Here is a 273,367-nt window from a genome sequence, read left to right as displayed (position 1 = left end):
ATAGTGTTTCCTACCATCTAGGCATGAGCATAACACTCTGTAGCGCAAAGGGGAATTGCATGCTTACTTCCAAGACATCCTGTATGTCCTGGGATTCTCCCAGATCTGGACAGGGCATGATTTCATAATGGAGCTTCCTACCCAGCACCCCCTGCCCAGGTCCTCACTTGCACTGATGGAGCACTTCTGGCACCTACTTACAGCCTCTCTGTAAACCCTGTGCATTTCTTTGAAGAAGCTGCTGGATGCTTCAGACAGCTCGCTTGGTGCCTCTGGGGAGGGAGATGCAAACACACCATGCCTTACAGATACATCTGTCAGCCCACATGTCCTCCTACCCCCACTCTGCTCTCCTGCTCCTGCAGGAGCGCTCCTTCTGGCTGGCCTGGGAGGGTAGGCAGGGAGCCCATGAGGTGAGGAACATGGTGAGGCTGCATCATCTTTCCATGCACAAAACAAGGGAGTTTTGCTTTGACTGGCAAAGACTGCGGTATCCCCAGGGCTGTTGGTGGCGGTGGTGTTGTGGGAGATGTTATACCCTGCTTTTGTCCCTGATGGCACAGCACGAACAGAAGAGGCCAGGGAGCCAGTGGCCTCCTACAAGATGTGGCTAAGAGAGACTCCAGACCTACCCGGTTTGCAGCCCTGCAGCCTCTCCTGCCAAAGCGGATTGGCCCCTCACCTATTACAGGGGCTTGTTAATCAGGAGGAGGGTTGTTCTGATGTGTGGTAGGGCACAGCCTGGACTTAAGGTTTCAGCATCAGGTGTTTCTTAGGGTCATGGTGGCAACTGGGTTCCTGATGCAGGTTGAAAAGGGAGGTCACACTGGGCAGAAGAGTGGTGTATCTTCAAGCAACTTCACCCTAGCAATGAAGCTAGTGCCGAAAAGACCTGCCCAGCTGGGGCAAGAAATGGGATACCAGCTAACTGCCATTCATCCCATCCTGGTTCACTGTGATGTTGGTTCTTCTGCTGTTGCTAATGCAGTTTCCCTTCCCCGCCCAAGGGAACAGTGCTTTCTCCATTATTTACGTCCCTGATAAACTCTATTTTCTACTCCAGCAGTAGGCTTGCTGCTATAGCAATAATCACCATGCTCTCTTGCCAGGAGAGCCAGTCAGCAGCAGGGGCTGGGGAGAGCTTGGTCCAGGTCAGTGGCTTAGAAAATTGTGTCTGGTGTTGTGACTGAGCGTTCTGTGGTAGACAAATGTTTTGAGGCCAGCGGTGGAGGCCTGGGAGTGACACAGCAAGGTGATAAAATGCTGTGTGGGAAGGGAGGGGGAGAGAGGCTCAGAGCCCCTCTGCAGCCATGATGCTGTGTAGGGATCCCCATAGCCTTGTGATGGAGGGCAGGTGGTTGCTGCTGAGCCTTGGGGTGCTGGCTATGCAGTAGGAGAGATGTGAGCTCCTCAGCTCACTGGCACTCAGATACAGCAGTGTGAATTCCTGCGGGTCTCTTTTGTGCCACTGTTCTGATGGAAAGGGCAAGTGTGAGCATTCAAGGCTGTGCAGAGGATGTGGCCCAAAGCCAAAGGAGAGTGGATAGTCAATGCTGTGGTAGTTGGTGACATTTTGGATCCAGGCTTTCTTTTCTGGTGACTCCACTGAGTTATTTTGGGCTCTTGCCTGGGCAAACACAATGAGCGCCTCCCAGTTATGTTGTTTGGGGGGTGGCAGGGGGTGAGAAATGAGTCATAGAGTCATAGAATTGCTCAGGTTAGAAAAGACCTCAAAGATTATCAAGTCCAACCACAACGTAACTGTACTACCCTAACTAACAACCCTCCGCTAAATGATGTCCCTGAGCACCACATCCAAATGGTTTTTAAACACATCCAGGGATGGTGCCTCAACCACCTCCCTTGGGAGCCCATTGCAGTGCTTAACTACCCTTTTAGTAAAGAAGTTTTTCCTGATATCCAACCTAAACTTACCTTGGTGCAACTTGAGGCCATTTCCCCTTGTCCTGTCATCTGTCACCAGTACGAAGAGGCCAATCCTGCTCTCACTGTAAGCACCTTTCAGATACTGGAAGAGAGCAATAAGGTCTCCTCTCAGCCTCCTCTTCCCCAGACTAAACAGCCCCAGTTCCTACAGTCACTATGAACTGTTGTCCTGGTCTCCCACCTTGGGATGGGCAGGTGACCCCTCCCCTTGGCTTCATACCATGAAAAACACAGGAGCCAAAGTAATTGACCGAGTAACTCTGGGCTGATGCAGACACAGCCCAGCTGAAGGGAGTGGAGGAAGAGCTGCTGTTCCTTTCTCCTCCAAGGAGACAGAAACCCAAAGCTGCAGCTCTCCAAAACCACCCAGCCTGCTGCCAGCTGTGAGTGCTTACAGTTGGCTCCTTGCTTTGTGGCCCTCCAGGTGCAATCTGTGCTCTCACATTGTGCAGCCAGCCGTTTTGAACACCCTACCTCTCTGCTGGCCAGTGCATGTTACATCCTGCTGGGAGAGGATGGCTGGGCTTTTCCCTTTACGCTTCTTTCCAGGAAATGGGATCACCATGCATCTATCTCCTGCTGCACAGTTCAACGAAGCATCTAAAGCTTAATCAGCTCCAGCCATCCCTGGCTGGCCTCTCACTCAGTCAAACTTCCCCTGTGCTTGTTGCTCACATTTTTAAGGCACAGTTGATGCCAAAAGCAATGTGAAAAAGCTTTGTCTCCTCGCAGTGCATTTCAGACCAAGCCAACACTGAGTGCTAGGTCAGCTCGATTCAGAGACGAGCTCTTTCAGGATGACTTTCACAGCTCTGGTTAAGCACTGCAGGGCGCTGCTTAGATATGGAAGCTTTGAAATAATGTGCTTTGAATAAAGTCAGGCTGCACCATTACAATCTGTTGCACTTGTTACTAAATTTTCCTAAGTTCCAGTTGCATTCTGTTAAGGGTAAAGGAAGAGGAGTGGGACCAGTGTGAATTGCCCTCTGTTCTGGGGTCTTCTAGGGTTTCATTCCCTTCATTCCCTCCTGTAGGTGGAGGCCATGGGTCAGCCATTCGTGGCTGTTCTAGGCTGGGCTGATCTTTCATACCTCATTTTGTGAGGAAATGAGTTACTTAATCTCAAAATATATTCAACCCTTCCTTTGAAGGGCCTGCATTTCTGAGACAGAAGGAGCAGCAGTGAAGCTTCCTGGTAAAAGCAGCCCTGGCATCTGTCCTATTACCCATAGCAGTCACTTTGGTTTCTGTACTTTTAATGCAAGGCCAGCTTTGCTAAAGACCTCTTAATGGGCAGGGGCAATGATATAAGTGACGCCTTTGTCAGCCCTTTTACAATCCATTATGCTGTAATTGCAGGCCAGTCCACTTCACATCTGCTTCTTCCTCAACCTGAGCATCACCTCTGAGGACTGATGTTGAAGAATGCCAACAATAAATACTGCAGTGTGCAAGATAAACCTTGTTGGCAAAGCACATCGTTGTTTCTATAGCCAGTGCTTCTGCTCTCAGCTGCTGCACTGCCCAACGTGTTTCTGTGCTCCCTAGAGGAAAGGTTTCCTTAAATGAAGAAAATCGTTGATTTACTGAAAGAAGTTTTAGCAAAGACTTATGGTGAACCCCCCCTGCAGCTTTCTGGGGCATTCATTGGAGGCCCCAGAGGTCGAGTTTCTAGGTGTTGGGTAATGCAGCTCTGATAGCATAGCAGCCTAATTGCTGAGAGATGTACTGAATGGCACCACAGGCAAAGAGGATTTATGGGGCCAGAATGACTCTGATACTCAGTTCCCATTGCTTGTAAAGTTCTGCATGTAGCCATGTCCTGAGGTACATGGTTACTGGGCATGGTGGTGATGGGTTGGCTTGGTGGTCTTTTCCAAATTCAGTGATTCTTAGTGATGGTAAGATCTTAGACTGCAGGTAACAAGGGCTGAGCTTGGTTGGAAACCAGCACTGAGGTTGGTGAGGCCCAAGGCAATAGCTACTGTGCTTCTCTCCATCCAGTCTGGCTGTAAAGGAATCTGCTGGGACATCTTCTGGAAGCTCCTTGTGGTCGTGTATGAGCAGTGGCTCGACGGGCAGCAGATGAAACAAACCTGCTCATCCGTTTAGAAGTGAAGTGCAGCTTTTCCACTGAGATCAGTGGATTCTCTGCATGGCTGCTGAAGTGAAGTCAGCCCAGCTGGAAGTCCTGTGACTGAGGGCCAGAACCATTTCCCAGCACAGGAGCATGTTTCAGGGTTGCAGCGTCTGTGCCTTCATGGGAACTGGCAGGAAATATTTTACACTGTGGCAGCAACTCCTTCCCACATAGTGTGGGATTTTGTTCAGTTAGGAGACTCTAGAATAGCCTGATGGTCACTTTGAGGATGTGTTACCTGCAATGGGTGGGCAGGCAGGAGTGTCCCCATCTCATGTGTCATCATGCATCTCTGGTTTAATTGGCTGTACTATATGAGCTGTGATGTGGTTGTGCTACACCTGCAGCTGCTTCAACCCTGCTTACTTCAAGCACTTCTGCGTGCAAAGTCTCTGGAGGTGATTTCAGGGCCTCAGTGTTAGGGAAGTGGTGTGAGCTTCACCTGCCAGTTTTTTTCCCCTATATAAAGCCATGCTGAGATGCAGTGAACTGGTCATGCCTCATCGTAGCCATAAGGTGACAGATCAGCCAGCATAAAAAAAATAACTATCTGTCACTTCTCATGCTGGCTAGGTAGTCTGAGCTGAGGTGCTTTGGTTTGGTGGTGTTGGCCTTGCTTTTTGCCCGTAATGGTAGGAACATAAGAAGTAAGACCCTAGGGAGTAAGCAATGTGTCTGAGGGTGAGTGAACCTGCAAGGACCTCTGGTCACTCCAGGGAGGAAGGGTTGTGCATAAGGGAGAGGAAGCATTTTGTTTCAGAAACAGAAATACAAGAAAAGGAGCAGTTTTATTCTCCGTCTACGCCTCTCCTGTCAGAGATCCTCTGCTTGTGAGAGGACTGTTCCCTGGATGATATGTGCAGATCAGCATTTTCCTGCAGCATGGGACCTTGGAGCTCATTAGCAAAGGTTGTGCTCTGCAGTACTACTGTGCATATTCATATGTGGATAGCTGAGCCTTGTGCAAGCAGAGCTGTCCCTACAAGGTTCCCTTCTACTTAAGAATGAATGATAGACTCTAATGGAGATGAGAATGCCTGAATCCGTACTTTCAAGGGCTATTCCTGGTGACTCCTCTAAAAGCCTCCTCTTAAGCCCAGGGTGCAGTAAAGCAGTTGGGGCAAGTGGCTGCTGCTGTCTCTCCCCAGCTCAGTGGCATTTCCACGTCCCCTGTGCTTTGAGGTTCATCCAAACACACCTGTCACCCTGTTCACTAGCACCCCTGCCAGGGGACAGCACATAACTCTGGGAACTGATGGGGGAATGTGGCATGAGCAGCACTACCAGGAGGCTGGGAGGAATGAGATAACCTTTGTACATCCAACAGGGGTGAATGTGGAGGGCCCCTTGACTGTCTGAGGACCAGTGGCACCTGAATAGAGGCTGGTGTGTTGTGACGGGACAAGGGGAAATGGTTTCAAGCTAAAAGAGGGGAGATTTAGGTTGGATATAAGGAAGAAGTATTTTACAGTAAGGGTGGTGAGGCACTGGAGCATGTTGCCCATAGAGGTGGTGGATGCCCCATCCCTAGAAACACTCAAGATCAGGCTGGATGGGGCTCTAAGCACCTGATCTACCTGTGGGCGACCCTGTTCACTGCAGGGGAATTGGACCAGATGGCTTTTAGGGATCCTGCCCAATTCAAACAGCCCTTCCCACTCTGAAGGAAAAGCAGAAGACTACTCAAGCTGACATATTCCTGGATGGATGCTTCTCCCCTCCAGTTGGGAGAAGTAACCCAGAGCACTGCATATCACTTCTACCCTAATAAAACTCCCTTTGAGTGGTAGCCAGCTCCAGAATCAAGCTGCAGTTGTGCTCCTGTAACAGCACACAGGATTAATGGGGGTTATCTCCTAATCAAACACAACTTTGATCACACGTGGGAAGAGGTGTGCAGCAGTTGTAGTGACTTATCACAGGTGCCTTTAATAGCTGGGCACAGGTCTGGGGGCTCACTGCAAGCCACTTGAATTTTTCTGTACAGATGATTACAGTGCTAATGCAAGTTATTAAGGAGATGGTGTTATTTCTGTCGCAGCCATCAAAGTCGAGATATTAAATAATACCCAACCCATTATGGCTTTGCTAGGGCCCCGTAATGGTTACTCTTTCAAAAGGTTTCTGTCTACAGCTGAGTACCGGCCAGGTAATTGGGTAAAATAACTGCAAGGAGTAGGAGCTGTGTGGCTACAAAGTGACTGCTTTCTCCTGTGAGAAGCAAAGTTATTGGCATCCGTGTGGATCAAATGCCCATAGGAGATGAAAGACAGAAAGTTATAAAAACTGCGCTGAAAAATAAGCTTGGAACAGCCACGTCAGCTCTTAGCAGGCTGAGTGAACGCAGGCCTGCTGTATTGGCAAGCCAAATCCTGAAATGCTGGGGATTTTTAAGTAGGACTTTAGGGAAGAAATTGTGTGCGACTTTTAGAGACTTCTCTCAACTTTATCAAGCACTTCTGGTTTGACAGGACCGTAGTGCATAGCCTGTGCCTGCATTGGAATACCCTGTACAATGCTTTTCTCTCCCTAGCTGCTGTTCAAAGCCCCCTTCTTGTGCTGGAGATGTGCAGTCCCCAGGGCACACAGGGACCAGCTACCCTGACAACAGGTATCTGCATGAGCAACCAACTGCTGCCTTTCCCCTGGGCACCCTCCAAAGTGTTTCCCAGGGTTCAGAAGCACCGACTGCTGTTGTCAGTGTCCAGATTACAGCAGCAATGTGGATTCCCCTGTGCTTGCTGGGCACTGGGTAATGTGAATCCTCTCCATAAGGAAAGGATGACACAAAGTCTATTTGTAACGCAGCTTGTGTCTGAGCTGTGCTCACAAAATGGCTGTGGCTGGCTTGAGATCTGTTTGTGCCCTTTGTGGCTCAGCCATGTCCGTGTCAGCTTGCACAAAGAAGCTTTCAGCTCTTGCAAGAGGCACAGATAAGTGGGCTGGCAGTGTCAGTAGCACAGCATTAAGCTATTGCTGCTGTAAAGGAAGAACTGGTCCCCACCTAGTGCTGGGCAAATTCACAGCACTCCTCTGCACTTCTCAAACAATAAAGAGTGTAGTTGGAGATACCAGCTGTTGGCTTCTGTATTTGCTTACAGGAAAGTAATTACTGAAGGTTTCCAGCCCAAGATGGGACAGCTCATGTCTAAGCTCAGCCATTCAGATTCATGCCTTTGCTACTGTTTGCTTCTAGCCCGTGCATGTGGAATATAACAGTACCGGAGGAGAAAATGATCCTGATCTACTTCATCAAAGTAGATGTAGAGTTGGGGCTGAAGGACATAGAATCGAAGAATCACCAAGGTTGGAAAAGATCTCCAAGATCATCCAGCCCAACTGCCCACCTATCACCAATATTTGCTCACTAGACCATATCCCTTAGCACAACATCTAAACATTTCTTGTACACCTCCAGGATCAATGACTCCACCACCTCCCTGGGCAGTTCACATTTGTCCTTGCATCTAGGGTAGTGTGGTGGCCTGAAGTGTCTCAACAGTGTTTTTCAACTGTATATAATTAACCATGCCCAGCATTCCTTGTCTCTCCCACACCTGTTTTATTCCTACAGACTGTGGATAGCAGAGTAAGCTTATCCTTGCTTAACTGGTGCACATCCCGGTGACTTTATGATGTGTTAAGCATTGCCAGAAGGCATGTTGGAGAAGCAGCTCAGAAAGGATGGTTATTGGTTCCAAACTGTTTACATGGCTCAGGAAATGTACAGATTGCAGCGTAACTGCAGAGGTAAGACCAAAAGAAGCGGCCTCTTGTCTCTCTATAAGGTGCTCTTAATATTGAACTGATAGAGAATAAGTATTTCAAGTAAGCACTGATGACGTCTCTCCTCTCAGTATTAGTGGCAATGTGCTGTAATAACCTACCACAATTCATCCTCTAGGAACACTCAGTTCTTTATATGGTTGTTTTGAACAAAGTTCCTTCTCCAGTTTTTCTCTACAGCCTCTAAATATTTTATAGGTAGAGAAAGCTGAACAGTGTCTCCATTCAGCGTGGGCTGACAGCTTCACAGAGGGATCTACCTTAATGAATCACTGTGATATTTGCCTGAATAAATGTGTGCTATGACCACCTATGCCACCAAATCCTTGTCTCTCTCAAATGAGGTCTGTGGGGATGTTCCCAGACCTTTGCTGACAGTCAGACAGGGGCATCATTAGGTTTGTTTCTGGTGGCAGTGATGCTGGCTTTGGGTTCAAGCTCACTGTCATGGCCATTCATAAGGACTCTGAACATACCTACACTGTAGAATTTCCTACCCTTTCCTTTCTGAGCCTCTTAAAATAAATAACAAGAAAAGCCCTAACTTTAATGTTGATGTGGACTTATTAAAAAGCTCTGTGTAATGCCAGTCATTCCATTGTCTCTGTTCTCTCTTTCTGTACTGTAGGTTTGGGCTGTGGGAGTGTTGCAATACTGGTGGAAAAGAGAAAGATTGATACTGCTAATTACCCTGGCTTGTATCCCAGGAACACGAAGTGCCACTGGCTCATTGAGGCTCCAGCAGAGTATGCTGTAAAGGTAATAAAGGAGAAACTGCACTTAAACCTCTGCACTGAGAACCATTCAGGGGAGTGATCCAATAAAATCCTGCCAGAAACATCTGTGACACGCAAGAACATAAATTGTAAGGTTTCTAGGTCACTGACTCTTTTCAGGGCGTATTTTGTCAATTAAACATCACCTCTGAACCAGTGCGTGGAGCTGCTGTGACTGTTCTAAGTGCTTTAAGTCTGTTGGCACCAATCTCATCCCTACATAGCTTTATCTTGAAATCCAGAGCATTTGAAGATAAAGAAGAGGTAGAGATCATGCAGTGAACAGCCAGCTATTCCACTGTGGCAGTGTTAATATCCCCAGGCTGTTTCTTAGCCCCATACCAAGATGTTTATTCTTGTGTGTGGGCAGCGATGGTTCCCACACATAGTACCAGCATATCTCTTTAGTTTTACTGCACATCTCTGTTAGAGCACAGCAAGCATCCAACTGATGTTCTGTCTTGTCATCTTATGTTGTTTGGAACATCTTTCCTCCCCTGCTGCCTTGGTGAAGGGGTGGATAAACAGTGTTAAATCTAGGGATGCCCAAGGGTATGAAAACCTACTTTTGGTTACCGTTGCTCTGTTGGTGTTAGATCATTTGGTCTGGATTAAAACCAAACCAAACAAAGGAAGAGATCTTGAAAGAACATCCCAGTGGGAATATCCTTCTAAAATATAAGGCATGGAGTGTCCCAGAAGAGATAGAAGGAGATATCCCTTAAGGCAAGACTTAGGCTGGATCCATCCTCTGCAGCTGTCTACAGCCTCACATAGAGGAACAGCCTGCACTATTAGGCCAAGACTGCCCACAGACTGTTCTAATGCAAAATGTGACTTGCTTGCCAAGGAACGCCATGCTCACTTTCCTAAATGTGACTTTTCTCTAGCCTATGGTTAAGAAGGTTAAGTGTTTCAGTTACTACCCTGCTCTTGATGATTCCCTCTTGCTTATTCTCTTTACAACTGGAGTTTGAAGACTCTGCAGTTGAACTTAACCCAGGCTGCATTTACAGTTCAGTTGCCATTTACAGTGATGAAGAAGATGAAAGTCAGCTGGGTTAGTATTAATACTTGCAAAGTAGAAATCCCTGTGGAATCAGGTGCCACATCACCAGAATATGTTCTGTTCATATGGTATCTTGCCTAACAAGGCCAAGTGTACCATTGGCATAGGAGATCCCACGTCCTAGTTGAGGCCCTGTTTTTCCATGTTGCTGGATGGTGTTGAGGGACTTTGTACAGGACCATGCTCATGTTCTACTGCAGAGCACACTACTGCTCTGCATCCCTATCAAAGGAGAGAGCAAGAGCAACGTTGCTCTGAGTTTCATTAAGAAGACAAATGTTTAAAGTAAGGCAGAGCAAAAGCACGGTTGCCAATTGGTGTCTAATTCCACTGCAATGGACATGAATTCTTTATGAATTCAGCTAATTTGGTTGGGATTTCATTAATGAAAAAAATTGCTAACCTGAGGCATCTCTTTGCAATGCTTTGAGAAGGAAATATTTTCTTAATTCTTCACTTTATACCCACTTCAGTTTTATCAACGTAACAATCTTTAGCGAAATAAATGTTCTTAATTTTCTTGAGTATGTATTTCCAGATGTTCCTCCTGCTTAGACTGAAGGAAAGCATACTGTTACACCACAGCTTCTTTCAAAAGCAGTTTCCAGGCACAAGACTCACTTTAGCAGAGCTCGATATCTATTTTTAAGGTGAAAAGCAATCTGGCACTCAGAAGTGAAGTGAAGACTGAGTTGAATTCTGGCTACATCTTCACAAGCCTATATGTGAACCAAAAAAATAGAGTAGAGTGATGAGATGTCCATTTCTTCATACCAAAAAAGCTGCATAAGAGGCCCAAACTGTCCTGTATTTACCAATGACAAATGATCTTTGGCAAATTGCTTCTATTTTCTCCCCATCTGTTTTGTAGTGGTAATTTAGTTGCATTTGTTTACCAAGTGCTGAATGACTATTAACATTACAACTCCCTTGAAAAGAAATCTGGTTTCCATTGGAAATGAGTGTGTACTTACACGGGAGGGGAGAATGCTGGCAAAATCAAACTTATAATCTTCTAGGGGAGAATTTCAGCATCCCAAAGCGTTTCACTTGATGCTTTCCAGTTCACTTTTGCTGTAGAAAATTCACATTCTCACAGGAAAGCTGCTTGGGAATAGCATACAAGCTTCCTGTCCAGCTGCAGCGATGGGAATTCCAGATGCTGTGCAAATGGTGTGCTCTCCTAAGGAAGAAGAATCATCCAGTAGATGTGCTGTAGGCCCTCAGCTTTACAAGTAGACCATTCAGCAGAAATTCTTCTGGTACCATCATGATGGTGGCAAATAGTCCTCAAGAAGAGGTTCTTAGTGCAGTGGAATGCATTCACACTATCTGTTGTAGTTCCACTATTAGCTGGTATTATTTTAGCATGCCTGTAGTATGATAGCAGGAGATAAATTCTGTCTGCTATTACTTGCTGATGTCGCTGACTACCATCGCCATGCAAGCTTTTCTTCTCAACAAAATGAGAACTTTTTCAAAAAGAGACCATGTCCAAAAGTTTTATGTGTTTTTTAGAAACCTAGATTAGCTATAGACATGAGTGCTTAAGGGATATCAATTCTCATCTTAAAAATACATCTTGTTGCTTCCTGCAGCTAATCTCTGTGGATTCTCAGCTCCCAAACCAGTGCTGAGTCCAGGAAATACTATGCTGGTGCATTTTGGAAGTGATGGGGAGAACAGCTTCAGAGGATTCAGAGCCCAGCTCACTTTTATTCATTCTGGTTAGTAGAGAGATACCTGCTGTGTCTGAGAATGTCTGCACCATTTGCATCTATTCTTAGACAGCCAGGCCTATTTTTTAATCTAATCCTGCTGCATTATGTCAAGATAATTTTAAAACAGAGTAGCTGCTCATGGCAGAGCTGTCAGCCCTGAATAAAGGAGAAGACTTAAGGTTGTTTTTTTCTTATGTCTCTCAGGGAACTGAGATGACTAAGTAACTTCTAATACCCAAAACAAACAGCCTTGTTAATGTTGTTATTCTGATAACCCTCACTATCAGCACAAGCTGGGGGATGTATATATGGAGTACAGCCCTGCCAAAAAGAACCTGGGTGTACTGGTGGATGGCAAGCTGGGCGTGAGCTAGCAATGTACACTCACAGCCCAGAAAGCCAACCATATCCTGGGCTGCATCAAAAGAAGTGTGACAAGCAGGTGAGGGAGGTGATTCTGCCCCTCTGTTCTGCAGTGGTGAGACCTGAAAGGGAGTACTGCATCCAGATGTGGAGTCCTCAGTACAGGAGAGATGTGGACCTGTTGGAGTACATCCAGAGGATGGCCACCAAAATGGTGGCAAATGTGGTGTCTTCTGCATCTCTGACCTACCTATAGCCACTGTGTAAGGTTATCTAGAAAAACAAGAAACTTGCCTGCAAAAGTGCAGCCATTTTTCTGTATCTGTGGCCTTCCCCCAGTGACGTTACTAGGGCTGAGTAGGCCTTTCCTCACAGCTGGCCACAGCATGCTGCTCTGAACCTCCTTGGAGACTACCAGTGTGATGGGGTTATCATCAGCCCCACACGGAACCTGACAGATGCCCGCTGTGTGCCATCATGAGTTTGTCCAACTGTTGTCTCTGCTCCTTTCCTCATGCTGCGTATTCCTCTGGGCTGGAGAGAAAGCAGCCAGAGAGCTACAGATTGTATTCACACCTCTGAAAATTCCCTTCTGCCCTTCCTCCTGTGAATGGTGATTTGGGAGATAGCAACGACTTTGTCTTGCCTCTGAGATCTGTTAAAGTTAATTGGACTACCTGCAATCAGAGCTGTAACAGTGTCAAAACTGATGCAGTGCATTAGTTGTGGTATGAAGCACTTGCTCGGCAGTCCTGGGAATTATTAGAGAAGAGCCAGAAGGGATGTCTGACTGCTGAATAAGGAAGGTGAACAATTGACTATAAGTAGCTCCAATACGTTTGCTCTCGTTATACAGATCCAATAAACCCTGACTCTGGACAGTGACAGTAGACCATGATAGAACCCTGAGAGATTCAACGGAACAGGTGAAAAACAAGCAAGAACATGAGAGTTGTCTGTGATACATTTGTTTGTCTGTGATACATTTGTCCTTACTATATTTCTCGAACCAGATCTGTGTACACAAAGAAAACTGTATCGGCAGCACTGCAAAATGTCTGGTGTACAGCACAGATCCAGGAATGAGAATGGAAGTCCAGTAACTTGGTCTCCTTGAGGTACTTACAGCTTATGAAAGTATATTTTATACCTGGTTCTTATTACTTGTGGTAAAGACTTAATGTGGCAGATGACTGAGCGTCCTCGATATTTTACTCTCTTGGTGCTGAGCAATATATCTGTCTATAAAAAGGCTGCTGACTCTTCTAATGGGGAGGAGGAAGAAATACACGTGGAAAAGAGGTGACACACTAGAAAAAATATATTGGTTTGTAATTCCACAGTTTATTAGCTTGTGTTTGCACAGTGCTACAGTCAACCATTTCTATAGGCTCAAGAGATTTAAAAGTGCCCTGGCAATATTCTCAGTTGAAAAGTGGGGATTTTCATTTGAAGTCCTTGCACCTTATTTGTTTTTCTTTAATGAGCTTGCTCATTCTTTGAAGTTTTGCCCTCCTCCGTTATAGCTATTTTATCAGGATGAACTTACAGGGCAACTTGTCCCTTCTTTGCCCTGACTCCTCTAGTGTGGTCACAGGCGAGACAGGTTAAAACCACTGTGCTGCCCCTCCATTTGACATGGTGAGCCATGACTCTGACATTGCCCTGGTGCAGGTGGGTGTCGCACAGGAGTACAGCACTGCTGTGATACCTCTGCTTCTGCCCAACAGCCCTGAGATGTCATCTTCCTCTTGCCTCTGCACTGTGTCTGGATGGAAGATCACTGAAGAAGGTAGGTCTTCACCACATTTAATCTGACGCCATTCAAGAGACTTCAAAGAGCCATCAGATAGCTTCAAGTTCCTTCCTACCTCCTCTCCCCCTTGTTAAATAAACAGGTTTGTCATTCTGGAGATATGTTTCACTTTGGCCTTTGGATCAAGGTAGCTGCACTGGGAAACTGCTGATGCAAAACGTTTGTCTTTCAAGGCTCTGTCTCTCCTGTCTCCCTGTCTATGCACACATACAGCCAAGAATGTAATTCTCCATTTGGAGAATGGTTGGGATTGTCCCATAACTTTTCTTGGGAGAGATCGAATCCTGGACAGTTTTCACATTTCTATCCTCCTTGTGTTTTATTACATTACACAAAATGGAAGACTTAACAATAATGCTTTTTTTCCCCCTTTTCCTTTTCTTTCTTTTTTTTTTTTTTCCCCTGTAGCGTGCTGTAGTTATGAACAGGAAATTAAAGTCTATGTTAAAGAAAAGTGTGGATAATGCTCCGCTCTTGGGTCAGATGAGCAGTTGGACTCCTGCTCTGTGCTGCAGCTGCCTGTCTCTCTCCCTCATGGCGCCATTCATAGTCCCATGTAGACCTATGAGCAATGTTAGTACAGGTGCTGACTATGGGAGAACTCTCTTCTGATTTAAAACCAGTCACCAAAACAAGTTATCACATAAGTGGTAGCCAGACCATTCCCAGAGGTAAGCTGGGAACCGGCTGGAGAGCTTCCATCCCCTGGGATTTGACACAACTGACTGCTGACCCTGGTGCTCCATAGACTGTAATGACTTTTGTGGATTTACTTGAGGTCAGCCAGTTCATACAGGGGACTGTTCAGCTCCCGAGCTGTAAATCTTGGAGATAGATGCTTTAGCATTGAGTACAGCTGTTGCATATGGTTTTGTACAAAATGTTCAGAGCCCCGAGGGCTCTTTGAGCTGGATACTGATCACTGTCTCCTTTTTCTGACATTCATACAAGCATATTCGCCTCTCAGTGTGAGAAGTGCGTGGCCATGATAACAGTCACTGTACATTAAACTGAGTACCCTGTGCCCTTCCTCAGATGCTGTAGAGCTTGCCATGGGGAAGCAGCACTGCCCCTGGGACCTTGACACTTTTTAAGTACAGCAAACAGCCTTGTCCTTCTGATGCCCCCTCCCACCAATGAAACATTTAATTTCCTCTGCATCTGATGCTGTGACAGTGCTGGAGGGAAGGCTCAAGGCACCCTCAAGTTACTGGGTGCCAATGGCTCTGGCAATGAATCAGAGAGTGCTATTGCTCACAGCTTCAAAAAGCAGTATGTTCTGGAGGGGAGGTGCTACCAGCTCTGTTTGAGGACCTGTGTTATAGCCAGGGTGTTGGCATGCAGTGTGTGCTTTGCTTTTCTTATTGGCATCCTTGCTGGTGCTGCAAAACATCACACCACTGAGATAAAAATAGGCTCCCCTAAGTGAAAAGCAGCAGGAAGTACAACTGCTTTCCTTGCATCAGCCCAGCGGCTCCAGTTCTGGCTAGTGAAATTCACATGAGGTTCCTGTCTGCCCTGAAACAGGCTTCTCTCAAATGCACTGCTCATCGCTGGGTGAGCTCAAAGTCATGGCAGGTCCACAGTGCTGCCATGACCTGAATGTGGGGATAATTCTGAATGCAAAACAATTTTAAAATTAACTTAGAGACAAGTTCCTATGGATCACCCCCATAGCCTTTACATTCCTGCATGCATGCTTGTGCTGCCATTGCTTGCTGGAATCACAGGGACTGTGTCCTCCAGCAGTGCTGCTTACAGACAGGAGCCCTTGTCTTGCTCTTGTGCAGCACTGTATGATTAATTCATCAGTTTTCAACCTGAGGTGCTCAGTCTTTTGCTTTCCCTCTCCCCCTCGGTGCTGTTAAGTATCCCATGCAGGTACACAGAGACACAGTGTGGTGTATGCATCTCCTCTGAGCAGAAAGCTCGTAAATGTTCGTGTAGGAGAAATCACACTTAAACAGAATTAAAGCTGCTCTATAGAGGGCATGACTTCAAAAACTGCTGCCTTGGGAGGTGAACAACCCTATTCTGCTTGCACTAAAGGGACACAGCATTCTCATTAGTGATCTTGTTTTCTCTCATCCTGCTCTATTATAACTACTGAGATGCTTCCAAATATTTCCCTGTTGAGTTGGTCTCTTATTTAACAAGTGTTGAGCCTAACTGCGCTCTGTGTGTGTGTGTGTGTGTGTGTAGCTACAGACTAATCCTGATCTCCTACTGTGTTTCTGGAAAATCAGAGAACTCACAGACCAAAACGTAAGATTTCGTAACTCTTATCAAAGGTTGGTAGCGAGGTTAAGGTTAATTAGATTATGCTTCTTCCTCAGCACTGAGTAAACACAGAGTTGGGTTAGTGTGGGCACTTGACCAACCTCTACCTGAAAACAGATAACAGATTTATAACGCAGCTCAACACTAATTTTTCAAGCAAGTCAGCTTTTCTCTATGACCTGGTGTCTCAACCCTTTGTTGCCCACCTTGTTTCTGCTGCCTGAGTCTCTGAGGCTAGAGCAACAGGACTACATCATGACTCTCATGACATAACGATCAAATTATATAGATAGGCTCATTATTTTTGTATACACACTGGCCAAAGTGAATGGGTCTGCTTAATCCTATGCTTTTTATTTGTGTGTGCCTTTCCCATGTCTGTAGTAGCTGTGCTTTTGCCCATGATATTGGGCTTATTGGAAATTTGAATATTATGATAATACCTGTGGAGGTAGAGAGGGAAGGAACTCATTTCCAAGTCTATGTGTGCATTCACGTTTACACTGAAAAACCATTTTCTACTACATTTATTGACCTGCTCAACTATTTTCAATCATACGTAGAAGTGGCAGGTTTTGTATAAAGCTCTGACTGTTTCTTCTTGATGAAGTGTGCGTTTATCCACTGAATGTGTGTCAGAAGTGAAGCTAGAAGTGCCTCAGGAGGTTCTCTCTGTTTCTTCCTCGTCAGGGTATGTGAGAAGCACAGAGTGCTTAGTTACGTGGAGCATCCCTGAAGAATATGGTGAAGATTATAGTAAAACATCTGTCAATAACAACACTGAACTGCCAAAAGCTATTTCTTGGGATTTATGAAGGGAGCTGAAGAGGAAGAAAAGTGCTAGCTAACAACAAATGATACTGCTGAGGACACTCAGTCTGAGAAATTTCTCAGTTTCACTTGGGTCAATTTCAGAGTGAGTTTTCACCTCCGATTGCGTGACTCAGATGTGCGGTACAGGCTTTAGCTCTAGAGGCTGAGTTATAAACTTGGCTGCAGCCCTTAAACAATGTGTGTGTGCTGCACTGACCTTGTAGGAGAGCTGCCTATCATTCCACTAAGGAATAATAAACTGTATAGCAATGAGTTGTGGCGTTTGGGCAAGCTGTAGTGAAAGAAACTTGTGATGCTGTGGTAGTGACAGCTCCCGATCCAAAGTTAATCCCCTTTTCTTCACACGCTGCAAAATCTGTGAGATAACGAAGGGAAATGTCACGGCAGTAGCATAGAATCCTAGAATGGGTTGGGTTGGAAGGAACCTCAGAAATCATCAAGTCTTAACCCTGTGCTATGGGCAGGGCTGCCGCCCAGATCAGGCTGCCCAGGGCCCCATCCACCCTGGCCCTGAGCACCTCCAGGGATGGGGTACCCATACCCATAGAATGCACTATAAGGAGAGGCAATGAATGGTACTGAAGCTTTAGGGTCTGGGGAGAAGGACTGAAATGATCTAGAGGTACAGGGGAGCATGATGGTTATCCAGGCGTAGGTCTGGCACTCTACAGGGAGAGACCATAGGGAGAGACTTAGCAGGGAGGAAGAGTTAATGGCGGAGAAATGCAATGGCTTTATGAGCTACCAGAAAGGGCACAGAAAAGTTGCGAAGGAATGTTTAGCTACTAATTTTTGCATAATAAGGAATAGGGATATCAAAAGGAAGTATCACAAATCAACTTGAAAGCAAAAGAATTTAGTTGAAAGCTGTTGATACAAAATGTAGATGGGGAGGGGGAAGTAATGGGAAAGGAACGGGAGGAAACCTCATGAAGGCTAGAACTTGCAGAGGTTATTTTGGGTGTGCTGATTTGAGATGATGTCCCTTCTCCCAGCTCTTTAATGAGTTTTTCTTCCCCTTTCATAGTTTCATAGTTTCATAGTTTCGTGTGGGTTGGAAGGGACCTTAGAGATCATCGAGTCCAGCCCCCGGGATTCGAGGCTGTGTAGCAGAGCGGCACTTCTACCACTTGCGCCACAGGGGGGCGCAACCTTCTCCCCAACCCCTCCCCTTAATTTATTCTGCCTTATATAAGTTAAACTTTTATTGTGATTACAGAAGTTAAGTTAGAAATGAATTATACAGAAGGATCCACACAGACATCCAGATGAAGGGTGGTGGAGAAATCCACCATCAGCCTTTAGGAACTCTTTGGGTGAATTCCAATGTATGGAACTTTCACTCTCCAAATATTTTCAGGATTAAGTAATGCCTCTGGAGAAAGTCTTTAGATAATAGCTATTCTATGTAGACCCTTGTCACCTTACATCACACCCGTGATAAGAAAAGAAGTTCTAAATGTAGCGTGTCAGGGAACTCTGAGGTGGAAGGGAAAGGACAGATAAGGGAGAGGATGTGTTAAGGAGTACTTAGCGCACTCCACAGCTATCTTCCTCTGAGAGCTCATTTATAAAAGCACACAAAAAACCTCTAAAATTATGTCTATTACAGCTGAGAATAGCAGTTTAAGTATTACAACTATTTATATGCAGGACAGAGGAAAATACCATCAGAAATGGGGCCATCAGTCAAACTTTTCCCTTAACAGGAGTCTAATAGATGTCTCCCTAGAGCATCCTCCAGCACACAGGCTCACTGCTATGTAATAGCATTTGTTATGGCTGGCAGTTTTTCAAGGCTGGGTAAATTAAACTAGATTCCTATGTCTATTTATATGCCAGCATACTGAAACAGCATCTTTTCTTTCTTTTTTTCTCTCCACTCCTCCAGAACCAGTGAGCAACAGAAATCAGTGGGTGCCTGTCTCTAAACCAAATCGTTTTTAGTGAGAAATCTATAACATTGATTTGGTCTTTCATGCTGACACGTCAAATTTTAGGATGATGGTATGATGGGGGAGAAAGAGGTTAGAAAATTCAGAGAGCAAAAAGAAAAAATCCCAAAGTATTTTAGTTTCCTTTACAACTGGAAGTACCTAACAGTGGAGGTGAAATAATGACAATTCTCTGTCCCGTCTCAGTTTCAATTTATCAGTTTTTACGTAGCTCAACAATTTTTCACATATGTCTATAGACATATGGGCAGCCTGTTCCATTGTATTATCATTCTTTCTGAAAAGAAATGTTTCCTTATATCCAACCTGACTCTCCTCTGGTGCAACTCAAAGTCATTTTCTCTAATAGTATAGCTATTACCTGGGAGAAGTAGCCAACTCCCACCTCACTACAATCTTCTTTCAAGTCATTGAAGAGAACTATAAAGTCTCTCCAGAGCCTTCTCCAAAAAAAGCGATAGACTAAACTTGATACCCAAAGTCCAAGGTATAGTCAAGACGTGCACTGCTTCCCTCTAAAGAAGATTAACTGAGCTGTTTGATTTTGATTGAAGCTTCAAGAATGTCCTCATTTACAAGATATCTTTATGGACATTCTGGAGGCTTTCCATATAGATGTTCTCCAAACATATGTAAAAGCAGAACTGTCTTAAGCCCCAGTTTGGGTAAAACTGACTGATGTGCTATTTGCTGAAGCTTGAAATGAGGCTGAAATGAAACTGAGTTTTATGAGATTATGATGAACAAGACCTGGTCTAGTGGAACAGGAATGTAGTGGCTTTCACAATTGGCTCATCCTCTAGTTGAACATGTCATGTGAGAATTGTCCTAGTCCATTGTGAAATCCCCTTTAGAACCTACTATTAGAGATGAATTTCGTACTTTGCTTTTTTATTCTGCTATGACTTGAAAAATCCCAATGAGATGAGTTCAGAGCTGTTGCAATGCAAGGATGCCACCCTCACAAACTGGGAAGGAAAGATAGGATATCCTGGTGATGGGATGAGATGCAGAAACACCACCAGGTGAGTACCCAAGTTCTTCTGACTCTTGGAACCCTGGCATTAAAATCTGCAAATATCTGAGATGTCTTTGAATGAATCTATAGGTATTATAGTGCACTTTAAAAAAAACAATCTGGTTGAGTTCCTCAAAAACTGTCAGGAAAACTGGGGTTACCAGACAAGTCTGATGTCTCTGGGCAAAGCTATCATCATACAACCTGTTAGACCCCTGAATGTGGCACAACTGAGGGGTTAAAAATGGCAGTGTTTAACTGCGCTACTGAAAATCTTTTGGCACTTTTATCTATTTCCTTTTCTACCTCCTTTATTAGGCTTAGTTAGGAGAAGAGATAATTTTCTATTCACTGGTCAATAGCACAGACTTTTGAACTTTTGAAAGCTTAACTTCAGAAGTAACGAATAATATGCCTGAAATAGATTCAGACCGGTATCCCATCTTTGACTTTTTCTCTTTAATGGGCATTACAATCCCATTTTCCCTTGGCTCACATTTTGATAGCTATCCCTAGGAAATAAAAGCCAATTGTAAAATGTGCCAGCATTGTGACTTTGTTCTTTGCTTTCTGCAGCAGCTGCCACTGGAGAATTATAATCCCATTAAATCCACTGTTTGGGTTAAAGTCCTGGACTTACGAACTGAAAGAAATCTGTCTAATTGTCATGGCCAATTGATGGCGTATGAAGGATTTGGACTAACCAAAGAGTGAAGAAGTGAGAGAGTACTTACCTTGTTGATGGGGTGGGTGAAACAGTGGAACTGTTCTAAGTCTCTTTGCAGACAGATGGGGGTTTCTATGTGGCACACTTCCATGCTCCAGGAGGGATTTCTGATAATACTTGGAGCTACCAGCTCAGTATCTTCCCCTTCCATTTGATTGCTGTTGCAATCAAATGTATTGGATGTGAGATCTTAATCGTGGCAGGTCTGTGCCTGGGAACAATGGAAGCCTGTCTAGGCTGCTTTTCCCAGGCCCGAATGTACAGCGAGGCAACTATCTTCTAGACTTGTGCTGTAGTCCAGTGCATGAATTCAAACCTGAATTGCACCAAGAGTTTGATGCTGAAATGCTTTTAGAAAGGGAAATATTTTCTAACACCACATTTTTGGATGTTCTGCTTTACAGGACTTGAGGAAAGGGAGAAAGGCTTATATTCCAGCCTGGCCTATTTTGCAGGCAGCCCCTTGTCATGGTTTAATAATTTTGTAATTTTTGCTATCAGTATTCCACATCATAACATCATATAAAGCATGAATAATTTTACTGAATCTGCAACTTATCAGAAGAAGACTACATCTCCCAGGGAACAACACGATAGGTCACGGGACCTGGACTCTATATTAACTCTGTCGCAGAACAGACTGACGTCTTTCGAGTTCTGGCGTTCAGGGGAGTGTGTGGGAGCCTTCAGCCGTTCGCCTAGATTCACAGTAGGCCTCTCGGTTACGGGACTCATTCTCTCTCCTATTTTGCTTGATTCGTTAGCTCAATTTTCAATTTTCAATTATATTGTATTATATTGTGTTATCCTGTATTTCGATATAGTATTTAGTAAATAAGTGTGCCTCCTTAGATCGTTGCCGCTGTTTTCTTTTCCTAATTAACTTTTTCCTTTCGGCCTAGGGCCCCTCCGGGGCCCACGGCCCCCTGTCACGGACGCAGGTGGATTTTTAGTTCAAACCGTGACAGATTTTGGTGGAGAATGCGGGCAAATTGAGTTGCTGTTTTTCTGTGTTTTCTTCTGTTGCTCTTTTAGCTTTTAACAGAGCTACGAGTTTTTTTCCCTGTTAAGGAGCTATCTCGTGTTTGCGATTCTGCACCTGCGAGCTTGACCTTGAAAGTCCAGGCGGACTGCCAATACTCCGGTATATTTTATAAACACTGCTGAGCTTTGTTTTCTTTTACTTTTTTCTCTCTATTGGAGGAAAAAAAAAATGTTTTCTCTACTAAATTTGTTTTACCAGGGACTGTGTGCCATTGGTTCCTTTTTTGAGACGCTCCGAACATATTGGGCCATGTTTAAGCTAGCCACTTTTTCTTATGGAGCTATACAATTGTATAATGGATTGAAAGCATGGTTAGCAATGCTCACTTCGTATCTGTATACAGCTCCAGAGGGAGCAACTAATGCAACTAATTATACAGAAATGGTGATTTTTAAGCGTGCTCCTCTTTCTTTCTATGAATCCTTTATGCAGTTTTTGAATGATCAGTGGGCCACACTCTTAATCTCCCTGATCTTACTGTTGATTATTGTAATAATCTCACTCAGTATCTGGGTTTATAACATCCGGAGGAAGTCTTCCCTAGAACCAGAGAATACTGAGTGGCAGGGAATTGAAGAGATTCTCAAAGGACAGACATCTTCAGTGTTATGGAGCTTCACTCCTGAACACTTGAAGAATCCTGAGAGTTTGATTGCATATTTGAGGCAGGAATGTTGTGGCTCAGGCAGATCTCAGGAGGCACAAATGATTTTGGGCCTAGCTAATGCTTATTGGGCCTTAGTCAATACCATTCCTGAGAGGGAAGTTTTTGAAGCTGAGAGAGAGAGTCTCAGGGCCGAGAAGGAGAGTCTTAGAGCTGAGGCAGAAAAACTTTGGGCTGAGAAGGTAGAGAGAGAAAAAGCTTTTGAAGCTGAGAGAAAAGATCTCCTGTACCAACGAGACTCAATCTGGTACGAGAAAGAGAGTCTTAGAGCTGACGCAGAAAAACTTTGGGATGAGAAGGTAGAGAGAGAAAAAGTTTTTGAAGCTGAGAGAAAAGATCTCCTGTACCAACGAGACTCAATCTGGTACGAGAAAGAGAATCTTAGAGCTGACGCAGGAAAACTTTGGGATGAGAAAAGGTCCCTGCAATCCCAACTCAACACTCTCCAGTCCGAGCACAGCGCCCTCCGGTCCGAGCACGACACTCTCCAGTCCGAGCACAGCGCCCTCCGGTCCGAGCTCGACACTCTCCAGTCCGAGCACAGCGCCCTCCGGTCCGAGCACGACACTCTCCAGTCCGAGCACGGTGCCCTCCGGTCCGAGTACAACACTCTCCAGACTGAGCGCGATGCCCTCCGGACCGAGCACAATGCCCTCCAGACCGAGCACAACACTCTCCAGTCCAAGTATGACGCCGTCCAGTCTGAGTGCGGCACCCTTCAGGCCAAGCATGATGCCTTCCAATCCAACTGTGATGCCCTCCAGTCCGAGCACAACACTCTTCAGTCTGTGCATAATGCCCTCCGGTCCGAGCATAACGCTCTTCAGACTGAGCACAATGCCCTTCGGACCGAGCACAACACTCTTCAGTCCGAGCATAACACTCTTCAGACCGAGCATAATGCCCTCCAGACCAAGCTCAACACTCTCCAGACTGAGCGCGATGCCCTCCGGTCCGAGCATGACACTCTCCAGACTGAGCGCGATGCCCTCCGGTCCGAGCACGACACTCTCCAGTCTGAACACAAAGACCTCCAGTCCAGGTACGACAATCTCCGGGCAGCGCGCAGCGCCCTCCTGTGTAAGCACAACGCTCTCCAGTCTGAGCACGACGCCCTCCAGTCTAGTTATAACGTCCTCAGGGCAGAATGCGACACCCTCAAGTCTGAACCGTATGTACTCCAACTTAACCAACCACCGGGGGCACCAGATACAATGTTGGTTGCCCCTGTAAGAGGGCGAAAAACAAAACGAGTTTCAACTCAGATAGAGAAAATGCAGAAGGAGTTAGAAGAGCGGAGGGAGTTAGGAGAGCAGGACTCAGGAGAGCAGGGGGACTCAGGAGAGCAGGGGGACTCAGGAGGTCAGGGGGACTCAGGAGAGCAGGAGGAGTCAGAAGACCAGAGGAAGTCGGCGGAGCAGAGGTTGTTAGAGCAGTATAAGAAGATGTTAGAGGAGGAGAAGAAGTCAGAGGAGCAGAGAAAGTTAGGAGAGAGAAAGTTAGGAGAGAGGAAAAAGGAGGAAGGTCGCCTGGAGGAAATAACACAAGCGTCAGAGTCAGGGTCAGAGTCAGACGAGGAGCCAAAAGCTAGATTTTCTTTACGAGAATTTCTCGAGTCCAAACTTATAGATGGGGCAGCCTCATCAACACAGCTGCCAACATCAACACCTGGGACTCTTGATAGAGCAAAAGGTGAGCAAAGTATTACGACCATTATTGATCGATCTTTTAAACTGAGTGAAATTCGAGATCTGAGAAAGGATTTCACACGTCAGCCAAAAGAAAATATGGTCACTTGGTTACTTCGCTGCTGGGACAATGGTGCCAACAGTGCGTGGCTCGATGGCAGTGAAGCTCGCCAACTGGGTAGCATTTCCAGGGACTCACGTGTGGACAGAGGTATAGGCACATGCCAAAATCGGTCCTACACCCTCTGGAAGCGGATGTTGATAGCGGTAAGAGATAGATTCCCCTTTAAACGGGACTTGGAGCCTGAGAAAAAGAAATGGACTGATATGGAGAAAGGTATCCAATTTTTGAGAGAAAGGGCTCTGGTGGAAATGCTCTACAGCCCCCAGTTCAATCGTAACAATCCAAACCAATTACATGATCCTGAAGCAGTCCACGTTCCACGACAAATGTGGCGTGACTTTACAAAGGCAGCTCCAGAAAAGCATGCCAGTGCACTTGCATTGGTATATGGCAAAGGGGAAAGAAAGCCCCCTGTAAATGAGCTAATTAGCAGACTTCAGGAGCTTGAATTATTTATAAGCGCTACAGAAGTTAAGCTTTATACTTCAGCCATTGTCCAAATGGGAAAAAAAATAGTGGAAAGGTTAGACAAAGTGGAGGAAACACAAAGTGATATTATTGACAAATTGGCTAATGTGCCTGATGTAGATGAATCCACGGTGGTACCAGATGATGGAAACCAGGATTTCCACGATCGCCTATTGAGAGAGCTAAACAACATGAGTTCCTCTCGACCTGTATCATCGAAAATCTCAACCATAAAAAAGAGACGTCCTCGTATTCAAGCAAATGACAACGATAAGACACCTCGTATTCAAGCAAACGACAATGATAAGACCATACGTTTTGCTTTGTTGTATTTCTTGAGTAATCATGGGGAGGATATAAAGAAGTGGTATAACTCATCCACTTCTGCACTTCAGGCACGAGTGAAAGAATTACAATCCAAAACAACCACCAAGGTGAACTCTTCCAAACGGGGGAAAGTTCCAGTTGCTGCAAGCCGCCGAGGTAAACAATAGAGGGGCCCTGCCCCCAGCCAGGGGGGGGAAAGGGACAATAGAGTATACTGGACTGTGTGGATTAAGTGGCCTGGCACATCTCGACCACAGAAATATAAAGCCTTGGTGGACACTGGTGCACAATGCACCCTAATGCCCTCAAGTCACCAAGGGACACAACCAATATATATCCATGGAGTGACTGGGGGTTCCCAAGAATTGACTATGTTGGAGGCCGAAATAAGCCTCACTGGTAAAAACTGGCAGAGACACCCTATTGTGACTGGTCCAGAGGCTCCATGTATACTGGGAATCGATTACCTTAGGATGGGATATTTCAAGGATCCCAAGGGGTATCGATGGGCCTTTGGGATAGCTGCTGTAAACACAAATGGTGTTAAGCAGCTGTCAACTTTACCTGGTCTGTCAGATGATCCTTCTGTTGTGGGGTTGCTCCAGGTAAAAGACCAAGAGGTACCAATTGCCACCAAAGTGGTTCACAGACGGCAGTACCGCACCAATAGGGACTCATTGCTCCCCATTCACAAGCTAATTCGCCAATTAGAAAATCAGGGAGTGATTAGCAAAACGCACTCGCCTTTTAACAGCCCCATATGGCCAGTGCGTAAAACCAGTGGGGAATGGAGGCTGACGGTAGATTACCGTGGCCTGAATGAAGTTACACCTCCATTAAGTGCTGCTGTACCAGACATGCTAGAACTCCAGTATGAACTGGAGTCAAAAGAAGCTAGGTGGTATGCCACCATTGATATTGCTAATGCCTTCTTTTCCATCCCATTGGCTGCAAAATGTAGGCCACAGTTTGCTTTTACCTGGAGAGGTATTCAGTATACCTGGAACCGTTTACCCCAGGGGTGGAAGCACAGCCCAACAATTTGCCATGGATTGATCCAAGCTGTTTTGGAACAGGGTAATGCTCCTGAGCACTTGCAGTATATTGATGACATTGTGGTGTGGGGCCATACAGCAGCAGAGGTTTTCAAGAAAGGGAAACAGATAATCCAAATTCTTTTGAAAGCTGGTTTTGCCATTAAGAGCAGCAAGGTGAAGGGGCCTGCCCAGGAAATCCAGTTCTTAGGCATAAAATGGCAAGATGGACGTCGTCACATCCCAGCAGATGTGATTGACAAAATCACTGCTATGTCTCCGCCCACAAATAAAACAGAGACCCAATCTTTTCTGGGAGTAGTGGGCTTTTGGAGAATGCATGTCCCAAACTACAGCCACATAGTGAGCCCTCTCTATCAGGTAACACGGAAGAAGAATAATTTCTCATGGGGTCCTGAGCAGCAGCAGGCTTTTGAGCAGATAAAACAAGAAATAGCCCGTGCCGTGGCCTTGGGGCCAGTACGGACGGGACAGGATGTGAAGAACATCCTCTACACTGCTGCTGGAGAGAAAGGTCCCACCTGGAGTTTGTGGCAAAGAGCCTCAGGAGAGACCCGAGGCCGACCCCTAGGATTTTGGAGTCGAGCATATAAAGGGTCTGAGGAGCGCTACACTCCAACTGAGAAGGAGATCTTAGCCGTGTATGAGGGGGTTCGGGCTGCTTCTGAAGTAGTTGGGACAGAGGTTCAGCTTCTTCTAGCACCTCGCTTGCCAGTAATAAACTGGATGTTTAAAGGACAGGTTCCCTCCACCCATCATGCTACTGATGCCACTTGGAGTAAGTGGATTTCATTAATTACTCAACGAGCTCGAATGGGAAAACTCAGCCGTCCTGGAATTCTAGAAGTGATCATGGACTGGCCTGAGAGTAAAAAAATTGAAACACCACCTACAGAAGAGGTATCACGTGCTAAAGAGGCACCACCATACAATGAGCTACCAGAAAACGAAAAGAAATTTGCCCTGTTCACAGACGGATCATGTCGTATTGTAGGGAAGCATCGCAGATGGAAAGCTGCTGTATGGAGCCCCACACGACAAGTTGCAGAAGCCACCGAAGGTAAAGGAGAATCAAGTCAATTCGCAGAGGTAAAGGCTGTTCAGCTGGCTTTAGATGTGGCTGAACGGGAGAGGTGGCCAATGCTTCATCTTTATACTGATTCATGGATGGTGGCAAATGCCTTATGGGGGTGGTTGCAACAGTGGGAAAATGATAATTGGCAACGAAAGGGTAAACCTGTTTGGGCTGCTGAACTGTGGAAAGACATTGCTGCCCGAATAAGGAACATTGTTGTAAAGGTGCGCCATGTAGATGCTCATGTGCCTAAAAGTAAGGCTACTGAAGAACATAAAAATAACCATCAGGTTGATCGAGCTGCCAAAATTGAGGTGGCTCAAATAGACTTGGACTGGCAGAACAAGGGTGAATTATTCCTAGCTCGGTGGGCCCATGAGAATTCAGGTCATCAAGGAAGGGATGCAACATATAAGTGGGCCAGAGACCGAGGGGTGGACTTAACTATGGACGCTATTGCTCAAGTTATTCATGATTGTGAAACATGCGCCATAATTAAACAAGCCAAGAGGATGAAACCTATTTGGGGGGAAGGGCGATGGCAAAAGTATAAATATGGAGAGGCATGGCAGGTTGATTATATCACCTTGCCACGATCTCGCAATGGTAAGCGTTATGTACTCACCATGGTGGAGGCAACCACTGGGTGGCTCGAAACATACGCAGTACCCCATGCTACCGCCCGAAACACCATATTAGGGTTGGAAAAGCAAATCCTGTGGCGGCATGGCACTCCGGAAAGAATTGAATCAGATAATGGGACCCATTTTAAAAATTCCCTTGTAACCACTTGGGCCAAAAATCATGGCATTGAGTGGATATACCATATTCCCTATCATGCACCAGCTTCTGGTAAGATTGAACGATTCAATGGGTTATTGAAAACTATGTTGAAAGCAATGGGTGGCGGAACGTATAAAAATTGGGAGAACCATTTAGCAGAAGCCACCTGGTTGGTCAACACTCGAGGATCTAGTAATCGTAATGGTCCTAACCAATCCAGCTCCCTACGTACCGTGGAGGGAGATAAGGTTCCTGTAGTACACATAAAGAGTGTGTTGGGAAAAACAGTTTGGGTCCTTCCAGCGTCTGGAAAGGGCAAACCTCTCCGGGGTACTGTCTTTGCCCAGGGACCTGGGTGCACATGGTGGGTGATGGACAAAAATGGGAATGTTCAATGTGTACCACAAGGGAATTTGATGTTGGGGGAGTGCAGCCAATGATTTTCCTGTAGATATATAGGTAGAGTCTCAGAAAATATTTCAATTGGTTACAGAATAGTTCAATTAGGTATAGGACTTAAGATAGAGTGGATCAATGTTAAGGAAACACTTTTCTCTATATACCTTAATTAGGCATTCTGTAAGCAAGTTTTCCATCTGGACTCTATATCCTGCACTGGCCATGCATGTGTAGAGCACACATGGAAAGAAGTATAAGTCAAAAGGAAATCTGCTGTGGTGGCTGGGAAAGGATGAGTGCACCTTGATGTGGGGGACGCCCTACCAGCGCTGCCTTTCCCCTCTACCGCTGACATGTTTTCCTTTTTCTGGCAGTTTTGCCATTTTCTCAAAATTAATAAATAGTAAATTAGGTTATAGAGTTTTGTTCTCAACTTAGGGATTTGTATGGAATAAATATAGATTGTTGAGAAAAAATAAGGTTGCTGATTATTCACAATTATACATATGAGTGTGTATGTATGTATAAATATAATGTAATGATGTAGAATAAGGGGTGGAATGTCATGGTTTAATAATTTTGTAATTTTTGCTATCAGTATTCCACATCATAACATCATATAAAGCATGAATAATTTTACTGAATCTGCAACTTATCAGAAGAAGACTACATCTCCCAGGGAACAACACGATAGGTCACGGGACCTGGACTCTATATTAACTCTGTCGCAGAACAGACTGACGTCTTTCGAGTTCTGGCGTTCAGGGGAGTGTGTGGGAGCCTTCAGCCGTTCGCCTAGATTCACAGTAGGCCTCTCGGTTACGGGACTCATTCTCTCTCCTATTTTGCTTGATTCGTTAGCTCAATTTTCAATTTTCAATTATATTGTATTATATTGTGTTATCCTGTATTTCGATATAGTATTTAGTAAATAAGTGTGCCTCCTTAGATCGTTGCCGCTGTTTTCTTTTCCTAATTAACTTTTTCCTTTCGGCCTAGGGCCCCTCCGGGGCCCACGGCCCCCTGTCACGGACGCAGGTGGATTTTTAGTTCAAACCGTGACACCCCTCTTCCATGCTATATTTTTTTCCACTTGAAGTGATGTATTTATTAAGTATTTAGTGTGTCAGAGCTACCTGCTTTTGAGAGAAATGATCATTAAGAATAAAAGGTCTAGTAGTATTTTTTTATTAAATGCATAAGTAGTGACTGAAATCCTGTGCTCATTTCCCACTACAAACTTGTAGAAAGGAGGTATTAGCTTAGGTTATGACTTATACATCCCATTCCATTCTGCTCTAGCAAACCAATGCTCTCACAGTCTGAACTCTTCAGAGTTCAAGTTGTTTCTCAAGTCTGTAGCCCTTTTTCTGATTGATCACATCTATGTAAACTCCATGTAGAACTTGTGCTTAGAAGCCAAGCAAACTCCATTTCAACCAACAGAACTTAAAACTAGCATTACCGTCTTGGATTTCTCCAGTATCAACAGGCCTGCTTAGGGAAAATCATGCAGAAAAAAAGTTTAGGCAAGTGATATGATTGTTTTATTTTGTATTTTGTCTCGACAGTGCCCAGGACATAAAGACTGTAACTAAGGATGCAAAGATTTGCATTTGGAATTGTTTACTGTGGACCACATCTCTCTTTGATGCAAGAGTCAAGTGGCAGCAAGAGACACTGAAAGAAGGTTTGTCATCAAGGATCTTTTTAGATGGAATTGACCTGGACTTGGTCCATCCTGACTTCCATCATCATGGATATGTGGGAGGATACTTACATCAGTTCATTTTTTACACCCTTTGTTTCTTGCTACTCATCTCACTGTCTGAAATGCAGTCTGAGCAGGTACTGCTGTGATTACCAGAGCTGCTTTGTACCACAAAGACATGGGGATCTTTGATTACTGAAGTATTTACTGAAACAGCTTTTCTGGTTCTCCCACTGCCTCCATCCTTTCTTCTCCCACATGCATAGACATTTAGAGAGCTGTCAAAGTCATCTCACTGAAGTATGAGATACACATTCATATAGATCATGGGAGCAATTTGGCCATTGCAGTAGGCTTCACTTCTACATCTTAGGCAGCAAGCAGTGTTGCACAGGCCACTGAAGACATACCTCTTGAAAGACCTCAGAGCCATCTTGGCATCACTAGCATCTTTAAGTATCAAATGTTTTGGATTAAAAATAGAAACTAGAAATAATAAGTATAGGTGCTGAAGGCCTAATTGTACACGGCAATGACTACAACAACAGTATTTTATTTTCACCAAAATTATGTGGCCAGAAAAAAATCTTTTAGCATGTTCTCTAGTAGCAGCTTTCTCACCCTCCATTTCAAAACTGATAAATCTGTGGGATAATGAGGCTTCAGAATCCTTCTTGAGGAGCTGTATCAGCAGCCAATGCAAAGTGAGATGGAAGGCAGCAGCCAATGTAGGTAATGATCTGGATCTTTCCCTTTCTCCTTTGCAAAGTCCTGTTGCTAAAGTAGTATTGAAGATTTCAGGCAGGTAAATTTGTAATTTTTTTCTGCTTTTCCCCTAAAGCTGTTGCCCTAAGATGGTGTCAGGATAGTCTTCTGTGTTCTCATGTATCTAAAACTGTAGCAAGTTAATTCAGTGCTCACTCCAGGCGCTTCTCATTAGGCGGTAGTGCTCATATCTCTGCAGTTCTCACCATCACTAAGCCAAATATAGAAACATTCCTGAGGGATGACTGTTTCCCTAAGCAAAAGACTAACCAAAAAACTAGTTTCAAACGGGTGTATATTGGATAGAGCAATTGGTCTTACCAGGTGACTGACCTCTGATTAATTAGTAACTATTCTCTGGAACTGGACCCTTAAAAAACCAGAAGCAGAAAGCCAAAACTTCAGTCCATTTGTGCTAACATTTGCTTGAGAGCTTGGCTCCTCTTACTAGAGGGATCGTGCATTTTCCTGGGGCACAGGAAAGGGATAAAAGGAACCTGTTATAAAAAGTTTAGCTCTCATCACATGATCCAGAAGCCCTACTGTGAATGAAAGGGAATAGTGGATGTGTTGTACATCAGCCCTTAAAGTTCTCTATAGGTTTCTCCCAGCCAGCTCTGCCATTGCAAGTATTTCATGGACTTCTTTTGTTAAGCATTTTTTGTCTTGCCTAGACTCATCTGCTGTATTACTGACATCTGAGGGAAGTAAATGCTGCTCACTTGCAGTTTTCTTTCCTTTCTCATGCTAACACTTCTTGTGATCAGTGAAAGCTGATGATGGTGGGATTGCAGTTATTTATGCCCTGTGTAATTTGCTGCTACTGGAGCTGGCTGAGAACATAGAAAAAACTAATTTTGGAAAATGGAAACTTAGTACAAAGAAATCGCTTCAAAAATAGCAGCTTTGACTTAAAATTAATAAATAAATCAAGGAATGCTTCTTACCTGAGAAATGCCATTTCCTGAAAGACATGTAGGAGAACCACTTATACACAACATAATGGTCAGCCTCTACACATCCAGATGTCAAGGTTCATGTCCTTTGTAAATTGGTATTAGCTCACGTCTTTGTTTTTTAGCACAGAATATATGGGTATCTTCTGTTCTTTTGAAGAGAAAAATGCTTCCAACTCTCCAGCATAGACATGTCAGTCCCACCAGAGGGTTGTTTTGGAACCGTTGGGCATATCTATTGAGAATAATTTGGTTATTAGTTTAGTGTTAAAGCTGCAGTACAAAGGTCAGCAGTTCTGTGGAGGCTTTCTGACTGATGGAAAAATGAGCTCAGACACACTGCAGCATCAGGTGGGTAATGTCCTCTCACCCCGGAATGCTGAAGGCTTGTTAGCCTGAAGAACTGGAACTGGTTTCATCTAAGCTATCACACAGCCCAAATCTGTAGCTTTGCTATAAGTTCAGTCCATGCTGGGATTTGATTCCTGAGAAAATGGGCAACTGACCCACCTCCGGGCTCTGTGTTAATCATAACAGCAACAAAGCTTTGGAAATTTAAGTCCAGGTTCTGTCAGCACAGCATAGAAAGCAGTGGTACCCCAACTGGAACTCCACAAACTGTCCCCGTAATGTAAGGTTTTAGGTCTTGGAACATGAACAGTGCTGGCAGCAAATGTTACTTGTAAGCTTTGGGTTCCCCTGTGGAACTATGGGGTACTTTAGACTGAAAATGATTTTCCTTACTCAGTGTTCAGATGAACAGGGTAGGCCTGGGAGAAACGTTTATTGACAAACGCGAAGGGCATCTACCGCATGCTTATGAAAGCTTTGCACATGTACTATGTCTTATGTGGGTTTCCTTCCAGAAACAATCTGGCACTCCTAGAGATGCAAAAACTTATCATTTACCAGGTAATTGAGCAGCCAGCCTTTGAGGCAGTTTGCTTGCTATCTAACTAAAATGCAGCATAAGGATTAGGAATGCTTCTGCTATCCTACATAGGTTTTGAAGCAAGCTCTTCCAAGCAGACTTTCCTGTGACTTTAGGGTATAAGCGTAGGCTGGATATGGTCCGGAGAAAAGCAGTGGTGACCTATTCTGTGTGTCTCATTTGTACTATGACCATTCAAATTACTGAGATAAAATTAAGCAGACATGTCCCAAGGAAGCACTTCTTCAGCCCAACATGCATCTCTGCACTGGTAGCAAAGTAATGTACTTGAGGCAGCAGGGGCTGAGATTTGAAGGAAAAAATTTCTATCTTCCCTAAAATGCCCAGATTCTTGTAAAAAGGAATATCTTGTTGTGGTATACAAGTTAGGTTTTATAGAACTAAATGCAATGCTTGGATAGAGCTGAGAGAAGTTATGTTTCTGGCTAATACACATAGCTCGGGGCAGGACTTGGGGGAAAGGAAAGGGAAGAGCAATAAGCAGTGGAGGAAGGAGATCTAGACAGAGAAGGGGCATGAAAACAGAGCATTGAATAATGAAGATAAATGAGTGTGTGGATCCCACTATACCATGGTAAGAGCATCCACAAAGAAAGAAAAATCTTAATCTTCCTAAGAACTGCTTAACTACATGAATGAGTAACGGGATTTCTGCCCTCAAGGAGAGAGATCCTGGGTCAAACCAGCCCGAGGAAAGCAGCTGCCCCATTCCCCTGGCTCCCTGAGTCTTTGCAGGGTTCCCCTCTTTCCTTCCCATAAACTGCCTTTAGAAGATGTTCAGTTTGAGTGCGCTGTGGCCTCAGACAGCAGTACTGATAAAAAGACGGTCTCGACTCATTAAAACAGTGCTCTCAGGCATTCAGCATGTACAGTGAGTGAACGCATGCATTATTAAAGCCCTGTCTCATCTGCTTTGCAGTTACGGGATACTGGAGGGAAGGGGGGATGAAGCAGTGAGTTAAGAGGCAAGAAAAGAAGGGGGCTGACTGAGGTAAGAGTTAGGAAACTGCTCTTGGTGCTGACAAGAACTTGCTTTTCAGCACAGTGGCTCGCTAATGGGCAGTGAGAGGGAAGCACGCACTGATGCACGGTGCTGAGCAATCGGACAGTGAAATTGGAGCTGGCAGTACGTGTGCCTTGCTCTGACATGGGAGAGTGCTTACGGCCTGTCATGGTCCGTGACAGTTCAGTCTGGGGGCAACACCAGAGAAGGTCCCCCACATCACCTCCCCAGGTGTTGCCTACAGCATGTGAAACATTTTTCTAGGTAGGAGCTGGGCTTCTTTGTCAGAGAGCAGCAGCTTCCAGAAAGTGGAATGGGATGAATAGAAATGGCCTCAAGTTGTGCCAGGGGAGGTTCAGATTAGATATTAAGAAAAAATTCTCTGAAAGAGCTATCAGGTACTGGAATGGGTTGCCCAGGGAGGTGGTTGAGTCACTGTCCACGGAGGTGTTCAAGAGACACTTACATGTTGTACTGAGGGACATGGTTTGTGAGGAAATATTGGTGGTAGGTGGATGGTTGGACTGGATGACCTGGGAGGTCTTCACCAACCTTGACCTTAAACAACTGGTACTCATCTGTCAGAATAAAATCGGTAACTCCAGTTCATCTCAGCTGATCTGATTTTACCAGAGGTAAGTTGCTTTTTAAATGCCACTGCCATGGCATCAATAGCAAAGATGAAGTTCTTTAGCAACAATGGTACCTTGCTTCCTTTTTAGCAACCTGGAATTTGGCATGATAGCTCATCCATTGTAAATATGCCTTCAAGTGTTGGAGAGATTTATCTATGATGAGCTGTTAGCCTTGTCTCATATTAGAAAGGCCACGCTGACACAATTGTTTGCCAGGAGTTTGGGAGCCATTATTATTATTATTTAATGGAAGGCTCCAAGTATTCTTTTGAATAGACACAAAATACTTGAGGAAGGAAAAGTGGTGTCTGATTTAGCTAGCAGTTCCTAAGAAGCTTTAGATAAAAACTAGACTTGGAAGTGAGTGTGTTTGTGAATGCCTGTACAAGCAAATACGTGCATACACAAGCCAAGAAACATCTACTGCCTGCTCTCTTCCAATCTGTTGTATGTTGCAGTCTACTCAAATATAGGAATACGAACATAAGAGTGCTTGTGATGAGGAAACCTCATGGCTGTTGTCTGGCCAAGAGACCCTGGCTACCATCTGCTGCCAAAGTGGATTAAAAGTGCTAAAGCCTACCTTTATGCCGTCTGCCATTCAGGTATAATAGTTTAATAAATTAGGAGTTACACGTGACCTTTTGACTTGCCAAATGCTAGTCTTTCTGTTGCTTAAATAAACCCTTCTATTCTCAGCTGCTGTCCCATGCTACTTCTGGAAGAAAACCTCAAATATGCTAGCACAGGTCAGAAAATATCAGCCAGTCCTTATGAAAGCAGTAGTTCCCCTGAACTAGTGGAGCTATAATTTGCAGTATTTATCAAGCTGATGTTACTGATGACTGACTTGTCATGTTATAGCTAACTTTAAAACATTGCTCTTCCACCATGACAGCAACCATGGTGTGGGTTTTGGCTCAAAGATATGATTTCCTCAGTGCATATTTAGCTGTGAAAAGCTGAAGAGAAACAATAAACATTAATCTGAACATTTTTTTCTTTACTAATGTGTAAATGGGCAGCCCAGGTACTAAGGGGGGTTAACTATTTGCCTTGTGAGGAAGCTGCCATTCTATAAAATAATTTGGAATTCTGGCTCAGGGTTATAATTAAAATGAACATGTAACGCATCTGCTGTTTACACTGTCCTCCAAGATCTGCTGTGTGCTCTCCTTCTGGACCATCTGTTTGAAACAGGGATGCCTGGTAAGAGAAGAGAGAGACTCCAGTCCAACATGAAGTGCAGTACTTCCTACAGATGAAGCCTTCCAGGCTGCAAACACACACTGCTTGCTCTTGTCTGGCTTTTTGTCCATCAAGACCCCTGAGTCCTTCTCCACGGGGATACTCTCAAAGAGTTCTTTTCCAAGTCTGTACATACATCTGGAATTGCCTTGACCCCAGTGCAACACATTGCTTTTGACCTTGTTGAACTTCATTAGATTCTCGTGTACCCCACTTTTCAAGCCTGTTGAGGTCCCTCTGGATGGCATCCCTTCCTCCTATTGTATCAACTGCACCACTCAGCCTGGTGTCATCAGCAAACTTGCTGAGAGTACACTCAATCCCACTGCCTATGTTGTTGATAAAGGTGTTGAAGAGCACTGGTCTCAAGGTGGAAACCTGAAGGACACCATCTGGACACAGAGCCATTGAACACAACACTCTGGCTGCAACCATCTGGCCAATTCCACTGAACAATTCCCCCTTCAAATCTGTATCTTTTCAATTTAGAGATAAGAACATGCCATGGACCATGTGAAAGGCCTTGCAGAAGATCAGGTAGATGACATCAGTCACTTGCTTTGTCTACCAGTGCCATCACTCTGCTGTAGAAGGCTACCTTCTTCATCTGTAGAAGGTCAGATGTGATCTGCTCTTGGTGAAGCTGTGTCGTCTTGGACCACTTCCTCATCCTGTACATGACTTAACATTGCTTCTGGAAATATCTGCATGATCTTCCCAGGCACAAAGGTGAGGATGACTGGTCTGTAGTTCTCCAGGTCTTCCTTTCTTTCCTCTTTAAAAATGGGAGTGATGTTTCCTTTTTTCCAGTACTCATAGAGGGAAAGAGAATGTCAGAACCAAGAATTGTTTGCACTTCTTGAAAGAAGAGATCGAGATACTGAATAGAGGAGATGGGTGGCTGGGGAAGGGTGGAATTACATAATTAGAGTGGAAAGTATTTCCCGAAAGCATAGAACCTAGCAAGCTCTTTTCTTCAGTTCTAAACTTGTTTGATACAAGAGAAAATTATAAATTAATCCATATATCATCATTTTTTGGGTATATCTTTGCTGTCCATGACTGTGGCTTTACCACGCTGCAGATGTCATTCCTGACTCAGCCCATTAGAAACACATCTTTGTGCACAAATCCCACAGTATGGATGTTTTTCCACTTAAAGAGGGCAAGATAAGTATACTGAACCAGCTGTAACTTTTGTATGTGCTTTGTCTATGCTGACAGCTGAGATGTTCAAAATCAGAAGGCAAGATCTCCTGGCCACCAACTCTTCCACAGGCCCAAAGGTACGACTGAAGTTAACTTGGCTTTCTTATTTTGTGATGTCTGGAGTTTGTATCTTAAAGTGTAGAGAGAGTGGGAGGGCTCTTGTTCAGCATTATCTGGATGTGCTTGAGTGCTCACTCTGTGCAATATTCTTTGTGGTACAGGAAATGAGAATATGAAATCCCAAATAGGCTTCAGTAGGCAGGAACACGATGTGTCCTGATGCTTCTAGAATGCCCTACCATTAGCAGTTATTGCACGAAGTTCATTCTCCTATCACAGAGGCATGTTCTGCTTAATTGCAGTGGAGATGTTATCCTGTTTCACGCTTCTTGCTTTGTAGATTTTCTTTCTCTTTACTTAAAAGTAGTTCAGCATGAAATCACTACAAGATGCCAATTGAATAAACATTTTCTTTTCATATTAGCAAGTGCTAGTTTAAGATGATTGGCATGACGTTTCTTTAAATGGAAGAAAAGAAAAAACTACAGAGAAAATCCAGAGTTTTAATTACATTTCTCCCAGAATATCTTGTCCTTAATGTTGGGGCTCAGGTTTCTCCCTTTTAATACTCTAAGTTGCATACTTGTATATATACTGAAAGGCCTCTGAGAAGAATCCAAAACATTTGACATTGCTAAAGCGTACAAGCTCAAAAGCAGAAAGCAGATCAGCATGTACTTGAAGCAAAGTAGATGAGATGCCACTTTTCCCTCCCCCGAACTGGCTGGAAGCTGCTTTAGGATCTACATTTCCTTGCAAGAGCAAGCTAGCTCTTTGTTTTTGTTTTCTAAGTTTTCTTTGGATACAGAATGAATGCACCCACATGCAAATAAGAATCAGTTGCTCTTTTTCTTCTCAAGATGCATACAGAATTTAATCTATGCTCACTGTACTCCTTGCTCTCCTTCCACTTAGTGGCACCATTTATATAATTGCTGCCTTTAATTAAAGTGCTGAGTACAAACTGCAAGTTTGATATAAGACAGCCAACACTTTTTAATTGCCTTTGGTTCAACTCTGGCTGTGGTGTATCCCTATGAATGCCGCTGACTTGCAAGAAAGTCTGGGAAAGAACTGATGCACTTTTTATTTATGCTTTTTTCTCTGGCAAAATTGCTCTGTGAATTTTTATCGCCTAATGGTTTCTCTGACACATTTTAGAACTGTTTATCTCTCACCGAGAGACTTTTTTATATGAGACTTGGGCCTGTATAGCATTTCTCTGACCTGGGGTGTGCTATCCTTCCTTCACAGAGCAATCCATTTTGAAATTAGCTGGGCCTGGCTGCTCAGGAAGAACTTACTTACAGTTGCTTGGCTGCTATTCCTGAATGGAACTATGAAATGCCCTATTTCAGTAAAAAGCTGCAAAAAGCTATTGCTGACTAGCAGGTGCTGAAATTCATGTGTATCAAGGGTAGAATAAATAGTCTATGTGTTTGATACTTGTGTGAATAGTGGTCTCTAGCTTAGTAAATACTAACTTCTACCTGGTCTATTAAGAACATGGTTATATAAGCTGGAAATAAGTTGTAACTTCAGTAGAGCTTATAGGAACTGGCTTCTCCTGTATTCAAAATGCCTTTCGAAAGTGCATAGTGATATGATTAAATAACTTGTTCTGTGTTAAGCTGTAGCCATCTTTTGTGTCCTTCTCCCATGTGGTTATAGAGCATGACCTAAGCCCCAAGGTCCTGCTTTCCTTGTCCAAAGTATTTGGTAGAAGTGCTGTCACCCTGTGTTACCCCCAGTAATGTACAAGGGAGGCACAGTCTATGGTAACAGGGGGACAGGGTATCACAGGGTATAGTGAATAACCCCAGAGAAGATAACTGAGGAGTGTGGGCCATGAGCTGAGAAGGGTAAGTGCATTGTGTGTATGTCAAGAGCACAACGTGCTTTAAAATCAATCAGGCTCCCTGGGAAATATGTGCAGAGGTGACCTGACTGGAATTGCCTCCACTGTCCTGCTGGAGAGGAGTCTGGGTACTGTCAGGTTCCTCATTTCGCCATTGGAGCCTTCCATGGGTATGGGAATGAAGAAGGGTACACCCACCTGCCTTTCCAGAGGCAACAATGACCATAAGAGATGCAACAGACTCAATTAAACCAAGTATTTCTGAGGGTAGAAAACCTCAATTTAGTTGCTTGAAGGTTTTCCTTGTCTGCCTCTGCTTTTATTAAGCTCGTTTTTCTTTATCTTTGATCTGTGACAGCTGAATCAGTCTTCCCAGAATAGAGAAGATGTGTATGCAAGCACGTGGCAGGGGGCTAGGGAATACCTCTAGGCCAGCTTGTTGTGTGAAGAATGCCACACAGTTGGGGTTCAATGTGATCACCCAAGTGACAAAGCATCACTGAGCTGCTGCATGGACATCTGTCTTCTGCCTGGATTTGGGTAGCTGCAGGCAGATGCTCAGTGTACAGTTCCTGGGAGGGTCATACCTAGTAGTGAAGATGCATACAGCAGTGCACGTTTAACTAAGGAATACTGCAGCTCAGGTCACTAACTTTTATCTTCAGGCTTCCTCTGGATGATTTCTCACTTTCCTCCTCTGCTGCCACCACGTGGACATGCCACCGTGTTCCCATAGGGCTGCAGATGAAGCTTAGAGAAAGATGTGTTCCATCTTTGATTGTATCGCTGCTTTTAACTGTGCAACACATGTTTCTTCATTTGCTGTCAAATATAGCTGGGAGGAACTTCTGACACGTTTAAATAACAAAGCAAGGAGAGAGGCTCTTCATCATCTTTTTTCTTTGCCATTTTTCTGTTGAAAGATTTCCAACGGCTATGCATTTTTCAATGCTCTGGAAAAGGTTATGTAGAGTGACTGAGTTTGCATAGCAAGTTACAAATCTCAGGCAGAAGTTTTGCAGACATCTCAATCAAGAGCCAGGCTGAAGCCTGAGCAAAAATTTTTCCAAAGGGCCATTTATGAGGCAATTATGTGCAGAAGAAACAGTGTCCGCTGAAGGTTGATTGACTGACTGGCTTCTACATGCCATACGTTCAGTTCTGAACATCACACCGGGGACTCTATGCCATTCATGTGCTCCTGGAGATACTCTTTCATGAGCTGAACTCTATTAAAACTGCCTGCATGGGCTTCTGGAGGAGGAGAGGGACTAATGAAGATGTCTGGTGCAACTCATAGATATGTTTCAGAAGAGAACTGGTGCAGAAGTGCAGCCTGTGTCCTGTTGACCTTGGGGCCAAAGCTAATAACAGCATTTGGAATTGGACATAGGAGTGATCGAATTTTAGCTCAAACTATAGCTTCTTTTCTTTCTGTTCATTTCTTTGTTTTTCAACCTATAATTCATCATTAAATGTGTCATTTATTACCTCTTGCTACATAGGCATGGTAAAATAACAACAACACAGTATATAATGCAGCTGTTAGCATTGGTGGGGATGAGTCCTGCAGCTTTTATTTCTGTGAGGCTAAAATTAGTTGGTTTAGCATTACACATGAACAAAATGCTTAGCGAGTCCTTATTTTGCCTAGCAATTGTGGAGCATGAGAGGAAAGAACAGCAGCCCTTCCCTCAGCAGTAAGGGACTGAAAGCAACAGGCAGGTTGGGGCATCCTGTCTCCCACCCTCCCATTCATTTCTGAGTGCAGTTCAGGGATACCTGTTGGAAGAAAACACCCAAGAGTGCTCTTTCCTCGCTTTCTGTCAGACAACACCCTTGTGAATGGCCAAAGGGGTCTCATTTGTTCGCTTTACAGCCTTGCTAGGGAACAAAAAATAAATGAGACAGACTTTAAGACATCAAATGTGACTTTAGGTGTATGAAAACCTGTGCTGAGTCCAGTTGTCTGTAGTGATGTGTCAGCTGCTAGCAAAGATTACAGCTGGATTCACTTCTTGATATTAGCTGCGTAGCAGGATGCCCAGTGTGTTTGAGTACCTGAAGAATAATTAAATCTCATGTGGCTTTATCCATTATCACAGCTCTGACAAGCAAGAGTTTGGCCCTGAGGCAGTGAAGTCCTGGTGCTGATATGAAAGAGAATTGCTATTCAGCCTCAGAAAGTCACGAATGACTTTCTTTCCATTTTCTCTCTCTTTCCTCCCTCTGCTGGCCAACAGAATAAAATCACAAAGTGCTTAGATTTTAATTTGGGTCTTCAGAGACCTAATCTAGAATTCAGCCAAACTTCCAACTCTGACTCATCTGGAGTGTAGAGTGAAGATAATCACAAATAGGTTCACTGACAAACTAGCAGAGGTTTACTTGCTGTTCCAGTACTAAACAGAATAAACCACAGAAATGCTCTAACATGGTCTATTATGCCATGCCCTAGGTAGAAATTGCTCTAGAATGGGTTGCCAAGGGCTGTGTCTAGTCAGGTTTTGGGTATCTCCAAGGATGTAGACTCTACAGCTCCCCTGGGCAGCCTGTACCAGTGTCTGACCACCGTCACAATAACGTGTATATATATATATATATAGCTCTTATGTTTAACTGGAATTTCTCATACTTCAGTTTGTGCTCACTGTTTCTGTTTTGGAAGCTGTGTGTTGTCCTGTATAGCACTCAGATCAAGGGAAAGAAAATGAGTTTGTTGTTGGTTTCCAGGTGTGAGATGAAGTGCTTTTCTGGCCTGTGTGATAGAGATGGGGCCTGCTGAGTGACAAACAGCTACATCGCTTCCCATCTGGGAGGAAACTCAGGCCAAAGGATAAAGCTTCCAACTCAGCTAGTGTGGGAGATGCTGACGAGCTCTTTCACTAGCTGCTTTCCTCAGATTCTGAGATCTCATTATGCAGTGCATTCATGATAACACTGCTGGTTCTCTTGGAAACACACAGCAGCCTGTACTAGAAGAGTCACCGTTCAGAGGAATATAACCTGCATCACTCTGTTCCTTCTGGAAGCTTCTGAGGATGCTAACTGCAAACCTTGCAAATATGCAGTATTGGAATTGAATGCTTTTACACCCCAGAGTTTTAGATTAAGGGCTGACTTTCCTTCTATATTGCCTACTGCTTTATATTTTCTAAAAAGCAATTTCTGGGTATAAAATGAGATGATACAGCAACAAACACTTTTTAAATATACTCCTGCTGAAAAAAAAAAATGAACTGGCCCAGCCATGTTTGAAGAAATATGGCCCTCTTAAAACTGCTCATCCCATCTAACAGAAGAAAGCCGTATTCTGCTCTGCCTTAGACAATTTAGTAGCAGCTATTTCAAAAGCAGCTCTCAGCATCTTAAAAGGAAACATGCTTTTGTCAAAGCCCCTAAAAAAATAAAGGACCTTCATAAAAAGCCTTTGTAATAAAAGATATTCTCTAAAAAACAGCCAGTGACATAATGGGGAGGTATACTGGGCTAAAGTTAAATTTTGCTATCTTTTTGGACCTCTACACACAGTTTTTCTCTCTCTCTGCTGCCCTGTATGGGAATTATTTGGAGCAGGGCTGGTTTAGATTTAGTACACTCTTTAGACCTACATTGAGACAACCCATCTTTAACCATCTCTTTTACCCTCAGGAGACATCTTCATTTTTATACATGGCTCTCTCTAAGTTTTTCATCTGTGGCAGATAGATGTTTCATAGCTTGTCTTCTGAGATGCTTAGAAATGGCCAGCGTGTGGGAACGTGTTTCATACAAGACTTCTTCAAATCCTCTGTATATTGAGTTCACTTCCTCGTTGAAAATGAGGTAACATCCTTGGGAATGTTTTTTAAGGTTGTTTTAATCTAGCATTTAGCGGTCTCCACCCTTTCCTTCCCAAGTGCAATCATTCAAAAAACATCTCTGTCTCAACAGATGAGAAGGAATCCCATACTTCAAGGAGAAATATTCCCTCCAGACCAATCAATTTTGGGGGATCTCCACAATTTTCACCCTTGCAATACTTCCTGGCCCGAGTATTGGTCTGAGTCACAAGCAGCAGTAACAAACATGTTGGCTTTTTTCTCCTTGGTAAGTCGCCGATGCAGCAGCAGCAAAAATGGCCACTCAAACACTGGTATTCTGTAGGATTTGCTTATGGCAACAAAAAGTTGCATGCCTTGGAAATGCCTGCAGAAAGAGGAATAAAAAGGAGTTTGCAGTGTACTGACGTTCACTGGATAACATGGTAAAAAATACTTGAACGCTGTCCAAAACGTTGGGGTTAGTTTCCGTCCAAGCACATCATCCATCAGAGCTAGCTCAGAACTTCTAGGCTGCCATGTTAGAATGTGTAGCAATAACGCCCAGGGGACCAAAGGAAAGCACAGTGTGTCCATTTCTTAACCAAATAAGAAATTTTGAGAAATAGTGTTTTCCAGCCATTGGGCTGGTGTGTTTCCATTACCTTTGCTTTCTAAGTGACCCAAGGGTATAACTAGCTGCATTGGAACAGGAGATTTGGTCTTCTGTTGAAATATCCAGGTGCTCTGCTGGGAAGAGTGATAGAAACCTCTTGTTACATATTCCTTCTGGAAAGCATCACATCCAAATGTGCAGACATGGGAACCATCCTCCCATGTGTGGGAGTAAAGAAACTATCCTCATCCCCATCAATTCAGCAGCAATCACTTTCTTCTTTCTTCTCTGTTTTTTGAGGTGCAGCTCTTTCATCAAACATCAAACATACAGTTCGGACAATTGCTCTGCGATTCTCCAGGGGAAAAATAATGAAAAATCACCCTTCCCTTGTAGTCTTTTCTTTGATAAGTGATTCTCTGTGACAGGTTAATGATTTCAGTCACTGTGAAAATGTCATCAGTGAACAACCATCCATAAAATTACTTTATAGCTCCTTGGATTATAGATGATTTTAGAGGGTCCCTTTTTAAGAAAAACTTCCTATAAATAGATTTGCAAGCCCTCTGTCAGTATAAGGTAGTCACAGCCTCAGCGCCTCTTCTTCTCTATTCACAATTCTTATTCTATTCGCTATTCTTATTCTCTATTCTTCTCTATTCTTCTTTTTCTATTCACTTCTGTGAGAGATGCATTGGTGTACCAAGTGTGGTGGGTTGTAAAATACCTCTGCATTTTAGATTTTAAAGCACTCTTAAATTGCTTTACAACATCAGCATTGACTTCATTACTGGTAGCAGAGTGGTGAAGAATGTGTTTGAGGACTTCTTTAGTTGTGAGGTTTTTTTTTTTGTCCTATTGGAGCCATTAATTTACAGACATGCCAAAAATGAGGCCTGCCTAAATAGTGGCAGCTTAGTCTTCCAGTGTCTCATTCAGCTAAATACCTCATCTCAGGCACACTCAGACAGAGTTGCCAGCAATTCCATGTTCTGAGAACAGCCCAGCCCAGCTGGTTGCATCAGAAACAGTGATTCTGTTTTCCTTCAGATTTAATTCTGCTGTCTAGGAACAGAGCACGTACATCTTGCTGTGAGAGCTCTGTTCCTGCCTGCCATTTTTCAAGACCTTATCTTGTTTTTGGTTTCATGGAAAAGAGCACTTGCCCTTCCAGCAGTAGCAGGTTTGTAATACATTTTCTTCAGTAGTGGCACATTTAACCTTTCTGAGAACCATTCCATTATAAATGTACGGCCCTTTTCAAATATACAGTAAAAATCACCCTATAAAAAGTGATTTATTAACCACGGGTAGAAGCCCAATATTTTACAGATCTTTTACTCTATACTTAGTCAGAACGTTTCTCATCTCAGCAAGAATGGCACTAGGTTGCATACAACACTTTTAGGGATGTATATTTACTAACATATATTATGAAAGACTCCAATGACATCTCACTGCTGAGATCTAAGTGATTTGTAAGGGACATTTTCTTTGGCTTTGGCTTTTCTGTATCCGTTAACCAGACAGGAGCAGACACCACTTGTAGCACAATCAAGGAAACAGCACTGACCACATGCTTTGTCCAAGAGCCAGTCACTTCATCCCAGAGCAGTCATATTGGTTAGATATGGTCAGGTACTGGTAAGTCAGCTAATCACCTGAAGGAAATGACTGTATCCATCATGTGCTGGGATCTGCTTCGTAACCCCCCCACAATAGGAAACTAATCTATCTGTCCCTGGATCCCCCTTCCTGCCCTTCTAGAAGGTAAGTGGGACACTTGACTTTTTCCAGTCAACAGGAACCTCCCTGAGCTCCAAGATGTGATAATTACAGAGTGGCTTCATGAGGATAGTGGCCACTTCCCTTCTTGCCATGAGAAGCTGATCCTCCTTTTCTGCTTTTTTGCCTGTATGCTGCCTCCAATTTTAGCCTTCTTCTGTTCCCAGGCTGAATGGATTACGGGTTTTCTTGAGGCTGGCTGCTATCAGGCTAAGTTTTAGGGATCCACTCAAAACTGCAGTATTCTTGTCACATTATCCCCCACCCAAACTAAGGTAGTGTGATCTCTGAGGCACATTAAGGACCAATAAGCTTTTGAGCTTCTTTCGTTCTCTTGCCCAAATGGTGCTTAGATGAAAAGTCAGGATTAAGTCTTTTCTCACTGTTAAAACAGTTCACTTTGCTATCTCAGGACACAGACATCTTTACGGCTGGCCAGGAAAAACAACAGGGAATGTTAACATATCTATACTTTTAAGTCTGGACACTTTGGTAGAAGTCATCTCCTTGGAAAGCACATGGCTCCATAATGTCAGAGTAGACCCTAAGGCAATAATACTGCATGAAAGGATTGCTCCCCACCTTTCATTGGTCCCCTGCAAAGGCAGAGTAGGAATGATTTAATTTTGGTCATAGTAAGACACTGGAAAAGCACTTGGGGATGGGCTTATCATGTTGTGTGTGAATGCAAATTTGGGCTGCTTGAAACATAGAACTGAGCCCCAGAGTTGTTTGGGATCTCTGTGCAGATGTAGCAATTGTGAACCGAATCACAGATGGCGACAAAATGCCTTGGCCAGGCTCTCTGACAAGCTGAATGTATGTGTGTGTGTGTGTGTGTGTGTTTAGGACCAATGTAAATATGGCACAGGCTCTAAAAGTGGGATTCCAGGAATGAATTTCAAGTGTCTATCCACACATAGCCAGGATGACTGAGGCTAAAGTGAAATTGATTTTGGTTTAAAAGGGCTATGAAGAAAGATAGGAGTAAATATAGAGAAAAATAATCTAAAATTGATTAGAAAGGAACCATTACCCAGCAGGCAGTAAACCACTGTAGATAGTCCATTGTATAACTATGACAAGGAAATGAGGATACTCTGGTATATACAAATAAGAATCAGAACATTGCACTCCTGCCACGGTATTTTTTGCTTCAGCCTGTGTGTCATTTTTTGTGGTTTAAGATTATAAACTGCTATGAAAGACTATAAATGCTCCTTATAACTTTGAAAAAACTCTTGAGTTTTACATTCCAGACAATCAAGTAATGCTTCAAGCAATGAAATACTCGGTAAAGGAATGACAGAGCTATGCGCTCGGAGAACACTTCATGTGTGGAGGAAAAAAACATTTTGTATTATGCATGTGAAATAATCTGCAGTGCTCCCAGCAATGCCTGTGTGGGAGATGTGGAGGACCTTATTAGAGCTCCTGTAAAACCCAATAGTAAAATAACTGCAATGACTGAATGAATAGTAATGTAAGCCTCCTGTGACTGCATGGTCCCAGCAGAAACCTTAATTCCTCTATTACATTTGAAAAGATCTATAGTAAAAGTAGAGAAAATCACCATACTAACAGTAAGATCTAGCTCAGTAAAATTGGAGTAAACCATACCAGAAGTCTTAACAAGACAGTTTCTCACTATTGTAGGGAAAGACTTTGTTCTGGTAAGGAATCCTACCAGCATTGCCTTTAAACAGCACAGAGTTAGCTTGTGTCCCAGCTCAGAGAAAAAGCTGTAGTGGGCTCCCTAAGGAAGCAATAGGTTTTGCTTTACATAACCCCTGAGTAGCACAGTCACAACCTGGGATCCATCTGGTCCCTAGCAGGGCTCTGACATCCAGCTGTATCTCATTCTGCAAAAGCAATCATTTGGATTGTGATTGGAAACTGTCAGAAGAATTCATACCAAGGCTCACTTTAGAAACCCAGCAGAGGGGGTGCATGCAAACGTGATGCATGACATGATGTCACCAAACTGAAAGCAAAAAGATGGATTTCACACTTGATGTTGACATGGAAAAGGAAAATCTGGTCTTATGCTTGCACTCTAAGGACCGTGAAACCACAGCAGTCTTTAGTTACTTAGGTGGGACTTACTGAACCTATCAGTTTGGAGGCTGTTGAGAGACAACCAGGCATCGAATTCCTGGGTAAACCATACAACATATTTACAACCATACAATGGCCTTTGTACCTCTACTTGTGTGTTCGGGGTAGTTCTCGTTCCTGCCTAAGTATCCATTCAGCCTGGTTTTGATGGATGAACAGCAACTTGTTGATAGGCACAGCTACCATGTTAGTGAGAAAATAAATGATTCATTCCACGTTGCACTTGAGAATTCACAGGGGCTGTATTACAAAACATATCTGCAAACTGCTTAGACACGTGGATTAGTTCCAAGTGAGTGAAATAATTAATGTCACCAAGCTATACAAGAGACTGAATTAAGCATTCTAGGAGCAAGAGCCTAACTGCTGGTTTAACCACCCAACTGGATAAAAGTTCACATTTAGAACATCATGTCAAACCTTTAAAAACCCACAGAATTCCTGATGGAAAGTGCTTCGAGGATGGTCCTCTTCATAAGCAGGACACAAGGTTTAATCACTCTCCCAGCCACAATAACACCTATGTTTCAAATCATTGTGTTGATAACAACAGCTGCTTATGCAAGTTACATAACAAACCTGCAAAGCCACTTAGAAGGTGTTGTAGAGAAAATGACTTTGCCCCCTTGGAGGAGCAGTGAGAGCAAGTCAGGCACAGATGTATATTTGCCCTGCTCTTATATTCTTTGTTATATATCTAGTTTGTTATAGCTGCTGGGGGAAAAAAAAAAGAGCCAGTATTAGGTTTGAAAACATGACTTACACAAAATAAAGAAACCCAGAAATATAACGCATATAAATATGAGAAAAGGGAATTGCTTGCTTTCAGAAATATGGAATAAATTTGCAGAGGCACAGTAAAAGATGAGAGATTGTAAAAAGGCATTAAGGCTGTCACTGTAAAGTAGTCAGGGAATTACACAGCAAGCTCGCATTACCAATTCACACTGGAGTTTGCTGTGAAGAATGGCCTGGTCTTTGGAGGGAACAGAATGGCTAAGCAAAGTGCATTGCAATCTGATATTCTTTGGAGAATTCAGCAGGCTCATGTGGGCATAGAGCAATGCAAATGAAAAGCATAGGGTTTGTAGGCACAGCAGCCTCCTAAAAGATTCAAATATTAGAAAAATAATCTAAGAATGAGCTGTTTGTTCAAAATATCAACCTAGAAAACAATAGAATCCGTGCTCCTAGATCAGGGTGAATAACTGCAGTGGTTTGATACATTTACACATTGTTTTTCTGGCAGAGATTATACTGCAGCATCGCGTCATTATTTGCATTTCCCCTTGACAGTACTATAGAGAATGTAGTGTTAGCACATCTACTGAGCCAGGCAGCAGCACAGACTGAGCAAGGAGCTGCAGCTCAGGCCAGGATTTCCAACCATTTGCAAGGGCTGAGGAGGAGGATTCCAGCCTCTGACTTCTAATCCCACCTATCCCATACTGAAAGGTCTACTGAAAAATGGAATTAAGATACTTGAGATTTCTGTAAGAAGCTACTGGGTCTGAAAGAGATCCTTCTGTTGCTGAGCTTAAGAGATTGCCCTTAAAACACAGTCAATCTCCCTTTATTTCAAGAGGTGGCTGAGAAGCAGACTTTCCAGGATAGGACTCATCTTGGTGCCTATAAATACAGATGAAGTTATGCAAGAGTCACACTTTCATGGGGAACAAGGAACCATGGCAGCAAAAGAACATTAAAAAAAGAAAGGAGGTGTAAAACATGCTGTTATTACGATGATTAAGGTGAGAATTGGCCCGAGAGGATCAGAATAAAGAAGAACTGGGGTAGAGTGACCCTTTTCTTCTTCTCTGGCCTCAGTAGCCCAAGCCAGCTCACTGGAGAAGAGGCCCTGCTGAGGCTGATGAAGCCAGAGGCACAGGGGTTATCCATGGGCAGCCTCGGGCTTGGCTATGAGCCATTCGAAGTCACTGGAACATCACCTCTTCGAAGAAAGGAAGAGGTGGTACAAGTCGGGGAAGAGAGTTGGATGCTCTCTTCCTGACTTTCTTCCAGTCCTAAAACCATTGCACTAGGAGCAGAGTAAGGCCTCTGAGAAACTTTTTACTGAGTCTTTCAGAAGATTTCAGTGCTCTGTTTCCTTTGTAAGTTACCTGCAAAGAAAACAGAACTCCTTGTTGATACATCTACACGTCTCTTAGTTTTCTGACAATCTGTAAAGCAACATACCTGTAAACTACAAAGTCAGGTGTTGTCTGTTTTGAAAGATTATTGCTAATGGGCAAAGAAGTAATTAAGATTTCCAGCCATCTGTAGCCAACTTGAGACACAAAAACATTCATTTCAGAAGGAGCTGGAATAATTGGCTCCATTTTAGAGAGCTTTGAGAAACTCAAGAAATAGTTGCAAAATACTGGCATAAAATGCTAATTAACTTGGATTCACTGAATTGCTGATTCTGTTTTCATGTTTGGATTTTCTATAGTCAGGAAGAAGCACAGTAAGGTTTATCAGCCTTTTCCCTCAGTTCTAGTTTATATTTAAATTGTAATGTTTAATGTGCCCTTTTCTCCCCCATACCACATAGTCTGATGTAGCTGCTGTTGCTATTGACCTTCAGGCAGAGGGAAAATCAGTGGCAGCTGATGTGTGACACTGTTCTCTGGAATTAATAGCCCTTGCCCTCAATTTCAGACAAAGTATTGTAAGACTTGATTTGTGATGAAGGTAGGAGGAAGGAGAGGTAATATGGCTTGGAAAAGCCATTTGTTGTTGTCTGACGCCAAACTGTGCTGGTTTTGTCCACAGGTGTCACAGTAGTGAGAAAGGAGTTACAGAAAGCAGAGATGCATAAACCTCTGCAAAAGCTTAATGTTCCGTAAATGGCACTTTGAGAAAGTGCAATGACAGCTGTTGCTGAATTCATAGAGAATGGAAACTCTACTTGCTGCACGCAGCTGCTAGCAGCAAGGGAACCGGGCAGCACTGCTGTGTGATGGTGTGAGAACTGCCTGCTTGGGCCATGGTGCCGTCCCAGGGGGTTGGACCAGATGGCCTTTAAGGGCCCCTTCCAACTCTATGATTCTATAATAGCGGGGTTTTCTGAGTAGCGTTTATACTGATGGAGGGCACTTAACTAACACTCAGGTACCACTTTGGAAATCCCACTGACATCTCAGCTAGGCTGCAAGTGGTGAGACACAAGGTGCTCACTGAGGTGCATTCCGGGGAGGCAGAGGACAAAGTGCTAGGGAAGGGTGTGCAAGGGAGAGGTGCCTTCTACACACCAGGCTGGTGGGGCCAGGGCAGGGCTCACAGGAATGTGCTGTCTGTGCAAAGTCCTCCGTTGACAGAAGGGCGGCTGCTCTGGGCTTTGCTCAGGCTTCTTGTCTTCCTCTGGGGTAAGTTACCACTAATTGACTAATAAGAAGATGGAGATTTTGATAGGATGTTAGGCAGAAATTCTTTACTTAAAGAGGGCAGTGAGGCCCTGGCATGGGCTTCCCATGAAGCTGTGGGTGCTCCATCCCTGGAGGCATTCAGGGCCAGGCTGGATGGGGCCCTGGGCAGCTTGAGCTTCTGGGTGGCAGCCCTGCCCACGGCAGAGGTTGGGGCTGGGAGGGCTTTAAGATCCCTTCTAACCCAAGCCATTGTGTGATGCTACGAAACAAAGTAATACCGTCCGGTCACCGAGAGGACAGAAAGCAGTCGAGCTTTACCAGGGCTGTGAGGAACGCGGAGAACGGGAACCCAACAAGCTGCATCCTCGGTGCCTCCTCCCGCTATCGCCACAGGTACACGGAGGGGCTCCGCTCCCCCATCCCCGGCGCACACAGGGGTTAACGGCAACGCCGCACCGCCCCTCGCCCGGCGCCGACACAACAGCGGGCGGTGCCGAGGCGGAGGAGGCGCGGGCGGCACCGGGGGGACGCAACGGGGCAATGCCGGGTGAGCGGCGGGAGCGGCGCTTGGTGCCGGCCGCGGGCATAGGGGGCGGCCCCGCGGCTGTCTGTGACCCGGTCAGAGCCGGCGGAGGAGGGAATTAGCGCTGGGATCGCTAAATCCGGAACGGAAAGGCGTGACGGCCCACGCGTGGGCTGCTGGCAGCAGCGGGGGGAGGTGAGCGCAGCCGTGGTGCTGGGGCCGGGGGGCTGTCGTGCCGTAGCCACGGTGCATCGGAAACAACGAGCGCTGAGCGGTACCGCCTGTGACCTGCGTGGGCCTTGGAAAAGGTTCCTTTTTTCCGTGGCCAGCGGAGGGTGTGAGAGGAAGGAGCTCTCCTAAGGGCTTCCTCCAGGGTACGGATGTTCTGTGCGTTACCCAGCCGTGTCTGTGTTAATCATGCAGTGTGAAGGGAATCCGGCCATCCCCACCCTGAAGGGACAGCGTACCCGGTGTGGTTCGTCCCTGTTCCTCGTTCCTCACAGAGGAAGAGGTTACATAAGGCCTGTGTGGCATAAGGTGCACAGGGGTTCTTGTTCAGCGGTGCTCTCTTGAGAGCTGAAGCTGATGCTCGAGCTCTGAGCGGTTTCAAGGCAGCTCTGAACGCAGAGTGAGTGGAGGTGCAGAAAACCTCTGCTCGTCCCCAGGGCGCTTCCACCCTGCTGTTAGCACGGGCAGCTTTGTATGGTCTTGCACATATAGCTGGTGTTTGCAAAAGGAGCAGCACCACAGCCAGAGTGCCTGTGAATGAGACTCTGCTACTTACTTTTTGAGAGACCAGAGGAGTTCCTTAATATGATGTTAGAAATAGATGGCACAGCATCTGTTTCAGAAAGAACCACTAACTGTGCATACACCAGTGCAATAGAATGCTGGACCAGCAGTTCCTCTGCAGGGGAACAGGCCTTCTGCAGGTAGAGCCCTCCTTGCATCTCTGTGTGTGCTTATTCACTCACAGATATCTAAAGGAGATTAGTCCCTTCATGCGTCTGAGCAGAAACACCTGTCCTTGGTGAGGAAAGGCCAGCATTCTGTTGTGCAGTCACTGGATAACAAACTCCAGCTCTCTGCAGAGGAGAGCTAATGATGGCAGTGGTACAACCCCACCTAGGAAAAGTGTTACTTCTTGCCCTGTCTGAGGATGGAGATGGTCAGACCAAGCAGTAGTGGATGTGTGGATGTGCAGGAAAGAACGGTGCATGCTTGAGGCGATTCTTTTTGAGAAGATAACATCTTTATCTCTGAATCCTGGGGCTGGGTTTTCCCTTGCCCTCAGGAGAGTCCTTCTCTCCCTAGTTCTCACCCATGGGCAGAGGAAGTGCTGCAACTCTGATGGTGCCTCAGGCCTGGGGAAGGAGGAATCTACTTTCTCCATTCCCAGGCATCCCCTCTAAGCTGCAGTGGCTCATTTTGCTGATCACTTCTATCTTCCATGCTCTGTGTCAGTGCTGTTTGCCCCCTGAGACACACTTGCATTGTTCAGGGCCACCAGAAGCCTCTGGGCAGCAGCCTGCAGCTCTTCCTCCATCACTGCCTTTCCCATGGTCAGCAGCTGTTGCATTGTGTGCAGCAAGCTCTGCACTTGCCTATCCTGCAGCCTCAGGAACAGATCCTCAATGTCTGTGGCAGGCAGATGTCCCTGCTGCTGGCAGCTGACTGTCTGTGTGGGATGTGAGGTGGAAGGCTTCATGTTCCCCAGCGGTGGCATGCCATCAGGTGAGAGGCTGGAGATCTCAGTTCCTTCCTTGTTAGGCCTGGAGCTGGATGGCTGGTTGGTTGCAGAAGAGGTGGGAAAAACAGGCTGAGGACTGAAGATAGCAGACAACGCTGCATCGCTGCTCGGGGCCGCGTTGTTGAAAGTTTGTGTACTGCTCAGGTTGGCCCTGTGCTCTCCCGGGCACATAGTCCGCTGTGGAGGAGAAAAACATTCCTCTTGAGGTGCCCCTGACAAGTGAGCTGCCCACAGCTCTCCTCTGCCTTCCCTGTCTGTAGCTTCTTATTCACACTTCCTCATTTCACATTCGCTGCATCAGTGACCAGAGCACAATGCAGCAGGTTATCAGGAAATAGCTAAATAACTCACCTTAATGAAGTACCTTTTTGTAGTGCAGCGATAAAAAGCAAATGCACAGAAGCTGGGGAAGACGGGAGTTTCTATCAATTCAGAGCATATGGGTCCTAGAAAAAGGCAAATAAAGACATGGACTTGGTGGTAAACTCCATTGTAGAGGTCCCACCAACCTTCAGTAGTAACTTCCCTGTCAGAGATTAGAAAAGCTCATGTGCTCGGGAGAAACTCCACTGCCTCCTGGTCATCTCTGCCACTGACGCCCTGAGAAGAGGCTGGTGCTATGTACGTGTGGCTGCCACACGTAAGTGTAAGACAAGGTGTTCAGAAACGGATGCCTTCTCCTCACCTGGGATTACTGCCTGTCCTCTCCCTTACCAAGTGTCAGTCCCCTCCCAGCACAGAGGTGCAGTGCCGGCACTGCAGGACCCCTATCTATCCACCTTCCCATGGCAGTTGTGGTTGCTTTTACCTTTTGGGATGACTCCGTGGTTTTCGTACTCATCCAGTCTTTGGACCACAGGGTTCTGGCAACCATACAGTGCGCGGAGATGGCAGGCAATGCTGGCACGGTGAGCGAGCCGAAGGGACCTGAAGAACTGGCGGTACTCGTCATTGGAGAGTGGTGTGCCCAGTTGCTGTGCCTTTCCAACCCCAGGGCCAGCATTGCAGCCCCAACGTGACAGCACTGGTGAGACATGAAATGCAGGGGCTTAGGAGGAGGTAGTGCTAACTGTGGCGTGCTTAGGAGAGCTGTCAGGGTGAGCCCAGACCAGGCTGGAACTGAGAATGCAGCTTTGCTATCGGACTTGGAGGTGGATGTAGCATGTGCTACAGTAGCATCTACTCTGAGAAGACAGGGCTGGAGCATCTCAAACTAAGATTCTGAAAGTAGTGGGTATTTTTAACTTTAATCCTTCTCTGCCCTCATTTTGCTATTCGCAAAGTCGCTATAAACGAATTAACAGCTGTGAAGCACTAGAATGTAGAGTGTATAGAAAGTTCGCAGGGAAGGGAATCATTTGAATGGGATCTGCACATAAATCAAGCACAGAACAGTAAGAGTGTCAGCTTATTGAACAGCTGCTCATTGCAAAGGCGTTGTCCATCCCAGGACTGAAACAGCCATAATCCATGTGAAAAGAAGGTAAGCGAGAACTGTGTTGCTGTGTGCACAGAAGGAACAAATCAAGGGTTGCAAAATGAATGCAATTTAGGGCTGATGTAAGCATTCCCTTTGACTTTGCAACCTCTGGAGTAGTCTGTTTATGTCTTTTTTTCTGTAAAGGCAAACTTAAACATTTCTACATGGCCTCTATCTTGTTAACATCTCTGCTGTCTTATTAACGTCTGTGCGCCTGTAGATGCAGCATGATCAAATAAAAGTATCTAACTCCCTCTTGAATTGACCACAGAGGTTATCGAGCCCTCTGTGAAACAGTATTAGATGAGAATGAGACACAGCCAAGTGACTAGAAATCTACAGAAAGTGGGAGAATGAGGAAACCAGGAAATATGGGGCTCCTCCACAGCCTCTCACTAGGATGCAGGCTGGTAGGCCATGTCTTTCTGTCCATTTCTTCCAACTCTATCACCTTCTGTTCGCCTTTAACCAAGGTCCTCTCTCACATCTCCCTCTTCCCCCCCTGCCTCCTCATCTGGCCAGTTCTTCCCTTCTTTGTTGGTGGTTCAACCCCAAGTCTCTGCTCTCATTTCTGGTCTCTGTGCCAAGCTGTGTCATATCTCCAGACTCCACCTTTGCTCCAGCCTCTGTCCAGCTCCAAATCCTCCTCCCTCAGCTCAACAGTCCCTCCCTGTCTCTCCTTGATGAATAACATCCCAGCTCCAGTGTATAAAGACTGACAAAACTGTAAGCATCTGAGATCTGTATATTGATGGTTTTTAGCGGTGTCCTTTTCTCTTTGTCTCACCTCCAGTGTGCTCCCACTGGAGTACACCAGGGTGAGGAGGCAGATAACAGCCAGGTCAACCATGTTTCCTCACTCCCTGACCTGAAGGGGAGACATTTTCTACTCACCAGACAAAACCAGAAGAGCCTGTATGGCTGACATGATGCTGTACATGCTGCCTGAGCCAGCCTATCGCCTGCCCGTGTCTTCCCTCCTGTACCAGGGCTGCTTGGACAGGCAGTGGGGAGCACAGCGCGCTTCCCTTGTTTCCGATGATGTTGTGTGGTGTCACAGACACCTTCATTCTTTGCTCTGTTGTTCCTTGCTTCCGTTGTCCCCCACTTCCTCCTGCCCACAGTTCTTCTCCCTCCCTGTGTACCCAACAGCAGCTGTTAGCTGGGTTTGTGTCAGACATATATTCTCCCTATTTCTGCTTCACCAAGGGTTGGGGTCTCGGTGGCTCCCTGTGTCAGCTGTGTCCTTCATGGGGTTGTCCCTTCAGGCCTCTGCCCATCATGTCAGGAGCTCAGTGCAGCTCTTCTCCCTCCTCCCTTGTCTAACTGATGTCTCATCAGCCATGATGTTGCCTGAGGACTTGGCACTGTCCAACCATGGCTGCTCTGGAGACCAGCACCTTGTCCCCGCCTTGTACTTGGTAGCGTTGCAGGCTTCCCACCTTTTCTATGGCAGTCATCAAGCAGTGTGTTTCTCTGCCTCCTTCTCAGCTCAGCACAAAATAAGCTCTCTTCTGTATCTGCTTTTTATTTCTGCAGGTGCTTATCATTTTGGGATGCATATTGACCACATGTACACCGTACTTCTGCTCTGTAAAGAATTCCTCATATGTTGGCACTCAGAACTGCCCAAACCAAATGATGTCAGTGTTCCCTCACTGATGTGTGTAGCTGCATTTTTCAGCTCATTTCCAGCCCCGTGTTCCTCATTCCTCTGTCAGGAATGAGGCAGCCACAGTGTCATTTTATTGAACAAGATGGGAAATTCTGCCTTTGGTCTGCTATTGCTGCTGCTGATGTGTGAATGGATTGAAATCCCTCTCTCAGCCCTGTGCGTGCCTGGCTGAGCCACCAAACAAATGCACCTCCATGAAGATTCCAGGCAGATGCAGAAGGCAGCACGTGTGTGCAGGCAGCATTTTCCCTCTTCCTCAGCAGGACTGTACTGTGTTCATATTTAACTCACCGGGAGGAAATTTGACAGGGAGAAAATGGCTTCAGGCATCTCTGTTTTCTGTACAGAACTCAGCAAGCTGACAGGCAGCTCTCTGTAGTGTGTGCAGCCAACCCTGTCTTTGATTTGTGAGAGTCCCTGGCTAGCAAACCTCACCAGCAGTGTCACAGTGTGTGTGACAGAACATCAGTGACCCCAACTTGTGTTTCTGAGCATTATTTTACCCTGGCCTAGGATGCTTTCATTTCCTAAATCTCAGCCTCAACACTGCTACTAGAACTGATGGTATTTGTTACATCTGTTTTCTCTCTCTAATCAGGAGCTGCTGTCCCTGACTTTTCTTTAACCTCGTGGATAGAGTGAAGAGAAACAGCGCTGTGTCCAGGAGGAGCTGAATGCTGAAACAGTGGAGGTGCTGCTCACAAGGTGAGAAATTGAATAGCAAATAGAAATAAAAGAGTGAATGCTGAAAATCAGGTTATGTTGTGCTGCATGCTTCACGCTCATCCTACATCTCAGCTCCTGTACTACATAGACTTTGTTCTCAGGAAGATTTTCAGGCAGGGTATGCAAAAGCGAAACACAGTCCTGGGGAATCCAGGACCTTTTGAAGAGAAGTGTGTCTGAAACTAAATCAAATACTGTGTCTTCTTCAGCAATGATCTGTACTTGGAGCGTTAGGAGGCATAAATAACCTCAGTGTGGCTTTTTCTTCCTTTGACAGTATTTTCAACGTGTTGTTGGTCAGTCAGCCATCCTGGGATCTGTGCTGGGGGCCAGTGCTGTTATTTTATTTGTACTGTGAATGCTTTTCAGCCCTGAGTGTTATAAGCAGAACTTCAGGCATTAGTATAACCACTGTGTTGTTGTCTTCCCAAATAAACATATCAGCCACTTCAAAAGCTGAGGGGCTTATCCTGCTGCATTCTGCTCCGCTTCTGACCTCCCACACATAAGATGATGATGTTGGCTCTGTAAGCAGTGCCCTCCAGCCAATCTGCTGGGATTCATTTCCCACTTGTGTTCTCCACACTAATGCAAAACCAAGAGCCTCAAAATGTTTCAGTGTAAATGTAAATTTCCATGCTTGATTAATAAAGCAGTTTATCATTCCGTTCAGTTGCCTATCTGTTCTGTAGACAAAATCTAGATACAATTTGCTGCAGAACATGTCTGGTTTTCTTTGTAAGGATAAGGTTTATGACTGCAAAGAAGAAAAGTACTCTGCTTAGCAGGGGACAGTGTTTCTGTGATGCTGTCTGCTTCCTTCCTTGATTAAGCCTGGGAATGCTGGAGGACAGCAGTAATTCACAGAGAACAAGAAGAGAAACAGTGGGATATATGAACAATAAGCATTCATCACTAGTTCCTCTGTTCACTCCAGCAGGTGGCCAGACCATGGGTGACATACAGAAGGCTCAACCTCATCTGGAAAGGCCTACGAGAGGTGACTTGCCATTTACCTCCAGAAGGCCCAGTGCAGATACCCTCTGTGACTCTGATGAAAGACCAGACTGCAAGCAGGAGCTGGAGATGGAAAATGAGGTGAAGCTGTCTTTTGGAAAGAGGCAGGGAAAGGGAGCTCCCCCTGTGATGGCAGAGTGGGAGTGCGAGGATGGTGGCAGTGCTCCCATTGCTGAGGTAGTCCTTGCTGGGGACAGGCCAGACCCTCCCACGTGTGGGAATGGCACCATTTGGATTCAGCAGGTGGGGGAGAAAGCCTATGAGTGTCCTGAATGTGGGAAGAGCTTCAGCCGGAACTCGTATCTCAGCCAGCACCAGAGGATCCATCTGGCAGAGAAACCCTTCAGCTGCTCTGAATGTGGGAAGAGTTTCACCCGCAACTCAGACCTGATCAAACACCAGAGGATCCACACAGGTGAGAAGCCCTACCAGTGCAACGAGTGTGAAAAGACCTTCAGCCAGAGGTCCAATGTGATCAGGCACCAGCGGACCCACACGGGGGAGAGACACTACCAGTGCAATGAATGCGGGAAGAGCTTCAGCCAGAACTCACATCTCATTGTCCATCAGAGAAGCCACAAAGGTGAGAAACCATTTCATTGCCTCCGGTGTGAGAAAAGCTTCAGCGACCGCTCCTCCCTGATCATACACCGGAGGGTCCACACCGGAGAGAAGCCCCACAAGTGCCAGGTATGTGGGAAACGCTTCCGGGACAGCTCAGCCATCATTCGGCATCAGAGGATCCACACAGGAGAGAAACCCTATGAGTGCACTGAATGTGGGAAAACCTTCCGCCAGAGCTCCTCGCTGGTGACCCACATGAGGACGCATACAGGTGAGAAACCCTACAAATGCTCTGTGTGTGGGAAGAGCTTCAGCCAGAGCTCGGCACTCACCACACATCGCCGCATCCACGGGGGAAAAGTGTTGCCCCTGTACCGTGGCAGCCTCTTGCCCAGCCCCTACCAGTGTGCTGAGTGTGGCAGGAGGTGCAGTGACCACCCCGCTCTCATCAAGCACCAGACCACGCACGCGGAGGAGCGGCCCTACATCTGCGTGGAGTGTGGGGACAGCTTCCGTCGGAGCTCAGCACTCAACATCCACTTGAGGATCCACCGGGGGGAGAGACCCTATAAATGTGAGGAATGTGAGAAAACCTTCCGGCATAGCTCAGCTTTGGGCGCACACTTGAGGATCCATGCAGGATCTAAGCCCTATGAGTGTGGTGAGTGTGGGAAAAGCTTCCGGAAAAGTTCCACGCTTAAAGTGCATTTGAGAATCCATGTGGCCAAGAAACCTTATAAATGTACTGTGGGTAGGAGGACTCTCGCTTCCTGCTCTCTCCTCCCGTAGGGTTGGTTGGGGGCAGGAAACAGGAGCAGAATTCCATTGTGTCTGAGGGCATGTGAAAAACATGGGTGCTGAGAATTGCAGTGGCAAAAGGGTAAGGAGACGCTGTAGCAGCTCTACTGCCGGGGCTGGGTGCTTAACCCTGATGGTACGTTAAATTATGAGGTCAAGGAGCTTATCCTAGGAGTTGTGTGTTGGCGGTTTAGAAAGAGTACTGAGAGCTGAGGGGAAACAAAGTTCTGTGCAACTTGGGGACTGTGAGCATGCGGTAGAATACGAGCAGAAGAATTGGGCTTTCTAAAGAACTTTTTCAACTAAGTGAAAGATCAAATTTGAAAGGTCCAAGCTGGCTCTCATTCAAAATTCTGGCTCATTAGGCACTGTAGTAGATGTAGAAACTCATATTTTCCATGAACATGGTGAGTTGACCCCACGTTTGAGCAGCACTTCCAACTCCTTCAGTCCAAAACTCAGAAGCTGAACCTCAACCCATTCTGTTTTTCAATCCTCTGTTCCAAATCCTACATGGGACAATGAATTCCTACATCCATACACAGCATCTGGGTGACAAAATGGCTGAGTAAAGCAAAACTGACGGAGCTGTTCCCACAAGACTTGGATGTGCAGACGTAGACAGTTGGAACACTGCCTGTTAGCGGTGTTGGGCAGCTTTGTCCTCCTGGGTTTTTAACACGTTCCTGTTAGGGACATCAATAAAACATGGGCAAAACTGTGGCCTTACTTTGTTTAACCAAAAAGAGTGGTTCCCCCTAGACGTGTGTGTGTATGATGGTAGTCAGGAGACTGTGATTTTGTAGTCCTTTTTGTGAGAGAACTCATCTTTAACTCCCTATTACTTGTGCTTTTGTAATGTGTAAAGCTCGCTGTTATTCCTATATTGACATGTAGTACTGTGGTAATGACTGCATTACAGAAACCTCCTCTATATTGCTGTGTTTTGTTACGAAGGATGCGTTTCTATCCTAAATAAACCTTTTTTCTCTTTATGATGCTGTTTTGTGTCACTGTGTATGGAGAAGGCCCCGGGGAGACCTCACTGGGGCTTTCTAGTGGTTGTGGGGAGCTTACATATAGGAAGAGGCCGGCTTTATACACAGCTGTGTGGTGATGGACAAGGGGGGCAGGCTTTAAACGAACATAGGGGAGGTTTATGTTAGATGTTAGGGGCAGTCCTTCACTCGGGGTCAGCCCAGCCTCTGGGCCCGCCCCGCCGGGCACCTTCCGCCGCGCTCGGCCGTCCCCTCACGTCACGGGAAGCGGGCGGGGCTCCCGCGGCGCCCTGTTCGAAGCGGGGAGGCCGGGATGGATGGAGGGACGGCAGAGGTGGGCGGCGGGCTGTGGAAAAGAGCTGGCAGGGAGCGGGCTGTGGGTGGGAGCGGGCGGGTGCTGCCTGGTGCCCGCTCACGGCTGTGTGTGTGCCCGCAGGCGGTGAGCGGCTCGGGCCGGAGCAGCTTCCCGTTCCCCTACACGCCGTACCGCATCCAGGAGCAGTTCATGGCAGCGCTGTACGCTGCGCTGGAAGCCGGGCGGGTCGGGATCTTCGAGAGCCCCACCGGCACGGTGAGCAGCGGGGAGGTGGAAGGGGGGGTGACGACGTGATAGGGCTCCTTGCAGTGCGGTGCTCAGGGTGGTGAATGGGGAGGGAGAGCAGGGCAGGCCGGGCTCATTCCCTGCACAAGGACAGAGAAAACAGAAAGCTGCCACTTGCAGGGTCATAAAGTGTGACATGGGTATCTCTCTGTGCATGGCCTTGGCCAGGTCCCACTCAGCTGGAACCACTGCCAGGTGCCTCTCCTCTGTGGAGGGGTGGGTGACAGCAGTGACACCGTGTGTGGCTTGTCCTCTTTGTTTCCAATACCAGGGGAAGTCACTAAGCCTCATCTGCGGGGCCCTCTCCTGGCTCCGAGACTTTGAGGAGAAGAAGCAGCAGGAGGAAGCACGGCTTCTGGCTCCAGAGGGCAGCGGGCAGGAGGAGAAGCAGACCCTGGCTTCTGGTGGGCCGGCATGTCCGAACAGCAGGGATACATCTGGGGAACCGGACTGGATCACAGCGTTTGTGCAGAAGAAAGAAGAGCAGGATTTGGTGCACAGACTGAAGGTTGAGAAATACTCGTGTGTAGGGAAGGGGGAATATAGCAAGGTGTGAGGAGCAGAGTGGGTGACGTGACGGGTGGTGACTTGGTGGTCATCACCTTTGACAGTACTCCATGTCACTTAAGAGGGATGAGGAACTCCTGTGTAAGTTCCATAAGGTATAGGATGGTTGCTGTCAACATAGCAACATTCATAGGCGTGCAAGAGTTGGATTATTTTTATTTTATTTTCTTTTTTATTCTCGGATAATAGCAAAGTAACTATGCGTGTCCTGTAGGACTAAATTGACTTCATCCTTCCATCATTCTCCCTTCGTTTCAGGAAGAGCAGATCAGGAGGAAGAAGCGAGAAGAACGTCTTGAGAAAATCTGTCATAACGTGCAGTTAAAATACGCAGCAAAGAGGAAGGTGAGCTGGCCTGTAGAGGTTAGAATCATGGTATCGTAGAATGGCTTGGGTTGGAAGGGACCTCAAAGGCCATTCAGTTCCAACCTCTTGCCATGGGCAGGGCTGCCACCCAGCAGGTCAGCTGCCCAGGGCCCCATCCAACCTGGTCCTGAGCATCTTCAGAGGTGAGGCACCCACAGCTTCTCTGGGCAGCCCATAGCAGTGCCTACCACCTTCTCAGTGTAAAACTTCTCCCTGACATCTAATCTAACTCTCTCCTCCTATACTTTAAAACCATTTACTTTAAAACCCTCTTCTGTTTAAAACCTCCAGTTTAACCTCCTCTCTTTTAATTTAAAACCTTTAGTTTTAAATCATTTTCCTTTGTCTTTATAATCTCAAGTGTTGGTCATGCTTGCTTGTACCTGTGATTTGTCTCTCTGTTGTCCAGCCCCTGTATTTGGGGAGCTCTTTGTACTGGATTGCTGAATTGGCTCTCTGAAAGTTTCGATTACATTATCTTTTTAAAGTACAGATGTGAAAAGCAACTTGTGCTTAGAGAATTTTCTGTGGCAACATATCTGGACAGGCTGGATCGCTGGGCTGAGGCCAATTGCTTGGGCTTCAGTAAGGCCAGGTTGCAGGTCTTGCACTTTAGTCACAACAACTCCATGGGATGTTGTTCAACAAGGCCAAGTGCCAGGTCCTGCACTTTGGCCGCAATAACCCCATGAATCGCTATAGACTTGGGGCTGAGTGGCTGGAGGACTGTGAAGAGGAAAGGGACCTGGGGGTGTTGGTTGATGCTCAGCTGAACATGAGCCAACAGTGTGCCCAGGTGGCCAAGACGACCAGCAGCAACCTGGCCTGCATTAGAAGTAGTGTGACCAGCAGGAACAGAGAGGTAATCATCCCCCTGTACTCAGCACTGGTAAGGCTGCACCTTGAGTATTGTGTTCAGTTTTGGGTCCCTCACTACAAGAAAGACATTGAGGCCCTGGAATGTGCCCAGAGAAGGGCAATGAAGATGTGAAGGATCTGGAGCACGAGTCTTATGAGGAGCGGCTCAGGGAGCTGGGATTGTTCAGTCTGGAGAAGAGGCTCAGGGGAGACCTCATCCGTCCCTACAATGACCTGAAAGGAGGCTGTGGTGAGGTGGGGGTTGGCCTCTTCTTCCAGGTAACAGTGATAGGTTAAGAGGGAATAGTCTCAAGTTGCACTGGGGGAGGCTAAGGTTGAGTTTTAAGAAACATTTCTTCTTAGAAAGAGTGGTGCTGCACCGCACAGGCTGCCCAGGGAGGTGGGGGAGTCACTGTGCTTGGAGGTGTTCAGGAACCATGTGGATGTGGCACTGAGGGAGCAGGCATGGTGCTTTTGGGTTGGGGTTGGATTGGATGACCTTAGAGATCTTTTCCAACCTTAGTGATTCTGTAATTCTGTGTAAATATGATTGCATTATCCAGAAGTGTCTCTTTTCTACACACAGAAAGTTGACACATATTTTTCTGCCATTTAATTGAGTGAACTGGCTTCAATAACCTTAACTTGAAGAGCTTTTTGATGGTATGATTTAATCTTCCCACAAACACCCTCTTGAAGTCCCTAAGCAGGCACTTATAAGGCAGCCAGGCTGTTTGTGTACTCCATCTCGAGTGCTGTGTCAACTCCTGACAAAAGGATGTAGCATAAATATCAAAGGTTGAGAGGTGAATGGTGAATCAAAACCAAGTAGAGCAAAGAACTTCTTTCTCTTAAAGGAGAATGAAAAGCATGGGAAATGGGAAACACGATAAAAAGGACAAAGGCAAGTTTCAGAAACCTACAGAGATTTGGAAAAGCAGCTTTTTCAGGTACCCTGTAGTACCTGTAAGCTGCCTTTCTTTATCATGCCACAGTGATGGGATGCTCACTGAAGTCAGAACATACCGTCTTCAGGCTGAAGAAGGAAGTTTTCTTTGTCAGAAGAGAAAACTAATTAAAAGCTGTTCTTCAACAACTTAATAGAATTTGAAAACATGCTCTGTATTCTAAAACAGGTATTGAGTTTATTGTAGCCTTAGGTTAACTGTGGATTATTTGATTACATCCTTATATGTTTGCTTGGTTGTTGTTTTTCTTTTTTTTGTTTACAGTTTCTTTCTGAGGGAGTCGTTTTTATGGGCTAATTTGAGCAACTAATCCTGGATTATAGGGATATGGTCACTTCAGGAGTTGGGTGTTTAGAGGGTCCTGCTGGGGATACACACAGCAATCCCTTCTCTGTGCTGTGGGGAAGGGTCTGAGCTTTCCTCTGAACTGCTGGTGGCATAAAGTGATGCAAGTGCTGCTTCCGTGTATGAGAAATAATGAGATGGTGTGCTCCTTTCAGCGATCGGAGGAGGATGAGACAAAGCACCTTCTTCAGCTCAGCAAGGAGATTCTGTCAGAAGGAGCTGGAGAAGCTGTCCCAGAGCAGCTGGATCACAACGAGGAGGAGCTGATTCTTGCTGAATATGAGAGTGATGAAGAAAAGAAAGTGACATCTGGGTAAGGACAAGGGTTGAGGGGTCTCTCTGTCAAAGAAATGTCTTATTTATCTTTTTTGGCTTGCATTAATTGAAGGGATTTCAGCTGCTCAGCAGTGATTGCTCTCTCGAGCATCTTACTCTGTTGGATATATAGGTGGCTCTGTGTTGTGCATGTGTGGAGTTTGTCCCCCATTGAAGCTGGGGTTGTGGTTGGTTGGTAGGTTGTTTTTTCATTAGGATTCTCTTTTTTTTTTTTTTGTTTTTTTTTTGGTTTTGGTTGTTGTTACTTTTTTTTTTCCCTATTCACTGAAGTCAGCCTCAAGTGTCTTCTGAGAAAGCACATCTTTCTTTAAATGCACCACAACCTCCTGCCTTTTTCCAGGTCTATTTCCCAGAGAGTGCCTCTGGATGCCAGGTGAATGCCTTGAGATGAACTTCTTTGCATTAGAAAAGCAAAGTGCTCCTTAGGGCATCAGAGGAAGCTATCAGTTCTGCAGATTTAGCAGTGGCATCTTTGATATTCTGAAGGGAGAGAAGGTCACATTCCTGAAGACTGAGCTACAGCATCAAAACCAAGTGCACACTTTTCTGTATCATACAGTTGTTTCTTCGGTGTTATGCAGAAAGCCAGGAGCCAGAATTCAGCGTGAAAAGTCCAATACGTCTTAAATACAAATCTACTAATTAGTATCTAGGCAGATCCTCCTGCCTTCAAATCGCAAAGCGTTTAAGCTACATATAAATGAAGCAGTTACTAAGCATTAAACTGCTGTTGCCTTTGAGGAATTGTACGGCAGTTAAATATCTTCCTGAAACTTTTTCTTCTTCATGCAACAGCTCGAGGGTGGTAAATCATCTCTAAGGGAAATGCTTTATAAAAATAAATAAATAAGCACACCAAAGGATAGTATAGCTTTGATTAGCTTATGCCCGGGGCTTAGAAAACACTAGATTATTTATTTATTTATTTAGTTGTAAGATGCTTCTTGAAGCTGCTAAAGACACAACCCTGCAGATGTTTTTCTTCTAAAGAGCAAAGCTGACATGATTGTGCCCACCCACCCCATAGTATTCCTAGAAATTCATGATTTTTCTGTTATGACACAAACACCTCCCTTGAGATTGTTGCCTTGTGGTAGAGCATCCTTTGTTTCTAACTCCCAGTGACTGTCTGCTGAAAGGAAACTCTTTGGGCTTTGTCTTTTCTTAGGCTGGAGGAAGATGATGACGATGATTTGGAAGAAGAACATGTGACGAAGGTGAGATGAGGAGGGTAGATTGTGCCACCTGGTAGAACAGTGTGAAAGAATTACGGCTTCCTTGCACCCTTCCCAGGGTAATGCAGTATGGAGGGATTTAGGAAGTGGTGTCCAAGGACTGCCAAGTTTGTTGATAACAGCAACCAGTTCTGCTGCTCTCATCTCCTTCTGGGCTATACTGGCTGCCTAAGCAGTTTGCTCTGCTAACATCACTGACATTTTTCTGCAGCTTGCTGCAAGAAGCACATATTCATCACTCTATGGTGAGTCCGGTTATTATAAGGCCATGGAAAATTCAATGGAAATAAAGGACAAATGCACAGCAGAAAGTAAAGATAAGGCTGCTGGCCTTGGCAGTTGTACGGTGACATTCTAGCATAAACCTTCCATTGTGTTTTGAAGGCTTGAGCAAGATTAATGTTGCTGAGGTGCTTGGCTGCCTCCCTGCAGGATCGACTGTAGAATAGGAGATTGGCTTCCATATTCTTCTCATCTTTCTTTGGTCTTCTTCATTGTAGATTTACTACTGCAGCCGCACTCACTCCCAGCTGTCTCAGTTTGTGCATGAAGTGCAAAAAAGTCCTTTTGGCAAAGACACGCGTCTGGTCTCCTTGGGATCCAGGCAGGTATGTGGTACAGTCACAAAGGACCCAGAGTGTGTGTTCATTCAGTGTGAAGGAATTTGCTAGGAGTTGTGGGGATGTGACACATCAGGAGGCATCTCAGAGACTGAGCTGAGTCTTCCATTGGAAAAACTATTTATGTGTCGTGATATAGATCCGTGTGATGTACCTTTTTCTCTGAGCTGTTTGGCTATTTGCCCTTTGATATAAATGCAAAAGTCTGTTTTCCCTCTTCTGCTGTGGAGCCATCTGAGGACACCTTGTCTCCTTACCGATTTCTTTTGGGGTTTTGAGCGTGTTTGTAGCAGCAAATACACAAGGTGCCTGACTTCTGGTTTGGAGTCTGGCCTGGGATTGCTTTAAAGAAGTCTGTTTTATAGGGAAGGGTGCACACTTTGACCTGCTGCCCCCTCTCTTTGCATGTCTAAGAACCTGTGTGTGAATGAGGAGGTACGCCGCTTGGGGGCTCTGCAGCTCATCAATGATCGCTGCACGGAGATGCAAAAGAACAAACATGGTATGAACACTTCAGCGCCGGGAAGCAATGGCTGATAAAGCTGGGGGTGAGAGGCTGCAGGCAGCGCTCTCTGCCAGTTGGTTCAAGGAGGAGAGCATTAGGAGCCTAAAAAGGGCAAGCTGGGGGAGCAGAGCTAGAGATCCTTAGTGCTTTTACCTTCTGTACTACAGGTTAGCACACCAGGATCTGTATATATTTGCTAAATGTCTTCATTGGTCAGGACTTGTGCAATGGAAGGGTGCTTGTCTTTGTAACTTACTGCTAGAAACGTGGAGGGATGTCCCATGACTAAATCTAACCAGCCAGAGCAGTGTCCACGGTGAGGGTGAAAATGTCACTCCCTCAATAGATGATGGGTCCAATACTCAGGACAAATCCTGCTTTGAAGTTTAGAAGGTACCACTGCAAGGGTGTGGAGTATTGAGTTGAGATATTTCAGTGGTATTTGCAGCTTACTTTTGATATCTACTGTCAGAAAAGAAGAGTGATGCAGAGGTCGAAGGGAAGAAGAGACGTGTGAGTCGCGCTGTGTGCCCATTTTATTCCTATGAGCAAATGCAATTTCTCCGTGATGAAGTTCTAGTGGAAGTGAAGGATATTGAGCAGCTGGTGACTTTGGGAAAGGAGACCAAAGCCTGCCCCTATTATGGGAGTCGATATGCCATTCCTGCTGCTCAGGTAAGGTGGGGACACTGCTTAGGGAATGTAGGCCCATTATGAGCTGCTGGTGAGAGCTCTGAGTCCATCAGGATGAGAACTGGAATCAGGGCAGTGTGTGCTTCCCCTGTAGCTGGTGGTGCTGCCCTACCAGATGCTCTTGCATGAGGCCACCAGGAGCGCTGCAGGGATCATCCTGAAGGACCAGGTTGTAATCATCGATGAGGCCCACAACCTCATAGACACCATAACCTGTATCCATAGCGTGGAGGTCAGTGGCTCTCAGGTGAGTCATGGCCTGGCCTGTTAACTGTGGATGAGCACCCTTTCTCAACTCCTCTATAATACCAGCTCTGCTTTTTGTTCTTGTAGCTGTGCTGTGCCCACTCCCAGCTGCTGCAGTATATGGAGCGATACAGGTGAGGATCTCAGAGAAGAGTGTAATAGCAGCAGGCAGCGTGGATGCTGTGGTTTGTGTCACGTCTGCAGGGCCTTTCTTGCTTTTTCCCAGAGGAAGGTTATTTGCATTAATACTTCTGCAGATGAAAAGCCGCTTGCATCATTATCTCTGTCTAGAACCCATCTAATTCAGACTCCTGGGGCTGGTATTAAGCTGTAAGAAAGGGAATACCCTGAGGATTCTGGCTTCTCCTTACACTCTGTTTCTTTCCCAATCTCTCTCTAATCATTCCTGCTTTGTGATGCAGAGTTATGAAAGCTCCAGTCTTTCATCTCTTGGATCTTAACCTTTTGTGCACCGACTGGCATTATAGCAGAGGCAGGAAGCTCTGAGGAGGAGGAAGCTCTGTGTTTTTTGACCGTGACCAAATCTCACATCTTGTCGTACCTGCAATGGCTGATTATTGTGCTTGATGCTAATAACTAAATTTGCACAATGTTATGGCAGAGGCTTGGGGCATTGATGCCACTGTAATTTCTGCGTGAGGATAACGGTGTCTGTAGGAACAGCCAAGTACTTGGGCTGCATGGGTGAGTGCTTGGGGGTGGCGTGTTGAACACAGCAGGGTGTTCAGAGCCCTGTCACAAACAGGGAGTATGAGCAAATGTCTTATGTAGGGCACAGCTGATGGCTTGTTCAAGGTTGTCAGGAAGCCTGTGTGAAGCCTAGAAGTAGGGCCAAGTAGCAGAACCTGCTTCCTAGCTGCTACTTTATGGTTCCCCAGTGTATAGATCTCTTCTGCTACTGTCTGGTTCTTTTTCTGCCTCAAATTAAGGGGAGTTCAGTTACTTATCTCTGTAGCTTAGGGAGATGTGTGTTAGTCCTTGAAGATGTTTTAGTGCCTAACACCTCTTTTTTTCCCATAGGAAACGTTTGAAGGCAAAGAACTTGATGTACATTAAGCAGATCCTGTATTTGCTGGAGCGGTTTGTAGTCATGCTGGGAGGTAAGCAAGCCGTTTCTCTCTCTGTTGATGCTTAGAAACTCAGAGGCATTTGGTGTTCCTTCAGAGCACTGTCCCTCCTGCTCCTGCACAGGCTGCAAGGAGTTGCTGCTCATGTTTGGTGCCAGTACTGTCATTTCTCAGCCTGTTTTATAACATAAGGACATGTCGTCTGCCTGAACCCCTCTCTTTTTTCATTAGCTGATGCTGTAAGTTGGTAGAAGCAGTTCCCCTTTTCCTGTGTGATTTTTCAGATCTGATTTGAATGGGGGGGTGGTGTGGTCCAAAGTGAGGAATACAGCAGGTGTGACAGTAATCAGCACTGCACAAAAGCTGCACAGAATAATCTTTCTGTGTCATCTGACAGCAAGACCTCTGCCTGTGGCAGGCAAGCCTTTGCAAAGTGATTTTGTATTTTTTCTTCTTTTCTTGAGAGGTGCCTTTCCTTTCTGTGATCTTTAAATCTACTGGCATTTGCATGGCTCCTCTCCTGTAACACATTGTCCTTTGTACATCAGTGTGCCTTAAAGAGAGCCTGCCATAAGCTCACAAAGAAGTTCCTCTTACACAGGGAAGAAGCAGCTCTTTGGTGCAGGAGTATGTTGGCACTCTGTGCCCTTCTCTTCCCTTCCCCTACTGGGCTTGGTGCTCTCATTAGCCTGCAGCCTGAGTACAGCTTCATGATTGAGGCTGCAAAGTGAATTGTGAGGTGGGTGTTAAACGCTGGCACATAAAGCACAGCGAATGGCAGCAATTAATACTGTTCTGTCTGTCAGGGTCTGAGTGTGGAACTCGGGTTTTCCCCTCTTCCCAATCATCTGTCAGCCCGTGCACCTCCCAGCTCCTGGTGCTGCATTGAGGAGGGGTGAGGGATGCACTGCAGTCCCTGTCCCTTCATCTTTGCAACACAATAACTGTGCGAGCATTTGTATGCACCCACCCTACCTGCTGCTTTTTGCTACAGAACGAATGTAGGTGGCATTTCTTAAGATGCAGCAGCACACTTGTCCTACAGCGTGGGGCTATCCTGCAAGGGAAAGAAAAACTGAGTGGGAGATGTCATTTTCTCTGCGTAGCTGCTTCTTCCAGATGTGAAACTGATTCTTGATTCTTTGGAGGGTTTGTTTTTTGGTACTTATGCTGTGCTTTCAGCTCAGTTGTTTACTTAAGTTCCCTGTTCAGCATTGACAGGCTCATAGTAAGCCTTCCTTTAATTGTTTTCATATTTTACAGGAAATGTGAACCAAAATCCGAGCTGCCAGGCAGTTTCCCAAACAGGTAAGACTGTAGCAAACACCTGGGGCAGCACCATTGGGCAGTGACACGGATGTGAGCAGTAAGAGGCTGCAGGCCAAGCAGCTGATGAGTTGTTTTTTTGTTGTTTTTTTTTTTTTTCCTTTTCTTTTAGGGACAGAGCTGAAATCCATCAACGACTTCCTGTTTCAGAGCCAGATTGACAATATCAACCTCTTCAAGGTAGCACAAGTGTCTTCTATAGGTACAGCTGATGGCTTATTCAAGGTTATCAGGAAGCCTGTGTGAGAGCTGGAAGTAGGATCAAGTACCACATTTCTAGCAGCTTGCTCATGCTTCAGTGTTGTAGAGAACTCTTCTGCTACTGTCTGGTTAGCAGTGCATTAAAGCTGGATGGGTGATCTTGGGGCAGAGGAAAACAAGCAATTAAACGTTTATGAGCACAGATGCTGTCTGTAGGCAAAGCCGAACTGTAAGGTTGAGGGTAAAGAAACATTACTACTCCAGTAACCTAACCCATCCCTCACATCTCCTAATGCAGTGCTTTAACCAAAGAGATTCCCTCTCTATAAGCAGTGACTTTGAAATAAATTGTCTCACAAAGAACTGTCCACTGCTCTGCAAGAGAACAGCAAGCACAGCAAGCAATAGCCCTTTTGGGCACAGACTGAGGGCAGCAGGATGGGGGTGGGATGCTGAGCACCAGTTATTTTTGCTGTCTTTTTTTTTCCAACAGGTGCAGCGTTTCTGTGAGAAGAGCCTCATCAGTAGGAAGGTAGTGCTCCTGCAGCTTTGTGGTCATTGCAGCATTGGATTAATGACTTGTTTGGGTTTGATTTGATGGGTGAGAAAAATGATGGGATTTTGCTGATAGATTCTGATTGGGCAGGTTTGTGAACACCTGCCAAGGAACGTTATCTGTACCAGGCCAGAAAACCTGTTTTTATCTTATCTGTTTCCTGCTATTGGTAGTCTTAGCCTTTCTGGCTTTTGCTTGGCAGCTTTTTGGATTTGTGGAGCGATACGGCAATCCTGCCCCAGCTGTGAAGACCAACAAGGAGAACCAGAAGCTGGCTGGTTTGCAGAACTTCCTTATGACTCTCCAACAAGGATCTTATAAGGAGGGTGAGTTCAGGCATCCTTCACTTGTGCATTTATGAACAAAGTGAGGATGTAGAACGTGCATCTGCATGAGGGAAAGAGAGGGCAGAACCAAAGAGTGAGAGACTGCAGGAGGTGTACTGCAGAGGTGTTTTTAATATATCTGACTAGATGACTTTGGCAATTATACACTTGATTAGATCTCCTGAGGTCCCTACCAAGTGGAGTGACGTGATTGTGTTTATACTGAATGTACTTAAGCTCTGCACTGCTGTGACCTGCTGGCTCTGCAACCTGAGCTATCATCGGTAACTGTTTAGTGGTGCCAGCTACAAAACCAGATCTTTTTTCTTTATGTTGTTGTTAGTAGTGACGTAGAACTTAGATATCATGTTCCATCTTTATTTAGCACTTGGAACTGTCTTTAGAAGTATAGCCTGCACTGCCTGCCTCTCTCTTTTTCTTCTGGTCATCAGGTCCTCTCCAGAGCCCTCCCGTGGAGGCTGACAATGACCAGCTCCAAGCTGCCTCTCCCCTGATGCACATCGAGGGATTTCTCTCAGCCCTCACGAATGCAAATGAAGATGGTCGTGTCATTCTCAATAGGCAAGGTACTGGAATAGGAGAGCTGGTGAGAGGAGACATGACTTAGAAACAGGCCATTTCACCAGCAGGAGGGAGGCGACTGTGAGCCTGAAGTCCTACCAGAACATACCTATGCAACCTTGATTGAGGCTGGCAGGCTCAGGCTGTGTGAGGACTCTCACTATTCCAAAGGAATTCTTAACAAGGGCACTGGGGCTGGGGCTGGCAGATCTCAGCTCCCACTTTGGACGTTAGTTTTTATCTTACAATTCAGTGTGCCTCTTTGCAGCTCCAGGAAGACTAGGAGATGGAGAGTAACTTTGGGGTTGTCATTACCCATTGCTGCCATGGCAGCATTGAATAGCAGGAACATGTTTTGAGAGGTGGGGATCTGCCAGAGTGTCCAGGGCAAGAGGAAGTTATCTGTTGTATCCCTGTTTGTTTCAGGTAGTTCACAATGCCACCTCTCTTTTTTTCCAGGCACTATTGGTCAGAGCAGCCTCAAATTCCTCTTGCTGAACCCAGCTGTCCACTTTGCCAAGGTGGTGAAAGAATGCCGTGCTGTAATCATTGCTGGGGGCACCATGCAGCCGGTGAGGGAATAAGGACATCTCTGATGCTATCTACGAGCAGGCACGGAAAGAGAAGAGCGTGGTCCCACTGGAACACACTGTTCTCACTTCCTGTGGTGTGTGTGGGGAAAAGACTTTTCCTGCTCCTCCTCCATTCCTGTTTCTGGGTGTCCTGAAATCTTCTCTTTGCTCTTGTGAAGACAAAGGATGGAAGAAAGTTGTGAAGTGCAGGACCTGGAGAAGCAGTGGCCTTTTTTTGGAAGGCCTCCACTCCAACTTCAAACCCTTTTGTCTGCAACTCGGAGAGAGGATATAGTTGTAGTTCACAATGTGGATTGTACGGTGCTTGGGAGTCTTGGTAGTAGGCTTTTGGGCCAGGACAGGTCTGAAATTGGAGCGGGATGGGTGAAGAGAGAAGGGGTTCTACACAGGGAACTTGACCCACACAGCAGGGCCACAGCGAGACTCAGGAGCAAGGGCACTAAAAGGCACTTTGCCTGCATTTCATGCTGCCTGTTCTGTTTGGGCCAGCTTGAGGTTCTGCTCCTGAGCTTATGGCTTAGCCTGAGCAGAAGACAGCAAGGCAGGGGCACAGAACGTCCCACAAGCCTGGGAGCAGAGAATGGCTGCTGGCTGAGCATTCTCATGCCCTCAGTTTTCACATCATTGAGAAAGCTTATCTTCATTCCTTGCTGGCAGCCCCCCTTACTGAGCTCATCAGCTCTCCGAGTGCTGATGCTCAAGGAGCAGTACCAGGGCTGTTGGGGCAGTGTCCCTTGGGACTTCTTTATCTCTCTTTTCCTTGTGGTCCGCAGGTGGCTGATTTCCGAGAGCAGCTGCTGTCCTGTGCTGGTGTGGATCCTGCACGCATCGTGGAGTTCTCTTGTGGTAGGTGCGCTGAGGGAACAGGGAGGGATCATAATCTGTGTTGGACCATCTGCCATTGGTGCTGTTTTGTCAGCAACATGGCACCTTTCCTAGAAATTGTGGCAGCAAAAAGGGGTGCTTGTTCCCTCTTACTGAACTCCTTGGTGTTTGACTCTCACTGCTTTATTTTTGGTCCCCAGGACACGTGATCCCTCCAGAAAACATTTTACCTATGGTCCTCTGTAGTGGTCCTTCCAACCAGCAGCTGGAGTTCACCTACCAGACAAGAGATCTGCCCCAGATGGTCAGTCTTCCTTTGTTCCCTTCTGAAGTCTCTATTAATCTATTTATTTATTTATTTCTGTTCACTTGCCTATGTTGTGTAGTACTGTAATGATCAGAGGCCATGGGAGGGGCGATATGTGGGACTTGGGGCTGGTGTGTTGCTGGGTAATTGGGAAAGAGGAGCGTGGTGTTGAGCTGCCTGCTTAGAAGAATCTCCTGGAGGTGAGGAAAACTAGCAGCTGTTTGGCTGTACTGAGATCCTGCATTTGTGGGTACCTCCCAGATCAGAGGACACTGTCATTGGAGCAGGGCAGCCCTGTGTAGCGCGGCACTAACCACAGCGGGTGGTATCAGATGTTCCTGCGCTTCTCCCTTCCTTTGCTCAGTCAGCACCCAGCACAAGGTGGGTCTGCTCTGAATCCCACTAGATGTGCTAGCTAGCTCTCCACATCTCTTCTAGTATGAGAGATTTCCATCCACTGGGACAACAGGAATAGACCCTCCTGAGCGACCACTGCTCCACACTGGCAATGGAAACTAAATTAGGAGGAGAAGCCAAGCAGTGAGCGGCTTTTTGGCAATTCCCAGCTCCCTTAGCAGCACTCAGGCCTCGTGTATATCCCACATTTTTCCTCCATCAATGCATGCCATAGGGGAGGTGCGATCCTGGGATCATGCACGCAATTGGAGCGGCATTAGCTGGAGCTCCTGTCAGCTGCAATATGCTCTTGTCTCTCTCTTGCAGATGGATGAGACAGGCCGAATCCTCTGCAACCTGTGCAATGTGGTCCCAGGAGGTGTGGTGTGCTTCTTCCCCTCCTATGACTATGAGAAGCAGGTGTATGCGCACTGGGAGAAAGCAGGGCTGCTCACCCGCTTGGCAACTAAGAAGAAGGTAATTGTGCAGCCAGGGGCAGTTGGTACTGCAAATAGGAGCTTCAAAAGTCAAACAATTATCTATGCATTACAGGCCTCTCCCTGAGTTGTTCTCATACTCTGTACGGCAGAGCAGAGCGGATGTTTATCTAGCCAATCCCTCCAGTAATGAATAAATGATACTTCCCGGGCGGCTGATCACGGAGCTGGGATCTAAATTAGATTAAATGCAGCTATAGATTCTTTAAGCACACAGTCTGTAGCGGCCATGGGGGGAGGCAGTCTTTTGCTTTCTATAGCCAGCGAGCTTGTTCCCTTGCAGCTGGGGAGCTGTTGGAGCTGAGCTGCTACAGGGAACTGCTTTTTCCCAGGCTCAGCTGTTTGTCCCTTGACCATAGACCAGTGTGGCCAAGAGGCAGACAGAACTGTACTAGGCTGTGATTGATAGGACAAATGTTGTTAGTATTTGTCTGGTAGAAGCGCAGAGCTGAGAACTTAAAGACCAGCAGTGGCGACTGCTTTTGGAAGAGCACTGAGAAACATTAAACAGGGAGATTACTGCAGGTATGAAATTTGTGCAAGTAGCGTCCCAGGTACTTGAAGGTCGGATGCTGCTGAAGCTCAGGCAGTGTGACTGATTTCTCTTTTATCAAAAGCTAATAACTAACCACAGGCATTAGCAGAGCACAGTCCCAGTATTTCACAGCCTTGGTGCAGGCATTCTGGCACGTGGATCCGCTTGGAAACACCAAACTTCAGCTTCTCCACATGTTTGCACAGCCGTCATTCAAAATGTCTTTCAGGTGTGTTCTGTGGGAGTCCCTCTGGTTTGCCTGGCACCTCCACGGGCTCACACCGCAGTCGTGCCGCTTGCTCTGCCTTTCAGCTGCTCTGTTCTTGTTTGGCCTTTGCAGTCTCCAGCAAATTGGATATGCGTTAGCAAAGCAATTTGGTAGCAGTGCAGAGAGTGTGACTTTCAGCTGCCTACACACAAGATCATATCATAGAAGACGAAGGTTAAAGTCCTTCCTGAGGTGGCTGTGGTGAGATCACACTGAGATTCTATTTAAATTACAGAGGAAAAATTAATTTAAGTCAGAGGATTAAATAGCTACTGTTTAATGAATTAAATAGATTTGGCTTACATTTGTAATTGCCACTTACTTTTCTACTGAAAGACTGCCTCTGGCTGGTACAATGCACACAGCACCCCTTGCTAACTAAAAAGGAAACACATCCTGCATGTTTCTTACTGTCACAGAAAAGATGGATGCTGCATTTGTTGTTTACCAGAACAATCCGTTGTGATTTAAGCCAAGGTGCAGCACCTATTGAGATCCAGGCTCAATTAATTGCAAGGGCTTTCAGTAACCTGTTCATTTATAACTCCATTAGGGATGTGGAATAACACAAAGAACTATTACTCTGTGCATAGAACACTAATATATTTCTTGGGCAAAGGAACCATTACACGGAATTAACTGGTGATTCAAATTAATTGGTCCAATCACTGTCCTCTGAGACCCTTCAGCTGGAGGGTCTCTCCATCCTGCTGCGCCTCTATCTGTAAGAAGGGCATGTGCTTTCCAGCCTTTCATCTCTCGGATGACTTCTGACTTCTTGTAGCATTAGACAAAGCTGCCTAAGCTGGAGAGGAATGTTGGAGGGCAGGAGAAGTGCTGTAGTGAGCATGCCCTGCTTTTCCAGGGGTAGAGGGGACAGGTACAGGTTAAGTGGTTTGTTATTTGTACAGTATATTTGCCCTTTCCTGGTCTTAGTTCCATGTGCTATTTAATGGCATGTGAATAAAACGATTTGCTTTGTTGTTGCTTGCTTCCTGATGCTGCAACTGATGCACTGTGTGACAGATCTTTCAGGAGCCCAAGAAAGCCAACCAGGTGGAGCAGGTGCTGGCGGAGTATGCCAAGTGCATAAAGGTGAGCAGAGCTGGCAGGGCAGTGGGAGTGAATCATCTCATCTGCGGAAGGGAGCTCTTGTAAAGAGGGCATTGCAGCTTTTAGCTGGGAAAGAGGGCTCTGGTCCAGATATGTGTTTCTGAAGCACAGAAATCTTCCCTGCTCTGGTCTAAGTTGCTGGTCCCTCTCTCACAGCGGTGCAGCCAGGCTGGAGGCCAGATGACTGGGGCCCTGCTGCTTTCTGTAGTTGGAGGCAAAATGAGTGAAGGGATCAACTTCTCGGATGACCTGGGAAGGTAAGGTGGCTGCTCCTTTTCAGGTGAGCACTTGGCTTGTGGTGCGGTGACTGTGAGCAGGATGGATGCATCGGTACTTGCATAGATAGAAAGTCTGGGGATCACATGGCTTGGGCTGATGCTCGAACCAATGGGACAGAGTCTGCAGGTAACGTAAAACTCGCTTGTCCAGCGTACTTTTCATGTGAGTAATGCAGTCAGGCTTGCTGAGCTAGATAATTCCTTGTTCTGGCACCCTGAATCCCTCTGCAGCTTCCAGTTCAGAGTGTGCTTGTCAGACTGCTGTGTTTTACTGCCGCCTTTGGTCTTCAAGGCTGGCTGTCTTTCAGGGGTACAGTGACCTCTAATTTATCAGTCTGTTGGCAAAGTGCTTTAGGATGAGACATAAAGAATAATGCGGTCCTCCCTCATCCCTTGCAGGTGTGTGATTATGGTGGGAATGCCTTACCCCAACATTAAATCTCCAGAGCTTCAAGAGAAAATGACTTGGCTTGATAAAACAATGGTAACAGACACTTAACACCTCTGATTTTTACTACTAACTTCCCTCCTGGCACCTGAGTTCCACTGTTGCTTTCAAAGGCTTCTTTTTCCTTTGAGCTTTTCCATATTTCTCAGACCGTGGTAATGGGAGCACAGCCATCCCCATGCTGCATGTGTACAATAAGCCCTATGTACAGGGGTCAGTGGAGGGAAGCAACACCAGAACTCCCTGGGAAGTGTGCTCCAAGGGGAGCCAGGTCCCTTCACAGCAGAGGAGACAGCAAAGAAGTAGAAGATATATGCCAGGCTCACTTCTCTTGGTGTATTTCTTACTCATTGCCCACTGGAGATGCTGTTCCTGAGTAGCAAGGGACAAGTGCTCAGCTTTCAATGGGGTCTCAGGCTGGCTGTGACTGTTCAAAATCATTTCCTAAAACCACAGTTTTTCTTCTGTCCCTCCTTGCGCTCAGCTTGGGGTCTGTGTGGATACCCACTCCTTCTGCCAGGATAAAAGTATTTGTTTATCTCACTTCTTCATTAAGACTCTCCCTAGTTTGATGAACATCAGCCTCATGTTCACTCTGACCTATTTCTCCTTTCCAGCCAAGAGCTGCTAGCCAGGCACCTAGCAGAGTGCTGATTGAAAACCTGTGCATGAAGGCAGTAAACCAGTCAATAGGTAATTCATCCTTCCTTGGACAGGCTGGGGGATACAAAATGTGGCGGCACCAAAGCAGGATGGGAAAAAGGAAGCAGAACCAATCATTCTGAGTACAGATGATGTATAAGTGAGCTTACTTGCCTGGGAACAAACAGCTCGGTATTGCAGTTTAACACAGCTGCACACTCTGTACAGGAAGAGCCATTCGCCACCAGAAGGACTTTGCAAGCATCCTGCTCCTGGACCACAGGTACGCACGCCCTGCCATCCTTAACAAGCTGCCACAGTGGATCAGGGAGAGAATCCAAGTCAAGTCTGCCTTTGGATCAGCTTTTGCAGAGTTAAGAAAGGTCAGAACTTGTTTCTCACATACTGTTGCAGAAACTTTTCCACTGTATTCATTTGTATTTTCTTCAGACCTTCAGTTTGGTGCTTTAGTGTTAGTTTGTCCCTGACCTTATCTAGTTTCATGTGCTCCTAGTTCCACCGAGGGAAATCAGACTGATGCAGACCAGAGAAGCCAGCTGTAAGTCAACTGTGTGATCCACACCTTTTGAAGAACACCCAAAGCAACACAGGTTCCTGTTCTTCTGTTCCAAGTAGTTTGTTAATGTCCTCTCTGCCCATTTTGGTTGTCGTTCAGTATGAGCACTTGGCCTTCACCAACACATTAGGGAAACTGGTTGCAGGACTGACACTGGTGAAGGTAGCAGGAGGCTCCTACTTGTTTACAACTGTTAAGATTTTATGTAAGTCTATTAAATATTTTCAAGCCAGACATTTAAGTGTGGGGATTATGATTATTTGGATTGAACGCAATGGCGCTGTCACACCAATAGCCAACTTTAGGGGGTCTGACGACCAAAGTTTACAATTCTTGTGGAATTTTTTAGCTGTTACCTTTAAGGTAACAGGCCGTTTGTACTGTGTTGGAATTACACAGCGAGGCAGGTAAGATGTGGGGTAGTTTTTTAATCTCCTTCTTTCTGCCTTGCTTTAAGCTGGTACTAGATTGAAGGACTGAGTGAGTCATTGTTCAAGGGGAATAATGACACACCCATAATGCAGCACACCATTTCTCCTTTGGTCACTTTTAATCATAACATCTTAATCAAAGGATAGCTCTGTGCTTTTTACTGCATACAGGCTTTTTTTTGTACCCTCCTGCCCTAAGGTTGGTGGTGGTGGTGTAAGGTTAGCCCCAGCTTGAGCTGAGGGTAGGTTTTCCCTTAAGCTACTCTTTATTGAGCACGTTTCCCTCCTTTATCAGAGAGAAGGCTGCTAAGACCTCCTTCCTTGAGCTTTATTGCAAATGTTCAGAAAGCAACAGCCAAAGAATTGCCATAAGCCAGGGACAGAAAGAAACCAGCAAGTACAGAGGCACCAGCAATTAGACTTTTCCGTGAAGGGATGGACTCTCTCCTTTCACTCTCATTTGCTCACTCACCACTATCCAGCTTCATCTTCAAGGACTCAGAACTTGTAACACCCAAACAAACACGAGCTTCAGCAAGCAGGAAACAAATGAGGCAAGGACTGTTTGCCTGCCATGGATGCTCCTGCAGCCATCGCCAGCCACATTAGGCAAGACCAAGGGCCCTTGAAATCAGGAACAATACTTGTTCTGATCCTCTGAGCACAAGCTGCCCCAGTGCCCTTCAGCTGAGGCAGGATTTATTGATTCATTGTAAGTTGCAGCAGGATTTGAACTGGATTGTAGTATTTGGGGTGGAGACCAGCAGACAGCAGAACAAAACCCCTCATCGGTAACAATTTGGTTGTGGTTAGTTCCTGCTGCCCCTCTTCCAGAAGAAATGACAGGGTGCCCCTCCCATGCCACAGCCCACCTTCTGTAGGTCCTTCCAGCCTGCTGACTCAAAGGTGCATAGTTCAAGAGTCCTGGGATTCATGCTGATGCACAACTGCTACCATCTATGACTCCCAGTCATCCTCATCCTCTTCACCTGGGGGCTGCTGTGGGGGTGGGAGGGGTGGTATCGAGTCTGACATACGAGCAAAGGCACCAGCAGGACTGCCAGGAACATCGGGGTTTCCTGAGGCTCCCGGCCCTTTCCCTGAAATACCTGGGAGGGAAGGAAAAGCTCCAGTGAGTGGCACCTGGGGCCTAGAGAACACGCAGGCTTAGTGAAGGTGAGGTGAAACACGTGCCTCATGGCACTGTGCCTTTAGCAGCTAGCTGATCCAAGCAAGCAGAACTGCAGATGTGCTTAAACAGCACCACAGCTCCCTTCAAGACCTTGTTTCAGCAGAGCTCCACCTGAGGTCCATGCCCTCCCCTGCCCTCTGTGGGCAACACAGATGCTCTGAAGGTGACTGAGGGGATCAGCTCCCCTTGCACTGATGAAATTCTATGGGATACTGCTGTCTCACCCTCACCCAGCAGAGCCCCTCTCCCTGGCAGTTTTCAGAGCTCGTTATTTGCCTTGGGCACACGCTCCCTCTGGTGTTTCCAGCTGATCATGAGATGGGAGATTCCCCAGACATCCTAAATACACACCCAGCTGTGCCATGGCACACAGGCCTAGGAAGGGGTCTGCCCCTGGTTCTAGGGCTGTGGCTGACAATTGAGGTGCCTGAAGAAGCTCTACCTCCTCCCTAGGGGGAAGGAGCAGCCCACCCTGTGTGACAGTACCTTTGCGCCTCAGCACCAGCTTGTTGAAGAGGTCTGACATCAGATCTCCACCTTGTCCCGTAGCTCTCACTGAAACAGAGCAAAACCCCAAGAGTTTGAGGAGGAAGAGTCAGTCTGAGCCTAGCAGTAAGGTAGGTAAAAGCACATCCAGAGACAGAGTGGGTGTCCACCTAGAAAATGCATGCTTGCCTTGCAGATTGAGTGTACCAAGTCCACAGAGCACTGTCTAAATGGAAATACTGAGACCTTATGCCAGCCCGTAAGAAGAGAGCACCTCTCTGCTCTGTACAGTCCTTGTGCTCCTGGATGCCAGTCTTCCTCAAGACTTACAACTCCCCAGCCCAGGGCAGAGAGAAAGGAAGATGAGATTTGTATAAGAGCCTCAGTACCTTGCTCTTGTTCCTTTTGCTTCTTCTTCTCCAGCTTCCTCTCCTTGACACTGCGGAGATTGGCCTTCCCAATGCCCCCTGCCTGACGTATGGATTCCAGGAGACTGGCACGTCCAGTTGAGGGGTTCACCACTTCCTTTGGTGCTCCCTGGACTGAAGCTGCAGGGAAAGGAAGGACACGCATCAGCCCCGGTACAGCTGCAAGCCCAGCCAAATCCTCACAGAAAGAGCTGCTCTGATGCCCTGCCATCATCTTTTTGGGACTGTGAGCCTGACGTAGACACTTTCAGTTGCAGGCTCACACTTAGCTCAACCAGCAAGAGGCCTGCCAATATGTAACTGAAGGCCTGCAGCCCCACAGGTAGGCAGGAGCAGCTTCCCTCCTCCACTGTAAGGCAAAGAGGCCATTCTGGAAGGGTACTGAGGGCATGAACTGAACCTAAGGAGTTGAGTTAGATTGTGCCGGTGAAGCAGATGGGAGGTATGCAGCCCTTACCTGCAGGCACAGCCTTGCTACTGTCCTCACTTGCTGTCCGGCCCGGTTCAGAGGGGGCTGTAGGCTGTGGCAGGGGCGGTGGAGGAGGCACAATAGTTGGCACAACAGGAGGAGGTGGGGGAGGAGGCGGCGGGGGAGGTGGCAAGAGCCCAGGATCCTGAAGGTCTGAAAGATAAAAGAAGTTGCATCTGAACAATCTCAGAGAATATCAATCTTAGAGCTTTGGCTGAGAGTGTCACAAGCCTCAGCAGCAACTCATACAAGTCCCTCAGCATGCACCATGCACTCTCACCCTGTGCAGCATCTCTTACAGCAGATATGACCAAGGCAGGGGCTGAGATTCACTGTGTTCCCCAGCTCCATTCCACTGGGCCTGTCCAGCTCACCCAAGGGATTCTTACCTTGATGCTCTGAGTCCAGTCCCTCCCTGCACAGTGTTCCTTGGCTTCTGCAGTCACCTGAGGCAAGAGGCCCGGAGTCTGGCCAGCACCTGAGCAGGCTGCAGCTTTGACTCAGACCCAAAAGCACCCTTCTGACCTCTCCACTAAGGAACTTTCTGCCTTATTCCACCTTCTTCCAGCGAACCCCTCCCACTTCATCCTTCACAGGGTCCTGGGAATGGTGACTGGAAATACCTGCTTGTGAAGGCTCCGTTGACTCAGTGCTGAAAGTGGGCAGCTCTGGAATGGCACTGCTTGGAGCAGATGGTGCGATGCCAGGGCCCAGGTCAGCGCTGTACATGAGATCTGCAGCAATGCCAGGCAGGTCTGGCAGGTAAGATGGCACATCGATCTCAGGGACCTGGCCCAGATCTGGCACATAGAAGTAATTTTCAGCTACCTAAAAGAAACAAAAGGACAGTGCTGTGAAGGCACTCCATTTCCTTGCAGCAAGCAGGGGCACTGCAGAGAATAGCGTGGATGACAGCCAAGGCTGGGCTCTCAGGTAGGCTTTGCTACTGTGGCTGGCCCTCAGCTGGCCATACAACTCTATGCTCTTGTTTTCTAAACACAATCTCCAGTCTGACCCAACAAGCTCCCAGCTTCCTTTCCCCAGCCCCAAACCACACATTCAACCATACACCAATAAAGCCCTAGGTACAGTCACTACAGGGTGTTTGTTACAAGGTCAGTCAGGTGGGGGCAGTATAGACTGATGCCCTGCCTGCCCCATGTCACAACAAACATCACACCCCTTTGTTCAGGCTGGTTGGCCTTTCCATTTTCATTAGCAAGTGGCCCTTTCCAGCAGGAACAATAGGGCACGAGCCTTCCCTCAGGCACCTTCCAGCAGTGGCACCTCACAGCCACTCCTCTACTGGAATTAGCACAAGGGAGGTAGATGATCAAGTGATGGAGTCTCCAAAGTCCTCTATAACTTTGAGGTCCAGCAGCAAGGTGAATCATATCACATGACACTTCTCACACCATCCAGCAAATGACTGAGAGACACCTGCCAAGTTTAAGGGCTTTGTCTCATCCATTAAGCACAGATCAGGACTGCAGGCACAAAAATAGGCAAGGTCTTTTTGATAAGCAAGTTACCCTGCAGCCACGGGGGGTGGAGCATTGCCCTACTGTTCTCCACCCTACAAAAGCTTTTTCCTCCTCTAGGAAAGCTAAGTACATACCCTTGACTTGGAAGCAACTACATCCCCTCGGCTACATCTCACCTGCCGGTCCAGCTGTCCCCTTTCAGTGATGGAAAGAGGAGCATCGAAAAGCTTCTCTTCTGTCTCTGTTTCCAGAGCCACATGGGTCTTGGTCACTGCTCCTGCTAGTGGATCCAAGAAAACATACTTCTTGTACCTAGGGCAGAAGGCAAACATTTCAGCGAGGCCACCTCAACAGTGTTAGCCAAGAAGGACTTGAAGGAGAGCTCCCTAGTCACTCAAGCAGGTGGAACAAGAAAAAGAGGGGAAATAATCAGTGGGAACAAAGAGGAGGTCCAGCAGCAGAAAGCTCAGCTAGGACTTAAAGCTCTTCAGTGTGTGCAGAAGGATGAGGTGAAGTGAGATGGGAAAGGGAAGTGCAGCGTGTGTGGGCAATGGAGACATTAAAGCAGTGACAGTGGTCAAATGTTGTTGTGAGGAGCCATCAGGAGAAAGTACCTAAGCAGGCAAATGGGGCAGAGTATAAGTGACAACAGCTCTCAAGGCTGGTGAGAACTTACAGGATGATGACAGGAAAAAAACAAGTGTTAAGCTGGGTTGAAGGCAGGTGAGTGGAGGATTCCACCCATGGAGCAGAGTGAGTGAGAAAGGCTTGCTAGCTACCAAACACTGTCCTGTCAGGAGTCTGCTAAGCAAGATCCCTAGGAAAGCAAGCAGCACAGCTGCCCTGGGGCAGGGATAGCTCCTCTGGGCACAAGCAGAGACAGGTGGCAAGCATGGTACTGAGCCAGCTCACAGGTTCTCCGTGGTGTTGAAGAGCAACAGGGAGCTGAGGGAGCTGATGTTCCTTGGGAGGCTGCCAAGACCTTCTTCTGCATCATCTTCCTGGTGAATTTTGGTGTTCACACACACAGGGAAGTACTTGAGCTTCTCCTGCAAGAAGACAGATAATAGGCAGCAAAACACTACAAAAAAACAAAGCCAGTGGGCTCTCCCCAGCCACCAAAACCTGCACTAATGGTTCCACTGCCAAGTCTGGGAATTCTACTTCCCCCTCTCTACCTCCCTTTGAGCAAGAAAGCACATAGACAAAACTGAAACCCCAGGTGACGAATCTCATCCGTTCAGGCCCATAAAATATGTCTTTGGTGCCACAGATGGGTGATACTGTTGGTGTTTCCAGTGGCAAGAATCCATCAAAATAAAACAGCCATTTGGGTTCTTATAACCAGAGGGAGGGACTGAGCATCTCTGTCTGAACAAGGAGTTTGCTATAGTGTCTCCAGCTGGGAGATACCAGACATTTTCATGCAAGCAGAGCCCCCAGACATCTCTATTACCTCCCCTCTGCTGCCTTCATCTGATGTTTTAGGAGGGGTGATCCCACTGGTGGGGTACGCAGAGAAGGCAAAGGAAGGTTAGGGAAAAATTGCATGTCTTCACTAGGAGAGAGATCAGGAGTGCGCAGGGTGGAACGTGCCAGATGGTTTTGCAAAGCCTGAGGGATTTGCAGGAGTTTTCAACTCTAATGAACTGAAATCTCCTCTCTCTTGGTTCTAAAACTTCATGCATAATATATAGAACTCCCTTTAGAAAAGAACTTATTACATCTGAACTGCTTGACTTTTACAGAGCACAGGAATTGCCATCCCAGATCAGAGCGGCGTTTCAGCTAGCATGACAGCACCCGCTGCCAGATGCTCTGGGGGATGATGTTCAGTGACCACAACATACTGCTGCATGCACGGCACTACAGGGAGGAAAGGAATTTGTCCCTGAGCCCAGAGAAAGCCTATGAAACAGCAAACTCTCCTCCTAGACCCCTCCTCACATCCTTCCTCAGCACCTTGTGACTCATTCTTTGGTCAACCTGGGACAAGCAGCAGCCTCTCAGCTCCATGCTGATACAGCTTCCAACGCTGCCCACAGCCTTTTAATGCCTTGCTACTTCCAGCATTACCAGATGTTCTTTATACTTGCAGGGGGGAATTGGAGACCATTGCTGGTTCAGTTTTAAGACCTCAGCTCAGCAACATAAGCAGTTTCCACTAATGGAAATTTCAGGTTTGAATTCAGTAGTCAGAAATGCTGTGAAATGGCTTAGTCACAGCTCAGCAAACCCACCACAAGTTTGTACGGTGCTTTGAGTCTACAAACGCTGTGGGAAAAGACTTGGGAGGTGCCTCCAAATAACAGATTCCAACTTGTGAAAAATACACTGAAACGAACACCTTGTGTTCCTGCAGCAGCACATAGGCAAAAATACACGAGTCAATTGTTATTTAGAGACTCTCGAAGCAGAGATTCAGAAACAAAGGTTCTTTTTTGATCATTAATATTCATTTTGCAACACTTGATTTGTTAAGCATGAGGGAGCACTGATGTTCCTGCAGAACTGTTCACACACGCTTAGCCCTCGCGTCAAATACATATATATATTTTACTTCTCTTTTTGTTGATTTCAATAAGCATTGGAAGACTGTGTGTCACTTCAAGGGTGGAGCGAGAAACCAACCATTACCTACATTTACTTGTAAGTCTAATCTAAGGCAGTTATAAAAGCACCAAGTGTACTGCTCTGAAATGTAAATCTTTTTAATTTAAATGCCACCAAAGTGCAAGCCTTAAAATATCCACATCTGTTTTGATATTCAGAACAGGTACCTGTCATCAATAATATCCTGCAACTGTGAACTCCGCAGGTTGGCATATCACTTAAGAATGAGTGCTCTTAAAGTGACATGAAGACTGTAAGCCAAAGGTTCATCAGCCTCAATGTACTGAAGTCCTGGAGTGTGCTTGAATGCTCCAACACCTGGACATGGTGATTTAGCACCTAGTAGGATGGTGTATGGTGCACTTCCAGACACTTTTTTCCCTCAGAGCCTATGGTTAACAATACATAAGTCATGCTGGTTCTTAGGTTTAATTAACACGCAATCTTATGATGGGAATTGGGGTGATGCATCAGAAACCCCTTCCCTCTCATGCTAATGGAGGCTAGCTGGAAAAGCAGTTAAAAGTCAGGAAATGTTTGACTCCACTTATGGTGGACTCAGCAGAGCACACAGGGCAGCTCAGGTTGCTGACACTGCTGAAGTCTAATGAGGTATCTCCAGTAACCTGCAAGTTTCAGTCGGACCTCTCCCCAGTCCCAGTGGAGAACCCTGCAGCACTCAGGCATATCCCACCCATAAAGGCAATGTCCAGCACCTTAGAAGCCCTAAAAGGCTGCAGCCAGCTCACATTTAACTGTGCCTAGATGCTAACGCAGCCATATACACAGTGAATCAGGCTTAACATAAGGACCCTATCTACATCTGTCGGTGCTTATGTTACCAACCTATGCCTCTGTCCTCTCACCAGCCGAGTCTTCATTTGCTTGTGGAATGGAGGGCAAAAGAGAATTTCCCAGAAGGGAAGTGTTTTTAAAACAAAATTGTAGAACCACATACAGTTCGCCTCAGAGCACCAACCCTGAGCACTCAGCACAGGCTGCCATTACTTACCCTTAAAATGACAGGAGCAGAGCTTGCTTTCCTGGTGGGGTGTGAGTGTGCGTGTGTGTGTGTGTGTGTGTGTGTGTGAAATTAGCAAAGGCCACCGTGACTGCTCCCAGCAAAGAGGCCCTCATTAGAAGTGAAAACAGGCAGTGAGCCTCCGCTGAAAGCCCTGAATAATTGAGGAGGGTATAAATGCAAACATTAGACTTCTCTCTGTCACATTTCATTACTGCAAGGCACATCAGGCTCATGCTCAGCTGTAGATGAGAAGGCCCTGTCCCCCTGGATGGTGTTTGAACCACGCTGAGCCCCACTGCACAGCAGCTGCCGCTCTTGCAGGTCCTTCTATCTTTCATAAGCTGTCAGCACAGCACTGTCCTACCCCACAAAAGAGTTATGGTTGACAAAGCTGTGGGCCCTCCCAAAAAAGCAATAGCTCAAAGGGAGAACTGAGTCACAGGAGGAGGGAAGAAGCACAAACATCCAATGAGGTCTGCAAACGCCCCTGTGGTGATGGCAGCCTTGATCATGGAGAGCATAGCTCCAAAATGGAACAGAGATCACCTTAGTGAGGGGAAGGGTGGCACCGCAGGTGAGTGACATAGGCCACAAAGAAGATCATGCAGAACTTACCAGCAGGCAAGTCAAATGGGCACACCATTTGCTCTATGTGGGACATTGCCTCTACCAGTTAATTCTCTTTTCAGTCTTCCCCCTATGTGAGGGTCTGTACCTCAGCACCAGTCCCTCCCTTGTCAATGCTGGTGTACCTCTGCTCTCCGTAGGCTGTCTGATGGGATGGGGGCATCAGACAGCCAGCACAACAGCAGTTGGCTTGCCCCAGCTGGCTGACAACAAATTCCATGCAGCTGTGCCCTTGGATACTGCCAGGCTTTGAAGGATGCACAAACCCTGCCCAAGTGTGCCAGATGTCCATTCGGCCAGCAGCCCCACTTCCCGGCCTGGCTGAAATATTCATAACTCCCTCGCTGTACAGAGACCTCGACTCCATTAAAACTCAGGAAGGTTTAACGTGATAAAACATTCAGTGGCAGGTTTATTTTTGGGTCAAGGCATACAAGGATGTGGAAGCAAGTCTCTTAAGGGGAAGAAAGCAGGGAAGCTGACAGCTTGAACCCTGACCTGCCAGGACGAGCACATCTGCTACTCCTGGCACAGCACAGATGCAGTAACCTTTACAGATACCAACCTGTCCTCTCTTCTTTCCAATCCAGGCAAGGAGACTTTGAACCAAATTGTTGGGGAGTTCCTTCACATCAAACCTATCACCTCTCAGACCATCCTAAGACGCATCTCCCTGTCACTCAGTACACAAACAAGGAACTTGACACCACCACCTCCTTAAACATTACCTACTGCAGACAACAGCTGTTCAGCTCCCCACCTATACCTAAAACTCTGTTCTACTTCATCAAGGAGACTTCTCTTTTCTTGTTCATCTCATGGTCTTTTCTCCTCCTCCTTACCTGCAAGGATTTTTCATCCAGCATTCGGTGCTTGCTCTGGATCTTGTGTCTTGGCCATTTCTGTTTAGCTGGGTCTTCTGCACCAGCAAAAATTGAACAGTACTCCTGCAGCCGTTCGGGGGCAGGATACTTGGCACTGGAAAATACCTGAGGAGAGACAAGGAGGGATTTCAAAATCCCAGCAACTAAGCAACCTTCTGCTGTAGAAACACATGGAGTAGATTAAGGCACATGATCTGTGATGCCCGTGGGAATGGAGAGCCTTGGACTCAACAGGCTCCTAAGGGCTATTTCTACAGAAACCATCATGAGGGCCATCAGTTTTGAAAGCTGAAATGCCAAACATTCACTCTCTCTGTAAGCAACAGGAGGCAGAAAGGCTTTCAAAGTGTAGGAAGGGAACTGGAAACACTGCATTAAATACAGCAGGAATGGTTAAAGGAAGACTTCCACTAGTTTTACACAGATAAACATGCATTGGAGGGGAGGCTGTCTATCTATTCAAATAATGCAAGATTGTAACATGAAATGAGAGGGCGTTGGGCATAGGGAAGCACAAAGCTGTTTCATTTCAAAGGTAGTAGCTAAGGCAACAACTTATTTAGGCCTCATATGGCCAGGAGCTGGGTAGTCCGTGGGTTGAAGAATCATTAACTGGCCTTGTCAAAATGGGGATTCTCATCACAGCTCCTGCTCAGCAGCAACGCACAGAGAGGTGGATGGGCAGCTGTTTTTCTGCAGAGGTAAAGATAGAAGACAGAAAGAAGGAGGGAAGACAGCTTTCATTGGAGTCACTACCTTAATAGCCTTCTTGCTGCCCTTGATCTTCTCAATCTTTGCTTGTGCGAGCGTGACTCTCTCACTGATTGCCTGAAGCTGTGCCCGGCTGGTTTCCACCCGCTGAGAGATCCTAAGGAACAAGGACATTGCTAAAGGGTAAGAATCCAAAGCCAGAGATTTTTTGGCAAGAGCCAGTGGCCACACCAAAGGGAAGGATATGAATCTCAGTGGTCAGGGTTGTCTCACAAGGCAAGATAGCACTGGGTCAGATACTTGTCTTGGTCCCATTAAGAGTTTCTCACGTGCTCCAACATGGAACAAGACAACTCTGTGCAACATTCTCCTTGCTGAGGCACAGAACATAAGATGGAGAACTGAGTGCAGAAACCCCCCTGCCTCATTGCAGATACAGCTAACAAGAAAGCCACATGCAGTTATCAACTGACAACAAGCTTCTCAGAAGAGACCCTCCTCCTCCATACATAACTACTAGGTGCAGCCCCACTTCAAGCTCAAACGCTAACAACTGTTCTGAAACTTCATCCCTTCAGCAAAACCAGCACAGAATATTTTTGTGGCCACAGTCTTTCAGGAGACATAGTACTTCATTTCAGCATTGTTTGGTAGTAACGAGTTCCAGCGGACCATTTTGTGCCTGTAAAAATCAATCTCGGTCTTTTCTTTAAACTCCATCCCCAAGTCCCTCTTTGCATTTAAGCAGAGAACTCCTATGCTCTGTTTTCCTTCTGTCTGTATAATCCCTTCCAGTAACAAAGGTAACATTAACACTTTCCAACTCTACCAAAGCTGTCTTTTCACCTGGTGCAAAAATGGACTCCACTAAAGGCTCCTGCTGGCTGCAGCAAGAGAGCAGCCAGCTCAACCCCTTTCATTCTGAAAGACCCCCATTTCTTTCTCTAGCCAGATTTAAGTGTTTCTACTTGCTTATAACCATGCACCCCTCTTTCTGAAGGCATGAAAACCCTCGTTCACAGGGCAGGAGAGCAAACAGCCCGTTCTACTCTATTTGGAGTGGGAGATGAGCAAAACTGAACCTCATGAGATCCCAGCTCTCAGTAGAATCCTCCACTTCCCTATCCTTTTATTTTAAATACAGCCTAACAGCTTGTATTTTGTACCAACACTAAATGCAAATCTGTTCATGGTTTCCTTCCCACTCCCTCCCTCCGACTCAGCGGAGGAAGTCCACATCATTTATATACTTGATAGTTCTCAGAGTAGCTTATGTTGTTCCTTTCAGCATGCATTTCCTAGCACCTGTCTGCAGCAAATTCCATGTGTCACAAGGCTGTCCCATTGCCTTGTTTTGTTAAAGCACGAGACGCTTCCCGAGGAACTAAATCTTTTCTAACTGTTCTTTCCAGCCAATTTTCCCACCTCACAGTTGACTTCCTTTGCAGATGTTTCATAATCGTATTGATTGACCTCATTCCCAGAGCTGCTCCTGGGGGCACCTGCCTATTTTTACTTCCTCCAAAGATGAAAAAAACTAGTCATTTATTTCTGCTTTGCCTCTCTCCCTCAAATCAATGATGTCATTTTCCCTCTCACCTGTGAGTAGACCTCTGTCCTAAAAGAACTTGGCAAAGCCTTCCAAAAGCTCAAAGTTAAGAGAAGGTGTCAAACACTTTTAGTCATCACTCTGCTGACTCCCAGACCCAGGTCTCAGAGGCCAATGAGGCAAACTTTTCTCTTCCAGAAGGAAATCTTAAGCAAAGCCTGAAAACCAGTACCCATTCTCCATCCTATTACTCCAGAATGCAAGCAGGCCAAACGAGTTGGCAATTTCTTCTCTTGCTACCTATGTACACACCCCAGGTACCACCTCTTCCTCTCCATTCCGAAGAAACTCAACTACAGCTTCATCCTTCCCTTCTACTCCTAGATAATTAAGAGTCACCCACAAAATGGCACTACAGGACTGCCTACTCCATGCACACGGCGAGGAAGCTGTCCAGTGCTGACCAAGGAGGTTGTGGATGCCCCGTCCTTGGAAGTGTTCAAGGCCAGGTTGGACGGGGCCCTGGGCAACCTGATGTAGTAAAGGTGTATGTTTGGCGGCCCTGCCAGGCAGGGGGGTTGGAACTTCATGATCCTTGAGGTCCCTTCCAACCCGGGTCATTCTGTGATTCTGTGATTCTGTGCCAGCTCAGGTGTTTCAAGTCACTTTGTCTGCCCCCAGAAGCACCCTGTGATCTGTGATTTCTCCTATGATCCCTGCTCTAGGATTTGCCAGTCTGACATTAAGAGATCTGCCAAAAACCTTCACCTGAGATTCACCTTCACAGAACGCAAGGCAGAAGGAATACACACCAGAACTGCTTTATTTCTTGCTGACCAAGGTAACTATCAGAAAATGATTAAACCCTCTCAATCCAACTGATCAATGACATTCCATCACAAACTCCAAGGAATGTATGACTGCTACGTGTGCACAGTTCAAGTTACAGTCAAAGTGGTGTTTGTAAAGACAAGAAACACGAAGGGCTGGAGGACTGTGTACCCAAGGATTTACAGGGCAAAGCATACGAAGCAGTGCTGCATTGAGACTTCATTCCCCATGTTGAAAGGATTGAGTTACCCAGTGGTGTTCATATGAAAAGCAATGGCAGGATGGGCATGAAGGGTGAATATTAATAAAATGGTTTGTTACTGCCCCTCAGAATCCTGTTCCCAGGCAGCTGAGAACACAACCACCATCTGAAGCTACCCTGTGCCCATCTTATTAGTCACTGCTGTGTTACTCTGCTCTCGGTACTCTTTTCTGCTTCAGGAGCTCCCGCAGCTAGATTCAACTTGACTTCAGAGCTGCAGAGAAGCAGGAGGTGCACAAGGACAGCCCTCCCCTGCACTGGGGACAAGGGAAAAGGGGGCCTGCAGGAGAAAGAATATATTCACCTGCCTTCAAAACCCGGGCACAGAGCCAAGGCAACCTTCCCATCCCAGTGCTTTTCTTTGGGGAAGTAATACATGTGGCAGATTAAATCTATCTAGTGGATTATCTCTTAATCCACAGAGACTTTTATTTTTATCTATGCAGATATTAAAGCCAATCTTTCAGCTGCTTTGACTCAAGCTTTCCCATCCTCTGTCCCTTTAAAATCTTTATACTGCCAAGCCCCACTCACCCCTCACCTTTAGCTGAGGGATCCTCTTCTCCTAGAACCTCACCTTGCTGCCTCACGTTCTTCCCCATTTTAGAGGAGACTCACTCCAAACATCCACAGCAGTTCTCAGGAATATCTCCCCCCTCCTCACCACTGCCCTGACAGGCTGTGCATCTTCCAGCCCATCTGCAGCCATGGAGTTTATCATTTCCTATTATCTCCTTATAACTTCTCTGATAATCCTCATATTCAGGCAGCTACAGAGAAATCTCCTCTGCTTCATCTGTGCCCGCTCAGAGGGGAAAGATTATTGTTCTCTTACTCCCACGGGAAAACCACATGAAGCATTCGGGATTTGGCATGAAAGACACAAGATGCTTCCTGTCAATTACCCACTGTGGTATTAACCACATATTCCTCTTAGTCTCCAAGCAGTCCATAGGGCCAAGCTAAAACTGAGATTTTTATCATCTATATTTGCTTGGGATCAGACAGCATCAGAAAAAATAAAATCAGAGCAGATTTGAAGGTAGGCTGACAGGTTACCAGAAAAATGACTGAACAAAGCAGCTTGAGGAAAGAGAACTGAGCTGGAGAGAAGTATCACAGCAGAAAGAGGCCCTTTGCTGTCCATGTTCAGCACACACATCACCCAAAAGTGACAGGGACAACAAAACTTAGGACACAGGAGAGAGAAGAAGTGAACTCCACATCAAGGTGAATGAGAAAGGTGAGCCAGCAGAGCCTGGGAGCAAACCTCTTTGGAATACCAAAGAACTTCAATTTCATGTCTGAAGTACAAAAGTAAGCAATCAACCAAGGAGAAAGAACATTACAGAGCAGAATGAGAAACGAAGTTGCACAGGAGGATAAGGCAGCCAAAGTATAAAATGACTTTTTTGTTGTTGTTGTTGTTCCTTAAATGAGGACTGATCACATCACGGCAAGTCAGATTTCTGGTCTCCTCCCAGCCTGGGCTCCATTCCTGACAGATAGCAGGGAGATGCTGGGCACTGTTATTCTAAACCTCTAGGTACACACTGTAAATTTGTTCTATAAACCCTTGGCTTTTTTCCCAAAATTCAAGCTGCTTTTTACATTTATTTATTTTTTTCTTACAAAGTGTAGCTTTATTAAATTCCTCCCTTGAATCACAAGGGACGGTGTTTATGGTTCTTGAAATGTAATACATCCCCTGACTCTACAAGGAGCTTGGTGCTGAAACAGGGTAACGGTGAAGAATAACACTGTTGGCTGCCACGTATCCAAATTACTGGTAGGAAAACCAGCAGGGTGCCACTGCTGACCAATGATATACCACCAGACCTCTAGGAAAAGGTTCAATGGGTTTCCAAAAGGCTGCTCCTCAGGTTGCTGAAGTGATCAACTATCACCCCTGGTACCTGTAACTAAGGGCTTAGGTGCAGAGACCACTAAGGCCGAAACAAGCCAAGAGAGCTAGGCTAGAATACCACAGTGCATCCCGGCTGGCTAACAAAGAATCATGTTTAATGAGGCACTAGAGTGTCTTTTACAAACAGCCTTAGTGCAACAACCAGCACAGCCAGAAACGGACTGTGAGAAGCCAGAGTCCCCTTCTCACCACTCCCACAAAATGACTCTACCCAGCAGCCAACAACACTGCAGAATTGAGATAGTAAGGGCAAGCGAAAAGCTGCTAAAACGTTCACTGTTTACAGCAATCCAGGGAAGCATTCAAAGCCATCTCACAATGACAGTTTACCTTAAAAGTCGGGAAGGCAAAAAGCAAAAACGTATGCTTTTACAGAAAGCCAAACACGTCCAGCCACTCAAAGAAAGATCAACTTGTTTGCTTTCTGCTCTTCTCTCTCCTTCATATTTAAGCAGTTTTTAAAGTCTTATTTCATGTCTGAGTAAGTGTAATCAGAAGCTGTCATCATACATCGTCTCTGGCAGAAAGAAATCCCAAGTGAGACAGTGCAATCAATGTTCCTTCCTCCATTAAGGGTTTGGGTATTATACTAATTAATGTTTATCACACTTTGATTGCTCCTTAAGCCTGATTTGCAGGTGTTCCAGCATTCGCATATTGCCCCATTCCCGCAATGCCAAACAGTTTTGCAGCCTGGAAGGTGATGAAGGTTGTCAGGTTACCCTCAGCATGATCTGCTCTTCAGAGGTCATGTTCTCACCCAAAAGGGTCTTCTCAAGGTGAAGCAAGAACTTCATTCACTGGGAATTAAGTTTACGCAGAAATGGAAAGTGTTTTAAATGATGACCTGTCACTGCAATACATGCTCCTCTGCAGCGCTGTTCTCCCCAGAAAAGCCTTCACAGGAAACTTCGGAGTGGAATCCAGGTGACCCTGTGGTGAACAGTCTTCAATCTGGCACCATATCTGATTCTACACAGACAACTCTTTCATTGTGCCCTTTACTCTTAATCAAGATCTCACTCCACATTTCCTGTCAGGAGACGTCAGAGAAGACAGATCACTGCAGACTAAAATATCTGATGTGTGCTTTTTCCCAAGTGGGGTTGTGAGAGAAAAATGCACGAGCCACCAGACCAAATTGGCTGAAGCTTCAGAACTTCACCTGAATGTGGTAATAGGAGCCTAGCACTTGAAAGCCCATGTCAGCTTCCCCACCCCCTGTCTCACTTGGAACCAGAGAAGCCTTGCTACAACACAGTGATGAAGTAGGGAAGCAAGACTGACATTTGCAGAGTCTTCCTCACAACGGGAAAGCAAGCCCACATCATCTTAAGCATACAGAACAAGATGTCAGGCTGGTTTGTAGCAGATGACCTGTCCTCCAGCAGCCCATGGGCACCATGTGCAGGCATGGAGGAGCCCATGGTACAGCAGCAGATGAGGCTTGAAGGAGCTGCAGTCCATGGAGAGGCCTGAAGGAGAAGCCTGGGCTGGTCAGAGTGCAGGAAGCAGGGGTGGAGAGTGACCAAGACAGAACAGCAGAAACTAAGCATTATGGACTGACCACAGCCACTCACTGCTTTTGTTCAACAATGATCCTCCTCACCATCCTGTGACAACCAATGCTGACTCACAAGATTCCCCTCCAAATGGTCTTACAAAGAAAATAAGCCCAACCACGTTAGAATTGCTTTCTCAGAAATAGTTACCAGGTCTTTGCTAAGAAACCTCACTGCTAATTATACCTTTTCCCTTTCTCAACTTGGCCTTCCAATTTTAACTTCTCGTAACATATCCCTCTCTTTCAAAAAGGGTTTCTTTCTTGTAAAAGAAACATTTATTTCCTTATTTATTGCCAATGTTGCTTTTCATTTCAAAATATTTGCACTTCACAAACAGGGTCTGATTCATGTTACTTCTTCATTTTCCTATAATCAATTGCAGTCACACTCAAATCTCAAAAGGCACCTTCCACGATACGCCCATCAACAAGCTAATTTCAGCCTAAGTGCTCCACAAAATAAGAGTAACTTTTTATCACGTTTTTCATCCAACACCTTTCCTGAGTGATTAAAGTACTTATAAGACATTTCTGGTTACTTTTCCCCAAAAAACTTTGGGCCCCATCAAGAAGGCTTTTCGTAACTGAACTGAAAAGCAGAACCTTTCTACTTCGACAGCTGCTCTATCATTTCAGTGAAGATCTCTGTGGCACGTCAGTCATCAGACATCACCTTGAGAACATTTCTAGACACATGATTTCATCTTCCTCAGCATCCTTTTAAATCCATCTTCCCTAAGTGGTGACATGCAAACAGTCATTAACAATGGACATACTGCTTTTGCAGTAATACCAGAACAAATTTGTACAGCATAATTTGCAATCCTCCCTCTCCACCACAAAACTTCCAGGACTGTAAATTCAAAAATTCTGCTAGTCTACTCTATTTGTAAAATATTAACACAATAAATATTCTCACGGACCAATGCCTTCAGCAGCAGCTAATCCCCTGCAGACGAAGTAAGCATGAAGCATAATGAAAGGTATGATTTTGGTGATGGCTTGTTATTTATTTCATTTCCTAAACTGTATAAAGAACAAACAAAGTCCTGCCTAGTGCTTGGTTCCCCAACAGGAGTTAGAAGTTTCTCAGACTGCCTCTCAAAAAAGTCACATAGAAAAGTCCTGAGTTTGGTCTAAAACCAAGATGCCACTTTCAAAAGCGCTGTTGTTGAAGTGGAGCCAGAGAAATCTAGTCACTGGGCCAAAGCAACAGATAGAACAAGAATTTTTTAGTTGGTCTTGATGCTGAGTTACTGAAATGACAGGCATGCTACGTACATTTAATTGATTACCAGAGAAGCTATTATTGCTGCACTAATGCTAGGCTGAAGTGCAACAGCATTACCTTCTTTTCTTACAAGTAATGTCCTGTCATGCCTCTTAGGCCCCTCAAGCATTTCTTACTTTCAGTCTTGATGAAAAATTAAATTCCTCAAAGTAAAATAAAACCATGTTTTTGCCTTTTAAAATATTTATTAATCCAGAATAAGGATCATATTCGTGAATAAATTAAGAATGGCATTGAACTCAGAAGACACTACATTATCCTCCTGGGGTTTCTCTTTAACACACATTACTTCTAAATCCTGCATTCTCTCCGCTCCCTAATGGCAGAGAACAGTAGATTCCCTCAATAGATTGATTATTTGGAGGATTTACATTAACAAGTTCTTATTTTTCCTCTATTATCATCTGCAAATTGACCTGCTGCCTCCAAAAGCACTGTTCTGTCTCAACCATCAACTGCATTTACACCCAAACTCTAACCTACCCCATTCTGAAAAAGGCCAATGACAGAACCACAGCTAGTCAAAAAGAAGGACTGCAGAAAGAGAATTTAAATCGCCAGTCAAGTGTGAAGAACAGACCTTTGGCACTGCTGTATCCTCCCCCAACTCTCTCCACAGTGCACACAGTACCATCTATAGAGGTGGGAGTCAGTAAAACACATTTCAAGCCTCTTGGTGTTATTTTCCAGACAGTTTTCTCCACACTAGACCCCTGATGGAAGTCATGCCTGTAAAACAAAGTGACTTGTTTGCAACTCTTCCTTCAGGGCTGACTGAATAGACAAAACTCATCCATAGGAAGAGAAAATGATTCCAACACATGTGTGAGAGTCCGGCATCTGAAGCTGGTTGAGAAGGTAGAGCTATCACTTTGTATAAGAAAAGAACAACTTAACAATTGTGTCAGGAAGAGTGGGAGAATCAGACGATAGCGCCATATCTGCAGGCTACAAAACAAGGAAAAAGGGAAAGACATTATTTATTTATTTATTTTTGGTGCGAAGCACACACTACCTTGTTAAAATCTATTCTTCCTTGGTTATTTCTAGAGGAGAATAATAGTTACAGCCATTTGAGGCAGTAGCAGGAAGAATCATCAGATCATAGAATGGCCTGGGTTGAAAAGGACCACAATGATCATCTGGTTTCAATCCCCTGCTATGTGCAGGACTGCCAACCACCAGACCAGGCTGCCCAGAGCCACATCCAGCCTGGCCTTGAATGCCTCCAGGGATGGGGCATCCACAACCTCCTTGGGCAACATGTTCAGTGCGTCACCACCCTCTGTGTGAAAAACTTCCTCCTAATTTCTAACCTAAATCTCCCCTGTCTCAGTTTCAAACCATTCCCCTTGTCCTATCACTATCCACCCTTGTAAAAAGCCATTCCCCCTCCTGTTTATATGTTCCCTTCAAGTACTGGAAGGCCACAATGAAGTCTCCCCAGAGCCTTCTCCAAGCTAAACAATTCCATTTCCCTCGACCTTTCCTCATAGGAGAGAGATCAGCACCACAGACAGATGACCAGCGCTTCCACTTCCTGGCAATTTTTCTTTTCTTTATTTCTCAAAGGGCTCTTAGGTCTCTTCCAACGCAGAAAAACCTTCTGCTTTCAGGCTCAATGCGAGAATCTTTTCTTGTATACCTGTACAGCACTATGGACACAACATCACTACTATTATTTCTGGATAGACTACTCTCAGGCTCCAGGATATTACAATGTCCAGCCATTAACAACCTGACTGCATTAACAAACTTGACTTATTTCTGAACTCCATAAGCTTCTACAAGCGCTGCTACAATTCCATGGTGTCTGGACTTCATGCTACCTTTTCCTTCCAGAAGAAGTTTAGTAAGCAACTAAGTCAGTCAATAGCAGAGAAGAATTAGCTCTTAGGCTACCGCTTCTCAAAGTGATAGAGAGAAGGGGTAATTATACCTCTATATTTTTTATTACAGGATAGATCACAAAAGTTTAGGTCAATTTATAGCTGTTAAGGTACACAAAATGACCCATCCTTCAACTTAGTCACAGCTCTGTCCACAAATTGACTGTGTTTTAAAATATTTGTTGAAAGAAAGCAATGTTTATCCAGATAATTACTTCTCACCTTCACAAATGAGTTTAATATTTGCTTCTTTTGGTCTTCCTGCCACAGCTCTTATTTCCATAAATGATTTTGAAATGGTCTTTATCTGTTTTGTAAGATAGCGAATAATAAACAATGGCAGCTACTACATCTGGCAACACTCATGTTAAAAATTATATCTTTTTAAAAACTGTAGAGAAGTTAAGCTGAGCCGTAGGGAGTCTATAGATGGTAGTAAACTCATTTTAGCCTACAGATATATAAAAACCCCTTACAAACCAAAAGCAATAAAAGTTAAGTCAGAAAACCAATACAATATGCATGTGATTGGATTAAATGTTTATCTGACGCTCTTTACCACTTGTCTTTTGTACTGCATATGCCACCTGTTTTGATCAAACTGTTTCATGTTTCCATTAGATATTCTATCACCAGGAAGGGCCCCTAGAAGTACAGAGAGAATCCACTCAAGAGCTCTGTGAAGTTCGAAATTATTGCCTGACTTCTTATTCAAAGCAGTCTTGAGACCAAATTCAGGAGTGGGAAAACACTTCTGAAACTTCTGCATTTTAATTCTTCTTTTTTCTTCTTCTTCTTCTTCTTAAAAACTACTTACAGCAAGCTGATATATCATCAGTTTAGTCTGATTGCACCTAAGCCATTCATTTTATTTTTAGTAACTGAGATTATAGCTAAGACTTGCGTTTCCTTTCGTGCTCCTTTCAGCCACTTCAGCAGCCTGGGCATAATTTTCCCTCGTTTTGTTTTCAGATACAGAATGAAGTACTAAGAGCCCTTCTTCCCCCAAAGAATGTTTTCTGTAGCTAATGCAAAGTCATCTCATGCTTTGAGAATGCTTTGCATTAATGCCTAGACTGAGTGTCCCAGTTATTATTAAACCATACTTCTATTTGCACACTTACTATTAGGTGTGACAAGTTTAAGACTGCTTGGAGGAGGATATTGAGGATGAAGCACTTCAATCATTCTTTAAATTGCTCATTTTAAACTACGCTGTAGGCTTTGTTAGCAGAAAGAGGGCTACAGCTTATCAAGTTCAAGCCTGCCTTTCAATCTCTTAAAGCAGAACAGATTGATCAGTGTCTTTTTGGGGGAATGGGATTCAAAGATAAACAGACTGCTAGTGATAGAAACTGATGTGGAAAAGCTGATGTTAGACTTAGAGCAGGGGCTTAAGTAACCATCACTACATTTCAATGACAATGTCATAAAAAGAACCTTTCAGAGTCTAATTTAACATTCTGTTCTTCTCCTTCAAAAGACACATTTAATCTTTGAAAGGCCAAAAGGCACAGTTTTTCAGCACTTCATGAAATGAGCAAGAATTCTGTCCATCATGTTTGTTTCATCTTTTATGGAAATATCTTTTAAGGACTTAATACCATTCGGTCTCAACATTCCTAGTATTTCAATTTCATTTCAAGCCATGACAGCTGTAACTGTGCTCCCTACCTCATCACTCCATAGCGTTGTCAAGGTATCTGAATGGAGCCTTGGCCTCAGATCACATGAAATTTTAAGCTTAGGGATTTTAGCAGCATCCTGAAAGTCTTAATCTGGACTCCTACAGAACATTTGCTATCTCTTCCCTCTCCTTGAGCACATGGGATGGTTGCTACTGCCAGCTGCCACCAGCCATCCAGGCATGCTGAACTGACCTTCTCATATACCAACTCTTAAAGCCTTTCCCAATAGTTCTGGAACATCTCTCAAGCTCCACTTCACAAGCTTTCAAATTCTGTTTCTAGAAAACCACAAGAGCTAGAACAATGGAGCAGTTTCTTACAAACAGCATGCTGCATTCAGAAAAATTCCACGTTAACTGGACGTGTCTCTACAACAATAATAAACATCTGCTGGCAACTTTCCTCCCTCTGTCTTCCCCAATCTTGATGTCCCCATAACTGTAAACCATTCACCCATTTCTTTATGTCACCATTTTTTGCTTAACCTTCATAACAATGACTGACTGCATCTAGGGCCTTCCAGGAGAGAGATCTGAAACTAAACTAAACTAGCAACTTCTCTCAGATGGCCTCTGGGAAGCCTTCAAAGTACCATGGAGCGACTTGCTGCTTTACAAGGGTCTTGTCACTCTCAAAGGTTCAAGCTGGATATTAGAAAACCTTTCTTCTCAGAAAGAGTGGTGCTGCACTGGCACAGGCTGCCCAGGGAGGTGGCGGGGTCACTCTTCCTGGAGGTGTTCAAGAGCTGTGTGGATGCAGCACTAAGGGATGTGGTCAGTGGGAATGGTGGGGATGGGCTGACAGTTGGACTGGATGATCTTAGAAGTCTCTTCCAACATTAGTGACTCTATGAAAGTATCTGAAGAAAAAGTGATTCTCTGTGCTAGAGACTGACTCCTGGTATAAACCTATCATAATGGAGCCCAGTACAATGAAGCCTGCTTGACATCTCTCCTACTGGTAAAATCAAACCCATACAGCCAGCAGAGGAATAAATGCAATGCAGTGTGTAAGTTCTAAGGCACAGCATGCAGCAAAGGACAACAAAGATAGCAGCAAGACTCTGCAAATTTATATAACTGCTTAACTAATACATGCATTGCAGAAATGCGTTAGTTAATCCAAATCAAACGCTTCAAAATCAAATACATTCTCACAGAGATATTTAGTCATTCTTTTCCACTACTGAAGATCTGGATTCATGACAGACATCAATTTAAAGGAAGTGGGGAAAATCTAAATGCACTTCACAATTAAGGTTTTGTCCGCATTTTCTATTTCAAGCCAGACTGACATGCAATCATTGTCAAAGCTCTGTCCAGGGCACGCATCTCACAGAGCACTCTCTCTTTATATTTCAGTGTTATTCCTGTCCCAAACTTTCCTTAAGGCTCTGCTGCCCGTGAGAAATTTTTACATATTGCACAACTTAAGATTCGATTATAAACAAAGGAGACCACAACCTTGATAATGACATTCCACACCAAGTAATTGTTTTCTTTCTACTGCTATCAGAGTAAATGAGATAACTTGGATAGGCAATTTCCCACAAATCTGTTATACAAAAGTGTACAGTCTGAATAATGAGCTGACATATTAGAGGTTATTAACATCTCCTGGCAACAAAAACTCTCTCCAGAAACTGAGAAATCCCCAAGGGCAAGATTCGCTTATCAAGGGGCCATCTCAGAAAACCTAAACCCATCACCATTTCTAAGTACTTACCACAATAACACTTTTGTAAAAACTAAATATTCACGGCACACGATTCTAACACAAGCTTTCACCCAGAAAACACTGGTAATATAGAAACAAATAGATGATATATTGTTGATTAAACGAGTGTTTAAGTTGGTCATTCTGCCTACTGCAACCTATGTCAAAAGTCCTCTGTAGATGTCCACGAGTTAAACTCATATAGATATTATGCCAGATTGGATCTGTTAGAATATTTATTTTTTCAGCAGTAATGATATATATTAAAATCTCAATAGCTGCAGGCAATGAATTTGCTCTTCTCTGCAGCTTCCACTGCAGATTAATTACATGAATTCAGTTAACGTACACAAAGTAAGAGCTTCCATTACTCCAAAACACAAGCCCAGGAATTAGACCCAGCCCTTTGATCTCCTCACACATTGGTACCAGCACCAAGTGAACAGGACTTCCTAGGAGTCCTAACCAGACTGCTAACAGTAGTGACAGAAGACATCAATGTGTCAAAAGCTTGGCAGAATTTTCTCATGCTAATTTCCCAGAATACTTTTCCTACAATCACAAGGGTACCACAGCTGCCCTCAGTTGTTCACCAAATGAAGAGAGGAAAAGCTCACCTCCCTTGCACAAATGCCCTCGATGGACATTTTCATTAGAAGAATTCATACTCATCTACCATGTCAGCAACAGCTCAAAGCAGATACTTTGATGAACAAACAAGGATAAAATAATTATCTGCGAAAAGATTCCTATTTCCACAGAATTAAGGGAGATTCTTTCATTCCACCCTCCACAAATTACAAACTGGCTTGCCACTCTCAGAAGCACAGTACCAGCCCAATAGTTTCTACAAAACAGTATGACAAAGATGCAGATGTTCTGATGCTGAAGTAATGAGTTTGACACACTCAGCTGAGACTGCCATTATGAACAAGTTTCCTCTCTGTCAACGCTGCAAGCAAGTGTTTTGCAGATCAGAGCAGCCAGTTTCCCCAGATAAGGCAACTCCTTCCTGGAAATGGAAGATAGAGCTGCCTTATCTCAGGATGGGGAAGAAAAAAGGTCACTCTTCACTAAAAGACAAAGTTCTCACCTTAAAAGCTCTGCCCCTTGATTAGCATGGAACAGCCAAGGTCATGGAACTTTTAATCAGATGCCTGCATAATTACTAAATCATTATTAATTATATCAGAGAGGCAAGACCTCAGAGGAAAGGCAAAGCAAACAAAAAGCCCAATGAAGCCTCCTCTGCTGTTGGAAAAAAATTGGTAATTAAAAGTCATGAGTGCACTGAAGAACGAGGGAACAGCATCGCAGTCACTGCTCAGGACTCAGAAGTGACTTGCATACAAAACAACAGGCTTGCCTCCCTAGGGAAATTACAGGGCACTGCATTGCAAAGCAGTGAGCTTAAAAAAAAAGGGGGGGGGGGTGGAAATTGGAAAGAGGTAGAAGAATCACTCCTGCTTTATCAGTACCTTTATTTGACCCTCAGAGAGGAACAGCACTACCAATCAGACCCAGGCTTGAGGGGTGCCGTTCTGATGTTTGTAGCTGCTCTGTAAAGTCTTTTCTCATCCTTATGTCATGAGTTCCCACACTGAGAAGCACACAAAAGAATGAGGTCTTGTGTTCAGTTAAGTCCTGCTTACACATAGCCCTGTCCAGGAGCCCTTTAGCCCCTGTCCAAAGAAAGATTCTTCCCAGGAAAAGCCATTATTTACCTTGGTGACCTGAGCTCAGCCTTCATGACTATGTTGCCCTCAAAGGTTGTCTTTCAAAGTACTGCTATCAAAAACTGAAGGACTTCAATCTGCCCTTAAAAAACCAATCAAACAAAGAAACAACTCAAAAGAAGAAAGAACATCCTATTCCAACTCACAACATAACAAATCACACTAGGCAGTGATGAGCCCCACTGAAACCAAAGCAAATGCTTTTGCCTCTCAGCTTCTGAGAAGACAAGCATCGATCTTCTGGTTTCTATATCAATGATATGTCATGCTGTCTCAAGGCACTGAGATATCAAAGGTGGCTTCAGATGAGGAAGACACTACGTAAACTGTAATTTGCAAGAAAACCCAATAATCTCTCTGATCTGCTATATAAGTAGTCTTACAGATCTATATATCTAAAGACAATTGTGTGCAAGAAGTGGCAGGTCTGGGTCGAATTGCTGAAGACACCAATTTGGATAGATTATGAGATCATAATAAGAAGAACAGGTACTAATGCACTCTGCTCTCATAACAACATACAAAAACAGAGGTACGGAAGTAGCTCAAGAACAGTTTGTAGGTCCACAGATCAGAACAAAGACATTTTCTACTCTACTGCACCAAGTACAGTAATTCAGAAAGACGGACCTTCAAAATACTCCAAATAACAAAGTCTCCCATTTAAAACATGAGTGAGAAAGAACCAAAGATAACCGTAGCTGAAGTAGCAATGCAATTTGTGGGAATCTGCAACCGAACTGGAAACTAATAACAAACAACCTCTTGCAAACATGGGATATTTGATTATGCCTAACTTTGACAGTACCTAAATCCATTAACCTTTTACTGAAGTGCATTCGGACCTTTTCTGAAGTTCCATTGCCTATCAATGTAATGCCTTTTCACTGCATTGGCCTTATCACAGAAGTCCATTTCCACGTGCTGAATGCTAGCCCCAGCAGCCCCTACGTGAAACAACCATACCTGTCGAAAATATCCCCTGACACCTTTTGCAGGTACTGAAGTGCATCTGCCACCTGCTGAACAGCCTCTTCTCTGCGCAAGTCTGGTTGGATAAGGGGGATGGAATACGTTTGCCCTTCCAGAAAGTGCTTCTGCGCTACTGTAGTCATTGTGCCTAAAGGAAAGAGCAGAAAGAACATTACAGTAAACACTCTTCCATTGCATCACAGCTTTTATTCAGAGAGTTCACCTTCTGCCCGCCCAACTATTTTAGGAAAGTGTTTGCAAGGTCATCAGTGAGCTGATAAGGAAGGCTCATTGTAAGGTTGATGTATTGATTTTCTTATAAACCCACTGTAGCTACAGTAAAGGTGGGAGAGTCTTTTGCTTGCCCGAATGATCTTAAGAACCACAATTTCATTTTTAGCATGATCATTAACAATTCTCTGTTTAATATTATGATGAAAACAGAGGCCACGCTCTGAAGCAAAATCACTTCAGGCTGATGATTAAGATTTGTGAGAAATCACCCTGTCCTCTCCTCCCATTCTCATATTCCAGATGGATAGATTTCAGGTCATGCAACTCTATTAGCAAAACGCAGCATTTCATTTTACACTTTTGCTCCAAGAAACCCAAGCAATGCTCCCTTCCAAGAACGGCAGCTAAAAAAACGACAGGGTATGCATGTGCACACATGCCCTTGCTCCAAGTAGGTTAATGAAACTTCTTCCATTCTGAAACTCCCGGGAGCTGCTCATTACTTCTGGTGACTGGATTGTTCTTTGGTAACTATCTTGAAAAAAGCCTCCTTATTTCAGGATCCTTTCACATATGGGGACTAAACAGTCACTGAAATTGAAATTGAAATCAGTTGCCCATACGTGCACCACAGTGCTAAGCATACTCCTAGATACAACCGAACCAAGAGCATTGATCTGCAACAGAGCCAGGACAAGGCTATGAACCATCCATGTTTCTGTGCTGCCAGCTCTGCTCATGCCCCTTCCTCCAATGTTCCCTCAATCTGCCTCCCATGCTTTAGTGCACAGTCTACATACAGCAGCTCACTGTGAGTTTTCATCATGCAGGGTGCTGTACATCAGCACAGCACTATAAGCAAATATTCACGTAGCCAAATGAAAACAAGCAAAAGCAGGACGGCAGTGTGAGGTATCAGGAATGGACAGATCTGTCTCAGGATGCACACATTCCCCAGTGGCACTTGGAGATTACCAGGAGCTGCTCCAGGGAGCACCGAGGTGTGCAAATAGCATCACAGATGCTACACCCTCATTAACGACAGAGGAAGGCTCTCCCCATTCCCAAAGGAGGACAAGTAGTGCAGGTTAAGAAACACAGAAACACAAGCGAGGCCGGAGGAACTCAGAAAACAAGAGCCTGGAAGAGACAGCTGCAGCATCAACCAGCAGTTCAGCAGGTAAAAACTACAGGGATCTTCACACTTACCCATTTCCCTGCCTTGCTGCACAAAAGGCAAGGCTATCAGATTAGATGTGCTTGCAGCCATTCCTGCAGCACCCTCTCTGAATTCATCCTTTCTGATCCTACCGTATCAGCTAGGAAAGACCATGTCTAAATGTGGTACGGGTCTTTTTTTGGGTTTTGGTGGATTTTTTAATTAAAAAATGGATCATACGAAGTGAAAATGAAGTAGGAAGCCCAGGAGAGCCTTCCCACAGACAATAAATCTGCAAAATCAAGCCCAGCCATCAGAAGGTTTGGCGCTGCTGCAGGAAGCCCGGGCCCATTCTGTTTCACTTCATGCATCACTGGCAGCAGGCTCTGAATCCACCCTCTTTAGCAGCAATGTTTGCACACTGATTAGACTTCGTGACTGTGCCTATTCAGCAGACAGGAAATTATTATTTTGACTTGTAAAGCATACAAGTTAATCTGAGAAGGAGGGCGGCTAATTCTCAGATGGCATTTTTTCATTTGCTGACCATAACCGAGCTCGAATCCTTTTGCATTCAGATCTCTGACCGGAGTGACCAAGTGGAACAAAGCGACAGGCGAGCACAGAGAGCGTGCAGCTACAAGATACTTCAGCTTCAACAGCAAAACAAGTTTATGATCCTGCCTGTCACTGGTCACAACTCATTCGTTGCATCGATACTGCTGAGTTTCACGATGCCTATTTTAAACTCGGATCAGTTCAATGACCCAATTTACTGCAGCCAGAGAAACAGCTGTAATTGCCCAGCCATGAGACAGAGTGGGAAGCAGGGGCAAGAAGGGGACTTGTTAAACTTGCTTATCAAAACCATTACCGTGTAATCCTGCTCCAGAGGATAACAGGGGCAAGCTTCTCACCTCTGGAGCCAGTTGAGATTATGCAGCCCCAATATCATTTCCCAGATTCTCACCAGTCCTAATTCTTTTGGTGACCTTTCTAAAGCCACGCTCCATCCAGCACCGTAGCCACTACGAAGCTGTTCCTCTCCTTATATACTCAGAAGCTACAGACTGCCCTTCAGGTCCTGGTTTTGCCTTGCAAAAAGCAAACAGATGCTGATGGAGGAAAGCAGGAAAAGCCCAAGGTTTTCCTGCTTGTGTTCTTACATTTTGCCTATCGGTAAACATCAGCTTCACAGCCTCTGGGCACAGCCTGTCACACGAGCTCCTGATTTTCACCTTTCCTACAAAAATCCACCACACTGGAGAGATGTGTAGAAATTGCTGTCAGACACAAGAGATGATTCTCTCTGTGAAAGGTAACAAATAAGTTTAAAACAAGAAAGAGGGGAAAAAACAGCAACAGCTTCCTAAATTACCAGAAGGGCAAAATCTCTTGCTACAGCTGTTATTACTTTCTGTGAGCAAACCAACTGGGGAAGCAGGCCAGTTTTATAAGCACTCTGAGTAAAGGTTTGACTGTGTGCTTAGAATAACAGCAGGACTGCTTCCTCCAACAGAAGGGGCCTCCAGGTACAAGGAAGACTTTAATGGGAAAGACTCAAAGTTTTGCCAGCCATAGGCAGGGTGGGAAGCAAAGACCAAATGTCACTCAGCAAGATTGATTCTTCCTTGATCTCAGCCATAAAAGTACCAAAAAAGGAGCAGCCAATCTCCATTATCACAATCACGCATTACACAAAAACAAAGTGCTGCAGATAAGAAATATCTCAGCCTTCCCATCCTGCTCAATGGACACCAAGCCTTCACCTAATGGACTCCAAACTTCACATCTTTCACCTAGAAAGCAATATACTGGTTTCGGTATCAATCCAGATTCTTAAAGAGAAGCTAGCATGCGTCAGCAGAAAGCACTGTATCCTGGAATTATGAAGGCAGGCCAATAAGAAATGTTCTGACGCTACAGTGAGAAATGGGCATATAAAACCCCAAGGCAAGTATGATTCAGAAAAGCAGATGTCAGATCACCCAGGAGATTTCATCATTAGTGGTATGACCACCTGTGGGCCACACAAGGCAGAGCAAACAGAATGGAGGCTCTTTTTTTTTTGTGATCAAAGAGGCTCTGGAGAAGAGCTGAAGCATCTGGGGGCTCCAGCCAGTTTTTATTCAATTATTTTTTCTATGTCAACTTTCAAGATGAAGAAAAATGCATCCTTGTGTTATATAATAACCATATTTGCCTTATTAAGCTGCAAATGAGAAGAATATTGTTTTCTCACCGCACCTCCTGCTTACGCATGCGATATCCTGATTTGGAAGTTCTGACTCGAGCTAGTGATTGTTCACATCTGCACTGCTGCCTGAAGCTGTGCCTTTAACCTCAAGTAAGCTGGGATAAAGGCTGTCAGAACGGCTGACTATCCTCTGTGCACAAAGCCAGTCCCTTCCCAGCTCCAACACTCTCACTAGCAAAAGCTGACAGGAACAACAGCAGTGGGAAAGGTGACATCAGTCTCTCACAGACTATTTTACCTTCCTAAAACATCTGCACCAGGATACACACAGGCTGAGCATCCCAGGTATCTGCAACCAGTCAGACTATTCTGAATATACAGAATAAATACTACAGTGGCTACAGATAGACTTGCAGTTCAATGAAGCCACAGAAGAAAGCATACAATTGATTACTCTTAAGTAGAGAAATACTCCCCCTACTTTGCTTCTTGGTTTAAGCCCAAGAATGAAACTCCTTATATAGAGGCTAAGCCCAGGAGAACTTGTTACACAGCAAACAGAGTCTGTAAGAGAAGGAAAACTCCTTCAGAATAAAGCTCCTTGGAAGAGATCACTGAGATTATTATCTGCAAACAAAAAAGCCTCACAACCTTATAAAACCTTAATTCTGTAAGGGAACACAAACAAACACACGGATTAATAATTTGCCTTCCCTCAGCACAGGCAGAGACTGCTATATACACAAGCACTTACCAGACATGTACTTAGCTGCAAAAATAAAGGAGAATAAAAGCAAGCCACCAACAATACTTGCTTCCTTAACATGCTCCGAGGGAGAAAAAGGGGTCAGGGGAAGAACAGCACTTAAATACTTTGAAAAAAATCAGTGTGTGTTCTTCAGAGATAACAAAAGCTGTTTCAGAAACTGCCGTGTTGCTGCTTCTGTCTCTGCACTGAAAGGCTGTTACTTGGTGCTGCCTTTCAATTTCCACATGCAGTAACAGCCCCAAGAAGTGACAAACTCTTTCTAGCCCTCTGCCTCTCCTTTGTAGGTCTCCAACAAAAGAACAGTGGCTACCTGCAAGGACACGGAGACAAGAAATGTACAATAAAGTCTGCAGTGTGGAGTGAAGATCCTCCACCATACCATCACCAGTTCCATGCTGGCAACAGAACAAGGCACAAATGCACTGTGGGTTAAGGTTAACACCCAGAAGATGGAACAGAGACAGGTTTGGGGTACAGCTTATCACACTGCTCTGTCTCCTTTGATAGAGGAAAGTAATACTGGTAACTTGGTACGTATTTCCATGAGGGTTCCATCAGAGCCCCCATGTTAAGCTTTTTTGGGGGAAAGGAGGGGCAGGGGGGGAGGGAGGAAGAGAGAAGCACTTTGTTAAGTTAAGAGGATGAAAAGTCTATTTATATTTTTTAATTAAACATGTTCTACAGTGTTATTAAGCAGCAATCAAAGATGCAGATGGTACTGATTTGATTGGTGAGAGGTGCACTGTGCTGAATATTAAGGAAGTCTGCCCCTATAAATAGGTCTAATCACCATCTGAAGGCTGGAAGGCAGTGATGAAAGAAAGCATTAATAAGACCATAATTAGGCCCCGTAGCAGGCTGTACTCCACCAGGGTGCTCATGTTACTCGACACTTCTCGTAGTAGCATCCTCAAAACTCCATCGTAGACATGACTGTTTTGTCTCTCAAGATCTCTAGTAGTTAGTTTGACAAAGCTACAAAGAGTAGGGTTTATTCCTAACAGGAACCAGGCCCTGCCATGATGATTTTACTTCCTAGCACGACTTCTGGACCAAGGGAACTCTCAGTTCCAGCTGTTCCCACTCTGCCTACTCTCAACCAATGAACCGGAGCTCCTCAGCCAAAGGGACAGGCTGGGAACTGAGCAGCTTTGGATGCTATCACTGTCTCTCAAAGGAGCAGAAAACATAAAGGCCAGATCTGTACCACAAAGCTAACCCAGCTGCAGCTGTAAAAGTTATGTTCAGTTCTGTGCTCTAGTGTTAGAAAGTGAGATACTTACTCAGGATCAACCACCTCATACTTTCAGCCTGGCTTTGTGGGCCAGTATCCTGCTAGGAAATGACAGGAGCAAAGTGTTCTCATCTCATCAGTCTTAGCAGCAGCTGGGGAAGTAGTTTTTTTGTGCCATACAGGTTAACAAAGCCACTGCTAACCACCAGGCACAGTGATGTAATGCAGTTCGCCACATCCACATGGTGTAGACCTGCTGGCAGTTGGCACATACATAGTGCCACGCACACCCAGGCACTACACAAATATCATGCTGCACCATAAGACATGGTCAAAGACCTACAATATCATTGGCTACCTCTGCTTTTGTCCTACTCTGTCTGATCTTTCTGAATTAAAAGACAGTCTCAGCTGTATGTCATCCTTCCTGAGCGCCCAGAGCTACCAAAAGAAAAGCACTGGCCTGATAGAAATTTACTGGGGGAAGCATGAGCCCTGTACTTAACATAGCCTTTCTCAAGAAGCCAGAGCCAGTTAATACGTTTGGCTCAGATACTTTGATTTGAAAGAAACAGTAACTACTGTTGCAGCTACTCAAGACAGATGAAATCTAGGAGCAAGGCGATATTAAGGTAAAGGCACTAATGACAGGTAAATAATGCAAATAAACTGAAGGATTTGGTTTCCCACCAGCAGCATTAGCTCTTGGATCAAATAAGCATGTGCCTGAACAAATCCACTAGCATGCTGGGTGATCATTCTCTAATTCAACCACTCTCCATCTTCCCTAAAAACTGCTCAGACACACTTAAATGTGTTGTTTTTCCACATGCTACTCTGCACTGTTCCACTTAGCATGAAGACTAAGAGTCAAGATTTGAGATCTTTGAGTCCAGCTTTAATACAGCATATGGCAACTCCCAGGCAAATGGCACAATACTTGACATTTAAAGTTAAATCACATAAAATCAAATGATATTAGCTCTCCAGAAGACAGAAATGCTATTACATGAAACTATTTATAAACAGAAACCAAACAGCAGACACTTAAAAGAATTCAGAGCTGCACTACAGTCCTCTGCGCTCCACAGGCTACAATAGCCTCTAAGCCATTACTGTCTTCACAGTAACCTTCCCTCTCAACACAAAGCTCTGCTCTAAGAAGCACAGGCAACGGCCCTCACTGCCACAAGCACAGACCAGTGTCATCTTCTTGACAAAGTCTTGACCTCTAAGTTGAGGCTGAAAACATTTTCCTTCAGCTGGATACATGAAGCTCATTTTGATGGACAGATGTTGGTATCTATTGTTAATCAGACAACGCACTCTGCTCAATATCCTTGGCTTTCATCATTAATGGAGTTAATCAGGTACTCCAATAATTGATCTTATGCTAAGGCAGCCATCTAAAATTGACCAAAAGCACTATGTTCTAATTACATCCCTCGCCCTTCTTCTCTCCCTTTATGGAAGAATACTAAGTAACCAGCTTAGAACCAACTACAGTACAGGCATTTAAGCTAAGCTAGTCCCAGCCCAAGCATCCTGATGCATCTGTTCATCCAGTTTCCTAAAAGGAGGCACTTTGTACACCTAAACAACACAGCACCTACTGACTATGCCAAAAGTCCCTTTGAGGTCCATTTCCTTGCAGTAAGTTCTCTTAAATGCCAGAGCGTCCCACCAGCAGGGCAGCTCAAGGGCTGCTGCAGAGGCTCCTGCTGAGTTTAGTTCAGAAAAAAGCCTGCCCTCCCTTCCTATCAAACTATTGCAATAAGTGCATAATCCAACAACTATACACTTTCCCAAAGCATTCTGGATGACTGAAGTTGACAAAACACTGGCCCAAATGAGAGACACCTGAAGAATCAATAGCCCACTAAACAAGCTGCTGGATGAACTATTTTCTGGCAAGGGTTATCTTGCGAAGCGGTCCAAACAGATCCGAGTAGCTGCAGAAATTGATTTGTGAGCGATAAAAATGATTCCCTTCAAGCTAATACACCGTGGTCACAGGCAATATCGTAATTTCAGACATAATCCTCCTCTTCCTCTGCACAGTATCTTCAATCTTAAAAGATAAAAAAAAAAATCTGCTTTGCTTTCGGGCTTATCTCAATACTAATTCTCCCCAACACTCAATCCCTACCATGCTCTTTCACTATTCAGGCTGATCATGTGGTGACTACAGCTACCTGGTACCACCAAACCCAGAAGCTTGACTGCACAGCAATTCCCAGCAATTATCTGCTCTCAGTTATCCTACCAATGAACTCCAGAACCGAGAGAAAAGAACACCGCTTTTTATTTGAAAGAATGAAGATTAAAAACTCCATCTGAATATCCAAAGTGATGGGGGAAGGACAGACACAAGATCAGCATGTGCTGCTCCGGGAGTGCTGCAGGCATTTTTCTGCCTGAGAGCTCTGGAGGCGTGGCTGTTCCTCCCTAACCAAAGCATTTCAGTAACAAAAATACACGCTGGGCAGCCCTTACATCCCAGCTTGCTACTCACAAGAGACAGACTTAAGTACCATGAGAGCTTGTCAGCCTCTAGCCAAGCTTCCTAGAGGAAGTCTAGGAACAGTTGACCAGAGCATCTCTGATTCCCAGGACAACCAAAATGCACAAAGTCTCTACAAAGTCATGCCAAAGACAGTTTGCTTCTAGCCCTTGCCCCTGGCAGGAGCAGCACTACCCGCTCCACTTCCTTTCTCTGCTCAAGGAAGTCTCCCAATTTCAGTGGAAAGGCAAGAAATAGTGACACTTTCAGCTTCTAACTACTAGGAGATGTCGATATGGTCCATAGAACACTGCCAGCGGTGCCCAAAGCGCAACCTAAATGAGACAAATAGGTCAACTTCAGCCAGCTGACATTTGCCTGAATTACACAAAATGCCACCACCACAGCTGGCACTTTCCCGTATGCTTTGCTGGAAGCCAGGTTGCAGAAGTCAAGAACCAGCCTACTCTCCCCACAAGGGGAAAGACTCTGGGAAAACCTAGGTGCTCTACAACCATTCAGCATTGAAACCAAAGCATAAAAACTGAGGAGGAAAACCTCAGCACAACACGGCTTCTGTTCTGCACTAAAACACCAGGAAGTGCTCATCAGTGCTAGATGTGGATTCCCAACATTCACCACATGAAAGGGACCTTAAAGATCATTGATCTCCAACCTCCCTGCCATGGGTAGGGCTGCCACCCAGCAGCTCAGGCTGCCCTGGGCCCCATCCAACTTGGCCCTGACTGCCACCAGTGACGGGGCACCCATAGCTTCTCTGGGTAACCTGTTCCAGTGCCTCAAATTTCCACTGACATCTAATTTTAATCTTCCACCTTTTAGTTTAAAACCATTCCTCCTTCACAATCACCCTACTGGCCCCCTCTCTATTGATACAGTTCTAGATACTATTGGCCTTCTGGGCTGCAAGCGCATACTGCTGGTTCATGCCCAGCTTTTCATCCACCAGAACTCCCAAATCCTTCTCCACAAACTGCTCTTGAGTTTTTCTCACAGTCTGTAGACATATCTGGGATTGCCCCTCACCCAACTGTAAGACCAGACTTAAGACTCAGAGGCCCACTTTTCAAACCCATGCAAATACCTCTGGATGGCATCTCTTCCTTATATTGTGTCAACCATACCACTCAGCTTGGTGTCATCTACAAACACGCTGAGGGTGCACATGATCCTATCAATCATCTACGTAATCAGTAAAGATGTTAATAAACACCAGTCCCAAGACAGACCCCTCATGTGATAAAGATGTGGTACGGGACCACTTCAAAGGCCTTGCACAAGTCCAGGTAGATGACATCGGTTGCCTTTCCTCTGTCCACCAAAGCCATCATGCCATCCTAGAAGGCCACCAGATTGGTCAGGCACAATCTGTCTTTGGTAAAGCCATGCTAGCTGCCATGAATCACCTCCTCATCTTGCATATGACGTAACCTAGCTTCCCAGATGAGCTGTTCTATGATCTTCCCAAACACAGACATGACACTCACCGAACCTGTTGTTCCCCAGGAATTCCTTCTTCCCTTTCTTATAAACAGGAGTGAAGTTTCCCTTTCTTCAGCCACTGGGGACCTCAGCTGACAGCCACGACTCTTCAAATACGATGGAGAGTCATTTGGTAACTACACCAAACAGTTCTTTCAGAATCTTGGGATGCATGTCACCTGGCCCTATAGACCTGTACACATTTAGTCTCATGAGGTGGTCTCAGACTTGCTGCACCCTTCCAGATGGAGGGGATTCTGCTTTTCCAACTCCTGCCTAGAGGTTCAGGGACATGAGAGATATGGGAAGCCAGGCAGTGAAGACAGACTCAAAGAACTTATTAAGTACTTCAGCCTTCTTCATGGAAGCATCAGAAGGAGTATAGTCTCCTCACTCCTTTGCCTGCCTCTTATGAATAAGATACCTAAAGAATCCTCCCTCGTTATTTTGCACATCCCTAAGTTTAACTTCATTTACAACCCCACACCAGAGGGGAACGACGTAACCCCACGACCTCTGACGCTCAGCTCGGCCCTCCCGGGTGCCCTGTATCAGCGCTGCGAGCCCAGCCATTAAACAGGCAGAGCCGGCGGCAATGCTCCATATCGGGCACTTCAGACTCATTATCCCCGTGTGTGAGGAGAGACCCATAAACAAACGCGACCCCGCGGCCCAGCCGAGCTCCCCTCACCTGCCATCAGCCGGACACGCCCCGGCAGCAAACAGGAAGCAGCACCCAGTCCCACTTCCGCCCCTAGTTTACGTCACTTCCGTCTAGCTTAAAAGGCCGGCTGCCGCGGGGGGGAGCAGTACGCATGCGCGTGGGGAGCGAGGCGCTTAGTGGGGTTGGGGGCGTCCGCCATGTTTGTGGTGCTTTAATAATGGGGCTGGGAAGGCATGTCCGTATACAGAACGTGAGGGCAAAAGACCTGAGAGCTCTGAGCCTGGCTAAGAGCTTTGAGAACTCTCTGTAAGGGAGGGAGAGATGTAAAATGATGCCAAAACTCCAAGCAGACCAAAAAAAAAAGGAGATGTAGTGAAGTCTGAGCGGGTGTGTGGGTGTCGGGACCTGTCAGAGACAAGATAGGGAAGCAGATGTAAGAAGCAACAATCCAATCTATTCCGATCCATTTTTATTTATATACTGCTGACGGAAAGGCCTCCAAGTGCTTTCTGCTGCTCAGATAACAATCCAGTTCTGCGCTTATAAAATGTAATACTAAGCAGAAGGTGGAGGCAAGCTGATGAAGCCCCTTCCCATGTTCCCCTCCCAGCCATGCTGAGGATGAGGAAACGGCAGGTTTGCCAGATCACTTAGTGTGAGGCAGGAAGAGAGCTAACAGAACTGGATAGAGGGAAGAGAGTGAGCGTTAGGCTAGGGAGACGGAGAGATGGAGGGGCAGAAGAGCAGCAGGGACTTGGTAAGCCCAATGTAAGAAGTGACAGCAGCATAGCAGTGCACTGGACAAAGTACAAGGGAGACTGCATTAGTGGGCGAGATGCCCTAAATCATAGTGAACTCTTGTGTAACCCTGTCACACATCAAACATCTTCCCTGCGCAGACAAGACCTAAGTGACTGGGAATGTGTAGGTGTTACCAGCACAGAAATAATCCAGAGGCAAACTGGGAGAGCAGTGGCTATGTGCCACCACAGGTGAAGGCACGCAAGCAGGCTGGGGGTATAATCTCTGGCTGAGTGCTTCTCTCTGCCCACCCAACTGGCACTCAGAGGCTGAGCAGCACCATCTCCAGCCAGGGGAATAATGCACATGGTTTCCTCTCTCTCCTTAATATTTGCATTTCATAACATCTCACTGCATAATCTTTGTGATACTGAGGATGGGATCCCTGAGGAGCTGACTGACAGTCCACCAAACTCTCCCTTTCTCTGCTTTGTGCTGACAAGTTTTAGCAAAGAGAAATAAAACAAGGCAAAAGATTTTTCTTCCCCAACAAAGGGAATGCTACTAAGCATGCTTGCTCAGGTGAGGGAGGATTTAGACAGAAGTCCTGTTTCCCATACAGTCAGTTAGACAGCAGTTTTCGTAGGCTGCAAAAAGAAGCGTTGAATGTTATGCCAAGTCATACATGACAGTGTTTCAGGGGCTTTGCAATTAGGAAATGCACTAGCTGCTGGTTTGGAAAATGCCTTCCAGCTTTCCCAGTGCCATTCCCCAAGTTGATACCAACAGGAGACACTAGTCAGGGTTGCTGCAAAGAGATCTGGCTTCTGCACTTCCAGGCACTTAGTTCTGCCATGGCAGGGTAGTGACTCAGACCCTCTCACCCTCAGGGCAGACCTGGCTTTGCCCTTGGCCTGTGGGAGAAATGAAAGAGATTGTTCCCACTGCTCTTCTTGCAGGCTGCAGAGAGGCTTTGCACGCTCGGCTCTGCTGTCCGTACTGATCCTTGCCGTGAGCTGTGGGGCTGATCCAAAGCAGCTCGGGGCACTTGTCTTCTCCCTGCTTTCCCTCTAGAGTGCTTATTCTGTCTGTTAGCTTTTCCATCACATTCAAACCCTTCCGCTACATCCAGAACTAACATAAAGGCACATATTTCTTGATTGCAATACACAGACTGATCACTCATCTATTGTTGTGGAACAGCCACTAATTTATGTGCAAGAGCCAGCTCTCTTACTCTCACATTGTATTTCAACTCATTTTCACTATTCGGAAACTGCATTTTTCCACCAGAGTGCTTTTTCTTGAGGAAAAAAAAACCCCAGCACCCAGCTTTCAAAACATTAAATTAATTTGCTCTTTCTCTTGCTGCAGTATCTTTTACTGAGCAAAGTCACCTTGGGCAAGTAATTATTGCCTCACTTTCCTCACTAGAAAAAATGGAAACAATAATGTTTTTCCACCTTTGATATCTTTAGGATGGAAAATGTTGCTACTTATTATTTATTAGAATGTTTTACACCCAAATTTAATAACATAAAACTCAGAACCTGAAGGGAAAATGCAAAAAGGGAAAGTGAGTGGAATGCAGAGTGCTGCTGTGCTGGAAATTTTTTGTAGCCCATTGAATAACATTTGTCAAACATGCAAGTAGAGCTGGCTGAGCTGCTTCTGCACAAGGTCAGGGGAGGGTCAGAAATGAGATAGGATCTTATTCCAGACTTGCCCAGAATTTTGCAGTTTCTCAGATCTGAGGAGTTTTGCTACTGAAGTTAAGCATAGGATTAAATTCACCTGAGGTTTAGAAGTGTCTGGACATCAGGTTTTGCTCCAGGCCTTACTCTGATGTTTTGGGTTCTTTTTGTGGTATTGTGTGAGGGGGAGCAGGCTGGAAGCTGCTTGAACATCTCTTCCTTTATCTATGTCTGGTGACAACTATCACCTCCTTGGTGCTCAGTCCTCACAGAATGCTGAAATTACACATTAGTAAGTCATGTTCTATCATTTGGGAAACAGTACCCTGCTAAGCACTGTCATCTTTTTTTTTTTTTAGGAAGCCATAGGTGCTTTAAGTATGACATTCAGTATTTCTGTTAACCTCTGAGTATTGTTGTTACAGGGAACTAAAAAGCAGCCACCTCTCCTTCTTCTCAAGCTTTCTGCTGATTCAGATTGTGCAAGACATTTCTCTCACGTGCCTCCCCTCAAACTACCTTACCCTACTAAGGAAGATTCAGGATAAGATGCAGTTGAATGGAGCAGATTAGAGCCTGAAGTTGACAATAGCTCCATCTCTCACCCGTTGCCTTCCTCTCTGCTGCTCCTTTTGTTGTCCCCTTCTCTTCCAATTCTACTTCACTTTCCTCCTCCTCACCCCAAACTCACAGCTTGAAACACCACTTGCCAGCATCTCATTGCTTATCTTTCCTAAGTGCCAAAGTTCTTCTGAGACCCTGTGCTCTCACTGTCTGTCACACTGCTGCATGTTCTCCAAGGCACAGCTGTTGCAGCGCTTCATGTAGGGCACAGGCTGTGGCAGTTTGCATATGCACAGTAATTGCCTTTGCTCACTTAAAGAAAATGAAAAAAAAAAAAAAAAAAAAAAAAAAAAAAAAAAGCACATTTAGGAAATAATGGCACATCTGAAGAAGGAAGTAAACAAATAAAAATAGACGAGATGAGACAGAAGCTCCCTAAGGTAGAGTGCAGAAGGGGAAGATGTTTCATGCACAATCTTATTCTGTGGCTTCTTTCCACATCCCCATGGCACCCCTCTCCCACGTGAGTCCTGAGCAGACCTGACCTTGCTGAACATGTGAGATCTGACAAGAGCACGGCACACAGCAAGAAGGCTGCAGGCTAATGCTTTTATTTTTGTAACCGTGTATTCCTGAAAGCACGATAACAAGACTTGGGGATCAAATTCTTGCTTCTTGCGTAACTGAACAGAATATTCCCACTAGGATAGCTGACAAGATCAAACGTCCCACAACAGGCCTTTAGAAGAAGCTAAAGGGAAGAGAGAAATATTAAGAGCAGCCATGACTTTAAGTCAGAAGCAACAAGTATTCTAAGGCATCCTCTTAACCACATTCCTAGCAGGCATGCAGGACTTGTTTGTGGAGTCAACACATGGAAGTCTGAGATGAGCTGCATACACTCCCAAACACCAAATGTTTTCTACCTCATTTCAGCTACGGACTCTTTCCAATGCATTCTTATTAAATGGTTACTCAGGATTCCATGCCCATTGCTGAGCCTTTCTCTTATTGCCACAAACTGATGAATCCCCTTCCGCCACCTGAAGAGGACATTATCCCAAGAACTGAGGAGCTACAACTACTGACTCACTATGGCAGCAAGTCATTGTTTGCATCACTGAGCAGGAACTCAAGTTAAAGCTCTGTGGGTACTGAACAGTTAGTTGACCTTGTTCCAAAAAGATGGAAGAAGGAAGGGGGGGGGGGGCTGTTCTGAAAGTCTCAAAGAAATGTCAGTATTCTGATGAAAATCCATTGCATTCTCTCTGCCCAGCTTTGGACTCAACTGTTTCCTTTTTTTTCAATCTCCTAAACTTTCAGTTCCTAAAGGATAAAAAGATGGAATGGGATTTTCAAGAACATTTCCTCCTCTTTTTAAATAGCTCTGTAAAAAATTCATAGTTTTCAAATCACGTATATTTAAACCAGGAACTTTTAATAGCGTTTTATCAGCTTCCTCTATTAGCTCCGATGTTTTTAAATGTACATTTTAATGCTTCGAGACATAAGTCATTGTTGGATGCAAATGAGAGGATTTCTGAATATTACTGGGAAGTTAATAAAAAAAAAAGAGAGGCGTGAAAAGAGATGTAGGACCCTACGTTAAAGATTAGAGTTAAATAGAACCAGAGAAAGATGTTACATTAACAGCCTACTCAAATATTAGTATACACCAAGAGTCTATTGACAAATGTTTGTCTAAATAGTGCCAGCGTGACACTTTAGGACAGTCTGTTTTCAAACAGAATAATGAGAGGAGGAGAGAAAAAAGAAACCCAACAGAAAAGTCAGCTTTGATGAGATAATTCATTTTAATTATTGTCACCGTCATTTAGAGCTCAGTCTGGTACCATTTCATTGTACTTTTGACATTGCCTCCGAGAAGCACATTTCAGAAAATGAAGTAATATGTGATAAAAAAAGAACTGGAAAAAAAAAGAAACCACACACACACACAAAAACCTTTAATAAAAGCTTGTTCCTGCAGAGTTCGTTTCAAGCTGGAAACAATTTTTCATCCTTTCAAACTGATAAACTAAATAAAAGAAATCAATAATCCTTGGGAATAAGACTCACCCCTGTGAGAAGAAGTTCATCCGAACTCTTTGCTGTGACTTGCAAGCTCCTATTTAAGGATTTAAGTGGGTGTTCAAATGGCTGTGTTGTGTGAATAATTGATTATTTGATGCAGTTGTTGAATCCTAAAAATTAAACTCTGCTTTTGCCCCAAGTCAACCCCAGAACAAGCTTTTCAGTGAATGCTGTAAATCAAAACCAAACAAACACAGCTTTAGGGTATATTAATAAGTATTTGGTCGTCTGGGGACAACAGTACTTCTGACATCGTTTTCCACATATAAGCAATGAAAGCAAAGGACTACATCCACATAAGAACTTAGGCATCACCTTCAGAGATGACATTCTAATTGCTACCCATCTGAAGATCTAGAGAAAATTCGATATTCTTATGTGATACGTACCTTTTCTGAATGAGCAGTGAAATACGTATTAAACATTTCTAGTGATGTTATCACTCTTGTATTTCAATCTTTCAAATGCTTTTTATTGCTGTTAAGTATTCAGATGAAGTATTATATATTCTTTTCATTTCAAACCTTACCGTATCAGAGTGCTATAACTCTTTCATGCTGCAGGCCACGTTTTCTGGTGGCCCTTAAAATGATGCTATATAAATAGCATTGTAATAACTGTATACCATGGCGCCTTGTTAATTTCACGAGATTCTTCTCTAGAGACATGAATTTAGTTTACATCTGTATTATAACATCGAGTCCTTACTTAATTCTTTTTCTAAGAGCTGCAGATGTAATCTTCTTTTTCATTTGCGAAGCAATAGGGATGTACATCTCCCACTTCAGCCTTTAATTCCTCCCTCCATTTTAGTGAGATGTCAGCAGGCACAAATGATATCGTATGTGACACAATATCCCTTTCAACAGTGACTATTTTTGTCATTGTTGCATAATGAAATCAGTGCGTTTATCTAATAAATATTTCTACCATTACTTCTGTGTGCTACCTAACCTGTGCAACTCATTCTTTTTAAAACAAATAAACTTCTCAAAGTATCAACAACTGCCCCTTCTATTCCTTTCTTCCCTGTTCTTGGGAGGAGACAGAAGGTTTAGACAAATGTACACCCTCCAAAATCGCAAGCGTGGAGAGTTTCCTATGAACTGGGGAGTGTGGAGGGGGTGCACCTTAAGTTCCAATGTTAAAGCCTCTTCCTGGAGAAACAGGCTACATCAGTGCAGCTTTGTGGCATGTGACAGGAGTCTTTTGTGGTCCACGTGAGCATCCTGACCAGGAGCTGTTGAATAGAAGCGCTGCAGCTGGATGATGGTGTAGGACTCTCCCCTCCGTCCCTCCCAACCTTATGATTTCATCTGGGAAATCCAAACAGTTTGTTCAAAAATATAAACACACACACACACACAATGTGTGTATATTCAGCCAATCTCTTCAGATGTTCCCGTAATGTTGTTCTCATTGTTTTAAATGTCCATAACGTTTACTGAGTGCATTTCAAATTCACAAATAGTTTTGCGTTCACCGAATGCTTATTTTGGCAAGTAAACAACTTATGACAAACAATTCACTTCATCAGTTTCAACATGGCCTTTGGTCATGGGTGAGCACGTTCACTGAAATGAGCCAGGCACCGAGAATTTTCTGCAGGAAGGAAGATAGGACTACAGCCAACCTCCAGACCTCTCAGTTTATGCTGAGCTTCAGCCATCAACAGAGACATGATCTCGAATCTATGTAGGTCATGAATATGCCCTTGAATTTCACGTTGAATGCAGAAAATCAAGTTTAATCCCAGAAATATAGCGAGTTTGTTCAGGCGGAGGGGAGAGTGCTCTCCATACATTATATTTTCAGAGTATTTTGCTGCCAGGCAGGGGTGCTGAGCTGGAATCACAATGACAAGCTGCATCCTTCTCTGACTGCTGAGACCACGCAGGTCTCCTCTGCCTGCAAAAGCCTTGAGGTACTCCTACCATTAAAAGTGGTAATGGGTGTGTTGGTGTGTGGGGAGAGGGATGTCTGGCCTTGACCTTTCCAGCAGGCAGGGAAGTAGGCTAAGCACATAGATGGCCAGGACAAGTAAGTCAGACAGCATTAGGAGCAAGAAACTTGTTCTTAAGGAAATAAGCCAAAGGACTCAGGACCTTCACAAAACAACATCTGCAACTGAGAAATATCTGAAAGAATCAAAATGTATAAACAGAAAGGAAAAAAAAGTGGAATTCTTTTGGGTAGCTCAAAATGAGTAAGCAAGACTTATCAGAAGGCAAATGAAAATGAAAAGCAGCTACAAGAAAATTCCTTGAATTTCAGACAGGCCTGGCTGTGATTGCATTAGCTCCAGTAGGGAGTAGGGGCAGCAAAACTCATGCAATATCAATAAAACTTATCTGCATCTGAAAGACTAGTGAAACTAGGCAACTGCAAGCAGATGCTCCAGCTAGGCCAATTTTTGTGTGTAGTTTGATCCCACTGATTCCAAAATGATGTCTCTTGTACTTCCTTGCCTGTAGCAGCTTATAGGATTGGGGTCAGAGTTTCAGTTACCAGGGAAAGCCCCCCCCTTACCCCTGCCTCCAGTTTTGGTCATCATGTTTGTGTCATCTTTAGTCGCACTAATGCAGCCTGATCCCTCTAAAACTATGTCATATTGGTAGAAGGAAAAGATATGCTTATCTGCTTTCTCCTCTTTCATACACTTCCTCTCTCTCTCTGTCTCTCTCTCTTTTTATTTGTTAGGTGTGATGACCACTGTGAGATTGCTGAATTTATTTTGGCAGATTTGGCTGCTAATTCTTATGCAGTAGGACTGAACGATGTGATTTGAATTTGGGATGTCTGCCGATTAATAATCTGTTTGTTATCTTAATAAATATTTGTGATTTGTTTATCTGACAGAGATGATGTTTATTATTACAAATAGGCTTATTGGTCATGATTCACGTCGGTATCTACTATTTTGGACTGTTTTCATTTCATTATCTGTAGGCAGCTCATGCTGTTTTATATATTCTGTCACAGTTGGTTGTGTTTTGCCTTTTTGTGCTGATCTCTGAAGAAAACACAGCACACGAGAAATTAAAAAACAATGAGAATGTTTCCAAAATCATCACTCTACCACATCCATCCAGCAGTAATTTAAATGCCTATGAAACAGAGTACAAACCTAAACAGATGGGAAGCTTTTAAACAAATCATAACTTTAGACATCAGCAAACAACTCCAGCTACTTTAGGATACAGATCTGAAACTAAGACAGTCAATGGAAGGACTGGCATTGTCTTGTGACCCAGCCCCAAGTACCTACAGGCTCCTCTGTTCTGATATCTTTGGAGAGAGGGTTCCGTTTGCTCCTGCAGCCTTAATTCCTCATTCAGGTGTGCAATGCTGTCTACATTCCTCAGTTCTGCACAGAAAGCCTGAGAGGTAAGTAAAGCTGAAGCAAAATTCTTGAGATTTCCTGCTAAAGGATGAGGTGAATGCTAACATTTCGGACAGCTACAAAAGGAGATGAGCCAAGCTGGTAGAGATGCACTGAGATGTTTTTATTTATTTATTTATTGCAAGTATATCACCCTAAGCTCAGGAAGTATGGCTGGAGACATGTATGGTGAAAGCATCACTTTGTGCTGCTCCCATTGTAATTAGCTTTCCCAGGTATCTGATTTTTGCTGTCATTTAGTATGCCCTTAAAGTCTTACACAGTGGGTCTCAACCTAACTTTTGAATTTGGAGTCTTCCTTTCAGCCATACTCAGTATGACTTTATAACATATATTCAGCCAATCTCTTCAGAAACACTTCAGAAACCTCCTGCCATTGCACCTTTCTGCTTCTTTATGAACATCCACTTCTCCTCCACAGCTTCCACATCAGTTTTGCCTGCAGACCAAACATCAGTCTTCTCCTTGCCTCAGTTCTGCCCACCCCAGTGACTAACAGCCTATTTATACTCAGTTCCCTGCACCCTATTAATTCTGCATGTCTCCCTATGTATCATGCTTCCCAGTTCACATCATTTTTCTCTCCTCACCATCCTCATGCTATTACTGCTTCCGGCTCCCAAGCCCTCCCCCACCTCCAGGGAAAAACAAACTTCTCATCCTTTGCCATTTCTCTTTCCACTTTCCCAAGGTTAGTGCTGCAGAGAGTTCTGCGGGGGGAGAGAGTAACTGAATTGTCATCTCTGCATGCGATGAAAAGAAGCAGCAGAGTTCCTGTGAGCTTTTGGGATGCTTCTTCTTTTCTTTATGTCCACGCATAATCACAACTTTCTTGTGTTAAGTTCATGCATGAAATACAAAAAAGAGGTCTATTATTACCTGATCCTCCTCCTGCTTTTACAGCTGGGCCTCCCAGAACAGACTGGTCTTTTGCTTCCTTTGAAAGAAGCTGTGCAAACACAAGTCATGCTGTACAGAGTCAGTTGCAGGAATGTGGATGGTGGTAACTGCCGGTAACAATTCTGTCATGTTCCCCAAGGAAAAGTCAGGAGTAAAGTCTTCTGGTTTCGAGTCTGTAGGGTCCTTTCTGGTTCTGCATTTTTCTCCTTAAAATTGTTTTAGGCATTAAAATAAACTGCAGAAATATTTATCACACATCAGCATGTTGCACTGAGAGCCGTCCTGTTGATAAGCTGACTTGAAGGTCTGATCCCTTAAATAACAAGCAAAAAGAGACAGGAGCGCTTTTGAACAGAGACCTCTTCATCAAATATTTGGCCTACTTTACTTATCATGGACTACACTGTGTATCAGCAAGTACAAAGAATTATCTCAAAATCCAAAATAATAACTTAGATTAAAAAAAAAACAACAAAGCATCACTTAAAGACTTCTGTATGTTTGGCTTGCTAAAAATAATACCATTAGATGATCTGATCAGTCACCTTCAAGGAGAGTAAAGCTTTAGGAATAAAGAGCTCTTTAAATACTCATAGCTGCAAAGTAGAAAGCATAGATTCAAATGAGAAGAATACTCCAACCTGTCGACACTGACAGGGATTAACTATTGGGATGTAATACTGAGGAACGAGACAAATTCTCTACATTTTACTACCTTTATAGTGGTACCAGAGGCATTTCCAGAGATCTGTTATTAATAAGTTTGAGTTCCAGGTTCAGTAGCTGCGTGGGATTACACAGTATGTAACGTGTCAGGCCAGATGTTTTATTGATCTGCTCTGGCCTAAATTTCCCTGAAAAATCAGCATCTGCTTACCCTTGTTATATAACATGAGTACAGACCAAACACAGCACTCTTTCAAGGTGAAATAGGATGCTTCTCTGGGTCTGTAATCAGAAGCACTGGATTCAAGAGCAGCACTTGGTCTGCTTTAGATGAGGACTGAGTAAAGGCAGGAGGAGTCCTCTGGCAATCTGCTTTCGGTTCTGCACCAAAAGACCAGGTGGCATTGTCTGCAGCCTTACCTATGTTCTTTAAAAAGAACTATGCAACAAGCTGAACTCTCTTGTCTTAGGGCTGCCAGATTTTTAATTCACACCGATATCACAGAATCAGAAGCAAAGGGAAAATATCTTGTTCTATAAATCAAACATAAAGAGCTGAGATATGGTGAGGACAAATGCTTTAGTGTCTTTCATTGCTCTTTCTTTTTTCCCTTCAGTGAAGTACAGCTAAACTGGCATATAAATATTTTAGAACAGCTTCTCATCAGAAATATGGTATATTGTAGCCTTAACTGAAATTTATTCTGTTCGTGCATGTTGATATATTTTTTTGCTCTTTTCTTAAGAGTCAGGCTTAACACTATTCATTTTTTAAAAAATATTATTATTTTTTTAAGTATTATTTTTATTCTGTGTGTCTTATGCAAGGTCAGATCACACAGACTTGTCCTGTCTGTAAATCTCTGTTAAATTCAGTGGGACTGGTCAGATAAGATTTGGAGAGTTAAGCTCATTTTCCACCTCTTTCACTTTACCGCAGTATTTACCAAAAAACTCAACAACTGTCAGTTCAAACAAAATCCTGACTGACATGGAAGAAAGCGTCTCTGCACAGCTTTTCCTCTCTAGAATGAATCAATTAAGCGGGCAGAGATTTGTTGCATGAAAAAGACAGGAAGTAACGTAACATTTAGCAATGCTGCAAAGGAAAGCGCGTTCCAAATAGGGACCTTCTTTAAAGTTGCAGTAAATAATGCAAGGTTGCAATAGCACATCTCAAATATAGTCAAGATTTTCAAACGTGTCAGAACTACACATCTCAGCTAAGGCTCCAATACAGAATTCATACCTTTTTCTTGATGAGCAGCTGTTTTGAAATATTTATATGCCAGTTTAGCTGTACTTTACTGAATCGGGGGAGAAAAAAAAAAAAGAGCAATGAAAGAAACTGAAACATTTGTGCTTTCCACATCTCAGCTCTTTATGTTTGATTTATAGAACAAGATATTTTTCCTTTGCTTCTGATTTTGTGATACCAGTTTAAATTAACAATTTGACAGCCCTAACATGAGAGAAACAGTTCAGCATGTTGTAGGTTTCATTTTAAAGAACATAGGTAAGATTGCAGACTATATCACCCAGTCTTTTGGTGCAGGATCAAAAGTAGGATGCCAGTAGATTCCTCCTGCATTTACTCAATCCTCATCTGAAGTAGAGGAAATACCTCTCTTGACTCCAGTTGTTTGTGATTACAGACCCATGATGGTGACCTTTGTGATCATGGGCAACACAAGTGGTCTTAGCTTCAGTTTATCCATCCATTTAACAGGTGTAAGCAGATACTGACTTGGCTTAGACTCAAGATGATGAAACAACTCTCATTGATCTGAATAGTTTTGGATGAGGCCTTAAGTGAAAGAAGTCTGAGTGAAAGAAGCATTTAAGAGATGCAGATTTTTTTTCCCCATGCATGAATTATGTATGAGTACATTGTGATTGTCTTGATTCTATCTTCTATTTTGAAATTATTCATCTAATCCCTGCAGGAAATTTTTGTTCTGTAGGCTGTTTGCAAGTAGTTTTAAGAATCTCTACTCAAGCAGCTGCTGACTTCCAGGTGGGGGTGGAAAAGCCCCATCTTCCCCCAGAAATCAGAGGGGAAGATGGCAACAGAAGACTGATTCCCAATCCTTGCCCCTTCCCTTTCTCTTCCCTCTTTCCTTCTTTTTCCCAGTCCCCCACCCCTTTCCTTTCCTCTTCTCCTTACTCCCTCCTCACATTCTTGACACTCTTTTCCTCTTCCTTTTACGATTATTTGTGTAATGCTTCCTTGTGTGTCCTTTTTAATGACTGAATGAGAATAGATAGATTGAGGAACACCACCGGCTGTAATGATTTCACTCAACATTCTTTCACAATTTAAGAGGAACAGAAGAGGGGACAAAATGTAAGTTCAGGTGGGCTGGCCAACACTAAGTATGCCATTCCTTGGGCTGTAAAGACTTGATATCAATAATCTTTGCTATATTCAGGTATGCTTGTGAATAATTTTCCTAAAAGGAAGACAATAGATATAAATGTATACATAACAAATAATCCAACAGCGCTATTGTAAGCATATGATAATAAGGCAATAAAATCATAGTTGGGAACCTAAGCTGTATCACACACCAGCAGCACTTGGACACTGAACTACCAGGAGAAAGGTTTTACCTTGGAAGCCCTCGGCCAACAATGTGCAGGAGATCAGCGCACAAAATTGAGACAAGAATGCCTGGATTTCTTGGAGCTCCTGTCCAGAAAAAGGAGATGTAATGGAGAAGTGGGAAATGCCTTGAATATAATTTCAAATGGAAAAACACAGGAAGTCTCTACTTGTCAAGAGGCGGGACCGATTTGTTTGCATCAAGTTTCAGTGAGCTGTTGCAAATTGAAGAGGGATTAGAACCTCTCAGAGAAAAAAGGTTACAAGAACACTCTGCAGTAAAAATTTTCCTACCTTCCCTATCATGTGCGCTTATTAGTATAGCCTTATTTTTGGATCCACTCTACTCTGACTGAAGTAAATAGCTAAATAAATATAAATCTAAATCCTGTAGCATTAAACCTTTCCATTAAATCCCAGGGCTTTGCTCATTTGCATTTTGTTTTGTTTTTATTACGCACGCTTATTTTAATTATTACTGCTGTACTTTAATTGTAATTGTCTGTGCAATGCCCAAGCACCTTGCTAAGTGGATAAGGGAAGCACTTTATCCCATAATAACATAATTAATCCATTATTATTCTATTTATTTATTTATTTATTTATGGAATGGACCAAAAAGAATGAGGACTTTGTAAAACACAACACCAACAAATTATCTATAATAAAAATAGTTTTAGCATAATTTGTGCTTTCATCACGTTCACCATTCTTTTCCTCTAAATATCATCTTTCCTACGGAGAGAAACAGCAGCATTTAATCACTTTAGGATTGGGCTAAATGGCAAAGATGCTTGAAGTCAGAGATCTGTACCCACCAGTCCTTGGACAAGTCATGTAACCACTCTGTGTTCCATGTCTCTATTTCTGGTGGCTACAACCCTAGCATTCCTTTTCTACAGACAGTAAAGCTTACCTTACTGGTGTGCAGAGCTTTCAAATGGTATATGCTAGGAACTGTGGCAGTATAATCAAAGGTACACAGTGAAGGCTGGATAAAAGAGGAAATGATTGCTAGCTACGTGAGAATCTTGCTTACCAAGCAAAAGAAGACATTGGTGACATCATCCTCTTGAATGAATACACTGTCTTCATTGAATTTTCTTATTATGAAGGATTATGTAACTTGAAATTTTATAAGTAGATCCATGCATGGTCTTTCATATTGGGCACAAGAGCATTATGTTGCATTTTCTTTTGGTGCGTGCTCTCTGAAGAAACCCAGAAGTTCAGGGCTGAGTCGTACAATTCCTCTCTATCAGTCATCACACCCATACGGAAAACTGCTTTCTTTCTGATTCTCCTAGCTTATTTATTTTTCACTTACCAATCTGTGGCTGTACGTCATTGTCTGTTTAATTTATTACAGAGATTTATGAGTAGGAACCGGGCTAGCAAGGCCAGTCAAGCAAATAAAAGCTGAAAGAAAAAAAAAAAAAAAAAAAAAAAAAAAAAAAAGAAAAAAGAATAAATACATCAGGTCTACAGTAAAACATCAGCCAATACACACTGAAGCACCATGGGACTTCCAAGCTGTGTTGTCCCATCCCTGACCTTCCACACCAGGGTTATTTTTCTCTTTAGTTACTATTACCTTAATAATACATGCTGCAACATATCTTTTTGTATGTAGATAGGCCAGCACTGTGTGTGACCCTTTTTTTTGCCACTGACTTTACCCAGCTGGGCAGTAAAGGAACATTATGTTCAATATGAAGACAGAACTGCATACAGAGCTATCCTCTGAGATCTAAAACAGAATCATAGAACCACAGAATGACATAATTGTAGGGGTTGGAAGGAACTTCTGGAGGTGATCTATTCCATCCTTCTACTAAAGCAATTTCCTTAGAGTAAGTTCCATAGGAAAGTGTCCATGTGGGTCCTGAGTATCTCCAGGGAAGGAGACTCCATAACCTTCTCTGTGCAGTTTGTTCCACTGCTCTGTAACTCTTGAAGTATGAAAGGTTTTCCTCATGTTCGTATGGAACTTCTTATGTTCCAGTTTGTGTCCATTGCCCCTTGTTCTGCCACTGGGTACCATTTAAAAGAGCCTGGCCCCAGCCACTTGACTCCTGCCTATTAGATAAGAACTGATAAGATCTCCGCTCAGTCTTCTTCAGAGCCCCAGGTCTCTCATAACAGAGATAGTCCAGGCCCCTAACTGTCTTTGCGGCCCTCTGCTGGACTCTCTCTGGAAGGGCACACTGCTGCCTCATGGCCAACCTGTTTTCCACCAGGACACCCAGGACCCTCTCCGTAGAGCTCCTTTCCATCAGGTCAGCCCTTTGCCTGATCTGTTCTGCAAGAGAATCGATCTCTGCTTTAAGTCTCTCCTTACAGGTTCAAGGTATCTCTTCTACATCTGTGCAAATGTACATACAGAGCTTCATCCTCAGCTATCCCTAGTTCTTTCCCAGAACGTGTCAATACAAAAAGTACATTATTTCCACTGTTTTCTCTGTAATCTATGCTTATTAGGAAGCATTGAACTGTTGCTGCTCATTGTGCCACTGAAAGGAGAGTGTGTGCCAGCACAGCTTCCTAAATCAATATTTCCTCCACTTTTTGAGGAAAAACCTTTGGTGCCTTCACCCCCTGTCTTTCTGTGTGAGCCTTCTTTCACATTCATCTCTAACCATCTCTCACCTTGCTAAGTTCCTGCTCAGTCAAAGCCCCATCACAAGACATAACTGGCAAACTAGGCAATAGAAGGTCTTCCTTAAAACTTTCCAATAAAATTGTAAGCGTGTGGCATTTCAATGCCCTTGAAGTTCACTCTGGGGTCTTCCTCCAGCAAACAGGACATTCGACAATGTTTCATGATGCCCCAAAGCCATCTACGTGCTCGCTGTAGAGAAGTGTGAATGGCAGTTCTTTTTTAGAAAGAATCTGTGAAGAGTTTCTAATCCTGGTGATCCTGTTTGCAACAGTTTGCATTCTCAAGGCTATCTGTGAACAGAAAAGACTGTAAATACACCTTTCTGCTCATCTGAAACTGAGATTCTTTACATTTCTCAGTTCTGCACTTCAGGAGATCCTTACTACGGTACTGTTTATGCTTATGGGAAAAGGCAAAATGAAAGCAGTTTTACCCTCTCAAAACGGTCTTTGTAGAATAGTTGATTTTTGTTTCATGCACGTGGTTTGTATGCTTGGTTGTATCATGGGCTTGCCTAGGAGCAGGTCTGGCTACTTAATACCAGTAGTTATTGGAAATGTTGCTGCTTCTAAACCTCCACAAAGATCATCAAAATTCTACACTGGGGTTCTGGTAAATTACGATTTTACCCTTAGTCAGGCCACTTGTCAGTGGATATGGTAGAAAGCATGCAGGTAGCTTCTCAGACCCAAGTTTGCAAACTCTTACAGCTATGGATGAGGAAGGGCAGGGAAGGCATTTCTTGAACTATGGATACAAGCTGCATGGCAATAAATAGAGGCCCTGCCTGTCTCTTGTCTGACCCACAGCCCTGTGTGCCAAAGGAGAACTCCACATGGAGTCTTGTTCTCTTCTTAAGAAGCTGGTGGAGACCGAAGAGTGGCCAACCTCCTGGTGAAGCTGGCATCCTATGGCTTGGACAGGTACACTCTTTGCTGGGTCAAGAACTGCCTGGATTGTCAGGCTAAGATACTGGTGGTGAATGGAGTTAAATCCGACTAGCAAACAGTCACAAGTGGTGTTCTACAGGGGTTAGTATGAGGGCCTGTCCTGCTCAGTCTTTATTGATGACCTGGATGAGGGCATTGAGCATACCCTCAGTAAGTTTGTAGGAGACACCAACCTGGGAGGAATGACGATTTGCCTAGGTGAAGAAAGGTCCAACAGAGGGATCTGGACAGGCTGAATAGCTGGGCTATGGCCAATGGAATGAAGTTCAACAAGACCAAGTGGCAGGTCCTGCACTTTGGCCACAGCAACCCCAAGAAATCCTACAGGCTTGGGGCAGAGTGGCTGGAAAACTGTGCAGAAGAAACAGACCTGGGAGTGCTGGTCAGCACTCAGCTGAACATGAGCCAGCAGTGTGCCCAAGTGGCCAAGGAGGCCAATGGCATCCTGGCTTGCATCAGAAATAGCGCAGCCAGCAGAAGCAGGAAAGTGACCATCTCTCTGTATTCAGCACTGGCAAGGCTGCACCCCATGTGCTGTGTTCAGATTTGGGCTCCTCAATACAAGAAAGACACTGAGGCCCTGGAGTGTGTCCAGAGAAGGGAAGTAAAGCTGTGAGGGGTATGGAGCACAGGGCTTTTGCGAAGTGACTGAGAGAGCTGGGGTTATTTAGCCTGAAGGAGTCTCAGGGGGGATGTTATCACTCTCTACAGGATGAGGTGCTGTTGGTCTCTTCTCCCACGTAACTAGCAGTAGGATGAGAGAGAATGGCTTCAAGTTGTGCCAGATGAGATTGAGGTTGGATGTTAGGAAGTACTTCCAATACAAGAGTGGTCAGGTGCTGCAACAGGCTGCCCAGGGACATGGTGCAGTCCGTGGAGGTGTTCAAGAAGTGTGTGGATGTTGTACCGAGGGACGTGGTTAGTGGAAAATACTGGTGATAGGAGGGTGGTTGGCCTGGATGATCTTGGAGGTGTTTTGCAACTGTGGTGATCCTATGACTCTATGTATGAGGATGCAGCAGATGTTTCCAACATTTATCTCCCTAGGTTCAGCTTTGGCCCTGCCTTCTGCACGCTAACAAGATAAGCAAAAGAACACACGAGCGTTGGGCAGACAAAACCAACCCAAATCATTCTAGACACTTAAGCACGACGGGAAAAAAAACCAACAGCAAGCATCAAAGCAACATCTACAGATGCCGCTCGGGGGGGGGGACAAGGCGCTGCAACCAACCTGCGCACCTCACCGGGACCCCCACCTCCTATATCCCCCCGCCCCCCTGCGCTTGCGCGAAGCGGCGGGGCGGGGTCTTGGCGGCAGAGCCTTCCCCTTTCTTCCCTCTCTCCTTCCCCCGTTCTCGCCGTGCGTGGCGCGTGGGGGCCGGGGCAGGCGCGGAGCGAGCGGCCGCTGTGAGCGAGCGGCCGCTGGTCGCGCGTGCCCGTGAACTGGCCCCGTCTATTAGACGGGCACGAGCGAGAGTGTGTGAGTGAGTGTGTGTGTGTGTGTGTGTGTGTGTGCGTGAGCGCGCGTGGGGCGGCCAGGCGCCTCCCCGCAACCCGCGCCGCTCTCGCCGGTGCGCCGGCAGCCGGGCAGAGGGGCCCGGTCCGGCAGCCGGGGCATGGAGAGCCTGCTGGAGAACCCAGTGCGCGCCGTGCTCTACCTGAAGGAGCTCACCGCCATCGTGCAGAACCAGCAGAGCCTCATCCACACCCAGCGGCAGCGCATCGACGAGCTGGAGAGGCGGCTGGACGAGCTGAGCACCGAGAACCGCAACCTCCGCGGGCAGCAGCAGCCGGCCACCGCCGAGTCCCCCGCCGCCCCCGCGCCGCCCCCGGGCCCTCCGGCCGAGCAGCCCCCGCCGCCGCCGCCGGGCCAGCCCGAGCCGCTCCAGCACCACCAACAGCTCCCGGCGCCGCTCCAGCACCACCAACAGCTCCCGGCGCCGCAACCCGCGGGCAAAGCGGCGAGCGCGGGGCCGAGCCGGGCCGCCGGGCACCAGCATCCCGCTGCGCAGCCCCACCAGCACCCCGCCGAGAAGGACGGCAGGGAGAAGAGCTGCTGCTCCGCTCTGCTCCAGCACAAGGCCCCCCAGGCCATCGGGAAAGGCATCCTGAGCCGGAGACCTGAGTGAGTGAGGAAGGGGAGAGGGGGCGGTGGGTGGGTGGGTGGGGAATCCCTCCGTGGGAGAGAGGGCAGAGAGCGGATCGGAGCCGGGCGCCGCTGCCGTGTGCGGTTGGGGGTGTCTGCGGGCCGCTCACCCGCGCTGCTCACACACAGCACCGTGCCCTCATTGACTGTCATAAATAAATCGGTCGCTGAGGAGGTGAGCACGGTGCAGCCCGGGCGGTGAGAAGCTTTGCTAAGGAGAGTGGCTTCTGTTTGCCTTAAGTCACCGTTACCTGTCAAAAAGCCATCATCCCGGGAAGGAAAATCCCCACTCCTTCCCGAGAGCTGGGATTTCCTGCCCTCACTATGCAAGGGTCTCGGGTATGCATTATGCTGCACGTGATGTGTGTGGGTTCAGAGAGATACAGATGCCGTTGGTGTGTTTGACGTATACGATGCATCTCACACTTCTGTGTCTGTTGCCTTAATGTATATATTTTCGGTGAGCGGCACCTGATACTGATCCAGCTTCTCAAAAGGACAAAGTATTTTTGCTGGTCTTTCCAGTGAAGAAAGCTTCTACTAGAGCTGAATACTGATAATGGTCCCTGTGCATGCGTGTCTAGTAAACAAGGATGAGCATTCCTGCTGATAGCCGGTGGAAGAAGCTACTATGGGAGAGTCACATTTTCTTGGGTTACACATCCACTATGTGCCGTCGGTTCACCAGCTGGTAATTACAGCTGTACTGGGCTACATCGAGGCACTTTCAAAGCAGGGGAATGTATTCTACTTGAATCCAGGGAGTGAAGTTAGGAATAGAAGGAGCGCAGTCTCTGATGTGGCTTCTTTTACGTAAGAAAGAAGCTGAAGTAAGTAGTAAAACTAGATCGATGTTTCTTTCCTAGAATAAGCCCTATTGCTTTGCTTGTAGACACATAAAAAACAAATAAGGTATGCAGCACTATGTATAGAGCAAAATGTTTCTTGTATCTCTTTTGACACTTTAAATGAAAGGCCCCCTTCTCTCTCATATTGGCTTTGGATGCAGAAGCGTAACTACGACATGGAGCTGGATTTTCAGCTGGTGCTGAGTGGAGTTACAGCACTTCATAAAAGCAGAGCATCTCTCACATGATTCTGTGAAAATCATGGGAGAAATTACTATTAAGGAAATACTATTAAAGGATTATGTGCAGTGGAGGCACACTTGAATCCCAAAAGACAGATCCGTGCTCCTAAAATACTGCACTGTGATGAATCAATGTCGCAATCACTACATAAAGGGAATGTTCTGATTAATACAGAGAATGTTGAGATAGGTGCAAGTATTTGCATTTGCAGGATCTGGCCCTTATTTATTTAGCATGCAATGAATGAAGTTTTAAAAAGACACAGCATGGGGCCAGATCCAGAGCTCGTGCCAACTGCTGTAAATCCAGAATAGATTAGTTTAAGTCACTCAAGTCAACACTGTTAAGAAACCTGTATAAAAATGCATTATCGACCTAATTGGTTCTTAAATAGTGAATCTCTGCAGTGAAAGCTCTGTTAGAAACATCATATCAACAACAGCTTTTGTTTCTTCTGAACAGAGTTTCTAACATACGTCATTAGGCAGCTTGAAGAATCAATTTTTGTGCATGAGTCTAAATACCTCCTTATCTGAGATTTTTGTGGTGGGATTTGACTGAGGGAAGAATCACAGACCTTTCCTTCATATCCAGAGGCACAGAGATGTGCACTAAGAACACTGTTGATTGCTGACGTTTCATACCGTAATCTGTATGATAGATAGATAGATAGATAGATAGATAGATAGATAGATAGATAGATAAATAGATAGGTAGATATGTAGATAGGTAGGTAGGTAGATAGGTAGATAGAAAGGTAGAAAGATGGATAGATAGGTAGATAGGTAGAAAGACAAATAGATGGATAGATAGATAGATAGATAGATAGATAGATAGATAGATAGATAGATAGATAGATAGATAGATAGATAGATGTATCCTTTTTGTGCTGGGGATAACAGAGCAATCCCTGCAGCACTCTTCACTCAGGAAGATTAAAATAGACTGCTTCTGTTTCCTTCTATAGCTTAGGCATACCAAAATCTTTGTGTAGAAAAGCAAATCTGAGAGATGCAGAACAGTCCACATTTCTCACTCCTGCAGGTTTCTTTCTTTTCCCCATTGACTGTGTTTACTGAGTTTCATCCTCTCTCATCTCAGACTGTTAGAAGGAAATCAAAGAGACCACAAAATCTAACTTAACCGCAACTTAGAGGTGGAGGATCTTTCACCGCCTATTTGAAAGCATGCCCAGTGTCCCTTGTGATCCAGCTGGCCAACCTGAGAGTTGTATTTCGGATTCTGTGTGACAGCAGGGGACACATATGTTGATGCTTACACAGATTAGGTATCTGCGCTCCCTTCCTTCTTCCCTAAAAAATGAACATGTTTTTTTTTACCCTGTATGATTTTTTTTCCCCTGAAATTCAATGTGCTCTATTTTTTCACCTTAGCCTAGAGCACAGGAACTGCCTGTTTGCTACAGAAAATGGCCACTCTAAACAGAAATTATATTTTAACCTGATGAGATGCAGTGGCTGAAATTTGTGGCGAAAGCAGCACCCAGGCAGTGCCTGTCTGTAATGGAATTTCCTCTGCATCACAAAACAGAGGTGTCTGGTCAGCGTGTTTGAATGTCCTAGTGATGCCCCTTCTCACTTCAGACACAGCCCAGGGATTTTGCTCGTTTTGAGCTAAGACTGAGCTATTTATGCAGCCCAGCTCACCTTAAGCTCTGGATGGAAGTGAAGAGCTGAGCTTTTGGGCACGCATGACAATTCTTGTCAAGTAGGGCAGTCTTCTGTAAGGGGCTCACAAGAAAAAGCCACAACAGAGGTTTCTCTTCTTTTAAGGAAAAGTTGAGTCTTATTTTCATGATTAGATTTCTTCAATAAGTGGTTGCTGTTTAAACGCATTTTTAAAGAGGAAAAAACATAAATCATCCTCCAAAAGAGAAGAATTCCTCAGTTTTGCAGAGGCTCACTAATTGTTGCTGCATATTGCATGCGAGCGGCAGCACGGAGCTTACCTATGAAAGGAGAGACAAGCGGAAAGGTTTTGCAGAGATCCTCAACAAGAATTAGGCTGATTATTATTCCACGGCATCTGTCTCTTTCTACCTTAGGAATCTATTGCATAAGCACCTCACAGCTTTAAAAACAAAAAAATAAGGTCATTCGTCATGGAATGTTTTGCTTCAGAAATACAGGTTGCCAAATTTACATAGCTTAGATCACTCTTACTAGGCAGCCTCTTGTCTTAAGGGACCATCCCGAAGTATCGTCAAATGTGAGTATAAATGTTCCTTCCTGTCTTTATCAGGAAACTGCCTTCCTTTCCAATCCTCAGTGCCAGTCACCGAGTATCAGAGAAGTGCCACAGGCCTGAATTTAGCACACTGACTCTAAATGGCCCGAATCCTGCAGTCTTTTTTGTCAGTGAAACTCTCTCTATAGGAACTCTGCCTATGGAAGCACTTTGGATTTTAAGCCTGTGCATTATCTGCAAAACTCACTTTGATTAATTCAATTACAATTATAGCCAGTATTCCATTATAGTTTTTTCCACTGAAGGGCGCAGATGCAATTTATGAGCATTCTGCATAGCATTGCAGGTCTTCTCTCAACTATGTCACCAATGCTGAAAACAAGGTGTAGAAAGAGTACAACATAAAGAAGCTAAATACTTCCTTTAAACTATTAGTCTGTGTTTGCTCTATAAGATCATCTCCTCATGCAAAACAAACTCTCAAAACTCTTAGAGGAATATTTCTACAGTGTTTCCCAGAGGTCTTACAGCTCGTATGCATTTGCATTCGGTTGAAACCCGTTCTATTTCATTTTGTGTTGTGATAGGATAGTATTGTTTATCTCAGTAGAGAGACACATTTTAGAAAACAATGTTAGGCTCACTTAGTTTGTTTTGTGGTCTGAGGCTGTTTGCTATATTTTTGTTTAATTTCAAAAGCTCAATTATGTAACTTTAAACTGAAGATGTTGCATATTCAGAGGTGCTGCTTTCCATAATTTTTTCCTTTTAACTATGCATTAATGTTCTATTCTATGGATTATCTCCAGGGTAAAGGCATTAGACAAAATCCCACTGATTTCAATGGATACTAACAATAACTGTAAATATTATGGCTTACTATTAACATATTTTGCTATATTTGCGCATTGCACCAGGAAAAACAAAAGAAGATAAAAAGAAAAAAAGAAAAGAAAAGAAGGAAAGGACAGAGGAACTCTGAATTGCGTCCATACCTCCAGATACCCATTCCCTTCACTCTGGGTGATTTGCTCATTGCTTTCATTCTTTATACTCGTATTTCCCCCAGCCTATTTCAGAGTTCAGTTCCCCTGAGGTTTCGCACAGCAGAAATAGTTCCATTGGTGCTGCTCTGGGTTCTGCAGATCTGTATGAGCGATGCACAGTTTCCGCCATCAAAAGTTATTTGGAGTACGTTGCTGGAAGCTGTTTTCAAATGACAGAGGTTTACATTGGCGTAGCTACAAATGTGCTAAAGCCCTGCTTAGATGAGGCTGAAATAAAGATCACAACAAGAGGAAAAAAAGAAAGTTGATTCTGTGAATGTGAATGTGTCCCATTTTAGGATGCATTTGTACTGGTTCCATTCACATGGTAATCAGACAAAGACTTTCTTTATGGTTTGAACACACCTGTGTCCAACTGTATTGTCCAACTTGGTGTCACTTCTGAGGCAGATCCAAGGTTAAGGCTTGTAGATGGACTTCAGGAGCAACAGATTCACATGGCAACACTGTTAGCCGCCAGAACTCTTGCACGACTGGGAATTTTATGAAAGGGAAAATACCCCAAATGAATAGGTTTTAAAAATGCCCTTGAGAATTCCTGCCAGGGACTCAGTGCCAGGTGACTGTTAGGTGGGTTGTTCCATACTGTGCAGCACATACAGAGTGGAAGAACACCCATTCTCAGACTGCAATGAGCGACCGATGCTTCCATGTCCTTCACAAAACGACGTGCACATAGGAATACACAGTCTGGGCATTGTATATAGTTCATGCATACAGCAAGTGGCTATTTATGTGAGGCATAGTACACATCCCCACCTATTTCATACGTGAAATTATATGCACTTTTACTCAGAGTAAGCTGCAGTAATCTTGGGATGCCTTTCTAGTCCTCCGATGACACCAGAGTGGACCTTGTCACCCGGCACTTTGGTCTTTGTTTACTTTTTGCTTTCTCTCTCATTCAAAATAACTGCTTACCTGATAAAGCAAAGTGTATTTCGGCATGCAAAGCACCTGTGGACAAAACGATGTGTTTAATTGTAGCGATTTCCCTATCTTGACCTTCTAGATTTTATTTGTCCTGCCCTGAGATAAAAGTGGAAACTGTAAAGAAGAGCTTTTAAAGTCTTTTAAAAGAGTTAATCTTTCTGTACCTAGGGTTTATACACCCTCTGCTTTTGCTGTTATTTTCCCGTTAATTGTTTTGTTGCTTCCCCACACTGCCCCTTCTATTTCTCAGCAATGTTTTCTTTCTTTCTCTCTCTCTTCCCCCCCCCCCCCTCCCCCCCCTCCCTTCATTCTCTGGAGTGAAACCTTTTGTTATTTCTCCCTTTGAAAAACATTATAGATAGCCAGAAATATTCCTCTGCGAAACAGATGGAAAATATTTCACTTGCCACAACTTACCTATAGCCTCTGATCATTACTTGGGCTGTGTTCCATAGAACCATGTAAGGGCACATGAGCAAATGAGAAAAGAGTCATTTGTGGAGACAGAGCCTGAAATGGGACTTTTTTTCCCCTTTCTTTTTCATGCAATTTTTAGAAATTATATGTAATTTTTTCTCCCAGAGAAGGGTATCCTGAAACAAACTAGTAATATTCTCGTATTCATCTATACTGCAGATTGTAATTTCATTTAGTTAAGCTCTAGGTAAGAAAATGAGAGTGTTTTCTATTGGATTTGTTCTGCTCAATGGCTCTGTTTAAGAGGCAGAAAGATCTCTTGGTGAGAGCAGTCTTAAAATCAAAGTTCAATTCCTCCTAATATATTTTTAACAGACTTCTGATGCTGGACTGTCCCTTTCATCTCTGTATATTTTAAGATCTGTAGCATAGCAGCTGGGGATATATTGTTACAGATAGCAGTGGGCAGACAGGTCCGGAGCAGTCCTTTTTATACATTTCAGCATAGGAGGAAGCATAAATCTCCCACTGCTGTTTGAATGTGTACCGCAAGGCAATACATATATTTGCACGTATGAGATGGAATGCATTTGCATGAGCGTTTGTCTAACGTTTCTAAGAGCAAAGTTGAAGCAGCACCCAGCTTCTGTGCTTTTTACATATAGAAAGGCAAATTGTCAGCTGGAGGAAATCAGTGTATCTTTGCTGACGTCAGTACAGCCATGGGAATTTACATCACCTGAGGATCTGTACCAGATTTTGTGTATCTGTCCTCACACACAAATACACATGCCTCCGCTAGTGTAAATGAGTGTTGACAATAGCAATAGCGACTCATCGCAGAGATGGCGTTGAACAATGAGAAAGCCATAAAGCAACATTCTGATTCTCCATGTAATAGGTTTACAATGTCTTCTCACGGTATTTTAATTTAAGGTCAGAGCTTTGGTACTACAGGATTATAAAGATATATTTGTTCTATTTTATAATGTGTTGTTGTTGTTTCCCTGTACTCTATTTTGTGCATGAACCCACAGTCTGCTTCTTATTCAGGTATTATTTTTATTGCCTTTGCTAAGATTGTGTTCATTGATCGGCTGTTATTTTCATGTACTCTGAAGTTACAACTTTTTGACAGGGATAGGACGGGATCGATATTTTCCGTGATTAGTCACATCTGAGCAGGGATGTTTTGGGGAGATGGAGCTGCTTCTGAAAGAAGAAAAAATGACAAAGCTTGTCCTTTCTGCCCTCTTTTAGGTGAGGACCGGGGGGTCGGTGAGCTGCAGAGCTAATGAAGCTTGGCTTGCAAAAGTCCTGTGTCATGGTGATGTTTTCCAGTGCTTGACAAGATGTGAGGTCTGATCTAAGTTTCTCCTGGTGCTGAGGCTTTTGTAACATCTGTCTCCAACATTGACACTTCTATGTAATGAGTTCAGTTCACTCTGAATCCTTTTCCTCAATGAAAACTACAAAGTTCTCTTCCTTCCACCCCATCTGAGATCACTGTTACTCACTCAAACCTGGCTTAGTTACAAAGTAGGAACTAATGCACACACACACATACACACAGAAAGGTAAAGGTACATACCTTGAAAGGAAAAATAAAATATGTGGTCCCAGAAAACATATTTTGCTGTGGAATCCAGGCAGTAAAACCCCAGATAATTGTTTTGAAATTAGCTTACAACTAATTTCAGTGGACAGCCCACTCCAAACTTGTGACCCTTTTACAGAGCTAGTGTTTTGTGTATGCCTTTTGAAAGTCTTGGAATATTAAAGTTACAAAGAATTGGGAAATTACTGTAGGAATCCAATGGGCATCTAGGTGGAGATCTACCATTGCCAAATGGAGATTTGCAAATGAAGCTGGTGGATCATTTTAATCCACCTGCCAATATTTACATGGATGTAAGCTGCTTTTGAGACAGTTGCTACCAAATAGTTTGATTTATGTTTGCTGAAACACACTAAAGCATCTACATCTTTCTCAAGTCTAGTACAAAACTGACACTTAGAATATTATGAATCTTAAGGAGTCTTGGGGATTTCTTCAGGCTTTCTATACTTGGATGTTTCTTCTTCAAATTCTGAACTTTCTATTAACATTCAGGACCTCACTGTCAATCTGTTTGTCTCTGTCATGTAGATTTCCAGGCAGTTCTCCAAAGTGATTCACACTATTCTGGTCCAGTGAGAGAGTTGTTCTGACAGTACCTCCTTCAGCCTCAGCATTCTGCATCTTCTTGCTGCTGAGCATGCATGAACACTACCTCTGTGGCCCTGAGGTCCTTAGTGGACTTCATACGTGGTGGCATTTTCCAAAAGACCTCTCCAGATTTATGGAGATTATGACCTCTCCTCCTACTTCAGTTATGGAACCAAGCTCGGGCCTGTCTTTCCTTGCTTTTAGCCCCCCAAGAGAAATACTGTTTTTGTCTCTCTGGGGCTGTTCCAAGAAAAGTTTCATCTTTACAGTCATTCCAGCATTCTAACAAAGTCCTTCTCCTTTGTTTGCTGGCTTTTAATTTGCAAGTCCATTCCCAGTAGGACACCAGTGAATTGCCTGTGTCTTCCTAGGTACTCATATGGCCCCCTTCACCACAGTAATGGAGTATCTGGATTTGTGCTCAGGGCTTGTACTCATACCCACATACACTGGATTACTAAACTTCATCTGAACTTGCAAGGTATCTGAGGAATCTCTGTTTCCTGGTCATTCCTTGGTTCTCATGCCAAAGACCTCTCTTCAAGCAGTTTTCTTGTATAATGTCTTATGCCAGTAAATCTATATCCAGTCAGACTCCTAAGATAGGTAGACTGAATGGCTCTGATCAGTAATTCGTGCTATTTTGCAGTCCAGGTAAGACTAAGAGCCAGATTCTATTATCACTTAAATGAAAGTGGCTGAACTCACTTAACTATGTAGCTTCAAACTTGATGAGATGAGAAAGAACACTTGTACATATCATTGGATATTATGGTTCTTCTTGAACTGCCTCATGTCCTATTACTGGGGCTAGTCAGTCTGAATTAGCTATTAGTCTATCAGATTCTGTACATACTTGCTGTATCAATCATTTGGGATGGCACAGCCAATGGCTGTAATGTTTCCCCCAAGAATTCATTACTCATTTGGGAAAATACTGATCTCCATGTTCACTGCAGCAACATCCACTGCAGGTCCCTTGTTCCTGCTAAGAAAGTATTGAGTTTATCAAGCTGAATACATGAACATTTGACTTCAGTAGACATGCTCTGTCTGTAACTACTGTACCACCTCTGTCACCTCTTTTAGCATGGCTTTTATACAGCCAAGAGGACAGGGAATACCAGAGTGTGTGTTTGATGGATAAAAAGCATTGGCCATAAATAAATAAATAAATAATTATCAAGATATTTAAAGATATTTATCCTCCCAAATGTGAAAGAAAGTATCTACTTACTGTTTTTAAGAGAAGAATCAGACTCTGTTTGCTTTCAGCAAGTTATTTTAGAAATCAGTAGAAGAGGAAAAACTAAAGACAAGGGAAGAGAAGAGGAATAGAGGAGTCTACACTGCATCTCTACACTGCTATGGGCAACCCTCAGGCTGGTTTTAGGTCCATATTAGCCTGATCTTCAAATCCCAAGCCTGAAAACATGTCTGAAGTGTTGCCTCAGGACCATGGACGCTTGCATCTACATAATCTACAACTCCTTGCAGTAGTTGTAGAGTAGGATATACCACTCTTCTGGGTTCTGCAGGGGTTGTCTGTGCAGGGAGATATAAACCAGCAGAAGAAAGGGCAGCAGCGTGGCAGAGTTAGAAGGGCAAGGAGAAAGGACCCACTAGAAACTAGAATGTAGGAGCACCAGAAGCTCCAGAAACCTTATCATGAAGAGGCCGTCAAGTTTTCAAATGCCTGGTTCATTTATGTATGACTGTAATGATACTTTAATGTTGGTAGGGGGAGAGAGGGAATGACATGGGTTTGTGTTCTGTTTTCATGAGGCTTCCTATTCAGGAGAAATTAATAATAAACAATGCATACTGAACATTACTTCCCAGTCTGTGACTCCTGTGATCTAGGAAGGAACACGCTACTGTAAGCCCAGAGTGTATGTGACTAGTTCTCATCACTGTGGGATGTGAGCGCCTGCTTTTCAGGGCAATGTTGGGGACCTTACCCACCCCTGTCCCTTCACAGGCTGTGCACACAAACAATAAAGGTTATTATTCCTGTTCACATGCTAATGGAAATCTGTCATCATTTTCCTCTCACGATTTTGTCTACTTGACAGCTGGGCACATTCTTAATTGTTTTCCTCTTGTGATGTTATTTTCTCTTTTCTGTCATTTGTTTGGGATGCTAGGAAATCCTCACTGGACAGTTCACATCCCAGTACCTCAAGCACAAATGACAACATGACTTACAATGCAGTAAGGAATCAGAGCCATTCTGCTGCAGGCTTCATTGCAAACTGCAATGGCCAACTCTCATATCTTATACAAGAAACAGCTGCATTTCAGAGATGAGCACATATACACACATATACAGATTTTATATAGTGCTTTGGGAAGTAATGTACTTGTTTGAAAGTGGGATACTGTCAGTGTATTTTCTTACCAATGTCTAAAATGGCAGCAAGTAGCAACTATGTAAGCTTTTCTTCTAGCACATTGCTCACTGTGACAAGATCTTGCTGCAAGATGAATGATAGAAAGACCATGCAAGAATAAGAAATAATAATACCACTAACTCTTCTGCATTACTCTTTTATCAGTAGACCCTTTACTGCTTACAGAGTCAGTTCTTTTTACAGAAGAGGATGAAAAGATGGAAAATGTTTTGCTTGAGTTCACATGGCTATCCAAAGCTGAGAGTAAAGCCTGTGTCTCAGGGCACTGATCTGTCAAATAAGCTGTAGTGCTTTGGAAGAAGGAGACAAACAGGACAAGAAGTGTTAAATGTTATGAGGTCACTTCTATGGCATAAATAACATTGCCCTAAATACTGAAATCTGATTCATTCTCTGGACAGCTTGATATCAGGAAGAGTTTTGCCCAGATAACAGTCTTGAGCTTGGCCAAAAATCCTTAAAGGCCATTTAGACATTAGAAACAGTGAGCAGTGGGAGCTGGAGATAAAGTTGAATCTTGAATATAAGGAACTAAGACACGTGGTTTCAAGTTGGCAGGGCTGTGAATACGCATTGTGTGTAAATCCAGCAGTGTTTACATAGGTATCTAGTTGAGCAAGAAAGTGTGTCTGATTGAAAAGGTTGCCTAAGTTGCTGGAGCATATCTTGTTTCTTGCAGCAATCAATCATTACAGGTTACCAGGAATAGGGTGGGGTAACAAAAGTAAGTAAGCTAAGAGTCCATGGTCTCTGTAGTTTCAGTCTGGTTGATGTGAGACAGCTCCGGAAGCATGTGGAAGACACCCCAATCATTCCTCTCATGGGAGCTAAAAGAAAAGCCTCCCACAGTCATGCAGACAGTCTCAAAGTCTTGTTATGTTGTATCTCCTTGGATGAGGCAAGAAGAATCTATGTGGCTTAATGGATTCTGGGCTGAGATTCTTATCTCCACTAATAAGGAGAATATTTGCCTTCTCCAATCCATCCAGTTTTCAGTATGGTGCTTGATGGTAACAGTATTCCATTAGCTCAGTTTGATTATCTCTTCCTGTCTCTTTGGGCAGGATCTTGTCTTACAAGAGATGATGAGAGAGAACTGGAACAAGGGCAGGAATGCCTTCAGGATGTGAATGTGCATTGAATTTTTCTGGAATTCCTTTCTCTGAATAGCAAGGAGCTATTTATGTTGGTTACTTTTTCCTCTCAGCATGCACTGGAAGAATATACTGATTTCCTCAATTTGAAGGGACTCTGTACCACATAGAATCAGGACCTCGATCTCTTTTCTTCATCTTCCATCTCTATTTGTTTGGTTTTGTTTTTCCAATATTTCATTACTCCATTTATTAACATTATGCACAAAATTCAGGACCTGTGTGGCTCCTGATAGCAACAGAAGCGTTTGCAAAGATGCTAGCAAGAATGAAATTGGCCCCCAGGAAGAGTTGGGGCCCCTTCTCCCAACTTCACTGGCTCCTTCCAGACAGCACCTCCTGTTCATTCCGACTTACTCAGCCCATATCTTTCTCCTGACAGTTACATCTTATTTTTCCTCCTCATGCCTTCATTTTGCAGCTCTCATGCAAGAGGCCAGTAATATAGATGGCAGTTGCATTGTGATGATGGCATAAGGATACAACACTGCCAGGAGCAAGGCTGTGATGAAGACTTCTGTGACTGGATTCCAGGATAGCAGCTGGTGGGAGAATGGGCATCATTTCATGCCTGCAGGTACTGAACAGCTAATCAGTAGAGTGAAGTGGCATGTAACTAATACACCTTAATTCACAAGGCAATACATCTTCCTTCTACATCTTCCTCTAGATATACATCTCTGTGCAGAGAGGCAAAGTCTGAAGGAATGAGAAGTGTGAAAGTATTTCAACATATATATTCACTCATGACTAGCTGGGTAGTAGTCCAAGTGAGATGTGCTTCGTGTCACATACACCCAGTTTTTACATCTGGAGACTTAAATGGATTTCAGGAACCCACTGGATTAACAAAATCAGTGGTAAGGAAGGACTGAAAGAAAGATTTTCTCAGTCACTTTTTAATAAGAACTTACATTTGACTGTTTTGTTTAGTGTTGTGGTCGTGACTGCAGGAAAAAAAAAAATAGCTCTTTTGGCTTGAGTTTTGTGCTTCAAAGAGTGAGTGACCACATTTTGAACCTGTACTGAGAATGCTCCAGAGACAGCTTCAGAAGAAGCTCTGTGTAATCAGAAAGGAATTCGTGCTAAAAGAAGGAAAGAACTAAATAGAGATTTCTAAGCAAGAGGTAGCTGAGCTTCAGAAACTTCTGACTGCTTTAAAAGAACAGGTGGGCTCAGGAGGCAAACAAAATGCTGTCTTTTCTGATATCAAATGAAACAAAGAGCCATAGTTGCATATCAGAGAACTGATACTATGAAAAGCAAACGTGGCCTATTTTAGAATGATCTGTCAGACCACAGGCCATGGAGCTAAAGGATGCCACTGTTTCTGAGCAGTGTGCAGTCTGGCTGGTGCTGTGAGATCCTCAGCAGTCACAGCTTTGTTTCATCACAAACATTAAGATGTATTTATTGATGCTAACTCTATAGCAGGGGATGCTCTTATTTAAACTGAAATAGTACACTTTGTCTATTACTACTACCAGCCTCTGCTAAGCCAGAAAAGTAGAGAGACAGTGCAGGTCAAGAACTTCATTTGCAAAGTAAAGTTTACGATATGAGGAGAAAACAGAATTGGAGGAAGTGATACTACAGGACTCAAGTGAAGACAGTATGCTGTGCAAAGGGCTGGTAGGTGCTTTATGATGAGCACTATTGGTGAGACATTGCTTGAAGGAGCAAGACTTGAACAGCATGGGGCAGAGCTGTGTGGATGGATTGGTGTGTGCTAGTAGAGTTTGGTTGTATTGGCAGCTGCACAGGTGCTCAGGAGTAGGCTGGTATAGGCTCCAAGTAAGGAGAGGCTGCAGAGCTGCACAAGGGAAGCCTTGCCTGCACTCAGCTTGGCACCAAGCATTGCTATTAATCTTTCACTTCCCTAAGCACTGATATTCATCTAAATTATGAAAAAAGGTTTCTCAAATACAGCAGGAAAGGTTCTTCAGCTTCATATTTATGAACTTAGATAAAAGAGAACTTGATATGAATCTAGAAAAGTGACATCTCAATTTCATCATGCCCATCATGATGATGAGTACAAGTGTGGGTTGATTACTTGCTCCTGACCCTTCTCGATCCCTCTTGCTTTCTAAGGTTCTGCTTCTCAGGGAACTTCTTTTCTCTGAACAGTTCAAGCTGTTCTTTGTCTTTTCATCCTTTTGGCTTCCACTGGCACCAGGCGAGAAATTGCCTCATTTGCTAATAGATATTCTAGTTAATAATAGCAAATCCATCCACTGAGAATATTTCTTGCCTGATTTGCAAGATGGGAATGCTGTTTTAATGGTACAGTGCTGGCACACAAGTGGGAATGCTTGCACCCATTTATGTAACTGCATGTTGACACACAGTCTATTCACCTGAGACTTTCTGATGCCCCCTGTTGATCACCAAATCATAACTGTGACGGTGGAGAAAGCGCAGCAATTCCATTGTCAACTGAAAATCTCCTGGGTCTAAAGGCTTGCTGAATTTCTGTCGTGCAGAGTTTCTGGGTATGCCTTCATTGGCTGTTTGGGGATTTGACTGTGGAGAATCTGAACCAATTTTCTCAATAAGGATTTTGATGCTTTTAGTTATTAATTTCATAATAATAGGTTTTCAAGAAAAAGATAGATCGAGCCATCTCCCAAACAGTATTCGAAACAGATTTTCTACAGAGTAACTATAAATCCAAAGAACAAAATTATTCATATTCTTTCTTTTAGATGTCTCCTAGACACTTTGTACATAATTTCTCTTTGATTTATTTTGGCACGAATGGAGAATAACCATTGGAGACAAGAAAAACAACTCAATGGAAGCCCATAGCCATGAACAAATACAAGTGAGGGGAAAGTAGAGGTCCTTGAAGTTCTGCTGGGCTCACAGAAAACAGATGCAGATATAATTAAACTCTAAGTAGGTGGATTGAAGACTTAAGAGGAAAGGCTATTTCAGATATAGTAGAAATAGAGGCTGCATTGCTAACTAAGAATTATCTTGAGTAAGCAAACAAGAAGAAGGGTAGCACTGTAGTCAGTGGTGCCTGTTTGTAAGAGAACAATTGGCTGTAGTAATAGACGTGGCGTGGGTCCCAATGGCATAGCATCTGTTCTGTGCACTGCTGCATATCTCAAAGTTCATGCCCATTCTGCTTGTATCACAAGCAGGCAAAGATGCATAGAAAAACATTTTTTTATTTTTAAATTATTACTTGCCTTTTTTAGGCCCAACAGACTTTTATTTTTCAAACACTCAAAACATGAATTCTTTCTTCTCCTTTTAACTCCTTATTTTAAAGTTTATTGGAAAAAAACAGTAATATGCGTGTTGTATATATAACATTCCACTATTTAATTTTTCTTTAATACATTAAAAAAAATAAATCTCAAAGGAAATTATCATTGCCAGAACACTTCCTAACTTTATCCTACTTTCATCCCCCATCACTAACTTCTTCCCCAACACACGGTGTCAAGAATAAAAACCCTAGCAGGTTCCTTTCTGTAAGGATCTGACACAGAAGGAGAAGGTAGTAATGCTGAATAAACACTGTGAGATGAAAGAAGGTATGAATTAGAAACCCGGTGTCATATGAAGGCAGCCTTTATAAATGCTAGAGGAGCAAAACTCCAAATATGTTATTTTGCCTTGCATTTCACTAGATGGCATTTACAGTTGATGTCTAGTTATGTCCCGTTTTTAGTATAGTTACTCACTTGTCATCATTGTCTTCTTTTTTAACAGATTGAGGGTCTTGAGACAAACTTGAAAGCCTTCCCAAAGAGAACTAATAAAGAGAGAATTGATACAAGAACTTGTTAAGACAAATGAGTTTCAAGACAGTGATCTATGTAGGTGAACTTATGTAAAGGATCTTGCAGTCACTCCAAACCCAACACTACCTGACAGCAGATGTTTTAGTGAAGGAAGTTAAAGAATGACTGCCACATAGACCTCTCCTGCAGAAGATTAGGTTTATTAAACAAAATAAAACAAAAAGAGGTTGTACTACTAGTAGTAGTACTACTACTAACTGATCACTTACTACATTTCAGAGGTGCATGCCACCCAGGAGTCAACAAAACCTCAACATGTTCATCAGAATGGCATTTAGACTTCAAAAGTCGCTGCTTCTGGGCCAGATGGCCTTACTGCTGAAGCATGTGGAGCTTAGATTCTAGCATTATTGTTTCATGGAAAGCTAAGGGTGATGTGGAATGTTTTCCATTCTCAAATGTACTAGTATTGCTTGATCCTGGAGGCTCATAATTACCACACAGCCTATTGTATTTCATATGGAGCTCATCAGTGGAGAAGTCTGTAGTTTCACCTATGAAGAATAGCCTCCAGATGTGTTTGAATTTCAACTCTATAAGGCTGTACAATTCTTTTATTTTCTCCCTGATTGTATGTTCTACCTCTTTTTATAATTAACAATTCCTCATCTTTCATTGGAGCATTTCCTTGATTGATTTAAAAGACATAACTTAATCAACTACCAAGGCAGAATTGGGATGCCCAAAACCTATAATACCACTCCCCATGCATCTCTTTTACTTTTGTTATTCTTTGTTCATTTTCTTCTCCTGTCATTCTCCTTGGAGGTTTTTCTTCTTATGAGTCTTACATTGGCCATAAGATCTCACAGCTAGAAAGACAGAGAATTTTTATATTGTTTGAGGTCAAACAATAAATGTAAGTGCCATCCTCTTGACCTTTGTGAGATGCTGAGGCTGCCACGGTCTTTCTGAGCCTTTATAAGCAATAGAAAGGCTAAGGAAAGGGAATTAAGTGCAGACTAATTTAATCCTGATTCTTGGAGGTCTCAGTATCAGCATTTACAAAGTCACAGATTTTTGTTCCTTGTAGACAGGAACAGCCATGCAGTAGATGTCTAGCAACAAAAAGTCACAGAACTTTGCACTATTTGTACTGCAGGCAACAAAACACTTTCTGACAGACTTGCAGCCTCTAGCAAAACAGCAAAAGCCTTAACCTGGAAACAATGCTGAAAGAAATTGAGAATATTACATACACCTTAATTATTACAGAATTTAGATGTTGTAAGTAAAAGCTGATTACCCTAGAAAGTAAGCCATGGTGTCCGTTGGAAGAAGGAATGTTGGAAAGTATCAGAATCATAGAATGGCCTGGGTTGAAAAGGACCACAATGATCATCCAGTTTCAACCCCTTGCTATGTGCAGGATCACCAACCACCAGACCAGGCTGCCCAGAGCCACATCCAGCCTGGCCTTGAATGCCTCCAGGGATGGGGCATCCACAGCCTCCTTGGGAAACCTGTTCCAGTGCATCACCACCCTCTGTGTGAAAAACTACCTCTTAATATCTAACCTAAACCTCCTCTGTCTCAGTTTAAAGTAACAAGACTGAGGAATTGCATTAAATAACATAACAAATGCTTTGGGTTTAAAATCTCCCCCCCCCCCAAAAAAAAAGGCAGAACAGTGACAGACACAATCAAACTCCACCCCCCCATCCTGATTATCTCAGGGGACCATGATTAAGGAACCTAAGCTTTTCTTCTAAACATTCATATGATTTTGTTCAGAGCACTTGGCACATGAAAAGGCCAAAGATGGCCTGCTGTTATGGCCTGCTGCAGGAACTCCACACAGAAGCAATCCAAAAAGAGATGCTGCCTTAGTGGTGGTCAGCCCTTAAATGGGATCTAGTAGAGGTGGAGCTTTGGTATGCTCCTCACAAGTGCTCTTACACTGCAGTGCAATTCAATTTACATTCATCTGTGGTAGTTGCATACAGTGAATTTTATCAGAGAGGTCCTTGGCATTCATACCCTGCACTGAAGTGCTAGCTTAAGCAGCTAAAAAAACTTGTCAATCCATACACAGCCTTGATGAGGATTTTCAGGTGTGTTCCCCCACTTAGAAAAAAGGAGTCTGAATTAAAGAGTTCAGAGGATTTGTAATTGGAATCAGTTCCATCAAATAATGGCTGTAGACTGGAATTCCCTTCTTGCTCTGAGGGGCACTGTACTTTGTTTCCAAGCTAGATTAATATTAATTTCCATTTACAGAACCTTTCTACATTCTAAGTACTCTGACTGATCATTACCTGCCACTGAGACACAGCTGGCTCAGGGACAGAGGGCAGCCCTCCTCTGTGATCAGAGTTACTGTTTCTTCCACAAAAACTGTTGTTAGGTGTTAGGCTAACCAAGTGAGACCAGGCCATTATACAGTGCATATGGGCGTAGCCCCAGTGATTTCCATTAACCAAATGAAATTTGACAGAAGACTCCAGGTTCAGACACGCTAGCATGAAACTAAAGAAGTATCCATTTAGTCTTACCAGAAGTTCAAGTGATTTTGGCATTACATCTTGCTGGGCGTGCTGGATCTTACAGCCTTGCGCCATGGCATTGATTCAGTGAAGACTCAGCTAGAAGAGTAGCACCTGCTGCAGCACACCCTTCCATTTTTCTTGGAAGTCTTCAGTCCAACTGTATGCCTAGACTGAATCACTTAGCTTATAACAGTTGACATGAGTGCAGCCTGAAGAAGCGTAGCTGTAGGCCATTGAGCATTGCTAAACTGACTCCTTTTGAACTCCATGAAGGAAGTCTAGAAACTGCAGTGGAAACTTGTCACAGTCTGTTTGCTTTGGAGTCACCCTGACTCTGATTTTGCTATGAATTTCATTGTTCTAAATGCAAAGATCTCGCTTCAGTTATTTTTAAAGGAGAGAAACATACTCTTGCAGGTGGCAAGAATACAATGCGTGCAATGCCTGGTTTTGCTCCTAAAGCATTTCCATATGTTAGTCTTGAACTAGATGAGCCTCAGCGTGCACCTATTCTCAGTAATTTCACATTTTTTCCTCTATAAAGACTCCTTATGCTGTAGTTTGTACTGGTGAAAGGAAACTAAATTGTCAAACACATATGAAGGGATAACTTTACATTATCATATTTGGTCACAAATGTAGAAAACAGTGGAAAATAATTATCACATAGAAAGTTGTAGAAGGGCTAAAGCAATACAATTGTTCTTACATACTCATATAATCCATCCCATACTATTGGTCTCAGATGGTAGGATAAGCATAAGGACACCAGCCATCTTTAAAGGACGACTGGTTTTTGAACATATGCTTCAGTCATCTGTGGTTACCTGCAATCTATCATCATCCTTAGTTTACCTGCAATCTATATATAGTCGAGCAGGACAGGTCTTCAGTTCCTACCCAAAAAGGCTTAGTCACATGAGCACTTAGTTTCAAAGAGAATTCAGTTCCAAGGCAAAGAAAGTCATTTCTCAGGAGTTCACTAGGTAGCAATAAATATCTAGTTTGAAATCTGAAGAACAGCATTCCCATCCGCTATGAAGGGATAAAAAGGTTGAGTCTTCCAAAGTATCATGGAAAAGGAGTATTTAGATCCTCCTGGGCATACTTGAAACCCTAAATCATGGGCATCCAACCATTTGGCTTGCCTGGGTTGCTCCAAAAGTAATGCTTCCTAATTATTTCCATGGAAACTACAACAAGCACAATAATACTGTTTAATAGAGCAAATTCTTAGCTACAAAACACTCTTTTTCAACACAGTCACTATCATGAGCTATGCATTTTCATCAGCAATGAATAAGAGCTTGCATGCTGCACTCATAAAGATCTGCACCAGCTAAAGTGACCCACTGTCACTGCCACCACTGCTGAAATGCAGCACCCGCTGCTTCACTGTGCTCACAGCCACTGCTTGGTCTGCATAAACATTCAGAAAGCAATGATGAATGTCAGTGGATGCCATTTTTTTCTGCATGGAGGAACACAATGTTCTGCCAAAAGTGAGCATGACATGAACAAGGAAGAATTGTGAAGGAAGGGATCTTTCTCTGTGGTAAGATGGGGCTTCTTACAAAGGTCTGGTAAAGAGACGGGATCAAATTTTTTTATCAAATTATGCTTGGCACTATCAGAAGAATGGCACCTCCAAGAGGATAGCATCTCCACTGTAGGAAGTAGCACAGCTTAGAATTCAGAAGCCCTTTCCACTGAGAAGAAACATAAGGATTTGTTATACTCTCTCTCTGGCACCATTTAAGAATATTTATGAACACTAAAACTGGCTAAGAAACCACCTACATGTTTTCAATGTATGATAAGGTCTCATGAGAACCTGTCTTACAATAAAATGCGACACACAAGAATGAGCAAACTGGGTTGTTACTAGATTTTCCATTTCACTTGGAAGGCCTTTAAAAAAAAAGTAGACCAACACGGAAAATATAGAAGTGTTTCTTCTGGGCCAAAAAAGCACTTATTTTCAGGAGGAAGTTTGGACTCTAGCAATTTCTGACCAGTTGTCATTTGATGTACTGTCATTCAGACCAAAACCTGACTGCTTTTTCTTGTTTTGGCTTCGAGTGGAAGCGACGTTGGTCATGGCATCTTTGGAGTTAGCTGTCAGAAAAAGGCACAGTTTTGCCTTTAATTGTACCCATTAACAAAGCAAGAAAACTTCCTACTCGCGATTCCAGGAATAGCAACAAAGCCTTTTGAGAGGGGATTAGCTGAAATTTCAAGTGTGCCAATACTCCTCAGCTTGGAAAGCACTCCCAAGCAGCAAGATTAGTCTGCAGAAGGAAGCCTGCACAACAGTGATGTGAATTTGGTGTTCAGGATTGGTGACAATGTGTTGAAAACTCCTATCTATTGCATATGAATAAGCACAGTGATAGCAAGTAGGCCTTCCTACTGGCACACTCCAGAAGAATTCATACCCGTGGGAATCTGCAAAGGTTAAAAACCTTCTATAACCTAAATGCTAGATCAACATGGAAGAAGGAAAAATCTTCTTCCCAGTCTGCTTGCATCATATAGATATTTGCTCTCATGTTTTTCCCTCATATGGGAAATTCAACATACAAGAGGAATGTGTGTTAGGATTGATCCCAGGAGGGGATAAATCTTGTTACGTGAGGCTTGCATTTTATTTGCTTATGTTTGATAAAGAGACAATTTCTCAGATGTTTGTATGAAAGTTGGCTGGCAATTATTCCTGTTGACTGGTTGAGGCTTCCCTTTTTGCTGGCTCTCCATTTTGCTTTTTCATTTGCATGCAGTGCCTATTAGTGACAACCAGTTAGCAAGAGAGAGATATTGTTGCTTGCTAGGGCATACTGTATCTTTTTGGTCTGGTTATTTTACTAAATCAACCCAAATTAAGTAACTTACTTGTGCTGCACTTCCCACCTTCTGATTAACCTTCCATCTGAATGGAGACAGACAAGCTACATAAAATCCTGTAGACTGTTAATGTGCGTCTTGAGGAAAGTTACCACTTTTAATGACCCCATTAAATACATGTAAGTTCTAGATATATCCTTTATCTCTAGTTTCCTTGTGCATATGCACCATCTGCTTTTTGCTGTCTAGTAGGAGAGATGAAGACTGTTTTGATTAAATAGTCCTAGAAACTGGAGGAAGTAATTACAGTGACACCTCTCAGATATCCTCTTTTGTCAAAAGAGGGTTCTTTCTCCATAGGAAGACATAAGAGTGCTCAATTTCTTTACTCTTAACATACAGACTGATGTTTTGCCAGCTGCTGTGAGTTTTTTATGAGCTTTAGTGGTGCGGCTTTTTTGTTGTGCTGATAAATATCTACATGTTCTGGCTGTGTTAGTGGGGCTGTATGTTCTCTTTCAGAGAGAAGGCTGGTTAGAATACATTTAAAACTGGCCTATTAATATCAACCAATCAATACAGGCCAGGTTCATTCCTATTCCTTTGGTTTATTAGAGTTTATGAGACCATTACAGCCCATTTCCTGTTGCCTTCCCTAGTTACAATGAATGGTTTGACCTGCTCAGAAGAACCAGATTTACACTCTTCAGGTTGAGTTTCCCTTTTTGGTGATGCGAGCTCTTTCAATATTCCATTGACAGGTTATGTACCATCTACAGCTGTGCTGTGCTGGAGAGGATGATACTTAGTTCAAACAGACACACTGATTCTGAGATAGTCTCTTGGGACCACAGTTTAGTCTATGTAGAAGAGCACCAGGGTTCACATGCCATTCTTTTCAGGGAAAAATGCTCAGCTCTGTTCTTTGGGGCTGCTGTACAATAAAGGAACTTAACAATTACCCTTAAGGGGAGCATCTGGCCAAGTGGGCTATTGACAGAATTGACTTGCGCTCTGCTCACTAGAAAGTTTCCTGTTCATTTTAAAAGGCTTTTTCTTTGCAAACTGTTACAAAACAGTGCAAGGGAAAGCAGTATGGGAGGGTTATATTTGACAGCTGCAAGCTTTAGCAGTTCAGCATAGGTTGTTTCTCTCTCATCAGTACATGTTTCCCTCCACTCCCCACCCTATAACCAGTTGTATTCTTTGCTTTCTTCCTCCTCTGAAATTAATTCTTCTGGTTCCTACTTAGTCTTTTGCAGCAATTTGAGCTGTTTAGTTGAGAGGAAGCCTTGACTATTGCTTAGAAACCAGGACTGACGCATTAGAAAGGTTGTATCTTCGTGCTACCGACAGACAGCAGGCAAATTGAATTGCCTCACTTTACCTCAGCTTCCCTGTGTATGACTAGAGGAGTGTTACTCATTTTCCTTGCAGGGGGTAGCACGAGGTGTCTGCCAGTGGTATTTATAAAGAGCTTTAAGTCTGCTGCCTTTGAAAGATGAACAGTTTTGCTGCAGTTAGTGCTCGACAACTGGACATGTTTGACAGCACTTTGCACGGCAGAGAAATGAGTGGGCCTGTGCATTGTTGTCACAAAGGGGAGATGGTTCCTGAGACAGCTTTTGAAGTTGAATTCTATATATCATTTTAATGCAAGAGTATATTGTAATTTAGACAGATATAAGGCATGACAACATCAGAAATTAAAGTAGAGGCTGAATCAGGCAGCCATGCTGAAATACTTCAGGGCAACAGGCAATGCCTCAGGGCCAGCACTTTGCTTTGGTTTCCTACCCCAATAAGCATCCTCCTGTAGGTTAAACAAAGAAAGACCCTGAGAAGAGTCAGGAATTGCTCAAAGAACACAAAAGCAGAGAGACAGTTCTGCTAGTCTCCTGCAGAAACTAATAATTTGTTTTCTATTTAAATATGCTCTGATGATTAAATCTGTAGATGGGTGTGACATTCCAAATGCAACAGTACAATTCACCAGTGAAAAGAATAAGGAAAAAATAGAGGCTGAAATTGACATCAAGTTCAGCATTTTGCAGGTAAGTTTTTTTTTATTCAAAGCTCATTTGAGAATGGAAAGAGACATCGGTTCAAGTCCCTGCAGATTCAGAGCAAAGGTTTTCCTCTCCAGTCACTCTGAATTAGGCAGCACAGGAATGCAGCTTACTGTCTCCCACACGTAGTATCAACAACTAAAAAACCCATTATGCTGGTCCTACAAGACAATCGGAGCTCTCCTTTTGGCCTTCTGGCACACTCATGAGAGGATGATGTAAGACAAGAGATGAGATAACTAAACACGGAGATCATTCCTGCTGCTCTTTTCCTTTCAGACAGAATTTAGCCCTAGTGAGAAGATCAGAATTGACGTTACTGAGGTCTGAGGTTTCCTGTTTACCTCAGAAAACAAGTGTAGCACAGGCTGTGGCAGCGCAGGCTTCCATAGAATGCCTCAACAAATCATCTTCATCCTTTACCCAAAGGGACGTGCCTCAGGAGAGCAGGGATGATCTCTGCAGCATACCACCACTGCTCTTTCAAAGCACCTTCAGTCCAAGGATCTTAAAGGGCTTTCCAGGTATTCCTAAATGATGTGCCCAGCACATGCAAGAGATTCACTGATCACAGGAGATAAGGCAGCCAAGTTGTTTTTTTTCCTGAAAGTAAAGCACACACCTCCTTCTACTGCAGGCTATGTCTGCTCTCAGCATCAGCTTCAGAGAGCACAGTAAGTCATGCAGAACTTCATAATGCTGGCACACATAGTCTACATGGCTAAGTGGGACAGTTCACACTTCTTTTGCTATTGCTTCAGTCTTTTTGTGGCTTCTGGATTGTGTGTTGCAGATGATTTATGAGGAACAGATTTCCCATAACTGCATTCTTATATACATAAGTTCCCACTAAACACAAGTTTGAGAATCATTCTGCATAGAATCATTTGGAACTCTTAAAATCAGGCTGTGGATTTTGCTACCCATAGAAGGGTATTCCAATTTGAAAGCGTTTAAGATAAAAATGTAATGAGATAGAAAGACAGAGAGGACGTCATCTGTGGATGTTGCTGCATGAGAAGCCATATTGTTTACTGATTATCCTGCTTGAAATGGCAGGAAGTGGCATTTACCATGCAACAGGCACAAGAATAAGTCCTGTTCATAATTAGAAAGAAAAATGAAGAACCTTCATTTGAATACAGGTATTATTTTAGTTAGGGCAACTCTTAAGAGCCGAATAGGCTAGGATTCACTGCATGAGACTTGGAATCAGATCATCTACAAACTCAGTGGAAACATGATTTTAGCAGGAGTTGGAGGAGATCCCAGATGAACAACGTTCAGATTCCATTTCAACCTTTACTCTTGGCCATCTACTTCTTTTGTATGTGCTGCAAAAGATTGAAAAGTCTGGGAACAGTATCTACAAAGCACCTTATCCCAGTTCTGGGGCACTCTCTGGCTCTCTCACTGTATCAGAAATATTAACAATGTAATAGGACTGAATAATTTAAGATGCTGACAAACTGCATATAGCCAGAATGCAGCATATTTCAGTCAAATGCATTCTTCCTTGAGAAAATGTTAGGGACAAAGAATGATTAGATGGAGAACCGATTTCCACTTAAGTGAGTAAGTGACCAAAGATATAAGCTTTGTTTACACTTTTGTGGCTAGCACACTGATCACAGTTATGATGTTTCCCCTTTAAAGAACAAAAACTGCACAGAGATCTCCAGGCTCCTTATTATGTTCTATACCATACAGATCTCCCTCTGTGTCATTCAACACATATTGCTTTATTTCTTTTTAATGAGGACTTTCCTAGTATAACCCTTTGCTACAGTCTCCATTCCTGTCTCAGAACTGTTGGTAAGTTGACTGCTTAGAAACAATCCCACAGGACCACCTATGAGGTTCTCTAATTACTAGAGTCAGACAAACCTATTCTAAAATGAAGAATATCACAAAGTTCATTGATTTTTACTTTTTATTCACTCCATAGCTGAGCAAATAAACCAGTTTATAAAATGACTCAATTACTGTCATCTGCTTAATTACTGCATAAGAACACAATCCTGCTTCTCCTGGTATCAAGAGCTGACTTTCTCATTGACCTTGTTGATCAGATAGGAGTTACAAGTCTCTGAACCAGATATAACCATGCATAGTCTGTGTAACTGCCATAGATGCCAATACATTTGCAGTAAGGATCTATTTTGTCTTAAGTATTCTTTTAGATGACTGTTCTTCACAAAATCCATTTTCCCATTGGTATCTGAAATTTCACTCTAACACAAATTCATCCTGGGCTTGACTATATATTCTTTTTAGAAGAGTTATTTCTAGAAAACGCAAACGAGTTCAGCATTTTCAACTAAGTAAACAGTGAAAACTGACTATCCCAGACAACATCTTAACAGTGGTACCTGAACCACGCAATTAAATTAAGGCATACAGTTACACCCAGTGGCTGAAGTAGAAAATAAAGCTCGTTATTTTTTCTCCATTGATACCTTGTACACAGCTCCTCAGTGCTTTGCAAAGAAGCTTGAGCTGTCCTATGACAGTAATCACTATGAAATCTCAATGAATGCTAAAAATAAGGCCTATTCCAAGCATAAACTAAGCGTTTTTGATCTAATGCAACCTCTTTTTCTATACAGGAAATTCTGTCCAACTAAGAACGGGTCATTGTTTGTAAGTGAAAATGGGAACAGCGTCCAAGTCCTGCCATGATAAGATCTGAAGAGACAGCCTCTTCTACTTAGGCTTTTAAAGAGCATCACTTTTGCAAGATAGGAAGAAAAACTGCTATGCTTAAACCATGCAGATTTCAAAACAGCATCCCCCTGGAATACCCCAGCATACTCTTCCAGTGAGCTGGTCTGTACTGGATTCATACTTTATCAATGTGATATTCACTGTCTGATTACTGCAAAGAGGAGAAACAAGTGTTAAGACACAATAAATTAAGACAACGATTGTTCCTGGATGTAAAGGAGTTAGTGTACCTAGTAACTGAAGACATGGTAACAGTGTTTGAAGTGTCTAATGAATTCTAGTTATTGCTTCAATTTACTTTGAAAATAATAAATGGTGGTAAGCATTACAGAGTTTTCAACATGCCTAGAAGGGTGGAAGAATTGAATTGTTCCATGCAAGGGTGCAAAACTCTAGCAATCACCCTCAGATTCATAGTGACATCAATTATTCTGAGCTTGGAAATTTGGAAGATATGCTGCAAGTAAAGGAGAAAAGCAGAAATCATAAGACACAGTCAAGTGTCTCCTTGCCCTTCACAAACAGAGTTACAGAGGGAAAGAGTGAAACAGTCAATACCACAGTTAACTAGAATATAATTTTGCAAGAAGAGGATTTAGGATCAGTTCTTTCCTCAAAAAGAAAAGCCCAAAGCTTCCTATGTACTTAGTGCCACCAGCCCTCCCAGTCTGCCATGCAACAAGAGAGAGACACCAACAGAAGGAATTCCATACAAGCACAATTTTATAATGTCATAACTGAGAGAAAATTCTGACTTGGACAAATCACGCTTTCTTATTTTTCTCCAATTTTTTTCCTCTAAAAGTCAGCTTTATATGATACGCCTGTATAGCAGTACTGTAACATACTACTTCCTTGTACCACATACAGACATACATCAATACTTTCCATGACATTTCTTTGCTCATTCTGCAAATGCCACATAATATATCCTCATTTACAAAAGTGAAGTTTCCTGATAGAAGCTGCATTTCACAGTAAACCACCACAAAATCTAAGTAGCCACTGTTACCAAGGTACCTCTTCCTTGTAAAGGTCCATATCTCAGGTTTTGTACTGTAGGCCTAACTGCTGTCACACAAACCAAAGATATAAAGACTCTTAATCCTAACTTAATTTGAAAATATGCACTCTGGAAGGAGAAAAAAGCGTATCAGTTACATACAAGCTTAATTAGCTTAAGTAAATGCTGTCTTTCAACTGAGCAATAACTATTATGAGACAATGAGAAGAGGAATAAAATGCAATGAGAGATAAGCTTATAAGGAGCTGAAGGCCTGTCATATGATGGAAAGATCAGCTAAGAATCATGGAACTAACAGCACAAACATTCTCATCTAATTTATACATGCCAAGAACATGATGGAAAGCTCAGCAATGATAGTAGAGCAGCAAAGTCCTAGGCTGCAGCAAGTGAGGATTTGCTCAAATGCAGCAGCCATGGGCACAGAAACAAAGGAAAGAATTTGCTTAACCTTAAAAGGCCTCAGGTAGACAACGATTTCTAGAGTCCCTTACTTCTACTTCCAATCCTTAAATGAGGTCTGGGAAGGGATGCATCCTGGCTCCACTATTCTGATCACACAGGTGCACTGCATGCACCTGAGCTCCCCTGGGTTGGCCCTGCCTTCCCACCAGGTGCTCAGTCACTGGTTCAGGCCATGACTGGGCATTTCCACTACAATGCTGTTGGTCAGTATATCAAAGTAATCATGACCAGGGAAGAGGCAGAGATAATGAAGTCTCGAGGAGGTGATTTTCTAGTTAAAATAGAAGATAAGGCTATAAAATTTATATTTATTTCCTAGTACTACTTGCCTATTAATTTTGCAAGCAAAGGAGAACAACTTTTATCTCAAAAATAACAAGGATGCCCCTCTTCACCCTATTCAGGAGGTTTTTGTCAATTTGCTGTGAGGATGGATGTTATTCAGTATTACTTGTCCTCTGCTACAAATTGCTTTTGAATCTCTTTATCAGGTGACTGTTGACTGTCTAGCATGATTCTCACTTACAGTGTGTCCCAAGATCAGTATCCAAATGACCTTAGATGTCTTGGTCAGTAAAGACTATAGGCTGGTCTACAGCAGCAACTCAAATTCTACCTTTCTCAAAGGCATACAGAAAGTAACCCTGGATGATTTCCCTGCCTATTCATACATTTCAGGAGTACTTCTGCTGTGTGAGTGTACTGGTCTCTGCAGTGCAGAAAATCAGGTATTAACCCTTTAGGAAACAATAGTGATGAGAAGATGGGAATTCTGGTAGTCCAGAATCATGATATGTGGCATGAGGAACCATGTCTCCCTGTAAGGTAGCGTGGGGTTTGAGCAGTGGAAAGCAAGCAAATGACATAGAACTAAATAACCCTGGGGAGAGTGTACTCCTTCTAGCACAGGAGGGAGGAGGTCTCCATGGTGCATTTTATAAGCTCTTATTTCATCAATAAATGCAGTGACTAATAAATCTCTGTCACAATTTGTTTGCTCTGGAGTTACACTGAGAACATGTTTCAGCTACAAGCAAGGCTGACCCACCTTGCCTAGGAACGTGATAATTGCTCTCTCCTCTTCGTATCTCTGCTTACCCCTGGGCTTCTCACTTTTTGACACTTGTTTGATTAAAATCTGGTTTGTACTAGGCTGTTTTTTTCCCCACGAGTCTGAGCTGTTTCTTTCCACTACCTTTTCTTTAGCTTTGGGATTTCTTCATGTACTACACACTCTTTACATGGAACAGCTGCTGCCCAAAGTGGAATTTCCCCCACCACACATCTACTAAGGCTAAACTGGAGTCTGAATAGAATCTGCTCATCACCAGGATCAAAATTTCAATGATTCCTTGTGCTAAAGTAACCACAGATGCCAGTGCTGCCACTTCTGTTGCTTCTTCCCAAAGTGGGAACTCACATTCCCAGCATGTAGGGTCTGGAACCATCTCTGATGTAGCTTCACAGTTAAAGTGTGAAAGCACAAATAGCACTGCTAGCTTATGCTGAGCCACATGGCGTCAGCTTATGCTACAGCCCCGTTGGCACCAGGGTACTGATGCAAACTTGTTAAATCTCAGTTGCTAGAGGAGTCTGCCCAGCTGTAAGTACCACAAGAAGGTCTGCATCAGCTGTCATGTTTCAGGAACAGAAACACAATCAGTCCCATGGCTCCTCACTCTGATTTCCAGTAATTGTTTTTGCAGCTTTCCTGAAACATCTTGGCAGAAGCCAGTCTCCTGTAGTTCATGAGAATATCTTAAATTTCTATTTCCAGAACTATCCCATTTATTTATTTATTTATTTATTTATTCATTCATTCATTCATTTATTTTAAATGAAGGAAAAGGACACAAGGACTCCAGCACCTGGTGGGATGCTCAGAGCTTTATTAAGTAGAGAATAGCAGTGGATTTCTAATCCAGATGTTTTCGTAAGTTAAGATTCCCCACAAGGCAGTAGCTAGCTGTGATATAAGGAACTACAGAATGATTCAGTAAAGCAGACAGATGTAAGCAGCTCATCTAATTCAAGATGAGCCCTGCATTTGGTTGCAGATTCAGGCTACGTAGGTTTCTATGGTCACTATTGACTGAAGCACTGATCTTTTGGCCAGGTATATGAGTGTAAGCTGACATTTGGATTTCAGTTCTGAGAAAGGACACGAATGACTAATTAGCATATACAAGGCATCTGATTAAGAGGTAACATCTTCTCCATTTTTGTGATAAATTTTTCTCAGTGCTGTCCCACCAGTCAGAGAGTATAAAATAATCCAGTTCCTGGGATTAAGAGTGATTTAAACTGTCATCATGTTTATAAATTCACTTAACTGTATATTTTATGTCCTTATCATATTAAACCTAGGAGTTGTTGAGCAGTTAAGACAGGGAAAGTGAATGCCTTTCATAGCTTTTTGAAGTCTGAGGACATGCCATTAATCCCACATGCTCTTCTGCTATTCTAGCAAGGTCAGGTCTTCATAAAGCCTTAAGAAACTATTAAGTTTCCATTTAAACCAAATGCAAGTGTCCATTATGTTTGTAATGTCCTGCCGGTTCCCATTTCTTCTTGTACTTCTCTGTTAGGAAGCCACTCCACCTTCAAGTGTAGGTGTTATGCAAGCCAAGCCTCTTTCTCACTGTGTTCAACCACAGTATTCTTGTTATAATGTGTAGTGTCAAGCCTCAAAATACAGTAGTGTCTGAGCAGCTCAGAAGTAGGATTTACCCCATACAACAATCTTATTAATCTTTGGCGAGTACGTAGAATAAAACCACTACAGAAATACAGCGCATCAGTCCAGTGTGGTAGTAACAAGCTTCCGAGCACTGCAGTGCCGGTGCAGTTCACTGTCATGCTACATCCAGCAGTGAATTCAGAGTTGCATGCAAGGGCACCGGACTGCAGTTATACAAGCAGCAAATGTACTCAAGCATTTCCTTGCTGGGGCAAGTTTGCAGAAGGCACTGTTGCTAAGATGCATGGAGATCTCGGTGATGAGCCGTTTCTGTGTATGAAGTCAATTTTCATGTTTATTGGATTATGAATGTATTGAACAGTACTCTCTCATATAGATTTGTGTTATTCTTCAGTGCCGAGGGACAGTTTGATTTCAGCCTCTAGAAAATTCCAGGGCTTTCTTCCTGTATTAAGGAGTTAAACATGAGCCATGTAAGCAAGCAGCCAGTAAAAGTCAAAGCTTTATTCAAGACAGGTCTAGTGCTCACTCCTAACAAACAGCCTTTTACTGAGCCCAATTTTGACACTTGCAAAAAGTGAAAAATAATTTACTCAGGAGGAGACCTAAAATCCATATATATATCTCGCAGTCATAGTAAATGGCAACCCCCCAGGCTTGCCAATTTCATTAATACAATCCTCAGCTTTTTACAGTGTTCATATAAATTAGCTCAAAACAGGAGAGCAGAAAAAGGTGTTTAGTCTGCTAGCAGGACATTCAGGCAGAGTGCTAGATCTATTTAGGAGAGCTACATACTCATCGGTGTTAGGCTGACAAATTGTAATTACTATATGAAGAACTGGAGAGTATTTGGGGAATGCTCATCAGTGTAATTAAAATTGAGCTTTTGCCAGCTACTTCCATTTTATGTAGTTATAAGTCTATTATTTGAACAAAGAAGAAAGAGCCTTTGTGTAGTACAAAACAGAAGAGGTAAGAAAAGATGTTTCAAAGCTACAAAATGACTGTACCAGTATGCATTTGCAGACATGTAATTATTCTATTAGATATATAACCTTTAAAAGAAATTATTGTATTAAAGACAGTTGAAATTGAGAGATGCTGTCTTGGAAACGATCAGATACCATCTTACGAACGTAGTGTTGTACGCATAAACCATATTTCCATTAAGAAATTAATCAATACAACTTCTGTTTATGGTAATTATTTCATTGAAGTGATTTCTGGAGCTTACACAACCTCCCCCTCACACACACTTCAAATACCACAAATAGGAAGCTGTTATCTAAATCTGAAATATAGTTTTGGCTACATCTTATTAAACCTCTCTTCACTCCCTGGAAGTGCTACATGTGTCACTAGAGGATTCTCTCCATGTGATCAGCTGTGCACGTACAACTGTAATATCAAATTGCTCTTTTATACAGTAGATGTTCTTCCTCAGTACCACTATTCGCCCTGCTAGCAAATTAGAGCAAAATGTATTGTGGCTTGTTTATCACAGTTTGTTATCAACTGTTTCCACCCTTTGACAGGGGATCTAAAAACGACTAATAGTGTACACTGGGCTACTGTATAGTCTAACATATAGCATTTTCTTCCACCACAGATTTGTGGCATTCTTCCTCTTAGTGCTTCCAAAGCACCAGTACAATTAGCAGACAGCCACGCTCTGTGTAGCTGGCTTTCCTTTGGAGAAGAGAAATCCAATTTAAATTGAGTAGATGGACTCCCCACTGACATATGATTCAATGATACTTCAGGAAAGGCAGCTCCCCCAAGCCCTCCAGCAGCTGGTGGCAAACTCACTTCCATCCTGGAAACTTCTTTCTGGGAATTGCTTAGCAAGTACAATCACTTCCCTCATCCCTGTTCCTACTATGCCTTAGGAAAGAAATTAATAGCAAGAAGAGAAGCTGCTGAGGAAATTGCTTCTGCTGGCAAATAGGAGAGCATGAGAATCATCCCTGTAAACCTAAAGAGAATTTCCTTGGATAGTAATTCTACAAGAGACACCAACGTAGCTTCATCAGAGATAAAAGTACTCCCCTTCTACAAAGAGCTTTCAGTAGCTACCTCCTTCCTAGACTATCTGCGTGTCCCAAACCTGGTTGTTTTTGTTCAAGCTGCTGCCTTTTATTAAATGCACTGTGTATGTGTGCACTATGTTGTGATCACTGCTTTACACAACAGACTTGTTTCTGTGCAGTAGATATTTAATCTTAAGCTTTCTGACTGGTTATAGTGATGTTAGTCCATAGATAACTGAGAGCAAGCATATCATACCTACCTCACCCTAAGTAGGTTACTTAAGCTGAAGCACCAAGGGTCAAAAAACATCACAAAGAGTAACACACCATAAGAAATAATGGCAGTGGGTCCAGCTCTTTCCTTATTGGTGTCACAAGGATGCTGCCTGGAAAACTGAACCCAGAAGCTTGGACTCTCTTTAGTTGACTCCCAGGGCCTGGGTGAATATTAGCAGATCCTTCCATTCCTTTTTCTGCTCTTGCCCATTTCTAGCACGTAGGGGAAATCTTGGCAGTCAGCCCAGCCTCTCCTTGTAGACTTAACAAATGGATTAGATTTCCTTCAAGTGTTTCAGGGTAACAAAATGGACTTGTCAGCAGCAATTTTCCCTGAATAAAGTGAGTATGCAGGTGACATCTTCCCAGTCTTCCTCACTCTTGATAGCACTCTGGAGCCCAGATCCTTGGTGAAGGAACCAACACAGGAAAAGAGAAGGAAAACATCCAGGTCTGTAGCAGGGGTACATGCCCTACTGAGCTGGAAAACAAAAGGCCACAGCTCATATTCTTTGTCTCCTGATATATTACTGATTCTGACTTAGCTGACTTGTGGATGAGAGTTCATGCTTTTCCTCCTAATATCTAACCCAAATCTCCCCTGTCTCAGTTTCAAACCATTCCCCCTTGTCCTATCACTATCCACCCTTGTAAGCAGCCATTCCTCCTCCTGTTTATATGTTCCCTTTAAGTACTGGAAGGCCACAATGATGTCTTCCCAGAGCCTTCTCTTCTCCAAGCTAAACAAGTCCAGTTCCCTCAACCTTTCCTCATAGAAGAGGTGCTCCAGCCCTCTGATCATCTTAGTGATCCTCTCCTGGACCCACTCCAAGAGCTCCATGTCCTTCCTGTACTGACTAAAGATAATCACTGCTGCTTAAGAGGTTTCCAATGAAGATGTGGAAGCAGTAAGAACTTGGAGTGCAGAGCTACAAGAAAGGGGGGAATTGAAAGTAGGAATCAGGTAAATAGGGGCCTTTCACATGAAGATTAAGTATCCTAGGCTTTGGGGAAAGTCAGAAGAAAAGAACCAGTGGGACATGTTGACATTTCTGTATTCAAGACAATGCAGCTGGACAAACATAAGGGAAAGGTAGCCAAAGAAACTGTTTTTGACTGGTTTGAGTGAAGGAGCTGGGTCAAAGAAGGAAGGTCAACCTGAGGAAGACTTCTTATCCCAATGACCATCAGAACGAGACCCCCACTACAAACTGTGCACACATCAGTAGGAGGGACCACATGTAAATGACTTCCTGGAAAAACAATGAATATGTTAATGATTTCTTGGAAATCTGTTGCATATGTATATGCTTGCTCTGTAACTTTCTAATGCTCCTGCCTATCTGTGCACATGATAGGAGGAGTGATCCCCCATGTGCCCAGTGCTGAATAAACACATACCTGCTTTATAACATAGTTCTGGTTATAGAGTTCGATTCTGCACATCAGTTCTGGCATGTCAATTCCCCCCTTCTATAGCTGCGGCTATAAAAACGATAGATACTGAGTACATTAGAAAAGGACAAGTAGAAGCTAATTAGCCTAAAGGTATATTTTCGAACTTGCTGGGCCAACCCACACAATTTCCAAAGCATCATCTTTTGCACAATTCTTCCACCTGCTTCTTTTGCTGTAGTTTCGTCTTCAGCAATCTATCATGTAAATTTGACTTCAGACTGCTTCAATCTCATTCTACTCTTTGGGGATTAACACTGGGGCATATTTGGACTGACTTCAGAAGTCTTTGATAAGTTAGAGAAGACAATTACTAAATCAGTCCATTCCCAAGATGTATCCTATGTATGCTCAGGTTGAGGCTGTTTTTATTACTGGAAATGTAAAATAAAATGACAATTACAGCTTTTTCCTTGCATTTCCACACTTGCAGCATTTTGGCTTCTAAAACCCTTGCCCTCTAACAGAGGATTTACAGGCAGTCAGATTCATGATTGTGTAGCTGTTTTTCAGAGATAGCCAACATCAGATGTGCAAAAGGAAAGAGCAGTAAAAGTTTCAGTAGATAGCCATGGGATACCAATAAAAACCTTCTAATGCTGAAACAGTTGAGTCTTATATACTGACTTTGGGAAGGATCTGCATTAAATTTCCTAGTGGGATAGTTTTTAAGTTGTCCAGTTCCTCTCTGAATCTTGTCACATTCTTGCCATCAGCAGAATCCAATAACTACATGGATTCCATCCAACTTCAGAGAAGTCCAGAAATTACCTTTAGTTTGTTTTTAATTACGCATAGTTCCCCTGTGATATAAACTCTGTCCGTACTCAGCTCCCTCCAAAACACCAATGTAATGGCTTACAACTGAGAACAGAAATCAAAACAAACTTTAGCAAGGATAATTCAGAATGAGTAGTGTAGGACAGGGAAGAAACATCGAGTTGCTGGAAGGAACTCTTTTGAAAACACAGCCTCCATCAGATCTCACCTATAACATTACAGGTTTAATGGAGTCGGAAATAGATCTAACACAAGAGGGAGGTGATAGAAGGAATAAGACCTACAGCTAATCTTAGCTAGGATATATCACAGCTTCATTGGTAAGGGTAGCACTGAGTTATACATCTGGGGAGAGGCAGAAGTAGCACTGTACAACTGACTTCTTGTAAACTTACCACTGTTAAACAGTTCCTGTTTATGGTTCTCCAGCCCTTGTCTTACAAGGAATAACAGCTAGGAAGACCTCACATGAGATGAATTCTGTTCTCCTTTGATTCTTTCTGCCTTAATCTTCTCCTTCTAGGCTATGCTTTTCTGTGGCTCCATCTGTTCTCATGGCAGCTATATGAAAAAAGACAAACAGTAATAGGTTCCAGGAAATCTGAGATATCCAGCGTTACAAAAAATATATGTATTTATTTGGGTCAAGATTCCCCTAGCTTTTATTCAAAATCTCTATCTCACTAATTTAGAGTTAAGACTGTGATGTAGGACCATATTAAAGACCTTGAAGTCTAGATAGATTACATCGTTCACCCTTCTTTTGTTTATTGATGCTATCATTCCATTATAGAAAGACAGCAGATTGGTCAGGCATAAATATACAAGTACAACAGCAATTGTGCAACAGAGAGATGATGTAGCACATTAGAGAAGCATGCTCTGTGTACTCCCACTGAGAGAAATTTTCACTCTGTATTGTCCTAGCATATCTTGTAGTCTAAAATTGCTAATGCAGGAAAACAGAAAGCTATTCTTTGTCTATATGAACAGACCATATTGGATATTTGTTTAATTGAAGTTGGCTTCTGGCTAACACAGAGCAACACAGATTTCTGTGTGCTATCTGGGTTGGGGGTTTTCTTATTTGGGTAGTGGAAGAAGATGACAACTTGTTTACCTTAGTACAGATTTCAGCAGTTGAACATCTCTATCCCAGAACATCTACCATTAATACCAAACTAGTGGGCACTGATGCTTAACATGGGCAGTAAGACTGGATGAACAAAAGCCCCAAGAGCTTGTTTTATGGCAAGATACAGCATTATGACAATTTTGGGAAAGTTTGCAAAGTCCTGGCCCTTTGGTTTACAATCTAAGTAGCTACAGAGACTTTCAGTTATTGGAGCCGAATTCTCAAATCCTCCACAACACCAGTTTTTAAGAGAAAAGAGGTTTGGCTCTTTGGGATTCACAGCTGTAAAGACTAAGTAACAAGAGTCAGAGGGCCTCTTTGCAGCACAGTCCAGCTTTCTAAGAAGCCAGAAAGGTAACACTAACTCTTAAGCCAACTAGACAGCTCATACTAGCCAGAAGGTTTGGCATAGGCCTTTCTAAAGTTTGTCACAGAACAGGAAATGCTATGTCCGGACAGTTTGTTCACTGATACCCTCCTCTGAAGCTGCAGGCATCTGGCTGGAGGATGCCTCTTGTCAGGAGCAATGTTAAAGACAGCTAAATAAAACTCAGGGAGTTGTTTTCTCTCAGAATAGAGGAGGGTAACATTTCAATTGACAACACAGGTTACTACTGGGTCAAACACAACTTCCTTTGCATTTAAGATAGGTCTGGACTGTCAGATACTTGCCTCTGGAGCATGTGTCCCAGCTAGACAGAGCAAAGCTCTGACAGGCTCAGGCTGTTCCCAGTCTTCCTATTGCAGCTTTGCTCACCCTTGTCCTTTGCTGCTCCTCTGCTTGTAACTCACAAGATGCTGGTAGCATTTACCTTCATAGGCACTTCAACACTGCTGTTCCTCTCCGCTTGACTGTTCAATACCTGTTCACTCTCCCAGAACACCCTTCCTTCTAGCTGGATTTTCTGTTGCAAGTTTTCTTTGTGGGGGGGCCAAAGAGATGACTGTAACACTAACATAACAGTAAGCCAACCCTTAAATGAGGTGGATCCTGGCTCCACCTCTCCTGGTCACTCAGGTGCATTGCTTGCCAGCCTTTATAATACTGCAAGGTCCTCTTCAATCAGAGCACCAAAAATGACATCTTACCTGAAGACTTCACAGTGTTAAAATGACAGCTGCTTTCCTTAGTTTGGGCACTTGCCTTTCACACCCAGATAAAAACTGCTTTGTCCAGATACCAATTAATACAGTCTTCTCATTGGTGGTGGGGGGAGGGGAGACAGGTCCATATCTTCCGCAGACCTTTAACTCTTCCTCTCCCATCTCATATCTGGGCTATGCAAGCCATGCTGCAAAGTTAAGGGCTTTGTTTTTACATAGATTTGCAAACCATCAGATAAATGCAGGATCAAGAGGTGGAAAGGAAGAGGAGAAAGAACAGGGTATAGTGTCCAAGATGGAACTCACTCCCTATGTCTTGAGTATGATAAAAGAGAAAGACATGCAAGCTGTGAAAGAAGAATGTGAGTAGACCCAAAGTTGCAGCTGCTCCTGGGTATTTGGGGAATTCAGATATAATAGCAGTCAGAAGACATCTTTTCCTGCCACCAGTGAGGAGAACTTTCAGCTGTTTAGAAGCACCCATTTACACTGCATATATTTAACAAGCAATGCCTACTGCTTATCTCCATGGGGACTTCTCCTTGGGTGTCGTGGCTCCAAATGGCCCAGAGGCCAATTTCTGTCTGTAGGCATAATCAACATCTGTTTGTGGTATGTAAGATGTGCAACTACTCCTGAGATCTTGGGATCTCAGAGGTTCAAAAGAACTGATTGGAGCAGAAAATATCCAAGGTTAACATCAAACAGAAACAAGAGAGCATGAGAACCAGAGCCAATGGCTGACTGTACAGCTGCAATGCTCAGTACATCCTGATTCTCTGAAAAGTGTCTATGAGGTGTTTTTTTTTTGATTAAAATATCCACAGAATACAGAGTCTGGAGTCCTGCAGCTTAGCACCACTCTTCCTTTACCTGTTTCCCTTTATTTTTTGTTTGTATCCTGATGATTGACTAACAAAGCATTTCGTCTATATAAAAGCTTCTGTTTCTTGGGGTTTTTGTTGTTGTTGTTGTTTTTGCTAGTCGTCCATACCTGCTTTTTCGTCCTTATTGTTTGCTTTCTTTATATTTCATTAGCAATCTGACTGATGCATCTGATGTTAGAATAAAGGCAGAGGACAATGTAGCTCATTTAGGGAAGTGTTATGATTGAAGATGGCCGAAATTTGGGTTATCAATATTTTGGAAGGTTTCGGTATCACAAAATGTGTTGTTATTTTTATCAGAAAGTAGATTGTTTTTCCCCACTGCTTCATGTGGAGATGAAATTCAGTAGGAAATGACAATGTATGACACTTCAGAAACCAAACGTGCTTCTCAGAATGAACCCCAGCTGTTGCTGGATCAGCTGAGAGCCTTGTGCATTTTCACACCGCAGATGACAATGTCCATGACTGCAGGCCTGCTCTGCTGATCTGACTGCCTTGGCACAGGTCTTCCACACTTCTTGGGCTAACCAGCTCTCAGAATTACTGCCTTGGGAGTTGGGTAGAACAGAGAGCAAGGGGAATGGAAATATTGGATAAATCATGGACCTGTCCAAAGGGCTGCTTGTATTGCATGGCCACGCTATTGATTTGGGATATGGAGGTATGAACCTCAAGCAGCCTGCCAGGAAATCCAGGCAAAACTTTGTGATTTTAGGAATCTTTATCAAACCCAAGATGTCACCAGATAGTTTCAGTCTGATGATTCAGCATTTTCTGCAAAAACAACATTTTATCAGAAAATTCCTTTCTTTTTCTAGATACTTCTAGCTGGAAGCAGAATGACCAGATGTAGGAGCTTGACTATTTGTGTGAGTCTGCTTGAATGTAGGCTCAAAAGTGAACCCACCACTTGCTTCAGAAAAAAAGACAACACAGGTAATTTATGGACACACTAGACAGACAGGTAGTTGCCATACGATAATTTTGAATTAGAAGCAACATAATGAGAAACAGCAAAACTGGCAGGAGTGAAGGGATGTGATCTGGGTAGTTACAGAAATGGAAGATCGGGAGATTAATTTGGTATGTCACACAAACATGTCCCTTCCTTTCCAGCAGGCTGCGTGTCACAGGTAGGAACCTAGGGCATGGACAGAGGTCAGTGAGGTAAAGCTAATGCTTCCCTCTTCACCTTGCTGTGTTGCTTCTGCTAATCCTGTGCTGCTTCTAAGGGAAGATTCTCTTTGACAGGGCACTGGAAGCAAAGGAAGCAGAAGAACTAAGCAGTTTGTTACACTGAGCTAACTGAGAGGCAGAAAGGGGATGGTTGGGAACAGGATCATTGTTGCCTGTAATTTAGCTATCTTTGTGGCCATCTCCATCATATTTTGATAAAGAAAGAGGTGATAAATTTCACATTTCAGGACAGAAATTCCAGAGCCTTTGGAATGACCTGGGACCCCATGACAAACCAGGAGACTTGGTTTTACTGCTTATGCCCAGGTTAGAAGCGGCAAAAATGTTTTTTAAAGATGACACCATTTGAGCTCTGGTTCTCTACAGTGGCACTGAGAATGGAGCTCCAAGTGCTATTCCACCAGCTTAGAGACAGAGTGATTTGTGCTGTCTGAGGATTCAACCTGCTTTGTGTCTCATGCTTTTTTCCTCCTCTTCTCATGTGGTTACCATTCTTCTAGTACTTTTTCCCCTGCCATTGTGTCTTTTATGTGACTCCCTTTCACTGATGAAGGTCAGGGTGTTAAAAGTAGACTATTGATTTATGCTGCCACTGACATCTTAAGTGTCTATGGAACTATCTTAATTTTCAGAGATGCTGGGCAGCTCTTACTGGATTCCAGTGCTGTGATAAGAGCCCAGTACCTCTGAAAACCAAGCTCCTTTCAAATGTTTCCAGGCAAGGAACCCAAGAGCAAGTCACTCAAGTTTAGGCTTTCTTCCTTTGGATGAATTCTTTTGCCTTTCTCATCTAATAGGAACAATTTTAGCTTTTTGTTTTCTTGTTTTCCTCATGCTTGTTACTTATGTTTTTGTTTTTCTTTGCTGTGATGTCTTCCTACTTTCTGTTCTCCTCACGGTCACAGCACACCCTCTTATTCTTGTTACGCTCCTTTTCCACTGCTATTATTGGCAATGCTCAATACCGATGTGCCGAGGCAATTTCTGTGCATTAGAGAGGCTTCAAGAGAAATATCTGCAGAGTAACTTCAGCCATTCTTATGATAAAAAATCAGCTTCTTTGTATTAAAATGTATAGGAGACATATCTAAAAAAAGCCCACATCTAAGGAAATATTTGTGTCCCAAATGAAATAAACATTAGACCCGGCAAAAATGTTTTCTTGAGATGTATGGGATCATGGGACAGATACTGACAGAAAGAAAACGTTTTGTTTGAATGGTTTTGCCTCTTCTCTACAGCTTGACATCAGCAGTGGGAAGAGTAAAGGAGAGGAAAAAAATGTCTGTGCACTCCTCTCCTGCTCCCCACCATCTCAGAGTACATAATGTTCATTCAATAATCAGATTTGTTTTTCAATAGTATTGGATGTTACAGTCCCCTTGGAACAGCCTCGGGAAAGACATTCTCCTGTAAGTTTTCTGCTAAATGAAACGAATGCTAACCTGCTACCGTTTTGTGTTTCTTTTTCTTACAGGAATGAAACTGTTTTGCACCAGTTCTGTTGCCCAGCAGCTGATGCAGAGCAGAAGCCTTCATCTCCAGACTCTTCACCAAGGTGGGAAACTACTGCCAGATAGACCTTTCCTCTTCATCTTCTTCTGCTTTCTCCTCTCCCAATAGTGTCTCACTGATGGGAGACAAAACACACATACCATACACACCAATCCTATTTCATTCTCCCTTATGCGCCTCAGCCCCTGCACGACTGTCCCTCCCTTTTCACTCCCAGATATTACTCCTTCAGTGTAATTGCATACAACCCCCTCTGATCCCAACTCACACATATCCTTGCACCTCCAGTACAAGCTTTCAGCCTTCCTTCCAACATCTGCTCTGATTATCTCATATCCACATTTGTGTATTTGCTTGTGTATTTTCCTTCATCACTCTGATGGTGATTTACACATGCCTCACTCTTCTCCTTCAAAGTAGTAACCCTGCATTATAAGTTGGTTGGGCACACAGTAGTAGAAACCTGTAGCATTTAACCTACAGTAAAAGTCATCAAATAAACTCAGTGTTCTGACTCACGCTGGGGCATACATGGTATCTGTTTCCTCCATCCTACATATGCCTGGAGTGAGAGCTGATCTCTCAGAAATGCTCCACTGGGATCTTATTTGTCCACAATAACTGTTAGGTTTGAGGTAGCCTGAGGCAGAGGGGCACAGTTTAACAGAAAACACAGCTGAAATGGTTTGAACTTGCCAGTGATGGTCAGTTATAGACTGGAGCTATTACCTGCTACCAACTTCTATTCAATGCAGCCAGGGTTGGGCACATTGGCAATTGTTGCAGCTGTCCATCATTAGTGAAGGACATTGGTGCCAAAACCAAGGGCTCCAAGGAGCATCAAAGGCACTCAGGATTCACATACTAGATAGTTTCTATGCTCACCTTGTTCCTGCATTTCTGCCATCTTGTTCTCTGCCTCTTACGCCTCAATTTCACAGGCCTGCTCCGTTTTCTCATGCCTCATCACCCTCCTGTCAATAGTAAACGGGTTTCTCTTTGAGGATTTCCCACTTCATACTGCTAGACTTTTACATCTGGCCTTTGGCATTGGTATAAGAAGCTTAAGTTACTGGGAAGGGCTCTGAACAGAATGGGGAAGCTGAATAGCAGTAGCAAAGCTACAGTATTTTTGAAATGATGTTTCTCTTATTTGTTCTCCACCCTGGAGCAGGCTGTGATTTCTGATTTCCTTCCAAGGAAAAGTGTGGGTTCTGGATAGCTGTGAAGATAACAGGTGTGCATGTCTGTGTATATACAAAACCAGGGTTAACCTACACTTGGAGACAGAGTGAAGGAGCAAGACCCCTGATGCCCATCTATGTATGAAGATGGAAGGGTTAGCACCCTGTGATGTCTGTGCCGCAGACTCTCAAACATTGGTAAAGGTTGTGTGATAGCCTCATGAGATGTTTGCAGCTGTATCTCATAGCAGATGAAGAGGTGCTGGCTGTCACTATACCCTCTTCCTTGGCTCTGATCTGTCCCAGCCCCCATCTCATTTCTGATCAACTTAGAAACTTAGTTTTTAGCATTTTCTTATTCTACAAGGCTGTCATTATCTCAGTGTCTTAAGATCTAGTGTATTTTTCATCATGCTGACATATCAGGTGTTTGGGATAATCACGCCAAAGGCCCTGTCCATCCTTGAGCCTCAGTTTGTCTGCCCTCCTTGTTCTGGGAACCACATAAGTTTGCACTTAGGATTTGGCAGAAAAATCCAAGAGGAGCAATAATTTATTCTTATATTTTAACCACTTGGCATGTTGCATCCAAAGATGAGTCTGAATCAGGGAAGTCAAAAGGGGAGATGAATGAAATTGACCCCTATAGTATGTTGCATTTGAGGTTTCAGTTGAGGAGCCTCTCATACTGCTCTTCATCTGTCCTTTTTTTCTGTTGCCTAGGCTGTCTTTTGTAGCTTGCTCCCATGCTCGCTTGTAGCAGGACTTCTGCTTTCCTTACTTTCCTTCTAAGGCTTTTTCTTCTCCTTTCCATCTCTAATGTCCTAAGCCCAAATGGAAGCCCCAAGCCTGTCTGCATGTGTCTCAATATTCTGTGCAGAGACGAAAATGATTGAAGCCACTATGACTGTTTGAAGACAAGAAACAGTCACACAGATTTTTGCTTTTTGAAACGGAGCAGCTTTTATGTGCAATCTCTGTGTGTGATGGCTTCAGGTGAGAAGATTATCCCCGCTTCCCACACTGTGCCAGGAAAAAAGGCAGAGCACATGCAGGACTATTAAGCCCACTGCTCAAATTTATGTTGGACAGAACTCATCTCCTAGCCTCTGCCAGGTCCTGCGGTCTTCCATGGGCATGCTTGATTCCTGAAGCTGTATATACAGAGCAGTTAGGAGGACAAGACAAATAGCAGAACAGGGAAACCACAGGCTCACCACAGAGCTCTTGTCTATATCCTATAGCTACTCTGGTATGGCTCATCAGATCATTTACAGAGCTTGTCACACTGCTCAAATCATGAGCAAGATCCATATTGAACTGAGGCAGACCAAAAGTCAATCAAGTCTGAAATATGTGGATAAGACAGCCTGAATAGGCAATCAGTTCTTGGGTGAGCCAGGAAAATCCCTAAATAAGACCACTGGGACTCTGGGTGGGAGAGCCTGTGACAGAGCATCTCCCTGTGCAGTTGTCCTGAGTCCCACTGAGAAGACAACTGGTCACAAGTGGTGTTGTGGTGAATTCGATAAACCAGCTCAGGTTACTTCTTTCTTTTTCCCCTTCTTGATCAGGCATTTCCCTAAATGAGATAAATCCTGTCAGAACTGATGCCACTAATAACCATCAACAGTCTAGTTTTAATTAGAGTTTGCTTCATTAATGCCCCAACTCCTCTCAGTGCGGCAGATTAAATAATGGACTTGCAGCTCATTTACACAAACCCCCAAACTGCAGGGCTGAGCTGCAATCCTTTAATTAAACAGCCTGGCTGATCCCTACCGCTGCCTCGGCTCATCAGTCTAAGCCGATTAAAGAGAATAGGGACTAATAAAGAGCATAAACAGGGAAGTGACTCTCGTCTCTTCAAGGGACTCAGAGACTCCAGCAATGATCAGCTGATGTCTCCTCCTCTACCAGAAAACCTTACCTCAACCCACATCATCTCCTTCTGGGACTTGCAAGAACAGTCCTGCTATCATTGAGAACCCAACCTCATCTAGGGGGACAGAGGGAACAGGGGCAACTGGAAGGTAGCGTAGCAGGGAAGGTGAAGACAAAGAGAGATGTCTAATTCAAGGCAATAAGATCACCGGACTTCAGGACAGATGAGTTAAAGCAGCCACACAGCTCAAGAGTCAGTCAGAAGGAGAAAGAAACTCTAAGAGGTTTGTTGTTACAATTGGCCTACAAAAAAAAGCTTGGTTCTGCTTGTGTTTTATTATAGTCATTGTCTGTTCTTTTTGTGTTGCCTTCCCTGTTGTTTGTCCCACTAGATTTCTGATTCTTTCCTTGCTACCCATCCAGTTGAAAAAGCCTTGGCTTCACATGGGTAGGAATGATTGGGAACAGATGAGCATCTAACCACTCGGCAGAGCCCAACTTGATGAAGCAATTGCAATCATTCTCACTCATACTATTCAGCACTGCTTCACTGACTGCCACTTGCCTTCTTCCCCCCAGTACATGAATTAATCATTGTGGGTAATGGAGCTGGGTGTTGTAGTTTCATGAGTTTAGCGATGTGAATTTCCCACCTGGCTGCTGAGCTGATGTTGTAGGCCAGGAGCTTTAGGGGACAGATGTGAAAGCCAGAGTCCACCCTGGGAAGCCCAGAGACAAACTACAGTGTGAGGTGGTGGCAGCAGCAGGAAGATTGCTGTCACCAAGCTCTGCTTAAGGCCTCTCTGTTTCAAAGTATTGTGCAAACACTGGGCATGGACAACCATTTTTTGCAGTGGACCCGTGCACCACTGGCTTCATGATCATAACCCATCTTTCAGATTGGGCCTTCCACTAGAGATGCCAAAGATCAGGCTGAGGGGAATGAGGAGAGTCCATGAAAGCACAGCAGAAGCTCACCTTTGCTGAGGTGCTGATTAAACTGTTATTAAGCTATACCCTATAATTTCATAAAGCAACTTCTCTTTTTCTCACTGGCTTCTGCCTGTTAGTGGCAAGGTTTCATTCTAAGCATTTGAATAGCCTCGTAATTGCATTTGCCACTTCTCCCAGTCTCACACAGTGGAGACCAGTGTCCCTTAACAATGGCTTTAAAATGTGTCCAGCAGCAGCCCAGCTCTAACAGGATTACATACCATTTGCTTTTGTGTGAGATAATAGTGCTGAGACGAGAAAGATTTGTTTCTATTAGTGTAATGAGAGGAAATGGTGGAGTCACAATTAGAGGGAAGAGTACATTCATTCAGTTGCCTTTCACAGGGTTTTTGGTACCTGCCTCTGACTTGCCTGTGGTGCCAAATAGGAAATAAGCAGAAAAATCACCTCTGCTCCAGTATGGGAAATGTTTTACATAAAACATAAGTGCTTGGGGCAGGTCTGCTTGGGCAATAGATGTGGGGACTGCACTGGAAGTTTGAATTATTCTCAGATCCCATCCAGGTGATGAGATGGGATCTAATTGTCTGAAGGGCAGTATCAGACCTCAGAAAATTCTTTGGGAAGGAGTGATGTTCCACCTGTATTTGTGGGAGAAGTATGGTACTTGCTATCTGATAGAAGTACTGGTGAGACCCGACCTACTTTTAAGGAAAGGAGGCATAGTCTTCCTAGGGAGAGGAGATCAGGGGTTTGAACAAGAGCTGGGATCTGAAACATTTATGGAAAAGTTGGGCAGGCTCTGCTCACATTTGTACAAAAGGTTTTCTCATGAGATATAACTTTTCAGTACGGATAGTGTTGCTTAGTTCAGGGCTGAAACACAATCAGCACAACTGGCAAGTGTTTGCTTCATGATTATGATCCAATTAAATTGTAACTCAATATAGTTTAAACTTCAAACAGCTGTGTACTCATTTCTAAAGAGCCTTCGGAATTAGTTGCTGTTACGGATTGGTTACTGCTTGGCATCACAGCACCAATTAGTGGTAAGGAGACATGAAAATCGTTGGATGCATCTCCAAGTCATCCTTCCCTGCAGTTCTGATGAAACTCCCTATTGTCCTGTTTTGACTGTTACCAAAGTATTCAAATGGAAATATCTCTTTTTGCTGGAAGAGGCCCTTTTTACTCGTTGCTCCACTGCTGCATGTGGGAGTGTGAAAAGTGGATGGGCAGATTTTAGACAGTTCTTTGAAATCAAGCCCTAAGACTTCTCTTCTCACAGCATTCTGAGCTGCATCACAGTAAGCTACACCTTAAAAAACAACAACACATGGTTATAAACAAGATCTGATTTGTTTTACTTCTGTTTCTGACTCTTCATATGTCTTTACCTGAACTCACTGTTCAGAGACAGAACATGCATTGATTCCGTATCCTATGAAGTATTTCTAGAAGGCACGGGCACAAAAGAGCCATGAATATTATCCACTGCACAAGTCACAGCATCATGTCCCTCTTTAGCTCCCCTCTGCTGCAGCCTGGGCCATGCTAAATGCACTGCTAATCAGAACCTCCTGAGAAAGCCACAACACTCTGTTCAGCTTGTGACTGCAGTAACCCTTAAGATCAAGGGCCATTAATTTTATGGGAATTGAACTGCTCTCCAAGTTAATTCTTCTTTTAAAATACCACCAAAGCATCTCGGGGTGGGGGGGGATAATGATAATTTTCCACCAGTATCCACCACTCTTAAAGCATTACAGGAAAACAGCTGAGCTGCACAACATTGTGTCTGAACCTGTGAAAGATTGACCTCATCAGAAAGAATGCAAATCCAGTTTATGAAATGGGAAATGAGCCTTTCTGGCTTAGGATTGCAGGCAAGATATTAGGTGTATAACCTGGAGGTCAGTGCTTCATTTCAGCTCAGAAGCACTCAGTGGCTGTGGCCCAGGTGTGAAGCACGATAATGATTCTAGTCTATATCAAATCAAATCTATAACCTATCACACAAAACAGCACAATAACTCTGACTAATTGCCCCCCAGCTTGCAGTGTCAAGTGAAAGCTCCCAGAATTAGTGGATCGTGGAGGCTGAATTATCCTCTGATTCTTAATAGTGAGCACTTCAAGTCAGGCTTACAGCACCTGGACATGCCTGTGACAAGCAAGCCTCCATACCCATGGACTGTTGCTTGTGTGCTCTGAAGATGAGAGAATTTATATGCAAAGCTCTTCTGTCTGAATTTCATTCCAGCTGAAGCTCTCCACAGCACTGTTTTTGAAAATACACAGGAGGAGTTTGAGCAACATTTCTGCTTTGTTAGCACATCCGGTTTGTGCTTCTTTTCTCATTTCTTTTCCTTATTGAGGTCACAGGCATGAAGGGAGGATTTTTTTCTGCTTCTTAACAGCTCATCTACTTCTTATTCTTTCCTCCCTGTAGACTTAATAATCCTCTGTTCAAGATATTACAGTTGGAGTTTGTGGAGATGCTTCAAGCAGGCAGGGATGGGTCAGCAAAGTTCACATAAATATTCCCCAGGATCACAGTTGCCTGAGTTTTTATTTCAGTCTAACACAGAGATGTGGGTCAGGAGTTATATCTAGATTCAGACTGGAACTCTTTCTAAGCTTTTATGGGTGTTTTATACAAGCATGACCAGCAGTATTAATTGCTTTGCAGAAATATAATTCCAGAAGCACAAGGGTAGTTAGTGCATGTAGATTTAGGGGAAATATGAAAACACAATTATAACCAAGAAATGTTTCAGAGAACATCCCTAACATCATAGTTACCAACAACATTGGGAATCTCTTGCAGGGAAATATAGTTGGCAATTCTGCTCTTTCTGGAAGCATCCAAGGAAACAGGAGGTGATTTTCAGATGCAGATCTAGCAGGACTGAACATTTTCACACTATCTTCCACACAGGCATTTCTCTGATTCTTGTCTCAAACAGCTGATGCAGCCACTTGCAGGCAAATATGGAGAACATGAAGGTGAAGAGGCACAGTGAGGTCTAGGTGGGCTCTTCAAAAAACATCTCTTACAGCAGCTGGAGCATTCCTATCACATTGGTTTGTTTGTCTGACCTCTGTCAACACCTTTCTTAAAGAAGATGGCAGGAGAAAGAGGTCAAATGAAAACAGTCTGAAGTAGAACCATAGAATCACAAGGTTGGAAAGGACCTACAAGATCATCTAGTCCAACTGTCCTCCCTTTTTCATACCTACAGAAAACCACGAAACCATATCTCCTAGTTCCCTATCCAGACACCAGCTCTCTATCCAGATGCCAAAGTATTGTGTTTAGAAGCTGCAAGTATAACTTACAGACACATTTACTGAGGGCCTGAGGCTGTATCCAGACATTCTATGGTCACGCGTCCTTCCAATCCTTTCTTCATCCCTGTTGCTTCTATTACCTCCGTGAATCCTGCCTTAGGGGAATACAGAGTTGCAATCAAGTACTCTTCTCCCACATGAAACACTTCCCATTTTCTGGGCCAAAAAGAGTGGTAATGTCAGTAAAACAGAGTTGATCACAGCCAAACCACACAGTAGTGAGAGTCCTTCACTAGCTGTTTAGAACAATTTATTGCTTTAATTCTAGGTGATGCGCTCATGACTTGCAGGTGAACATCATCTTCTCTGCCCTGCATTGCAAAGAATTCTCTGTCCATAACATGACAACTTCTCAGGACCAGTGGAATGCAACATTAACAGTTTCTGTATTCTGTACTTCTGGTTTGATAATGCCACAAAGCTGCTTGAGAAGTGATGGCTTCTTTGGAAATAGTCCTGTGTCTAGCACTGAAAAATGGTCACAGACGGTTGATAAAGTAATAGCAGATGGACTGCGCTGGAGCTAATGCCATTCATTGTAATCCCCTACTGCTATCAACTGACCTGATCTGCATCAGTCAAGATCCTATCCCCACTGCTAAACTTACAGATCTTTTGTGCACTGAGGTGTATCCTGTTGAACTCAGCATGTGGTTTCTGTGGACCCTCTGTCCACACACTTCTTCGTGGCTTACAAGGCAGAGAATTTGGCAAAGGGATGGGGGGAAAAAAAAGCCATTGAACGAAGAAAGGAAGACAGATTAAGCCCAAGAATGAAAGTAGAGCTACTGAAAGGAAGAACAATGGTAAACACGCTACTCAAAGAGAATGACAGATGAGAAGGTAGCAGAAAAAGCAGGAAGTTAAAAAAAAAAAAAAAGGCATAAATGAAAGAAGAAAAAGAAGGGAACAAGAACATAGGAACAGGAGATAAATCAGAAATATCCCTGTTCATGCCAACATTCTTTGGCAGCAACAGCAATGAAGTTCTGGCCGTTTATCACACAGTTTCTTGCAGCGTGGTGTCAATCCAAAGGCCTGTTGTTTTTTCTGTGCTCTGCAATACTAACTCACTCCTATGCAGGTTGATCTTCTGACCAGCTCCATGACCAACCCCCCCATCAAACACACGCCTGTGTTCCCACGTTCTTTCTTCTGCCTGTCAAGCTTTCACATTCTTTAGGAAGAACTGAGAAGTCTGAGATGCTGAAGGAGAACACATTGTACAACTGCTAAAGCCTCTTTCTTTGGGTTCTGCAGCTATCTGGATAGCTGAAGGAGAAGGAGTAAAAAAAGATGGCAGATTTTTGGGACTGTCATCCTGCCTGTTTAGAAGCACTGCAGAAGTGCTGAGGTCTACCTCTTTCTTCTGTGAGAAAAGACCATCCTGATAAAAAGCATCAAGACGTAAACAGGAACTCAGACCAAGCGAGATTCGTGTGCCAAAATCCCCCCCATCCTCCATTTTGAATTTGTGGATGTAGAAGCTGGATGGAACCTAGAAAGTGAAATGCAGTATTATTGAATGATGCTAGTGAGGTCAAAGGAGCAGAGGATGGGATATAAGTGGCAAGAAGGAGGACTCTATGTGTAGAGAGGAACTGACTGATTCCTACCCATAGATATTCTAGTAATGGAAATGCCTAGCCCATTTCCTAAAGCCTTCCACACTTTCATTGCTCTACAGGATAACCTGCCATTGTATCAGCTAAATGGAAAGTTAGTGTGGAGGGGAAAATGAGGAGAGAGACAGAGAGGAGATTCCTTCCAAGATAAGCTATTCTATGATTTTATGACTCATGGTTAGAGGAAAGTTCCTAAGATGTCTAATGAGGGTACTGAGGATGACAACATTAGAGAGTAAGACAGCAAGATTTTGCCCTTTCTTACGAACTGCTAATACTGTATTTAAGATGAAGTAGAAATGCTGTTAATTTTATAGATTTAAGTCCCACTTCCTGTGAAACTACAGCTTTATCTTCTGGGTATTTGGAGGCAGGTCACCAAGATGATATATAGGTTATTTAGTCCATACCAAATGGTTGTGGTCTTCAGAGCTGTCAAGTCTGCGCAAAGTTCATTATGGTGAGGTGTAAACTAAAGGGCCAATTTGTATGACTGTAAATCAGACTGTTTGCATTCTAGACTGAAGTACCTAATTCTGGCCACACAGATTGGAAGTGTGCTCTAGCAATTTCTAATAATCTTTTCTTAGTAATTTAGTTCTTCCCATATATATATTTTGTATCATCATACTACAGGGAACTCCATGTGCCCAGTGACAAGATCTGTGTGTAACCTTTTTTATGTTCCTAACTGGTGTGTTGCAGCTTTCACGTAAACAGGTTGTGCTGATGTTATTTTTGCCTGTCTATCTGAGTTGACTGTTCTCTCTCTTATCTGAGCTTTTGGGGAATGAGGGAAGATGAGGGTAGGTTTCTGTATGTACACATTTCTGCACATTTACTCTTCTGCACATCACTTCTAGTGTGACTGCAGAAAATAACAGATGCCTGCAATTTCTCACAATACACTAATGTGAGAGTGGTAAATCAAGATGTGAAAAGAAAAAAAAAAAGAAAAAAAAAGAAAAAAAAGGATGGTGAAGAGTTGCACTGTGAAAACTATTGCTATGCTGTTATAGCACATCTGGATCTAATAAGCATGTTATGAGTTATCTTAAAAATATATCGTATTTTTAAAGGTAGATCCTCCATTGACTTATGGAGGGTCTGAGTTTGTTGATGCAATGGCATTCATTACCAGTCGTGGTTCTGCTCAACAACACAATAGCACTGGATGTGTCAAAGTCCTATTTTTCTTAGTGATCTTGTCCAATAAGATTCATGTCTGAGTACAAAGCATAGGCATAGAAAACATTTTCATTCCTGAAAAGGAGGAAAAGCTGAAGTGGCCCTGGAGGAATCTGAGCTCATGTGACCGGATGAGCAAGTTGCTAAGATACTGTTTTCCAAATAAGAATGCCAAGATGTAGAAATACATCTCTAGAATAGAAATTTCTCTCTAGAAAGAGAAGTTGCATGGAGTGGATCAGGATGTGAAGGAAGCATCAGTGAGAATGTAGGTTACAACATGGAAAAGTGGGGCTTACTGCACAAGGCTGTGGTGGTAGCCACTGGATGGGAGAAAGGAGGAAGGAATTGTAACCATGCTGTTTCCATCCTGGCCTTCAGCCATAGGCCAACCCAAAGCCCTAGGTCTAAACTTGCTTGGGACATTAACACACTGGATCAGATCTGATTTCCTAAATTCAATGAATGTTGTTTTGATTGTATTGAGTATGGTGATCTGAGTCTGTTACTCTCTGTGTTGAGGAAGACTAGGCTTTCTCCTCTTTGGTCTTACACAAATAGTAGCTTTTTACTAGGCTGCAGTGACCACAAGAAAAAAACCAAACATATAAATAAATAAAAAGCTGATATATTTGAGAATATTTACAAAATGTGTCTGTGTTACACAAAGTTCTTCTTGTGAAGTAGCTCCCTCACTGCCTTCAATAATCAATGTCTCCAGTCCCTTAGAAAAGAACCCAGAGGTTCATTCCAACCCATGCTCTGCAACAACAGGTGGAAAAAGAAGACCACAGAAGCCCTTACCTAGGTCTATAAATCACTAGAGTTGTGTCTCTGACCCAGATCTCAGGTAGCTGAAGTAGGAGAGCAATGGGCTGAGGGGATATGCAAGGCTGCCATCCCTTGTAGAGGCTCTCCTGTCTCCCAGCCCTGAATTCATCTCATTTTAGCAGTAAAATTCTATCTTCTGCATGATTGCACCGGCAGGCTTTTGTCAGCGAATTCAGTGATGTTTAAACCTGCCTTAGGGATGAGGAGCCAAGAGATCTGAGTCGAAGTGGCAGAAAGACTGCTGCTGAGAAGCCAAGTTTCTCTTTCCCGGGGTGCTGAGCGGGCAGTTACACTAATGCAGGATGCCATCTGTTTTTTCCTCCTCTAAAAGGTCGTGTTTACCAAACATTGCAGAGGCAAGAGAGGTCTGAGGTTAAAGCAAAAGTAATTAAACCATGCAGGACAGGGGCCTCCTGTGCTTTCACTCTCCACTTAGTGCTTTTCACACCTCAGTGATAAACACAGGTGCCCTGTTTGAGGCAATGACAAGTAACCCCTCTGCAGTGACAGGCTGTAGGACCTCTTCCCAGTCCATCTTGCAGAGTCTGCAGCCTTGGTCTGGGTCTTCTCACCACTTCTCATTCAGTTCGAGCAGTCTTTGCTCTTCCAAGTCATCCTCTGCAGGAGCCTGTCTCCTCCATGAACAAACAGAAATACTAGTACTCAGGTGGCTGAATTTAGCCATGGAGATCCTGGCTCTCAGACAGGCAGCCAGCTCAGATGGATACCTGCACAATCATGTTTGCACAATGGGAAGTGCATCAGGAAAGTTTGGCCGCTACAGTACTATTCTGCAGCAGCAGACAAAACAACACAATAAAGTGAGAGTTACACAGTATGTGGGTATCATGTTTAATTATCGAATATGAAATGGAAGCTCTGCTTTTGGCATGTTGGACCCTGTGGGATTTGGAGACATTTTTTAGTATTATTACATTTTCCATCTGCTTAATATACATCTCACTAAAACCACTTTAAGCAGTGTTAAAAATACTTTGCCGTTTTCAGCCTGTGCTAAAAGATGTTGAATTTAATTCATTTCCAGTATATTAACCGTACTGTACTGTCAAATCCATTTTACAGGTGTGCGTGCCAGACTTTTTATGAAAGAAGTAATATATTCTGGGATGGGTAATGAGCTTGGTTAATTATCATTAATTCCTCTTGGGTAAAACTAGTGTGAGAAGATGGCTTGTTGCCACTGCTTTGCAAGGTGTTACGTGAATGTAGACAAAATCAGAATCTTGTTCCTATTTTGGCCTCTGTTGGGGGAGACTGAGAAAGCTGCAGCTCGGCTGGCAGTGGATGATTTGCCAAGATCAAGTTCCAAGTTCCCTGCCTCTCTGGCAGGAGACACTTCTGCCTTCCATCATTTCCAGCATGTTCCCAAAGAGCATTGCCTCCAAGTCACCCTAAAACCTGAACTTAAAAGCAAATCAGAAGCAATTCTTCTGCACTCAGGCACCCAGCATGTCAGAAATCTCTGAACCTTGAAAAGATCCCATAATATATTATCAAGCCTGTCTCAGCCATTTTTCATTGAATTCTGATCAACCCATTCACCATATGTTATGGGTATCCTCAGGGAACACTGAAATGAAGTAAACTGAAAAGGCACTTTGGACCCCGCTAACTCAGCAGTTGGTTGGTTTTTTTCTCCTTTTTTGTTTTATTTTCTTTCTCCTGAGCAGGGAGAGGAAAGAGGACAGGGGAGACACTGATGTGTCTTAAGACAAAGTGAAGAAATATTGTTGCTGACTTGAGGTCTGGACTCTCCTTTCTTGGCATTTGCTACTGACCTCTTTTTCTAATTCTCCATATGGTACTATCTAGGGGATTTTATTCTGACATCTCTGGAAGTTTGAAGTCTCTTATGGCTCTCAGGTCTGATAATACTAAGCACTTGCAGCACTTCAGAGCAGCAAATATGCAATAACCAACTGATGATCATAAAATCTTAGCGATGGACTCATAAATTTTTGCAGTCCTTCACAAGTAGTCTATGTAGTCTTTGCCTCAGTTAAAGGGTACAGTTCCTGTGCAACAACCTTGGCTACCATGAAGGTGTTTGGTAAGTTGTACATATGAAACAGAAATGTGATCTTCTCACTGAGTGACACAGAGACACAAAGAAGAGGTGAGATCAGCCTCGGTAGTACTTTTCTAACACCTCACAGCCATATTTTTCTTCAATTCAATTAACTGGTTGTTTGTTTGATCACCGCTGTACCTGCCAACAGGGCATCTGAGCATCCTTTTATTGGGTGACTGATTTTTTATGTCTCTATGCAAGTTCAGGAGAGGCACTGCTATTTTGGTTATTCTGTTATTGTTCTTATCTATCTGCAGTGTTTTTTCTTCTTGTAGGTGGGACAGCAGGAGCAAAGAGATGCCATTTGTGCCTTGACCACACAGGAGCTGTGTAGCTACGGAGTAGTCAGTGAGAAAGCTCAGATTTAGTTTCTTACAGGTCTAACATTACTGTCCTTGAGAAGTGCTCCTGGCCCTACAGTCCCATTCAGTCACTCAGCTACCCTGTAAATATCTTTATGAGAGCTCTGAAAATTACCATGTACTGATTCTTGTACTTGTCAGCAAGGGCAATGGAATGTAACATTTGAATCATCCAGCTTCTGTGCTCCTGCATGGGGGTTTAGCTTAAAATTGTCTTGAAACATGGAGACAACAGGTTGCATCTTCTTTCTAAAGTATGGGAATGTTTAAACTTGACAAACAGGACCCAGTTAATGACCATGGTTCAGCTCCCAAACTGGCAGTTTGAAGTGCAGATCCTTATCAAGCTGGAAATGTATGTTCCCCACAGCAAGGAGCTAGTGAGGAGAATGCAAGGAAGTGTACGTTTGTATCTTCCCATCTCTGAGAACTGAAAAGCAGTCAGATCTCTCCCAGGACAGAGGACAATACAAAGCTCTATTCAGACATGGAGAGCTGATACTACTAGAAATGGGCTGGTGGACCCCTCTGGCTTAACAGTCTGTTATCACTGATTTTGGGTTCTTATCACTGATTTTGGGTTCATATCACTGATTTTATATCTAGTATCTCTCCACAGTGTACTTCTTGTGAAAAACCTTCCTTAGAAACATCTACATAGAAGCTAAATCCCAGAAATCTCATTTGCATGCTCTAGACTTGATAAAAATATATATGGGTATCCAGTTGAACTCTCAGAGCTTATTTACTAACCTACTTTCTTGATACAAACACTAAGATTCAGATGAGAACCTTGATACCCTTGTTTTGATATATGCCTTATGCTAGACTGGCTACTGCATTTCATTTAAGACCTAAATTGGATTGTCCATAGTCGCCATCTTTGTCAGCAAACTGGTTTCTGATGGCAGCAGGAGTAGACAAGTCTGCAGTGCAAAAGGAGGGAAGATTTCTTAAGTCAATGATATCTATTTGTAATAATAACTGAGCTAGTTGCTATGGGTCAGAAAAGTCATACAGGAACATCTAGGAAGAACAGAACATCTGTTTCTCTCAGTCTTCCTCTTTTATGTGATTGCAAGTGATTTACAGTAATATTAGCACTTCAGATCAAACAGAATTCAAAGGCATTACAAACCTTCCCTACCTGATTGCATCGTGAGCAGAAAATTGTTTCATCTATCATGAAAGAGTAATTGCAAAAAATGTGACAGACAGCAGAATGTGATACTTTAAAACACCAAGTAAAGAGCATCGATTACAGTTGAAACTGCAGGGGTGATGGTGGGATACAGAACTAAATTAACATAGTTGGAGTTTGGCCAGGCCATTGGGATTCACACCTTAGACTCTGTGGGGAACTTTTAATTATTACACGTGATTAGAAAAGTTGTCTAATCTAAGAAACAATGTGCAATCACACCATTCCTCCCCTTCATCACACAGCCAGAGTGTTTGATTTCTTACTGGGCAAGGAATCCTGGTAATTTACTTAATTGCACATTTTTTCCAGAGATCTACCATACTGTAGTGTCTTCCCTTCCCTACTTTATTTTTCTCTTTTTTTGTTTTGTCTTGTTTTGTTTCTTGTTGTTACTGTGACTATAATAGCCCATGAGCCTTCATTTCTTAACATAACTGCTCTACCAATGCAAATCAACTGTGTCATGCAGGACAGTGGGAAAAGGTAAGATCATTAAGGTTTTAGCTTGTATTTCATTGCTATATTAGTCTGGATCTTTAGAGGTGTCGGAACTTCATCTACTGCTAGGGGACAACAGCAGTTAGGCTTCCCAGGGCATTTCTGCAGAAACAGACTGATGCTGGGTGTAAACCCAAGAGAAATAAAGGGCAGTAAGAGGACCCCTACGGCTACAGAGCTGGCATTTAGAGGTGACTAAACAAACTATTGCTTATACATCACTGATTTTTGCCAGACCAGGTTGAAATGTTCCAGGTTTGGTCTCCTGTCTGAAGGTGATGAAGGATTGTCTGGTATTTTGGAGCTCCTTTTCCCACTGAGTAAAAATGGTTCAGACATTTCTATTATTTTTTTCGCCACAAAAAAAAAAAAAAAAAAAAAAAAAAAAAAAAAAAAAATTAAAAAAAATATTCAGACATTATTCCCACTTCAGAAAGCTATTGCTTTCTGAACAGTGCAACCTCCAAACCAGCAGGGGGTTAAAAAGTTTATATTTAGCACAAAAATATCTAGCTAAAAAATGCCTTTGAGTGCTTCAGTGGAATCTGATTTTGGTTTGACCGAGTTTTGACCCTCAGAAAATTCCATGCATAAGTGTAATGCATTCTGTATGAGTGTATTCACTAGACTCAGAGCATGCATGGAAGAAGACAAAATTATGTGTGTATGTGTCGTTAGTTTATACTCTCATCCTAGCAAAGTATCTTGAGGGGCTTCAGTTATGTAGTGTAAGCGGGAACACTGAGGTTGGTAGTGCTTCTCACATACTTGTAACTGAATATGTGCACTTAGTGGTTGCAATCTTAGTGCGCCTCTTTGTCATGAAGAATACCTGGAAAGTCTAATGAGAGTAAAGAGGGCTTCTGATCACACCTGCCTTTGAACACGGCCCTGCTTTGAGCAGAACGTGAAGCAGAGACTTCCCAACTTCTCTTCCAGCCCAGATTATTCCGTGATTCTATAAAGCTTACTTTTATTTTCCCCCTCTGTATTAGCTATGCATACAGGATATCCTGTTTCTATGAATGTTACTTGTACTCTGTGTGCAACAGAAAACCAAGTGGGTAGCATACACTAAAGGTGACATATGGCCTCACAAAGCAATGATGGTAGAGGTGACATACAACTTCACACAGCCATGGGCCTGAATGCTCCAAAATCTCATGCACACACTTCATATTTATCAGTGGAGGCACTCAGAAAATATGGCTAAGCAAATAATAGAATCATAGAATGGCCTGGGTTGAAAAGGACCACAATGATCATCCAGTTTCAACCCCCTGCTTTGTGCAGGGTTGTCAACCACCAGAGCAGGCTGCCCAGAGCCACATCCAGCCTGGCCTTGAATGCCTCCAGGGATGGGGCATCCACAGCCTCCTTGGGCAACCTGTTCCTGTGTGTCACCATCCTCTGTGTGAAAAACTGCCTCCTTATATCTAAATATGTGAGTGTTTAGAAGATCATCATGTCACGGAATGTTTGCTGGCATTTATAGCCCGTTCATGCTCCCAGAGAATTCTGCTAGCTATTTATCTCACTGCCTCAGGCTTTGACCTGCCCTAAAGACAGCACGCTCTGAACTGTGGCCTTGACTCAGCAAAGCAATTTGGGATATGTGGCTCACTGAATCAGAGCTTGTGACTCTAGCTGAAATTGCTTTGTAGGACACAGTTCAGTTCCCACTAAAATAGTTGTGAGTTTTTTGTCATGCACTGCAAAGAAAGCATGATCAAATCTGTGTTCACCTGGTCATCCCTTTAGCTGAGGATAAAAACATTTCTACACTGCTGGTTAAAAGGAGAGTGGGCAGAACTGAGGCTTCCAATGAAAGTGTCACAGTGAAAGCCATAAAGGAGAAGTCTTTAATGTTTCGTGGAATGTGGAAAGACATAAAACAGAAAGAGTTAAAAACCTGAATTTAGTTTACATGTAGTTTTATGCCTCATTTTAATGAAGGTATTCCCTGATTGACGAATGCACAGCTATGTCATTTTAATGTTCTTAGACAAAGTTCTTTACATAGAATTAATGCAAGACATTGGTTTCTTTAAATTTAATTTTTAAATCTGGCTGCTGACTACAAACGTGTATGAAAGTAGAAGCTTTCTATCTTTAAGCTCTACTTTCTTAGTTCTGAAGTTGTGGCATTGTGTTTGACTCATCAAATTTAGAGTCCATTCAGAAACTACAGAAGCATGTCTAAATTTTAATTGTTAAAATGCCAGTGAAGATAACAAATTTCATTTCAAAGTACTACTAAGTATTTAAAAGTCATCCTGAGCTTAGCAGATGGAGAACCCAGGTCTATTTAGAAGACCCGGGCTCTTAAGAGTGCTCAGCACTTTTGAAAATGAGTCTAAAATGCTTGTAAGTAGATTGAGCACTACAGAAGATGATATTTATAGCTAATTTATCTGATTTTGTTCTGACATCAACACTAATCATAAAATAATTTGATAACCAGATAACAGTAGAATTGATCACATATGTAGCAAATCCAAGAGAAAGAAATACTGTTTAGAAGTGAATTAAAGATCATAATGGTGTTTAAATATGGGAAGCAGTACACAACTTTGGCTTCAATTGAATTAAATGCATCGGTTCTGCAGCAGTTATTTCCAAACTCAATGCTGCCATCATATAAATACTCATCCCTTGGAAAGGAGTGGAGCTGCATCCAGTGTACACTATGCAGCAGAGCTGAGTCCATGCGGACTGGCCTGGACTCTCTGAGAAATCATAAATGATTCATCTGTAGCCACTGGAAGGATGAGGCAACAAACACTCCCATAGTTCAAGCAGCCCCTCAAAGTCTTGTTTGAAATTGGATGGTTTCAGAAAACATTTGGCAAGAGAGGTTAACAACAGACTTCCTCAGCACTTCAATGGATTGGATGGATGTGAATCCCACCCTTTTCAATGCAACACATCAACTCCCTTAGAGCTCACAGTTTTGAGCCCTGGTTTCATACAATTACTGCTGTGACTGACAGGAGAAAAGAGTGTTTTGCTTTATCTTCAAGCTCTCAGTGGCACAGCACTGTCCTGTGGGTCAGAAAGAAAGGACTTATTTTATGGAAGTTCTGCAGCCCGCTGTGGCTGTGTTGCAGAGTTGCTTGAAAGGTTCAGGACCTCAGGGCTGGCTGGCTGGCTCTGTTGTATCTTTATGCTCTCAGCACTCCATACTTTGATACTGTTTCTCTGGAAAATCTGCAGCATTCAGCTGTCCTTACATCATTTCCCACATTGCCCGTAGAAAATCCAGGGGCTATCTGGATCCATGGGAACCAGGCTCCAAAGCAGATGAGACTGCGGGATTCTCCATCCCCAGAGACAGCCTTTACAGCCCAGGCTCCCTCAACATTTAAAATGTAGATCAGTGAAAGAGCTTAGCGAACAATAATAAACGTAACCACAAACAGTACAAATAATAATAATGATAATGATAATAATAATTAAAAAAAAAAAAAGAAAAAAAAATCAAATAAAAAAGAGAAACGTTGCGTTTTGTTCACAGTGATGATCCCAGCGGTTCCACAAGCAAGAAAGCCGGGTGTGAAACGGAGGATCCGAAGGAGGCCGGCAGACAGAGTGGCCAGGAAGGCAGGTCCGACACCCAGACGCTAAAAGCCCAGCATGAGGAGCTCCAAGAAGAGCAGGCAGCGGGGTGTTCCCCTCTGGTGCAGAAGGCGAGCCTCCACCACACGGGCTCCCCAGTGAGAGTGCAGCGCAGCAAAGGGACGGCTTCGTGTTCCCATGCAGCTGCCTCCGATTATGAGCTCTCCCTTGACCTAAAGAATAAACAGGTACAGAGGCTTCCTCCTCAGGCTGTGGGAGAAGGGGATGGGGTGGGAGGGGCTGTGTTCACACTGTGGTGTGCCCATGTTTCTGCAAATACTTCAGCCTCATGTTCGCTTAGAGCTTTCGCCCAGCCTGAGCAGGCCTGGCCTTTTGGCTGTGTGGGGCTGATGGAGGAAGTAACTTCCCCACCTCTGACTGCAATAGTCTTTCACCCGAGCCTGCTGTACGCTGTTCCAAAAAGGCACTCGGGTGCGACCATAGGTTTAGAGATAGACTGTAGGCAGTTGAGGAGTGAGGCATCCAGAGACTCTGCCTGCACAAAAGCACACAGTCCCTGTAGGCCTCCCTGCAAATGATAGTCACTAAAAGCCTCCCTCATGGGAGAGGTCTCCAAGAGCCATCTGACCCTCTTGGATCAACCTGGGCAGGCCCCGTGTGCACTTTCATGTTAGTCTCTTTACATCATGAGCTCACAGGGGAGGTGAGGTTTATTCAGGAGGTGTCCTGCACAGCGTGTACCACTGTGTTAGCATATCACTGCCTTCAGGATGCTGAAGAGGCAGGGAGGTTTATCAGACTGAGACAGTGATTCAGTTTTGGAAGTTTCAAACCTTTTCTCCTGTGCCCGAGACTACAGATTAACTTCAGAGCACAGTCTACCCATCTTTATTTGCGTTTCCCAATGGGGTTCTCAAACAGCTGTAGTGGGACAGGGGCTAATAGCAGCTGGCCTCTTCACTCAAAGGCAATGAGGTGGAAATGTGCCCTCACCACCCCATGTCTCTGCAGTTTGCAGCCCAGGAGAGATGTTGTGCAAAGCAAAAACCTAAAGAATCATTTCTGACTTTTCTCTGGATTGTCAGCTCAGCCAGAGGCTGTGTAATATACGGACCCTGCAGGATGTGAGATGGACAGGACAAACAAGAGCTAGTGATACTGTCCATATTACATTCAATGGGAAAATTCAGTGGGAGCTGTGCTACTGCAGATGAAGGGTCTCAGCTAATGAGGTTCCCATAGAAGAAACTGCTGTTTCTGGGACATCTCTCTGCCACTTCCGTCAAGGCATTGCTGCTGTCCCAAACAGGCATTTCAGATCAAGGGCCACTAAATTCCTGAACAGAAAAGAAGCCTTGGCTCTTTTTCTTTGTTTTTCTCAAATACTGCATATCCAGAATTCTTGCTTCACTGCTGGTAAAAGAAACAAGGGAGACTAATTAACTGGCTTTACAAACTGATGTGACCTATCCTCAGGGTGGGCCAGATCTTGACTGCTATATATGGGCTTAACCTCCTCTATGTCCTAGAGTTGCTCTGCTTTTGTTTTTGGGAGTGTCTGCCCTCTGTTATTTTAGCTTTAAGGTCATTTTGTCCCATCGCTGTTGTTGCAGCAGAGGCCAGACCTGCCCTGAATGCATGTGAGACAGAGAAACATGTTAGCTGCTTGTTCATTAAATTCTGATGCCTTGCAGTACTGACCTTGCAGGAACCTTGCCTGTCTCATAGGTAAAACCATTTTTCCTACAGCAGAGGGGGATTAGAATATTTATGGTTCTCCAGGCCTGATGGATGATTTCAGTGAACTACTTCCTGCTCTGGAAGGGGAAATTTCCATGGAGAGGAATCTTACATACATTCTTACACTCTGTAGTAAGCAGTTTCATAGGTTTCCTATCAACCTACTTGTCAAGTAGTTCTCTTGAATAGGAACAAGAATTACATTACGTGTCACAGCACTGTTTCAGTAGTTTCCTAGTGATAGCACAAATTTTCTTAGTGTGAGTTCTATTAACATGCATTACAAACAGGTGGAAGAACGCATTTTTAGCCTCACAGCGCAGTTGAACTCATATTTTGCTTTTGGGAGAGGACTGAGTGCTGCAGAAGAAGGAGGGCAGCACAAAACCTCATCTGAATGGCTTGGAGATACAGTTCATCTACCAGTCACTGCTCCTCAGTATTAAGCTAGAGGGTTGGTAAGTTCCCCTAAGTTTGTACTCTGCCACACAGTAGGGAAAATGAAGATCACAAAGAGCTTTCTGTGCAGAAGGTCTGGCAGATGTCTCATGTATGAAGGAAAATATCCCATTCACACATGGCCTTTGTAGTAATGTCATTTCATTGTGAGAGTTTGGTGGGAGGGAGAGATGTTAAGAAGGAACGATAGGGAATGTGTCTGATTCTCTTCTTGCTAAGGTGGTGGCATGTAGCCTTTCTCAGTGGCTACCTGGCTGGAAAACTAGTGACAACTGAGAGCATCCCGGTAGACTTCTGTTTTTATATCTCTGGGCAACAAAAGCATGGGGTACATACCTCAACTCTTTTGCCATATCCAGGCCTGACACTTCAGTTTGCCTTAGGCTGACTTTATTAAGCTCCCTTCGTGTGCAGTCTCTCATGGTCATGGATATTTCCCAGCCATTTGTAATTCAGCCACAAGGCCTGAATTGCTCAGACTGAGTTTTCATGTTGAGACCCAGAAATTTATTAAGCTAATTATACTTTGAAATCCCCCTTACCCTTCTCTTGCTTTTCCCTTCTTTGGCTTTGGCTGTCAGATAATTCCCCAGAGAAGAATATATTTAAGTAGGCAATTACTTGTGATTCATAGGGTTTATTAGGAGTGAGAGGTGGCCAATCATGGCTGGCCTCTTAAATGGGCAGGGAAAGTTCCTTCAGCAAGCCAGACATACATCTCCATTACCTGTGACTGCTGGGGTGTGCTAATGGATGCCCTTTCTTCCTTTTGAGAGGAAGAAAACAGACCAAGAGCTGTGTGAAATCTTTAATTCCTCTGGAGTGTCAATTTGCTTGCCCTGGTAGCAAATGTGAATGTCTCAGACATCAGTAAACCGTAAATGGCTGGGCTACATCAAAGGGAAAAAGACCAAGACCCACTCCAGTGGGGAGGGGAGGGCACTGGTTTATGGGCCTGCTGGTTCTGGCTTTGCCATCTCACACATCCTTTAGACACACTTAGTCATCTCACGTCTCTGAGCCCTTGTTATGCCAGCTGCAGAACACTGTAAGATGCCCCTTGCTGTTAAGGACTGACTGTATGACCACTTGCAGAACCTGCCCTTGTGCTCCTGGTACAAACTGGAGAACAGACTATGTTGGGAGTGCTCTCACTTTACATGTTGTTCTGTTCTGTAATGCCTTAGTTCTTTGAGAAGGCTGAGATAATGGACTGCAAAAATCTCATGATTGTTTTGTCCAGGTACTGACAGTTTGCATCATTCCTTCAGATTGTTAGAAGGATCTCTCTGCTTAATGGTTATTAAAGTCTGTCTTTTTGGGAACTGTCCTTGCATGAGAGAAATTGGCCTTTTACTTCAGATCAGCAGTGACATCTTGTCCTAGACTCTAATAAGATCAGAGCACACGAATTTCACATTTTCAGAATGGCTGTCACCTCCTTGGAAACCTAGGTAATTATAAGGCTCTTGCTTCTGCTTTATTTTGTATCTTACTATTATTCTGTTCCTCAGATAGCTGTGTCTGTCTCTCCCATTTGTTCCTCTTTCCCTCTCAACACAATTAGCTATACATTTTGATTAACCAGATGGTTATATGAAGTGCTTAAGGTCAGTTGTCAGCAGTAACTCTCTGGATTTGGTGTGTGCAAGTTATAGGTTAAATATCCGTTTATCTACGTGAGGCTTCCTCCTGGAGACAAAGAAACAAGCAACTTGAAGAGATGTGGCAGGAGTGCTGGATTGATGATGGGATTTAAGATGGTCATTTTGGAAATAAGGTCAGAGAGCATAGCAGAACCCTTCTACTGACTACAAAGAATATCTTCTTGTCCCTGTATTCCTCTTTCTTGCCATATTAAATGAATTCTGGGGATAAGCAGAGACCTTTTTTATCCAAACTGATACGTCTTGTAGTAAATGAACCTGAATCCATGATCTTTGTGTAGCTGATTTTTAGCACCAGTTCTATAGGTCTGTTCTGGGAAGGCAGCAGGGCAAATAATAGGCCAACATTCTTTAAATTAGGGATAAGCAGAGCTCTGATCCAGCTGCCTCTACTGACCCTATTGCTGAGCAAATTGTTAGAATTTGCCAGTGCTGGGCTTTGATGATTTCCTTGGGCAGATGTGAATTCAGCAGCAAGACAAACAAAAAACAAGCACGAGGCAAAGGATCCCTTCTTCATTTTCAAGGGGGAGAATATGAAAGGATGTTATCTCTCTGCTCTCTCCAAGAAATGGCAGTCTTTCATCTAGTGCAGCAGGGTACCCAGACTTATTGCTGCCTGGAGTGATGGGGTGGAAGTAGGCAGGCAAGGCTTGCAATTCATACTCCAGCAGCCAGGATACCAGCAGAGGAGCAGAATGACTGGGCTTATGCTATTTGTCTCTTCCTGTCATCTCCCAAAATCTTATAATCATCTCCTGCATTTAAAGGAGTTAATACTGGAAAGATGTGTGTTTTGTACTTCTCACAGATATCATTCCAGACCTCCCCTTGCATCCAGTTCACTCACTAATGGTTTTATCCACAATTTACATAGTGTTTTTAAAAAATGGAAAAGAAGAAGCAGTTTATATCACATGTCTCTGGAAGCTGGGGCTCACACCTCATTCTGCCTTAGCACTTAAACTTAGGTTTTCTGGCAGCTCAGTCCTTCACCCTGTGAATAATGGGCCAGCAAGGCATACCTTGAGGGACAGCAGTGTGTTTCTGGGTTTAAGGATACTCACCACATGAATGATGTAGCCAATCCTCTGTTAATTCAAGACTGAATTTACCAGTGCTCCCAGCCCAACACTTCACCTTTGGTGGGCTCTTCCACATGTGCACACTCACATGTATATACTACAGTCTACACCTGTGTTCTGCACTATCAAGCGTAGACAATGTAGAGTTCAATTAATCATTCAGACAAGACTTCAGTGAAAGCAGTTTGAATTCATCCTTTTTTTTCTCCAGTCCCATCATTCATCATCATCTTCACATCGCCCCACTTGTCAGCTCTCAGTTATTCCCTGGAACCAAGAAAGCAGACATTCCCCTGCAGCATGTTTGTGAAGGCCCAGCAGCAGAACAAGAGGGAGGGCAATACTCGGAATTACAAATACTAGACTATGGAAAAGAACATACATACTTGCTTTTTTGAAGCCTGTTGGGGTACCACTTGGCTGTGTGTGTATGTATTCACATGTGTGTGTTTTATTACCTGTTCAGGAAGGAGAAAATCCTGCTGCCGCTTGTTCTTAATGTCATGTCTCAATGTCTATAGTCAGAATTTCTTACCTTTCAAACTTGATGGTCTTTCTCTTCTTGAGTTGTTTTCATTTTACTTCTGGTTAATGCCTGAAAAGCTCAGAGACCAGAAGGGAAGACACTTTGGGATTCAGAGAGCTTGCTAAAAGACACAGAACAAACACAACCTCTACTGACTTCTGTGGAAATGGATACTTCCTGCTAGCTATGACCAAGACAGCATTTTCTGCATTTAGAAGTCAGTTTTTCTTTCCTTATTCTGAATGGTTTCTTCTTGCTCCTGTCAGTATTTCCTAAGGTGAATAAGGATGGGAGGAGTTTAGAAGCACTCTGAACAAAGGGAAAATCCTCGACATTGCTAAAGTGATGGTCTTTGTGCCACGTCCAGGCCTGGGGCTCCCAGTGCAAGAAAGATGTGGTGCTGTTGGAGCGGGTCCAGAGGAAGACCACAGAGATTATCAGAGAACAGGAGCATCTCTCCTAACATGAAAGGCTGAGGGAGCTGGGCTTGTCCACCTTGGAGGAGGCTCTGAGGAGACGTCATTGCACACTTCCCATACTGAAAGGGAGCTTATAAAAAGGAGGGAGACCAAGCTGTGGTTGCCCCATCCCTAGAGACGCTCAGGCCCAGGCTGGGTGGGGCCCTGGGCAGCCTGATCCTTTGGGTGGAAACCCTGCCCATGGCAGGAGGCTGGAACTAGATGATCTTTAAGGTACCTTCCAACACGGGCCATTCTATTATAACTACCAAAGCGCTGCTGAGCAAGAAGACACATTTCTGGAATTGTCTGTTTAATCATGCTGCCAGAAGTGGAAATGCAAAGGAGGGGTGCCTCCTGGTTCCAGCTTGTGTGGGAGGGACTTTAGGAGGAGGCGTGGTCATGCTACAGGTGTAAAGAAACTCACAGTACTGATGTTTCAACTGGTCATGTCTAAAGGAAGGCCTTCTGGTGGTACTGAGGGCACAGCAATGCAGAAGAATGTTAATTCTGTGTAAAAAGTACTTCTGACAGTCATTACAGATTAATCAGTATAGCAACTAGGGTCATATAAAGCCATCAGAAGTCAATTAAGAAAAAATAACCTCTTCTTTGTATGTCTTTCAGATTGAAATGCTAGAGCACAAATACGGGGGTCACCTGGTATCTCGCAGGGCAGCCTGCACCATCCAAACTGCTTTCCGACAATATCAGCTCAGCAAGAACTTTGAGAAGATCCGCAACTCACTGCTGGAGAGCCGCATGCCACGCCGCATCTCTCTGAGGAAAGTCCGGGTCCAGAACTCTGAGAGCTTCTCTGCTGAGAAAGCCCTAGTAGAGGGGTACAACTTTGTGGGCATCCCGTTGGTGAGGTCCCCATCTTTGCCAGCCACAATCAGTGGAGCACTGACTGAGCTGGAGGACTCCTTCACGGAACAAGTTCAGTCCCTGGCCAAGTCTATTGATGATGCTCTGAGCACCTGGAGCTTGAAGACCATGTGCTCACTGCAGGATGGGGGCTCATACCAGATAAGAGAGACCTTCAGTGCCAGTTCAATGCAACCAAATCAAGACTTAGAAGCTGAGCTGCAGGAGAAGGAGAAGGAGGAAGGGCTTCTGCCAGATACCCTACCTAAGAGCAGCAGCACTCTCATGATGGCTTTTCGAGATGTCACGGTCCAGATTGACAATAAGAATATCTCTGTCTCATCGTCTACCTCGGTGTCTATGGCAAACTGTCTGAGCGGCAATGCCCAGGCTGGGCTCTCTCAAGCCTCCAAGTCTGAAGAAAGCCCAGGAGAAGGGGAGGGAGAAGACAGTGAACCACAGGCTGCCCCAGAGTGCTTACCTGAGACAGAAGCTCTCCAGAACAGCCACACTTTCACTGAAGTGAATATTAGCACTAATGGCATGGGGGACAGCAATGAGGAGCCTGGGCAGATGGCAGTGCAGAAGCTCCAGTTTGATGCTAACAACGAGACGGGGCAAAGCAAAGGCTCTGAATCTGAGAATGCAGACAACTCAGAGCAGCTGAGCAGCAGCAGCACCTCCACTTCAGCAAAGTCAGCCTCTGAGGTGTCCTCAAAAGAAGCACTGCAAGCCATGATCCTCAGCCTCCCACGGTACCATTGTGAGAACCCAGCTAGCTGCAAGTCCCCCACACTTTCCACAGACACCATGAGAAAACGCCTCTACCGCATTGGGCTGAATCTCTTTAATATGTAAGTGCCTCTTCATCTTTTGTGTTTCCTAAACTGTTTAATGCCTCACAAGAATAGATGGAGACAAGCTCTAGGTCTAGATCTGTCTCTAGGGAAGTTCTTCATACTCAAGGGTATGACCCTCTCAGTATCAGATTTAGACCATGGGTTGTCCACTCAATGGCTTTTTCCCTAAATTTTCTCAAGTGCTATGCTGATCTTCTTCCCAATCAAAGAACAATGCTGTCCTGAATTATGAACCTTAGATCCCAATTTCAGTCCATTTGAGATCATGCCACAACCTGTTGAAAAGGCAGAAGCATATCTGGGGATGTAAGAACAGTCTTATATACGTAACTTGGAACATTTCCAAGGAGAAAGAAAAGTAGAGCTGAGCTTAGCTAACCTGGTGTGAGTGTTCTGGCTGTTGTTTTCCTTCTGTTTTTTTGGGGTAGATTTTTTTTTTAATTTTTTTTTTATTTTTTTGTCTTAATAGAACAGGTTTAGTCATCTCAGTCTCTCATACATCTGAATCTGATATCCTATGAAAAGGCCTTAGATGTGAAAGTAAAGCAGAGTGGCTCAGAGAGTACAGTCAGAAGGGGTGAACTCAAGGGGTCAAATGCATATTTTAGATTGACAGCAAGCAGCTGAGCTCTAATAAGAAGCTTTAGATTTGCTTGTTGTCTTTTGATGAGACATTTCTCATCAAAACAGCCCATGAGAAATAGTGGGATTTTATCTCATGCTGTCTTGGTTTCCATTTGAATCCCAGATGAAGGTACTGGGAACATAATGCACTCATACAAGCAGAATGTTTTGCCACACATTATCGTGAGCCTCATGGTCAGAGCAAGGACTGAAGTTTATGCCGTTGTGGACAGAAGTTTTGTGCAGACAAGGATTAAATATGTGTAGTACAGAGACTGTAGACCCCAGAAGGCAGGAATGTGGTTGAAAGGCTTTTAGTGCTGGCTGCAGAGCACATCCAGAACTGAGGTTCTATAAGAGCAGATAAACTTGGGACACATAGAGAGCCAAGGAGGACATTTTATTAACTCTGCTCAGTAGATTGTGAACAGGTGGGTTCACATGTATATATCAAAGTCAGGCTCTGGCAGCACACATTTGCCCAATGGATGTGAGAAGGCTGGAATAAGAGAAGGTGGGCACCAGGCACACAGATGGGGGCTGATTATGACATAGTTCCAGCTCCACAAAGATGTTGTGGTACTTATGTTGGGATTGGTGTCCTTCTGGAGGAGGACACAAGGTTGACATCTCTGCAAACCAAGTGTTTCAGTATTTTCAGTCGTGTTTGGCAGTTCTTATACCCAATGTGTTTTCCTTTGGTTCATGCAGAGCTGACACGAGTCCTGATGTGATCATAAAGAAGGAGTGAAAGTGTTTTTTCCCAGCCTGTCTGCCTCCCCCAGTCTGCCTGGCACACATTCATGTGACAGATTAACAACACCAGGTCTTCTGGGGCAGCTTTGCCATTCTTCATTTAGTGACCTGAGTTTCCTGCATCTTGAATGTCTCTGTGGGATCAAAAACTGAGTAACACCACGGTGCTTTGAAACACAACTTCCTGGCCAGTCCTCCCCTGCTGCCTTGAAACTAGTTGGTAAAACATTGTGCCAGTAACCTGTGAGGCTCAGTTTTCTAGACAAAACATTGGAGGGTAGGGAGAAAGGGAATGGACTTAGCTCTGGGAAGCAGAGCATTTTCTATTTTTTTAATTCTATGAGAAGGAACTAAGGGACACATAGCTCCTCTTGTAACACTGTAACGTACCATAACCCAAGGGGTGGCAAGGGGGTTCATGCTCATTCAGCTTAGTGCAATTATTTGATTGTTGGTCTCCCTGCCAAGGAGGTGGTTTACTGTTGTAGGGTGTGTGATGCACTCACTGACCCACAGTGCATGGAGCTGAGGCTGTGAGTATGTGCATGGACATATATTTGCTGGCTGCTCCACTGGACCAAGACTTGGAAGCCTCCAATTGCTAGCACCATCTGCCATAGTCTGTCTGGCCCTGCACTGCTTTTCTGTAAGTTCTGGCTTGGAGCAGGCCCCTGGGAACAGACTGATCCTGCACTGTTGTGGCACTTTCTCCTTCCCCCCCTCCACAGTGAGGGGGTGGAATCCCTGGAACGGAGAGTACTTTATTATGCAGCACTTCTGTAATAACTCAGTGTGTGTGGGCAGCTGGCTGTGTGGGCAGAGGGAAAGCCAGCAGGACGTGAGGAATCCCACAGCATTTGTTGGCCATGCTTAACACCCCTGAAATACTGGGGAAAATAGCAAGGACTGAGCTCAGGAGAGAAAGAAATGGAGCTGCTTGCTGCACATCTGGTAAAAGCCATGTGCTGCAGTATATGAGATACTTATACAGGTGTTCAGTGGCAGAGATGCTGTGTCATTACTAGGATTTTGTGGGGAACAGCTTGAATCCTGGGAAAAGCTGATGTAAGGCTGCTGTTGGTGAAATAGCTGTGTTCATTTATATTTGAGATTTAGTCCATGCAGTGAAAGAGGGCTGTCAGAGCTGGACTATCTTATTCTACATCCTCTTGCTTTGTGTGTTCCATCCCTTCTGAAATCTGCATGTCTATGCCAGTCCGTATTATAACTGCATTTTCCTGGCACGTCCAGCTCCCATCTCTTCTGGAACTAATCCAAAGTCAGTCCAGTGTCTTTGGAGTCACATCAGTGACTGACGTTTTACCTTGAACATTACATTGGCCCAAAGACTAAAATATGCACATGGAGATCCATTTTCTGAATCTCTGTTGCTTATCTTGACTTGGCTATTTAGCCCTTGCATTTAGCTAGAAATTTGCCTGTGCTCTTCAGAGGTGAAGCTGGAGATCTGTATGATGATATAGAACTGCTGCTTCTCCTTTAACAAGTTCTAGGTTTTCAATGTCAGATCTTGCATCTCTCCTATTCATAAATTTAATGGACTGGCTTGTTCTCCCAGACACTCTTCCTGACAATGCCACCCTGCCCAGGATGTTTTCCTTGTGACATGACAGAGTAAGCAGAAATATATCCAACCCAACTTCTGTTAGTATACCGTGAGGCCTCTGTAGGGAGCAGGCCATTCTCCTGAGTGCCAATCCCCTTATAACTAGACATATGTTGCTCACCCACATCCTTCACCACCTGATAGTGTCACACTCTGTGCCTGTGCATATCATGCATTCACGTGCTTGGAGATCTCATCCTATCCTTGCCTCACCCCAGAAAACAGCCTGAGCAAACCTGGCCCTCGAGCCTTGACAGAGATCCCTGGATTTGGGTTAATGGTGGAAGTATGTTTTCCTTTCCTCTCCTTCATGAGGATGCTACCTTTCCCTGTTCACCAGCTCAGAGAATGAAAGGAACATGGAAATCTTCCACATTGCATGAGTTCCCCTCTGCAAGAGTGCATCATGACTGAGGCTCTTCAGTGGCACAGTCCAAGGTCTAGGAAGAAAATCTACACAATGCACACATAAGAACTAATTCAGTGTGTACTGTGGGACAGGCACCACCATAGACTTAAATCTGCTGCCAGGTTGTACAGAAGCTTGTATGCTTATAGGATATATAAGGAGAAAGGCAAAATGTGTTGACACTATGGTCTCCTAGGAAAATGTATGTTGCAAGAGAAATATGCATATACAGGGTATATACACACACATGAACACGTGTAAAGGCACACAGTACCCCCCCGTGCCCTCCAAGATGTGTGCACAGATGCTGTCACACCACTGTGCAGAAAAGCACTCCCACAGACAGGCAGCTGGGCTCACTCACACCCAGCCTGATCTCAGAGGGGACTCACAGTCAGTGGGGGAGAAAAACTCTCTGTGCTCTGTTTTTGGAGCTGCATACAGCTCTCTCCCAGCTCTGACAAGGCATTCTCCAGGTGCATGCTCTCATCCACCCACACTTGCAGATTTCTGCCTGAGGGGGGAAATCAATAGAGAAGAGAAGAACAACACAGCTAGGGGTGGGGGAAGTGGAGGAAGGGATAATGCAAATATGAGAATGGGATTTCTATTCAGGCAGCCAGCAGCAGACTCAAGTGAGGAAGGAAGAAATGTCACTCAACGCCAAACAGTAAAACGCATTAAGAGGAGAATGAATTTTTATTTACAGGAAAAAAGTGCCCCATCTTTGGTTATCCCCATCTCTGTCTTGAGCCTCATTTGCCCATAGCCCATGGAAGCAGTGCCTCCTAAGTCTCTTCACAGTCACCTTTTTCCCTTTGCAATTGTCTGTTCTATACAAGGTGCAGCCCCAGCTTCCCAAGATGGTAGCAAAGGGTCATATTTAGGCACCCTAAACAAGCTAAGCTGGGGTAGGTACTGTGCAACAGATTTTGATCCTGAAGCAGAGGGATGACATAAGAATGTCACTGGTGAGCAGCAAGATGGTTTGTGGCAAGAGGCACTTCCAGTCTCCTCCACATAACATCAGGTGCTGCAGGTGACACAGTGGCTCCCATGGAATCTGTTTGCACTCATCAGCATGTGGGGAGAATGCTCCCAAGTCTATTCCCTGCCTGCACCAGTCCCATGCCTGTCTCATACATGAACTCATAGGAGCCTGTGTACATACTGAGGACTGCACTATTGGTGCAACAGATGATGAGCCAGGGGTGCTGATGTCCCAGAGAGTTCATGCCAATTCACTATATTTTTGTCCTTCCTTTTCAGAAACCCAGACAAAGGGATCCAGTTCCTGATCTCCCGGGGCTTCATCCCAGACACTCCTATTGGGGTGGCACACTTCTTGCTCCAGCGGAAGGGCCTCAGCCGCCAGATGATTGGGGAGTTCCTAGGCAACAGCAAAAAACAGTTCAACAGGGATGTCCTGGAGTAAGTATGGAAACCTCTTCCTCTCCTTCCTGTTCTTTTATGGAGTTATCACCCACCCTGCCCTTAGCTGCACCAACAAGCACCCTGTGCTCCGTACCCCTCAATTTCTGTGGGAACTTCACAATTTCTACTCCAATCTGGTGCCCCTCATTGCATTTCCCAGCAATGTGTTTGCCTCTTGGTGTCATTTCAGTTTCTCCTTCCCAAAGGGCCTGCCATCATCCAGCTGGAGTTCAGCACCATAGGGGGTAAGACTAGTGATGCCAGGAGATTTTGTGTCTGAAGAAGTCTATGACTCATGTCTCACCCCATCCAAACAAAGCACACCTGTTGCTTTCTAGAAAGTGCTAAGAGAAGCAGATGAGAAAAAGCATTTGCTCCTTGCTGTGAGACCAGCAGGAAACAGCAAATGCTGTCTATGCATGTGGCTCCTTTGCTGTCCAGGTCTGTAATGGGTGGGTTTTTCAATTATTCCAGCTGCTCGATAAGGGAAATAAGAGGGCAGCTTGTTCTGTGGGTGGTAATAAAGAGGCTTGCACGAAGAAACCTGCTACTAATTAGTTTACTCTATAGTCACAGAGCATTGAGGAATATCCCCATTCCAAAAACTCTAGCAGACTGAGCCGTCTTTTTTCTCAACAAGATCTTAGGTTTCATACCTGCTTCTTTTCAGTAGCTGCTTTTGCTGAATTGTTCCCTTCAGTTCACTCACTGTGGCTACCTCCTGCTCACACAAGCCATGCGTCTCTCAGCCTACATCTCTCTTCTTTTTCAAGCCTTGCAATTTGGGCTACAGAATCCTGGGAACACCTAAGACCTATATATGCTACCTATGTCTGCCTATTGCCTTGCCTTTCATGTTGCTAAATATTGCTAACTTGTTATCCCTCTACTGTGAGCATCACAGGAGCAGAGTAGAAATGTTAGGCAGAAAAGCACGTTACCCGCTTTTCTGAATGTTGTTCAGGATGACAGGCTTTCTGCAGAGATGATCCTGGGGAATTGAGATGAGCCTTAATTTCCTGTTTGGCCCTGATCTACTTCTTGCCATACAGATGAGGGAGAAGGAGAAAGCACAGCTCTGCATGGTGTGAAGCGATAGGATAATGCTTCTGCCACCCTGAGAGCCAATGCAGTAAAGGCAGAGGGGGAGTTTTCACCAGAGTGTAAATGCAAGTGCTGCCATGCATGGTAATGTAACATGTGTAGTCATGGCGCAACAAGCTTGTTCAAAGACCTGTTTCCAGAGATGATCAGCAGTCAACTGGGTCTTTCTTTCATTAGGCAATAGCACAGTTCTCAGTGAGAGCTGCCTTTCTGTGAGGCACAGTCCTTTGTATTGCATCCATTGTAATATTTTCCCCGTCTCCAAAATGATAACTCTTTTCAGTTTCACAGTGGCTTATCTTGAAGCAAGCCAAAGAGAAATCCTAAATCCAACATCACACCACTCCTACTCCTGGGTAAAACGTAATTGAATCATCATAGAATCATAGAATAATTTGAGTTGGAAGGCACCTTAAGGTTCATCTAGTTCCAACTCCCCCTATGGAGACAAGGCTGCCACCCAGTAGGCTGCCACAAGCTGCCCAGGCCCCATCCAGCTGGGCCTTGAACACCTCCAGGGATGGTGCATCCACACCTTCTCTGGCCAAGCTGTTCCAGTGCCTTACTACACTTATAGTAAATAATTTCTTTCTAATATCTAATCTCAAGCTAACCTCTTTCAGTTTAAAGCCATTACCTTTTTACACCTATCACTACAATCCCTGGTAAAGAGACCCTCTCTACCTTTTCTGTAGGACCACTTTAAATACTAGATCACAATGACATCTCCCTGGCACCTTCCCTTTTCCAGGCTAAATAACTCCAGCTCTCTCAGCCTGTCTTAACAGGAGAGGTGCTCCAGCCCTCTGTCCATCATCATGGCCTTCTCTGGAATCACTCCAACAGGTCCATTCCCTTATGCTGAGGACCCCAGAGCTGAGTGCAGTACTGCAAGTGGAGAGTATGCCAGTTCAGCATCCAAATCTGGGCCCAAATTTAAAACTCCATTCCTGATGCAACTGCTGCTGCCTGTGGCTGCTCATTTCTGACCTTTGATCCAGCCCTATTTTTAATATGCTGTATGGGTATTGATTAGAACAGCAATGAAACACTTGTTGTCTCCAGTTTCTTCGTGCTGAGAGCTACAATTAAAAGTAATTGCCTCTCTTTCTCCAGCAGTGTGTGGGCTGCTTTCCCCTGACAGATACACTGCTGAAGTCCAAAGCCAGCCTCTGCACAGACAGCCTCTGCAGTAGCAATAGGCTAGCATTTCTGTAGTCTTACATTCAATTCCTGCAAATGACCGCGTTCTTCCAGTTCGTGTGTGACTATAGACTGTGTCAGCAGCACCTGGTAACAGTCTGTATTACAAAGCTTGATGTCAGTCTCCCAGTCTCAATGCCCAGGAGCTGCTGTGATGTAGTTGCTTGTATTGTCTTTGAATGTTGCAGGAGAGCTATTAAAGCATGTGGCCATACTCCGTCATTGCTTTCTGTTTCCACTGTACCTCTCAATGTAGCACTCCAAATGTATTATGAAGGAGTGTCCCTACTGTCCTATTTACAGATGGAGGAAGCAAAGCTCAGAAGTGGGAAGTGAGCTGTTAAGGTTGCGTCTACGTATCTTTAAGCAGCTGAAATCCAAATTTGGAGATCAAAGCTGTACCTGAGTGCTTTAAACAACAGATAAATTGCTGACTCATATTCCTTAAAGGGAAATGTAAAAGCAGACGTAAAATATACAAAAAATGCTCTACAACAGGAAAGAAAAGAATGAAAGATTGCCAAATAATTCAGCTAGTTGCAGCTGTGCTGTTTGCAGGTACTTTCTCTTGTGTATAAATTTTGAGCTTCTGGATAGCAGTGGCTGGCGGGTTTTGCAAGTCAGCTCTTGTGAGAGCTGTGTGGTCAATAGCTGCACACAACAGTGTGGCATGCATGGAAAAAAGGCATTGCTGGAACAAAATCTCACACAGGATTACCATCCTGGATGTTTAACTTGCATGAGGATGAAGAGGGTTGATAGAGGCTGGTAGGGTATGACACTGTGATGGCATTTTCCAGTGCTTCTGGGCTGGTCACAACTTCTGAGATGTTTGCATGTAAGTATAAGGCAACTCAAAGGTATTCTAGCATTTTAGGACTAAGTCCTAGTCTGGTTCCTTGTTCCACTAGTGTAACTAAGGAACAACTCCCAGCAAGTTAGCTCAGTAACACTGCATAGGTTGGGACAGTGTCTGTCTTGCAGTCCCGACATATACCTATGACGTATACCCATACACAAGCCAGTATTAGGAGACATGGTATTCCCTGGAGAGCACATGGCAATCAGAATAGCCTTTACATAGCTTTTGTTTAACTTTCCCAGTTCCACTCTCATTTCTGTGGCCCAAGTGGCCCTTCAGTTCCTTGGCACTGTTGGTCCTGACAAGCTCCAGTGCCTGGTTAGAATGGCCATTGGTAGGCACTGACCACCTGCAGTGAATAAGCCTGTGTTCAGGAGGAGACAACTCTGCTACTTCACATCCCAGACATGGCCTTGGAGCCTTCCTGGACCATCCCATCCCTCCCCAGAGCAATTTCAATTATTGATGTCATTTGCTGTGTTAGTTTAGCTTCCACTCGATGTGAAAACTTGTGTTAGAAAAGTGTACTGTAAGCACTGTTTCAATTGCAGCCAGGTTGAATTAACCCAACTGCTTAAATAAATAATGAGACAGCTTTTAAAACATCTGCAAAAGTCTCCAGCTCCATTGTGCATTTGGATACTGGGTAGAGCTGCCCAGGTTATAAATTCCAGACCCAGCTCTAAGTCCGGCCATAAGTCAATACTCTGCAAACTTCTCTTGGCTTCCATGGGTATGGAATGGGTATTTGTGGCCCTGCTAGGCAGGGGGGTTGGAACTACATTATCCTTGAGGTCCCTTCCAACCCGGGTCATTCTGTGATTCTGTGTGATTCTGTGGGTATTTGAGCTATGCTAGATGGCAAACAAGCCAACCACTGCCTGTTCCTAGAGTCAGGTAGAAGAGCTTAGAAGTGCACAGTTGAGCCTGGTGCTGTGAAGAGAATCCCTCTTTTCTGCCCACATAGTGAATGCAGAACTCCAAAGATGCATCATACTGTTTGCAAAGCCTCATATGCATGGTTAAGGGTGAATGAGGATAAACTTGGTACGAGGCATAAGCCCTTTAGTTTGCTATTTTGCCTTCTCACATCTGCATATCCAACTAATAGAAGTCCTTAAATTATATTCTCTTTTCCATCCTCCTATTCTGTCTTTCAACCTTTAACTGTTTTTCTTGGAACTCAGAAAATATATCCGGATAACTCACAGGTAATTACACACACCAACCAGAGAAATAAGGGAAAGAGTAGGGGATTTTTGAGAGTATATAACTGTAATTGGCAGTCATCCTTTGATAACACTAAACTGCTCACTTCTCTTTTGTTAGAGAGATGAAATATGTCATTTCCTCTTGCAAACAAGGCTTCAATCTTTAAGAGCAGGATTTATCTCCCCTATTGTTAACCACCACCAAGTTTAGTGTCATCTATCAATTTATGAATCCCTTTAGCCAGTGGAGAGACACAGGTCCCTCAAGAGTGCCATTTTTCTTTGTTCCTGTTTTGCCTGGACATCTAGCTTTTAAACATTTTATGTTACAGGGATGAATCCCAGCTGTAGCCAATTTTAAGCATCTGACAGAAAGATCCAGCACCCCACAGTAAGATCCAGCTTCTTCTCATGAGAATCCTGCCTGCAGCAAGATGGGACTCGTCCTAGGGTTTCAGCATCTGTCAGTCCAAGAAATACAGCTGCAGAGAGGGAGCCTGATCCATTAAAACTCTGTTCTGGTATTGGACAGTTTTCATCAAATCTACCTGTCAAATGTGACAGAAAAATCATATTGTTACTTTGAAAAAGTCAGGGCCAATGCACACATTTCTAGTAAGGTACAGCATCATTCTTACTTCTTTATTCTTTTCTTTTGTATTACATACTCAGATGCATTGTTTATTTGTTTGTGTGCACTCTTAACCCTAAGTTTATTTGTTGCTCTTGTTCTCTTTCATTCATCCTTCCCTTCTCTTTAGTTCATTGTTCTCCTCCACCTGTTTCTGACTCAAGAACTGCTTCCATTTATAGTTCATTCATGAGCAAGATAATGTGTGTGGTGCCGTGAACTGAGTCAGCTATGCTGCTGGTGTTGGATGGTTTGTACTCAGGCTGTGGGACTCCGATGTGCAGAAGTAGCTGTCCTGGTGCATTTGCTGTCAGTAGAGACAGGTGTAGACATTGAAGAAGAGGGGACAGTGTGCTGATCTGGGGGCTTGTTCCTATCAGACTGTAAGTTACTGTTAGACACATTCTCCTTGTTGGTGAGCAGCTCTCCTGTCTGTCAAGCCATTAGTGTCTTCTCTTTTTTCTCATGGGAAGTCAGAGATAGAGAAAAGTCGCTCTTATGAGTGTAAAAGCAGAGATGGAAACCCAGCTAAGAGGCTGTCTTTTATAGAAGTGTTAGCTTCCTCTGACTGGCAGAGTGAACTTGACAGGTTAGCCCCAGACTAGCCTACTTTCCCCTTCTCACTAAGGACATTAGAGAGGATCAATAGGGGACTTGTATTACAGGAGGATTTGAACAGCACAGTGCTGCTTCTTGTGCTGAGAAGTAGTAGATAATGATGCAATGGAAACAGAGAACAGAGAGAAGAACATGTTAGGCAGTTCTGACCTCCTGCTGCAAGCAGAGCTGTGGCACACATCAGAATTGTGAGCAAGAGTGACTTTCCCATGACAAGCTGCAAGGGTTGAAAGTACAGCTTGAACTTGCATGGATGCCTGGGAAATGGTTTTCTCTTGTACAGAGGCTCTCCAGGAGGGTGAATAAGGCTAGACAGGGTCTTGTCCTGCATGACCAAAGTGTCCAGAGAGGAAGCAACTTTCCACTTTGGAACACAGCTCTGTCCTAAGGCATGGCAGCTGTTTCTAACTATGCTAAAGTAAGTACCAACAGACCTGGGAGGGCAAGTAGGCATGGCAACCCCAGAGGAGATCAGGCAATACATGTGATGCTGTACCCCCTAGAAAGGGAGTGCAGCAGTTGCAGGCCATGATCTCCATTGTAGAGACAACTGTAGCATGAGGACAGCAGGAAGAGGTGCTGTATGGAGGGCAGGACTGGGACACAAGCCCCTGCCCGCTTGTGCAAGGAAACAGTGAGCCCTGCTTGCTTTTCTTACTGTGGGCCTTAGCTAACACCTGCAGGGGCAGCTTCCTCCCAGGGAGCTTGATCTCTTCCTCTGCAGTACTCCCTATGCCTGGCTTGTCTTCAGAAAGATCACAGGGATGCTGAGAAAAGGGATGGTTTTTATTAGTATTTCTGTGCCTTGTCTTAAACTTTCCACCTCGATGCCTTCCCCTGTATCTCCTCCCCGAGCATGGGCTGCAGGTTCATTACAGATGCTTTTAGTTGCAGCCGAGCTCATGCTACGTTGTCACCTGAGTGGAAAAGCTAGAAAATAGGTCATTATGCATGGGTGAGCAGATTCCAGCCCCACACGATACAGCTGCTTCCTGCCTTCTCTGAATCCTTTTGCCACAAGGCTTTTTTTGTCATGCTTAGCCCTATGCTAAATCCTCACAGCCCTGATGTCTGTGTGCCCACCAATTTTTGGGGGGAATCATGCCTTGCAGCCTAGAAGGCAGCACAGCCACCATGGACGTATCAATGGGGCAAAATGTTGCAAAGAGGATCTCACTCTTTGGTTCCATCACCTGACACCATGAATGCAATTCTCTGCATTTATGAGGTGTCTGACTTCTCTATGCATTGAGACAGACCAAGCTCCTCGTGAATACAGGTGTCACCACACCTGGTTTATGAGCAAGGTGTCAGCACCTTTCCCACTCACTTCAGCAACATGATCCAAAGGTCCAAAGTCCTTCTAGCAGGAGGAGATTTTGTAAGACTACTCTACTCTTGCTTTGTTGTCCTTCGGTCCTCCTGGTTGTCTAGGAATAGGCATCTCACAAGCATGCTGCTGTTTGTACTAGATTTAGCACATACACATAAGTTGCTCTTTTACTCCTTGTACACAGGGAGCCATCTCTGTGTTAACCTTTGTCTCTTCTTGGTCTCTTCACAATGGCATGGTGAGTGGTCTGCCCAAGTGGAGGTGTACCCACTTCCATCAGGACATCCTCTGGAGATGGATCCACCTCCATGAGCTCAATGTCATTACCTCTTTCCACCAGCTGCCTCTTCTTGAAAAGCAGATGCTTCATCCTCTGTCCTTGAAGGAAAATTTCTTGTACATCTCACACAGAGAAAGAATATCACTGGCTGTGCTGGCTCAGTGACTGGTATTCTGGATGCAGGGTCATTTTTACAGGGCTTGGAAAAGAAGGTGGCCATAGCTATGGGATTCTGAGTTTACCATGGTGACCAAAACATAACAGTTGGGTGCTAGGACCCATGGCTCTTTCTATGAGACGGTTGCAAGAATGTACCAAGAGATTTGGGGAAGGGGGGTTCTCAGCCACCCTGCAGATGTCTGGAATGGAGCCATCCTGGTGCCTGATAGTAGCAGAGAGGGGGCAAAGCATACTGACACTCTACAGGCTGCCAAAGAGGATACAATTATTAAAAACTGTTGAGTTTCAAGAGATGCCTCAGGCTGTACTTTCCCAGCCCTCACTCCCACTCTTTGAGCATGAGAAGGTGGCATTTCTGCTGCCCTGATCCTCAAGGGACAGAAGTGGGGAGGAGAGGATCTGATGTCCTCTGGGTGTCTGTACAGCAGGAAGGATCCATTGGAGGGCTGGTGAGGTGAGGTGAGTTGAAGTGAGGCTTTCCATATTTCCAAGTATGAGAAAGCCAGTTAGGGTTTGCTATCCTTAGCCTTTTCTCTCCATGAACACAGAATGGGCAGTTGAAGGTGAAGCCAGGCCCTCCATGGATATCAGTTGTGCCTCTTCATAAGTAGTTTGGGCAGATTCCAGCTCTTCAATCTCTGGAATAGGGATCTTGAAAAGAAAGCTTAGGTACAGAGACAAAGCTATGTAGGTGGCTATCCCCCTCTGCACCTCTTGCAACATGAAAGTGATCAGACTGTAATATTAGGTGAATAGGAAAGGGAGATGTTTGTTTCCTGTGCAGTGATTAAACTACAAATGACGTGCCAAGAAAATGTAGAGACTGTTGTTGAACAAAGATCTAGGCCAGTTGCATTTCTGGTGATGGCTTGCTGTACCTATGCTAACATGGTATCAGGTGATCCCATTGTGTCCCTTTTTCCTGGTTGTTTCCAGTGTTTTGCTTTCATGCCTTGTATAGATGCATGAGGTAGTACCAAATGTTAAGCTTCAAGCTGTCCAGTGGACTGATGGGGGCAGGTGTCACCTCTCATCTTGTATGTATATCTTTTTTGCCTGATACCATTTTGAGAAGACCTTTAGTGCAGATGACACATTTGATTCATTCAGTCAAGCTTATTTAAATTTGAATACCCTGGGGAGGATGGAGACCTCCAGCCTTTCTTGGCACTAGTTCCATGTCTGAGCACCCTCGTGGTGGCAGTCTTTTCCTTTTGCTTAACTGGCAGTTGTCGATGCTCCAGCATGAGTCTGATGCTTCTCATCCTTCCATCACTGAGCACCTGTGAGAAAAGCCAGGCTTCATCTCCCATGCTCCCAGTAGGCACTTGTAGTCAACACTCAGATTTTCCCTGAGCCTTCTCAAAACTAACCAAAAGGGGTTCCCTCACGCTGCCCTGGGATGCTGTGCATCCTGGGCCCTCCTCAGCCCGGACGATGGGATGACCCATACACTGACATTTAAAATGTAAAGGTGATGAACCCTGTTGTTCATTTCAGCTTTGCCTATCCAGGTCAGGAACAAGCCTCAGAAATTATCTACGGTCTACTACTGTTTTTGAGCTTGTGTTGTGCTTATGGTCACGCATTCTTTTATAAATAGGCTGTTCTTCAACTAGTCCTATGCAGTTTCTGGTATTGTCTTCCCCAAAACATTACAGAATCTAATATCAAGAGTATTTCTGTCTTGCTCTGTCCTTTAGCAAAACTTAAGGATAATTTCAGGGTCCCTATTAGCTTGATACATTAGTTACTGTGTCCTTTTTCCAGCACAGGGATGTGGATTGTGTGGCATCAGTAATTCAAGGGCTGCTCTGAAAGTAATGCCTCCTATTTTATTCTGTTGGCCCATGATGCCAGAGGCAGGTGTTGGTGGTATGGCAGTAGAGGTTGAACCTTCCCTCAGTATGCCATTACACTTTGCTGCTGTGTGACAGATGATAGCAGAAGGGTGGTCTGAAAAAATGATGTTGACACTGAAGTGAGTATGAAGTAAAGGTGTGGAAATGATTCTATCTATCTGCTTGAGTTTGAAAAGAACTATAAACAACTGACTTGCCTTATTTGTCCTAAGAGAGAAGAGTATTGACTTTATTATTTGTGATTCAGACTTGAAATAAAAGATGGCCATTCTGTGTGGAGGGGGAAGGATTTATCAGTGGGGGAGGATGGAAAAGATAACAGTGTAATGGTGGTGTATTGGTCTTCTGGGATGACCTCAGCAGGTCTTAAAGGTATGTGCAAGGACTCTTGCTTTCACACGTCTGGAAGCAGATAGTAATAGCAAAATCATTGGGGTCAATGCTGAGAAACATCATGTATCAGAAAGGATTAAAAAATAATAACAGAAGTCCAACTGCAGAGATGTTTGCAGCTGTGAACACAATAATGACTAACCAGAGAAAAACTTTTCTTACTATCAAAGCTAAATTCCAAGAAGCAGAATGCTTTGATGTCAACCCAAGGGACAAGTGAGTGCAAGCATGAGAAAAATAAAAATAACAAAGGAAAGGGGCACTAGAGTGAGTTTTCACTGCTGCCAGAATCAATTTGTGAGTGTTTCTGCAGTCCACCTCTTGGAGAGGAAAATGAAGAATTTCTGTGAGGTTTCCTCTGAGAGCGGCCCCATTGATTCTCTACCCTTTCTCTTGACTAGATGCTTCTATGCTTTGATTATCTGGAATTTGTGTAAGGAAGGAGTCCATGTTTCTTGTTTGAGATTATAACTACTGCATAGAAGATACTGAACACCCTAAGTTCAGACAGAGCTTTTGGTAAGGTACTCTGTAGGTGTCACTCCACTTAAGCAATGATATCTCAGCTCTTGAATGAACAGGGGAATGCCACAAGAAAAAGAGCTCTCTGAGCATTTGAATCTTATCCCTTGCCCATCTGAGAGATACAGGCAATAATTTTTTGTTCTAGCAAGGCTGCTGTTGTGACATTCAACAGCCTAGTTCACAAAATACTGCACAACAGCCTACAGCAAACTGCAGAACTGTAGAAAAGACTAATAGCAAAATCTGTAGGATATCACAGAAAGAAAGCAGAAGAACCTGATTACAGCATATGTTTTTATTAGCAAAAGCGTGTTTGGTGAAATTTCTGGATGATTCTAGCAAATGGAAGAATCTGGAAGGAAGCTAATCCCCTCTCCCTTTAATTTACTTGCTTCATCCCTCATTCTCTACATTCCTCATGCAGACCCAGATGACCCGTCTTTTGGAAAATTTCCTCCCAGCCCTAAACCTGGGATCAGTTTACCCTTTACAAGAGAAAGCCAAACTAAATGTAACACAGAGGATGAGAGAAATGGGATGAAAGGTAGAATTAGCACTTGAAGGGTGTGGAAGCAGAAAATGTGATTTTTTAATATATTTGTGATGTCCAGGTGGTGCAATTTTGTTGAATATTAGTGAGCTAGTATCTTTGTATTTAAGGAAGAATTTAAATAAAATGGAATTTTGGCACCTGTGAATTTCTTCGTCTTTCAGATATGATGTCAGATTTGAGAATTCATTTCTGGGAAAAAATAATACCAGACGAGAAAGTAAATGGTACATAGTAGCGCCAGTGGAGAACAGATTAATTCTGTCTTTCTTTGATAAATAATTGGTTTTCTAGATAAGGAACATACAGAAGATAATTCTAAATACTTCAGGAAAGTATTTGACACGAGAAATGGCTAGTTGAGTGTAGAAGAGAAAGATATTAGCAAAGGAATCATGAATGGGAAAGAGAATTGGCTTATGCAGACATTAGTGCCTATTCTGTAGAAATAGGAAGATGGACTTAAAGGAGATTATGAGGAGTTTCCTGAGCCTAGCGTTTTGGTGAATGTTTGTAGCAATGACCTGGACATAGATAAGAGGAATCTGCTAGCAAAATGTGCTGAATCCACATAGAGAAGGTATTTTACAAATGAAGACCAAAGTACCACTTGATAAGAACTTGAGGACTTAACTGTGAAGAGAGAAAGAACAGTTGTAGTAGATTTCTGAGATTAGCAGTGGCACTTCTGTAAGATGAGAATGTAAATGAGAAGCAAGAGAGGAATGATCCCCATATTTGAGGATGGCTATGAATTTCCAGAGTGCAATGTATTGCTATTGAGGGAAAGCAATACCAGTGTGTGAGGTGAAAGATTTTCTTTGCTGACAGGGTAGCGTGGCTCTGAATTATGGTGGAAGTAGAAAAGTTTGTGTGGAAAGAATAGAAATGTGTGAAATTAATAGTAGTTAGGACAGAATTATTTGTTGAGGATCCTGCTATCTGGCTAAATGGACAGAAACACCCTTGATCACACACAGAATCACAGAATGACCTGGGTTGGAAGGGACCTCAAGGATCATGTAGTTCCAACCCCCTGATGTTTCAAGCCAGCTGATGTTTTAGTGTTCTGTACAAGAGCTTCCATTTCACATTTTCTTTGAGGCCACATTGGCCTCTGGTCTTTACAAGTGTAGTGAATATTTTTGCTGCAGCATTTGGGTAGTAGCGAAGAGTGGAGAAGAAAGACTTGGGTTGCAAATGCAGATACGTGCTTGACTGAATGGAAGATGAGAAGAAGATAAGTACAGTGGATGCAGTCGGAGGATGGATAAATGGGTGGTAAACAAGTGTTCATGCTGGGAGGGAGTTAGGAATGGACAGTGTGTGAAGTATTGCCAGATAATTAAAAGAGGCCAAGACAGATTGATTTATCTCTGTATTCACACTGGTATATAGGAGTCTAAATGTCTATACCACTATAGTTGTCTATATATTTATAACTGCACAGATATGGAAAATACCAACATAAATACAGTGCTATCTCAGGACCTGTTCCATGGTATCTCCCTTGGAAACTCAACCTGAGCACCACACTGTACAAGCCAACCTGGCATCCTGCCTAGGAGGAGGTGCTTACAAAGGCTATGTCATGTCCCCTTCCCACAGCTGCGTGGTGGACGAGATGGACTTCTCAGGCATGGAGCTGGATGAAGCATTGCGGAAATTCCAGGCCCACATCCGTGTGCAGGGGGAGGCACAGAAGGTCGAGCGGCTAATTGAGGCCTTCAGGTAAGAAAGAGAGCCCTGTGGCCACACAGTTGCAACTGATGGAAGCAGAGAGCGTGCCCGAGGCAGAAAACATGCAGCACAAATGGAATGAATGGCCAGGGACTTCTCTTTTAAAGAAGCTGATTGTTCCACTGCTGCCACAGAGCCACATCCTTAATGGATGTCCAGTGGCATGAAGGGCACAAAGGGTCAGAGTGAGTCCAGCCATATTTGCCAGCAAATGACTCCTTGTTTATTGGTGACTGACAAGAAAAGCAGCTCTAGGGCTTGCAAGGATGCTGGGTTGTTCCCTTGTTGCATCCAGAGGAACCTTTAGCAATACAGACTGGAGTAGACACTAGTATTACCACTGCAGTGACCCCAGGTTGGGTAGTCTGTCTACTGTCATTTGCTCTTTTGGCTTCTGAGAACAAGAAACCTTTTAGTGGCCAGTTTCAGCTGTTGGTAGTAAACTGGCCTTTAGAGTGCTAGCAGTTCCTTCTCATTAGTGTGAGAGCTGGAGTGGAAGGAGGAATTTGATCCATGCATGAAGAAGTCATTGCTACCCTTGAGCAGAGGACTCCAGTGTTCTATGTTAAGTGTGTGCATCCCTCCTACTGCAGCCAAAGGTACTGCATGTGTAATCCAGATGTGGTCCAGCAGTTTCACAACCCAGACACCATCTTCATCTTGGCCTTTGCAATCATTCTTCTCAACACGGACATGTACAGCCCCAATATCAAGCCTGACAGGAAGATGATGCTGGAGGACTTCATTCGCAATCTGAGAGGTGAGCATCCCACTTGGCTTTTTTTTTTTTGCCCTCCTGCTTCTCTAAATCCTGCCCCAGTGAAGGGAGCAAAAATCTAGCAAAGTGCCTTTCTCCGGGGCTTCTGGTGCTCTCTGTAAGCCAGATGTGGAGTGCTTTGAAATGTCCTCTGCATTGCTGGGGAATGGGAAAATCTCTGCTTTGTCCTCTGCAGAAAGCTGTCCAGCCTTTTCACAAACTAACCATTTTCCTTGAGAGATGGTTTCGTCTTTAAATGGTTTTCACTGTTTGGAAGCAGTCCATTTATTACATTTTTCTGTTGTTCATCTCCATCCTTCCTAGACCCCGTTCAATTATGTTAAACAAGCCCTTCCCCTCCTTGTTGCTTTAAATATATGAACACATTTTTCTTCTATTCAGGCTAAATCTTCTTTTTCTTAATTGCTTGCAATTGCTTGCAGTAACTGTAAGCCTGACAGAGTTCATGCATGTATTACCTCTTAGCAATTTCTAATACATCAGTTTCCCAAATCAATTTTCTTCTACTTTTCAAGGTCCTTCCTTATCTCAGTAATAGGTTGTTAAAAGCATTTCTTCAGATGTGGTCACAACATACTCATCTGTAGAACCACCTCCTCCTCCTCATTTTCAGTTCTGCTAATGCAGCTCAGTATTGTTTTGCCTTTTTGACACGATGTCTAGACAAAGTCTAGTTTCCCAGCCAAGCTCACTCCTAGGTCAGTCATCTTCCAAGTGTTTCTTATTTCACATCTGCAATTCAGATCAACTTCCTTCAAAGTTTTCCCAGTGTAAATCTCCATCTAGAGCCTGAACTTCTATGGGCTCCTACTTGTTTTCTTGTCCTTACAGCTGTTCAGACAGTGAACACAGAGAATTCAGGCAATGTTTGCAAGGTCATGAAAAAGGGAGTCAGAAGAGGACAATGCCTCTCCATTCCTAGGCAATTCCCCAGCTGTAGCGTAGTTTGCCTCAGAACAGGGAGCTGGAAGGAAAGCAGAGAAAACCAGTGTAAAATGACTGAAGAAATTCAGTGTGGGAGGAAGGGCTGGCAATTTGTGGTGTTTGGCTCAGGGGAGGGAGAAAGAGAACTTTTCTGCCAGACTCTTCGAGAGTCAAATAGCAAAATTTGGAGAATTAGCTAAGCAAATACAAATGAGGAAGGGGTAGACCCCAGGCAGAGAAATCACATAGAATAGCAAGGAAGTATCATGCATAGGAGACACCACAGAAAGAAAATGTTGAAATTTACCAAGTATATAGGAGATCTGAGGCTTGCATTGGCAGGAGGAGCAGCTGGATCACATTGCAGATATCCTCTATGCCTAGCACTTCTAATAATAAGAGATCAATGCAGGGGTTGCTACTGAGTGGCCCAAGAAATATGAATGTGAAATTGTGGCAATAAAACCTTAGGGAACATATGGAAAGAAGCCACCATGCAGAGCAATGGAATAATGAAATCTTCAGCATTGGTATTAGACGCAACTGTCTCTGCTGCTGGTGCATTCTGTGTGCTAGACCAAGAAAGAAGACTCTCTAAACGAAAAAAAATATCTATTTCCTTTCTGTCTTCTCAACATTGCACTGAGCAGAGGCAGCAGCTGACTGTCAGGGATGACAGTTCTACCTTTTCCTTTTCTCCCTGCCTATTCTGCTCAACATTTTCTGTGTTTTGCAGGAGTGGATGATGGTGCTGACATCCCACGGGAGCTGGTGGTGGGGATCTATGAGAGGATCCAGCAGAAAGAACTAAAATCCAATGAGGACCATGTGACTTATGTCACCAAGGTGGAGAAGTCCATAGTTGGAATGAAAACGGTGAGCACCCATAACCCTGCTGGCACCTAATCACCCTTTTCACACCCATCTCCATCACTGTTCCCTGCTGTTTTCTTCTCCAACCCTCTTCTTTCATAATGCTTCCTTTGGTTGCATTTTTCTCTGAACACCTTCTCATTTGCTATCTATTTCTTTCTTAATTCTTTGGGATTTGCTTGGCCTGAGTTTGCTTTATCCAGTGCAGTAATGCCCAAGAATCTCATTGGAGGTCCTGCTTGCCAATGCAGATCCTGCCTGCCAATACTTCAGTGATAGCTCTGCAGTGCTCTGAATTTTCAGCCTTTTTGAGGTTGTAGGATGTGAAAGGCAAAGTTATAGGGAAGGTTACAAGACTCTCCAAATGCAGACTGTCCAGGAAGCACATGGGCAGTCCAGTGGGCTGAGAAAGGATGAACAGTCACTCAGTGACTTGTAGACAGAGGTATATGAAGATAGGATATGTGAACAAGTGGCTTGCCTACAGACTGTTTACTCCCCTGATTTATCCAAGTCTTGAAGGCTCTCTTTTGTTATGGGATCAGCAAGATGACTGATGGTGAGGAGTGGTTGTGAGGAAATGATTAGAGCAGGCAGAGTGGGCAGAACCTTCTTGTGCCACTGTCACCTGGCAGGTTTGTGTAAGTTAAGAGTGCTGGTGAACCTACTTATGGGCACCTTCCCATAACCTCCACACACTCTTGTGGATCTTCTGCAGGTTCTCTCTGTGCCCCATCGCCGATTGGTCTGCTGCAGCCGCTTGTATGAAGTGACTGATGTGAACAAAGTGCAGAAGCAAGCAGCTCACCAGAGGGAAGTTTTTCTCTTCAATGACCTGCTAGTGGTGAGTGTGCTTTGGCATTTAGGCAATGCAGTGATAAAACTAGCCTGACTGTCTGTGAAGAAATATAAAAGCAGTCCACAACATCGATTTCCCCCATCCTAAGGACAGACCATCTCCTGATCCATCAAGACCACAAGACACAGCTTTGGATCCTTCCCTGTTAACAACATCCCAAACCCAAAACTCTTCTGACCCTTGAAAAGACAAACTGTCATGTCCCACAGCCAAGTAATGTCATTGCTGTCTCTCATCCCTTTTCTACCAGGAAGGTTCTTTAGTGAGAGCAAAGTACATTTATTTGGCTGTTTGTACTATGCTAGGCAGAGCACTCCTGTGCACTTTAAAAATTTCCTGCCAGACGTGTTTAAACCACTACCTTTTACTATTGCAGAGGCTGCAGAAAAGTAGGTGCTACCTAGTGGAGCCTGAAATGCATACAATACTTTAAAAAGTGTCCCGCTCTAGGGATCTTGCTGCTGAGTTCAAGCAGTTACAAGGGTGAACACAGGTTTGCTGAGACAAGGAGGATGCAGTCAAGAAAGATATTCAGCTTTAGGCAGAAAATGCCTGAGTTAAATGTCTAAAGGAAACTGTGGATGTTGCAAAAGTAAAGCCAAAGCCAAGCCATTTTGTCCCAGAGGACTAGAGAACTTCCCTCACCTATTCCTCTGCAACCATTTGTGAACCTGGGGAGAGGGTCTATTCCTTGCTAGCCCTCCATTTCTTGTGATAAATCAGATCTATGATGACTAGTGCTGAGGGAGCAAGGGCAACACAGCATGCACATGTATTCTGGTTTCCAGACCTAGGATATTTAGTGAAAAAAAATTATCCTTGCAAAGTCAGACATATGGGCATCCAAAAATCATCCCTAGTATTCCTGGGGAACAGAACCTGAGGGGGCCCAGGGCTACACATACAGAATTTCAAAGTGTTGCTGCAAGTACAGAGTGCCAGGCAGTTTTCTGGGCTAAGAGTCTGTCAGTCACCAGGTGTTCATCCCATGTACAATTAACACAGCTTGTAAAAATCTTTTTCTTTTGTGCTTTGAGTAATTTGTATTGTTCTTGCTTCACTGCTCACCAGCACCCTGCCCAATGATGTGTTTGTTCCTCCAACAGATCCTCAAGCTTTGCCCCAAGAAGAAAAGCTCCTCGACCTACACGTTTTGCAAGTCTGTTGGCCTGTTGGGCATGCAGTTCCATCTCTTTGAGAATGAATGTAAGTCTGATTCTCCTTAGTAGCCTGAAGGGTTTGGCATGAAAAAGGAGAAGAAGAGGCTGCGTACCCCAGTGAGATCTTTCATCAGGGCAGGGATTCTATCAGGGTTAAATTGAAAGGAGAGAAAAAAACAATCTTGGTGCTGAGGACACTACTGTGCAAATACAGTGTGATGAGAAGAGGCTTCTCATATCTCTCTTGGTCTAAACATGGGCAGAAGGGCTGACCTTAATTTCAATGAAATGAGTTGATTTGTCATGGTGACAGGGAGGGCATTAATCTGGAAGAATGAGGTAATTGATCCTAAGGTACACAACACTTAGCTCTCAGGAGCCAACAGTAGGAGAACTTCGCTGACAAAAAGGCTGCTGTCACCTTTAGCTCCTCTCCACTTGTGTCCAAAGTCACAACACCCACCTCTACCTTTGACACTGAAAAAAAACAGGTGCTGCTGCTGCCATCCTGCAGTATGATGTGCTGTGCTGTGCTGAGATTCCTGAGATTGAAGCAGAGCCCTTGGAACAGCACCCACCAAAGCATGGCGAGAGGCCAGCCCTAGTCAGCCTGACCTTGATGGTCTGGGAATAGAGCCATGATGTGTCATGATTGAAGCTGGTTGTGTGGTGGAGGAATTCCAGAAACAGGCAGGCTTCCTGCTGGCAAAGGCAAAGGGGATGCACAGTGGTCTCAGGCAAGCGTGGCTTTATGCCTCCTGAGGGTTTTGTGAGCACTAGAAGAATGTGATGCAAGGAAGGAACACTGTAGCAGTACTGAGGCTATACGGAATTCCTTACATCCTTGCTCTGCCCTATGGACAGTGTAGGTCATCATCTCAATTCCCTGCCCTTCACAGCACACAATACTTTTCATGTTTCTCAATGTACAAAAGAACCATTTATAATTGGGCATTCCCACAACACATTGTTGGAGCTGGAATCTACTTTGAGTGGTATGATGACAATCCTGCAGTGCTGGCAAAGGCATTCTTTTATAGTCTGCAGAGAAAGAAAAGCAGATATCTGAAAGAACTTGTGATCTTAACAGATGAGACAAAACACAGGGTGGGGAAAGAGAACTGGGACACAAACAGAGGGAGCTAAGGGCTGGCAGAGAACAGCAGATTGGTCCTTTGACTTGTTTGGTAAAGATTTCTAATGAAGAGTATGGGGAAGGCATGGGAGCAGTAGAGAAGAGAAAGCATGACAGGTGAAGAAAGAAACTAAATGTAGACAAAGAAGAGGGGGAAGGAAAAAAGAGACAGAACCCACTTTTCAATGACCAAAAGAGAGTCCGGTCACAAGCTTAACAAGTTGTCTGCGTACCTTTGTTCTCCAGCTTCTGTTGGCTGAATCTGCAGCCACCTCCTCCATGCACACATCCTGATTTTTAAATCATAAAGCCTTTTATTGTGCTCTTTTCACTCTCAGGGCATTTCTTTTCATTTTCATTTCTGACAGAGTGTTTTGCCTTTTGGGACTACTAGGCAGAGACATGCAAACCCACACCCTTATCTTTACTGCACTCTCTGCACAGCATGATGAGTTCCCTACCCATGCTATGCTGACACTGCAGCTATGTTCCCTGCTGGTGGAAGTAGAGACTGGAGAGAAGTCCTGTATCTAAGGATATTAATGGCTCTGAGTCCTGCAGCCAACTTCTCAGGCTGCAGTTCCCAGAGGAGAAAAATTATTGCTGTTAAATCCTCTGCAGATTCAGGAAGACTTTGTAGTCTCATTTCTGTGCTCAGGTTCTTAGCACTGACCTTACATTAACTGTAACGAAGAGACAGAGGTTTTTGGCTATGGCACCACTGTGGTAGTGGTGGTAAGTTGCCTTGCTGCTGCACCTTGGCCATTCTGTTCCCTTGGAGTGTTGCAGTGCTGCAGATTCTCACAATTTGTAGTCTGACAAAATCTTAAGTTCCTCTGGACTGAAATTCTCTGTCCTGGAAAGACTGAAAAGCAGACTTCTCCAGCAAGATGCCTGCTGCCTCTCTCTTGTCCTCTCCTAATGCCTCTCTATTATTTTTACACATCTTATTCACAGATTACCCCCATGGCATCACACTGGTGACTCCAGTTTCGGGCTCAGAGAAGAAGCAGGTACTGCACTTCTGTGCTCTGGGAGCTGAGGAAATGCAGAAATTTGTGGAAGATCTGAAAGAGTCAATAGCAGAAGTGACAGAGCTGGAGCAGATACGCATTGAATGTAAGGACCTCTAATACAATTGAGACTCTGATGCCATCATACTCTGTGTGTATGCAAGGGAGAAAATGTAAAAGCAGTGGGTTCTTCAGGAACAGTGACAAAGAGGATGAGATGCAGAAGTCTTCCCAGGATTTTTCTTATGTTCACTAATAGAGTAAAAAAGAAGCCAGGTTTTCTGTGCGCTCACCAGCAGGAGAAGGGGAAGAACTACTTACGGTCCTTATCAATTAGAGTATATGAGACAGGAGACTTAAGTAGAGAAGTTTAGACTATCAGACCCAGAAGACTTCTCCATCTCATACACCTCTGAGTATGCAAATACTACCTGTAGATATCTGGGAAGTACAGGATAGATGACAGTTTTAGAAGAATTGTCCTCTCAATCCAGGGATATCTGGGAGAAAAGCAGTCTGTACTATGTCATTCCGGGGCCTGTCTTACACAGGGTAAGGTCCAGGTAGACCTTAATGGTGTTCCCATGTATAAACTGACAAGCCCAAGTAGCTCAACATCAGCAGTGCAGCAGTAACCTATTCTTTATAAATGCAGGTCATACACAAAGGTCTTATGTAAGATTCTCCATATTTCAACTTCTCTCCAGTTTTTGTTTCTCTCTTAGCTGTTTCTCTCTCCTTCATTTCTTGACAGACTCTTGTCATATTCTTACATTAATTCTTGCTGACTTCCCACATTAGTCCTTCAGTATTTCCTGGTTCTTCCATGCATTCCTCTTTTCACTCACTGCCAGGCATCTGTCTTGCAGGGGAGCTGGAGAAACAGCAAGGGGCAAAGACTCTCTCGCTACGGAGCAATGGAGCCCAGATAGAACCACAGTCCAAGCAGAGCTCACCAACAGGTAAAGAGTCAGCCAATTTCTTTTGAAAGAGCATGGTGCACTTTTCCTTCCTCAAACTAATGCAACACAGTAATGGCACTGTCTATTTCCTCCAGAGTCCTTTTTGCCACTTCTGCAATGGCAGCTTCTTTGTAGAAGCTTTGTGTTCTTGCATGCCAGCCAGAAACAAGTGCATTGACGAAAGGCTACCAACTCACTTCAACATCAAGACCTAAGAATAGGACCCCATAAGGGTCTCCCCTAAACTGCCATGCTGATGGATTGAAAGAGGAATTCAATTTATCTTGCAGTCAAGAGTCTTAGTGGGCCCTGTACCTCTTCCTTGAGCTTTCCAGGCCACCTTATGTGGGCCAGCTCTTGACTTGACGAACAGACCTCATGAATGAGATCTTTTCTTTTATTTTAAAGGCAAGAAGGATTTGGGGGAGAAGGTCTCGGACAGCACAGTGGAGGTAAGTAGAGTGCGGAGCAGCTGAGGTAAGTAATTCTCTCTCACTTCAGCTCTTCTCACATTCTCTGTTGTTTCTTTTCTCAGGTATTAATCAATGCCTCCCCAGCCAGACTGACAATTTTACCAATTTCCAGAGATACAATTAAAAGTTACTGCTAGGACGGGTAATACAACTTTCAAATCCAAACTAAACTTCAAAGCATTTTCAATCCGTTTTTATAACTGTAACATCCCTCATGGACCAAGCTCCCAAACGCTGTAGACTAACCCACCCCACTGCTTATGGGGAGAATGAGAACCCCACTAAAGACTTCCCCAACATGCTAACTCCATGCAGCATCACATGCAAATTCCCTTGCAGCCCAGCTTTCCTGCATAATCTCTGCAGCTGTCTCTCCATCCCCCTTGAAGGGGATTAAGCATGGCCTTTTTATATCAGGGACTTTTCCCAGAGCTTCACCTTCCTAGTTAGGGAGCTTGGCTGTCCTGTATGCTTCTATCTTTTCAGGGATGTCTAGCACCCATGGGTTGCCTGTTTCTTCACAGACACCCATGTTCCCACTGCCTGTAAGGAAACAGAAAAATGCTGTCTTCACACTAAAAATCTTATTCACTACTTCCTATATTTTCCATGTCTGGAATATCTCCATTTTCCTGAATTTGCCCTTTTCCAGGGCACTTATTTCCCTTCTTGTCATAGTATGTTTGAGGAGTTCAGCTTCTCTGTGGGGAATGGGTGTCACTGATACTCCTTGAAGAACACACATTTCCCTGCAGACACCCCCTATCTGGACAAGGTGCCTCTCCCAGCCCACTTCCAATTTCTTTTGGGCACTGTGTTTTCTTGTGGAGAATGACTTCCATGTATTTTAATGTCACTAGCATTTCATGGCCCAACAACCAGTTTTTCCAAAGGTGTTTTTCACTGCCTGAATAAGTCCTGACACAGCCCTGCTGCATAGTGGGCCTGAGCAACCTCCATGCTTGTGTAGAGACAAACAGCTCATCCTTGTTCGAGCATGGAGGGAAGCTTGGTCACTCCACAGCTCCTCCTTCATGGTTGCTGACTGCTTTCCAACATACAGACCATCAGGGCACCCCCACTGCCCAATCTGCCCATCTGTACCCCTGCCTTGCTGAAAGTGCTGCACCAGCCTCCAAGCAGTAGTATCCTACTCAGGATTTGTCATTTGACTGACATTCAACAGCAACCTTGCTGTGCTCTAGTGACTCCATCAGCCTATGTCCTTGCCAGGAGGAACTATGACTTTGGTCACCATCCAGGAAGCACCCTTTTACTGCTGTGCTTCCATCTCAGGGATATCTAGTCCAGACCAGCTTTCTTTTCAAGCTGGTCTCAATGAGCTCTCTTATTTGAGTGACTCTATTGTCAGCATCTCTCTGTGGGGACCCTGATGACCTCCTCCTTCCCCCCTTCCCCCTTCCCATTGCCCACATAGTACTCTGCCAGCAGAGGAGCATTTCCATTTCTTTGAGATTATCTAATCTGCTGCCATTTCATCATGAATTTCTTTTATCATCGTATGAGCTAGATGGGCTTTTTTTTTTCTTTCTTTTTTCTTTTTTGAAAATCATTTCCTTTCACTGACAAACCATCAAATAGATCAGAGGGAGCTGCCTTTTGCTAGAGTATGTCAGATTTCTGCTTTTTTTTTCCTTTGTAAACAGATTAGCCAGTCATGTGGTGTAACTTCATACTCGGAAAGGCAGGGAGCTGGGAAAGGCTCGAGTCTCTCTATCTCAGATTCAGCTTCCATCATGTTTGCAGAAATGTACCACCTTGATTATGTGAAACCTCGCTATTCGGTTGTCCCTTTTGCCCCCTCATTTTGCTGCTGGGGACAAAGGCATGACTGCTGAGGTCTATTCATTTTCACAAGAATTTATGGATGCCTCCACTCATTGAGATGATTTGCGTTCCCTATGCTGTTTGGATAATCAAAGTTGCACTGCATTTGGGAACACCAGCCCTGTTGCCCTGGATGTGATGGAAAGGACAGGGGCACTGAGTCCTAGATAGGATGATGGGGCTGTTGGGAGAGAGGGATGCAGCCAGGGCTTGTGCCTGTTCTGTTTTTTTCAAGGAGGGAGGGTTCGATGCATGTAAGCCTGAATGGTGGTGGGGGTTCAGGGCAGCCAGTAGCAGCAGATGGGAAAAGTCTTGTAACATTTAATGCTTCTTTGACTGTTTCTAAAATAGGTGTCAATTCACAACAGGCTTCAAACGTACCAGCACAACTCCGCCCTGGGGCCCGAGAGTGGAACGCAGCCCAGCATGCGTCTTAACATGCCACGGGAGCGGCTGGAGACAGCAGTGGTGCCCTCGCACCCCGCCTCGGCGGGGACACTTGTACAGTGCCAGCAGATTGTCAAAGTCATTGTCTTGGACAAGCCGTGCCTCGCTCGAATGGAGCCGGCCCTCAACCAGACTCTGACACGCTATGTCACCTCTGATTCCTGCACCTCCACCCCCTGGCGCGGTGTGGGCAGTGGGTTCCCTGGGACCCCCATGAAGCTGGTCCATCAGCCTCCCTTGCCACCTCCACCTCCTCCCTACAACCACCCCCACCAGTACTGCCCCCCAAGCTCCCTGCTTCAGAGGCGCAGGTACTCCAGTGGCTCGCGGAGCCTCGTGTAGCCACACCACCAGCACCAGAACAGCACAGACTCCCCTGCTTCCCAACCCCACTGCCTCCCTGGGACCCTTTCTGCCTACAGAGATCTAGTTTGTGATTTATTTTTTAGTAAAAGGAAAAGGAAAAAAAAAAAAAAAAAAAAAAAAAAGAGCTAACTCTTACCCTGTCTCCCCTGAAGATGATGCTAATCATGAGGAGCCATCTATAGAACCTGCCAACCTACATGCTTACATATCTTCACACCCTGCCAGCCCCGCTGGCCTCTTGTGCTCATGCCATCCCCATGTAGCACTTTGCTGCCCTGTTCCTGAGAGGCTTGATGACCTGCTGCTTTCTAGGCACTGTGTCTTCCGTTTGCTACTCCTTGATCTTCTTCCCTGCCTTGCATTTACCTGGCCATAGGTTTATACCCACCCTGAAACTTCGCCAGCCTCAGAGAGAAACTGACTCACCCGTGCCAAGGAAAGATGCTGGGGCACTCCCAGGGGTGGAGTTCCCCCTGCCACCACTGCTGCTGCCTGCTAAGCTGGAGCTGAGAGCCTGTTCTGCTTGCCATGCTTTCTCCTCATCGCTCTTCAAATATTATCTCCTTACAGCAGCTGGTTCCAGGCAAGGGAGCACAAGAATGGAAGAGAGCGTGAGAGGAGGAGAGACTGTCCTAAGCTGCAGTACGACACAAAGATGGCCTCACTCTGAACACCAAAACTTTTTGTTTCTGTTATGTTGGAGCATTGTACCAGAGACCTCTGCTGAGATCTAGCAGACCACATCATGTGTAAATACACCTGTATGGTAGAGTATGTATGGCGCATGCTTACTAAAGGAAACACTAAGCAGTTCTGAGAGAGCAGAAGGGAGAGACTAAGCCCAGGGATCTTCCCTGGGATGGATGAGCAGTTTTCCAAAGAGATGGCACCAAGAGGTGGCCTCCCACCTCAAAACACACACAGACACACACACACATATGCACACACAAAGATTGTCTTTTCTAGCAAGAAACAGACCCACCTCTGCTTTTCTCATTCTAGCTGGTTTTGTGTTTCCTTCCTGTCTGCTTTTATACATTTTAAAAGCAAACCTAAGTGTTACCTTCACCTCCTGGGGGTGGGTGGTTCCTTTACTTGGCCTCTTCCTCCTGTGCTAGGGGGAAAAGGTATTTTGGAGCCCACTCACATGAGCTGCCATCTGTATCTCTTGCCTAGTTATGTCATTGCCTCCCTCAGCCCTCTCCATAGGAAAGCTGCACACCAAGGCCCCTTTTCCTCCCTTCTTCCCTATCCCAGCTTCAAAGTGAGGGGAGGGGAAGATCTTGAGATAGAGATGACAGCTCAGCTTCTCTTCTTTATTGGGGACATTGATGTGAAAGAAGACAGCATTAAAAATGAGCTTTGACTGTATTTTTAGAAGAAAAAAAAATCTTTTTGAGCAGTAGGGAGGGGAAGGTATTAATTAGCTTAAAGGCTTTGGTTTCACTCATTCTCTCTCCCTTCGAGGCTTAAGAAGATCAACTTTAGGATATTAAAATAGGACAGTACGCCTTTTAGGGCCCTTATTTTTATTTTGAGAGGGAAAGAAAGAAATGGTCTTCCTTCCTGAATGAGGTTGAGGCAGAAGCGCTGGTTGTTGGTTGTGTGAGGGGAGGTGAGGAATGTTGACAGTAGTGTCGATGTGTAAGATGTCAGGGAAAAGGGATGGCGAAGACATGCAGGAAATACATATTTTACTTTGTATGGTAAAATCCACACAGCAGCAATACTCCAGGATTCTCAGCTCTGGGGTTTATTACCAGTGAAAGAATGCATTAGGGCCTGCATCCCCAGCAGTGCTCTTTGGATGTCCTTGGCTCTGCTGAAGCACTCGGATGAAAGAATTCATTTATGTGACCTGGGCTTATGCCCAGCTGGGGTTAAGGAAGCAAGGATGGGCTGTGGTGAAGGCTTCCCTGTGCTGGCCAGTCCTCCAGGGCAGGGGCCTGCTCAGCTCCAGGTTTGCTGACACCTACACGCAGATCTGCCTGCAGACCTGTCTTGGTTGTTTACTTAGCTGTCTGGAGCTGGGCACCAGGCTGATCCTTTTACATGCAGTAGCAGATGTATTGATCAGGAACAAACAGGCGTAGCCTCAGGGAGGCCTGTGGAAGCAGAAGACTGAAAGATTTGTTAGAAAGTCCTGAGTAGAAGCTCGGCCTCCCTTCAGACCAGAGAAGTTTTCTCCTACGCAGCCTCCAGATACAACAAGGATGCTCCACCTTTCTGAGCCAGTAAGGTCCTTGCCTGCATTACGGGCACATGGCTCCAGGCAGGGCTCAGTCCCTCAGACTGCATCCAGCTGTGAGGCATGGCTGCCCTGGCCTGGTGCTGGATCCATCCCAAGTGGTACTACACCATGAGACAGCAGCCATGATCTCATCTGACCCACCCGTAGCTTCATGGGAATGCTTATAGAATCTCCAAATCATAGAATCACTGATGTTGGAAAAGACCACTGAGGTTGTTATGTGTACCGTTTGTCCCTGGCTGCCCAGCTCAACGTCAGCTTCCTGCTGAGGTACAAAGGGGTATCCAAGAGGCAGCAGCCCTGCCCTGCCCTCCCAGCAGTCACTTCCTTGCCTGGGAGGAATGGCAGTACTCAGTTGTTTATTTTTTTCCCAGAGCGCAATGAACCACTTCACTTCAGTGGTCTGTACGTGCGTGTGTGTGTGTTAAATAAATTAGGCTTTACTTGACATTTAACACGAAGTGACAACAACAAAAACCTTGAGGTACTTGATGAAATAATTTTTTGGGGGGATAAAACATTTATAATGTCTATGAAGTTCCTACAAGAGAGATTTGCTGCTTTAATAATTGATTGGGAAAGCAACGAGGATGTAAAAAACGAAGGAAGGAAGCTTCCCTGAGACTCCCTCCATAGTGCTGGGTGAAGCACAGATGTGAATTAAATGAAGTGCCCAAATACCTGAGGCACAACCGTCTCTCAGGGCAAGACAGATCCCCTTTCCTGACCCTGCAAAGGCTACTGCTGGCCTCCAGCTTTGAGCAGAGAAGCAAAGGTAACCTTTGCTGTCTTCTTGCATCTTCTGTTGGGATTGGCCAGAGAGATACCAAACCTCTTCATTTCAGGGTCAGGTGGAAAAGGCTGCCCTAAGTTCTACTGTGTAGCTGAGCCCTTCGGACTTCACTTCAAAATACGGATTGCTTTCCCTTGGAAGGTTGGTCCAGAAGGATAACAAGCACTTTAAAGCATGTCAGCACCTCATCTGATCTATTGTGTCGTCTGCTTCCACAGCCCTCCCACATGCAAGCGCAGACACAGATGCAGTGTAGTTTTCGTGGTACGAGTAGACACCCTTGCGCACAAACTAGTTGCTGACAGGGCGCAGGCAAGAATAAGCATATCAGTGACAGCCTTGTGAAGGACAAAACGTGCACTGCAGCTCACCGAAGAAAAATCTCCAGCTGTTGGCTGCCGTGATTCTGATGGTGAAGCTGGCACAACCCTTTGGGTGGTGGGATCAGGCAGGAAGACGCCGCAGAGATCGGATCAACCCTAAAGAATGGTGGCTTTTTGCTGCTGAGTTATTATCCTTCTATATTAAAAAAGGGGTGTGGGGAGGAGAAAGGAGAAAGCCAATGCAGAGCATTCTGCAGCAAGTGTCTGGTGCTCAGTGTCCAAGCAGGAAGGTGGCTCTGCTGGAAGGTGGAACAGAGCAAGGTGTCAGGGAGGTCTCACAGCTGTGTTGTGCAAACCATCACTGTCATGATTCTCTCTTGCTCTTGCTGGAGGAGGTCCAGTGAAATCGATTTGTTTATAGCACGAGCAAAGGGGTGGGAAAAATCTGGCAGTAGGATCAGGCTTAGCACAAACAAGCTGAGTTTAATGCAGTGTTTGTCTGCTGCTGTTGTGCTTTTAATGCTGTAGACTGGGCCACTGTGGTAGCAGCAGTTAGTGTTTTCTGCAAGACCTGCAAAGCACTGCTTGTGTTTTCACACATCCCTGTAGGTGAAAGTTGTGAGCATGGTCCACCAGCAGCTTTTCGCCGATAGTCAGTCTTCTTCACAAAAAATACTTCAAGATTTGGACGCTTTCGAGGGCCTTTGAGCTGGAAGAGTTTGGTTGGATGCTTTTCAGAAGGCTTAACCTGCGACTACCTGCACATGTTGGTGAGGTTTCTGAAACGAATCTGAGCCTTGTATCCAGCTGCTTGCGAAGAGTCTCTGCTTTGAACTGAGAGCTGCTGAGCAGGTCCTGCCTCCCCCTACCGCCACCTCACTGTGCCCTTGTGGGCTCCAGGACTGTGTTTGTGAGCTCGAGCTGTCCGCGTCCTGCCCGCTCCCTACAGCCATGCCCGGGACAGCAGCTTTGGAGTCACCCAGCTGTTCAGCACTAGTCACCACCCCATCTGAATGTGTCTTTAAAAAACAAAGTTAACAACAGACGTGTTACCTGTGTGTAGGCTGTTGAAAGCACCTGTCTGTCTGTACCTGTTTTCTGCTGTAAATATCACCGAGAAAAGCTTCCTTTGGGGAAAGTGGTGTGGTCACACCTAGCTAAGAGTCCAAACAGCTATTTTGTAACAAACCAACAGAAATAGATCAGAGGTATTTTATCTGTTCGATTATAATAGAGTTTTAGAAATTATATTGAGATATGTCACTTGTGCGCCAATGTCTTCTTTGCCTCGACCCCCTCCCTTGTCCCCAGACTCCATTGGTGTGCGCAGGCACATGGCTGACACACCAAGGCTGTGCTCCCAAGGGCTGCTGAGTGCCTGCTGGCCTTGGGGACAGCCCTCTGTGGCCACTGCTATGTTCTCATCAGTTAGCTCCATGCTCAGGGCCCTCGAAAGACCGGATCCAGAGGAAACCAGGGAGAAATAATTGTGTCCAATGTGCAATTGACCCGTGCGGTGAGGCAGAGAGGAAAGCAGGACGGTGAAAGGCTAAGCCTTCCATACTGCAGTTCCTTCCTGTGCACCTTGCTGGCGTGCAGCAGGGCCAGCCCCAGCCTCTCTGCCCACACTGCATGCTGGGGAAGGAGCCCACATGCCGTGCCAAGCGCATGCTGCCGTGTGTGCATGCTGCAGCAAGGAGAGCAACTTTGTGCACCGCATGTGCCAATGCATGTGTCCTACGCCAGCTGGCTGCAGAGAAACTCATTCACCCAGAGACATCAGCACACACTGCGCGTTAATGCACACACCATCTGCCAACATGTAAGACTATATGGCAGATCATGTGTAGGCACCTCTGCTATCCACGCGGCTGAACACGTTGTACAAGATGTCAGGTGTGTGCAGCCACACTCTGCCCGAGCAGGACAGCTGTGCAGGCTGCAGTTACCGTCACAGCACACTTAGTAAGTTACACAAGCTCAGGCTCAACTAACATTTGGATGGGGGACGTGTAGGGAAAATGACATTTTCCATGCAAATCAGATATACATGCATATTTACACAAGGCGTAACCCCGGGGTTAATGAAACCAACCTCTGTGAAGCTGTGCGCAGGGATGAGAGATGATCAGAAACAAACTCGTGCACATGAAGCAGCTTTCTTCTGCAGCGGGTGGGGGGCAGCAGCCCACATTTTTGCAGCTGGGGTTGGACTACACCTGCTGAGGAAGCAGCCTGTGGGCTGCACATTCTTTGCTGGCTTCAAAGAATCCCTCAGATCCCCGGGCCTGTGGTGAAACACTTGGGAGGGCAGAGATCCCTGAGACACGGATGGGAATCCCCAGGGATTCAGAGGCTTCCATTTCTGTTTCTGTGTGCCACAGATGTAGTATCTATCGGTCCATCCCAAACACATCCAACACACTTTCTAAGATGTTTTGAAACAGGTAAATTATCTGGAGAAGTTTCCGCCTGATGTTTAGATCACACACCTGGCTGTAAAGATGAGAGCAATAAAAACAGATTGTCTATATGTCATACTCCTACCTTACTGTGCTGTGCATGTACTAGCTATTGTTAATAGGAAGATGGCAAGACCCTTTGCTGTGGATAGTGTGCAGGCACACATAGGCAGTGCCAATACAAAGAGTTTACAACCCAAAAAGCATACACCACAACTGTCATAGTGCATCAGTACAGTTATAGCTATTTAGTCTACATAGTATACAAATCGCATAGCCCTGGTGCATTCAGAGCTGATCAGCATTTGCCACTCTTTTCCACAGATAATTCTGAGTTTTCTCTGTTCCTTTCAAGAGGGACTTTAAATTAAGCACATCCCTCATGTGCTTCCTATAAACATGTCCTACCCTACCCATCAAAGGAGGTGCAGGAGAGGTGCTGCTGACCTCAGCATTGTGTGCCCTGCTGTCTCCTGCCCTGGGTCAGAGTCTTGTCCCAAGGCCAACACAGGCACTGGGGCCCTGTGGGAACAGTAGGCAGCAGGAGCCTTACCCCAAGCCCAAAACTGCCACGTCATAGTCTCTTATCAGGGACAGGGCCTGTAGTACCACTGTTGCATACAAGACACTACGGGCCCTTTTCTACAACACCTAGAAAGCTGTGCTGGGGTTTCAGGGGCTCTGGGGACAGTTGCTCACAGTCATCTCCACGGTTCCCTCAAGGTTCAGATTTCTTGTCACCATAGCTGCCAAGGGAGAGGCTGTAGAGTCACTGCCAGATCCTGAGTGCAGCCAGAGCCTTGTTCACTTTGCCGCCCTACCTAAGACAGCTGGATATAAGCTGGTTCCTCAAGAAAGAGGCCAACTTGGCAAGCAGGGCTGTGTGATTCCATCAGTTCAGGAGCTCTATCACACTTGGATGGTCTTGGAGCATCTTTTCTGCAACTACTGAGTGCAGCCAAAGTTAAAAGCTGTGGGTTTTGCCTTAGACCATGGAACCCATGAGCAGGGCTTCTTCTCAAGCATGTGGAGCGGGGCCTTAAGTTGTGTGAACTCTGGCAGTTGGGGCCATGCACAATTCCCTGGGCAGCCTGTGCCATGCCCACCACCCTCTGGTGCAGAACCTCCCAGTTTAGTATCATCAGCACATTTTCTTGGATGTTGCCACAAAGGGGGCTCACAGCTTCTCTCTGCCTCCCAGCTCTTCAGCCTGGTGACCCCTGTCGTCTGACGTCAGCCCTCAGCCTCTGCCACATCTCCTGGCATCCCCAGTGAAAAGGACAGCCTGAGCAGCAGCCCAGGACATGTGGCTGGGGAAGAAATGTGCAAAGGAAAAGCGGGAGCTCTTATTAAATGGCTTGTTCAAAGATAAACCTCGGCCATCTGTCAGCCTGCCCTAGAAGAGGCACTGCTGCAGCAATTAGCAGAGGGAAAGGCAGTAGAGATGCCAAGGAAAAGAAGCAAACAGCAGCTTGCTAACATTTCACATGGGTCTGTCGCCAATGTGGTGAAGGAAGGAGCCAGGGGAAAAGTGCAGGGAAGGGAGCATGCACTGCTTGGAGAGGGCTGGGGCTAGAGAAAGGAGTGGGAGCCTCTGGGGGCTACGGGATGGTGGGGACCAATGTGATTTAGCAGTCAGTGTCCTGGGAGCAGCTCCACTCATACACTACAGGACCCTGGGCTCTGCTCTGCAGAGAAGCCCCCGCAGCAGCAGTTGTGCTGGGGCCTAGGACCATTGGACTGGGGGCAAGCGGTGCCGATGTGGCCATGGGGACCATGCAGCTACACACCCCTGGCTGTGGCTGGGGCTGTGACAGCGGTTGTTGGGGCTGTAACAGCGGCTGTGCCACTGGGCTCCTCGGGGACATTGGGCTGAGGCTCCCCGCAGAGCTGAAAAGCCGCTTTAAAATGCAAATCGGGGATTATAATTCCTAATCCCTTCATTGACAAGAAGTGCAGACAGGACAGAGATGTCAGCTCCTTTTCTCTCCATCCTATGGGACCAAAATGCATAGAGGTGTTTGTGCTGAAGGGGACACAGCTGTGGGTATGGTGGTGCCATCAAGAGGGCAGGCAAGGGTGAAGGGTGATGAGACCACCTGCCACCAAAAGCATTCATCCCTCTCCTTCTCTTGTCCCATCCCCACAGAGATGCAGTCTCCAGGGCCATGGCAGGGACTGACACCAGCTCAGAGGTTACTCTGGGTGGGGTGAAGCCAGGTAGGGGCTGAGGATGGCAATGTCTGTGCTGCTGTGACAGTGTGAATGCTGCAGTCTGCCTGCACCTCCGAGCATAAGCACCACTTGAATGTGCTGCTAGAGATGCAGAAAGAAGAGGAAAGTTATTAAAATGCATATACCTCTCCCTGAAGGGAGAAGGTGAGACAGGAGATCGTGGGGATGCCAAACAGAAAAGAGGAAGGGGAAAAAAGGGCAGGAAGGAGTGGCAGGGATTGACCCAAGGGCTGCTGCACAGGCCACAGAGGCAGAGGGGTGCTGGCAGCCAGTCCCCACAGGAGCCCTCATCTCTCAGCTATCAGTCAAAGTCTCTCATCTCCCCTTCCCATTCCCAAAGGCCTGAAAGGTGTGTGAGGAGTGGAACAGACCTTGCATCATTTTCATGGCGGCGTCCAACGCATCGTTTAATAGACAAGTGGAGAGACTACGAGCAGTGGTCACCCAGCCAAAACCTGGCGGTGCCACACAGTGTCTGTGTGGCATTGCACACCTTACACACACATTCACACATCCACGACCAGCTGCTGGAGCACACTGGGGGGAGGCAGCAGGATGAGCTCCCCTGTCCTGGGGGGGATCGACCCTGCATCTCCAGGGTTGTGGTGCTTGAGCAACATCAAAGCCATCCTAAGGCCTTCTACATTGCCCACAGCTCCTGCTGCTGCAGCATGGGGCATGGGGGCAAAGGCATTCATTTTTTTTCGCAGCCCTCAGGAAAAAGAGGATTTTGAAGGGATTTGAGCACAGCTCCCTAAATAGCTCCTTAGAATTAAGAGGTTTTGGGTGGATTACCAAGCGCCAGCAGGTGTTGAGTGCCATGGGGCGGCAGGAGGGCAGGAGATGGGGCTACAGGAGTCACAAGCTCTTCAGCTGGTGTCAGAAACCTGCTCATTCTGGTCTATGGAGGGAAATAAGACAGCTGGAACAGGTTGTGATTGTGATATTGGGATGGGTACAGGACCTTAGGGACTGGGCTGCTGGGGGGAAGGTGCTGAGTGAACTCAATGCTGAGTCACAGACAGGCAGGGAAAAGAGTGGGAGGGGTGGAAGGAGGACATATGAGAGGATCAGAGAAATTAGGCTGGGAACACAGGTAGAAATAGAAGGAAGAGAAGGGAGGGAGAACTGCAATTTGGTGGTAGTACCAGCAAAAAATAAGGAGGACAAAGCTCATTGAAGTAGTTCATTTCTACTGGGTGGGTAGAAGTTGGGAAGAAATGTGGCAAGAGAACAAAAGGAAGCAAGACAAAAGCAAGAGCCAAAGAGAAAATTACGGGCAGGAAGCTGAATGGATGGCTATTTCTCACTGAATAGTGTTACACTGAGAACTCAAGTGCAGGGTAGTATCTCTGCTGCCCCAGGAATAAAGCCCTGCATGTGCAAGGGAGCTCTTGGCCAAGAGTTTCAGTAAAGACTGCTGATTCCAGCTTCCTCTACCTCAGGCTGGGGCTGCCCCAATACTCTTAGAAAATCAAGATCTTTCACCGTTTTAGGGCCTCACTCAAGCATCGACTCTTTTGCCCATTACCCACTTCTGAAGACCTTGGCCTACATTTAAGGGGAGGGAGGTGATGTGATTGGGACGCACAGGTGAAAGCAGGGTTTGTAGTAAAGGCTGTCCATGCAAAGATCAAAGAGCGACAGCAGTGATTCTGTGATTCTATGAACTGCCCTCAGCACGGATGTCCCTCTCGAAGGATATGAGAAGGGTGGGCTCCTTTATTGCCCAGTTTATAAACATAGGTGAAAGTGGAATACAAATTTTCAGATACACTATAGTGCATAAAATTACAGGATAGGGGAGAATGATACTTCTGTAACTAGCTGAGATTAATTGTGATGAACTGTGATTGCAGCTCTTAGAGTTTGACTTTCAGCTTTACCAGATCCAGCCTGTACATTCAGCTAAAGGTGTGACTGCTGCACAGGGCAGGACTCTCCAGGAGAGAAGGGCTGTCTTCTGTGCCTGGCAGTGGCTCATGGGGCCAACCTGCTGGGTAGGTGGTAATGGTTGGAGATGTGCAGGGCTGAAATATGGTACCTAAGAGTGTTGCATCTTGTCCTGATGCCTTTCTTCAGTTTGGGCTATGTCTTACTGCTACTAACATGCAGGGCTCCTCACTTGATCTGCCATACCCCTTCCAATGATGCATTTGCTAGCACTGCTTTATGCTACATCATTTGATCACCATCTGAGATTTAAATATGGTGGCAAGTGGGTCTCTGAGGTGAAGCATGAAGCATGGCTGCGTGCTATGGGACGTGCTGTGTAGGAACGTCACATGGAAGTGCAAAGATGAAGTGCAAAACAGTGAACCATCAGTATAAGCTCTCTAGGAACATCACCTCTGGTCGAGAGGCTACAGGCTACTCTTCTCTGAGAGCCTGGGCCAGAGTGCTGCATGATGGAGATAGTCAATGATGTGATGCAGGGTCAGCCAGGGGGAAGAGAGGCGCTAGAGTTCCTCTGCTGGGTCTTCTTCTCATGTGAAGCCACTGCAGAGCTGGGGACAGTGGGCTGTGCCAGAGGGGCTTGGAGGACAGCATGGTATGGGCAGCTATGGGGCAGGGCAAGGAGCTCCAGCTCTCCTCCTAGACAGCAGCATCTGATCCCCTGCCATTCAGGGATGTCTTCATCTGGAGGCCATTCTTCTGCACCTGCACATCCTGCACATCCTGCCGGGGCTGCGTCATCTGCTGGAAACGCTGCTCAGGAACAAAGGGAGAGAGGGTGTCAGCTGAAGACTGGGATCTCCGGTCTCTGGCCTTGGGGCGACCCCAATGCCAGTGCGAGGGGATGATGACATGGCAGGGGATGCCCTTGCAGCACCACTCCGCTTCTGCTGCCAGGCCATGCGAGCCCCCCGCTTTGGTGTTATGCAGAGCACTTCTACTTGAAGTGCGAGGATCACCTTCATAACATAGAGAAACAGCTACCAGGCAGTGCCAGCTGCTAACAGGAGCAAGGGAGAGCTGTAATGTCACAGACATCAGAGCAGAGCCATTTTCCAAGCTTCCCCATTTTTGCCGCTAGGGTTTCCTGTGAAATGTCATTACCTGATTGCAGTGTGCTGACAGGTCATGGTCTGTGACTCTAATGTGGATCAGACCAGTCCACCTGCACAAACCTTTGCACCAGCAGTGATTCCCACCGCCCTAAACTGATCAAATGAAAACTGTAAAGAGCAGTAAAATGAAGCCGGAACCCAGGAAGGTACAGAGGGGCAAGTCATTACTGGAAGTGTGCAGACTGAGCATCGGGAGTGATGAATGCTTATGAGTCACTTTGTCTGCTGGAGTGGGTCTGATGCTGCAAAAGAGAAAGCAGAGGAGGGTAGAGCCCGACCTGAATAGGTATCACTAAGCCAGGAAGAAGCTCTTTGCAGCAAAGGGAAACGAGCTTCAGCTCTCCAGCACAGCTGAAGTGGCTGTTGCTGGGTGAATTCCCTGAAACGATCACTGAGCTGCTTCTGCCATTCATGGTCTTTTCTTTTCCCCTCACATTCATGCTCAGTAGGATCAAAATGACTTGTAATCTTCCCTGTCTGTCAAAACCACTTTATTCAGCATTGGCATCTAATTTCCCTCCAGCTTCAGCTCTATTACAAACTAATCCAGGATCTGTGCGTAGAAGAGGCCAAAAATTCTCTCCGTCTCTCTGGCACACGCAAGCACATACACAAAAACCTGCCTCCCTCCTGCTGCCATCTGCTGCTTCTCACTGGATCTATGAGCACCAGGAGCAGAAGCCCTCAGCCAGAAGTGCAGCTACTCCAGGAGGGCCACGGGCTGGCTTGGCTCCCCCAGATGCCAAGACATGTCACATCCCTAACGGGAGCAGGATTGAAAACCTATCTGTTTGTTTGCCAGAATTCCCTTTTCCCCCTTTACCAGCTCCTATTATGGGAGGTTAAGAAGCCTTCTAGACATCTGAGAAAGGCTTTCCTAGTGGAACTGCAGCTGGCCCTCAACCCAGCATCACCCTAGTGGCTTGGCATTATGTAGGTTCAAGTGCTGCAGAACCTCAAGGCTGCTCCCAAGACAAAAAGCAGGAACCAGAAACTGAACTTAACTGAGAGACCAGAAAGTGAAAGCCCATCTGAGACATCAGACCCAGACAGATCTTGTAGCAGATCCCATCTAAATAGAGAGCTGGGAGGAAGGAAAGTCAAATCCACCTGTAACCTGACCTCAGAAGCAGCGGGCCCAAAGCTGATCTCAGCCCGGTGGCTCTAGCCAAAGCTTTTGGACTTAAACATTACTCAAAATATGACATCCATGAAGTAAACTGGCGGGGCTTAGATGGTGCCAGCTGGCTTTTGAAGGCAGGCTGGGAAAGTCATAAATCAGCAGCACCCCTGCAGTGACTGCTCGCACCTGTAGCTCACAGCAGACAGCATCAAGATGGGGACTTCTTGCACAGCGCTCTCAAGATTGAACGTCAACACTGTAAATAAGATCTCAACAGCAATTACCATGTATGACATACAGAGACGCGTGATTCACTGCTGCATATAACCTTACTCAAATTAAGGATAAAAAATATATTTTAAGCAAGATCAAAGAGTTGTAGGTATTTTGGTCTCCGTGCAGAATTCTGCCTTTCGTCTTATCCCCCTCATAGCCTGACTGCTGTTTGCAAAGCATACGTCAAATGATGCTGTCTCCATCACTAGCAGGTCTTAGCCCTGAGTTATCTCAAGCTTCATGCTTGGAGGATGCTCATCTCTCTGCTGAAAGCTGCCAGGTAGCTGTGATCACAGCCAGCAACCACTGGGAACTGAGAAATCTTAAGAAACTTAAAGATTTCTCCTCCACAGAAGAGGAGTGGTGAAGCCATGCATACCTGACGGAGAGTCCCTGTTGAGGTGAAGAAGCTGTACAGCATGTATCCTGGGATCAGTACCATGGAGGACAGCGCCATGAGCCAACCAATCCCTTGTCCCCACGCAGGATAGATGTATTTTCCCAGCGTCAGAGGGGTCATTTCCACCACACTGAATAAGAACACACCCTGGGAAAAGAACACCAGCCATCACAAGCGACGATGTATAAAATTAGAGGACATCCATTGATTTTTTTCCTTCATCACCCTCTTAGTGCAAAACAGTCCTACAGTAATCCAACAGCTCCTTAAATTATTTTAGAAGCATTCAGCCCATCACCTCTTATATCATTTCCCCCCTGATTACCCTATGCTGAAAGCTGGAACTAGAATAGCCCTGTTCTCCTTCTTCACCAGACTGCTCAGATAAGCAGTGCCCTTGCAAGCAGTTCCTAACCAAGTTGACAGCATCTTCACAGCTGGCCTCAGGAACCTTTGGCTTCCTATCACTGGCGTTCTCACACCATTCTTTGTACTGCTGCTGCTGGAAATGTGAGAACCAGCAAAAGCAAAATTGCTCCACCATCAGCTGTACTGTATTTGCTGGTATCTTTTGCTCTGACAAGCCTATTAGGCACCAGAGCAGGAGCCACAGTGGCTGAGAACGTTCTCTTCTACCAATAACAGCTTTTAAATACAGTAAATGATTTTCTTTTCTCTTGAAATCTCAGATAGAAGAATTGAAAGCATCATTTAGATTGAATAATTAACTCTGGAGACTTTCTTATGCACTGTTTCCAGCAGGTACTTTGCCCATCCCAGGTACCTGGCAGTTATGGACAGACCAACAGTGGACTGAAAATGGAGGGTATCCCCTACAACCCTTCCAATTTAAGAGGCCATTCTGGATCCACTCTGGCAGACAGGATCCTTCTGTTCTTACCAGACAGACAAGAGGAGTGAAAAATGCCCAGCAGATTTTCCACCAGATGCAGGGTTTGTAGCCAATCATTTCTTCAATGTTCCTGTAAAATCTGTTCACACCTAGAAGAAGAAAAGGCCATTGAGAAAAGCATCCCATCTCGGTACCCTTGGGCTTCACCTCTCCTCAGGACAGAGCAAAGGCCAGCCACAGCAAGAAGGTGACAATGCTGTGGTGTCAGAGCTGTTATCTGGAGGGCCCAAGGATGGGGACACAAACACAGGGTCATTTTGCACGTTCCTGGTGTCTCAGGAGGAGCCTGAAGGCAGGACCATAGGCACCTGCCAGTTAGTGCACAGGTCTCTGTGGTGGCCTGGGGAAGTGAGATGACAGCCTCCTGCTCCTGATTTTCTGGAATTATCAACCTCACCTATTTTCAGTTGCAAATCTTTTATTGCCTTCACTGTTGGATGCTTTTGAAAAATCTCACTTTGCCCGTGGAGACAAGAAAGAAACGAGGTCCTTTTTTTGCTTACCATAACACCAAGAAATTGAGATGGTCTCAAAGAAGACAAGAAAGAGAAGACACATGCCACTGGCTGAGTAGTAATCAAACAGCTTGAAGACATAAATGCCACCCTGAGGAGACAAAGCCAGAGTCAAGGAGTTTTGCTATGGATTATGTTCAACAATATCAGCCAGCTGCTTGAATTGCTACTATCTACATCTGCTGGCTCTAATGTTAATTTCTCCAGACAGGAGAGCAGGCGCTGCAATGTTTCCACTGGAATCAGGTTCCCAGAAGAAAAACTGGTGTGGAAGGCAATTAGCCAGCTTGTTCAGGTATGGTCAACGGCAAGTAGAAAAATCAAGGATTTATGAGGCTATTTTACTTATCCCTGTTTTAGCTGAGTCACCTAATTTAGTGCACTCTGCCCCTCCCAGGAGTTTTGCTGCTTTGCTCCACACAAATCTGCAGACCACTCAGTCCTATGTTCACACACATAAGCCTTGGATTTGGCCCCAGAGGTTCAGGGCTCCAAGAGACTGGTCTTCTTGTTATCTTAACCCTCTGCACCAGGTGTTCCTTCAGCATGGGCTTTGCTGGCCTAAGCCCTTATTGCAAATAGCAAGAGAACACACCAGGCTGACTACAGGATGGCCACAGCAACTATGGAGGCATCACTTGAGATGTGACAGAAATGATAAGCCCATACATCCAGAATTGGGATGGCTCCTACAGGTGCTGTCACTTCTCAAGACTTCAGTGCTACTGCAAAATGCATGGGTGACAGGACAGGTGCCAGGAATGGACATACAAACATGGCTCTGTACCTGGGTGATATTGGAGAATCCAACGAGATAAGAGATGAAACAGACTATCGCAATGAAGATCTTCTTCCTGGCTCTCAGGATATGAGGATATTCATCCATCAGGGCAGTAACAAACCCCTCCACAGTGCAGAACTGCAGCAAAACACACGCACACCAAGGAAACATCTGTGAGTGTCTTAGCCTGACATCACCCCAATCTACATTTAACCCCCACATTGACAGCCTCATTACTTTAAGTGTCATCTGTAAACAATAGAAGACTCTGCGCAGAGCTGGCCTGAATCACGTCCTGAAAGTACCTCTCTCTCTTCACTGATTATACAGGGAATTAAAAACACTGAGCTCAGATGATGCCTAAAATTAGTTGAGATACATCTCCACCTTTACCTCCCCTCAAACTCTCAAGGGCCACCCCACTGCTGCCCTGCTCCACAGCTCTGCCAGCCTCTCCATCGCAGCAACAGCTCTGCTTCTGGCACATGAACTCATCCATTCCCGGGTGTGCTCTTCTCAGCATATTGCAGCAGAGCTTGTGCTTTTCAGCAATCTAAAGAACTCATTATGTTGCTCTATCACCCACTGTCCAGTCCCACATGCAAGTACATAACAACAACATCTCTGACTACCTGCTCCTTGAGTTTATTTCCATTTATTCAAGCACTGCATTAAAATGCATGTAGTACATTAAAAGGCCATCTTTGCAGCACGTGGTCTTCCGAGAGCTGTGCTGTACTAGGCACAGTGAGTTAATGCTGTCTGTACCATGATCTGCCCTATAGCAAGTTGTGTATGTGTGAAGCACATCCTTCTATTTCCTCTTAAATTATGAGATTCGCTTTCAGGTCTCACTCCTAGGAAACACAGGTAACGTACAGCTCTCAGAGGGCACATCTTGCCCATAGGAAAACCACTGGGAAGTTGATGAGAGCAGTAAGCCCCTGTTTTCCCCAGTCACCCTCAGTGAACATACAAACCAGTGCAATGGCAGTGAAGATGGATATCAGGGACTTCTCTGTCCCCCAGGAGAGTGCTGTAGAAAGTGGGGGCATTTTTAGATCCAGATTTGAGACAAGAAGAAAGAAAACAATCAATAGAGGTGGAGGTAGAGGTACAGAGACTAAAAAGAGCAGCAGAGCGCTGGAAAAATCTATGGTAGCAAAGCCAGACAACTGAGTCTCTTCTGCCATGGGGCAGGAATAGTAGAGGAGTGCCAGGGGAGATTCAGGCTGGACATTAGGAAGTATTACTTCTCGGAAAGGGTAGTCAGGCATTGGAATGCACTGCCCAGGGAGGTGGTGGAGTCACCGACCATGGGAGTGTTCAAGAAATGTTTGGATGTTGTGTTGAGGAATATGATTTAGCTAGGAAGTATTGGTAATGGTTGGACTAGATGATCTTCTAGGTCTTTTCCAACCTTGATAATTCTGTGATTCTGTGAGCTTACATCCCTTTTGCTTGTGGGGTACAGAGAGAGGCAAAGAGCAATATTCCTGCCTGGGGTTTTATCTCTACATGCTGCAGTGTGCAAAACTGCATCCCAGAGAGCCCAAGCTCAATTGCTTTGTTTGGAATTTGTAATGAGCTCAGCCTCTTATGTTGGACACAAGTGCTATTAAAGCATCCCTTGCCATTAGAGCATGGGTTAATCTGTCTTTATACTCATTGTCAGCAAGCTCTTCACCCCATCCCACTCAGCTTACTGTCTACAAGAGTCAGGACAGAGCTGGCACCACTGTGTGAAGTGCCAGCATGACAAAACCAACCATGTCCAAAGCTATTCCTTCCACATGGATGCACAGCCAGCACCAGGTACTGGGCAAGTCAGGGAGGAACAAGGGCTGGGAGGGTGTAAGGGGCCTACAGCATGTAATGGGTAAAACAGGGAACCAAGTAGTGCCATACTGGCTTTTCTAGCCCTAAAACAGAACTTTATACCGTTCACTGGAGGGACTCTGCCTACAGCCTTGAGACTGCAGGTCCATGTGTGACCCAGGGTCTTACTTTCTCAGCCCACATAACTAACCTTAGACCCTCCCCAGGATAAGCAGGCAGCTGGGTGAAACCGTGCTGCTTTTGGGAGTAAGAAGAGCCTGTGATTTTTGGGCCACGACAACATTTTTCTCCTAAAGGTTTTAATTCCAGTCATTTCTCTCTTTTTTCCTTTTTGATGCTTAATCACCATCACAAACTGCTGGGTTAAACGACCTGGAGCTGGCAGTCTCTTCCCCATCCTCACAGTGCCAGGGATGTGTTATTCTTCTCTGGCCATACTAACTAGAAGGTGATTCCTGGTTTGAGCAGGATCAGGACCAGGACCTAAGGGCAAGTTAACCACAGCTGCCAGATATTCAGATTTGTTTTCACTGCTCTCAGCCACAAATCCTGATGAATAACCTGCAAGAGGCGATCTTGCAAAGGACAGATGCAGGCTTGTAGTCACAAGGCTTGCCAGCTCCCTTGGGGAGAAAAACGCCTGACCTGGAAACTGGTAGGTTAAAAGAAAGCATTAGCATGTTATGCAAGAGGGTCTAGACGCAAGAGAGCTAAAGCCAGAGTGGATCAGAGGCAGAGCAAACATTAAGGACCATGAGCAGCAAGTGGGGGCATAGGAGGGAGGTGCACGCATCAATGTAGGTCACTGCTCGCATTCAAGGCACTGCAGAGATGAGCATGATGGCACAGAGGCAGAAGGAGCTGCACTGCTGAGCTCTTTGCAGCACTGCTGAGGGGATGGGTCTCATCACAAACACAGACCTCAGCAAGGGACCTTCTCTTGCTGTCTGGGCTCCCATACCCCTCAGGCCCCATGCCTGGAGGGCAGCAAGGGTCCCTGCTGTGCCCTAATGAAAGTAGCTGTTCTTCATCTGCAAGAAGTACCACAAACACTATTTAAAACAAGCACATATCAAAACTGTCCTTCGTTTTTAAATGGATACTTCAAAATGCATGTGTAATTGCAGCTCTTGTGTGCGTGCTGTTTTATACACCTAAGCTGCCATTCTGTAAATCATGAGATTGACTCAGAGTGCCACCATGCATGCAGAAAGCTCCTTCCCATCTATTTATCTGCCCTTCTTTAAAAGCTTGCTTTCCATTTGGTGCCTTCTTCCCCCGCTCCTCCTCCAGGCAGCAATAGCCCCCCACAGACCGCCCGCCCTCCGAGACTGGCTGGTGGAGGGACCTGGAGAATTTCAAGTGGTGTTTGAGAAAGCAAATGCAGCAAATAAATTCAACACAGTGCTTGGAGGGCTTATTGTCATGTCTCAAACTATTTACTGGAGCTGAGTGAATAATCCATGGAGAGCGGGTGTTATTTTATTTTATTATTTTTTTTTTTCTGCAAATGGAGCTTCTTTTGAAATGCTCAGTCATTATTTGAAATTATTTGCCAAAAAATGTCTGTGGTAATGCAGCTGAAAGCTCCAGGATGTGTTTCTGTGGGAGCGTGATGTAACTGAAAAGCAGGTATGGTTGATTGTATTTTTCTTGGAAACCAAGTATGACAGGTCAAGGATATGCCTGAGTCTGATCAGGAATTAGATTTGGGTTTATGAAGGCTGTGTGTAACCCAGGAGAGAGTCCATTTTGTTCTAAGGCTTTGCACAGCAAGGAATGACCGTGCTGCCACAGGGAAGGATGCAACAGACCAAGCACACACTTTTGAAGGAGCCTTCGGTTGCACTCTCTGCTCCAGAAGGGCTGCCTCACCCAGGTAGCTACATTTATGCTAAATTATCAGATTAAAAACATATCATCACTTGTTAAAAAAAAATAATAAAATACAGAGCCCATACTATTTTGTTTTACAAGACTTTCCCAAGGCATGGCTTCTTTCCACCTGCTCGCTGTGAAGCCAGCCCAGGAGCTCAAACAGCAGAGCACTTCACCTCTGCTCAGGACTACGCTAGTTATTAAAAACAGTGCCAAAACACTGCACCAAACCACTATTCCCACTGCTTCAGATGCTGCATTGCTGCTTTTCTCAGTGCAACCTGACAGTGCCAAGGTAGAGAGATATGGTCTGATGGGAGGCTGGTATGTGCTGGCAACTTTCTACTCCAGCCTGCAAAACTAAGCCAGAGTAATGGCATTCTCTTACTGTGCCTCACAGGAAATGCAGGTTGGTGAAGGTGCACCATGACACCTTAGAAAATCCAAAGCATCCCAAATTAGCTTCTCACAAAATACCAAGGATTGCGGTGTCCACAAACTCTTATTATGTAGATACAAAATGTAGCAGTTAATACTGATTTTCCTTATTTCACATTCCTATTTCTAGAAAAGAAAAAAAAAACCTGGGAAAAAGCAAAACAAAACAAAAAAAACCCCACAGCAATTGCTTGAAATATATATATTTTTTCCTTTCTCTCATTTTCCCTGCCCCAAAGCATTTTGGCAGGGCTTGTTTCCCACTAGTTCCATTTAGAGCTTGTGTGCTACTACTGGGCAGCTCAATTGCCAGGGCCATCCAGCAAGACCAGGACACACTGCATCCATGCAGCAGCACTAACACTTCTCTGGAGGCCCAAAACTGTTCTGAATGGAGAACAGATTTCCAAAGATCCTTCTGCAGGGAAGCGATGATCATAAGGCTGACTGGTCAGATACCACCCCACCACGAGATCGAGAAATATCTTTGTATGTTACCCCACTTTGTCTCTGGGCTGTCTCACCTGACTATCCAGGCCCAGCATCATCAGCATAGAGAAGAAGAGGATCGACCAGAGCGGGGACAGGGGTAGCTGGGTGACGACCTGCGGGTAGGCGAGAAAAGCCAGTCCAGGGCCTGTAGAAGTGAAACAAGAGATGAGTTCATAGTTATAAAGTGTTTGTTGGAAAGTCACTGTGATGTGCAACAGTGAACAGGAACAGTGATGGCAGGCAGAAACTGCAGGAAGGTAGTAAGAGATGTTACCCATGACACACCAACCATGGTGGGTGCACAGGGGTGGGATGGGAGGCAGCAGTGACTGGAGACTTGCTTTGCCTTTTCTCCTCCTGCCAGCGAAAGTCATCAAATCACGGCTATTTTCAGAAAGCAAACAAAATATTTCACTGCAGCTAAAGCTCATAAAGCCTCACCGCTGAAAGTAGGTGGACAATAAAAGGAGACGGGAATGCTCTCTGAAGCAGGAATTGGTGTGCAGTGAATGTCTGGTGCTTCAAACTGCTCTTTGGCAGAAGGCATACAAAGATGACTGTGTGCTTGGTCATGGAGAAGAAAGGCCTGGGAGCATCCCACACTCATGCAAATTTCTCAAAAAAGGCTGCTGTTGCAGTTGTAACTGGGTTTGCTAATTTGGGTGACTCGTGGAAACTTCCCATAGTGAATCTTCAAGTGTGTGAAGTGACCCTCGCTACACTGATACACACACTGTCATTGTACCAGTGCCAGAGAATCTGGCCCTTTACTTATGCACAATATATAAAGACTTCCCAGGAAAATACTAAGATCTGACTCCTGCACTGTAACTCAAGGACAACTCCTGAATAACAATGCAGAGAGATACAAACTTTAAGAGGAGATGCTGGGGGATCAGGGAAGGAAAAGACATTCTGGGTCTTATTGGCACTGCTGCCATGTTTACTCACCTGAGGAGGCCAGCTCTGAAATCGACTTCTTCGTGATGTGTGACATGAAGCCAACGATGGAGAAAATAACAAATCCAGCAAATATGCTTGTGGTGGAGTTTATACAGCAGACAATGATGGAGTCTCTGGAAGAGAGAAAGGAAGTAAAGAAGCCACTTCCAAATCCCTACCAAATAGATGAGGAACAAAGGGTGGGCAAAGGGAAGACTAAGCCTTCCCTACTAGGGAGGTGGCAGCGCGCCCCTTTAGCTGCTTAGTAATAGAGGGGGACAGCAGAGGCCAGGCACCCAGACTTGCTGTGATGCCTCTATCCCTGCAAGCATTCAGGTCAGTAGCAGAGGGGGGCTCTGCTGGCCACATGATGTTGGTCACAATGTGTGATTCTTTGCTGCTCCCGCCACAAAAACCCAACAGAGCCAGGAAAGCCCAACAGACCTGTAGACGTTGTTGTGAAAAGTGTTGTAGCTCCCCAGTGCAATCAGGGACCCCAGTCCCAGGCCATAGGAGAAGAAGATCTGTGTGGCTGCATCCATCCAGACCTGAAGAAAAGGAGCACACTCTGTGTCTGTACTCCACCATGCAGTCAATTTGGTGAACTCAGCTCACCATTACCCAGTCTCTAGTCTATCTCTCCTCCCCTGCAAGGACTGATGACCTGCTACACAGGGTCAGTGTGGGCTACAGGACTGGGGGCTCAGCCATGAGGCATTCCCAACCCAGAGGGGAATTTTCTTTGCTGAGGTAATTTCTCATCCCTCGTGGACTATATCACCTGATTACAACAGAGATGCTTCATGGCTCTCCACCCATAAGCAACCTGAATTTTGTCTCAAGCTGTGAGGGTAATGACTACTGAGTGGAGAGATATTCCTTTTCAGTATTAGTCCTCTCTTAAAATATTGAAGGAAACACTGATGTGGAGTTGTCAGAACTACCAGCAGGACAGCCACAGCCAGGCAACCAACCTCGGAGTCAGAGAGCTTCTTGAAGTCAGGTGTGAGGTAGAAGAGGATGCCCTCCTTAGCCCCAGGCAGTGTGACTCCCCGAAAGAAGAGGATGAATAGCATGAAGTAGGGGTAGGTGGCTGAGAAATACACCACCTACAAGAGACACCATGGGTAAGATACAGTTAGTAGTTCCTGTCCATGGTGGCACTGCAGCCACTGTGTACCCCCCACCTCCTTTGAGGGGGGAATAAGATCCAAAAGCACTTCTGCTCATGGCTGAGCCTGAAATCATGGAGAGAGCAGCCTGCACAGCCCCTAAAGGGAAGAAATCGATCAATATCCTCCTTGTATTTTCCGCCTCCCACTCCTATGCAAGTAACATTTCTGACTGTTTCTCTCTGCCAAAGACAAGCAAGGATGCACTAATAGCAAAAGTAGCAGGCAGAATTCTAGATGGATTGCCCAAAGACAAGGGGATTGCAGAAGGATAAATTTAGTCCACAGAAGTAATCCCTTTAAGTCATCGCATCCTTATTTTGCAGTGCTAAAGCCAGCATTCCCCTAGTCCAATGCATCAAGAAACATTATCTCTCTTGACTCCAACTCTTCAGAGAATTGCAAGCATGTGCTATCACTCAACAGGTAATGGCAGTCACTGGGCCTTTGCTATGACTGTGTAGCAAAACCCCACCTGAGAACCCCTAGGGCTGTAAGCAGTTGAAGTGACCTCTCTCTGAAGTGCTTCTTTCTGATTTTCACTGTAGATTATTCCTTTCATAATGCTGTCCCTCTAACATCATGCTGTGCTCTAAATAACACACCTCAGTATTTCAGCATTGCCATTTCAATAAACTAAGCAATTACCTCTCAACTGTGCTGGTCTGAAACGCTACAACATGAATAATCATATGCTTCTGATCCATAGGTATCTGACCAATATCTAAAGGGCAGCAGAAAAAAATTCTAAAGAGATGGTGAGTGCTTTTCAACCCACAGCATTTCAAGAGATGTTATTTTTGTAGGGAGGAGTCCAGAATAGACCTCATCATGTTGGAGAACTGTCCTGATGTACGTTAATGTAAGTCGTCTCTGGAAATCTCTTCCCCAGATCCTTGGAGAGACCAAGAACATGGACCTGTGACTTTGTGGGGAAGAATTATTCTCTACGCTTAGATTGAAGTTACCGTGAACATCGTAGCAATTTTTACAGCCGTGCAAGGTAAATGTCAAGAATTTAATAGCATCTACTGCAATTCAGCCTTGAAGCACCATAACATTAGTTACAGACACTCAGACTAAATTGAGTCTGGAGGACATTTTGACAGCATCAAACCACCCATTCCTCACACCATACCTTGCCTGTCCACTCCACACCCTTCCAGATGGAGAAGTAGACCAACAGCCAGGCCAGGGCCAGTGTGCCAGCCAGGGGCCAGCGGACAGATCCAGGCTCACCCAGGCCCCCGGACATCTGGTGCATGTTCCTCCTAGGGTGGGAGAGGTTGTGTTAAGGGGAAGTCTGACCCCTGGGGATGTAATGATTGGAGATCTCAGTGGTGGCTGGAGTGTGAAGGGCAAGATGCAGACGTGCACAAGAGCCCACAAGACCTAGAGGGACCTGCGGCACGTGGTGAGGGGCTAAGGGAAGGAGGACAGATGCAGTGAGGCCATTAGTCTCCATTCATCTGACATGCAAATGCACAGTACTCCCCATCCCATGCCCGCCCCAGCTAGCAGACAGTTCTCCAAGGTCAGGATTTGGTAGGGAGGGCAGCAGCCCCAGTGGACAGGCGGGATGGCTGCAGTGGGGAGAAACCTGGTGTAGGCAGGCTGTGACGTACTCCCAGAACTCGGTGACAGCGCTGGTGAGGTTGGTGGTGTCATCAAGGGAGTAGTTGGAGAAGCAGCGGTCGGTGTTCCAGGTGTTCCCACAGCTCTGCCACGGTAGGTCCTGGGGACATGGCTGTCATTAGCATCACATCTCCAGCAAGGAGTGAAACCTGTCTTCTTTTTAAACTGCAGACACAGGGTTTTTTTTTGCAAAGGGGGTGGGCTGCTCATCTGGATGGGCAGAAGCCTTGCAGCAAAAGGCATAAAATGGTTTTCCAAAATAATAATTAAGCGTGAAGCAGACTTTTCCAGGAAATTATATCAAGAACATGATTAGGGCAATGTCATAGCTCTAATAAAATGTAGCAATTCCCTGGATAGTAAGCTATTTCCAATTAACTGTTGGTAATTAATAGCTACTAATTAAAATAGCTACCAAGGGATATTGTGTTTGGTATCACTGTGGCTTTTGGCTAGTTTCACAAAACAAGTGGTTGGAGTTTTCTACACAAAGAACAAACACTGATTTATTCCTTATCTCCCACTCATGCCAAGCCCCAACATGTGAAGAACAATGTAGTATTGCAAACTGGAGGCTAAAAGTCTGTCTATATGAACAAACTATTGTAACATAAGCTTGGGAGTAAATATAAAGCACTGTAGCTATTTCAGGTCATCTCCCCTGATTTTAAGCATTACATAGGAGTTCCTGGATATTTTTACACTGTGGCTAACATCATGGTAGCAGTGCAGTGCTGCAGATTGAACACAGTCAGCTCTGGAGCTGCAAGCAATGAAACCTCAGCATCACAGGCTGTATGAGCACACAGGCAGCTTGTCTGTGCCCCATCATGCCATGCATAATCAGCTCAGATACATCCCTGCACAGCAGTCTTGTTTCCCAAGCACAGAGAAAGCATGACCAAGACATGCAGATAGATGCAGAAGAGCTATTCTGGATGATTTCCCTTTGTTGATAAGGCCTTGGGCTCCAGCTTGACAAAGTCTTTGAGAATATTTGCATCCTTTCCTGCCCAGATGTGAACACAGTCTCTTTTTAAGATATTATCTGTGTTTTAAGTGCTCTGTGCCATCAGACCCTGCAAGGAGCACACTGTTTCTGCAGAAAGGCTGTGGAAGGACAGAATGGAATGCTCCAGTGCCCCCCCCCCAAGCTATTTGCATCTATCCTGTGATTCTGCTGTGAAGGAAATGCAGCGGCTCAAGCAGAGCCGCAGAGCAGCCCTTCAACCAAGTGCCTTGCACGTCAGAGATGCAACACAGCTCTTCTAGGAGGGGCGGGCATAGGGATGTTTTGTTGCTGCTCTATTTCCTTTGGATCTCAGATGACAGAAGCTGCAGCGGGCAAGATGGGTTCCCTGTTTGGGTTCAAAATAACCCTACTCAGATATAGGAGGGGCAGAGAACAGATGGCAGCCAGGCTCTGTAATTGGCACCTTTCAGGATCTTTCTGGAGAAAGCAAAGGCTGAGAGCCAACATCTGGAGCTGCTCATGGAGACACCAACACTGTCACCAGCCTGGTCTGTGACACCTGAACAAACCAAAGCTGCATCCTAAGATGCATCTTCATGGTTTGATAAACTGTTCCCCAGAAACCAGAGAGTAAGGACCTGCACAGCCAATGCCATGCCATAGAAGTCTGTGACTCACTGCAGTGAAAGAGTTGAAGAGATAGTAGAGAGACCAAGCAATGATGACAATATAGTAGATGTTCAGCCAGAAGGAGAGAACCACAGCTGCCAGCCCCACTCCTGCAAAAGAAGACAGAGAGCAGCATCAGTCTAGGTCTCTGTGCCCAGGTGAGCTCCTAGGCATCACAGAAAGCTTTGTGGCAGAGCCAGAAAAAAAAACAAGGTGATTATCCATGCGGCACACAGCACAGATACGTTGTGCCCTCAAGAGAGCTTCTCATCCACCCATTTCCAGACAGTGAAAATTTCAATGTGCTCGATTGCTCCTTATAAGCAGGATCTGATCACTTCCCCAGATTTTAAGGGTTAAGGACGGGGGAAAAAAAGCCCAAGTTGCTTCCCACCCAAGTCTCCAAAGCTTTGCTTCCCAAACCATTGGAGGCTCTTTGTAGGTGAGTCACCACCTTTGCCAACTTACAGCACAGTACCTTTAAACATTGGTGCTAATTTCCAGACTCCCAGTCCGCCCACAGAGGTGTACTGGCCAAGAGCAGTTTCCAGCAGGAAGAGGGGGATCCCAGCAAACACCAGTGTCAGGAAATAAGGAATAAGGAAGGCCCCTGAAAGAAGGAGCAGTGTTACCAGACGGCTCCCTGTTTCTCCATCAGCACCCGTGTGACAATGAGCAAACTTGCTCAGAGGTGACTGTTTGCAACTGGGCTTGATGCATTCAGAAAGTCTCCCACTGAGATCACCACTTCTTTCCCCTTCTGTGCTCATACCACCGTGGATATTTATGTCTCATATAAACATAAATACATATACCATAGCTAGTGATATCAACCTCACTTATTTGATAGATACTTGGGCGCTGCTAAATCCAGTATGACAACAAAACCAAACGCTCAGGTGCTGACATTGGTAGCTTGCTCTCATTGAAGTTCTGTCTTACTTGCAGCAGTGCTTTCACATTGAGAAAATGGACACAGTAATATCTGGCACTGGCACTGCTTTCTCTTCTCACAGCTGTTTCAGTCCTTTAGGGAATCTATGACAAAAACCTGATTTGCTCTTATTACAGTCCTGTATACCTCCCCACTTTTTCTCTACATTTTATCCTTAAAGTTACCAGTGAAAACATTATTTCTATGGACTTTATTATTAGTATGGACCCTATGGAAGTCATCTTGTCACTAGAACTACAGACATGCAGCAGGTGGATTACTTGCACCCCAGTATGAGAAGAAGCAACACAATAGACAAGCCTCGCCATGTGATTTAAAGGCCATACGAGTTCAGGTCACTCTGACTTCCAGGACTCAGCACAGAGCTCATTTTCCAGCTGCCTGGTGCATGTGCTGGAGTCTGTCATTGTCCCCAAGGAGAACTAAGTCTTGCAGAAGATCCTGGCAGGGGAAAGAGGAGATATTCTATTTGTGCAGCAGCAGCTGGCCAGGTACAGGGTAGCACTGATGTCTGCACCATCCGGAGGGCCCAGCTGTCAGCCCAAGTCTTCTTCTCCAGGTATTAGAGGGGAAGCAAGCATAGAGGCAGCCAGCAGAGCTGCCTTGCAGATCCCAGCCAAGTTCCCCTAGCTGCTCTGTGTGGGCAGGAAAGCATCAAGGCTGTGGCAGCTGCTGGCTCGGGGGCACCCAGCTGAGGACATCTGTGTGTCAAGCAGGGAGTGAACCCAGCTGGGAGAGGCAGGTACCAGAACCCAGCATGGGACTCACAGGGAGCTGCTGTACTGAGGAGCTAGCAGTGGGTGGTGAGGAGAAAATATGCTGTGGGCCTGCATCTCAGTGTCCATAAGTCTGAATTGCAAGCTGGCATACAACCCCAGACTCTCGCCACCGACAGCAGCCTGGCAAAGGAGAGCCAACAGCTTTGAGGGTGGCAGCTGGAGAGACTGCCCATGCAGCATCCTGCCTACGGGCCAGGTTCAGCCCCCAGGCCTGTGAGGAAGCCAGAGGCCACGGATGCTACTGAGCTTGGTGAGGACACAGCGCTTGGCTGGCTTCTGTGCAAGCAGCTAATGAAATGTGGCCACCCCCCTGATGGATTTGCATTTTTCATCTACAGCAAGCCAGAAAATATTTGTGAAAGGTTTTATTAGACTATCAAGAAAAACAAAAACACAACAAACCCAAAACTCATAAACCCAGGTAATCTATCCTGACTTAACCAAAAGTTATCTGGAACAGGGGTAAATCTACCAGCCAGGCTGCAATAGGGCCTTGAACTGATGGCTATCGACAGTAGTGGTGCTGCCCTGAAGGACCAGGTCCCTCAGTAAGCTCTATGAACACACCTAGAGCTGCACTGCCAGCTGTGACATCAGTTCAGAAATGTATACCTAAAATCTGTGTGCCTGGCCTCACATCCTTCAGCAGTTTTTAGCTCTTATGCTGTACAGGGAGGTATAGCAGCCTTAAACCAGCAAACACTGCCCACGGATGAGGAGCTGAGCATTACAAGCTGCTACGTGCCTTTTCTTGGCATCTCAAAGTGCAAATGAGAAGTGTGTGATGCTTATTTAAAGAAACGTTCCTCTCAAGTTATTCAAGCTCAGGATCTGATAGACAATTTTTAGCACTTTCTGAGGCACATTTAGAGTCAGCTTGGAGTCTAGCAAATTCCTGTTGACATCAGAAGGACAGCACAGGGCTGAGTGTTAGTCATTGCTGGGCACACGCATCCATCAGCACACAGAGCCAGTGGGGAGCCAAGCATTTCTTGGGGGTGATGCCTGCTCTGTGCAACGGATGGTGCTCATGGAGCGCTGCTGTACCCAGGGCAAATATCCCCTAACTACACTCCTGATTACAACGCAGAGCAAGTGAGCCATGAGCTGATACAATGTGATGGCAGTAAGCAAGGCCACGGTATTTCCATTCAGTCCAATTGGCCTGTGCGTAATGGAAGCAGCCCACAGCCCACGCCCCGTGCAGTTCACATGCGGGATGCTAAAATTAGCATCCCACCCTCTGCCTGCTCCGCTGGGGCCGTGCCAGGAGCTGCCATCAGATGCAGCACGACCCTTCCTTGATGCTCCCCACTGGCAGCCAGTGACGCTTGTGTGCGTCACTTCTGTCCCTTACAGGCATCAGATGCTCACTGCTTCTTATTGCTGGCTGTGGGAACAGCCAGAGCAAGCCAGGGTAAGGGGAACAAGGGGTGCAGGCTGCCACCAGCTGCACAGCCCAGTATGTGAGGTAGGGATGAGAGCAGGGGTACCAGTTCCCCTGTTACACCTGCCTAGCATTTTTGCTGGCTGCCAGCTGGTCCCTCAGTGTGCCTGCAGCTGCCAGGTCAGAAATTATCCCCTGTGCCATTACTAATACTAATTACAGCATTTCACACCTCCGCAGCACAATCCCTCTTAGGATCTCAGCTGGTTTTATAAATAGGATTGAATTTATCTCAAATAAATCTCTCCTCTAATTATAGGTATCACCATCCCCACCTTTAAATGTGAAGAGATGGGCAGCATGGATGCAGTGTGTCTGATATTGTGCAGCCAACACAGAGAAGAGGATGGGCTAAATCAGAGCAAATGTGGGTACTGGCACGAGGTATGGGTGCTGGAGTCTGGCTGGATGAGTTCAGGAAACTTGCATCACAGCTCAGAAAATGGCTGGGAGGGACAGCATGGGTGAGCTGAAGAGATGAGAAACAGCCATGATAGCCACAGAAGAAGTAGGTTTTGAAGATGAACCTTGATGAAAGAGGAAAAGGTGTGGAGAAACTAAGAGCAGGAGACCCTCAGAGCCGCATGAATGAATATGACCTTTGTGTTGGAAAAGTGTTTGGTTTTTTTTTCAACATGGGGAAAACATTCATTCATGCTTAATGATCTTTTCCAATCTTAATGACTCTATGATTCCATGACGGGAACTCTGGGAAGGGGAGAGCTAAGAGGAAAGTAATCACCAGCACAAGAAGGCTGACATGACAATAAAATTATACTTACAGCCTGAAAGGTGGGATGAAGGAATTTGGACTTGTGGGGAACTGTGAGGAATAGCTCAAGGAGGTAAGTAGCGTGTTAAGGAGGAAGGGGAGGTTATTTTACTAATAGGAGAAAACACAGAGGCAGATGTGGGGGAGAACTACTGTCTGCTCTGTTGATGTCAGAGCAGCACATATTCCCCTCTACAAAAGCATCTCTGTGATGACGCCGAAGAAACAGCACCATTTTACAAAGAAAAGCACAAAGGTGTTTTTTATGACTTGATCCAGTTCATGCAGAAAGTCTGAAGCTGGGGAAGGAGCTGGCCTTCTAGCTCTCTTGATTTCTAGCCCAGCACTGTTTCCATCGGCCCACCAGCCACTTGCACAGACCTACACAATCCAGAGCCTGTCAAGGGAACAATGCTGCTCAAAAGTAAGCAAAGGCATTGTATGTTTCTCTTACTGCAATGTTACAACATGATGGAAAACACAGCAATAATAGTGAGGAGGCAAAGTCAGACTGCAGCAAATGAGGACAAGCCCATATGCAGCAGCCATGGGCAGAGAAACGAAGGAAGAAAGTTTGCTTATCTTTGGAAGGCCTCAAGCAGACAGAGATTTCCAGCAAGTTACCCTTGGTTCCACTGCCAACCCTTAAATGAGGTATGGGAAAGGCTGGATCCTGGCTCCACCCCCCTTCAGTCACTCAGGTGCACTGCATGTACCTGAGCTCCCCTGGGTTGGCCCTGCCTTCCCACCAGGTGCTGAATCACTGTTTCAAGCCACAACTTAGCATTTCTACTACACTCACCTCCTCCATTCTTGCCACAGAGATACGGGAAGCGCCAGACGTTGCCCAGCCCAATGGCATAGCCCACACAGGACAGCAGAAAGTCAAACCTCCCCTTCCAAGAGCCCCTGTCTGGGATCTTCTTTTTCTTGGTGCTTGGGGTCTCGGGGGCGATGGGCTCTGGCTCTTCCAAGGCTGCCTGCTTCACCTCGGAGGGAGAGCTCAGCTCCACAGAGGGGTTGTCCATCTTGCCCATGGTGACTCAGACGTATGGCTGCTCTCGCTCAGGGGCTGGAAGAGCAGAAAAGGCAGCCTTGGCCCTGGCCAAACTCAGATGAAACTGGAAGTGCTGGGCAAACCTCCTGATAAGAAAGCAGAGAAAGAAATCACCCTGTGTCAGTGTCTCACGTTCAGGGTAGGGCCTCACTTGGCTGAAGTGGAGTCACTGGATAGACTCACGCACACTAGAGTAGCATCCCTGCTTTCCCCAGAGGTAAAACATAGGGTAATTCTGCCCTTTGGAAGAGCTACGGTCACACAGACTGCTAACAATGGGCTTAGAGCTGTTTGTTACTAGCATATAGCAAATGCTTCACCTCTTCTCTCCCCCTCATCTCAACACTTGCTCTGTGAAAAGCTCTGGGACCAGCGTTCATGTGTGAGCACAGTAACAGTGAGCTACCCGCAGAGCAGTCCAGCAGAAACATCTGTCTGGAATGTTGAAGAGACAGTGGAGAAGCACACAGCAGAGGAGATACATCTACCTGATCCAGGCTTGAAACTGAGGGCATCAGCCATGGACCCATCTGAGAAATAGTGTGGCTCAGCTGCCTATGCATGGCTGGTGTCTGTATAGCTTTTGCAACAACACTTGCACTAACGATATGAATGGATATAGGCAGCCTGTGAGCCAGAGATCCCACCAAGCCAGGATTCTGTATATTTCCTGGCTGTGTCCTCTCCCCTCAGCACCTGCCCTTGGCCAGTGCAGAAGATGGGCCTGGGGCCAGTAAGGTCTTGGCTCTCACTCATGTCTCAAGCCATTATCCAGAAATGTGAATTTAAGCCTCCACAAGGGGCCATCACTGTGACCAGTGCTGCAGTCTGCCAGAGAATTCTGTTGACAAATACATTCCCAGATGCAGAAATCAGAAATAAATGTCAAGTGGATACATCAAGAAACAAAGCAATGCTATGAGGAGGTGGCATGCCCTAGCAGTTAAAACTGGCCCTACTTGAGCCTCTTATTCTTGCTAGCCTCATTAAGAAAACAGTACCCATTTGCCCTGCAGGATGATTGTGAGTTACTAAAATTTTTTGAACAGAGACACCCTCCCAAACCCAGGCTAAATGACAGCATCATCTCCTGTTTACTCCATGGCTACAGCAAATGGATTTCCTTACTCTACAGAATTTGTCATGGAGGTTAGAAAAACTGCCAATTACAAAGAAAATAACTGTAATTCATTCCACTATAATTCATTCTGCTACATCAAGAGAATGCTCCTAGCTGTAGGACAAAGGCTGAAACCAAAGCTCTTTGAGCTTCAAAGCCAGCCTGGAGATGCATGGTTCCTTTAGCCCAAGGGTGGTTGCAGGTAAGCCCAGCAGTAAGTGACAGCACACAGGTGCCTCATGGGGAGAAGAGACAGTTTCAAATAGCCCATGATGCAGATGCCAGAAGAAAGCATTTCTGGACACCCAGCACAAAGGTTAACAGATCTCCTTTTCCATCTTTCACTTCGTAACAGCACTGTCACACCAACTCCCAGCTCCTCAGTAAGGCAAGAAGTAAAAAGATTATATGAAGCATGTAGGAGGAAAGTAAAATAAAGACAATTTATAAATCAAAACAGAAGAAATAGCACCAAAACCCTTGGGAAGAATTCAGAGCTGGGCTAAGTCAGGATAATTAGCTATGCCTGGAGACATAACAAATCAGGCTCAGCAGAAACCATTTTTAGGTTTTTTTTCCTGAGACAAAAACCAGTAGGTAAGCTGTTCCCTCAATATATATATCCTGCTATCCCTGTGCTCTTTTCATCTGTTCTTGCTGCCATAGCTCAGTAGCAATACTGTACATAGGTGATAACACTCTATATTTCTTGTGCTAGAGGTTAGGATGATAAAGAAGCAGCAGACCATACTGGCAGTTTCTTCTACCCTGAGAACTGAGTTCCATCATCTCCAGCTCAGGAAAAACAAATTCTGCCAGTCTTTAACTAGATTTATGTATGTTTTTCTATAGCCAAGGTACACCATGAAAACAGTGAAATGAAATCACTGAAGGTCCATTCCTATCTACTGTCCTGTCTCTTACAGTGGTAGATGGTTAGATAAAAAATATAGGACCACAAGAAGTTTGGAGCAACGTCTCTCATTGTGTATTCAGCTTCCTGAGCTAGATTTTGCACCTGCATTTTGAGGTTTAATCGAATCTGATGGATTTTCCTTCCATCAGCTGTCAGAGAGACATCTGTCAGAAAGACATTTAGCCTTGGGGCAATCCTTTTCCACTCTTCCCTCACCATTGAACACATTACTCAGTGAAGAATATGAGCAGTGGGACATATAATCTGTCTTGAGAAAGCTCTGAGTAGCCTCCAGGCTGTGGATGACCATCGGATCATAGGATCATTAAGGTTGGAAAACACTAAGATCATCCAGTCCATCCACCAATCCATCAGCCCACTAAATCATGCTCTTCAGTGCCCTATCCACACATTTCTTGAACACCTCCAGGGCCGTTGGCACCACCACCTCCCTGGATTGGCACCACCACCTCCCTGGACAGCCTGTTCCAATGCCTCACCACTCTTTCTGAGAAGAATTATTTCCTAATACTGATCTGAACCTCCCCTGGTGCAACTTAAAACCATTTCCTCTTGTCCTATCCCTGTTACCTGAGAAGAGGCTGAGAAGAGACCGTCTTTGCATTTCCCATGCATCTGCTCTCAAGTGTCCCAGTACCTCATCAAACATCTCAAATAAAGCACAGAAGTCTTAAAAAACAACTTCAGTTGAGGCTCAGAGTGTGCTGAGAAGAGCAATCTGATGCCTGCAGAGTGCGACATCCCTGAGATTTGCCCTTCAGCCATAGTGGCAAGGCCCACGTGTCCCTTCCTGGGACACATAGATCTGGTCAGGAAAAATCCTGGCATCATCTGCTCCCAGGTGCAGTGTTTGACTTCTCTGTTTGGACACAAGTTCACATACCAGTCGAGCAGTCCTATCAGGACAAAATGCACCAGCTTCTCTGCTTGACCACATGGTCTCTTCCATTCCAAGTGCAGGGCTGTGTTGACAGCCTGGAGAAAACAGAGTGGGCACAGCAGCTCTGTCATGTCACATTATTTGTTCTGAAAAGCACATGGCGCTTTGGGCACAGCAAAAAGCCTGAAGGACTGAGAATGATAATCAATAAGAGCAGAGTTACCAGCTGGAGGTGGGCTGTGCTTGGCAAGGCCTTGAAAACAAGGTCAAAGAGTTTAAACACGACACTGCAGCAGGTTTCTTATTCAGCTTCTTCTAAATGCATCGTGAACTGAAGCCAAGACTTTAGAAACAGCCAATAAAAACAGAGGTTAGAAATCCCTAGCAGTAAAGCAGCAACCTTACTTTCACAGCAGCATGCAGGAGGCCTGGTCGTCTATCGTTCAGGTTGACAGAAACAATTGCATTTGTCTCCTGTGGGTGCAAAGCCAGGCTGAAGAGCCTTCTGGAAAATAGTCCTCTGCCTCCTTTTTGAGGGGTTTAAGAAAAAAGCCCTGAAAATGTATTACCTCCACTTGAAATGCTGCATCCTGAAACTGCTAACAATGGTGACCTTTTCGCTTTCCCCTGCTTTGGTGTGAAATATTAACAGCCTCCTCAAATCTGACAGAAACAAAAATTTCAGGGGCATAAAATTGCCTGAAATGAAACAGTAAGATTACTTGTGGAAACATGGGGAAAGAAATGCTATCACGCCTTCCCACCTCTTCTTTGTCAGAGCTGAAACAGCCATGCAAATCACTTTTGACCTGTGCAGGTAGAGCTACAATTAGTTTAATTACACAGTGTGGACTGTTGTTCACTCAATTAAACTTTTCCTTCCATCCACACCATTTTAATGACAGCCAAGTAGCCCCAAGGCTCTTGCTTCATGTTTGGAGCCATGACCAGCTGATCAGGCCACAGCAGGCTCTGAGCTGACTTTTGGCTGGCAGCAGCAGCAGCATATGCTTGAGCTTCCTGCATCTCTGAAAGCCATGGGTGACAGAGCTGCTCTGGAGGCAAGGGACAGACCTACAGGTTGGATCTACCAGGCTCTGAGGTCAAATACCAGCTTACAGTTGGGTGAGCACAAAGAGGTAGCACAGCGGGGGCTTTGCAACTAGGTTTGGCCAAAATTCACATGGTGAGACTGTTGGGCTGTTTGTGTTGTATGATGCTTGCACGAGAAGTAAAGCACTCTCAACATGCAGCAGTGCCTCCTGCATAAGTAATCTGCCCCCAAAGAAGAGCATGTCCCCTCCTTGCTCTGGGCATCAGTGAGGGCCAGAGCAGTTCCTCCTGTTCCTGCCACACAGAAAATAGCAGGAAAGAGCACAGGAGAGCAGGGTGGTAGTGTGAACCGTACCAGTCTGAGATGCTGACAGGATACTGACTGGGTTCTCCCAGATTTGAGAAACACAGAGATGCTCCAGCTGGTGAGAAACCTTCCCCTTGAAAGGAGCTGATTGTGCTGGTTACGGAGAAGCCAGCATTAATGGAGGGCATGCTAAAAGAAAAAACAGCTCTACAGGGAGCACTTGTGCACTCTCCTGCACAAGGTTTGTGTTGCTGATGTCCAGGTTGGATCCATGGCTGTTGCCCAGCCTCCCTTCCCTACCTGCAGCCATCTGTGACCCAAGGTGCTCCCTGCAACGTGGTTGGTAAGGTCTGGTTGTTACCACACTGTGACCCTGTCCAGCTAAGGAGAAGGGCAGTGGGATCCTGGGTCATGTTTCTGAAGCCATGGAACAAGCAGAAGCCATTGAACAAGCAGGATGTCAGTGAAAGACAGAATACATGTCAGATCCTTTGACCCTGGTTCTGGGAGGGCAGTCGAAGTCCCTTACAGCCCTGAAAAACATGTGAAGGACCATGGGGCTGCCAGCTTTGGCTCCTGCTTGCTGCCTGCTCACTTGGTCAAGCAACACCTTAATTTTTGCATTTATGTGAGCAGAAAGAACTGGGTCAGCTGTTCCAGCCTCCTCCCCAACTCTGGATGCCCACTTAAGACTCCTTGGATTCCTCTTCCTGCAGGGGAAGCAGAGTCAGAGCCTGCTCCCTGTCACAGCCCCTAGTTCACTGGTCTCACCTCAGATGGCACTGCTAAGCAAAGCATGAGTTTTTCTTTTTTGCTTTAGTTTATAAAAGCAACTGAACAACACAAATAGCGCACTTTCCCATCTCAGCACAGAGCAGCATTAGCAGTCCTACTAGAGGACCCTCTCACAGCCATGAAGAAGAGATGAGTGGCATGCATCTGCCTGAGACTTGTGCCTTGTGGGGAATCCCACTCCTGCAACCATGTGAGCCCAGCCTGGGTCTCACAGTCAGGGCTGGGCCAAGCCATGCTCACTCCTGCAGCAACCTCCCAGCAGGCAGCGAGCAGCTCTTCCAGCCCCCGTGGGCTTCCAGATTGGAAAAGATGAACAGTTGGCTTAAGGGCGTCCCTGCCTCCATCCTCCTCAGTGAAACTAGTGTGCTAAAAAGATTAAAGGCCTATTTCTGCCCATTTAAAATGTGCTGATTAAATTAAGAAGCATTTTCCTTTTCTTACACAGTGAAAACTGGCACACTGGGATGCCAATTTCACAATACTGGAAGTTATTCATTTTTGTTACATTTTTCTTTTGCTGTGCCTGAAGCAATTCAGACATTCTCAGCCCAGCTTTCTTGCACAAAAGTTCTCAGCTCCCATCACTTTTTGAGCTCGCTGTCAACATTTGTGTGTACCTGATCACAGAATCATATAATCATAGAATCACCAAGGTTGGAAAAGACCACTAAGATCACCTAGGTCAACACCAGCCCATCCCCGCCATACCCACTGCCCATGTCCCGCAGTTCCACATCCACACAGTTACTGAACACCTCCAGGGACGGGGACTGCACCACCTCCCTGTGCCACTGAAGCACTGCTCCTTCCGAGAGAAAGTACCTCAGTGGGACCACAGCCCTCAAAGCAAAGTTTCCCCATCTCAGGGGAAAGTCGTCAGGAGTGTCAAGTATTGTGCACAAAATATGGCTATCTTGTGCTTGAGGGGGGAAAGAACTTTATATACATACAGCTGGATTTACTATATCTCTAGAGACATTTCAAGTAATGCCAGTGGTTATTTGCTGCAGTGGAATTGATATTATTTTTGGTATCCCTTTCTTTTTTAATGAAGTAATCGAACAGAGATCTGGGTGAAATTGATCTTGCAGCAGGAATTGCTGAGCTTTACTTGAGAAGGTCACCTTGGATTTAATTGTCACAACTTAATGAAAAAAAAATGAATAAAAAAAATATGACAAGGAGTAGAAATGTGTGAGTGCAACTTGGTGCAACTAGATGCTGCCTCTCATTTCTAGTGTGTCAAGAGAATGATCTCCCCTCCTCTTGTGTGACCAAGGAATAAGGATCTGGCCTCTGCTCATCTAGCTGGGAAGCACCTGCTGCTCCTGGAGTAGGGCAAGCAGGTAAAAACCCTGCCTTGCCTCTAAAGCCTCCTCTAACACACTCAGCATATGGAGGGGAGATAGGTGAAGGCAGAAGAACTGTAGCAGCAGATATCAAGAACAGCATCAAGTCTCCAAGAGAGTCATCTAGGCCAGCATTTATTGTACCATCATCTCTACAGCTAGAGACTGCAGGGGCGGGCATGGTGGTCACTTGCCATTGGCACCATGGGGAGTCCCCACATTTGTCATTTGTTCCTTGTGCCATTAATTTTCTCAAGAAGAAAATGCCTAACTGGTTTGGATTTGATTTTTTTCTCCTCTGCATTCCAAGCAATGCCAGAGCTTCTATTAGAGTGATGAAAATATAGGGAAGACAACCAAGATAAAATGTACTGGAGATGTCCACCAGAGATAAGCAGAATCACAGCAAGGTCACCAGCCAACAGTGGAGCCCTTTGTGGCCAAGCTGCAGCTTTTTCCTGCCAGCAGAGACCCAACCAAGGAAACCTGCCCAGGATTCCACTTAGCTGCTGTTCCAGAATTTATGCTCACTACATCTCCTCAGTGAGTCAGAGGCCCATTGAAACCAAGGGAGATCCAGCTGGCTCTGTGTGATAGTGGTTGTGAGGATGGATGCCGCCTTTCCAGTGGCTGGTGCCTTTTCTGACCAGGAGAACATCACAACTGGAATGGCAATTGGCAGAAGAAATATAGGCACAGCAGTGGTGCAGCTGGGGCTGTTATATGGGCAACTTCTGCCCCTTCTTTTGGCAGCCTGCCTGCTTCACACTGCACCAATGGAGCACTAGGCAGATGGGTCTACCCCTCTTTGTTCACCTCTATAGCACCTATAGGGAGGTAGACTCCATCTTTCATCCTGCCATGTCCCAGGGATGCTTTTGTCCAATTTGCCCCACATCCAACCAAGGGGAATGAAGGAGAGCTCAATGCCTGCAGCCACCCTTCCCCAAGGATGCTCATGCACAGCCAGACTCCTTTCTCTGATCCCCAAACTCCCATCCCTATGTCCAGGCTCTGCTCTCCCACCTACCTCAGGCTGCCCACTGGGTGCTCGTGGCGTGCAGAGATGCTCCCAAAGATGCTGGTCCAGGGAGGCACGTTCTGACTTGCTCACTTGCACAGAGGAAAGCTATGAGCCTCACCCCACACAGCTCCTCATCACCCGTATTGATGAGCCCTTAATGAGCTTTGCGCTCACGTCCAGTCAAATCAACACCCAGCATGTCGTGAGCGGGGGGGTACCAGGAGTCACTGGAAAAATACACAGTGGTGGGAAAGATGAGGCTCCAAGGGCATGGGCAGGAGTGCTGGCCAAGGGCCTGGTGCCGAAAATTGCTGGGGAGGATGGGTGTCCATTTGTGAGCCTCCTCTACTTTCCTACACCTCCTCCCCAGCACGGACAGGCTTGTGCCAGTGTGGCCCCATCAAGGGAACAGGGCAGGACAGGGCTCACCATACTGTCACCAACCAGGTGTGTTGCTGATGGTGGGTCAGGATTTGGGTGTTGAAAGGGGAGGCACAGGGTGAGGGACACTTACCTGTTGGTGTGTACTCACCACTGGGTCAAGGAAGGAGCCACATGTTATAGACTGGCTGCATGTGGGAGGAGCTGCTTATCCTGCAAGCACCGCAACACCAGCGCAATCCTTCCAAAGGCACTGGGAGGGCACTTTGCATTTCTGCAAAAATGGCACTTGTCACTCAACAGTGCGAAAGCAGAGATAAGTGTGCATCGATTACTGACAAATATACACTTAGTGGCTTTCAGCTGCTGGGAGTTCAGGAAGGCACCTCAGCATCCACGTTTTCCACTTCTCATTAGCAAAACCCATTTTCTTCAAAGAAGTCTGTGTACCCCCTTGAAGCAGGCAATCACACCATAACCTGTTGCAACTAAACCTACCTCGGCTCATCTGCCAAAGCCCTTAACCTGTATGGATAGGAAGGAAAAGATACAGCCTTACATTTTTGCTGAGGCTGCTGTTCGTGATCCTTTCCTATGTCTGAAGGACATTTCTTATGTCTTCTGAAGGGCAACATTTGAATATCACATTCAGGGTAAGTGGGCACTAATGGAGCATGAGGTGATGGCAAAGCTCCCCGTGGAATGATGTGGCCCCAGTGACCCAGGATGCTCAGCCTTGAAGAGGGTTTCTTCATGGACCCCGTCTCCCCATCCCTGGAGATGCTCAAGGTCAGGCTGGAGGTGGCTCTGAGCAACCTGATCTACCTATAGGTGTCCCTTTGCATTGCAGGGGATTTGGGCTAGGTGGCCTTTATATGTCCCTTCCAACTCAAACAATTCAATGATTCTATGAATGTGGAGCTTACAGAAAGCAATGAAGATGATGGGCTGGCCAGGAAGCTAAGCTTAGATTTGAGTTTGCTTTGCAGTGATCCTGAGTCTCAGGGCTGGGAAAGGGATATTTAAATATGACATTGTGTTACAAAGTCAGATTTACTGTGGCCAAGCAAACCAAATTAAAACATGTACATGCAAATGGCAGTTTCAGTGGGATGCCAGTAGCGAAGTCCCTGGTTTGCATTTGTCAAAAGAAATGGAAATGCGGCTGCAGTGACAGATAGCACAACCTACTCCCATGCCTAGCATTAGCCTGCCCATTGCTATTCCCTCTTGTTCATCAACCTTTCCTCAAGCCCTATTAATCCTAAAAATAAAAAGAGAGAATTCATAGCAGCTTGTTTGCAGAGAGGGTGCAGACTTCAGGGAACTAGCCTTCAATATGTGTTATTTCAGCTTCCTGAGCAGCACTGACTGAAGACCACCTGAGCAGCTCAGTTGCAAACATGAGGTACTTAAGGCAAAGACATGCTATGCTTTAACTGGAAATATGATAAACCATTTCCACACCTCATACACCACTGCCCAAATCAGCCATTTCCACTGAAGGGATAAAAAAAATGCATTTGAAAGCAACACATGTTTTCTGCAAAATGTTAGCTGTGTGAGTTAGAGGCAGAAACAAGCAGTAGGTATCAAAGACACGGGGGAGCAAGAGTTTCTCTCAGCCTGACACAAGCAAAGCTTTTCTTTCCAGGAGAAAGGGAAGTGGGACCAACAGGAGAGGCCAGGGATATTTCATACTTGGTTAGAACTAGTCACAGGCAGGTGAGCTCAAATGAATTTGGGAACGTGCCTTAGAAGAGAAGTAGAATTTGTTTGGAAGGATGGGATTTGGAGCTGTTCTTTTGGTTGTTGTCCATAAACATTCATGAGACTAGATTTTGATTCACCAGCATGTTCACAGAAAATGAGAGTTTGGCAGATACTCAGACAAATATTCGCTGGCTTGAGTATTTGTATTTGAAGCATTTGGGCTGCCACCTCCAAAGCTTTTAGAGGCTTTGGGAGTTATCCAGCAAAAGAGCCCCACCCCACCGTATAATCTGGGTGAGTAAACACAAGTGCAAAGAGTGTTTTCTGAATAACAGATATTGGATGCGATGACAGCAGGAAAAGCAGCCAAATAATCAGGCTAGCCATCTCTTAGTTTAAAATTCGTTTGCAAAAATCATTAGCACCATCATTGTAAAATAAGCAGAGGTATAATCACTCGAGTATAATTTGCAAAGAGGAAGAGAGCTGCACTCTCTGAAAAGAGCTGCTGCCAGCTGTTAGACTGCCTGGCTCTGACCAAGGCCTCCAACCCACCAGCTCCAAGGGAAGCAAGGTTGGCCATCAGGGCAGGTCTGGCAGCCATTGTATTCGGAAGCCTATTTTTAAGCACAACCTTCCCCTCCACATCCTCAGTGACTCTGACAGCCAGCACTGGGGACAGGCTGGCTGGCTTCCTTCCTTCCATCCTGGGCAGGCTGTGCTCAGTGCTGGTCTGGCACCTGGCACCCAAGCCATCCTTGCTCAATCAGTGGTCAGCGGGATACAGATAGGGAAAATATCTAAGATCAGGGTGGGTAAAGCAGAGAAATTCCTGCATTCGGTCTTCTCATCTTCCACTCACAAGTGCTATACAGGACTCTCAACACAGATGAACTGCTTAAAACTCACCTGGTAGGTTTCTAGAGTTGCTTCACCAGCAGCATCCAGGCTGTTCATATTTGGTAGTGTAATCTCCCAGTCTTGCTGCCCTCTTCTACAAGGACTGGGGTTCCCTCTGATCTTGGGCACCTTCTGTGATCACCCCTGTGATCTCAAGCTGAGATCGACCATTCCTATGGCACAGAGGAAGGCCTTGCCCCATACATCCACAGTCCTTCACAGGCCATGCTCCTGGGACACACGGCCTCTTGGAAATGGCCTTCCCACAGAAACACATCCAGTGCTTTCCACAGTTAGCCCTGTTATTTACAACTGCTTTCACCCACTGATCTTAAAAGTACATTTATGCCACTTGTCTCTGCAGATGCTAGGAGGCCTTGGGAGTAATTTTGTCTGGAAATCGCTTGTTTCAAAACCAGGCATTTTTTAAATCATTTCCATTGCCTGCAGCACAAACAAAGTAGAACGTGGTGGAGGAAAAAGAAAGAAAAAAAAAGGGAAAGAAAAAAGCATATAAGCAATATAGTAAGAACAAAACTGAAAATAAGGACAACAAAAGAAGAGGAATTTACACTCAGTGGAGATTAAAAGTGACCTGCAAAAGGAAAACACATTAGGTTGGAGCGCATTTGTTCTGAACTCACCAATGCATTTTTTCCCCTGGAAAACTATGGAGACACAGGGAACCAGCATGATGTCAACTGGAAATCCTGTCAGGAAGGCTGTGAAACAGCCAGGTTCTTCTAAGCTCAATGTTTTTTTCACTTCTTTGTCCTGTGCATGTCTTCTTAATTCATGTAGTATAGAAAAACCGGGTCTTCCAAAAGACTTCCTCCTCTAAAGATTTGTTGCCACTGGGCTTTCAGACTTCAGGTGAGACCTGGAGGACCAAGTGTCCTCCAGCACAAATTGAAGAGCAGTCTGGCAGGTTCTAGGAGGGAGAGGGATATTAGGTTATTAAAAGAATAACCATTTACTTGAAAAGGTCACAGTGGCATTTTCCTTGCTTGTCCTTTGGATGAATAGCCTTCACCTCCAGTGGGATACTTAGGTATGTGACCAGTTTTTCCATGTGATGGGAATTAATGTCTGTATACAGGGAAGTTCTTGACAGAAGTTAAACACTGCTTCACAGGGGGTCAGATGCCTTTGGCTTTGTTAACTGCTAAAGCACAGCACCCAGCTCAGACCTCAGCATTGCCATAATGTTTCCTTCCCTGACACAGCCAAGCTGGTGGTGACACATGAGAATAGCCAGTACTGGAGGGCAAACCAGCCTGATGGTGCTGATAGTCATGCCATCACACTGTGATGTTTAACTTTTCACTGGCTGAAGCTGGATCTGCATTGCCCTTCCTATGGCCCTGTGCAGCCATCAGCAGCAAAACTTAAGGCTTAATGAGATCCTGAGATGTTTGCTGGTTAATCTCCAAGCAGCAGCAAGGACATGCCACCTTGCTGTGAGTTTTCAGCTCTCCCCAGAGATGTTCTGAAAGCAGGAGTCCCCAGAGCAGAGCTCCAGTGTGCCTGGGGTTCAGGAGAACATTTTATACCTGGGGAGAGTCAGGTTTCTGGTGTATCGTACTGTGCCTTTCTTGGCAAGCAGTGAAAAGGGTCACCAGGCTCCAGGAACAAGAAGAAAGAACTAAAACAAACAGCAGCTGTGGGATTTCTGCAGGGAAAAAGGACTTCTGTCAGCACTGCAGTACCTACCCACTGGCAGAAGGAGTTAGGCTAAATTAAGCAAGAGCAGCCCACTTTGTGAGCAGGATTATCACAGTTCAAAGTCCGTTTAGGTGATAGTTGGAGACAGTCGTGTTGATGCGAGCATGCTTATGTCTGTAGGCTGTTTTGCTAAATGTAGTTAAAGTACACAAACATATTTCTACCAGTGAAACTGCTCCCAGAAGGGACAGCAGTGATTTAGCTCTAGTCCCTCTAATCCATCCAAAAGCAGTGTGAAATGTAACCTATGTTCAACTTAGCTTAGACATGATCCTGATGGACTTAATATAAATTAAAATCAGCATGAAAGAGACATAAATAGAAGTGTCCACGCACGCTTTAGAAGATTTAACTGAAATCACATACTGTGTTAAGCCACCTAACTTTAAAGTAAATGCACCCTTAGGTCCAGTTACATCATTGGCATAGCTTTGCCAGGAGAGCGAATAGTTGAGGTTTTTTTCCCTCTCTTTCTTAAGAAGCTTATGCTGATAAAAGCTCCGAGGTGGATGCTTTAAATCAGCAGAAGTGCAGTTATACTGGTAGAGTTTCTGTCACTTCCTATTACAACCGTGCAGAAACATGCTCTGACAGGGAGAAGAAGCCTTTATGTGGAGTACTTGAGGTAGATGTAGAGGAGAAAGAGGGCAGATTTGGTTATGAGATGAAAGCCAAAGAAAAAGGACAACAAAGAGAGGTTAACCAGTGCCAACCACAGGTACCCCTTTTGTGGTAAGCAGAGGATCCTCAGAAAGAAGAAGGGCAGGGGAGATGAGAGAAGATGAAAGACCGTAGCTAGTGTTGGGACATGCATACATCTCCCCGTGGAAATGGAGGATCCAGGTCTATAATATGTGAAGGAGAAGAGGAAGAACATTTGGGATATTTGGGGAGCATTGTACTCCTGACTCATATATGGCCCACAAAGAAGTTTAGTCTTCTAAGTACCACAGTATTTTAAGAAAAGTGTGTTGAAATGTCCATGGGAGAAGTTCTTGCTCTTCTCTGTAGGGTGAGTCCTTCCAGGACAGGTTATAGGAGCAAACTGTCAGTGAATATGGAGGAGAGAAAATATCAAGGGAGTCTCTAACATGGGAAAAACCAAGGACAGTCTCCTCTGTGAAGTGCTCTGCAGATGCAACCTCATGTATGCAGCAAGAGAAGGGTCAATGCATGCACCCATGTGCAAGGCAATGTTGACACATGTGCAAGCGGGGGAGATGGAGCAGTGCAGGCATGGGTGAAGGAAAGCACTTCCTGTCTTTCTGCTGCTTGCCCACGTAATGCACACACACAAAGTGATCCTTTGTTTGCAGTAATCATATATTTGATCCCCCAGGGGACTTGCTCCTATCAATAGAATTGGACGGTGGGAAATTGCTTTGCCGTCGCTCGATGGGCCGTTCATACGTCAGCCTAGCCAAGGGACCCTGGTCAGAACAACCCGAAGGTGCTGCTGACACCTCTATTTGGGTCAATAAAATGGGATGAACAGGAGAAACTGGAGAGGAGAGGTGTTTGGAGCAGGCAGACCCTGGCCATTATAAAGAAAGCCTTGCCCCTACTGAACAAAGACCAAGGAAACAGCAGAGTGAGACTGAGCTCTCCTGCCTCCAGTTACCAGAGATATGCCCCTATCTTGATCTGCAGAAGAGGCTGGGATGAGAGTCCTTTGATTCATATAGAAATTAATGTTATGTAAACTATGTAAAACTTGAGGCAGTAAATAACTTTTAAAACCTGTGTCTACTTGGCTGGGGTAGGTAATTCACCAAATGAAATAAATGAAATATAAAATTCCTGGCATTGTCCCATCTCATCACCTCATAATCAACGTTTTCTCAAAGCATTGCTTAAGCACCCTGTGCTCACAGGCTCTGACAAAAGCTAGACAAGCCTGAAACTGGAGGCATGCACTGCCATGCTTGGGCTCCTGTGTGACAAGGCTCATGGGGCACAATGACCGAGTGCTGCCACTGGGTTGCAGTTCCACTTATCTAGCATCTTACTCCATTGCTGGCAGAAGGTTTAAAGCTGAGCCCTAGGAGAGAAACCAGCCCAGTGCTGGCAGCAGGACAAATGCCCATGGGGCAGGGCTGTATGATGGCATGGGAGAGAGGACTCTATTGCTGTTCCTGTAACAGGAGTGACATCTGTATTGCACTGGTGCCAATGGGAGCCACCATCCCACAGCCCATCTGGGAAACTCACACCTCATCTGAAAGTGTAACACAGAAAACTAGGACAGTATGAGCATGTTTTCTCCAAAGTTGTGGGATTAAACCTCAGCACTGGGTCAGTTCCCATTGCCTGGCTGCATTCTGCCATCATGGAGAGGTTAACCCACTGTTTTCTGCTGTTATTCAGTTTGCCTGCACATTGCTTGCAGTGTCCCAGCACAAATCCCAGAGATTCTGGTGCAGAAATACCAGCTTTCGAGGCATCCTTACCTCAGAGCAAGTGAACTTTGTGCACTGGAGGGATGCTTGCTTTGGATGAGGTGGTTATGGCCCTTCTCCAGGGTGTGGGAAAGTGACAGGTTGCTTTTTGCTTGGAGGGTGAGTTTATTTCTCCATGTGAAAAAGAAGCTTGTTTAATTTACTGTTAAATACAAGCGTGGGAGAGGCGGAAGACTGCTTTTCATCACTCTTCTGTCTCCAGAGACCATTACCCACACAATGGCACAATGGCCTCACACTTGATAAAGCATGTGTTAGAAAAGTCTGCTGGCTACTGTCAAATAAGGAATGAGAACGAGTCCACCTCTGATCCAGAGCAACCATCCTGGACTGCTATGGGGAGACATTCCCTGCCCTGGCCATAAACCAGGCTGGGACCGAAATTGCTCTACAGAATTCTTTAAGAAAAAAGAAAAATTGAAGAGACCACATTTCACAGCATGATCTTGGCAAGTCACCGAAAGCAAGACAAGCCGAGTTGCCCACAGTTGGCTTTGCACAGACACTTAAAACATTTCTCCCTGGGAATCCTTTTTGCTTTCCACATAGATTTTCATGTGCTGGCTTGACAAACCAGAACAGACAGCTCCAAAAATATTTGCCCTCCTGTGCAGAGACAGTTGTGGGTCAGGCATGCAAAACAGACCAGGATGATGTCCCAGGAGCAGTCAAGAGGGCAGGGCTTATGCTAGGCTTACAAACAAAAGGGAAAAAAATGAACTCACCTCCCACCAAGCACAGTTAGAAATATTTCTTTTCCCTTGTCCACACCAAGATGTTCAGTAATAAAGTCTTTTTTGTTGCTCTGTGGAGGGAAGTGGATGGCAGCTTGCACACATCTTCCCAGTCCCTCAGGTTTCACGTCTTAATCTTCACTTTCTGAAAGCTTATATTATCTTCTCATTTGATTAACATTAATCCCTCCTCATCCTCTTCAAACCTCTTTAGCAAATTAATATGAGGTAAACTGTTTGCTAGTGCATGTAGCCTAATAAACCAAAGAACAACAGGATGATCTGATGCTCTTCATCCTTATCTCTGAATTGCAGCAATAAGGACTTGAAGGCTGGACTGTCTGGTGGATAAAGAATTGGTTGGATGATCATAACCAGAGGGTTGTTGTCAACAGCTCTGTGTCCAGTTAGAGACTGGTCATGTCCCCCCAGATTCTGTCTTGGGACTGGTGCTCTTCAACATCTTTATCAACAACATAGACAGTGGGATTGAGTGTACCCTCAGCAAGTGGCAGCTGATGGCAACAGGCTAAGTGGCACATTTGACACAATAGAAGGGAAGAACACCATCCAAAGGGATCTAAATACACTTGAAAAGTGGGCACGTGAAAATCTGATGAGGTTTAACAAGGTCAAAAACAAGGTGTTGCACTGGGGTCAAGACAATCCCAGGCGTGAGTACAGGCTGGGAGAAGAACTTACTGAGAGCAGCCCTGTGGAAAAGGATGTGGGGATCTTGATGGACAAGAAGCTGGACATGAGCCAGCAGTAAGTGCTTGTAGTCCAGAAGGCCAACTGTATCCTGGGCTGCATCAGAAGAGGAATAGCCAGCAAAGTGAGGGAAGGGATTGTCCCCTTCTGCTCTGTTCTCATGAGGCCCTGACTGAAGTGCTGTGTCCAAGTCTGGGGTCCCCAGTACCTCAGAAAGGATGTGGAGTTGCTGGAGTGGGTCCAGAGGAGAGCCACAAAGATGCTGGAGCACCTCTCCTACACAGAAAGCCTGAGGGAATTGGGCTTGTTTAGCTTGGAGAAGAGAAGGTTCTGGGTAGACCTCATTGTGGCCTTCCAGTATTTGAAGTATTTGAAGGGAGCTTACAAGCAGAAGGGAGACCAATTTTTTACACAGTCTGATGGTGATAGGACAAG

General features: G+C 44.8%; 7 protein-coding genes across 26 annotated transcripts; 4 read left to right on the top strand and 3 right to left on the bottom strand.

The window, feature by feature from the left end:
* The first annotated feature begins 20,897 nt into the window (after positions 1-20,897).
* LOC146762424 (uncharacterized) lies at positions 20,898-24,670 on the top strand. The gene is made up of 2 exons (XM_085540626.1): positions 20,898-23,183; positions 24,542-24,670. The coding sequence occupies exons 1-2, from the start codon at positions 21,646-21,648 to the stop codon at positions 24,543-24,545; spliced, it is 1,542 nt and encodes a 513-aa protein (XP_085396752.1). The 5' UTR covers positions 20,898-21,645; the 3' UTR covers positions 24,546-24,670.
* A 25,661-nt stretch (positions 24,671-50,331) lies between these two features.
* On the top strand, positions 50,332-59,672 carry LOC107315480 (uncharacterized). 6 transcript variants are annotated; one of them, XM_032445458.2, is made up of 3 exons: positions 50,332-50,537; positions 56,171-56,277; positions 57,236-59,672. In XM_032445458.2, exons 2-3 carry the CDS (start codon positions 56,247-56,249, stop codon positions 58,666-58,668), a joined length of 1,464 nt encoding a protein of 487 aa, XP_032301349.2. In that variant the 5' UTR covers positions 50,332-50,537; positions 56,171-56,246; the 3' UTR covers positions 58,669-59,672. The 6 variants fall into 6 exon arrangements, with proteins under 6 accessions (XP_032301349.2, XP_085396721.1, XP_085396715.1 ...); XM_085540595.1 differs by having other exon boundaries at positions 50,382-50,537; positions 57,239-59,672; XM_085540589.1 differs by lacking the exon at positions 50,332-50,537 and adding an exon at positions 50,577-50,691 and having other exon boundaries at positions 57,239-59,672.
* LOC107315496 (uncharacterized) lies at positions 51,901-54,914 on the bottom strand. Its single transcript, XM_085540616.1, has 4 exons — positions 54,792-54,914; positions 53,226-53,441; positions 52,769-52,863; positions 51,901-52,594 (listed from the first exon to the last, which is right to left on the bottom strand). Exons 1-4 carry the CDS (start codon positions 54,835-54,837, stop codon positions 52,109-52,111), a joined length of 843 nt encoding a protein of 280 aa, XP_085396742.1. The 5' UTR covers positions 54,838-54,914; the 3' UTR covers positions 51,901-52,108.
* Positions 59,673-59,935: 263 nt separating the features above from the next.
* DDX11 (DEAD/H-box helicase 11) lies at positions 59,936-77,807 on the top strand. Of its 4 annotated transcripts, XM_015865863.3 has the most exons (27): positions 59,936-60,009; positions 60,112-60,246; positions 60,548-60,784; positions 61,102-61,188; positions 63,536-63,693; positions 64,885-64,933; positions 65,452-65,559; positions 65,986-66,073; positions 66,549-66,751; positions 66,864-67,016; positions 67,103-67,149; positions 68,057-68,136; positions 69,367-69,411; positions 69,542-69,609; positions 70,124-70,162; positions 70,389-70,512; positions 70,965-71,099; positions 71,554-71,666; positions 72,461-72,533; positions 72,713-72,816; positions 73,543-73,692; positions 75,542-75,610; positions 75,785-75,885; positions 76,306-76,390; positions 76,972-77,047; positions 77,225-77,379; positions 77,511-77,807. In XM_015865863.3, the coding sequence occupies exons 1-27, from the start codon at positions 59,989-59,991 to the stop codon at positions 77,532-77,534; spliced, it is 2,727 nt and encodes a 908-aa protein (XP_015721349.2). In that variant the 5' UTR covers positions 59,936-59,988; the 3' UTR covers positions 77,535-77,807. The 4 variants fall into 4 exon arrangements, with proteins under 4 accessions (XP_015721349.2, XP_015721340.2, XP_085396686.1 ...); XM_015865854.3 differs by having other exon boundaries at positions 77,225-77,807; XM_085540560.1 differs by lacking the exons at positions 59,936-60,009; positions 60,112-60,246; positions 60,548-60,784; positions 61,102-61,188 and adding an exon at positions 63,033-63,203.
* A 297-nt stretch (positions 77,808-78,104) lies between these two features.
* WASHC1 (WASH complex subunit 1) lies at positions 78,105-113,702 on the bottom strand. 3 transcript variants are annotated; one of them, XM_015865891.3, is made up of 12 exons: positions 113,638-113,702; positions 112,952-113,053; positions 103,342-103,495; positions 87,968-88,079; positions 87,170-87,316; positions 82,976-83,112; positions 82,240-82,375; positions 81,203-81,407; positions 80,568-80,732; positions 80,072-80,230; positions 79,683-79,751; positions 78,105-79,113 (listed from the first exon to the last, which is right to left on the bottom strand). In XM_015865891.3, exons 3-12 carry the CDS (start codon positions 103,488-103,490, stop codon positions 78,962-78,964), a joined length of 1,431 nt encoding a protein of 476 aa, XP_015721377.2. In that variant the 5' UTR covers positions 103,491-103,495; positions 112,952-113,053; positions 113,638-113,702; the 3' UTR covers positions 78,105-78,961. The 3 variants fall into 3 exon arrangements, with proteins under 3 accessions (XP_015721377.2, XP_015721374.2, XP_085396728.1); XM_015865888.3 differs by lacking the exon at positions 112,952-113,053; XM_085540602.1 differs by lacking the exons at positions 112,952-113,053; positions 113,638-113,702 and having other exon boundaries at positions 103,342-103,535.
* A 17,509-nt stretch (positions 113,703-131,211) lies between these two features.
* Positions 131,212-231,283, top strand: IQSEC3 (IQ motif and Sec7 domain ArfGEF 3). 9 transcript variants are annotated; one of them, XM_015865773.3, is made up of 15 exons: positions 131,212-132,017; positions 172,019-172,099; positions 190,750-191,038; positions 197,374-198,467; positions 203,159-203,320; positions 215,684-215,806; positions 216,409-216,575; positions 218,254-218,393; positions 219,109-219,234; positions 220,356-220,455; positions 222,502-222,663; positions 223,427-223,519; positions 223,928-223,971; positions 224,055-224,134; positions 226,209-231,283. In XM_015865773.3, the coding sequence occupies exons 1-14, from the start codon at positions 131,509-131,511 to the stop codon at positions 224,127-224,129; spliced, it is 3,165 nt and encodes a 1,054-aa protein (XP_015721259.2). In that variant the 5' UTR covers positions 131,212-131,508; the 3' UTR covers positions 224,130-224,134; positions 226,209-231,283. The 9 variants fall into 9 exon arrangements, with proteins under 9 accessions (XP_015721259.2, XP_015721252.2, XP_015721268.2 ...); XM_015865766.3 differs by having other exon boundaries at positions 226,192-231,283; XM_015865782.3 differs by lacking the exon at positions 224,055-224,134.
* Positions 230,978-269,283, bottom strand: LOC107315443 (sodium- and chloride-dependent GABA transporter 1-like). 2 transcript variants are annotated; one of them, XM_085521275.1, is made up of 16 exons: positions 267,948-269,283; positions 264,316-267,747; positions 256,590-256,930; positions 252,313-252,444; positions 251,844-251,944; positions 250,183-250,292; positions 249,696-249,828; positions 248,360-248,494; positions 247,830-247,933; positions 247,395-247,519; positions 246,476-246,588; positions 241,803-241,934; positions 241,004-241,106; positions 240,489-240,589; positions 239,567-239,734; positions 230,978-237,426 (listed from the first exon to the last, which is right to left on the bottom strand). In XM_085521275.1, exons 3-16 carry the CDS (start codon positions 256,822-256,824, stop codon positions 237,313-237,315), a joined length of 1,806 nt encoding a protein of 601 aa, XP_085377401.1. In that variant the 5' UTR covers positions 256,825-256,930; positions 264,316-267,747; positions 267,948-269,283; the 3' UTR covers positions 230,978-237,312. The 2 variants fall into 2 exon arrangements, with proteins under 2 accessions (XP_085377401.1, XP_015721327.1); XM_015865841.3 differs by having other exon boundaries at positions 264,316-269,283.
* Between the last annotated feature and the right edge of the window lie 4,084 nt (positions 269,284-273,367).

Source organism: Coturnix japonica, chromosome 1, assembly GCF_054131305.1.
Source record: "Coturnix japonica strain WE chromosome 1, WE-NBRP24, whole genome shotgun sequence".
In the NCBI taxonomy this organism is placed as follows: Eukaryota; Metazoa; Chordata; class Aves; order Galliformes; family Phasianidae; genus Coturnix; species Coturnix japonica.
The sequence above is the reverse complement of the archived record's forward strand: the minus strand, read 5'-3'. Positions and strand labels throughout refer to the sequence as shown.

Excerpts from the sequence above, each read along its gene's own strand:
- LOC146762424 (XM_085540626.1), top strand. The coding sequence starts at position 21,646 with ATGTTTTCTCTACTAAATTTGTTTTACCAGGGACTGTGTGCCATTGGT.
- LOC107315496 (XM_085540616.1), bottom strand. The coding sequence starts at position 54,837 with ATGTACAGCATCATGTCAGCCATACAGGCTCTTCTGGTTTTGTCTG. Across the intron at positions 53,442-54,791 it reads GGCTCTTCTGGTTTTGTCTG|TGCTGTCACGTTGGGGCTGC; the intron begins GTGAGTAGAAAA and ends ATGTCTCACCAG. Across the intron at positions 52,864-53,225 it reads CCACGGAGTCATCCCAAAAG|GACCCATATGCTCTGAATTG; the intron begins GTAAAAGCAACC and ends GCCTTTTTCTAG.
- LOC107315480 (XM_032445458.2), top strand. The coding sequence starts at position 56,247 with ATGCTGAAACAGTGGAGGTGCTGCTCACAAG. Across the intron at positions 56,278-57,235 it reads GTGGAGGTGCTGCTCACAAG|CAGGTGGCCAGACCATGGGT; the intron begins GTGAGAAATTGA and ends TGTTCACTCCAG.
- DDX11 (XM_015865854.3), top strand. The coding sequence starts at position 59,989 with ATGGATGGAGGGACGGCAGAG. Across the intron at positions 72,817-73,542 it reads CAAGAGATCTGCCCCAGATG|ATGGATGAGACAGGCCGAAT; the intron begins GTCAGTCTTCCT and ends TCTCTCTTGCAG. Across the intron at positions 75,611-75,784 it reads AGTATGCCAAGTGCATAAAG|CGGTGCAGCCAGGCTGGAGG; the intron begins GTGAGCAGAGCT and ends CCTCTCTCACAG.
- WASHC1 (XM_085540602.1), bottom strand. The coding sequence starts at position 103,520 with ATGTTCTTTCTGCTCTTTCCTTTAGGCACAATGACTACAGTAGCGCAG. Across the intron at positions 83,113-87,169 it reads TGGATGAAAAATCCTTGCAG|GAGAAGCTCAAGTACTTCCC; the intron begins GTAAGGAGGAGG and ends GTCTTCTTGCAG. Across the intron at positions 79,752-80,071 it reads GCAAAAGGAACAAGAGCAAG|TGAGAGCTACGGGACAAGGT; the intron begins GTACTGAGGCTC and ends GCTCTGTTTCAG.
- IQSEC3 (XM_015865756.3), top strand. The coding sequence starts at position 131,509 with ATGGAGAGCCTGCTGGAGAACCCAGTGCGCGCCGTGCTCTACCTGAAG. Across the intron at positions 216,576-218,253 it reads CTTCATTCGCAATCTGAGAG|GAGTGGATGATGGTGCTGAC; the intron begins GTGAGCATCCCA and ends TGTGTTTTGCAG. Across the intron at positions 223,972-226,191 it reads TCTCGGACAGCACAGTGGAG|GTGTCAATTCACAACAGGCT; the intron begins GTAAGTAGAGTG and ends TTTCTAAAATAG.
- LOC107315443 (XM_015865841.3), bottom strand. The coding sequence starts at position 256,824 with ATGGGCAAGATGGACAACCCCTCTGTGGAGCTGAGCTCTCCCTCCGAG. Across the intron at positions 241,935-246,475 it reads TGCTGGGCCTGGATAGTCAG|TTCTGCACTGTGGAGGGGTT; the intron begins GTGAGACAGCCC and ends GTTTTGCTGCAG. Across the intron at positions 239,735-240,488 it reads TCACTCCTCTTGTCTGTCTG|GGTGTGTTCTTATTCAGTGT; the intron begins GTAAGAACAGAA and ends TTCTTTTCCCAG.